Source organism: Cynocephalus volans, chromosome 3, assembly GCF_027409185.1.
Source record: "Cynocephalus volans isolate mCynVol1 chromosome 3, mCynVol1.pri, whole genome shotgun sequence".
In the NCBI taxonomy this organism is placed as follows: Eukaryota; Metazoa; Chordata; class Mammalia; order Dermoptera; family Cynocephalidae; genus Cynocephalus; species Cynocephalus volans.
In genome coordinates, this window is record NC_084462.1 from 139,758,502 (window position 1) to 140,046,859 (window position 288,358).

At 36.9% G+C, this 288,358-nt stretch overlaps 3 protein-coding genes and 1 non-coding gene across 4 annotated transcripts in view; 2 read left to right on the forward strand and 2 right to left on the reverse strand.

Moving 5' to 3' along the window:
• Positions 1–102,528: 102,528 nt before the first annotated feature.
• On the reverse strand, positions 102,529–102,662 carry LOC134374473 (small nucleolar RNA U109). The gene has a single exon (XR_010023315.1). It is a non-coding gene; the product is annotated as a small nucleolar RNA U109 (small nucleolar RNA).
• A 6,691-nt stretch (positions 102,663–109,353) lies between these two features.
• Positions 109,354–181,001, reverse strand: EXOC5 (exocyst complex component 5). Its single transcript, XM_063089351.1, has 18 exons — positions 180,723–181,001; positions 156,288–156,382; positions 149,205–149,352; positions 147,201–147,395; positions 141,363–141,427; positions 139,138–139,166; positions 137,612–137,721; positions 135,867–135,911; positions 135,622–135,762; positions 134,391–134,473; positions 133,020–133,229; positions 131,543–131,690; positions 124,687–124,795; positions 120,511–120,631; positions 118,990–119,076; positions 112,499–112,607; positions 112,099–112,314; positions 109,354–111,503 (listed from the first exon to the last, which is right to left on the reverse strand). The coding sequence occupies exons 1-18, from the start codon at positions 180,747–180,749 to the stop codon at positions 111,315–111,317; spliced, it is 2,127 nt and encodes a 708-aa protein (XP_062945421.1). The 5' UTR covers positions 180,750–181,001; the 3' UTR covers positions 109,354–111,314.
• A 45-nt stretch (positions 181,002–181,046) lies between these two features.
• AP5M1 (adaptor related protein complex 5 subunit mu 1) lies at positions 181,047–202,327 on the forward strand. The gene is made up of 9 exons (XM_063089352.1): positions 181,047–181,184; positions 181,283–181,535; positions 188,393–189,038; positions 192,868–193,095; positions 194,487–194,626; positions 195,346–195,431; positions 195,531–195,649; positions 198,713–198,809; positions 201,419–202,327. Exons 2-9 carry the CDS (start codon positions 181,462–181,464, stop codon positions 201,499–201,501), a joined length of 1,473 nt encoding a protein of 490 aa, XP_062945422.1. The 5' UTR covers positions 181,047–181,184; positions 181,283–181,461; the 3' UTR covers positions 201,502–202,327.
• Positions 202,328–281,295: 78,968 nt separating this feature from the next.
• Positions 281,296–288,358, forward strand: part of NAA30 (N-alpha-acetyltransferase 30, NatC catalytic subunit) — a 19,800-nt gene continuing 12,737 nt past the window's right edge. Inside the window, exons 1-3 of the mRNA XM_063091795.1 lie at positions 281,296–281,416; positions 281,690–282,449; positions 287,218–287,341. Of these exons, the coding sequence (XP_062947865.1) occupies positions 281,691–282,449; positions 287,218–287,341 (883 nt within the window). The 5' untranslated portion in view covers positions 281,296–281,416; position 281,690. The remainder of the gene's footprint in view (positions 281,417–281,689; positions 282,450–287,217; positions 287,342–288,358) is intronic.

Here is a 288,358-nt window from a genome sequence, read left to right on the forward strand (position 1 = left end):
GGACCCCAGCTTCTTTTCTTTGACAACCAGTGGTATTGTACACCTTCTGTGCGTTTTCTCCCACTCAAAACATTCTCGGGGCAGAAATTGTGTTAAGGGAAAAAGAAGCGGTTTTATGTGAGGGGGGCAAGAACCCAGCTTCTCAAAGCTGAGCCCGGGAGTTTGTCTGTTATCAGCTTGGTGCACATTTGGTTAATTCAGGCAGTGGTGGGGTATTTTAAGAAGTTCATTAAACATTTCCTCATCAGTGAATTGGCTTTTCTCTTCTCCCCATCTTGGGAGGGCTGCTGCAGAAAAGCAGAAGCAAAGCCTTCTCCCTTACAACCCTCCTGGACCCATTTCCAGCTCCTTTCTTTCCTAGTATTCCCTCAGCTCTCAGATATGAACCAAAAGAAGTAAACTGAACAATTCTCTGGGGGAATAACTATTTAGCCCTGGTCTTATCAATGCAATGACTTTATATTCCTATTGATGGGGAGTCGTTATAGAAAGAATACCAAAAAAATCAAGTTCTGCCAAAACCTACAAGAAAGATACCCTTGGCCTGCAGGGTCAGATCCCATAGGCCTATGTTTGTCACTGTGTGCCCAAAGAATTTTGATTTTCCATTCATAAATAAATGCCTCCAAATTCCATTTTAGTCCTATCATTAATTTTCTAAAAATCTTAAACTGTTACCACAACTATTCATGATCCACTTCCTTTCTATAAAGAACAAAATCATAGAAATCCACTGCTGTCCTCGTTTTCTTGGTAGCTTTTGCTAAAGAGCAGCCAGATGGTCCTTTTGCAATGATGGGACATAGTTAATAACTGTTTTTACTATTAAAAATTATTAGAAACAGATAAAACATCCCATTTTTGTTCTATAAGTGAAAAGTCTAAATATTAACTCTTGCTTTACTCCAAATAACCAAAGTAATGTAATTTGAAGCAGAATTGCTAAGTTGATTAAAAAAATTAATCTGATGTTTAAAAGTACTTTACCTCAATCCTTTAAATGAATTCTAGCCAATGAAAGCAATGGTTTACTAATCATTAGATGGTGAATAATGATCTATGATTTTGAAGTATATGACAAAAGCAAAAGGAGAGAGAATTATTTAACATTTACTTGGCAGCACGCACTAGGCTAAGCAGTTCATATACAATCCCATGTGCAATAGACATTAGTTTTCCAGTTGCACAGATGCAGAATCTGAGAAGTCTGATACTGTGCCCAGGGCCATACAACAAGCATGGGAATTTGAACCCAGGCTGACTGGACTCCAATACTCATATCATTCTAGGGCCAAGTGTCTATGTTTCACATAATATCATATCAAGAGCTATATGTTAATAACTTAAGAACACTGAGCAGTAAACGGATTAACATGAATACACTCTTGCCACCCAGCAGATGACATTGACTGAAGGACTGAGGGGGGTGAGAGGCAAGACTGAGAGATGCGCTCTGAGCATGATCTCACCTAGAAGGGCAGGCCTAGGTAGGACTGGGAAACATTCTTAGCAGCCAGGGTTGCCTACAGGAACAAATACCTAGAAATGCTGTGAAGAAATCTCCAAATATGGAGGGAGGGTTCAAGAAAGATCATCACCTGTCTCATTGGAACTGTGCTTGCTCCTCTTTCTCTTCCCCCAGCCTTCCAAACACTGCTCAGTGGTGGCCTAGAAAACAGACAAGTAATCCTCCTGGCCCTTGCAGGAAAATCACAAAGTAGCCAGAGTCCAGGTCTCTGCCTCTCACTAGTGCCTTAATCTCATTTTCACTGGCTCCAAAGTGTGGTCCCATTCTGCCATGTCTATGCTTCTCTCTCTCCAGGCCTCTGTGGTCCTCCACCAGCACTGGGTTGGCTCAGCCGTTCAATTCTGGGGTCTCTACCAGCCTAGACAGCAAGTTCATTTGGCCTCCTGTTTGGCCTTCTAGAGCACACTCTCTAGTCCAGTCAGTCATGCTCTCTCTTCCTCTGATGGGGGAGCCCTGCCCCACCCCATTCCAGCTTAGGGGTGGTGAGAGCCCTGACAAGAATAATATGCCAGCAGCCTTCAGCGTGAACATGGACTCTTCCCTGTTGCCCCCAGCACAGCCATCCCTTAGACAAGGTTGGGTCAGGGTGTGACCTTCACAAAACTTCATCCACCACGTTTTCTGCTCCTGCTCATTCTACTTTACCATTTCATCTCCATAGGGAAGGAAAGTAAAGAGAGGAGGAGAAAAAAGAACAGAACATAAAACTTAGTTATGTTAGAGTAGTTATTAGTTAATCTTGCTACTGCTAGCAAGTTAGTCTTGCTAGAGTAGAAAGTAACACAGAGGCCTATGGACTAAGGTGAGACACTTTGAAGGAAAGAAGAAAGGAGAAGGAAGGGGATACTGTCCAGACTAAATTTCACAATGTCAGCTTTATTGCATAAACTTTGTCATTTTTCTTGATCCTTCTTTTTTCCATTTTCCCAATATTCTTTGGTCCTTGTTCATGAAGACTATTATTGAACATTGAAGCCAGACAATTCTTTTCTTCTTACTGTCCTGTAAATGGTTATATCTGTAGAATATTCCTTGAATATGAAATAGATTGCCCCACATATTAGTCAAAATTGGTTGGGGTGCTAGTGAAAGAGAGCCAGGTCAAGCTAGTGTAAGCCTTAAAAGGTATTTGATTGGCTTATTTAAATGAGAAGTCCAATGGTAACTTCAGGCATGGCTGAATCCAGGTGCAAATGTCATCCAAATTCTCTCTCAGATTTACCTTCCACTATGTGTGGGTCTCATTTATTCTCTTGTTTTGCAAATGTCCTTTCTCAAAGGGCTTGAGGAAGATGGCTCCCAGCGGTTCCTAAACACACAGACACATACGTATTCACACACCAAGTAGGGAAGGAATGCTGAAATGCCATATTTCATCCATTCTAAGACTTCTTTCTTCCTTCTTTCCTTCTTTCTCCTTTTCTTTCTTCCTTCCTTTAATTTTTTTTTTTTAGAATTTAACTCTATAAAATAGAATGTATCTTAATCTTGCTGTCACCACGTGGCAGTTGAGACATAGCTGTCTTTACTTGAACATGTGCATCAAAACTTGCAGAATGTGTGTCAGTGGCTCAGGAAAAAATTCCAGAGACTATAAATCTCTTTTCAAGAAATACTGCATCACTGATATTCTTGATGGCACAGACAGCATTGGGTGCAAAAACTTGTATTAGCAACAACTCCAAGTTCAAAAATGATTCAGAAGAATTGAAGTCTGCGTGTAAAGAAATTTTACAAGTACCATGAGTTTTGTTTACATTTTTTAATTTATACATTAGAGTAAGATATTATAGAAATTGGTGTCTATATAAGTATAAAAGAACACTTTCAGTAAATATAAAATACAATTTTATAATGGCTTATCTCAGCACAAATGAAATAGGTGATGTCTACAAATCCACATCCATTTTCTGTTCACTAAAACAGGATTATAGACAAGTTCCAGCTCTGAGCTGGTAGATTTATTGTTTTATGTCATTACAATACTATTTATGATCTTCATTTTATATGTTCACATGAGATCGTGGGCAGGGAGACAGTAGAGCTTCCTCAGGATGGCATAGTGGAGAGTGTGCTCGCCTAATAGAAAGGAGATCTGGATTCTAATTCCAAGTCTTAACTCTAGCTAGCAACCTTAGGAGATTCACTTAACCTCTCTGGGCCTCACCTAACCTTATCTGTAACAGAAATTGAATAATCACTGATCTCTTCTGGTTATAAAAATGTTAAAGCTGACAATGTAATATACTACAAAAACCTAGTGTTCTTATCATAGAGTCACACTGATTATTTTAGAATTTGTCAAGCATGACAACTATACCACAAAGAAAACTGAACAATTCCTATTACCTAAAAGACATTAAACGAAAACGGTGTGTTAGAGCCAGCAACATCACGTTTTTCCTAAATCCATCAAAATAGCAAAAGATGTCAGCTTAATTATTATTAAAATTTTCCATTTAAGCTGTTCATGCTACACACACACTGAAATATCCAGTGTAAGTGCTACTGAGCTCAGCATTATTGGCCTACATCAGGAAATGCTGATTCTTAACTTGAGGTTATCTATTCTGCAGGTTGACTCCGTGTGGAAAAGGTGTCAGTCAATCTCCTAGTTTCTTCCCAAAGAAGCAAGAGAAGAAAATGGTCACCAGGTAAGCAGACCAGACCAAAGGTATTCCATAGTTAAGAATCAGGGTACAAAGAAAACCAGCTTGGTGTTCAAAATTATGTGAAAACAGAATGTGAAGCACAATGCAGACTAAACATTCAAGTTTTGAAAAGTCTACCAACCCAGGAAAAGAAGAAGAAAACATGTGATAGACCTGTGGTAACCTAACACCACCACCAGTTCTAATGAGGCTGCGTGTCAACTCTGGTATGGAGTATCAAGGCATTCATTCTTCGTGTTGTCCTAGCTGTTTTCTTATTCATTTCTTTTCATCACATCTCTATAGAAACCCCATGGTGTTAGTGCTTCTGATTTCTGCATAACATGTAAATAGTAAGAAGCAGGAAAAGGAAAAACACAAAACCCTCCACTAAGCTCTGGAAGTCCACTATTTGCTAAATGTAGGACAGAGCCTCCTCGGCAGTTTCTTTATTTTGATGAGGAAATGGAAGCAATTAAAGAGTGAGTTTTCCAGGGTCACAAAAGGAATCAGTGCCTAGAATTAGAATAAGTATCTGATTCCTGAGCCATTGATTAAATGCAAAACTGAGCTCTCATTTTAACAATGACTACATCGGGACTTTCACTAGAGCAAGATAATTTTGGCATTGACATAAGGAAAAATTTCCTAATATGAATATGTAATATAATAGTGTGTGCCAAGGAAGGAGAATATGCAGACTACTTTATTTATATTACTTCTAAATGCTGTGCCCCAAACTGAACGTAGCACTCCAAGAGTGGTCTGACCAAGAAAGAGAATAGTTACAGTTAATTCACTTTATCTCTGCACTAAAGTATTAAGGCAACTAGTGCTCCCTTTGGCTTTTTAATATTTTTGTAAGCTTTTGCCTCATTTTGATGTCAGTTTAAATACGTGAAACACTCATGTGCTATTATGTCACAATATCCCAATCCCATACTTGTTATTTTTTCGACCCAAGTGTAAGACTTTATTTTTTTTTTTTATTAAATTACCTCTTGTTAGATTTGGTCTATTGAGTTATTTTTAAGTTCTGATTCTGCCATCCAGCAAATAGCTTTTCCAAAGAGCTCCAGGCCATTTGCAAATGTGATTAGCATACTCACTTCATCATCATCCAAATTATTGATAAAAGTGGGGCAAGCAGACAAGAGAGCCTGGCGGGACTGGAGTCTAAACCTCCCTCTAGAGTGACATTCATGAGTTAGCCCCTGCATCAGTCAAGGCCTAACCACTCTGAGCATTTAAAAGAGAGATAATTTAATCCAGAGGTGCTGTTTCACTAACAATGGAAGGTCTGAGAAGCCATCCAGGGACCGATAAGGCAACCCACAGAGAAGAAACAGCAGGAAGTCACTGTCACTAATAGCTGGAGTAACCAAGTAGGCAGTGTTAGTAGAACCTGCCAGCAAAAGGTGGAGCCAAAGAGGAGATGCTGCCACCCAAGCACATTAGCCTTCCCTCCATTATTAGCCTAACCCAGCTGGAAGCCGGCTGATTTCCCCAGAGCTTGGGAAACACAGAGGGCTTCCGTCAACCCCGTGATACAGAGAAGAGGAGCCGGAGGACAAGGTGTGGATTTGAGTTTACACAAACCCAGGACCACTGTAGCCCCCTTTTAGTCAGGGTTGTTTAATCACTTAATAATGGCTTGTTCTTGAATCCAAAATGATTTCTTCATCTTGCTCACTCAATAAGGAAAGAATTCAAGTGTCCTGGCAAACTCCAGATCCATAATATTGACTCCATTTGACTTATCCTAGTAGACTGATAGTCTCATTAAATGAAGGAATGAGATGACTCTGCCATAACTAATTCTTAGAGAGCCTTTGCTTTCTCATCTAAGTCTTCACAATCATTAGGGTACATGCACAGGTTAGCAGACTACAGCCCATGGGACAAATCCAGCCTGTTCTCTGTAGAGTCTATTGAACACTCCTATTAGGAGTTGAGGCCTTTGTCAGGTGATTAGATCATGAATGGTATTAGCGCCTTTACAAGAAGAGACATGAGAGAGCTTGCTTGCTTTCTCCCTGCTCTCTACCATGTGAGGATACAACAAGAAGAGGATCATCTACAAACCAGAAAGACGGCTTTTGCCAAGAACCCAACCATGCTGGCACCCTCATCTCAGACGTCCAGCCCTCACAACTGGGAGAAATAAATATTTTTTGTTTAAGGCTCCCAGTCTTTGATAATTTCTTGCAGCAGCCCCAATGGACCAAGACAGTGGTTTGTCAATATCACTTGCTCTTTCTCTCTGGGGAACCTTAAAATGTCCCCATAATGGCCTATAAGGGCCTACGTAAACAGGATCCTTACTACTTCTCTAACCTCATCTATCATCTCTTCACTCCTGTTAAATTCCATCTTGCTTGAGTTGGCCCATTGAATTACTTGTAGGTTCTGATTCTTTTTCCTGCTAACTCCTAGGACATACCAGGCTGACTCTACTGAAGGGTCTTTGCACTTGTGTTCCTTTTGCCTGGATGGTTCCTGCCTCAGATACCTACATGGGTGGCACCCATACTTCTTTGCCAAAGTAGCACTTCTCAGTGAGCCTTTTCCTGACTTTCCTACTCAAAGTTGCAATCACCATCCTTTCCCCTGCATTCCCTCATTCTCATCTCTGCTTTACTCTTCTCCAAAGCACTCACCCTCTGACATAATTATTTACCTTTTGTCTGTTCTTTCCCCAACCACCACTTGAAGATAAGCTCTGGGAGGGCAGGCAATTGTCTTGTTTGTTCACTGATGTATCCCCAGCACCTAGAACAATGCCAGGCAAATAACAGGCATACGATAAATATTTTTTGAATGAATGAAGGTGAAGACACTCACTTATAGCGACTGGCGACTCTCTTGTCATCTCTTTACCCATCTCAGGTTCTCTTTAGTGCCATCTTCTGCAAGCAGGGAGAGTAGGTAAAGAATCATCTCTACAGTTGGACCAGCAAAGAGAGAACTTCAAGAAAAATAAATAAATAACCATTAGGTTCTCTTAGCGTTTGCATACAAGTTAATCACCAAGGAGACTATAGTCAACATTCTAAAAACCAACTAAAGAAACGTGAAAGAGCCATGTCTGGGGATTCTGGTTGCAATTCTATTTTTTAATTGCTATTCCAAGGACTTGTCACTCCTCTTCTTCCACCCATGATTCTCCTTTAATAAAGTTGCTAATACTTACCCCTACACAGGTGTAACAACCATATCTGAAGAGCTCTGAGAATTTTATTATAATTCATTGAGCCACAGGAAGCCCTTCCAGCACTTAAGTCAGAAATAATACTTATTCAGCACCGCACTCTACCGAGTGAGCCACGGGCCGGCCCAGAAATAATACTTATTCATACCTCTACTTTTTCCTTTTCTCTTTCCATAAAAAGGTCTTTGGAGTGATAAAAACTCTAAAAAACCAAACTCTTTACTCTCAGAGAATCTTGTCATGGATCTGAGGAAATGTGACTATTCTAAATAAATTTGATTGGGAAAACTTTTTATTTCACTGTCAACCAAGATCATCAGCTTTAAGACTGTTTTATCGGTCAAGCTGACTTTTTAATATGAATATTTTGAAATATGCATAACCACACTATATTGCTTTGTTTTTTAGTGTAAAGTTTTTTTCTAAACATTTTGAATCTAAGCTTTCGGCACAATCAAAAATTTTGCAAATCCTTAAGGTTAGCATTTTGTTTGTTTGTTTGCTTGTTTGTTTTAAATTAACCTTCACTTTCAGATGATCACTTCCTTATTCTAACACTTGCCTGTCCTCACTGTTGTTAGGTCTGTGGATCTTTCTCATTTTCCAATTTTAAAATTATCTTTTTATTTTACCTTATAGAAACATTTTACAAGTGTTCAGATAGTTAATACATTGTTTGAGATCTATAAGATAATGTCATTGTTATTCTAAAATTAAATATAAAGGTATTCTGCTGAAGAGTCTTTGTTCTGAGTTTCTGGAAAGATGAGACGCTCACAAGAGTGAACTATTAAATGATCTAAGCTATTATCAAGCATTCTTTAGTTTCTAACTACAATGCTTATGATTTATTTTTAAATATTTGTATAGTTAATAAAAATATAATTAAAAGAAAGCCTTCATTGTACCTTTGGTACTAACCTAAAACTGTTTCAAATGACCTCCATTTTATTATTTCACAACAGCCTTTTGTTCTGGGTTTTTCCATCTGTTTGCTAAGCATTTTTCAATGGAAGTCTCAATTAGAAGAAAAAAGGGGAGGGGGGGACAATAATTTAATTCAAAAATTAATTTGGAGATCAGGCAACTGACTTAGGCTCATGCCAGCAACTTAAGGCTTTTCAGCTTTGGCCACATGATCCAAAGGAACTGAGCAGCAACTGTCTAGCTGCTTTAATCCTCCTTAATTTGAGTGCAAAGAAACTCACATGTGTTTCTAAGAACATTTTTGGAGTACAAGAAGTCCATTTCTGGGGACACCACCTAATGCACTTGTTTTGCTGAACTCGCTGTATTTTAAATTAATTTTTAAACCACACATAAGCAGAGAGTAGGGAGGGGTGGAGAGGGGGAAATAGCTAAAAGCAAGGCTGTGTCCCGTGTTGTTAAAATGACATGACTACTGAAGGAATCTTTAAAGACTTTCTTTGTACAATGACATGAGTTTTCCTTATGCTGCGATAAAGCTGGGCACAGTCATGGAAAGACAAAAGTATGGAATGCTCACCCTAACTTATCTGTGAGAAGCTGGAGAAAGGCATGCTGGAGAGCACAGCCTGGCAGGCTGCTTCTCTTCCTTTGTTTGGAGCCCTCTAGGTTCACTGGTCTTTAGAGGAACTTAATTAAAATCCATGGACAATTTTCCAGGAAGTAGATTAAACCCTTATGGTAAATGCATTCTGTTAGGAGGCTTTGATTCTTCCCTGATTTGTTTAACTTGAGGTGGGGGGGGGAGGCCTAAAAACTAAAACACTGTGGGTTTCCTGTGCATTCTGATGAGCTAATAGGCAACTGACTTCTCTAAACTTTTTTATCCGGGGTTTCCTCATCAAAATTAAAAGTCAGGAATCCAGGTGGGGCTGGACTTTACTGGGCAAAATTGCAGAGTAGAAGATGTCTGTCTCCTGAGTTCTGTTTCTGGTCTCTTTAGCCTTCTCCCTCTTTGATTCCCACCTCCAGCCCTTCAAAGAAACTCCCTCCCTAACACAAAATCCTTCCTTGCCTTTCACCTGTACACAGCCAAACCTACTCTCAACAAAGAGTTGGATCAAACCAAGGAGTAAACAATAACTAATGTTTACTGATCTCTTGCTTTCTGCCAGGTGCTGGTCTAAGCACGTTACATGTATGGACATTTAATTCTCACAGCAACCTTATCAGGTAGGTGTACTCTTATCCCCATTTTACAGATTAGGCTAGGGATTTGCTGAAATTCACACAGGGATTCTAACCCAGGAAGTCTCATCATGAAACTTGTTCTTTTACTCACACAACTCAACAATAATTATGCCTCAGTGCCAGATGACTAGTAGCACTTAGTGGGTTGCTTCTCTCAGAGTGGTTGCATTTGACCTGGAGACCTAGCCTTAAGCAAAAGAGTGAGGCTGTAATTGTGATGTTTCTAATCTGTGGAGCCTTCCTGTGGCCCCTAAAACTCAATCCAAGAAGCAGTTGACTATTTTGGCCTTGCCATTGGCCTTCAAGAATGCTAATGAGCCAATTTGGAGATGGAATTAATAGTATTCATAAACCTGTAACACTGGGGTGGTAAGACATGTAAAGATATTCAGGGAATCACAGTCTGTTTGGTTACATGAATCTTTGAAGTTATCTAAACCAACTTCTCACCCAAAACAGGAAGTCTCTTTCCAAATCTTTGAAGGATAAGTCTTTAAGCCTCCTACTTCCAATGCTAAGAGAGCTCATTGTACACTTCAGCTGACTGAGCTCCCCTAATTGTTAAAATGTTCTTGCTCTTAAGGGCAACTTGTCTCCCCTGTAAGCCCAGTTTGCATGTAGGGTAAGACAAGTGTGTGGGAACTTTCCCCTCTCTCCTCAACCATCCCAAATAAAATGATATCTTCCAAGACATTGTCATGAGGAGAGAAGACATAAATGGGCCCAGGAGTTGAAAGCCCAAGAGGCCAGTCCCACCAGCAGCAGCTCTCAGGATGAATCAGTCAAATTCTACCATTTACCCCAGCAATTGCATAGCTAGGGTGCGTACCTCTGGGGACTAGTCCTTCAGTCTCCTCACACCACCTGACATCCAATCTGCCCTCCATTGCTGAATCCACACTCTAAATTCTCTAACCTTGACAGCATCTTTCCCCCTTGACCATCCTCCCCAATCCTAGCTTCTAACAATGACTCACAAAAACACAGCAATGCAGGGCACACACCTCAAGTGCTGGGTTACGTGCATTTTGAAAATGGCGACCTGATTTCACAGACTCAAAAGTATTTGAGGGTTTCAATACATGATTATTTTCAGAACTCATGGCTGTATTTTTGAAAAAAATTAGCCACTCTGATAAAAATAAGCAGCAAATTGATAAGAAACTGTCTTTAAGATTTAAGTAAAGAAAATAAAAGGAACATTCTGTGAATGAGATATCTGATGCTGATGACAGCCCAGTTCTGGGCTGTTGCCTGGAATGGCTATTCCAAGGAAAAATCATCAAAAACTTCCAACATTTTGTGAATGTATTTTGGGTATGCTGAAGAGAGGCTGATCAGAAGGCTTCCTGCATGCTTTATTATTATATTATTATTAAAAATTTCAAATGTTCTTGATATTTCACCCATTTCTTAATGGTTAAATTGTGGAGGGAATCAGCACACAAATCCTGAGTTATTTGGGTAAGGATCATAGTTTTCTGGAAAGAGCCGTGAGTAGGAGTCAGTAGCCAGTTTTCTAGTCTCAACTCCTATGCAATCACCTATGCCCTAGAGCAAGTCACTTTAGCCTGTGAACTTCTGTAAGAGAAGGACTACAGGACCTCCTACATTCTTTCAATTCAATTTTTCTGTGTCACATAACAGCCCACACCAAAAGATCTAGCTATCCATCTACATGTCTGTCCATCTGTCCATCTATCCGTATACATACCTATTGGTCTCTCTGTAAAGTAGTATAGTGCAGTCTCAGTTTCACTGTGTTTTCAGGTTCAGCCAGTAGAGTACTTTAAGACTAAAATAACAGTGTTGAAGAGAAGGCAGTGATGTCTGAATGACCAACTAAATAGCAGTTTTTAAAACAACTGAAGAGGCTGGAAGAGTGAATTAAGCTGTGGTGTTGAGAAAAGCTAAGTAGGATAAAGGCGACATTTAATTAGGGCAGCACAATACTTGGTGTACAGTAGCTGCACAATAAACATTGCTGAATGAATGAAAACACTTACAAATGAAGGCTTTCAGTCTTTCATGCTCCAGTGTAGGGTTAAATTGCAGAAGGGGATGGGAGGCACTCCCCTAGTTAAAATTCTAACTGATGACTCTAGAAATACAGGGTCAGATAACCACAAAGGACATTTTTATATTCATACTGTGGGGTCTATGACTGTTCTGACTTGATTTATCTGACTCAGAAAAGGTGAGAAACGCAAGGGCGTGAACAGATGATTCTAAAAACAGTTCAGGATCTGCTTTATGGAGAACTCCTGCACAGGGTGGTGTGGCTAGAACGAAAGATGGGCCCGCAGCAGGGGTGAGTTCTGGAAGAGTGAGCGATCACCCTTGCTCTTTTCCCAGCACACATACCCTGGCTAGGGAGGGCAAGCACTCTGCAAGATGTCATCAGCAGGATTCAAGCTGGGTACAACGATAAAGCAGTCAAAGTTTGCCTTCTGCAGCCCAGGCTCCTTTCTGCCATTTCCCCCTGAGTTAGACTTGTTGCTGGCAACCCTTTGATTCAGAGGTCTGGCAGTGGGAATTCCAGGAGGTAATCCTTTAGAGTTATTTTAAAAGATGATCATTAAGATAACGATACATTCAACTAGTCATACTTAACTGTGTATCATGTTGTTGGATGCATCGTTATCCCTCCACACACCTACAATTGTCAAAACACATTAGAAACCAATGGTTTGGCTTCCAATTCTATGTGCCTCTGAGTCCATAAAGTGCTAGGATTTCCATAGCCATGTTGGCATGAAATGTGGTTAATTCCATTTGTGAATAGAGACACCAAACCTGCTCCAAATTTTGGTTCAATTATCACCTGGGTTACGAATTTCCTACCTCTATCCTTTTCCATTTGAGCAGTATTTTTCTATGCTGTAACCAAGCTTCTTAAGCTATTACTGGCCATTGTGCAAGGTCACGGCAAAATAGCAAAGAGTTAAGGTGCTGTTATCCAAATGCATTCCAGCAACCCAAGAACATCATGTCCTCCTGATTGCTAAGAAGCAAAAGCAAGACTCCCCCAAATATTTGAATCTTTCAAATAAAAGAGCAGGATCGAGGAGGAGGACCAGACTGGAAAACAAAAGAGAGGAGGAACCTCCAGGGGGAGGTGGCAGATGGTCCACCAGGTGGACTTTGACAGTCCACAGAACTGGCCAAACTGACTGGTGGACCAGGCAATTTTTAGCAATGATTGCAGTGTGAGCCAGAGTGCACTAGCCATATGGCACATGGCCAGCCATCACTCCTAGTGACATTCCAACCAGAGAAGCAATACATTCATTGCTGGAAGGGGATTGAGGGGCACCGGGGAGGAAGTTAAGGAGAACAGGCATGCAAAAAGGATGGAATAAAAGCACACACACAACCCAAATCTAACAGGTTTCAACATGTCTGAACAGGTAACTAGTAAGGTGGCTTAACCTTTGGTCTCTGCACACTCGGGAACATCGCCCTCTGAGAAAGATTTGATTTACTCAAAGAAGTAATTAAATCTGATGGCATAATGCTAATCAGAATAGCATTCAGCATTTAGAGATGGAAAATTCTTTCTCCCCCCTCTGTAAATGCCCGAACCCTGGGCACCTTATTATTCAACTTTCTAATTAAAAAGGAACAGGAATAGTTCAATAACCTGGAGCAATCCATCATGCTCACAACCTAATAAAAGAGTGCAGGGTTGCAAAGACACCCTCCCCTCAACTGGATGCTGTAAGTCTCCTCAGCAAGAAAGCAAAGAGTTGCCTGGTTCTTTACCTTTCTGCTGCCTTAACTGTCATTTTGTATCGTTGCTGCTAAACTGCACGAAAGGTATTTCTAATCTCGTGACTGTGACTGGAATGGGGTTGAAGGACACAAATTAAGTCTCAGAGCAGTACAGCTGAGTAAGAATGGAAGGTCAGTCAGTTGACTCTTCCCACAATTCCCCAAACAAGGCAATTATTCATGAAGGAAATTTCAAATTATTTTCATTAGACTTGTGTTTTACCAATCTAACCAAAGTGATTAATTAGGGATTAAAATATTTACTCTGCACATGCTGCCTTGGCTCAGCACTGGCATATTTAAGCATTGTGCTAAAAGGGTCAGCTGTTTCCAGTATTGTTTGGAATTCATTTCCTACTTTTTATGTAAGAGGGCACTGACATGCATGTCTATACCATACTTAGGGTCTCTCCAGGCACCCAACTGGAGAAGCAGAAAGAGGCTCCAGAGTTCCCACCCTTTGATCCCAAATTTCTTCCTTGTTAGAACCACTTTGTGTCAATGGTCACAGTTTTCCTGTATCCATGTCTTTGTAACAAGGTATCAAGAATGCCTGGGGGCTAAGAACAACACCCCTAATCAGTGATACACTAGCAAGCAGAGACAGACGTACAGTGATACCCACCATGGCACATGGGTGGGGAGGAGACTACAAGCATGGCGGAATTTTCCGCAATTCTAGAGGGATTGTCACAACTTGTTAGAACAACCATGTGATAGTGGCAGTGGTGCTGATACTTAAATGGGATGCCCATGCCTCGCTTGTTCCAGGGGTACCTGCAGGGCCGGAGCATTTAGATGAGTGTGAATTTACTGCCGCTTCAATGAGACTTCAAGTGAGACCCCAGCACTGGAGACAGGCCTCAATTATTCATGCGTCTTCAACCTTTTAAGAAATTGCAAAGATGCGGCATGGAAAGGAGATGGGAGAACTTCATATTGCTACTGGACGCCCTCACCAAAGGGATGAGACCCATGGGGGTTCCATGACTACACCCCTAAAGGTTTGTAAAGGGTAGTTACAGAGATGAAAATGATGCCTAGGCATTTTTCACTTTGCTTCCTGCTGACGATGCTAAACACATTCCTTTAACTGTTCTCACCAAGTCTTCAGAAACAGAAAAAAAAATTATATATAGAAAGATAAATGTGCTATAGAAATAAACCAGTTAATTGCTCTAGAAGCAGAGATGGTGAACACAAGGTGATAAACATGGACAGATAAAACGATCATCCTCGCAGGGTACAGCAGAAGAGGAAAGTAACAAGTCCAAGAATTTGTCTGCAGAGACAGGCAGAGCTCAGGAGGGTGGGATGGGGGAAGCGCTGTCATTACAACAGGAGGGAGCCATGTCTGAGGAAAACCACCAGCGTAGGGTACACTGACGCCAGGACTGAGTAGTCCAGTGCAGAGGAACAGACCCAAAGTATCCCAAGCAGGAGAGAAGTCCTGGATTGGTCAGAAGGAGGCATTCACTGACAGGGCGTGCAGTGGTTCAGTGGAGTGTTGAGGCCATGAGCCAGGTTGGCTGGAGCCCAAGGAGACAGCTGGTGTGGATGCGTGGATATGGCAGCAGGTACAGCAGCACAGCTCTGGAGCGTATCTAGGAACAATAATAATAACCATAAAAATAATTTATGGAGTGCTTTCCATGTGCCAGGTACTCCGTAAGCAATATCTCACTTTCTTTAATCTTTACAACAATCTGACGTCCATTCTATACACAGCTATTGAGAGCCAGAAACCAGAGTGCAAACCCAGATCTGTCAGGGGGCAAAGGACTGTATTTTGTGCTCACAAATTTTGTGAGCACAAAATACAGTCTTTATAGAAGAGAAATGGGATAAGGACCAACAGGTTTTGTGGGAATACAGCTGGGGAGCATTAATGATAGTTGTGATGCCTTAAGAGTAAGACACTGAGAAGACGAGGGGCTGCTAAGGGGGTTCATCTCTCACTCCAGAGCAGCAGTGGGATCTGGAAGACTAGAGAACACACTGAGGTTGGAAACCAGCAGTTTTGGATTCTAATTTTGACTCAGCTCCTCAAAAGCCTTGTGATCTTAGGAAAGCCGTCCAACCTTTGTACCTTAGATTCCTCACCCATTAAACATACAGTAAATTAGCTAATGAAAATGGCTTACAATTATTTGGCCAATGATATGGGTAGCACTTTGCTAAACGCTTCACATGCATTCTTTTATCTAGCTCTAGTGATGACCCTGTACCTAGGTACTGTTATTATCATGAGATAAGAGAGAAAAAAGAAACATAAAGTTCAAAGAACGACAAGCATGTGAAGTGTTATGGTGACGGTTTTGTAGGAACCAGTAGCATCCAGCTTAAAGAGGAGATGCTAAAAAAATTTCCCTGAACCTTCTGAAAAAAGAAAAAAATAGAGGCTGAGGTAAAGCGTGCATAGGTATGTAATTAGGGATCATGTAAAATAACTGAAGGCTCAGCTATCGGGGAAATTTTGCAGAGAAGCAATGTTGGTTACCCAAAATTATGAATTACTGAATTTGGGATCATCTTAGCTCTATTTCTGAGAGAGAATGTATCAGATTTAAAACAAATTGATCTTGGCTAACAGCCTTGAAACATTATCTGTCCCTAGAAGTTGGATATGTTTCAGGGTATTTTAAGTCACCAGGGAAGTTATACTTTCCTTTACCTTATATCTAACTTTTATAGCCATTGCAACCTCACTGAGATGAAAAAGATGCGTAACAGGATTTGCATTCCTTACCGCAATATGACTGCTGCAAGCAAACAGTTCAAAACTCACTTGCTAGCAATATTATTAGAAGTCTCAATCGTTTTCCTCACAGGGCAAAATGCCCCGAGGGGAAAGAAGTCACCTGCCACTTTCTAATGTTATTTAATCTTTTTAGTCTGTCTGAGCTGTAAACTGTCAATCACAGTTAACGTTTTGTCACCTTGAATGTTGTTTAATCAGGAGAATGCTTAGTATGTCTATAAATACCTGATGACACAGGAATGAAGTCTTCATCATAATTACCCCACTACATCTTTTGACATCATTACTCACAGGCAAGGCCCTAACCACTTTTAATCTCTCGTGGTTTTTCAGTAAAAAACATTTCATTACTGCTGCATAACTGAAATGGCTATTTCATATGGAGAAAACCGGTAACTGAAATCTGCACATTGGGCTGTTTATAATGTCTGAACGGCCCCGTCTGTCTTTAAACGCTGCTGATGACAGGATAATTATGATGATGTGAACTGGTTGCCAAGTGTGTGCAGCAAGAAAGGAGAGCAGCTTTGGTTCGGTATTTGAGAACTGATTAATGCTATGTGCACGGAAGTTCATGTTGTAGGTCAGGAGCCAATATGTCAATTGTGTATGTTTCCATGACTGTGGGAACTCCTTTCCTCTATCCCTCCTTCCTAACTTTTTTCCTTCCTTGTTCACTCTCTTTTTCTTTTTTCTACATTGTCGAAATTCTGAATACTGAATACATGCTATTTTTACAAAAAAAATTTTTTTAACACATTAAAATTATAACCTTTTGGTAATATTACATAAAGACTCACTTTATCATAACTCATATTGTCGTGTTAGATTTCTAGCAACACCACTGTAAGTGCCTTTTTGCCATGGTTCTTGCAATACTGATTGGGGACCCCAATCTTCTACAAATGGCTCTGTCAGCATGATTATTGGGATGGGCATGATTTTGAGGGCTGTGAAAATGCTGGTTGGTAACATATTTTCTGTGAGAGTGTGAAGCCATCACTGTCAGTTTCTCTCTCTCCCTCTCTCTCAAAAGCACAGGACTTCACTGTTCCCATCACAAAGGTCAGGTGTTTGCAGGACGGGGAGTGAGCTCTGACTGTGGGGAGGAGGCCCCTGCATGCCAGTGACGAGCAGGACCACGACGACTGAGTCCCCACCCAGGAACATTTGGTAGAACATTTTACGGACTGGATTGGACCTCTTGCCCTGGCCGCTCTTGGGACTTTGGTCCTCACCTCTTTCCCATTCTCCTGCCCTACATTGCAGCCAGCACCTGTCAAGGGCCTTCCAGGGGCCCAGGAGCCTGTCGCCATGCCCCAGGTGGCGAGCATGTGGGCGTCATCCTCAGTCCCCTGTGTGAACACCAGGCATGGCCCACTTTCAACTCCACTGCCACCACAGCTCCTCTCTCTCAGACTGGCTGAACAGGCTCGTGGTGGTGGTGGTTGTGGAGGTGACACGCTCTCGGGTCACTCCCAGCTCCTCTGCGCTGCTCCTCCTATGGTCTGCTTTTTAAGAAGGACTTTGGAAATTGGATTTTCCTGTCTTGTTTAAAAGGAGTGCAGAAAATCCATCTATTCCTTCATTCATTTATTCATTCCATAAATATTTCTTGAGTGCTACTATGTGTGCCAAGCCCTACCACAGGTCCTGAAATACATCAGGGAACAAAACAACAAAAATCCCTGCATGCATTGAGTTAAACCCTAGGGAGAGAAGGTAAAAGAAACCAGACAATCAAATCAAATAAACAGTATGTATGATGGTGATCACTGCTGTGGAGAAAAAAATGAAGAGGAAGGGAGAGGGTGAATGTGTGCAGAGGGGCTGCAGATTAAATGGATGGTCAGGGAAACCTCACTGAGGAGGTGATATCTGAGTGGAGGAGATGAGGAAGGGACTGCAGTCCTGGGACCACGTAGGGTGGGGGTGGTGAGGAGTGCAGAGGAGGAGCAGCCAGGAGGCAGCGGTGGCAGCCGTGCTGAGATGGAGAGTTGTGGGCAGTGAGGCCAAAGCGGTAACAAGGGCTGCTGGAGTCGGCCTTAGAAAAGTCATTGTGAGGGCTCCTGTGTTTCTTCAGAGTGGCAGACAAAGCTATAAAGGTTTCAAGCAGAAGCATGACATGATCAGATTTCATTCCAAGTCATTTTGGTGACTAGTTAAGGGCAGACTGGAAAGCCAAGGGCAGAAGCAGGCAGACAGTACAAGGCTATGGCAGTGTCCGGGTGCAGATATCAGAGCAGCATGAGCACTGTGGAGATGGTAAAAAGGGGAAAGATACCAGCTCTGTTGTGAAGGGAGAGCCAGCAGGACTTATCAACAGAGCAGATGTGGGGTTCAAGAACAGTTTTTAGCTTGAGCAACTGGAAGGATGAGGGTGACAAAAATATAGATGATATTTAAAGCCATGAGACTGGGTGAGGTCACGAGGGAAAGAGCAAGGGAAGGGAAGAGACCCAACGATTGAGTCCCAGGCACTCGGTGCTAAGGGGACAAGGAGCTGAGGAATGGATTGTTCAGGTAATACTACCTGCTGTAAACAAAACCAAAAATGAATAATGGCTCAAACTTAATACTAGTTTATTTCTCATGCCCCCAAAAGTCCAAGATGGCTGTTCCTGATGGGTGAATGACTCTCCTTCCCTTTTGTAGCTCCTCCATTTTCAACCCATGGTTTCCAAGGTCCTCAAGAGCATCTGCTTCAGGTGAGGAGAAAGGGAAAGAACATGGGGAAGGTGCATGGAAGGATTTTAGGGAGATGAGCACGCTGCATTCATCAGGGTTCTCCAGAGAGACAGAACCACTAGGATGTATAGATAGATGAATGGATGAAAGGGGATTTATTAAGGAAGTTGGTTCACGCAATTATGGAGGCTGAGAAGTATCATGATAGGCTGCCTGCAATCTGGAAACCAGGAGGCTGGAAGCATGGCTCAGTCCAAGTCTGAAGGCCTCAGAACCAGGGAAATCAATGGGCATAACTAAATCTGAGGCCAAAGGCCTGAGAGCCTGGGGGCCACTGGGACAAGCATCAGAATCCAAAGGTCAGAAAATTTACAGTTTTGATGTCCAAGGGCAGGAGAAGAAGGGTGTCCCAGCTCCAGGACAGAGAGTGAATCACCTTCTCTCTGCCTTTTTGTTCTATCTAGGTTCCCAACTATTGGACGGTGCCACCCACATTGAGGGCAGATCCCCCTCACTCAGTGCACGGAGTCATATGCCAGTCTCCTCCAGAGACACCCTCAGACACACCCCAAACTAATGATCTACCAGCTACCTAGGTATTCCTTAATACAGTCGACACCTAATTAATCATCATACATACTATATTTACTTAAAATGGGAAAAAATATTTGACTAACCCTCTCAAAACTGATTAGTGATAGCAACCATCCCACAAGAAGGGGTATATAAGTCCCATTATGTTCTGAGGCAGCAAATTGTGTGCATAACTAAAATCAATAGGGTTTATTTAATATCCAAGTCTATTTGTATTTTACCGAGAAGAAAATAAATTTGAACTGGTAATCCACATGCAAAGTGTGGTTTGTGGTTATAAAACCAGGTGATGATGCTATACCATTAGGTCACATGTGTGTGCAAGCACACATGCACCATTCACAAAGAATAAAGAGGGATTCCACAGTATACCAACATCATAACCACTATGCCCTCCACCCCTACTGCCAGCTCCTCCTCTCCTGATTCTGTATAATATAAGCACATCCAGGAATCATCTCTCTTTTGTGGAAGGGATTTACACAATATTCATGTTTTCAATAATATCCCATGCAGAGCACACTTGAGGTTTCTTTTATAACTTTCCTAATCATCTTTCACCCAATACAATTAGCATTATCTAAATTAGTTATCAGTTTACCAAATTGTCTCCTCCTTTAAAAAAAGTCGTATTGCGAAATTATAGGTATAGCCATAGACAGAACCGGTATTGTATGCTCGCAGACATTTGGAGAGAGATAATGTTCTTAATCCTAATTAGAATTCTTTCCCTTTCCTATATGAACTTCTTAGAATCAGGGGTGACCTTATTTTCATTTGGATAGAGGCATGGTAAATCAACTGACTTTCATTTGTCTTGCAACACATCCCCTTCTGTTCAAATGTGTTTATTTAAGCTCTGGGCCTTTTACTGTCTTTCTGCATTACTGCATTTCCCAAAAACATCCATTTAGAGCAGATTGCACTCTATTGCCTTTATTCTGCAGTATGATCTGTAGTACAGTTAAACTGTTATTTAAGCCACAAGTCCAAGCTCAGCGTTCGAGTGTTTCTAACAAAGTATCCCACAAAGACCAGAAATTCCTGGTTGTCCCCCGAGTTCTGTTCACCCCATCTTCCATAGTGCTAGAGTTTAAACCAGGCAGGTGCATGCCCAGCTAGAGACTGTCTCATCAGCTTCCCTTGCTTCTGGATGTGGCTATGTGACTAAGTTCAGGCCAACAAGATGTGTCCCAGTGCACCTCTCTTGCCCATTCCTGTAAGCTGGAACATGAATGTGACCACGCCAGCTGTGATTGTGCAGACAACGACAATGCCCTAAAGGATGACAGAACAACAAAGTGAGTCCCTGAATGACCATGTGGAGTAAAAGTTATCCTGCCACCTGAACACTCTCCCCAGAACTATCTTCTTTAAGCTGTGGTACTTAAGACTTTTTTCTTTCTTTTTTTAAAAATTCAATTGTATTTATAAAGACTTCTTTCTTAAAGCAACTTCACTTTTACCCTAATTAATATGGTTGTCAAATGAGCTGAATTTTTCAAATACATGAGAAAATATAAGATTAGATTAAAGTATAACTACTTTCAAACTGGAATCTCCCTTTTTCCTTCGTTCTGTTTGAGTAAGCAAACATAGACTTACCCAGAATATTTTCCTTCCTAACCTTGATGAGGAAGTCTAATTTACAACTCTCACTTAACTTTCCAACATCTAGTCTTTTTTCAAAGATTGTTATTCAAGCTAGAATCTAAATAACATAATTATTTCTAAATAACATTGTAGCTATTGACTAAATTGAAATAGGATCAATTTTCCAGGAACAATATTTTTTAAATGCAATTTTAATTGAAGATTTCAAATTCAGGTTCAAATGACATTAGGGTAATAAACAACAGCATATAATAATAATAATAAATAAAATAATAAATAAACAAACCAGAAAAACACAGAGAAATTTAGATCTTGGTCCTTTTTGATTTTCCAGTGAGTGTATTTGGGTATCCATCTGTTTGGTTGTTACAGTGAACAGCAGTGTTTATTGGTTTAATTAAGAATTGTCATTCAAAACAAGAAAATACCTTCTCCAAAGAAAGTTGATTTCTTAAAACATATTTAAATATAGAAATGCATAAGATTTCTTTGTATTTCTTCTAGAAAGTGTTCATTGAAATATCTATTTCATTTAGATTAATTTTTATCTTTCTAAATATTCAAGAAACTTGAAATAAATATCCTTTAAATTGTTTTCTCTCCTTTCAGATTTTGGGGTCAGGGCAGTGCATAGGTGCAAAACCACACACAACACAAATGGATCCCTATAATAGAAATACACAAAACGCTCAGAGAGGACTGGTGTATGCTGCCGACCTTGTGTGTCCCATGATGAGATCCAGCCTCAGGGTCTTGCAACTGGACATTTTAGAAAGCAGAAATTCCATCACTGTGGCAACCAACCAAGAAGCTAAACCGCAGACATGTGACCTCTGCCTTGAAGCTTAATATTGAAGTTTTTTACAGCTCCGAGGTTCAAGGACACAGATTTGGCTGCGTGGCCCCCTTGGCTCTGGGGCACTGCTCTTTCATATTCGGCCTCTCCAGAATCAGACCACTCCTCCTCAGTGTCTTTTGCTAGTTCCTATACCTCCCCACAGCTACCCCAGTCTTAAATGTTGGTGTTTCTAAGGACTCAGACCTTTAATCTTTTATTAATGTAAACACTCACCCTGGAGGATTTTATCATGCTTATAACCTACGTACTTGGTTATCTCTAACCGGGTGTTCCCCAGAAATCTTAAAGTAACCAAAACTCAGCTTTACAAGTGTTCCTTTCCTCTATTTCCCATTTTAGCAAATAGTGCCATTATCTCCCAGGGCCAGAAACCCAGGGGCAGCCTTCACTCCTCTTCATCAGCATCTCCTTCTAAATCCCTTCCTTAGCTAAGTCGTGCTGATTCCACCTTTTAGTTGTCACAGGACTCTGTCCCTTCCTTCTTATTACTCTGTGTCCACCCTATCTCCACATATCTTCATTGTAACAGTTTCCTAATAGGATGCCCTGGATCCTGGCTTGTCAGCCTCTCACCTTCAATTCATCTCGTATTGCCACCAGGATAATCTTGCTAATATGAAAATTTCTTTCTCTGATGGCCCTCCTCTTAAGGAAAGCTAAGAACTTCAAACAGAGCAAAGCCCAAAGCTGTCAGCAGGCACCTTCCAAGAGCTCATCTCCAGTGAGCTGGGATGCAGTTCTCTTCCAGAGCTGCATGTCTTGATGTCTCAAGTGTAGGTGACTTTGCCCACTTATTGACATCCCTGCGAACGTCCACTGGCTTTGTTCATGAACTGGCTCATGCTTTCCTCCTCTTGGCTGTCCTGCCTGGGTCTTCCCAGACAGAACTGGTCATACCCTCCCTCGCACCCCTGCTGTCCTTTGCACATCTATCTTTACAGTGCTTATCTTACCTAGAGCAATTATTTGTTTACAGGTTTCTCTGTTTCTCCTAACTGTAAATTCCTTGAGGGTTGGGATTATTTTTTAATCATCCGCATACCTAGATCTACTCCAGAATTTGGCACCTGGCAGGTTCGATGTACGTTTATTGAATGAATGAATGAATGAATGAATGAATGAATGAAGGAATGAACACACTTCCTCACAGTGGCATTGGGACTAAGACATGTACGCTGCTTCAGATTCGTGATCTAAGAAGTCCCTCAGAAGATAGCTTCATGACTCTGAAATTTTTTCTAATTTCTACTTAGAAGACAAACTTTTACAGTACAACTTTGAGAAGAATCAAAATGAGTTTGTTGGATTGAACCAAGACCACATTTTACAAATGGGCTGTTTTGTCTCTCAGAGGAGGACTAAAGTTAGACTGAGGAAGAACCAACGTTAATGTCAATGTCCTTGCACACACTTTCCCTGCATATGTTTTCATTCCTTTGCTAGATGCAATTGTATCATTAGTTATAGTATCTGAATGTTTTGGATGACAGAAACATAACTGAAAGTTTGCTCACAGATTCAAATTGTTGTTTAGGCTTCTAGGTTTGGAGTGACTCTACAAAAGTTTGCCCAAGGAACAAGAGGGGAACTATGGCATTATAGATAAAGTATTGATAGAAATAGTTATGAAAGTCCTGACTCTAATAGAATGAAGGGGGAATTTGCTAATCTTGATATAAAAAAATCTCTTTGAGAGTAATTTAAAATGTACATTGAGTGGAGTGCCATTTTACAAATACAGTGTAGTGTTGTTTTCCTCATCAAATGAAAGAGAAATCATAAAACGTTTGTGAGTGTAAAAGTTTGTGTGTGGACTTGCCTTCTATCTATACTTGCTAGCTCTAAAACCAACAATACAAAAAGCTTCTTATTTTATTTTATTTTTTTAATGCAGTATAGCTACATGATTTAATTTTAAAAGAGGTTCTTTTGGCTTTTGGAGAGTGAGCTAGTGAGCAGGCCTACGTACAATAATACACTGACTAAAACACACTTTTATACCAAGCAACAATCTTTTTTTTGGCACTTAGCAAATGATAAATACTAAAGAACAATTTTGGAACTACAGTAAAGGAATAAAATTTTCTTGCTTAGAATCCTCAGAATTAATTTTTTCCCCTACAAATTGCTTCAGACTCCTTTATCCACCAACTCCCCCTCCCCTTAAAAAAACTATATTGCTAGACCAATTACCATAAACTACTGGAGAATAAAAAATCGATGTGTGTAAAAATCTAGTTTGTTACAATAAATTATGAGAGAATAATCGATCAGCTATTGTATAAAGCATCTAGAGGGCCAAGCCCGTGGCGCACTAGGGAGAGTGCGGCGCTGGGAGTGCGGCGACGCTCCCGCTGCGGGTTCGGATCCTATATAGGAATGGCCGGTGTGAGCGCCGGTCACGAAAAAGACAAAAAAAAAAAAAAAAGAGATGCAGATCAGAGAGAGATAACAACGAGCCTTCAGTGTCAGCCTGATAATGGTAAAAGCATCTAGAATAAAAAAAGTTTTCAAAACTTGTTACAAGGGAAACCCATACTCTTATGTAATATATTCTTTCTGAATGAATAATTTATATGAAATTAATTATTGGTGTAAAACATTGAAATTAAAAAAAAACAATTTTTAACACCTTAGTTACATTGCATTATCATCCCTTTAAGGAGCTTTTTTAGATTTTTTTTCTAATTACCCAACCCTAAGAAATTTCAGTACTGCAGATACCAATATACTATATATCTGCTTACATATTGTATGTGTATCAGTGCTTTATACACATAAAGAATATAAAGCTTACTCTTTTTATTCAATGAGAGGTTAAGAATGACTAAATTAAAAATTGTCAAAATTTAAAGCTATTAACATTTAACTTTATAATTGTATTTTCTGTGTAACTTTTAATATCATGTTTACTCATATAACTTGTAAATCAATGTACATATGAATGAATATTAGCAATTTATTAATATATGATAATAATAGCAATGTAATGTTAACAGCTATTTAACTTATTTTTCAAGCAAAAATAAAACAATTGAAAAACTTAATTTAAAAAGTTGTTTCTAGCAAACTTAACCTTTATCTTTTGCTTGATATGAGAAAATAACTTTTAACTTAACTAGTTTACAAAAGAAATAATGTACCCAAGAATGATTCAATAGGATCCCTGAGCCTGACATTTTTTAACTAAAAATTCAGAGTTCAGTATGATGTTAGTAAGTTGTATATTAATGTCTCCTCTTGAACATATCAATTCTGTTTCTTTCCTTTGCTAATATATTACTTAATGAACCCAAACCACTTTAAACTATATATGATGTTAGAAAACAAAATACTTTTTGTCATTTCAGATCACGTTGTTGGAAAAAGAAATTTAATTATTTTGATTCCCACACTCAGCCATTTCACCTTTTTCAAATTTATATTTGCATTCCTTGTTACATTTTGATTCAAAAAGTCTTGTTTTAATTTCCCCCAAAGCTGACTGAGCATTGCTTCCAACTGGATCTAACGTGGATGACCTCACTTCCAAAGGAAATAAATTTGAAAAACCTATTTTTATTTCACCTTTAAAAAACACAAATTATCTGATTAATTCTTAAGATCATTCTTGATGAGTGATTCATTGACTTCAGCTAACTTTTGCATACCATAAGATTGGTTTCTCATTAAATGCTTTCAGATAGTTCCAGTTTTTCAGGAACAGCTAATATGCATTGCAGTCTATTATTGTAATTATTTCCCTTGAAGTGATACTTCTTTAAATTTCAGAAAAGTTAAAGCCATATAGCATATATTGTTTTTTGTGTTTGCTGAGAGCCTTTGCTAAATCTGTCTTTTTTGCTTTTTGTAAAATGAGTTTTATATCAAAAAGGTTTATAAATCTTGTTAGGCTTCTTTAGAAAGCCATTTGACTTCTGTAGGCAGAAGAAGCTTCACATTCTGTTCTTTAACAAAACAAAGTTTCTGAAAAGGTGATCATGTTTGCTATATGACTTTATTTCATTGATGGTTTTAATTACTATACTGAAAAAGTGATTAAAAACTGAACATGTATACATGTACACACACACATATATATTTGAAACCACTTGATGTCAATGTCATGCACAATGCAGTTTACTGCAAGAATTTCAGTACATACTTCTTTTAGGTTGGGTATACACTTTTATGTCTTCCAAGCATGGAATTTACTCCATCAGAAGCACAAGACTCCTAATTCTCTAATGGTATTTGTGTTTCATCAAACCAAGTTTTTAGATCAGCAAAAATTGACATTCTAGTACAGTTAGTTTCTAAATATTTTAGAAACAACGTCTCAATCTTGCAACTTACAATCACCATTGAAACAAACAAATGTCATTAGAAGGGCCTTATTGTGGTTAACTGTGGTCTTGCCAATCTGAAAAAGAAATTCTTGTTTTTAATTGGCCAATTAGCTGCTCTCCAGTGTTAACATTTTCAAATTGAATCATTGCTCAATGGCAGTGTGTTTCAAATGCTGGAAGGATTTTGCTACATCACTATTGGAATTACAGTTTCTATGTTCATAGGACAGTCTCAGCAACTGTATGAACACTACGAAGTTTTGAAATGATTTCTGTGATTTTATAAGACTCAACCATTCCATCATCATTTGTTTGCTTGTTCTTCTTTAATAAGGAAATAACATTTTTATGTTACTCAAAATTGTTCTAAATTTTCAAAATACATGCATTTATCTACTTCATCAGAGTGTTTTATTTTTAGTGATTCAAAAGTCTTAATGGCTTCATAGCCTTAGTGGAAAAAGAACTACTATACATAAGACACATGGGTTGTCTTGAGTTGAATGAACTTGCAATAAAACCATAAGCTAGATATTCACTCAGAAATTGCTGACAAAAAGATTGAAACATCAGCTCTTCCTGGTCTCCAGCTTGTAGACTCATTCTGAACATCTTGGGACTTGTTAGCCTCCATAATCCCATAAATCAATTCCCTATAATAAATCCATTGATTCTGTTTCAGTTTGAGTCCAAGGGCAGGAAAAATTCAATGTTCCAGTTCAAAGGCAGTCAGGCAGAACGAATTCCCTCTTACTCAGGAGATGGTCAGTCTTTTTGTTCTATTCAGGCCTTCATCTAATTGGGTAAGGCCCATCCACATTATGGAGAACAATTTGCATTCCTCAATCTACTGATTTAAATGTTAATGTCACAATGAACTATCTGAAAAAGAAATAAAGAAAACAATCCAGCTTACAATAGAATCAAAAACAATAAAGTACTTCAGAATAAATGCTACCAAGAGGTGAGAGACCTGTACACTGAAAACTATAAGACATTGATGAAAGAAATTGAAGAAGACACAAATAAACAGACCATGAGACTTCTCCTTTGTGAAGGAAATTAAGGCCCATATAAAAGAGGATTTATACTGCATTCAGCCCATTTTGCTCCCTTCCACCTTGTGAAGATGCAGCAAGAAGGTGTCATTGTGGAAGCAGAGAGCAGCCTTCACCAGACACCAAATCTGTCAGCACCTTGATCTTGGGCTTCCCAGACTCCATAGCTGTGAGAAAATAAATTTCTGTTCTTTATAAATCATACAAACTCAGGTATTTTGGTATTGCAGCATGAGCTAACTAAGACAGCAGCCTTGAGAAAGAACAAACCTGGTGGCATCACACTTCCTGATGTCTAACTATCTTACAAAGCTGTAGTGATCAAAACAGTATGGTGCTGGTATAAAAACAGACACAGACCAATGGAACAGAATCAAGACAGAAATAAACCCACACTTATAAAGTCAACTAATATTTGACATGTAGAGGATTCTTAAAGCGTATGTACTTCACAGGGCCTGGTTTTCCAAAGCCTTGCAGTTTCAAATATTGACCCTGCAGAGGACTGGAAATTTTCCTCAGGCTATAAAGTCTCTGGTGTAAGATAAATATTTGTGGCACAGCAAGGTTGCTAGCTCAAGGACAGACGGGTTACTGATTGATATGTGTAGATGCTGGAAAATCGCTAGAGGGAGAAGGAATGTTTGCTAAGATCAAGCTTTGGTTGATAGGACCACTTAATCACCTTACTGGAATGTCATCTGGCTTGTTTCACTGAAACTTACCAGCCTATATTGTTAAACTATAACTCCACCTATGTTCTCTTCCTGTAACTTCTTGGTCTGGAAAATAAATGCAGGAAGAGGACCTCAATTTGGGGTTAATTTCCCAAGGAAGTGATTCCTCTTGCTTGAGGGTTCTGGGGGAGATTAACCACTTCAGGGCTTCTCACTGCTCAGAAGAGATGGACTTTGAGTAAGTCCCCCCCAGGGGAAGTGGGGTGACAAATCCATGGGTGGCAAAGCAACAAAACAACAGGGGTAGCAAGAATACACAATGGGGAAAAGATAGTCTGTTCAATAGATGCTGCTGGGAAAACTGGATATCCACATGCAAAAGAATGAAATTGGACTCCTATCTTACACTCACAAAAATTAACTCAAAATGAAACAAAGACTTATATTTAAGATCTGAAACTGTAAAACTCCTAGAAGAAAACATAAGAAAAAAACTCCTTGATCTTATTGGTCTTGGCAATAATTTTTTGAATAGAATAAGTGGTGCCACATCAAACTAAAAAGCTTCTGCACAGCAAAGGATATAATCAACAAAATGAAAAGGCAGAATATGGAAAGGTAGAAAGTATTTGAAAACCATATATCTAATATGGGATTAATATTTTAAAAATTTAAGGAACTTGTCCAACTCAATAGCAAAGCAAAAAACAAAAAATAAAACCAAATAACCCAATTTAAAAATGGGCAATGTACCTGAATAGACATTTCTCCAAAGAAGGCACACAAATGGCCAACAGGTGCATGAAAAGGTGCTCAACTTCACTAATCATCAGGGAAATGCAAGTTAGAACTACAATGAGGTATCAACTCACCTGTTAGGATGGCTAACATCAAAAAGACAAGTGATAACAAGTGTTGGTGAGGGTATGGAACACTTGCACACTGTTTCTGGGAATGTGAATTAGTACAGCCACTATAAAAAATAATGTAGAGATTCTTTGAAATACTAGAAATAAAACTACCATATAATCCAGGAATCCTGCTTCTAGGTATAATTCCAGAGAAAACGAAATTAGTATTTTGAAGAGATAGCACTTCCAAGTTCAATGCAGTATTATTCACAATAGCCAAGAAATAGAAACAGCCTAACTGTCCACTGATGGATGGATGAGTGGATAAAGAAATTGTAAGATATATATATTCTGTACATACATAAAATGGAATATTATTCAGCCATTAAAAAGAGGAAATCCTTCCATTTGCAACCACATGGATGAATTTGAGGGCATTATGCTAAATGAAATAAGTCAGACAGAGAAAGGCAAATACTATATGATTTCACTTATTATGTGGAATCCAAAAAGTCACAATCATAGATATAGGGAATAGAATGAAAACGATGGTTTCCGGGGGCTTAGGGAAGGGGGAAATGGGAAGATGTTGGTCCAAGTGTACAAACTTTCAGTTATAAGATGAATAAGTTCTGGGGATCCAAATGTACAGCATGATGACTACAGTTAACAGTGCTGTATTGTATGAGGGGTCTTTAAAAAATTCATGTAAACAGTAGTATTATCTTCTAATTCAATTTTTCCACAAAATGTGTACTTTTTGAAGTACCCTCGTATACTTGAAATTTGTTGAAATAATAGATTTTAAATGTTCTCACCACACACACCCACACCCACACCCACACCCACACACACACATACACACACACACACACACACACACACACACACACACAGATAGCTATGTGAGGATGATGGACAAGCTAATCAGCTGGTTTGTGGTTATCACTTTACAATGTATACATATACCAAAACATCATATTGTACATGGAAAATATATTCAATTTTTTATTTGCCAATTACACCCCAATAAAGCTGGGAAAAGAGTTTTTTTAAGTAAACAATAAGTGTTAATCTCATCCAAAAACACCTTTACAGAAACACTCAGAATAATATTTGACCAAATAAATATTTGGGCACCCTGTGGCTTGTTCAAGTTGATACATAAAATTAACCATCACATGCTTCAAGGAGGAAGGTGTATCAACTGAGTATAATGCTGCTAATTGGTTGAGTGTGATGAAGCTGATAACTTGCCACTGAATTAGCGGTGCAGAGGTGAATGGTGACCTTGACAGTATAGGTTTTAGTGGACAGATGGGGGCAAAATGCCTAATGAGAACAGGTTCAAAAGAGAATGGGAAGAGAGAAATTGAAGACAGTGTGTATAGACAACTTTCAAGACATTTTGATGTAAACAAAAGAAGAAAGTGGGAACAAGAGGGGAATATTTTTAAAAATAGAGGAAATGTTTGTATGCTGAAGGAAATGATCCATGAAAGATAAAAGAAATCTGTTGACCAAAGAGAGAAAGGAAGGAATTAAGACCTAACTAGGGTTGCAGGGGTATAATCTAGTATACTATAATCATCTGAATTATTTCATAACTGGACCATGTACAACAATGGTAGATTGGTCATTTCCTTAAAAATTTAGGATGTAATGGAATAACTTGAACACAGAATTTACATTCGATGCATTCAAAAACATAAAAACTTAAAAAATTTCTTTTCTAAGGACATAAAGCATGAAATAAAAAAGGCTTTAGTAATTTAACATTATTGAGAATGTAAAGATAAAGTGGGGGTAGAGAGAACACTGTCTGGAAAAAGAAGACTTGTGTTCTAGGCCTGGCTCCTCCACTAACCGGCTGGGTGTCTTAGGGCAAGCCACAGGACGCTCAGCCCTCAGTTCTTCACTGCTGAGTAAAGGAAGATCTCAAACGTGTTTCCTCTTCAAATGTCTTGTGATGCTGGACCCCAGCTTGATTTTCTCCAGCTTGACCTAGAGATTGCAGGCAAAATGCACTGTGAAACCATTTATACTGTTTGAGCCACTGTCCACCACAGTGGCTCCCAAACACCTGAGCTGTAGAAGAATCACGCAGGTGCTATTAGAATTACAGACTTCTGCCCTCACTCTCAGATATTTAATAATCTGAGTGCAGCCATGGAATCTATATTTTTAATAAGTTGCCTCACGTGATCCAAATAGTCAGTCAAGTTTGAAACCATTAGTATACAAGGCTGAACATTTCCTGTATGTTTAAAGCTACTGGATTATATATTTACTATGGACAGACTTACCTGTCATTGCACCTCAAATGTTCTATTCATCAGGTAAGTGAGCTAAATGAGAGAATAGCTCAGTCTGCATCCTTTTTCTCCTAAATACTAAATGAATAAAAAATAAAGTGCAGTCTACTGTAATGAAAGCTACTCACATTTTTTTTCCAACATTTTATCATGAAAAATTAAAAACATACAGAAAAGTTGAGAGGATTATACAGTTATATATATGTATGTATAGTTAGAGTTATATATTGCTGCATACAATTATATAGTTATATACAGTTACATAGTTATATAGAGCTACATATACAGGAGCATATAGTTATATACCCACCATCTAGATTCCATTATTAACATGTTCCTACACTTGCTTTATCACCTGTCTATTCATCCATCACTTCATCTAATTTTTGGTGCTTTTTAAAGTAAACTGCAGACATCATTATATTTCACTCCTAAACAATTCAGCATGCATACTACTAAATAGACTTAAATATTTGTTTATAAAGTCTTACTTTTGAGGTAAAATTTTCATACAACTAAATGATCTTAAGTGATATTAACTGTGTCATTCAATTAGTTTTGACAAATGCATATAACTGTGTAACCTAAACCCCATCTAAATATGCAACATTGCCACACACCCCCAACATGAGCATCCAGCCTAGTGACAATCACCAAGCCTCCACAGGAAGCACCCCGGGCTCTACCAAGCTGGGGCAAGGGCCTCGGCCATGCCCCTCCCTACTCCTGTAGCCAGCCCAGCAACAACCACCAAGCCACCACAGGAAGCGCCCCAGGCTCTCCTGAGCTGGGGTGGTAGGGGTCTGAGGGCCTTGGCCATGCCCCCCCAACACATAGAACCCTAGCCCAGTGATAACCACCAAGACACAGCAAGAAGGGCCCCGGGTTCCTGAGCTGGGCTGGTGGGATGCAAGAGCTTTTGCCACACCCCCTTGACATCTGCACCCAGCCTGGCAATGACCAAGCCACCTCTGGGACCCTCCCGGTCTCCCCTGTGGGAATGTGGGGGGTGCAAAGGCCTCAACCCCACCCTTCCTCCTTCCTCCTCCTTCCATCCCACTACCTTCCCGTTTCCCCTCTCCACCTCCCTCCTAACTGCTCAGCAACATCATAGAATGTAAAAAGATAATATCAATAAAATAAATAAATAAGCAACATTATTAACCAAATGACCCCCCTGCAACACCCCAGAAACACCACAGATTAATTTTTCCTATTCGAAAACTTCCTGCATATGGAATTATGGAATCATATAATATGTACTCTTTTGTCTCCAGCTTCTTTCACTTACCATGATGAGTCTGAAATGCATACATGTTGCAGGTTTCAGTAGTTTATCCATTCTCTTGTTCATGGCCACCAGAGGTGTTTCCACTTTGGGGCTGTTATAAATAAAGTTGCTATGACTATTCTTATGAAGTTTTGCTTTTTTAAATATGTTTTATTTCTCTTGGGTAAATACCTGGGAGTAGAATTGTTGGGTCATAAAGTATGTGTATATTTAGCATTATAAGAAATTGCCAGGTGGCTTTCCAAAGTGGTTGCACAATTGTACGTTCCCACCAATGACATGTGAGAGTCCCAGTAGCTCCACATCCTCATCAATATTTGATGTCAGCTTTTAAGTATTAGCTAATGTGGTACACGTGTAATGGTATTTCACTGTGGCTTAAATTTGCATTTCCTTTACGAATAATGAATTGAGCACCACTCTGTGCATTTTTGCCATTTGTATATCTTCCTTTGTGAAGTTCCTGTTCAAATTATTTTCCAATTTTTAATTTGGATTGTTTATCTTTATACTTTGGGTTGAATAATTTCTTCACATATTCTGGATGCAAATTCATTGTCAGACATATATTTTGTAAATATTTTCACCCCATCTGTGACTTGTCTATTCCTTTTCTTAATGGTGTCTTTTGATGAACAGAGTTTTAAATTTTGATGAAATCTAATTTATCACATTTTTCTCTTTTGTTGTTTATTCTTTCTGTAACCTATCTAAGAAACTTTTGTTTACCCTCAGGTTGCAAAATATTATCCTATACTTCTTAAAATTCTAGCTTATTATACATTTAAGTCTATGATTTATCTTGAATTGATTTTTGTGTGAGGTGTGATGTACAATAAAGGTCCGTTTTTCTCCCCATGTGAATATCCAGTTATTACAGCATCACTTGTTGAAAAGACTTTCTTTTTCCCATTGGCTGCTTTGGTGTCTTTATCAAAAATCAAATGGCCATAATGGGGCTCTCTATTCTGTTCCCTTGTCTATTTATCTCTCCAAATGCCAATACCATACTATCTTGTGTATCTTTATAATAAGTCATAACACCAGACAGCCAGGTCCACCAAACTTGTACTTCTTTTTCAAGATCCTATTATATATTTTAGGTTCTTTGCATTTTCATACAAATCTTATGATCAAAATCTACTCATACTCTTAAAAGCTAAAGTTTAAAAGATTCAATATAGCCATACATCCAAGTACAGTTCTATGCATCTAAGCATTTATGTCCCTATGTAGACTGAAACACTAACATCTTGGGATCACATATCCCACCATGAGAATCAATTTTTCTTTCCGTTTGTACAAGTACTCCCAAATCATGTGTTACATAGCATCTACCAGTGAGTTATTTGTCCCTAGCTAACCACTCTGCCTTCTTAGGACTGGATATACTAGCCAGGTCCTATCATATCATAAACACAACCAACCACAACAAAATAGCTCATTATTATTATAAAAACCAAGTGAACTCAAATATCTAAATTTTAACTGATGTATAAAAAAAGATTGTGGCATATGTATTTGTTCATTTCAAATAAATGCTATCGAACAAGTTCAAACAAATTTGTAATTTCTAAAACATTCAGGAAAGTCAATTAAACTATTCTCCAAAATAAATCTGATGAAAAAACTTCATTCAAATTGCTAAAATAAGTTTTAAATAAAAATTTCTGTAAAGAACATCTTACCATGATTGAAATATTCTTTCTGCAGGGCATCATAGAGTGACACTTTGCAAAGCCAATTTATTTTACCTATCATATGGTGATTAACAACAACAGGGCAGCAGGGCTTCTCTTTTTAAATTCTAGTCAATTCCACCCTTTCCCAAAGATTTTTTTCTATCTTGAGAAAATCGTTTTTGAAAAAAGAATAACTAGTGGAAGGGGAAAGGGAAAAAGAAGTATTTCTTATAAAACTAAATCTTCTTCAGCAGAGACTGGCATGTTCTTAACATATTCACAGAAGTATCCCCTCTGGTTATGTTGCAAAAGCCATGCAAATAATAATTGTGGCTAAGTGCATGACACTGACAGTCAATATTGTATTTTCCAAGCTTGTACTCATTATTCTTTATAGTATTCATGCGTTTTGTGAAAGATCAAAAGATTTACATATCATATGGAGTGCTTTAGGGAATAACTTGCTGAGTGCTTTAAATGCACAATGTTCCACCACCTTTTAAATATGGATTTCACTTCTCTCTTCTTTGTGATAAAGAAATAACAAGATAGAGCTAGATGTTTTTTCTTAATACAATAAAATGTCTATTTTTAAATATAAGATAAAAGTTTGATATTTTTATCTGTAGTTCTAAACACAACTTTGTAATCCAAAATAATAAACTGTAGCTTTCTTTCAATATGTATGTTGGAAAAAAATCCACAAGGCAAAATTCCAACAGATTCTCAAGCAATCCACTGCACAAACATGGCACAACTTTCACTGAAGTTACTAAATAATAGAAGTGATTCATCTGCCTGAAGACACTGAGAGTGTAGCCTTTCTGGAAACTGAGAACAGGACTCCATGGCCTATATTCCACAAAGCTTTAATATAAAATGTGGTGGAAGGAGTTAGCAATGATCTTTTTTTCAGTTGGCATGGATATAAAAACATAACGGGAAAAGTTCATAACAGAAAAGGAATTTGGTTTATTGGCTCAGAATTTCCCTTAGCTGAGATGGACTGAATAGGAGGTTGAAAGATTCTCCATTCCAGGACTGTCTATAAGCTGATGGGCATTTTTCCCACTCATAGTTATTATTAACAATGACATTAACAGGTAGCTATTGACATGAACAAAACCAGCTGAAACACACTGCTCCTCAAACAACTGCTTTTAAGAAAAAATATGAAAATTTCCTAAAATAATTTATGTCAATGTGAAACACATTGGAAAGTCAAGTTACCTTAACACCCTTAAAAAAATTAGTAACCAAATATTTTAGGAACACCTCTTTCCAGGGTTTTTTTTCAATGTGTGTATGATAATACATAGTAGTTCACACAAGTTCATTGAACCAACACAACTTATATCAATAATTTCAACATCCAACTTTTTTTAACAGTTACTTTACACATGGTATTTTGTATAACATGGACATTAAGCCAGAGAGTAAGTAGGGGACAACAGAAGCAGAAGAGAGAATGAAAGACTTTATGATATACTAGTGTAGGAGTCCTGGCACCGTATTACCATAGGATATTGTACAGATGGATTGTACTTTTATGCTTTCCAATCCAGTCAAATACCCAAATACTTTTGCAGTACACCTTGCATACAAGGTGGAAGTTGAACGCTAAGTAAGCCAACCCAAATTATATGCTTTGGCAATTGGTAGGATAATGACATTCATATTTTACCACTTTGCGCAAGTGTGTACATACTATTCTGTTATAGTGCTTTTCAGTCACACAGTTTTTCTGCCACAGACCAAATTCTGGAAGAGGGGCATGGATAAGAAGAGATGAAGACTCATCATCACAAAGCCGTTCTTCCTGAGAAGCCCTTGTCTTCCTACTGTGGAAAGAAAATGCGGTGGAAAGCCGGAGAGTGTATTTATTTGGAGCATTTCACTTTACTCCAGAACAAACTGAATGAAAACTCTGCTTTAATGAAGCATAACAGCATAGAGAATTCTGCTTAAATATTTGCTCAGATAATATTTTCTTACTCTGAAGCTATGAATCTGGCAACAGAGACAGATTAATAATAGCAATGAGCCCTGTGGTTGTTTGAAGAGAGACGCCGTGTATCCAGATGTAACACTCAAATAAGCTCTGATAACGTATAACACAGAACCACATACAGATTGCCAGGGGGCTGTCCTCCAGCAGCCACAATGTTTAAGGCTGTGACACAGGCCCTCCTAATTCCTAGAATGTCACCGTAGCAAATGCTACAGAAATCACGTCAAAAAGCATGGGATGTGCCATCTGATGCAGCTTTAGCTTCAGAAGTATTTCCAAACACTTCAAGAATAATTGCAGCTTTTAAACCCCTATCTACATGTAACATCGTGATAAGAAACATGCCTGCATAAATCCTGAACTAGAGAATCTAAGAGAATAAAATAGTGATCTGTAGGGATATTTTATACACACACACACACCACACACACACACACACACACACACACACACACACACACACACGAGATTTTATACTTATATACAATTAAAGGAATAGTTTCCTTTGGAGGGGGGGGCTTTGGGTTTTTTATTTATTTATTTTTTGTTTCTGTCTTCATCCTTTTTTGCTGATATAACAGAATACCTGAAAGTGGGTAATGTGTAATAAACAGAAATGCATTGGCTCACAGTTCTGGAGGCTGGGAAGTCCAAGACTGAGAAGCCGGCATCTGGTGAGGGCTTTCTTGCTGTGTCATCCCATGGCAGATGACAGAAGAGCAAGATAGAGAGAACCAAATTAGTCCTTTTATAATGATAGCAATCCCACCTGTGAGGAGTCCCCTTATGGCCTAATAGCTTCTTACAGGTTCCACTTCTTAATACTGTTAAAATGACAATAAAGATTCAATATGAGTTTTGGAGGGGCAAACATTCAAACCATTGTAGTTTAGTTTTTTTTAATGAGAAGGAGAAGGAGAGGGAAAAAAACATCAAAACAAAGTGAGACACTGTTTTTTCCCTATCAGATTATCAGAACCATTTGCACCTAGAGCTGGTGACATGCACTATACTCATATAATGGGCACCAGCATAGCTCCTGGTGACCTTGTAAATGGATAAAATTTTTATAGAGGGCAATCTGGAAATACATACCAAAAATCTTTATGGGCCAGCCTGTGGCTCACTTGGGAGAGTGTGATGCTGATAACACCAAGGCCACGGGTTCAGATCCTTATATAGGGATGGCTGGTTAGCTCACTTGGGAGAGTGTGGTGCTGACAACTGCAAGACAAGGGTTAAGATCCCTGTACCAGTTATCTTTAAAAAAAAAAATCTTTAAAGCAGATTTTGAAATTCCTCCTCTACAAATTTACAATAAGGAAATAAATAGGAGAAAACCTGAATGTGTATAAAAATGTCCGTTTTGGCTTTGAATATAACAGTTGAAAATTATAAACAACCTGCATATTCAAAAAAGGGGATGGGCTATAAATAAGATGATATGTTCACAATATCAGTTAAAAAGCACATATTACAGTACAATATTTTTGTTATCTTCTTGAGTTTATAAAATACGTGTGTTATTGATGCCCAGGCAAAGAAAATGAACAAATATGAAGGTAAAAGGTTATTAAACAAACTTCTGCATCTTTCATATTCCTTTTAGTATTGTCTGACATTTTTATTATGAGCCCAAGTTCATTTTATGATAATAAGAAAAGCTATAAAACTATTTCCATTTTGAATGGGGAAAAAAAAGCAATATATTTTATTTTAAAATAAAAACATTTTGGGTGGCTCAGTACTAAATTTTATTTTTACTATATAAATTCATATTTAAGTAATAATATTATGTTTAAAAATAAAATTAAATTCAGGAACTTTGTCCAAAGGTATGCTATGTTACAGAGAACAGAATCTACTCTGGTTCCTTGAGGCAGAAGTGGATTTATGTTATCATGCTGTATAGAATGGCCTATAGAATGGGTGGACGGCTAAAGGAACAGATCCTAGGCTGACTTTCTACGAATAGCCCCAAAGCAGCCAAGTTCTTAGTTCTTCTTGACTCAGTTTTGTACTAATGTCTTTGGCAAACACATCCAATTGATGATACCAAATTGCATTTGAGTCCCTAGCTTCAAGGGAGTTTAGGAAATGTAGTTTTCAAATTTCTAGTTTCTGCAGTACAGAAAAACACATAAGAAGGAGGTTGAAGATTGAGTGGCTCAAGACAAAGTATATGCTTCAGCGATTGAGTAGAAGAATGTTACTCAATGTGTTGAGTGTTTCCTATTATGACATTATTTTGCTAATTGACCATTGTAAACCCTCTCTGCAGAGTTTCTAATCATATACCAAAGATGATGGAGGGAAAAACGTGTGGGGGACCAAATATATCTAAAAACCAAACAGGTTAGAAAGAAGAGTTGGTAAATTCATTAATTATCCATCCATTAGACTTCAGCTTCCTTTTTTTAAATTTTAACTTCTCAATGTACAGTGTAGTTGATTTTCATGACCCTTTTTACCTGTTCCTCTTCCCCCCTCCCTATCCCTCCTCCTCTCCTACATCATATCTGCTCATTTGTCTTAAAAAGTTCAAGGAATTGTTGTGATTGTTGTGTCTTCTTCCCCCTGCCTTATCTATTTGCTTATTTATTTATTTATTTATTTATTTATTTATTTTTAGCTCCTACAAATAAGTGGGAACATGTGGTATTTCTCTTTCTGTGCCTGACTTGTTTCACTTAACGTAATTTTCTCTAAGTCCATTCATGCTGTTGAGAATGGTAGTATTTTATTCTTTTTTATAGCAGAGCAGTATTCCATTGTGTAGATATACCACAGTTTCCTTCTCCACCCACTTTCCTACCCATCTGATGATGGACATTTGGGCTGGTTCCAACTCTTGGCTATTGTGAATAGTGCTGCAATAAACACTGGAGTACAAGTATCCCTTCAGCATGATGATTTCCACTCCTCTGGGCATAATTCCCAGCAGTGGAACAGCTGGGTCATATGGTAGATCTATCTGTAATTGTTTGAGGAACCTCCAAACCATTTTCCATAAAGGCTGCACCATTTTGCAGTCCCAACAACAGTGTATGAGAGTTCCTTTTTCTCTGCAACCTCTCCATCACTTATCATTCTTAGTCTTTTGGTTATTAGCCATCCTAACTGGAGTGAGATGGTATCTCAAACTGGTCTTGATTTGCGTTTCCCGGATGCTGAGTGATGTTGAGCATTTTTTCATGTGTCTGTTGGCCATTCGTATATCTTCCTTTGAGAAATGCCTATTCAGCTCCTATGCCCATTTTTTAATTCGGTTACTTGTTTTTTTGCTGTAAAGTTGTTTGAGTTCCTTGTATGTTATGGATATTGATCCTTTGTCAGATGTATATTTTGCAAATATTTTCTCCCACTCTGTTGGTTGTTTCTTTTGCTGTGAAGAAGCTTTTTAGTTTGATATAATCCCTTTTGTTTATTTTTCCTCTGGTTGCCTGTGCTTTTGGAGTCATGTTCATGAAGTCTGTACCCAATCCTACTTCCTGGAGTGTTTCCCCTATGTTTTCTTTAAGGAGTTTTATTGTCTCAGGATGTATATTTAATTCTTTAATCCACTTTGAGTTGATTTGGGTATATGGTGAGAGGTATGGGTCTAGTTTCATTCTCCTACATATGAATATCAAGTTTTCCCAGCACCATTTGTTGAAGAGGCAGTCTCTTCCCCAGTGTTTAGACTTGCTGCCTTTGTCAAAGATCAGATTACTGCAGGTGCATGGGTTGATTTCTGGGTTCTCTATTCTATTCCATTGATCCATGTGTCTGTTTTTATGCCAGTACCATGCTGTTTTGGTTATTATAGTTTTGCAGTATAGTTTAAAGTCAGGTAGTGTTATGCCTCCCGCTTTATTTTTTTTTCCTCAGGATTGCTTTGGTTATGCATGGACTTTTGTTATTCCATATAAGTATTTCAGAGAAAAATGTCATTGAAATTTTGATGGGGATTGCATTGAATCTGTCGATCACTTCGGGTAATATGGACATTTCACAATGTTAATTCTTCTAATCCAAGAGCATGGGATATCTTTCCATCTTCTTGTGTCCTCTTTAATTTCTCTCAAAAGTAGTTTGTAGTTCTCTTTGTAGAGATTTTTCACATCCTTGTTCAACTTTATTCCTAAGTATTTTATTTTTTTGGTGGCTATTGAAAATGGGCTAGCTTTCTTGATTTCTTTTTCTGTATGTTCACTGTTGGAGTATAGAAATGCTACTGATATTTGTTCGTTGATATTGTGCCCTGCAACTTTGCTGAAATCATTCACCAACTGTAAAAGTTTTTGTAGAGGCTTTAGGCTGTTCTATATATAGGACATATCATCCACAGACAAGGACATTTTGACTTCATCTTTTCCAATCTGGATGCTCTTTATTTCCTTCTCTTCTCTGATTGCTCTGGCTAGTACTTCCAACACTATGTTGAATAGGAGTGGTGAGAGTGGGCATCCTTGTCTATCATCCTGTTCAGGATGATATTGGCAGTGGGCTTATCACATATGGCTTTAATTGTGTTGAGATACTTTTCATCTATACCTAACTTGTAGAGAGTCTTTGTCATGGAAGAATGTTGAATTTTGTCAAATGCTTTTTCAGTGTCTATAGAGATGATCATATGGTCTTTGATTTTATTGATGTGGTTTATCACATTTACTGATTTGAATATGTTGAACCAACCTCTCATCCCTGGGATGAATCCCACTTGATCATGGTGTATAATTTTGTGTACATGTTGCTGTATTCTGTTAGCTAGTATTTTATTGAGGATTTTTGCATCTATATTCATCAATGATATTGGCCTGTAGTTTTCTATTTTTGACATATCTTTGTCTAGTTTTGGTATCAGGGTGATGTTTGCCTCATGGAATGGGTTTGGGAGAATGGCCTCTGTTTCAATCTTTTGAAATAGTTTGTAGAGAATTGGTGTCAATTCCTCTTTGAAGGTTTGGTAGAATTCTGCAGTGAACTTGTCTGGTCCTGGGCTTTCCTTTGTTGGGAGCCTTCTGATAACAGCTTCAATCTCTTTGATTGTTATTGGTCTGTTCAGATTATCTATATCTTCTTGCCTCAGTTTTGGTAATTTGTATAAGCCCAGGAATTTATCCATTTCCTTCAGATTTTCAAATTTGTTGGCATATAGTTGTTTATAGTAGTCTCAAATGATTTCTTGTATTTCTGAGGTATCAGTTGTAATATCACCTTTTTCATTTCTAATTTTTGTTATTTGGGTCTTCTCTCTTCTTTTCTTATTTAGCCTTGCTAAAGGTTTGTCACTTTTATTTTCTTTTCAAAAAACCAACTTTTTGTTTCATTGGTCTCTTGGATTGTTTTTCGGGTTTCGATTTAACTTAGTTCTGCTCTGATCTTAATTATTTCTTTCCATTTACTAACTTTGGGTTTGGATTATTCTTGTTTTTCTAGTTCTTTAAGATGAAGTGTTAGGTTGTTTATTTGCCATCTTTCCATTCTTCTTAAGTCAGCATTTAATGTGATAAATTTCCCCCTTAGTACTGCTTTTGCAGTATCCCACAGGTTTTGGTAATGATGTGTCATTATTTTCATCAGTTTCAAGAAATTTTTTGATTTCCTGTTTAATTTCTTCTTGGACCCATATGTTGTTTAGTAGAATGTTGTTTAATTTCCACATGTTTGTATAGTTTTCAGAGTTTCGTTTGTCATTGATTTTTAATTTTAATCCATTGTGATCTGAAAAAATACATGGAATAATTCCAATTTTTTTGAATTTGTTGAGACTTGCTTTGTGACCTAACATGCGGTCTATCCTGGAGAATATTCCATGTGCTGCGGAGAAGAATGAATATTCTGAGGTTGTTGAATGGAATGTTCTGTAGATATCTGCCAAATCCAATTGCTCTAAAGTACATAGCCATTGAAAGTTCTCTTATATATTTTTTTATAAATGTCAGATCCCAAACCCTGCAATCCTGGTATGATTCATAGTGACCAGATAGCTATAAAAGAAATCCAACAAGAAACATTTGTGTCCTGAATTTCTACTTAGTTTTTTATGTATGTGTGTGTGTATGTATGTGTATATATATATATATATATATACACACATACATGCATACATACACATATATATATATATATACACATATATATATGCAAGCTACAGAGGTGGATCTAATTCGTTATTATAGGTCAACCTCAGCATAAAGATCTTCTATCATGAGGATACTCATTTGTCATCTCATGAAATGTATTTGCTCTTTCCAGGATTCTGCCCTCGTACACACATAAACCTACCACAACGAGCTCAGTCCAGTTGTCTAAGAGTTGTCTGCTTTAAACATATGCATCGTGTTTCATTTTCAGGCTCCCATGCATTAGATGTGACCACAGAACTTGTCCTCTTAGAGGAAGACCCTTACCAATTGAAGACACACAAGTTAACTTGAAAATACTAAAATCTTTCATTCTAAACATTGTACAGAAGTCAGATACAGTAGAAAAACTTTGAAACAAAATCTACTTTATTTTTTGCCCAAAATATGTGTAGCAATATCCTTCTATGTGTGTGTTTATGTTTGCATGTAAGTGTGTTTGTAAGATAAATTCCCCAAATAAATTTTTGACTCAAAACATGTTGTTTAGCTGGAAATTTCTGACATTACTTAATTATTTCTACTGAAATGTACTAGAAAAAGATTTACAATCGTTCAGAGAGAAAGGAATCAGTTAGTAAGTGTTATCTTCCTTCACTAAGAGAACACCGAAATGAAATGAAAACCTTCTCAAAATAGGTAGTTTTTGTTTTTTGGGTTTTTTGTGGGCAATGTTTGAAGGTCAGAAAGAGGAATGGGATAATTTCTGTCATTTGAGGCCCACCCACTCATTACAACCTCTGGGAGAAAGGCTATCAAAAGCAGTAATCCACAAAGCTTCTCTCTTCCTTGAGGCTTTATCTCTCTCACCACTACCACTGAATGCTGGCATGAAGTGTCTGAAATGATATAATATATAGAGAGATAGATTTCTTTTCTACATCACAAACAGTGGTCTGTATAGAGAAAAACTCCCTTATTCAGATCTGAGACTTCATATTCCTCAAGGGTCTCCATGCAGTCTTGAAAAAAGATAAGAAGAAATTAGACATAGCTGACATTTCTCCATCTCAGGAAGCAATTTTGCAGGTGGAACCAAACTTTCCCTCTAACATCCCACTGCCATTGTCAAACTGTCCCAGCTTAGCTGAGAATCCCCCAAATTTCAAGGTGCTCAAATAAAGGAAGGGTCTGGGTGAGAATAATGTTTGCACGAGATAAAATGTAAAACCCCATCTATTCTCTCTTTCCACACACACACACAAAATTAAAATTACCTAACATATTTTTCTAGCCAACTGCCAAAAACCTGAGATGGAGTTTTTTTGTCTGGCTCTCAACTGCTGATGCTGGCTTCCTTCGAGGCAATTCAGGACAGCATCTGGCTTACCTCATATTTCACTGAAATACAGGTTCTGAAAAGCAGCCTGAAGATGACATTCTGGGATGAGGAACGATGTTATGTGCAGTGGGGGAGGGACGGGAGGCAGGAGCAGGGGGAGGTGGCCGAGCGGTGTTAATGCAAATGTATTCCCTGGGCTGCTTCGCTGGCAGAGCAAGTGGACACCCAGCCATTTGAATCCAGGCCAGTGAGTCTGGCACACACATCTTCTGCTGGCAGAGCACGAGCCCAGCACAGCATCCTGCTGCTGTTGGCATGTGTACAGCTGTCTTTCTTCATCTGACTCTCTCCACCGCCGCGGCAGACTCAACAGGTGTTGCCAGGGACACAGTGTGTTTGGCAGCTGTCAACTTTCAATAATCATCTCTGTAGCATATCCCTTTCTGTTCTCCCACCCTAGTTCTTCCCCCCTGCACCCCCTTTCCAGAACCGCAGCACTATTGGGCCCTTGCAAAGGACAGAGTTAGGCAAAGATGCTGATCTTGGCACACGGTCATCTGGAGGAAGAAGACCTGGGCCTCAGCCTAAGTGTGACTAGGATTTCTACAAGATACAGGCCTTCGGGGTTGGTCCAAAGACACTGTTTTATTCCCCATTTTGAGGTAAACTGGGTTGGGTGTTATTGTCGTTTGACTTAAGCCAGTGTTCCTTGAGGTTTATTATCTGTGCAGCCAAACACAACCCATGGTGACATAGGTTTTCACCATGTGGAGATTGTATTAACAAGCATCGTCATCATTGCTATTATCTATGACATGGCCCCAGGATCTCCATATCTGTGTACTATTCTCGAGTGCGCATGGAGGTGGGGCTAAATTATTATTTTTTTAATTAACAAATAAAAATCGTATGATGTACCACATAATGTTTTGAAATATGCATACATTGTGGAATGGCTAAATCAAGCTAATTAACATATATGCATTACCCCTCAAGTAAATTGTTAACCCATTTTTTTCCTGGCCTTTATTTCTTCAATTCTTCATTAGTCATTTTGAATTGCAGCTTCTCCCCTTATAGCCTGTGTGATCTTAACCATATTCTGTAATGTTTCAGTTTCCTCATCTGAAAAATAAAGACAATAATTTGTGTTATCTATATCAATGAGGCAAAGTAGAAAAAATATGTAGTGTGCCTGTAAATATTAATGATTCCCTTCCTTCCCCTTCTCCTCTTGATCTTTATCCTTAAAAGCCCTAGGCTTTAACTACCACCTTTGAGCTCCCATGCAAGGCCTTGTTCACCTTCCATGTGTGGTAGGCACTTGGAATGGCTCTTTTTTGGGGCTTCCTTCCCACTCTTATCAAAGTCAGAGCCAGGAAATCATGCTGGCCCTTGCTGGTCGAGGGGAGACACAAAAAAAATGTTTTCAAAAGGCAGGAATATACAGTTATTTATTACAGCCTTGCTTATAATTATAAATATTGAAAACCCCTAAATGTCCATCAGGGGAGAAATGGATGAAGAAATATTAGATGGCACTCTATGCAGCAGGCAAAATTAGTGAACTATATTATTTACATAAGCACATAGAGCCCTTACCATGTGTCAGAAGCCTTATAAATATTAACTCATTTCAATCTCCTAAGAGCTCAGTGTGCTAGATACCATTACTATCATCATATGTGCAGACGAGGGAACTGAGGCACGGAGAAGCAGAGCTCTGTTATATGTACAGCATAGGCAGAGCACACGAACAAGTTGGCAGAGCAACGACACCCTATCACAGAATTTAGGTAAAGTTCAAAAATGCACAAGGTACTGTGTTGTTCATGGATACACATGTATAGTAAAATTCCAAGAACAAGGACAGAAAGAATACACACCAAGTTCATGCTGCAGTTGCTTCAAATGAAGAGAAAGAAAGATGGGATTGGAGAGTGCACAGAGAATTCATTTTATCTGAATAATATCCCATTTATTTTATTTCTACAAGGACAACATGTTAAAATGAAATGCATATACTGGTTTTAAGCATTTTTTCTCCATACATCTCTGTATTTTTAAATTGTGAAACAATGTACATATGCAAAAGCGCATAAAATGTATTTGTAATATCTCACCAACAATTATTAAACAGATACCACATAACCACCATCCAGGTCAAGAGAGTGTGTGAGCTGTTTAGCAGCAGGAGTGCCCTCTCCCAGAGGTAAGCTCCATCCTCAGTTCTGAGATGCCCATTGCCTTATTTGTTCCTAAAATTCCACCCTCACATCTGCATCCTAAACAATATAGTCCACCTGTCCCAGTTTTTGAACTGTAATAAGTAGCGTCACAGAGTGTGTCTTCCTTTGGGTCTTTCTTTTGCTCACCATTATATTTGTGAGGTTTATCTGTGTTGTTCCTTGCTTGTTTTCATTGCTGAATAGATTTCCACATTTAGTTATCCTTTTCACAATTGATTGACATTTGAGTTGTCTGCTCTATAATTTTCAAGTGTAAAAGAAAAGGCAGGTGTTTTGGCCAGCAGATATCCAAGAACCATCTTCAAAAAGCATGAGAACAGTCTTAATTGTTTAACCACAGAAGACATTTTCCTTTGGACTTATTATTTATTAACTTTCCTTAATTTCTTATTTGCTTCCTTCAGTCACCAGGTTGCTTTTCTTTGCTACTTCATCTGCCTTTACATTGTGAAGCTTTGTCGTCAGAAAGGGATCACCAAGCCCTCGTCTAGTCCACATCGTGTGTTGTACACGTGAGGAAATGCATTGTGTCTGGCAGCTCATTTTAAAAGACATTTTAGTAGCTCTGAGACCTACAGATGGTAACCTGGTCATTGGAATAGGAGTTTCAAATGTTCTGTTGTTTCTGGCAGCAGGTTAATTGTGTATTTAAGATGAAGCATCATCAGTGTTTCTCTGCAGGGCAAATCTACTCTACTCGAGACCCATACTGAGTGTCACAGAGACGTTGCCAAACAGTTAGATAAAATTTTCTCCTCCTCATTATTAATCTCTATGTAGCATTGCTTTTTAAAAACCATCCCAGATCCTGGCAGTGGGGAGGGAAGAACCCACAAGACAGTATTATTTCCCCCTGCACATTCGGTAATCAGGCCAAGCAGCAGAGGCATTTTTGTATTGTAAGGACCTGGGTGCCACTGTGCAAGACATCTTCCCGCTTTCCAATATTGCCATTAATATGTAAAAGCTTAAGCTTGCTAAAGGGATTATTTGCACATCCTATCTGATGGTAAACTGGCATTGCAATGATTACATGTATCTTTTTGTCATTTTCTTGTAAAACATCTTACACTTGGAGAGTATAATTGGCCTCTTCCTAATGTTAACAATTAAATGGGCATAAATGTAACACTTTGCTTTAAATGGAAGGCACATTTGCAATCTCCAGGGTCTTGAGTACATGCTTTACATCATGGCCGTCATATCCATCATACACACACACACACACACACACTTATGCATATATATTATACGAAACATATACATGTGTTATATGTTATGATAATACGAACCACAAATCCCTCAAGTAGGTCATTTAGTGTGATAATGGACATGCCCTAACCTCCACCCTTACTCCCCATATATTCTAGCTATTGGAGATAAAGTGCCATACATCAGCCAAGGGTTCAATGCATACACTATACCTCTTCCCAGAAGACAGTGCCACAACCTTGCAAGATGTTGCCTGCAGCCAACCAAAACACCCTTCAACAGGCTATTCTACCATTTAATTCAACAGGCTACCTCTGTATTTCTGGGTATTGAAGCACATGGAAATCTTTTGGTTATGAGTCGATTTTCACATCTCTTTTGCCATAAAATGGGTCCCTTGGCTTGAGACAATTTGTGGGAGAAATAATGTTGGTAAATCAGATGGTGGTGCTAGCGGGGCCATTGCAGGCAGGCAAGGTAAACCTGTATCCAAAGGACTCATTGATTCCAATAAGGATGAGTTCCACCCCTCCTAAGTGAAAGAGGTCAGATGTAGTTGACCTCCTGCCAAATGGCTGCTGGTCACTCTGAAGAATGGTGGCAGGTTGAAGGCTCAGTGTTTGTCTCTGTTGCTGGCAGGTTGGACTCAGTAGTGGCAGGAGCTAGATCAGACTTAATGAGAGGGACTCATGGTCTTGGGCCCAGGAAAAGCCTTGATTCGTTCTACTGTGTACCAATGGGCCCATTAGTAAGCACCACGATGGCTAAGGAGGAAGCCTGGTGACATTGATAGGATGGGTCATGATGGTCACCTGTTTGTTAAGAGCCTCCTCCATGGTAGGTGTCCTCTAGATGTCATTCACATGGACTAAGAGGTATCCATGCAAATGCCACTCCTGCAGGATTTTTCCATACTGGAATTCCTTATCACCAGTCTTCCAGTCCTGTCCTTCCTAGACCTTTCTCTAACCAGCCAAGCTATTTACCATTGCCCAGGAGCCCATGTCCATCCCATGTGAGGGGGCCACTTCTCCCTGTACACAGACTGGGCAATTCAAGTGTAATTAGGAGGCCATAAGTAATACGCATCATCCCCCTCCTCTACCACCCATTTTCAACTCTCCTCACCTTCAGTTAGCAACTCTGCTGGTCTAGGCAGCTGTATTCTCCTTCTGAACCTCACCTTATACAATTCAGCCACCACCAAGTTTATCAAAGATGTGTGTACCCCCTTATCAGTACATTTATTATTACTAAAATGAAGAGTGTCCTTTGTACTCTACTAGGGAATATAGTCAGATGATGGGTTGTAAGTTTATACATTATAAATCCATTCAAACATTCTTATATCCTTGAGCCTCTGACCTCTTCTTCTATGACCAGGAAGTTCTGACACTCCACCTTATTTCAGAAGCCATCTTCAAGTCCAGGTGTTAAGGAACTATCTCTGCAAACTCTTAGACTAGCTCCACAATAGCTCCACAAGTACCTGACATATTGTTGGGAGTCATGGGTCAACATCCCCATGTCAATGAATGTAGCCTTATCTTCCACCCCCTGTTCTAAACCTTCAAGATCTTTTCTACTTGTGTTCCCCCTTTTCCTCCCATTATATAATAGACATATCTCACTATTCCTTTGCAGATCTTCTAGGAACTGAGCTGTTAGGAAGTTATCAAGACTAGGAATTAATCATGGGAAACAGGAAAAAGCACAGTCACTGGAATTGAGAACAAGGTGGAGATTGGGTCACAAGAAAAAGGTGGAAGCAGAATCTGAAGTGTAGCCAAATTTTACCATTCAGAGAGGAAACACCTAAAATATGTTTCCACCCTGCAATAACCTTCTTTCATTGCTTGCAAAGCCTCATTTTTAGCAAATGTTATCATCGGCCCTGATGTCTTCTCAGCTACATCACAGGGTAGAAGTCCATTTAGTGTGAACCGCACACAAGATCAGAGCTGATCTAGCAACAAGAGTGACTTCAGATGCTGGTCTAGAGTTTCTTAATTTTCCCCAACTGAGAAGTGGATTGGTTCCAGAGCCAAAAGATTGAGGGAGCCTAGAGGTGGGCAGCTGAGGGACTTAGAGGCATAATATAGAATGGTTAAAAGCCTGGGATGGGAAATAAGATAGAGCCTCAATTCAATTCCCAGCTCCTCTACTTAGTAGTTGAATACCCTTGGGGAAGTTACTGAGCTCCTCTAAGTTTCAACTAACCACACTCATTTGTGAATTGGGGATAGCACCTATTTCAGTGGGCTGCAGTTAGGACTAAATGAAATGTTGCACGTTTGAAGACCCCTCATATTCCATTGAAAGCAGTTGGGTAATCTATCAAGAGTCTTAAAATGCTCATGACACAATAAATCCACTTCTGAGAATCTAACTTAAGGAAATAATCCCAAATATGAAAAAATTTCTATATGTAAAAATTAATTTTATAATAGTCATAACATATTGTTTATAATAGCAAAGAAGCAGAAGGAAACTAAGTGTCCAACATAAGGAAATAGTTAAGTAAACAATGCCAATTATACAAATACTATGCATGCATTTAACATTATGTGCATTGAGTGCTTAAAATAATATTGGAATATACTTTTTTCATGTTAAATTAAAATTGGTGCATATATTCTGAATATACTTTTCATGTTAAATTAAAATTGGTGCATATATTCTGAGCATGACTATGTGGAAAAGAAACAAAAACTTTAGTCCGAAAATGTACTGTGAGGAAAATCCACATGTTCTGTGAAGCTTCTCTCTAGGCTACTAGATGCATGGCTAATTAAACTGATATGGGTGAAGGACTAGATGCCTTAAAATCAGAGTTGGAAATAGGTCCCTTCTCTTGCCCCAGCACTAATGGGTGGGTAATAGCTGCATAAAGCATTGTAGTAGAAAGGATCCTAAGGCTCTGGGACTGGGCTCAGCTGGAAAGAGCATCAAGATTCATTGACAATGTCTGCCATGGGCAAATTAGGGGACAGTAGCAGCAATTGCTCAGAATATTTAACATTCTTGGTTATAATTCCTCTTTCAGAGAATAATTACAGCATACAAATTTGGGTAAGTGAGTGAAGGTGTCGTAGAGGAGATCCCTTCACTGAGAAGAAAGCAGAAGTTCATGACCTTGGAGGCTCCTTGCATCCCTGAGAGTTAAGTCAAAGTGCTTCAGCCATCACAGGGTTGGCAAGGGAGACATTTTGGGGGAATTGGGAGCAGAAAGGAAGTTTCAGAGCCCCTCAAAACACAACACAGCTGCTTACTTTGTAGACTTGGTTCACAGGCCATCCAAACAGAAGAACACCGTGATTATTGATTTATCACTCAGTCCATCAACCCAAAAATAGAGAAAAACAATTTCACACAACAGGCCTGAAGAATCAATTTGCTTGTAGAGATTATGCCTGGAATCTCCCTATCAAATTGCAGGTGTATCTATATATCAAATTTCATGGCCTCCTGACTAGGTAGTAATCCTCTTGTACACATGACCCAACCTGAGAGTTTCCAAAAGTAAAACACAGAGCCCTCCAGCATCCAGCCCTCCAGCATCAAATTACTGACATGACAACAATATTCTCACCACGCTAATCAGCACCCAGTTATTCCACTGAGTATACAGTTTTCCCTCCAAGTTCAGTCAAAGGTTACCTTCTTCAAAGGAAACTGTCAAAACCTGACACCATGTTTGGTCTGCAATGCAGTAGTAACACTAATCATACAAATGTGCTCCTCTCACCAAGTCTTCACGTCATGGTGGAATCAATGTGCGTTTGGGTTCTGAGCAAAAGCTGGCCTGTGGCAGCTTACGTGGAAGAGAGGCTCCCCCCAGCAGGAAAAAATAACAAACAAATGTGGCTTAAAATAATTAGTACCCATGCAGAGCAATTCACGCAGAGTGTTTTCCTAGACTAGTTGCTGGAAGCTTTCTTTTAGATAAAGACATGAGCTGATAGACAGGGAGGCATGTGATACAGGTTAAGAAACGAGGCTGGAATTTTTATACATATTATAAAGCGGGGCTGAGGAAAACAAAAGTCAGCTTCAAGGTCCCAGGCACACTGAAAGGCCCATGAAGTCACATGTCTTTTGAATAATTAAATTTTTTTTCTCAATCTGAATGTCCTTTTGTGATCTAACCATCTTTTGTTTCCATTGAAAATTTTGTTTTATTTTCTGGTATTCTCTAATTGGGAAATCTTTCTGTGATCTTTCTTGCTAAAGCCAGTGTTTATTTTGGTACTTAGGATGAATAAAATTTTGGCAAAACTTTCCCCAAGCCAGGAACTCTTGGGGGATCTTAGCTTTCCCCTGTTGAGCTTATTTTCCAGAAGCATTTGGGTGAGTGGGATGACCAAAGCAGCCAGAAGTATTTTTGCCTCACAAGAGATGTTAACCAAGAGCTGTTGGGCCTAAACACATTCGAAATTTGAACATGAAGTGCAAGCTCATCTGGATAATCGTAATAATCCACATACATCTCAAATTGGAAGAAGATATTTAGCGTAAGAGCAATGATGTAAGTTTAATTTCAGGTTCCCCAAGAAAACAAGATCTCAGGCCCTTTTTTTGCTTCTATTACTTACAAAATAGACATCTTTGGAAGAAGGAATGCTGTTTTTGTATGCATCCCAACCTGGATCTATTTATGACTATGTTGAAAATTGTTTTCTTTGCTTTCAAGCGTACTTATTGTATAGAGACAGAATTAATCTAGGTCTCTCTATTCATTTAATAGAGCTTGGGAGCCCTAATACCCATTCAATTAATTAATAGTGGAAGAAGAGTCCAAATATCAGACATTTCTAAAAGCTCTTCAGCATGATGAGCAGAGGAAGATAAGCGTTTCATTAATGCAATGACCACTTGCATCTAATTCTTTGATGTGCCCTAGATAAGCAACTCTAAATGTAATTACAAGGGCATACTTGGGAGATAGTTTCCAGCTGTCATAAATAGAAGCTGCTCTCATGGTTGGTTTTTTTTTTTTTTAATTCCAATAACTTAATTCAAATAGGTCCCTACTGAATTGACTGCCTTTTCACATATGAAAATATTTAGAGGCCAATTAGCAACAATTATGTGTCAGATAAATTTCATGAGCTACTCTGCTGCCCAAAGGTTAAGTATTTACAATTTTATGCACCAAAACTGGTTCTTGTGATATTCCTTCTGTGATAACAGAAAATTTCACAAAACTTAGAATAACAGCATTTAAGACCATTTTCCATTCTAACCCATTTTATGATTGGTTGTACTTCTACATTCTCGCCCAACAAGCTTCTTGCTTTAGAACACCACCAATAAGGAGCAGCATAATACACCTCCTAAAATAACATATTCTGTTTTGAAGAGTTGCAACTTTTAGAAAATTCCTATGTATACATATACATATATCAATTTCAAATCTTCTTCCCTGTGATTTCTACCAATTCATCTACGCACTGTCTTCTGGAATCACAGTGAATGAGCCTATTGAAATTTCCCTTTCCCAGGATAATCATCCGTATATATCTTCAAATTTCCTTATAGTTTCTCTTTTCAAGAGCCCCTATTTCCATCACTCTCTTTTCAGTTCAAACATCAGTTTTACTATTCACTTAGCTGGCCGACCTTGGTAAGATACCCAGAGCCATTTTAAGTAACAGATTGCTCATGAGTTTTTTCAAGTGGGGCCTAAAATACCAACAGGGTTGTCATGAGAATTAAATAAGGTATCATATGTAGTGTATGCTCAGTAAATGTTTATTTTTCTTTCCCATGTTAAAGTTAGGCACCTGTAACTAAATGGTACAAAGTATAGTGTCTGGGGTTCCATCTTTCTATTAATGTAACATACCAATGCATTAAATGTGGGTTGGTGTTTTCTGCAGCTATGTCACACTGATAATTAACGTTGAGTGTTATGAAATGAATTGTGTCCCCCTCCTAATTAATATGTTGAAGCCCTAACACTCAGTGTGACTGATTTGGAGATTGGGACTACAAGGAAGTAATTAAGATTAAATGAAGTCATAAGGGTAGGGCCCTAATCCAGTAGGATTGGTGTCCTTATAAGGAGAGGAGGAGCAATCAGAGCTGTTTCTCTCTTTACATACACAGAGAGGACTAAGCAAGAAGGTGGCCATATGCAAATCAGAAAGAGTGACATCACCAGAAATCAAGTTTTCTGGAATCTTGATTATGGACTTTTAGCCTCCAAAACTGTGAGAAGATAAATGTTCGCTGTTGAAATCACCCAGTCTGTGATATTTTGCTATGGCAGACTGAGCAGGCTAATACAGATTGTGGTACTCTGAAGTATGTGTGTGTGTTGGGGTGGGGGAGAAGGAGTCCTGTTACAAATACCTAAAAATGTGGAACTGGGTCATAGATATAGGCCAGAAGAGTTTTGAGGTGCATGTTGTAAAAAAGCTAGATTTTCCTTGAATGGACTGTCGGTAGAAATATGGCAATTATGGTGATGTCTCAGAAAGAAAAGAGGAGAGGTATAGAACAAGACTCTATTGTCTTAGAGAATACAAATATCATCATGAACAGAATTTTGGTAGAAGTATGGATGTTAAAGGCCATTCTGGTGACATCTCAGACACAAATAAAAAATATGTTGTTGGAAACTGGAAAAAAGGTGATCATTGTTATAAAGTGGCATCAGACTTGGCTGAATTGTGTTCTAGTGATCTGTAGAACTTGTGAGTGAGGAAATTGATGTTTAACTGAGGAGATGTCTAAGCAGATTGTTAAAGGAGCAGCTCAGTTTCTCCTTATCACTTATTGTAAAATGGAAGAGGACAGAGATAAATTAAAGAAATTGCTAAGCAAAAAGGAACCAGAACGTGAAGATTTGGAAAATTCTCATGTGTACTCTACAGAGAATACCAAGGGTGTGGCTGAACAACCTTTTGATGAGGAGATTAGTGTGGGTGTGAACCACAGATTTCATCAGTCATCTCAGTAGGAGCCAGGAATAGAGATGGGGTTCTGCCCCAAATGGGGTACCAGTTAGGACTAAAGGCAACAGAGAAAAATGGAATTGAATGAGAAAAGGCTGTTGGACTTCTGGTATTCTACAGGACACAGCAATAGAGCTATTTGGCTGCAAACATGCTTTATCCTTCAAGAAAAGAGAAGCATAACTCTGAAGTTGATCCAGAGATCATCAAGGCTGCTACTCCCATCACAAGCCCAGGGGGCAAGGCTGATCCCTCCATGGTTTCATAGGGTAAGGCTCTCTCCTTGGTTTTAGCAGGCCAGGGGACCCTCACAGACAGCTGCAGGGGTGAGGACAGGGCCACTGCTGCAGTTAAGCCTGAATATCTAATGAAATTTCCCTTGCTGGGTGTTGGATTTGCTTAGGACTTGTCATGTCTTCCTTCGTTCCTACTTCTCCCTTTTAGAATGGGAGTGTCTGTCGTCTAACTATCCTACCATTGTACTTGGGAGCACATAATGTATCTGGTTTCACAGGTTTACAGTTGGAAAGGAATTTTGCCTCAGGATTGATAGTACCTCAAGTCTCACTGTGATGTTGTGAAATACATATTTGGTCTTCATCCCCATTTCCTGGCATAAAACTTCTAAAATTCTTAGAATCTCCAAAGTGATGTCTTTTGAGTTGACTAATGGCCTGCAGCCCATAGGTAGCTTCAAGATGGGGGCTGGTCACCAGAAAGAGCAAGGCAGGATTAAAGGGTTGGGACTTTCAGCCCCACCTCCAACCTCTGGGAGGAAAGAGGGACTGAAGTTGATCACCAATGGCCAATGATTTAGTCAACCATGCCTTCATAATAAAGCCTCCGTAAAAACCTGAAAGGACTGGGTTCAGAGAGCTTCCAGATGGTTGAACACATGGAAGTTCCTGGAGGGGGGCAAGCACGGGGGTTGGGGAATGGAAACTCTGCACCCCTTCCCCCATAGCTTGCCCTACATATCTCTTCATTTGTATCCTATAAAATATCCTTTGTAATGAACTGGTAAACATGACTAAGTGTTTCCCTGAGTTCTATGAGCCACTGTAGCAAATTAACCAAACCCAAAGAGGGGGTCGTTGGAACCCCACTCGAAACCAGTCAATCAGAAGTTCCAGAGGCCCGGACTTGCAACTGGCATCTGAAGTGGGGACAGTCTTGGGGACTGAGCCCTCGACCTATGGGATCTGATGCTATTTCCAGGTAGATGGTGACAGAATTGAATTGAATTACAGGACACCCAGCTGGTGTCCACTGCAGAACTGATTGCTTGTTTGGTGTGTGGGGAGAAACACACATACATTTCTTCACAGATTCTTCTTTGTTGATTGTGGTATGAGAGCAGAGGAAAGAGAGTTTGTGTTTTTTCCACTCACTCACCTATACCCGATTTAGACGATATTTAGATGAGACTTTGAGCTTGGAATTGATGTTGTAATGGGTTAAGGCTTTGAGGTCTCTTGTGGGGGGCAAATGCATTTTCATGTTTGCAGGACATGAATTTTGTGGGGGTAGAGGCGGAATGATATGGCCTGAATTATGTTCACACCAAATTTATAAGTTGAAGCCCTAAGCCCCAGTGTGAGTGTATTTGGAGATAGGTGCTATAAGAAGGTAATTAAGATTAAATAAATAACTAGGGTGGGGCCCTAATCCAATAGGATTGGTGTCCTTATAAAAAGAAGAGAGACCAGAGCTCTCTCTCTTCATGTACACACAGAAGAAAGGCCATGAGAGGATGCAGTAAGAGGGTGGCCATCTGTAAGCCAAGAAGATAGCCCTTACCAGAAACTGAATTTTTCAATATCTTGATCATGGATCAAAGTTCTAGAAAGACTTTGAAAAAAAAACATGTTGGTTGCTTAAGCCACCCAATCTGTAATATTTTTTTATGGTAGCCCAAGCAGACTGATACATTGTGCCTATTGTCAATCAAAATCCCTCCCTTTTTTCTCTTCATGTGTTGCTAAGATGTGTCTACCTAACATACCTAATGCTACATGAGAAAGAGAGAGGAGAAACTTGCTCTTTGTGAATGCCAGTGCTCGATGCTATCTTTTTAGTAACCCACAAATAATTCTTGCTACCGACTGTAATAGAATCTTACCCAGTAGCTGTGTCCGCTCATCAGAATAGAGTTGGTAGAATCATACAATTACGGGCTTCTGGTCAAGATGGCAGAATAGATGGTCCTCAGTGTCACTCTCTCCCACAATCAACCAATTTACAACTATAAAAAAGCAATGACAGCCAAGCTGGAGCCACTAGAGCTCAGCGGAAGAGGAGAGACCTATGGAGCACATAAAGGTAGGAGAAGCCAGGATGAGAGAAAGAAAAAAAAAACACTCTGACCATTTCAAATCCCAGCTGCTTCCAGGCTGGAGCTGTTGAGCACATGGAGCAGGAGCTGGCAAAAGCTGCAGCTGTGCCCTTCAGATGAAGTTGTTTGGAGGCAGCAGGGGAGAAGAGGGCCTTGGTGGCCCCCAGGCCCATTTCCTGTGAACCCATATAGGAGCAAGGGGCCAGAACAACTGAAAAAAAGGAGCCACTCAGAGGCCAATGAGTCATCGCTAGGGACCAGAGCATGGCCTATCCCATGGGAAGTGTTTAGAGCACTGGCGGTGGCCAGGAGAATACTAGGGCACAGCAAGAACAGCTGATCTGCCCCCCAATCAGCATAGGACCACTCAGAGGAGACTGGTCAGGAATATTGAGTTGCATGGGGTCGAGACCAGAGTTTCTACACAACCCAGTTGCACTGGATTTCACTTGACTTGGAAGTACCTATAAAGTCAACCATTAAAACCTGAGCTGCACAAAAAGCCTTCTCTAGGGAATCAGCAGCAAAGCAGCAATTTAGCTCAACCGCAGAGCTCAAGTACTGGTCCTCACAGGAAGGTCCCCCATTTTAGAAGTAAGCAAAGGACAACAAATTAGTTCCAGTGCAGAGTCTAAGTGATGGGAACAGCAAATAATCCAACCCAGAAGTGAAAGAAAAAACAAAGTACCCACAACCAGAGACAAAGTTTGACATTAACTAGTAAAGGCCTCATTTCACCAAAGACCACCTATAACACCTAGAAGGACTGGAAGTCCCCTGGGCTACCAAGCCAGAAAGGGGGTAGGGCTGGAGACCTCAGCTATGCCCCCCAACACCCGCAGCCAGTCCCAAGGGTGGGGGCCAAGGGCCTCAGCCACACCCCGCTGACACATGCAACTACTGCAGCAACACCACTGAGCCACTGAAGAAAGCACCCCATGCTCTCCTGAGCCAGCATGGTGGGGGGCCGAGAGCCCCAGCCATACCTCCCTGACAGCCTTAACCAGCCAGTGATGACTACTGAGCCACTGAAGGAAGCATCCCAGTCTCTCCCAAGCCAGGCCAGTGGGGGGCCTCGGGCCTCGGCCACACCTCCCCAACACACTCAACCAGCCCAGCGACAACCACTGAGCCACAGCAAGAAGGGCCCTGGGTTCCCAAGCTGGGGTGGTGGGAGCGAGGGTTTTTGCCACACCGCCCTGACATCTACACCCATCCCAGCAATGACCAAGCCACTGCTGGAAGCCCTCTGGTCCCCCCTGTGGGAATGTGGGGGGTGCCACAGGCCTCAATCCTGCCCCTCCTCCTTCCTCCTCCTTCCGTCACATTTCCTTCCCCTTTCTCCTCCTCACCCCAACTGCTCTGCAACAACATCATAGAATGTAAAAAGAAAAAAAAAAAAAAAAGAATTAAAAAAAAGAAGCAGACAATTATGAAAATTTGGAACAAAATCTGCTCATCTTCAGGCTTCTGGAACCTGAAGATTCCCATGTCCCCTGCCTTTTTTCAATAATAATAATAATAATAACAGCAGCCATCACTAGGCATCATGCTAAGTGCTCTAGATGGATTGGCTAGTCTAATCTCTTTGTGCCTCAGTTTTCTTACCTATAAAATATGAGCAATAATAATAGTCCCTACCTTATAAGGTTGTTGTAAAGATTAACTTTGGCAAGGTCACACAGCTAATAAGTGGCAGAGTCCAGATTCAAGCTAGCTATTGGACTTGAGTAAGTTACTTGACTTCTTTGTGCCTCGGTGTTCTTATCTATAAAATGGGGACAATCATAGTATTTACCACATAGGAATATTTTAAGGATCAATGACTTAATACATGTGAAATGCTTAGAACTCACATATTGTCCCATACATCACCAAATTTGACTTGATCCCCAGGCCTAGGGTAGAGCTGCCAGCCACATGAGAGCAGGGAACTGTTTCTGTCTTATTCACTGTGTGACCCTGCTCTTGGTGTAGTGCCAGACACACAACGGTCATTCAGTGGATATTTGATGAATGAGCCAAAAGCAAGTACCAAGTAGTTCAAGACTGAAAGAAAGGTCAAGAAAGGGAAATAGAAACTGGGGAAAAGTTTGGAGAAGCCTTTTATCTCTACCTTCTATGTCTATAGTTTTTCTCCTTTCTTATTTTTATTATACAGTCTGCTGTGGATCGAACATCCCCCCAAACTCAATGAAGCTTAATTCCCATGTAACTGTTGAGAGTGGGAAATTCTATTATGATAATTGAAAGGTGGGGCCTTGAAGAGATTAGATTAGATTGTGAGGACCATGCCATAGTGAATGGATTAATCCATTTGGTGGTTTAATGGTGGTCGTGGGTATGATTCCGATGGCCTTTAAAAGACAGCACGTGAGAAGCTCGCTCTTTCTCTGCTTCTGCCATTACCCCATGTGGTACCATGCATCACTGTGTAGTCACCCCAAGAACAAGGCCCTCACCAGATATGCTGGCCCTCACCAGTCACCCTGGACTTTGAACTTCCCAGCCTCTGAAACTGTAAGCAATAAATATTGTTTCATTACAAATTACCCAGTTTGGGGTACATCTGTTATAAGCAACGGAAATGGACTAATACACAGGCCAGAGATTGTTCCTGAGAAATTCTCCCTCACCTGGAAGGAGCAGTAAGTGTCACAGCTATGTACTGTCTCAGCTTCCCAAACTTCCTTATTTGCACATTTCCTTAATGCACACATCATACCACATTGGGATGGCCTATTTTTGTCTTCCCTGTTGAACTGTAAATGCCATGAGGACTTTACTCATCCTGCTCATTGGTGAATCTCCAGTAATCTGCACATGGAAGATGCTCAATAAACATTTACAAAGGAAAGAAATGTAGGAGGGATGAAGGGAGCCGGAGGGGAAAGGAACCTAAAGAGGAAAGGGAGGAAGGAAATGACAAAGGGTTTCTGGGAAATTTTGCTCAGGCGGTAGGACACTACGATGGAAAAAGCAAGGAGGGGAATGACACAGAGAACAGAGCAGCTGACACATAATTCATCCAGGCCGGGAGTCTTGAATTTATTGCAACATCTGCCTGTTCTTTTATATTCACCTCAGTATTGTGGGTTTCAGCTCATCATTGACAATGTAAGATCTCACTTTTCAGTCTGATGATAATCATGTTCCTTGATCTTGGGTAGACCAAAAACACATGTAGCATGATGACTAATGATGCAACACAGGAGATAAGCTCTGGCATCCAGGAGAAAAGTGCATAGGAGTGCAGAGGTGGGGAAGACGGATGGATGTTCATGAGGTCAGGGGAGTCTCCACAAAGGAGGGTGGAAGAAGTAGCCTAAAAGAGGTAATGACAAAGAGCAAGCAAAGGAGGAAAAACGGGGACCTCAGCTGTCAGCCTCATAGAGGCTGACACTCAAGGCTGCCTCAATGATTACGAAAATGAAATAATGATATTAATAATAGCTAACATCAGGCATTTGCTTTGAGCCAGGAATTGTGCTATGTTTAACAATATATTAACTTCCATTAGTATATATTATAACTCTCTATAAAAATATATAATGTGTATATATAATAACAGTTGTGTTATAAAACACAGCTATTATTATACTTATGACCGTTTTACAAGAAGGAACCATGTCACAGAGGGGTGAAGTAATTTGTGATCACTTTCTTTAAATGGCAGAGCCAGGACATGGAGCCAAGTAGTCTGGAAGACAAAGGGGTATATAGATTATCCTGGAAAAGTGCAGACTCTGAAGCCAGATATATTACAGAACATAAAATTAGAAACTTCAAGGCCTTGGGCTTATATTGGGAAACTGGGAGAAGCAAGAAAAGTTGCTCCCACAAATTAGGATAAGAGGTAGGAGATAAAATGGATAAACACTTATTGAGTGTCCTCCTGACCTCAAACCCCCTGTTCCCCCCCACTAAACTCTGACACAGGGACAAAACTACTCACTCAAATTTACCTCCTCTCCAAGTCGAGGGGATTTCCGAATTGTATGCCCATTAGTCCAGAGAGAGAAAGTTACATAAAGGAAGTGATGTCCATTGTGGAGGAGCCTGGAGGTGATGTCTCGCCTGCGCACCCAGCAGGACCAGCCCTGCCTTGAGGTGCGCAGTGAGATGTTTAAGAACCAAGTTTCTTCTTCCCTTGAATCCCCTTGGCTGGTTATAGCCCTGTTCCACAAGTCAAGGTCCTGCTCTCTTCTCATTGAATGAATCCGTGAATGTAACCAGACAGAGAACCTATGTGGATAGCATCATCCTTTTGGGTGGGATTCATCTTCCCATATTGTAAAGTGTGCGCAATAACAAGAGAGGATGTGAATTGGAAACTGTGTTGTGTTAGCTCAGATGCTCCTCCAGGACTGAGGAACCTCCTCTGCCACCACTGGGGGTGTGGTTGGCATACTGCCCATGGCTGTCAGCCTTTCTAGGAATATCCTGGCTAAAGAGAGCTTCTTCACCTGGGGCAGCTTCATATCCAAATACTGATTGATGTACAGTTCAAAGGCCCTGCCCCATCTAGGGAACTCTGAAAGACTGTCCTTGCTCCAGAGCTCCTTAAAGGCATCTGAGACCTTGACTGAGACTATACAGCAGCTCAACTTCTCCCTCTGCCCAATCCTAGCTCTTCTGCTTCCACAATTGTTGATTCCAAGAGTGCTCCTAATGAACATCCTGCATGCTCATCTCCATTTCAGAGTCTGCACCCCAGGGAACCCCACATATGACGGGATCTGATCAGATCATCTCTAGAGAAGAGAAGATATGCCCTAGTTGCCTCTCAACTCCTAACCCCTAGAAAAAGTAGCACATTTCTAAAGTGCATTTCAAAAGAAATACTTGAGATCTGGGAAAAACCTAACTGCTGGCTTCCCCCGTTTGAAATATATCTTGCTTTCTTTTTTTTCTTTGTCTCTGGTTCTCATGCAATTTCCTTCTATGCATTGTGAGGGGCTGAACGGTAGGGCCATCTCTTGCACATCTTTGTAGCACCCCTGGTGCCCAGCAGAGATCATAAGTGCTCAATTTCCGACTTAGTACTGTCGTGTCCTCTCACCTTCACTAAATCCCAAATGCATTCATGTTTTTTTCCTGCCGACTCCCAACAATTCTTCATAAGTAAATTACAAGTTAAGGTGATTTGGGGGTAAATCATATAATAATAATTTTTATATGCCTTTTGGTAACTAGACCAAGACTTCCTATGCTACCGACTTAGAAATCTTGGGACAGAGATTAGGTGCACTGAGTTGAATAGTGGCCCTAAACAGATATGTCCACGTTCAAATCCCTGGAACCTATAAATCTTACATTATCTGGAAAACGGATCTTTTTTTTTTTTTTTTTTTTTGGAAGGGAAAAGGGATCTTTGAAGATGTAATTACGTTAGAGATCTTGAGATGAGATCATTCTGTATTACTACATTTAATGACAGAAGAGGAGAAGACAGACAGAAGAGGAGGCAGTGTTGTGACCATAGCAACGAAGACTGTAGTGATACAGCTGTAAACCAAAGAACACCTGATACCACCAGAAGCTGGAAGAGGCAAGATGCAGAATCTCCTCAGAGCCTTTGATGAAAGCATTGCCCTGCTGCCACCTTGACTTCAGATTTCTGGCCTCCAGTACTGACTGAGACAGTAAGTTTCCATTGTCATATGCACCCCAGTTTGTGGTCATCTATACTGCAGCACTCGGAAACTAATACATTATGTCTGGTGAAGTGGAAAATCCACAGACTGGGTTCTACCTAACAGGAGATCCATATGTTGGGACTTGGGTTCTTACTCCAGCAACTCCCAGATGGCACCCTGTGTCTCTCCCATTGGAAATGATCACGGCAGCCTGTTCATAGGTGGGGCATTGAGGTCACCCAGTAACTCTGCAGCAGTGACTGTGGAGCCTGTAACATAGCACTGGCCATGCCAGGGCCTGAGGAAAGGTCAAATACCCAGACCCAGCAGAGGAAGGAGATGGAGCCTTGTTTGAGCAACTGTCCCAATATTTTATAAAGATTTCCTTGAATTAACAATATGACTGCTTAAAAAACCCTCAGGAGAAGGCAGTACTATTAGATAATGAATCATAGGTTTGTTAGAGTAGAAAGGAACTTTTAGCAACCGTAGAGCAAGCTTCATTTTAGAAGAGAAACCTGAGCCAGCAACATTTTGATGGGCTAAAACCATATATCTAGCAGGAGGCAGAGCCTGCAGCAGAACCCAGGACATTCCTCCACCACGCCATACTGCTGTACATTCTTGGAGCATCACTCTTTTCAGTTGTCTTAGCATTTTTAAATTGCCAAGAGAATTGCTTATCTCTGTATATCAAATGAGTTTTATAAAAGTCAAGTATTAGTCCTAATTTTTAAAATAGCTGTGTTTTGGACAGATACTTAGAATTCCAAACCGGTTTTCATGCTGGTGACATTCAGCTAGATGGAAACTGAAGCAAACAAACAAAAGGAAGGCTTAGAGAACTGACCTCCCAGTTGCGCAGAGAAACGGCTTTGAGGCAGTTAACCCCAGCCAGGAAGAGCCGCGGCGAAACAGCGTGTCTACACCGTACACACATACATATTCAGATGCTTTGTCAAAAAAGCCCAGTGCCGGAGCATTTCAATTAACAAAGTGGGATGGTTTACCTGATAAAATGCTCCCTGTGTGAGTGTAATTACATATTTATACCCCACAGAGATTTTTTAATTTCTGTTTGGTTTGTTTGCCTTGAAAGTGTTTGTCACTGGGAGTGTTCTTGATGTGCAATTTTAAAGCAGTGTTGGCCAACTGTGTGGCTTGTTTTCATTTTAGATTCATTACAATTTGAAGATGATGCTTTTCCCCCTATATACACACAATATTGATACTGCCACAAGAAGACAATACATCAAGGAACAGGACAAGCATTAAAGGAACTCTGTCAAGTACATGCCTTTTGGTTCTCCCTTAGTAGTTTCTCTTTTTTAACCCACAGAGGCAACTCATTGAATAGGAAATGCTTGACAATATGTTTTCTTTCTTTGCAAGTTTACTTGTTTCCCATCTTCTGCACATAAAGCTTTTCCTTCACCCACACAACCTCCATCAATACAGCAAATAAAGCTGAAGGAACGAAGGTCCTTCCTGTGGTTTTCCATCCTTCCCTTCCCTGGTGAATACACAAACATGGGGGTATGGATTGCTGATTAATTAAGGCTGCTTTCATTCCATCAATAAGCATCAGAGCCCCTGCTATGTCCCGGGAACCACTGCTTGGCTTTGGGAATAAAAAGATAAATTGTGGCCCCTGATCTCATGGAGCCTATGTGCTAGCAGAGAAGTCAGGCATGGAAGGAAACAATTACAGCCTAGCATAGCAAGTGCTATAACCTGAGGTACAGTGGTGCCACCATGGAGGCAGGAATCAGTTCTGTCCAAGGCAGGCTTCATGGAGGAGGAGGTGGCTCCGGAGGTGGGTCTTCAAGGGATCATCCGCAGATATGAGGGCTCACCAGTTACTCAGACCAGAGATAAAGCCCTGAATAAGACCAATATGGTCCCTGCATTCATTCTTCCGGGAGGACACAGACATTAAGGAATAAAGGAGATAATTGCAGATTGCAATACGAGCTGTGAAGGGAATAATGATGGATGAGACAGAGTGGCAAGCCCCTTTATGCGCGCTGGTCAGGGAAGTCCTGTCTGAAGAGGTGACATTGGGTCGAGGCCAGAAGGATGACAAGGAGCTAGTCATGTGCAAAGCTCAGGGAAGAGCAAGTGTCAGGCCTGGGAAGGGCTGGAGTGGGAAGGAGCAGGGAGGAGCAGGTGTCGCTGGGTTCAGCAGGGTGGAGAGAGTGAGTCCAGCTGGAGCAGGGTCCTCGAGAGCCTCGAAGGCAATAGAAAATGCTAAGATGGGCTACATTAAAACTGTAGATTTGCAGGTTCTGCTACCTAATGTGCAGCAAAGTTTGACGACCACCCTTCTCCTTCCATCCTGGGTTACACAATTTGTTTTCATATCAGGTAATCAGATCTTAGCTAACCTTTCCCTTTGTTCTGCTTCTGACTGTACCACACGCCAGTCTGTTCTCCACACTGGCACCAAAGTTACCTGTCACAAATGCCAATCAGATCACGTTACACCATGATCATAATCCTTTACCAGGATTGCCTGGAGAATAAACTCTCCCGACAGGATTCCCCACCTTCCTCTCTGCCCCATACTCTGAGCCAAATGACCTAGAGATTCCTATTTCAACCTTCTGTGCTTTGTACAGCCATTTCTACCCAAATGATCTTCCTGCCACTTCCCTCAGTTAAATATTTTTCAACTGTTTGCACTTCAGTGTGCATGCAAACCCCATTTTTCCAAAGCAAGCTTGCTGGGTCCTTCCTTCTGCTATCATGTGTACAATCATGCTTGTCTTAGCTTGCGTTGCTATAACAAATATACCATGGACTGTGTGGCTTAAACAACAAACATTTATTTCTCACAATTTTAGAGGCTGGGAAGTCCAAGATCAAGGTGCCAGCTGATCCTGTGTCTGGTGAGGGTTTGCTTCTTGGTTTGCAGGTGGCTGTCTTCTCATTGTATCCTCACATGGTGAAGAGCAGAGAGAGAGAGGAAACAAGCTCTCTTCTGTCGCTTCTTATAAGAATACTATTTCCATGCATGAGGGCTACACCTTCATGACCTAATTACCTCCCAAAGTCTCCAGCTTCTAATGCCATCACAGTGAGAATTAGGCTTCCACATTTGAGTTGAGGGGAACACAAACATTCAGTCCTTAGCAATACTCCAGCACTTAGTCCACTGTGTTTGGGGCAATCACTGGTTCACATTGATCTTTCCTTTGCTTAACTGCAAACTCTTTAAAAACAGTGATTACTTGCTATTTATTTTTATATTCTTGGCACCTAATATGATTTTTAAAACATAAAATTATGCCAATTCAGTTTGTAAAAGATCTCTGAATTTCCAACATTTCATATTTACAGGATAGTGTCTTTTTTTGTGTCCAGAAGAGCCACTTCCAACAGGGACTCAACACTAGCCTTTTCCTGGCTACTCAATATCTGGGCCCTGAGTGAATTGTTTCTTAGGGAATCACCTTTAAGAACAAGAGCATTGGTTGCTTTCTAATTGCTGTGCCTGCCCATGGTACAGGTCCTCTCTCTGGGATCCAGTATCTAGATTCTGCCACTGGCTGTCATTGTGATCTTAAACAAATTATCCTCTGTTGTGTGGCCCCTGGTGTCCTAATTTTCCTAAACTGATACTTAAACTTTTCATTTCTTTTCACAATACAGTGAACTTGCTATTGGACACTTCAAAAAGCTCATGCTGGATCCTATGGAATTGAATCAAAGATTTCATCACTATTCATTGTCCACTGACATAAAAACTATCAGCAAAGTAAACATGAATGCCATAACACCAAGGTCCAGTGTTCGGATCCCTGTGCCAGCCAGCTGCCAAAAAAAAAAAAAAAAAAAAAAAAGTATGCCAAAGAGTAAACAAATGTTTGTTTCTTTGAGTTGGAGTGTTAAGCAGGGGCCCCTCTTGATGAGATAGTATTCTGGTGCTGTGGGCACCTGCGGCCTAAAGCACACATCTATAAAGTATATCAGGAACATAATTGGATACTAACTCGTAACAATTTTGGAGCTGTCCCTCTTTCTTCTAGGCAGTCCTCATTGTTCTCAAAATTTCACCCCATGCTGCTTTGCCTTAATTTTTTTTAAATCATATTCAATCAGTCAACCAGTCAGTAGGAAGGACTGAGACACTCTTATGTACCCAGTGTCATGTCCTGGTAGATCTCCAGTTAAGGGAATAAGAAAAGATCTAAGTAAAAGAGGCCTGGGCAGGAAGGGTGGTGTCTGTGGGAGTACAGATATTCCCGTAGGGCAGCAGTCTGCATGGCACCCCAGAAGGGTGACTTACTGAGGAAATCAAAGAATCCCATGGCATAAACCTTGAGAACCACCATAGAGCAAGCTCAAGGCTGTGCATCTTCTCACGCTAGGGACTTGGAGAGCCACATGGAGAATGCTTCTGGGGAGAGAGAATGGTGGGGATGTGGACAGAAGAGAGTACAGAAAAGGGTAGGTCAGAACAATGCAACTCTGCAGGCCAATCAGAATTGTTACTTTTTAATGGTCTCTTGAAAGTTTGTCATAAAGCTAGATTATATGGTAGCAATTAATAGCTAAGATTTATTGAGCATTTACAATATATTCTGCACCACTCTAAACATTGTACACACATTAACTTATTTTCTCCTCACAGCAGCTCTGTGAGGTGAGTACTATATTGTCCCCATTTTTAAATGGGAAAATTGAGGTACAGAGATGCTAAGTGACTGTGCAAGGACACACAGCCAGTCAATAATAGAACTGAGACTTGAAACACCTACTGAACCATACTTGCCCTCACTGACATGTTAGGATGATGTAATTATCCACATTGTCACTCATAATCCTGTCCTCTCCTTTACATTTTACTCACATTGGGCCACCATTTCAGGAATGTAATTGATGTTTCCTAAGGAGAAGTTAAATATCAAACATTCATTCTCTTTAGGTATCCTGTTTCCCCAATTCAAGTATAAAATTTAGAAACCCATAGCCCTCCACAGAAATAAAAGTCCACATTCCATGCATGTCCATTTCTTTTGAATTTCTACTGGCTCTAGGTATAGGATTTTCCCCACTGGTTCCAATTCAAGATGTTCAGTGATCTACCCGCTACTGTGAAGAGTCAACTTAAGGTCTCTCCTGTTGGTATGCAGGCTATGAAGTAATTTTACCTGGTAGTGTGTGAAGTTCAAATGCTTGGGTAGTTTGCTGCATAAATCAATAAATAATAATAGTAATTGCATATTTATCCACTAGGCCACCTGCAATAGTCGTGTGATTTTACTGTGCCTTCAGGGAAATGCAAGGTTTTCATTTTCTCTCTTTTTTGGAAGGAAGCATACTGCTGAGACTATTAGAGAAAATGCAAATCTCCTGGCTGTTTGGGAAGGCTCCAAAAGAGTGAAAGTGAGCAGTTGTTACCAGCAGTGTTTGGATGAAAATGCAAAATCTTTGTCTTTAAAAGTGTTTATTTAACTGCGGAGAGTTTACACAGCTTGTGGAGAATTATAGGGGAAGAAATTACGTTTCGCTTCCACCATCATGGGTTTTCTCCACCTGCCAATTGTCCCCACTTCAGTCTGCTGGGGCATTAGTGATACTCAAAATGATCAGAAAGAAATACCAACATTTTCTATTAAGATGCAGAAGAATGCAATTGGCTCAAAATGAGGAATTTGCATCCCTTCTGGCCCCCATACATTCAGAATAATTTCTTCTAAAATAAGTTTGCCGATCAGATTTATGTTCTGCCTTTTCCTCTGCCATTGCTAATGAATAGGGCAGAGAAAGTTTTTAAACCACTGACAGAACTCTGCTCCCTATAAATGCTCTGTAAATATTTTCTGAGTAAATTTTTCAAAGTAAATGATTATATAATTTTTAAAAGTGATTATATAAATTCAATTAATGATTAATGATCAATTAATAGGTTTACTTACATTCTTTCGAGGGGGGAACCTTCACTTGAGGCAGAGATATCCTCCTCCCTAAACTTTTCCCTGCTTTCAGCCAACTCTAAATGTGGGTGCCACAAGTAGACGCTCATTGATAATGAGTGAGCCACAGAGCACCTGATTGGCCGCTTTGTTCCAAGTTTCCAGAATCTAAGTGATAATACTCCCATTAACACTTTGTTCTCATAATACAGAAACTGTAAATCTTAGAAAGGCATGTCTACTCCTTATCCTATCAAGATGATAATGTGACCAAAAAGAAAGATAAAAACTGTCGAGCGCTTTTACCTGCCCATAATCCTGCTGATTGGGCCAATTGTCAAGCTAGGGCTGGGTCTAGAGCTCACAGACCCCTCAAGCCCGTTGTCCAGACTGGGTCACAAACCCTTCACACGCCAGGCTGGGTCACCAGACTCCTCACACGCAGGTCTTTGAGCTAGGTAACCTGCCAAAAGGTCCTTGGAGCCATAGGTTCGAGAGCATGGCTATGCTTAGCAGACGCCTGAGGCAGTCAATGCCAGCCAAGTCGCGGCTGCACGCATGTGCGCTAACTCCAGCCATACACAACTTATTTACAAAGGATGCGCCACACCATCCCCAACCAGACCTAAGGCAAGGAGGCCCCATTATTCTATTTTCCCAACACAAACACGCCACATTAGGCTGTCAAATTGCAGTTTATGAGGCCTCTGCTGGTTCCTAAGCCAGATCACGAGACTCATGGGGGGAAGATTTCTTAAGCTCATGATTCTTGGGTCCACCCGCAAAAAAATCTTGATGAGACTTGGTGACCTATATTTTTTAAAACTTTCCCAGGTAATTCTTAGGATCATCCATGCCTGGGAACTATTTCTTCACATTCCAACAGTGTGCACATTCAAGCACATGTAATATATAGATGACAAATACCAATAAGGGAAATACAGGTGTGTTATAAAGAATATATTCAGTTTCCTGTGGAGCAGATGCTTTAGCTGACTAGGATGCTGCTGATGAGATTCTTGATTTCACTCATCTTATGTTGATTGTTCTGCAATGGCCTGGAAAATAACTGAGTTGTTTTGAAATAAGCACCTTTATATTCTATCAAGGTCAAACCTTTTACTTGATGTACTTAACTAACCATGTAAAATATTACATCAGCAAGCCTACAAGGCACTTAGAGATATATTCACATTTGCATAATGTCCTCTGTAAGTTAGTCTTTGGTCCTTAAGGGTGTTTAGAATAACTGCATGCAAGAATATACTTAATCCAATCTCATTTTAGCTTTTGCTCTTTTAAGATTTCAAAATTAATAAATCCTCCTGATACTCCAAATTACCATGAGCTTTTATAAGCATAACTTTGTAACTTTAACCCATTTATGAACATACCCCACAGGCAAATGTACTAATGAATAAGAAATAACATTAGAAGTTTAAAAGATGGTCTCTTTATGAAGTAATGTAAGAAAATCCTGTTAGCTGGATCAAGTACAAAAGTGCGATTTCTTAAAAAATAGAAAATCCGTCACAAAATTACATGTAATTACAATAACCAAAGGATAGAAAGTAAGAATAGTTGAAGTACCATGCATTATTTAACTTAGTACATGTTATCACTTGCTTGCATATGGATGAAAGCAGAAAAAAAAGGAATCGACACAAACTCTCCGCCTGTAGCTAAAGAAATTTTGGTATTTTGTACCTGACTTCCTTGTATGTGAATTCTTGACCAAAGCTGTCAACACATCTGATAGGTAGACAATGCTTCAAGTTCCTTCAGCCATTACCTACTGGCCCCCTCTCCTCTTCAACCCCCTTCTCGCTGCCTATTCTGAGGTTACACTATAGAATAAAATCAGTGTTAGCTGTCTCCTTCAGAGCTGAAGGAAATGCTAAAATTAGTTTCAACAAATTAGACCTCTCCTTTAGTCAGGTTTACAAGATTAAGAGCCATATATTATCATTATAAGTACACTTCCAAATTATTTTGTAGTGATTTTATTCAATTTGTTGGTACTAAATACCATATTGCAAAATGGCCTATTGCACATACCTCTAGTTTACTGATTAGGATCGTGGGACACAGAGGGGATAAACCACTTGCCTAGTGTCACACAGTGCCTGCCTGAGCAGAAAATAGAATTTAGATGTGAGATTCCAATCTTATTTGGTTCACTGAGGTGATATCTAAAAAGAGAATGATGTATTGCCTTTAAGAATTTGAAAGGAAGATGGTAAAGAGCAAGAAATGACATTATTTGACAAGCTGTGAATAGCATAAGAACCATCGGAGTTTTGAGGGCAGAATGTCTAGTGTGTTACCTGCAGCTGAGAGCTCTGGGATCGGCCTGGCACTGGAGAAGCAGTGATCCGCTGGATGTTTCCAGATGTGAAAGTGGAGGCTTACTGCTGCAGGTCATTCCTGGAGCAGGCGCTCTCTAACGTGGCTGACAACCTTCCTGGCAGAAATCAAGTCTCTATACTTCCTGTTTTAAGTAAAGACAAAATGTGAGCAAAAACTTATGTTCAAAAGCTGACTGCAGATTTACGTATTTGGTGAAGAATTAGGAATGACTCAAATATCCAGCAATTGGAAAACAGTGAAATAAATAGTGCTACTCTTATATTCATGTAATAAACTAATGTCATGGCAAGTATTTTCTGTATAATACTGAATTTTTAAAAGGATAACATAAATTTATCCAGCAAAATGATCCCCACTGAAATACATTAAATCGTTACCAATGACTTCATCTCAGAGTGGCAGCATTATGACAGGGTTTAGTTTTCTGTCATTTCTTATACTTTCCAAATCATCCCAAATAAGCATGTACTACTTTTATAATCAGAAATACAACACACTTTTTAAAATTACCATACCAGATTCTTTTACACTGCTGACGGAAAGATGAATTAGTATTGTCATCTAATGTGCAAAGATATATGCAAGGATGTTCATTGTAGCATTATTTGTAAAAGCGAAAAATTAGAGAAAACATAAATATCTATCTACCAGTAGTGTCAAAGCAACCATTTTTTTGCTTCTCTTTGTGTTTCCATTCATGGTCTCAGAGTTCTCATGTGTTAGTGGTAACTGAAGAATATTTTATAAGTTTAAGCAACCTATATTACTCTTGAATTTGAAGATTTAGATAATAATATGTAATAAAGATTCTTTGCATAGTTTTATTTTTACAAAATGACTTAATAAAATTGAATTAATTTTTAGAAAATTAAATAAAAATTGGTATAAAATGTCAGCTGTATCTAAGTACTTTTGCTTTAAAATGTTGGTATTCATTCTTATTAGTACTCTAACTTGTAACTCTTCTAGATAAGCTTAAATATTTTAGAGAAAAAGAACTTTTTTGAAAACATTAAAAATAATTTTTTATTATTCATAAAAAATTATAATTTTTCAAGGTTTACTTTTACTTTTATATTTTTGCTGAAAATAACTTCAAATTTTGTGTATTTAAATTCAATTACATTTTATTTTTTAATCCTTTAGATAGTTACTATTAACCGACTACAAATAGTGTGAAAATCTTGATTATAACAACATAATTGGCAATTTTGTTGAAAAGAAGGCAAGAAAAATAAATTTTATTAAATACATATATAATAATTTATGAAATATATATATTTTTATTTAGTCACTCATCTAAACATTGCCAGCACACCGTACACCCAGACAGGCAATTATAATTAAATTCAGTTGTCTGAAATTTTGCCAACTTTCAATCATACATAAATCATAGCTTTAGCCATATTTTTCTATGGTGTTATTATGAAGATATTATTTTTCAAGGAAAAAAGAGACATAATTTAGTAGTTTATATGATTGATTTTTAAAAGCTTTCAAATATTTAGATGTAGAGTATATGGGCCACTATTTTACTTTTGCCCTGGGCCTCTCAAATGATATGGGCAGTGCTGGATTCAAGAGACATTAGAAAGAACATTTTTTTTTTTCTTTTCATGTGGAGCAGAAGAAATGAAAGTGTTAAGGATATAAGATTGTAAATCTGGTGGTCCAGCTGACAAGAAGGAAGTTGGAGAGGGCAGCTGAATCCGTCTGTCCTTTCATAACTCCTTGTGAGTTTGAGTGGTCGTGATCGGTCACAAACCTGAAGGCATGATCTGAGGAACTACAAATTCAAAATCAGCACCATCAGCCAGGAGTAATAAATAGAAGGATGAACCTGGCATCTCTGAACACCACCTCTGAGCCATCCCTGTGAGGACAGCACTTGTACTGCAGTCCCTGAGGGGCAATGGCCTGAGTGAGCAGACACTGTGTGGGGTGGAATCAGATGAAACTGAGATTTCAGAAACACAGGCATTATTTCAGAACCTCATTCACATTTGCCAGAAGCAAACTTTATTAAATGAAATCTCTAGATCTTTTCTGTTATGTTTCTCTAAAAATCACTTCCTTTTCTCATTGCTGGCCTACACACCTGGGCATTGTCTTACACTGTGTGGGACTTGGTTGACCTCATTTTCATGTTCCTTTCATTTTGTATCGATGCTACATTTTTCTCTTAGGTCACCTAAGACTTCAGCAAAAGGGACCAACCACTCTGTCTGCTTGGCTTCAGTTTTGTGATTTCTATGACTCAACTGGTCGCTGTTTCTCCTCATTACATTCACCCCCAGGTAGTCATGGCCAATGGCCATAGTGGCAGCACACTGACCCTTCTCATGTCCTCAGTCTTACTGGTCTGACCCATCTTAATCTCCTCTGGCTCTGCCCTATGTGAGGCAGGTCTGGATATGGTCCCTGCTGATTTGAGTCGAGAAAAGAAGAGGATCTCAGCAAAGAACCAGGAGGAAGACTACCCCCACCCACACAGACAACCTAGACTTTTCCTTCCTGTCAGATCCCTTCCTCTGCTCTCCCCAACCACTCCCACCACCTACGTCTTTAGGAATCTTCTGGGCCCGGAGCAATGCTTTCTGTAACTCTGACCCACACGTGGCAGTCTTTTAATGCTTTTAACCCTTTAATAGACTGTCCTACTCACTGTCTGAGGTTAAGATGTTATATTCCTAACCCCTACCCACATTCAATTTATGTTATTTTTTAAACTCAGTTCAAGTCATCTGATCATGTCTGGGATAAGACTTCTTAACGTGAGCACTCCTGGTCTCCACCCACCCACCCACACATATCACCCCTCACCAGCTAAAAGAATGTTACCCATTTCTCTCCACATTCTCCTCTAAGCACAGTTTTGCTTTTGTCAAACCAGTTCGGGCTCTTTGTGAGACAGAATTTGAGGAATGAGTGGACAGAAAAAAAACCAAAAGAAAGAGGAAAATGGGAAAGAATCCTGCTATCAGGGCAGCTTCTACTATTCTCCTTTGTTAAAAATCTAGGTGATGGGTAAAGCTGAAAGGAAGTTTTAAAAAAGAAGCCTGAGTGATTTGATTGGTCTACACAATGAAGAACAGAGAAAACAGGGAGGAGGGGACACGGAAAGAACCACAGCTGAGCTGTCTAGAAGATTGTTTCTGAGGGAGGCTTGGGAAGCAATAGTCTCTAGAACTGCTACAGGCTGTGGAAGAGGCAGAAGGGGAGAGGGGCTTTTAGTCACTGTGGGATATAAAATATACCCTTCAGATGTTCTTTAAGTGTTGCAGTTCAGAATTAGGGTTCCTTTAACTTCTTGTGGTTGCTGGACTTCTCAGAATGGAAATCCACACAGCGACTAGGGCCTTAGATTATATTTAAATTACATAATGACATGGCCTCTAGTTGGAAAGGCATTATCAAGTCCCATTTTACATTCCACAGGGTGAAGTCCCTCCAAACAGAAGAAGGAGCTGGGGCAAAGGCACAGAGATAGTTCAGGCAACAATAAAACTGAGTTGGCCTAGAGATGGGTCTCCAACACCTCAGATGAACTCAACATTTCCCATTGACAGGCTTTCCTTCTTTTTTCCTCTTGGGAATCTTTCAGAGCCATCTTCAAATGTTTATTTTCTTACTTTCCAAGAGGAAAGAATGAATTTCCAAATGATGGCCTTTTCCTATCTAAAAATTTTACTATAGGAGGGCTTGCAACATTTTATTTCTTGGCCTGGTGGTAGATCCACAATTGTTCCTTATGATAGTTCATTGATCTGAATGTTTTTTATTTTTGTTTTCAGATATATATGTGTATTTCACAACAAAAAATTAAAAATGATTAAAAGCTTTTATTTCTGCTGTGAACATGCTAACAATAGAAACTCAGAAGATGGTGGAATAGACGGTCCCCAGCGTCACTCTCCCCCACAAATCAACCAATTTACAACTTAAAAAAGCAACAGCAGCCAAGCTTGGGCCGCTAAAGCTCAGGGGAAGAGGAAGAGAGACCTACAGAGCATATGAAGGTGGGAGAAGCCAGGATGAGAGAAAGAAAAAAACAATCCGATCATTTCAAATCCCAGCTGCTTCCAGTCTGGAGCTGCTGAGCACATGGAGCAGGAGCCGGCAGCAGCTGTGCCCTTCAGATGGAGTTACTTGGAGGTGGCAGAGGAGAAGAGGGCCTTGGTGACCCTTAGGCCAGCAAGACCACTAATAGGGTTCCTGTGGACCCACATAGGAGCAAGGAGCCATAACACCTGAAAAAAAGGAGCCACTCAGAAGCCTATGAGTAATCACAAGTGACCGGCGCCTGGCCCGTCCCATGGGACGTGTTTGAAGCACAGGCGGTGGGGGAGACAGGCCCACCTAGAGAACACTGGGACACAGCAAAGACAGCTGACTTGCCCCCCAGTCAGCGTAGGACCACTCAGAGGAGACTGGTCAGGAATAGAGAATTGCATGGGGTGTAGTTTGATGAAAGACTCAGGCCCAGACCAGAGTTTCCACACAACCCAGGTGCACCAGATTTCTCTAGACCCAGAAGTACCTATAAAGTCAACCATTACAACCTGAGGTGCTCAAAAGCCTTCCCCAGGGAATCAGCAGCAAAACAACAATTGAGCTTAAACACACAGGTCAAGTACTGGTCCTCACAGGAAATTCCCTCATTTTAGAAGTGAGCAAAGGACAAAAAATTAGTTCCAGCACAGAGTTTAAGTGGTGGGAATTGCAAATAATCCAACACAGAACTGAAAGAAAAAACAAAGTACCCACAAACAGAGACAAAGTTTGACATTAACTAGTAAAGGCCTCATTTCACCAAAAACCACCTATAACACCTAGAAGGACCGGAAGTCCCCTCTGCTACAAAGCCAGAAAGGGGAGAGGGCCGGGGGCCTCAGCCATGCCCCCTGACACCTGCAACCAGCCCCAGGGGTGGGGACTGAGGGTCTCGGCTACACCCTCTGACACACGCAGCCAGCACAGTGATGACCACCAAGCCACAGCAAGTAGGGCCCCCGGTTCCTGAGCTGAGGTGGTAGGGAGCAAGGGCTTTTGCCACACCCCCCTGACATCTGCACCCAGCCTGGCAATGACCAAGCCACCACTGGAAGCCCCCTGGTCTCCCCTGTGGGAATGAGGGGGGTGCCACAGGCCTCAATCCTGCCCCTCCTCCTTCCTCCTCCTTCCGTCACATTTCCTTCCCCTTTCCCCTCTCCCCTCCCTCCCAACTGCTCTGCAAGAACATCATAGAATTAAAAAAATAATATTAGTAAAATTTTTTTTAAAAAGAAAGAAAAAGAAACTCAACTTAAAATGTTGGGAAAAGTAAAAAAGTACCTATATTTTCTTTAATAATTTCAGAGTTGGAAAACAGCTTCTAAATTTGGAAACACCTAGGTTTTCACATTTAATATTCCTTTCTCACCTAGTCAAGAACATCCAGGTCTGGCCGGTTAGCTCATTTGGTTAGAGTGTGGTGTTGGTAACACCAAAGTCAGGGGTTTGGATCCCCATATTGGCCAGCAGCCACACACACAAAAAAAAATCCAGAAAAAGACTGACTCGTTTCAAAACTACTCTTTATTGCACATTTATAATATAAAAATCCTAGAAATAATTTACCAAATGCTACCCTGCTCCATTTTTCTTACTTTACTATTAAAATGCATTTATATTTTAAACATAATGTGATCTAGATATTTGCTTATAATTCTGCCATGTTTATTGTTTCAAGTGTGAATTTCCATCTGTCAGAGAGTTTGAAATCAGATTCCAAAACAGGAAGCCTAACTCTGAACAAGAACCCATCATTTTTCATGAGGATATAATCCAGTTCTAGAAGTAGCCACAGTTTAAGTATGCCAGATTTAGGGATAAAACTCCTTTTGGTCTGTAGAGAGGGTTGAAATTTTAATCAACTGTTTTCTAGCTCATAGAATCCCATATGGTGTTGGGTCATTTTGAACATGGGAATGCTTTGACATTGCACGTCACTTTTGTTTCTCCCCCTAAAGTAAAGCCACAACCTCCTCTGTATGAGGAGCTGCATTGGGAGGAAGCCGCTCCCAAGAGCCCGTTGATATCTGCTGGCAAAGCTACCCAAGCAAGTCATGCGTGAGTAGTCTCCTTGCTAATGTTTTGGCATGTCATGATTATGCACTGCTAAGTCTTTGTCAGGAATAAACCTGTTGCCAATGTTTGTTGTTCAAGCCTGTTGTTATTAATTTTCTTTCTTCCCCACCCCTATAGCAGTTGCACTCTATTGTATGTGGTAAGGAGAAAGAGTAAGGAAGCTGAAGATTGCTGTCCTTCCCATTTGCTTGCAAGGGTAAAGGAGATGAGGTACAGGAGAGGGAGAGAAGGCTGTATCAAATCATCTCCAAAAAGTAAGTTCACTGGGGTGAATTCCCAAGTCTAAAGCAGTTGTACTCCACTCTGGCTGCACATTGGAATCACCAGAGGAGATTTAAAAAGACTGATGTCTGGCCCCTCCCTCCCATGTTTAAATGTGTCTGGGAATAGACTGAATTGTCAGGAATTTTTAAAGTTTTCAAGGTGGTGCTGATGTGGAATCAAGATTGAGAACCACTACTCTTGACTCAGTGAACCATCCCTACAAGGATCTGCTCTTAAATCATTCCTTATCTTCCACTCCGACTCATGGGATTGCCCCCTCACACACATCATGGGATCTTGTGACATTAGAGCCATCCAGGAGCTGCAGGATCAGCTAGTCTCACCCTCTTTTGAGGCAGCTGTGATGTGGCACAAAGCACACTGGATTTAGGTCCCAGGACTACACTCTTTTGCTTCTAGTTAAATAAACTATGGCAAGTCATGATGTCTCTCCCAATCCTTTTTCTAAGATACTGGACCTTTGGGAAATTCAGTGACCATTATAAAGGCACCTAACTCAATTTCAGTCACACGGCAATGCATAGCTGCTCAATAAATATCTTTGTCTTTGTTCCTGTTCTTATAGATGGGAGCACTGCACCCCAAAGGGGTAAAGTTATTGCCCAGAGCTCTTTCTGTTATAACTGATGCTGTCAGCCGATTTCTCGCTTGGGTGTTGGTGTTTTTTTGTTTTTTGGGTTTTTTTAATTGGACCAAGTGAAAACACATCATTTTTAACTCTATCCATCGGTCGATCATTCCTCATTCCCTTCCCCCATCACCATACCAATATACATACTCACAAACTTGGTTCAAGAGGATCTAGAATATAGGAGCAAACAGAAATGTTAATGCTGCCTCAGGATTTCTAGGGCTGGGACTGCTCACCAAATCCCAGCTCTGAAAATCCGCTACTTTGGAGTCCCAGACAATCTATCTACATCTCTTCTGCTATCTCCTCCATCGACAAAATGGAAAAATTCCACCAGAGATTAATTCTGCCTGCATGGCACTTTAAAGATTAAAATGCACTACATAAAAAAGCAAAGCATTATCCATAGGGAGGACTAGGAAAATCACCAAGGGAAGAGGTAATAACAAGTGAATCACCATAAGGTAAGCATTTACTAAAAACAAGCTACACGATTGCTATAAACTTTGATTTCCTGTCTTGATCCCTGGAGTATCTGTAGTTTGCCTGATTGAGATTTAACTAATATCAAAATTTCAGGCAAAGCTGCTGTGTTTATATAAAAGGGCAAGTCCATTTTTTAAATTAGAAAAATCCGAGATAAGTTAGTTCTTAGATGAACATTGGGGTGTATTTCTCTCTCCCTCTCTCTTTTCTCTTTTCTCTCTTCTCTCTCTCTCTCTCTCTATCTATCTTCACATTCAAACATGTCACAGTTGATGGTGTCTTCAGCCATATATGGATACAGCTAAATGTCTACCTGTGAAAAGAAGCTTTTTCTCTGCTGACAAAAATGCTCAGGAGGCATGAAATTGTTCAAAAACAGAAAACACTATGAGGTACCAGTATAGACTCTTGTCCTTTACTGATGCCCAAAAAGATTCCAAAATTCCCCAAATTATCCAATTTTGGTTAAATACATGCTAAATCAGGTACATGTTTTCTAGACAACTGCAAAATCCACTAGGAGAATATTCTTTCCTTGGTATTATACAGTTTGTCTTTCCTAAAATGCCTTCACTATCCCTTGGGATAACTAAACTTTTTAATTTCTGTTAAGGCCTATGCCTAACTTCTACCAAGAAACCTTTCCTGTCATAATCTACACTGGAATAAATCCTTCTCCAAATTCATAAAGTTAAAGAAAAAAATAACAGTAAAAGGCAAATTTCGATAAGACAAAATTAATGTTTGGCTGCCATTGCCTGCAAGCATGATTCTCAAAGATATTGGTGGGTGAGAAGAAGGGGTGCTTGGAAGGAAAGGGAGAACCTATGTAGGTAATCCCATCAAGAAGCAGGGAAGCCACGGGTGGTCCCCACATCCCCAGTTTCGGTGGATCCAGCTAATGAAATGGGTGCCAACTATCTGGGAGATTACTGGAATCACCGCATCGGTCCTGGAGGTCCCACCCACCACAAGGGCCAGAATCCTTCCAAATACAGTATATTTAAGCTGGAGTAGACAACTGCCACCAGGTGGCACCAAATTGTGGCCAGGACCAGAATGGATTTAGCTGGCACAGACCCCTGGAACTCCCAGATGGCTGGCTAGTTGGGCAACCTCGTTCTGGTCATTTCATTAATCTTTGCAATATGACGGCAGGCTTTAAGCAAGTGAATTTTTTGGACCATGTTATTCTCATCATTGAGAGAGTTTTACTCTACTTCTTATTGTTCTCAATTTTCTACAGTATTATTTTTGAATTTATATATTTCAACCTCCAACCAAATTGTAAGTTCACTGAGCAGAGGAGTCATGTCCTACGGCTCTTGAATACTCCGCAGTGTCTAGTGTGCTATGAATGAGAGGCAAATACTCAACAACTGCTGGTTTCATTGCATTGTTGAAGCTCTAGCCAGTGTGGAATGTCTCAATGTAGATTTCTTTGAGTGCCTGGAAATCAATCTGTCTGCCATTGATACTCCTGCCTCAACTACATCTCACATGCAGAGGAGGCTCTTGCACTTGGCTCTATCATTGGCCAAACTTTAAGGATATAATCAGTACATTTCTTTATCAAAAAGTAACCAAGGAACAAAACATCTTTGTGATTCCATTGCTCGCTTATGAACACAACTTTCTACTTTTTCTGATTTTTTGATTTTCCACATGGCTACTTACCAAACTTATATTTATTTTTCCAATCTAGCTAAGAGGAAATAGAAACCACACACACACACACACACACACACACACACACACACACACACTGTAGTAGTGTGTCCTTCTCAGGAGGAGCCACCAATATAAAAGTCTGGAATGTGCTTGGCTCTGCACCCATCACAGCAAGGCATTAGAAATATTGGATTTAGTGTTGTGCATCCACAGATATAAAATTAGGCCGACAGAAGTCTGGATCTGGGCCTTGCTCCATACTGCTAACTTGTAGAGCAGTGGTAGCCAAAAGGGTTTGGAACGGTTGTCTCTCTACAGATGCTGCCATTCATTTCTGTGGGAACAGAACCACTTACATCTAATTACAGTTTCTGCTTAAATTAACAGGACAGATATGACAGCGAAAACTTCTTCAGACTAACTGGTGGGGAGACCTTTAGCTGACACAGCTTATGATGTAGTTGGCTTGCAGTAAAGTAATGTCAATTTCGAAAAGTAATTTAGAATTCATATGATTCTGTCCAGCAATTTGTGGCAGCCAGAGAAAAATGTTGGGGATGGAGGGATGGGGCAGTAGGGTGGGCAGGCAGGCATATAAAGCATTTTAGAAAAAAGAATAGATTATCTTAAAGAGTAGAGGATGATAGAAAGATCAGGTTAGATCTTTCTAACACAGAACCATCATGCAGCTAATAAAGCAGTGCAGCTGGCATTTGAACCCTGAAAGCCAAACTTCAGAGCCCTTGCTTTTAACCTTGACTGCCTCTGAGGATACCTCAACCCCCAGCTCATGCTGAAAATGCCCCTAGCAAACATTTAAAGGAAATTCTATGCTTAATATCGGTTTGATGACTGTTTTACTGGCATTCATTCTGGCCCGTCAACTTTATTCCACAGGGTGCAAGGTGAATTGACCCGTCAGGACCCTGACAATCCCTAGAATGGATCACAACATAAACTACAGGGTTCAGTCATTGTAAAAGCCTGCCTCCAGGTAGGAAATGTGCCAGGCTGCCTTTGAGAAGGGATGTCGTGCAGATGCGAAATTCAGGGATAAAAGAATTTGCCTCCAAATTTCCCTTATTCCGTCTCTCTTTCAGCTTGCTAAATAAACCTCTCCTGTCCATCTACTGAAGCTGTTGACTGAATGGCCCTTACCAGATTCCAGCCTTTGCCTTTGTGACTGGGCTCCGATTACGATCTCTTTACCTTGATCAAACAACCTAGCAAAAACCACTTTGGCAGGGGCAATCTAAGTGCCCTACATACCCACACACAGCCCCCGTGGATGGCCCTCACCTGGAGCAGACCAACCTCAGAATCACAGACAGGTGGATCTGGGAAGCTTGTTTCACTTGGAGCCTAGAGAAGGTCAAGGAGGGACCCAGTCTTGTAATTTGTGAAAGTAGCTATAAAAAATAAAGTATGAAAATAGTCTTTATGAGGTTTCATAGCGTATTAGATATAGGTATAGACATTTCAGATTTATAGATATAATATGTAATATATATGTACATATGTACATATGTAATATAATTTTTCATGAGAAAGATATCTCATTTAAAAATTGCATTTTAAAATGAAGCACTTAAAGTTTTTTTAATCACTCATCCTAATTCCTGATCTGAGGACAGGAAGTTCCTCTTTAAAGGTATGGTTCAGGAGACTGAATCGTAGAAGTCAGAATCATGAAGTGATAGCTGCTTGTCTACAGCTGACTGACCTTTTTATTTTTTCTCTGATATAACTTTTTACAGCCCAGAATAACAAATTTATTCCAAGAAGATCTTGACAAGAGGTCAGCAAACCACAGCTCATGGGCCAAAACTTATCCCACTGCCTGTCTCTGTAAATAAAGTTTTCTTGTAACACAGCCACGCTCAATTGTTTGTATATTGTCTACTTTTGCACTACAGTGCAAAAGGGGCTGAGTTGAGTAGTTGTGACAGAGATCCTATGTCCTACAAAACCTAATACATTTACTATCTGGCCCTTTACAGAAAAAGTTTACCAACACCTGTCCTAGGTGAATAATATAGGGTAAAGCTTGCAACATGGATTTTTACGACCAAAAAGAAGCTTCTTGGTAGGTCTACTCTAAGGCTAATGAAAACACCACACTTAATGTATAAAATTTAGGACAGACTATTCCAAATAGCTGATTTTTTTCATACACTTCACAGCCAAATCATTGAAAACTCAACCTTGAACTTAAATACCAAGACATTTTTACCAGTTAACTTTCTCCAGGGGGTTCTCAAGTTATAAAATAAAATCTCCATTCTTTATTCCCATAATCTCAGACTAGCAAGAGTACATATTTGCCTGGTTGATTTAAATAATGAAAAATAACTGAAAAAAAGCAACTCACAGGGTTAATATAAAATCTCCATTTCTTTGAAGGTTAAGAGAAAAGAGTTAAGCAAAAAGTAGTGATAAAAGGTTATCTTTCCTTAGGGGGAAAAATATACTGCTTTCAACTAATTTAATTGCTTATTTAAGTAGCATTTGGCCATGTGATAATGAGACAGGTCTGTAAGTTAGAAGTTTCTACCCCTTTAAAATCTCTTCCAGACACAAATTAATTTCAAAACATGCACAATGAACAAAATGAAACACACTCTTACCTGTGAACTTAAGGAGGATAGAAAAGGGGGACTTTCTGAGCATATGTTGTACTGGGTTGAAGAAAAGACTTTGGGGAATTAATAAAGCACGTGCTGGGCTCATGGCTATAAATAAAACCACCTCGGAAACCTCGCGCACATACATAAAAATCTGTTATCTTTCGAGTCCAATTCTCATTGTTTGTTTGCTCTCTTTTGTAAAGGCGTTCCCGTTTTTATTGATGCTAGACCATTGTTTGTATTGCTCTTTTACTGATATGCTGTCTGACATTCATTGCTCCAAGGTACAGGTGGAAAAGGATTGGGGCTGGAAATCACAAGCAACAATTAAGGTCTCATCTCTGCTACTGCCTCGCTGTGTGATCCTCGACGAGCTTTTGCCTACTCTGTGCCTCAAGTTCCTCATCTGAAAAAATGTAAATCATAAAAGAGGCTCAAACCTACCATAATGTAAAGCTGCAGTAATAAAATGAGGTAGAGAATAAAGTTAAAGCTTTCATTAAAATCAGAATTGTTGGCTGGTCAGTTAGCTCAGTTGGTTACAGCTCAGCCTTATACACCAAGGTCATGGGTTCAATTCCCTGTACTGGCTAACACCAGAAAAAAGAAACAGTAAAATTAGGATTTTCTCCCAAGAATATATTACCCGTGTTTTAAATTCAATTTACCAAACATAAATTGAGCATTTTCTTACCTCGAGTGTGTTAACAGTCTTACAGAAAACCTTGATTAGTCTGGATATGCCAAGATTGGCCGCCATTGGCTCTTGTCCCCCCGGCTCAGTCTCAGATGGGACTGCGTAAGGGTCTTATCTTCTGCAGGAACAGGGCGGGGCCACAGGGGAAAACACTGGGAAGCAGGGGAGCCAGAGGGTGGGACCCCACATCCCAGTATCCTCCCAGCCCAATCTCCCATCTCTGGCCACAGAAAGGAGAAACAATTTTCTGGGAGAATTTAGGAATTACTGTCATTGTCCTGTCAGCCTAGGCAGTCACCAGACCCAAAATTATCCCTATTGATATGTAAGCCAGAGTGAAAAAATTGCCATAGGTGGTGCCAACCAAAGTTGGCAAATGAATGGATTTGAATGGTTTATTTTTACCCAGTACCCAGTGGCTAGTTAAACCAGCTCGCTCTGGCCATTTTTTTTTTGCAACTGTGATCAACATTTTAGCCAATTTATCATTCCAGTCCCCACCTGTCACATTATGTCAGATAAAGATGACAAAGAAATGCTTAAAATGGGATGAAAACCAAAGATCACTGTCTCTCCCCTGAAGTATTTGGTGGTGAGAAAATTAAAGAATCTAGCATACTGGCTTTACCGTTAAAACTTTGGTAAAAGGCCTAACGTACACAATAGAATCTTGAATTCATGATTTGATGAAGGGGAGTCTTACTTAGTCTCAGATTTACAGACTCTTAGAGTTAAATAACATTCAGAAACCACCTTTGAATGTACAGGTCCTGAGTGTCTCTTTGCCTTATCAATTAGAACCTGAGAAACAATCTTTTAGGGCTCAAGACCAATAATGTAAGGAAACTAACTTTCACATGCCTCCCTACCGTGACCATGCAGATATTAATATCAGAGTGGTGATCGCATACAAAACAAGAAAATATACATTACTAGCTATGAGTAAAAAGTATCATTTTACACTGATCTCCAGCACATTTTGAAAGCAGAAACTGCCGCAGAACACTACTTAGAGAGGGAATATGACCAATCATCCTTCAGATAGCCACTCCAGTGGGTAAAGAAAAAGTTATAGAAATGGAAATTTTAGCCTTCAGCACATTGGTACTATCCTCCTTCAGGCCACCAATATGCGTTATGATCAAAGGAAAGGCAATTTAAATTTGTTGGGCAGAATTTTTTTCCCCAGCCTATGGGCAAGGCTGTTTTATTTGCTTGACCCTCTCTAGTCCTAAAACTATTTATGGTCAGATATTACCAAACGTGTGAAGAGCCACAGAACAAAATTACATTTCTTTTAACCAAGGGTAGGGGAAATAAGTTAATTTCATGCTACTTCTTGAGGTCAGATAACAAAATGCACATTTACCCAGGAAGAGAAATCATAGGCTTTTCTTCCCAAAATTGTGCATCCTGAAAGTAAAAGCAGCTGAATCCAGGAAGTTGATGAAGCAGAGCTCTAAGAGAACTTGGCTGGAGGATCCTAGGGCAGCTGATAAGGCTGCTTTCAGAGCCGAAGGCCATTGATAATGGCTCCTTCAGTGGCCAGTAGGGCTCCAGCAGCCAAGCTGTGGGTGGCTTAAGACGGTTGCCCGCTGCTGGACCTCTGGAGGCTGCTGTGACGAGGCCAGCCCTCAGGACCAACACACAGCACTGGGGAGTCTTCCCTTTCCCCTTCCCACATTTCAAACATGATTCTTTGTAAGAAAAAGGATGGATTGAAAAGGTGGGATCAGATGGCTTGTGACATTCAGAGGGAAGCAGACAACTGAGATTGGTATGTGGAGAAATTAAGCCATGAATTTTAGGGCTGAAAGAGAGACCTGAGGGATCATGTAGTCAACCTCCTTTTTACAGTGGATGAAACAAAGGTCCGGGGAGCTGACTTGCTCAAGATACACAGCAAGTTGGTGGAAAGGCAGGGCTGGAACACATGGCTCTGTACATAGGTCAGATCCTGCTTCTACTAAATTATGTTGTCTCAGTCCAGGGAGGTTAAAGTCCCTTTAAAGAGAAAGGAAATGCTTTCCACATATGTAACATTCTGCTCAGAAATAAAGTTTAATTAGGCGGACTGTCTCTGGTCTCTGCCCTTTACATGGCTCCTTATGTCTAAACCTCTGAATTGAATCCAAATTATGACTCTACTGGAGGGAATGTAAATTAGTAAAATTAGTACAGTCATTAGGGAAAGCTGTATGGAGAGTCCTCAAAAAATTAAAAATAGAATTACCATATGATCCAGCAATCCCACTTCTGGGTATTTACCCAAAAGATTTGAAATCAGTATGTATGTCAAAGAGATGCCTGCACTCCGATGCTTGTTGCAGCACTATTCACAGTAGCAAGTTATGGAGTCAACATAAGTGTCCATTAACAGATGAATTAATGAAGAAGATGTGGTGCATGTACACAATAGAATACTATTCAGCCTTAAAAAAGAGAAATTTTGTTATTTGCCACAAAATGGATTGAATTAGAGAACATTATGCTAAGTGAAACAAGCCAGGCAGAGAAAGACAAATACTGAATTTTCTCACTTATATGTGGAATCTAAAACAAGCATACTCACAAAAACAGAGATTAGAATGGTGGTTACCAGAGGCTGGGGGAAATGAGAAGATGATGGTCAAAGGACAGAAAGCCTCAGTTAGACAGGAGGAATAATTTCTTTTAGATCTATTGCACAGTGTGGTGACTATAGTTAATAGTGTATTGCACATTTCACAATTGCTAAGAGAGTAAATGTCAAATGATCTCGCCACAAAAATGATCAGTATTTGACATGATGGATATGTTTATTGGATTTATTTAATTATTCCATATTATATTCATAAATCATAACATTACTTTGTATCCCATAAATATATACAACCATAACTTGCCAATTTGCAATAAAAATAAATTAATCAATTAAAAAAACAATTTATGACTAATCAAATTCATCCTAAGTCACAGCCACTCATCCAGGTAAACAGGACCCACCACATTTTACTGCTTCTCTGGCATCCCAGTCATCCTCCCACTCTTCAGTGGATTCCATTCCTGAAGCACAGAATTCCAGAGAACACCTTACCTTTTTCTCCCAGTCCTGTCCTCCAATCTCACTGCTATCAACCAGGCTGAGAGTTCTGCCCCTGAATTCACTGTATTGAAAGGAAGAAGCTACACTCTAAGAAGAGACATGGTTTGTGTACTCGAGTAGTTCATAACTTTTCATCAATATAACAGACAGCAGTGACTAATACGTAACAAAAAAGCTCAATTTCCCAAGAAAGTCACCACAGTGAAGGTACCTACGAGAAGAACCTGAAGATCATCATCTCAAACAAACAAAAAACCAAACAAACAAAAGGGCTGGCCAGTTAGCTCAGTTGGTTAGAACATGGTGTTGATGATAACATCAAGGTCCAGGGTTCGAGACCTATACCGGCCAGCTGCCAAAAATAAAATAAAATAAAAGTGAAGACCATCACCTCTGCTTCTAATGGACCCAGGAGAGAAACAGCTTGTCACAGCTTCCAAGGTAGTTGACTTCTAGATCAGTAGTTCTCAGACTTTAGTGAGCATCAAAATCACTGGAAGGCCTGTTAAACATAGACTGCTAGGATCACCCCCAGAAATTCTAATTCAGAAGGTCTAGAGTGGTGCCAATGATTTATTTGGAGTTTTTAATAAGTTCACTTGGTGATGTTGATGCTGATGCTGCTGGTCTGGGGATCATACTTTGAGAATCCCTCTCCTAGATCAAGACTAGGGCAGTCTCGGAGCAGGAAAGAATAAATGGACCTCTCTCTAATTGTGAGTATGGAATGAGAATACATGTGAAATTTTGGTGGCTGGCTGGTACAGGGATCAAATCCTGGATCTTGGTGTTACCGGCACCACACTCTAACCAACTGAGCTAACCGGCCAGCATATTTCCTCTTGCATTGTATTTACATATCAGATTCCATCACACAATATTGATGAATAACTACAAGTCCTACCAAAAAAACTCTTGTTTGGAGATTGCCTTGGATTGATGCTTTGGGAGATTCTCACATCCCCAGGGAACTAGGAATCAAGAAAGGAGTCACTTAAAGAATGAGATTGGTGAATCTACAGCTAAGATGATGAACTTGAGAGGAAACTCTGATCCTATATCCTCAAAAGCCATGCAGCACCCTTCTCCAGTTATTACAAGCTGAAGTGACTTAATTTAGAGTCCCACCAGGGACAGATCCACAAACCCAGTAGCCCATACAAATCTATCTGATGCCAGATTCTGGAGCAGAGCATCCAATGAACGATGTTCCCAGAGGCAAATGACGATGACCCTTGAGCTGTGACCTCAGGCAGGCCAGAGGATGATCTCAGCACATGTGCTCTAAAGTGATGCATACACCAAGAGCAGATACCTTAAAAATATCCCCAAATAGTCCAGCCCTCTTTCATGCTATGCTGATGAGCTTTAACAGGACTTCCCTGTGGGATGAGCCAATGAAGGGGGAAAATATCCCTTGCACAGCACGTTATAGTTGACAAAGCAATTTTTACATGTATTCTCATTCCATTCTCACAATTCTGAGTGTTAGTGTTAGTATCGTTCCCATTTTACAGATGAGGAAATGGAAATCCAGTAAGACTGACCCAAGATCAAAATTCTGAGATTCAAACCCAGGCCACACAAGCTCGATGCATGATGCCACACTGCCTCTCAGAGGCCATGGGACAGATGGGCGGCAGTAGCCCTGGGAAATGGTTCTGAACAAAATCGGGAGGATGACCAACAAAACTAATTAAAATTCTTCAGGCCAAGCAAAGTAACAAGAGAACGGGGCAAGGGGCAAGCCGTTTGGCCAGCAAACGATGGAGAAGCAAACAGAAACAAGATAAAATTGGACTTTTTTTTAAAGACATTTACACAGCAATTTCACAACAGCAGATTAAGACATTTCTCTGAGGGTATACTTGAAGGTCCTTACATAAACTATTCTGAGAGATCCTTAAGCAGACACCTCGCTCACCACTCCCCTATGGACGTATTTTAATACTCAATTTTGCTAAAGTTTTTACTTTAGGGTTGTCCAAGAAGAACGAGTACTACAGGAACTAAAACTGCTTTGTTAAAGGTGGTCAATTTCTGAAACCCAGTGATGTCGAGAATGCTTATTGAGAGCTTTAAGTATGTATTCATGAAGATGCACTTTTCCCATCAGCTCATTCTCCTCCTTGCTTATCTCTCTCATGTCCTGGGTCAGAGCCAGCCCTGGGCAAAACTGACAAATCCAAGTTTATTTTCAGCACTACCTCCCCGTTCCTAATCTCCACTCCCTCCATCTTCCTATAAAAACCCTAGGTACTTCTTCCTGTGTGCCTTCAGCCAAGGACTCAGTTTTCTTTCCTTCCTAATCAAAATCTTCCCTCTAGAAAGGGTATGATCAAATTTTTTACACTCTAGACCAATGGTTCCCAACTTTGGCTGCACATTAAAATCACCTCTGATTTTTTAAAAAATCCTGGGCCCCTTCTTCCCCCAGACTAATTGAATCAAAATCTGATAGCGGGGCTCTGGCATCAGCATTAAAAAAGAGAAACCCACTCTCTAAGTGATTCTAACATGCAGCCAGGGTTGAAAACCACTGTATATACATTAATGGAAGGCTTATTATATTACCCTTTCTGGAACTATTTGTATTTTGTATCATAACAAAGCCTTAGTAGTGGAATTTTCAGGGAGGCCGTAAGACTGATGCAGAGTGGAAAAAGAGTTAGGAGAAGAGGAGAAAACCCCTGTGCTGAGCTCACTCCCGCCAGAGGTGGGTATTCTATGGTTTTCATCTTTATTCGTGAGCTTCATGGGTCCAGCAGTAAGAGGGTCCTTCTGACAGCTGCATTTGGCTTAGAATCCATTCTATGTCATGGTTTGCCTCTCAGAGACACCCTCCTTTGGTTGGTGTTTACATTAGCAACACTTAGATCCTTCAGTTATTTCTATTTCTCTCCAGGGTGGCAGATTATTTTCCTTCGTAGGCTTGATTCAAATACCTGTTCAGGACTTCCAGAATTCAGCTAAGGGAGTAAGGTTCCCTGAGTTATTCAACATGGTAAATGCTTTGGAGGTGGCTTCCAGGTCATCCCGTAAAACAGATGGATTAAAGCTGGCTGCCTCTCTCTGGACCAGCCTCATAGGGGGGTAATTTGGTAGGTTGGCCAAGAAAGCAGAGTCTGGTTGTCAGCTTTGTGGGCTCTGAATTGCAGTTTTATCATTATGCCTGAGGGCGATCAGGCCCTTGGGAGGTGGCTCATACTAATCTACCGCAGAAGAGTCATAATCCCAACATACTCACTTTTATTGAGATCTTTGCCTGCCAAAGTGACTCCTCCCCTTAGCCAGCCTACACCCTAGCTTAGGAAATTAAATTAAGGTCAGGAGCTTTCTTAGTGAAAATAAAGGTAGAGCAAAGTTACATATCAAAGAAGTACTTCCACAAAATGCTTCTAGAGATCCCATCTAGACTTTCTAGAAAACCAGAGAGTCCTACATTTTAGCCATACTCACTGCTTCTCCTTCTGCCTTTGAAACAGAGACTTGCTTTCTGAGACTTAGACTTTTATAGTGGCAGAAGGATCTGTCCAAGAAGATACCTTTGTTGAAGAGATATTGCCAAAAGGGAGTCAGTTACCCGATGTCTGATGCGGTCTCCTCAACCAGAGCAGTGGTCCTTAAACTCTTCTGCACACTAGAATCATCTGGGAGCTTTCAAAAATCAGCCATCCTCCAGATCTATTAGATAAGAATCTCTAGGGGTAGGAACCCGTGGCATCAATATATCAGGGGTGCCAAAAATACCACAAAACTGTGTTGCCTGTGAATTGTTTTTTTTTATACTCCCCCAGGTGATTGCAATGAAAAGAAGTTTGTGGACCACTGAACTAAGTCTGTGAAAATGATTAACATATCCCCAGTAAAATTCCCCTCTGCTCCAGACAGGGCTGAAAATAAATTCCTACTCTCTTTTTCTGTCTGCCATCCTGTTTAGCAGGAGAGGCAAGCAGATTGTATATTTATATACTGGACACCAAAGAGGCCTTTACATCCTTTGTCTCCTTAGTTCTGGACATGGGCTGTTCATCCAAATCCATGGGGCTGAGCCTCTTAAAAATATATATGTCAGCCACAACCCCCCATTATGTCTCCTTAATCAGAAACACAGAGAGTAGGTGCTGGTAATCTGAAGATTTTCAAGACTCCCCAAATGATTACTGATTCAAAACTAGGGTTGAGAACCACTTAGTCATGTAGATCACCTGGCACTTACGACATCTCTTGGCACTTATAATAATAGTACTCTTTAAACAAAACCAGCTTATGGGATGGACCAGCCAGGCAAATGCCTGTGGTACCAATAGGAGTATATTAGAAGTGCTAAAAATACCATGGAACTATGCTGGGAGTGAACTCGGGTCTCTATACACATCCCTATAAAGAGCAAAATGTAACATGGTCTCATTTCTACTGAAGTAGATGACTTTTCAGAAAAAAATTGAAAAGGAGAAGAAAAGAAGAGGAAAGGAAAGAAAGCATCCTTACTGGTGTTGACCCTTTCCCACTAAACCACTATTTTCAACATCCTCACTACTCACATATCTCAATCCAGCCCAGTTTCATAGTCAGATTTTCACTGGTGCTATTTGCATTGGTTGTTTCCAGGTAGACCATATAATGAAATAACAAAGCCAATAGCACTGCCATTTACTGAGCACTTACAATGCATCTGATGCTAAGTGCTAACTGTAACTGTAACTTCTCACTGTAACTTCTCTCATATAGGGAGAGTGCTCATTCATTCATTCATTCATTCATTACTACCTGCTGCAGTAAAAGGCCGCAGAGTATTTGCTGTTGGTCAGTACACAGGCTTTGGCATGAGACAGCAGAAGTTTGAGGCCAGTCCTATGAGCTACTGGCTGTACGCCTTTGGAAAATTGATTTACTCTCTCTAAGCCTCAGAGTTCTTTCCTCTGTAAAATATGGGTAATAATAAAATCGCCATTAATGAGTGATTCATGGAAGCTCTGAGCACCATATCTCATAACTATTCACTGAGAGTAATAAACTCAGATTATCATTGCTCCAACGCGCACTCTGTGCTAGATACCTGCTGGGCGCTGGGTACCTTTATCTTATGAGCAGATGCTTCCACCCATTTGTTGATTCATCTATTTAGTAAGTCAGTCAGTCAACAAACCATTTTTTAACGCTGTGCAAGGCTGTGGGAACTTACAGGAGATAGACAGTAAACAAATCTTGGAAACCGGAGGTGATAAGAGGTGCGGTGGTCAGGTGCGTGTGTGGCACCCTCGCAGCGTGGAGGGCGGGGCCGGGACCTCGGGGTGGTGGCATGGACAGGAGGCAAAGGCTCCAACGACAGCCGTAGTCAGTCAGGCGAGGGTAGGAGGTAGGGAGGGGAAGAGCATCCCAGCTGTGACAGTTTAGGTTTCCAGGACGCTGACCATTGCTGATGGGAAAGGAAGGGCCTTGACCTCCCCCTGGAATTGGCAATCTAAGGGGTTGCAATTTAATGCTTGAGTCTGCAGACTTAGATCCACCTACTTACTATACTTCTCAGAAAATCCTCATTAAGATTTGATGAGTTACCTATGCAGTGCTTATGACTCAATTGAGCAAAGCTGTAGGCAAGTAGTGTTTTCATGGCAGCAACCACTCAGTCATTTACTGCAAGTGCAAAGGCAAAAAGCAAATTTGGATTTAATAACTGGTTTGCAAAGGACAGTCCAATTGGATTTTCTTACTATTTTTCTATTGCTTGGATTTGTTTCATTAGCCTTTAAATATCAAATGTATGATTCTGCAGCAAAAATGGGCTTTTGAAATGTTGACAGAAAGACATTATCAACATTTACTTAATAGGTTAGAATATATTCTAAACACAAAGGATCCCATCACTGGGGTTTTTATAGGAAGAAAGCTCTGTGGATGGAGTTACAAAACACAGACCAAACCTGTTTCACTTTGTGTCACTCACCCCTCACTCCAGAGGCTACATGGAACCCTTTCTGAATGCTTCTGCACACTCCCTGCAGCCAGGATACCTCCTGGGAAGTGTATTTTAGCCCTTCAATCTGGATCTTTGTAACACAATAAGATAAAGAAAAAAACAAATAAATAAAATAGAAGGAGGTAAATGATAGTGATTGTCTCTGAAAGTTAGATTGAGGATAATGTTTCTTTTTATATTTTTCTGTATTTTCCAAACTTTCTGTAATAAATGTGTTTTACTTAAAAAGTTTCCAAAAACCATATAATTTAAAATGTCATGAGAACACAGTGCAAACATTTCACTTGGGCTTCATGTATAGCCCTCTCTCATTTCTCATAAGTCCATTTCACTTTATTTAATGCAACTGTGACAGAGACATTAACTCCAGAGCTAGTTTAAGTGACTTAAAGAAAATCACTCTTGTTACATTGTAAAATTCATCTAACTTTCATTCCTGTGCATTTTCTTTTCTTAGTTATATCTTGTTTTGGAGTTTATGATTTAACTAATTATATTTTAGTAATATATGCTTTTAAATCAAATTATTGTCATAATTAATAAAATAATAGGCATATTATAGCTGAACATTGATCTATTCCTTACAAAAGCTTCATTAGAAACCTTGTAATAGGAACAAGAGGCTTGGAGGTAATTCACTAACATTTCTCCAAAGTACTTGTAACAAACTACAAGAAGCCACTAATGACAACATTTTAATCACTTGTAAATACTAATAGCTAATATTATATTTTGATAATCAAATCAGGATTAATAGAATCTTATAGACTGCTTCTTTTCTCCAGAAATTAAACTACTGGGGAAAAATGTCCTCTCCTAGTCATACTCTTATACAGCAAGAAACGTTTTAATTGTAAATGTGCCTTTTAGAACCTTTAAATTTCAAAAAGATGAGGAGGAGGACAGATCCTGTGTACTTACTAATCTGTAAATAGAGTACCAGGCCAAGAATCAATTCTGAAATGTGGCATCAATTGCACAGGCTTCCACTTAGTTTTAGTTGAATAAAAGCCCTACTAGATACGCAAATGACATCAAACTTGCCGGATTAAAGAGAGGCCCCTCATACTCCAAATCATGATTGTCAATCATCACCCAGGATTAAGGGATATATTTTAAAAACCTAAAAGCAAGCGCTTCCTTTTAACTTCTGCCTACTGCGCATTTTGGATTATCGCCCAGAAATAGTATTACTTGAAACAAGACTGCCTCCCTCCTACCATCTATGAGAAGTGCATTGTTACCATCTGCTGTTGCCTATTTGGAATAAAACTCAGCAAGGCATGCAGCTTAATGTTCAGAGCCCTTCAGCAGACTATGCTTGTGTTTAGAACGCAGCTTCACATTTAAATGGAGCTGATTTTCGGTTTAGTCAGTGTTTTCTCAACACTGCTATCCTCCCCACCAGAAAGAAGCAAATTAGTCTAAGAACTCAGACGACCACAACGTATTCACATTGTAAAGTGGAAACTTCCTTTAAACCCTGCAGTGACCAGTGAAGCTTTACTTGTAAACTCTCCAGGTTTATTCAGGTGAATAATTTCCCCATTTTGTATTTTCTCATTAGCATTACCCTCTCCAGGCATCCATATTACTTTCACTATTAGAGAATATTCTTTTAAAAGGCATGTGTTCTTAGAAAATAATACCCAAAAGATGTAATCTTCAAAGGGCCTTGAAATATTTTACATTTAATATGTAACAGGGAACTTTTTTTAGGAGTTATAACAGACCTAACAGATTGTGCAAATTTGCATGAAAGAGATGTTAGTAGGTACAAATAATATCTCTAAAGTATACACAAGAAACTGATAACAGGTTTCTTCAGTTAGGAGTGGGGAGAAACTGAGAGCCAGGAGACATTTACTTGTCTATATTATTTTACGGTTTTTATTTTTAACATGTAAAGTATTAATATTTTTAATCGTATTAAACAATTTTTAGTTATAACCAATAACACAGTTACTTAAATTGTGAAAAAGAAAATATATCCTGGCTCTTTAAATTAAAAAAAAAATTACATTCCACAGCTAAATTAAATTACATTTAGCACGTAAATATATTAAGATTTTAAAATGTATTAAATTTTTGTATTTAAAAAACATTTTAACATTTACTTGTACATATTTGCGGTATACGTGTCTTTTCAATATATGCATATACTGTACATTGATTCACTTAGGGTAGATAGCATAGCTTTGTACACGTTAATCTATGACTTCCCTTCCCCTCCCAATATTGCAGTTATTTAAAATTGTAAAAGGAATTAAAATATATAATGGTTCCTTAAATATTAAAACAAATCACATTCCAGGACTAATCTTATCAAGAAATAACCTTTTAATAAGATTATTAAAACAAAGTGTTAATTTATGAAAAGTTCAGCATTCTATTAAAATGCTAACAGAACATGAATTACAACCCAACAGGTTGCTTCATTGAATCCATTCATCCACTCCTGGCAAAGACATTCCAAATTTGAACTTAATTAATATTCCTTCTCCTGGTTTCCATAGTTTCTTTTTAAACATGAGGACCAGCAGAAACTGGCAGTAACTTTACCCATATTCTCAATAATAACCCCCTTCTGACTGTCAATATGTATGAAAAGGAAATTTTTTCCATACCCAGAAGAGCCACCATTTTCCTATCTTTTGTTTAAAAATATGCTGGTAACATTTCTTTCTCCCTCTTTCTCATTTTGCATATGCAATTTGACACACTTGACACTTTCTCTGCCTGTGGTTCACTCAATGCTCAGCTGAAAAATGAAAACTCAAAGTAGTGGTGCCATTTCTGGATCTAAACAACAGCCTCCCGATCTACCTTCCCGTAACCTCAAAACTGCAGTGGTCTATGAAACCGGGGCCAGACAATTAAATGTCCTGGTAGGAACCAATATCATGGCTTAAAAGTTAGCTGGGTACAGATGATTTTTTGTTTGTTTGTTTCTATTCTTTTTTAATTTCTTTTTTTGGCAGCTGGCCAGTACAGGGATCTAAACCCCTGATCTTGGCGTTACCAACACCACGCTCTAACCAACTGAACTAACCGGCCTGCCCTGTTTCTATGTTTCTATTGTTTTAACACCTGAATAAAGATCACCGTGGCTACTGTAAACAAAGTAATGAATTGGTAGAAAACAACATCGATAAGAGTAAATGACATGTAGGTCACTAAAGTGGTTCATCTGGGCACAACTAGTTCACTGTAATCCACACATTTTCTCTAATCTTAAGTATCTTCTGCTAGCCCAGAGAGGATAGAATCTGAGTCTCAGACCTAGTCTTGTACCTCCTCTTTCTGCCTCATCTCCTCTTCTATGCGTGCTTGTTCTTGCCAGGCTGGTTGCCTTCCATGAGTCACAATATCTCTAACAGTATGCTGGTCGGCTGTAGCAGCATACCAAACACTTTTGTATTTACTTCATTTTAGTCTAGAATGTTCATGTTTTTCTGCCATGATGCAGTTGCTCTTATTTTTTCTCTAGCCTCTCCATCTCGGTGCATTTGCACATTCCACACTCCTAGTGGAAAACATTTCTGCCGCCTATGTGTCTGTTGAGGTTTATCATAAGTTTTAGAGCCTTATTGATCTGGCAGAAGCTCCATTTCCTTTGGTTTGCACAAATCGGGCATGGACCTCACATCACATCAGTCCCTATGTTTTCCATTTGTGCTGCTGTTTGCATTCACTTGTGCCTCCTTGGCCATCAGTGTGAAAGGTACACATGTAAACCCCACCCAAGAGGTCACGAGGTTAATGATCTCTCTGATTACTTCTCTTTGGTCTTGCTGACAACCATGGCTATAACAAGTGATCACACAGAGCAGTCTGTTCTCATGGCCAGTACTGGCCTTTTCTTGCCCACTGCTACTCTAAGAGACTTACTGATTCTTGTTTTATGTGAATGGTTTTCAGTGAGAATAAACTTGCAAGTAAACTTTAATTTTGGTTTTGAGTAAGAAGAATAAACTTGCAAGGAAAGGTCAGCTAGGAAGATAATATGCCAGGAAATAGGCATTTTGTTTCTAGTTGTATATTTCTCCAAAACTTTCTTCCTTCTCTTATGATTGTTAAGTCAGAGGACAAAACGCCAGTTTTTAATATGAAGAAGATGTGGCTTGCATTGAAACAACTGTTTTCTCAGAAAAGTTCTAAGAATAAATCCAAATAGAATTTAGATTCAAATAAAAAAGAAATGTGCTGAGCTTAAAAATATCTATGTAATATCACTGAATGACATAAAACCAGACAGAAAGGTACACCATCTTCTTGGATCAAAAGAACTTAATATTGCAAAAATGCCAATTCTCCCCAAATATGCCAATGAAATACAGTTTCAATTAGAATGCACAGGTTGCATGCACATGAAGCTTACCCTGCCATCCTGTACACCAACTCTTCTTTTTTCTCTATACCTTGATCTCCCTCCTCCCCCCACTAAAGCTCTTATCACTCTCTAATGTATTATAGAGTTTATTTACTAATTACGTTGATTGTCTGGTTTCCATTACCATAAAGTAAGCTCAATAATGTCTGGGACTTTGTGCATTGATGCCCCACATGCCTAGAACAGTGGCTTGCACATAGTAGATGCTCAATGAATATTTATTGAATTGAATGAATGATAGATAAACCATCGAGTACTGATTGGGCTTCTGTCCTAGGCTAATAAAACTCTGAGGTAGAGTTTTGTGGGGATTCTTCACTTGCAATGTGCTGCATTGGCTTTTGAACTTTGGGCACGCTTCCATGAAAGTAAAAGAGACCTGGGGGCTCTCTATTCACGTATTTGTATTGCTGCTCAGTTGTTGGATTATTAGTTAATTGGGTAAAAGTAACCTTAAAATAGGCCCAAGTTGTCTTTATTGCTTATCTTTGAACCAAGACCAGATTTTGGAGTCTGACAAGCCAATAAAGTAAACTCCGGATCAGGCTCTCACACTGACCTAGCCCAACATTCAGACAACAGTACCAACTGGCCTATGAAGTCTTACCTGATGGCTCAAATAACAAAGAAAAGACTAACTCCCTAAACTCTACATGTTGGTTCAGGTATTTCCAACCTCTGCTCTTGCTATGAAGGGCCACATCAGTATTGAATTTGCTGCATATTTGTGAAAAATACGGATTTTTCAAGAGTAAGAAAAAGTTTCAGAAACTATGCCAGTCAGAATCTGTGGCATGAATATTAACAGGGTTCAGCTCTGAGGGGCAAGATTGTTGGGATTTCTCACTTTCTAAATTTTCTGTTTTTGTTTTAAGTGATCTGCCTTTTTGGGCTGTTGATGAATAGTTTGGGTTTCTGATAGTAAATGAATCCATTATAATCTGAGAAGTTCCCTTTGTTTGGAGAAAATTATCCAGGATAGGCTCTTTTGTTACATGATATGAACTTAAGAGTTCATCAGTTGATCATGGAGGAACATGTGAAATCAAAAATCCAAATCCACGTATTATAATCTAAGCAACTGATTTTGCAAAAAATGTAGCATGGTGTTTAAGAGTACAGGTGCCAATGTCTGACCGCCATGCTCAATACTGGGTCTAACTTCCCCTGGGTGGATTTGCATTGGGTTTCTTCACACCTCAATTTTCAACCATAAAATGTTGATGATGTTATTATCTACCTTAAAGAATTTTTGTGTAGACTGAATATAAAATCATTAAAACAGCATCTGGCACAGAGTAAATGTTCCATGACTGTTAGGTGTCATTATTAGGAGTTCTGTTTAGTATCTAGATGTGGGGTTGGCTGTGTTGGGCTCTTGAAGCACTGGAGAAGTGCTTTCCTGTGTGTAGAATTAGATAGGACTCATAGTGTTCCTATGTGGTGATATTAAAATGGACTAACTTGGGATTTGAAAAATCTACTCTACTGTGACTGACCTTCTGGTCGCACTCTCAATCATTTTAAGGCAGAAAAATAAATGTGCCTTGGACTCAGAAGTGAGGGAATGGGGCAGAGAGAGCCTCTTTGTCTGGATTTGGAGCATGAAAGTTCTTAAAGAGTTTTGTTGATTGCATTAAATTGCCCTCAACATCTGGAACCTGATAGAAACTCCAGACTGTTCCTGATGTTGAATTTGGAGCTTGTGAACCTGAGAAAAATCACTGCTAATGGCAGAGTAAATCACTTTGGGAGCCATTATTTGGTTATCCCCTAACCATGCAGTAAAGCTTTATTAACCACTATGACCCTAAGTTTGGGGGTAATTCAAGGTGCTGGATTGGAGTTGTTAGAATTTTAATATATTTTTTATTTTTTTAAATATTTATTTATTTATTTATTTATTTGTCATTTTTTCGTGACCGGCACTCAGCCAGTGAGTGCACCAGTCAGTCCTATATAGGATCCGAACCCGCGGCAGGAGCGTCGCCGCGCTGCCAGCGCAGCACTCTACCAAGTGCGCCACGGGCTCGGCCCTTAATATATTTTTTAAATTGACCTTGTCTATCACAGTACAGCATGAGTATACTACACTATATATTTCTGGTTATACTACATTGGATAATGTAGTATAATGTACTATAATGTTTGAAGTGTTTATAGCATGTATACATTACTTTAGAAATTGGAAAAGGGAAAAATATATATACCCGTGTGTTTTAATCCATCTACACAGGAATGTAGTTCTTATCCTTTGAGATCAAATGATGTTAATTATTTCAAAAATCAGCACAAGCCAGGGGTTGTAGTATATGCAGAAAGTTCTGGAAAATGTGTCTCTGATTCCACAGTATTTTTATGAGCACTACTAATAGTTACAAATAAAAAACCAAAGTAGTTATGTTTCATTCAATTACTTTCTTTTAAATAATCTTTTTATGAGCATATAACTTAAATTCAGAAGTGTACAAACTGCAAATGTACTCTCAATGAATTATTACAAAGTGAACACACTCAAGTAACTGTGCTAAGATCAAGAAATAAAACAACATCCCAGAAACTACACTCTTGCCCTCCTGAGACACTACCTCTCCTTCTCTTCAAGGGAAAAAGTGGAATAGCTGAGTATGCAAATGAAGGTAAAAAAAAAATAATAATAACTATCCAAATAGTAATACATCAGTTTTTACCAGAAATGCATATGAGTTCCACTTGCTTCACATTTGCCAACACATGAAATTGTCAGGGCTTCTTACTTTGCCATTCTGGTGGTTCCTACTCTGGTTTGTCTTGAAAATCTTCCTTTTTAAAAAAGTTTTATTATTTATTTATTATTATTTTACATTCTAAGATGTTGTTGCAGAGCAGTGGGAGGATGGGGCTAGAGGAACAGAGGTGGAGGTGGGGAGCGGGGCTGGCCCACAGCTGTCTCCTTTGCTATCCTGGCTGTTGAGGGCGGGGGCTTGGCTGAGGCCCTCAGCTCCCCAACCCCAGCTTGGGCCTGGGGGTTCTTCTGGCAGCACTGCGGTTATCACAGGTCTAGCTCAAGAATCTTCCTACCTCTAAATCCAGTTCCCCAACCTCTTGGTCCTTGAGATTCAGAGGCTCTTTCTGTCCTCACTCTTGGTTCCAAAGTCCATGTTTCTGTGTAAGCATGACTGAGAATGGGACCGTTTTTTTCCTTCCAGATGAAACCTTCTGTCCAACTCACAGGGTGATTCCCAGAATTCGAATTCCAGAATAATTCCACCACAGTATAATGGATTTCTCAGAGCTCAGGCAAGCCCACAAATTGCCTGTTATCTTTTAAAAGCTCTATCTTTCACATTTGGGTGCATAATTCACCTAGAATTTATTCTTGGTGACTCGGGAGAATTTCAATGTTTATTTTCTATATATAATGATATACAGTAGACCATTTATTGAAAACACTGCTTTTCTCCCACTACTCTGCAGCACCAATTTTGTCTTCAATCAGTATCCATGTATGTGTGGGTCTATTTCTGGACCTTCTGTTCTGCTCTATTGTTCTACTTCTCCGTGCTTGTGTCAATATCACGGTATTAAAGTAACTTGGTAATAAATGTTGGCATCTTCTTTTTCTTCAAAAAGATCTTAGCTATTATTCTGGACCTTTGCATTTTCATATAAATTTTAAAACCAACTTGTCAACTTCTACAACAAACCTGCTGATTTTGATTAGGAATTTATTAAATGTATAGATCACTTTGTGGAGAACTGATTTATAATATTGAGTCTTCTGATTCATGAATATGGTCTTTTGCTCGCTTTAATTTCCCTCAATGTTTTATAGTCTTGTGCATAGATGTCTTGCATGTCTTTCACTACCTTTATTCTTAGGTATTTTGTTCTTGATGCTTTTATAATTGGTATTTCTAAAATCTTATTTTCAAATTGTTTATTGCTCATGTAAAGATAGTTAATTTCTTGTATACTGATTTTATATCTGGCAACCTTATTCACCTGTTATGACAGTTTATCTTATACGAACTTTCAATGTACATAATCATGTCATCTGCAAATAATGAATTTTATTTCTTGCTTTCAGCCATTTTTGCATTGGCTAGAATCACCAGTACAACGCTAAACAGAAGGGACAGCAAGTATCCTCGCCTCATTACTGACCTCAGAAGAAAACTTTCAATATTTCACCATTATTATGTTTGCTATATATATATTTTTTATAGATACTATCAGATTAAGGAAATTCCTTTTGACTCCTAATTTGCTGAGTTTTTTTTTTTTAATCATTAGTGGGTATAGAATTTTATTAACTTTTTCCTTTCTACTATTATGGTGATTTTTCTCCTTAATTCTGTAAATATGATAAATTTCATTGATTTTCAAATATTTAACCAATTTTCTATTCTTGAAATAAGTCTGATATGGTGGTGATGTCTTTTCCTTTTACATATCACTAGGTTTGGGTTGCTAATATTTTATTTAGGATTTTTGCATCCACGTTCAAGAGATTGTACTGTAATTTTCCTTTCTTGTAATGTCTTTGTTAGTTTTTGGCATCAAGGTTATGTTGACTTCATAAAATGTGTTGAGATGTTCTCCCTCCTTTTCTGTTCTCTGGAAGAGTTTGTACAAAATTGGTATTATTTCTCCCTTTAATGTTTGGAGGAATTTATCAAGGAAGTCATTTGAGCCTAAGTTTTCTTCACAGGGAAGTCTTTAATTATGGATTCACTATTTTTAATGGATATAAGACTTACTATTTTCTATTTTAATGGCTATAAGCTTTAATATTTTCTATTTTATGTCAGCGTTGTAAGTTTTGAAAAAATTTTTGAAATAATATAACCACTTAATATAAATTTTAAAGTTCATTGGCAAAAGGGTTGGTTATAATAGATTTTTTCTTTCTAATATCTATAGAACACCTATGGAAGTCTCTCTTTTCATTCCTGACATTGGTGGATTGTGCTTTCTCCTTTTTTCGTGATCAGTCTTGCCAGAAGTTTATCAGTTTTATTTATTACTCTTTACAAATACCAACTTTTGGTTTTGTAGATCCTTTCTCTTATATGCTTATTACTTCTGCTCTCATTTTTAATAATTCTTTCCTTCTTTATTTTCTTGGTGTTTACTTGAAGCTTTATCCTAACTTTTTGAAATGGATATTTAAATAATTGTTTTTGGCTTTTCTTCTTTTCTCTATGTATTGCTTTAGCTGCATCCCACAAGTTTTGATAAGTTGTATTTTCACCATTAAGTTCAAATATTTTCTACCTTCTACTGTAAATATTTTAAGTCCTGCATCGTTTAGAATTACATTGCTAAATTTCCATATGTATGGAGAATTCTTAGTAAACTTTCTGTTATTTGTAGCTTAATTTCACTGTAGTCACAGGACATACTCTGAATCATTTCAAGATTTTAAAAACTGTTAGGACGTTATAGTCTAGCACAGTCAATTCTGTAAATTTCCATGTGCACTTGAAATAAATGTGTTTTCTGTGGTTATGTGTGTTTCACTTAGTTTCATATAATCTCCTTCATAGAAAAATCACAAATTAAAATTTAATTTTAAGACATATTTCTTTACTAGTGAAAATTAAATAGGCATTAAAATTAAAATATGTACTAAATGCAAGTTCAGAGTTTAAATTTGTATATATAATTTTCTTAGCTATTAAAATATTCAATATTCTGTAAATGCTATCTTTTGGTCAACACCATTCGTAATCACAATGAAAATTATTTCATTGTGTTAATAAAATTGCTACAGGAGAATAGAAAGCATCTGCAACATAATGATGACAACATGTGGGGCTTTTTTTCCTATCAGACTCAGAAATAAAATTACCTCCAGAGAAATTTGCTAATCCTTTTGGTTAACTAGTAGCCCACTTTAAATAAACTGGTTATGTCAAACCTTCAAATGATTTAAGAAAAAAAAAAAAAAGTGCTTTCAAAACAAGAAATTCATCAAATCAAAGAAAATTAGTTTGTGGTGTATCCATAAGTTGTAATTACACTTTCCACATAGTATTGCCAAGGAGTCATTCTGTCGACCTTACTGATATAAACATGCAATCTTTGGGATTACAGTTACAATATAATGGCTGAGAATTTTGTTATAAGTCTGCAATGTCTTCCCAGAAGAGACTACTTGACACCCTAAATGTTAAAGTGAAGGAATTTGGCTTAGAATTAGAAATCAGGGTATAAAAAAAGCATTCTTAGCATGTAAACTGTCCAACTAGAGGAAATTGTTTTTAAACTTTCCAATTTACACTTTCTAACAGACTTATTTCAAGGGCAACCAGTGTCATTCCATTTGAGTCTACCCATTTAAATCCAATGCATTAAAAAGCTAGAAAGCTTTTTTCCTTTTTTTTCTTTTTATGTAGGAGAAATATATTATCACTCATCCTCTAGTGTAAGGTTGGCAGCCCTGTGAACTTCTTTTTGATGTAGCATGTTATGGATGTATTCCTGCTCCCAAAGGAAGGAGAAGCAGACATTTCCACATGCAGTTTTTGTTTTAAGAAAAAAATAATTCAATTATACATTTATCAAATAATGTATTACTAAAATTAAAATCATTCCCTTGTTTCGAAGGCATAGAATGACTTTTTTTATTCCACCACAATTTCTAGTATTTCTGAAAAAATGCACAAGATTAAAAATAGTTTAAATTTATGCAATCTAATCCAAGATCTCCTGGTCAAAGAACAGATGTTCATTTCAGCACATATGCATGTTCCTCCTAAACGTACTTTTCCTAACGTATATATTGTAAGTCAAAGTGTCAATATTAACCAAGATATGCAAGCTATGAATTTGGAATCATCTTTGATTCCTTATCTTGCTCACCTTCCATGTCCAATAAAGCAAAAATAGACAAGTCCGATTGGTTTAATCTTCCAAATGTTTCCTGAATCCATCACCTCCCTCATTCCTGTGCTACTCCCTAGTTTCCTACCAGTTATCTTTTTCTAAAGCACAGAGTTGTTCATGTCACATCACCTACTTAACCTACAACTGTTTTCTGTTGTCTTTATAAAGACTAAATCAATTGGCTTAACATTTGAGACTCTTAATAAGCTAACCCCAACCTAAATATTCCAGTTTTACTTGCCTACACACACCTTGAGCTCTACTCACACACATCTTCCCATTCAGTGAATATACCTGTGACTCATGCCTCCATACCATTGCAAGTGTGAGTTGAGTCACTTCTGCCTAGAATGTCCCTTCCCCACTTTGTGGAATGCTACTTGCTTTTTAAAGCCCAGCTGAAGGGTAACCTCCTTTGTGAAATCTTCCTAGAGGTAATAGAACAAAGTAGTTAAACGATGGCTCTGGAAGCCTATGGGTATGTGTTTAAATTCTGGCTCTATTACTTTTCATTTTTATTTTAATTGTTTGTTTGGTTTTGGGAGCTGGCAAGTATAGGGATCTAAACCCTTGATCTTGATGTTATCAGCATCATGCTCTAACCTAGTGAGCTAACGAGCCAGCCTATTATTTTTTAGGTAATTTTGATCAAGTTATTTAACTTCTCTATACCTCAGTTTGAATCCTATTTCACATGAAGTTTATCTTAACATGTATTAGATCCAGCCCAGATATAGACTCCTTTCTCACTTTAAGCCTATCTTACTTAACATGTATTTTTTTGAAAGGCCTACAAAAAACAATTGTGTGATCATTTTCCTTTGAACTTTATTTGTAAAAGTATCCTAGTTATTTAGTGTTTAATGGTCAGATTTCCACTCACAGAGTTTCTCTGAGTACTCTATCATTAAATAGCGATTACAGTGGCAAGGAGATATATTATAGAAAAACATAATATGAATTTCAAATTATTTCCTTCAAATTTAAGTTTCCACATCTTTGGCATAATGCTTTACCCTCATCAATTCAGCTTTACTAATTTGCTATTACAGTTAAAAAAAACAAATAAATGAACAAAAATCCCACCAATGTAGTTGTTTCAGAGTAATGAAATTGAATTTTTATTTTAGAATTTTTAACTCTTCACATGATTTCTGTAATGACCATTCTCATTCCCTCAATTTGGTCCTAAAGCTGAAACTTCAGTAGCTGAGTGAGGTGAGGATGCCCTCCTCCTGAGTAGGGAGGTGAGGGGAGCCAATTTGGGGCATTAATGGATGAGAAGGGCATCATACAGGGGAGGGAGTGTATAAGTGTGTATGTATGTACACACAAAAAGCCCCCTAGCACTACCCATTTGGAAAGAGTATAGGCACTGACAACCCAATCATAATAAGCACATCTCATGCACAAATCTTGGCTTCTAATTACCAATTTCCACTAAAAGACGGAGGAATGACTGATTTCAGAGATGGGGCAAGGCAAGTACAAAATGCATTTGGAAATCCTGTTGTGCCCAGAAATAAGAAAGTGCTTTAAAAATGATGAGAACAAGTCAAAAGGACACAGGAACCAACTTGAAGGTACTCCCACTAACCAAATTTGGGACAATTTGAGATTCAATAAAATAACATATTATAGTCCATTGAATAGAAAACCATGAATCCAAACTGATATCAATAAATTGAAATTGATTAGAAGCAGGATATATACATAGCTTCAAAGTACCTCCCCATAAAACACTTACAAAGGGGACCTTCCTTTACAGTGGTGAAGCCTGATATGTAGTACCTTAAGCAAGTGATCAAAATGAACACCCTCAGAAATGGGGCAAACTGAAATTGTGCACTACCTGATAGGATGCAATAGAACAAAGAACTGCTGCTATAATACTCCTGCCTAAGAAGCACAACTGGAATCTAATCATGAGGAAACAGAAATCCAAATTTTAGGACACTTTACAAAATAACTTCCCCATAATCTACAAAAGTGCCCAGGGTCTCAAAAGTCAAGACAAGACTCAGGAACTGTTCCAGAGTGAAAGAGACTAGAGATATTACAACCTAAAGCAATACATGGTTTTGAGCTGGATCTTTATAAGACACTAATGGGACAATCAGTAATGGGGTCTTAGGATTAGATAGTAGTGATACACCAATGTTAACTTCCTAATTTTGATGGTTGTATTGTGGTTATACAGAATTCCCTCTTTTTGGAAATATAAAAGTACTGGAGGGTGATGCAGGATCATGATTGTCAAAGGGGAAAATGTTTATTTGTATAATATTTACAACCTTTCTGTAAGTCTGAGGTCGTTTTAAAATTTTTTTTTTAAAAAGCAAAATGCAGAAAATGAAATAGATTATTCTCAAAGCATTGACAAAGGAATTCAATGTGATACATAACTCTAAAAACATAATTACAGTGAACTTTGTCCAATTCCTGTGTCCACTGTGCACATGTTCTTCAAAACTGTTTTCATTTTGTGTAATTTCCGCCCCCCTGAATTTTTCTCATGTATGACTTCAGAATCTTTAAAGACACACACACCTCCTGTTAGCATAGTGACATGTTCACAGGTGCTGCTCAGTAAAGTTATGTGCATTCTATTTTTGAAAGTGAACAAAAATGTAGATATTACCAGAAAAATAACTTCTCCCCCTTGTGGCAAAAATTGAAAATACATTCTGCTGGAGAGTATTACTCCTTATAAAGAATTTTCACATAATTTCATGTGAATCCCCATGTTATCCTCTAAATAGTACACAGTATTTGAAAACAATATACTTGGAGGTAGTTTCACAGTTTTCTTCAGGTCAACAATGTCCAGCTTCTATTTGCATAATATTCTCTATAGCAAAAAGCTGTAGGTTTGATAGAACTGACACAACAAAAGGCGGAACCAAAGTTACCATATAAGTTTACAATATACAGATTAACATGATAGGCAAGCAAAAAGGGATGGCTTCACTCAAAGATACCTGCCTATTTAAGATTACAGGGACATCAGGAAGGCTTCCCACCTCTCAAAGTTTAATCTCAAAAATCTGAAAGTCCACCATTGGAGATTAATTCTTTTTAGTTGATTCTATACAATTTTCACTTAGATTATTAATGTAAAAATACAATAGAAGGGATAAGACATTTTCTTCATTTAAGATTGCCAATGGTGAAAACAAAGAAAGTCACTCATCTGAGCTATAAATGAAACTTAACTTTCTCATTCCCGATTCCTACCCCCATTCTTAACCCTCCATATTTCTTCCTAGTAAATCACCAGGCACTGATAATTGTTTTACTGACCTTTCACTGATTATAAAGTAATTTAAGTGGTTTTTGAAAGTAAACTTGATTCCTGTTTCAGACTTTTAAATTAAAAGTGGCTCGGTTGGATACTGTCTCTTAAACACAGTAATATAAATATTAGTATCTCGGCTAAAATGAATTATTGACAATTTTAATACATGTTGCACAGTACATATTAATATAGAAAAATACATGTTATCAGCAGCATAATGTTGACCATGTTCTAATCCATTCCACCTGCTCAAATATTAGTGCAAATAATTATATATTTGTAATGCATCACTGCTGTCTAAGCGCAAATCTATGCCTTCTGAATAAATGACTTTCCTCTGAAGTTGTTTGCTATTTGGAGTATGATGTGATATATTCCTATTTAAATTGGCTTTGTATGGTGAGGCAGACTGCAACCTTCTAAACCACTTAGAAAAAGAGCAAGTGTGTTTAGTACTTCTCTCTTCCCTGCAAAGTAGATATTTAATCACAAGAACTGAAGTTTTGTTCCGGTACTTACCAAATAAGCAGATAAAATATACAAGGCCTAGTTTAAAAATGTGAATTTTGTTAAATCTACGGTTATTAGCCTACCTGCTCCAATTCACCTAAAATGTGTCAGATTTCTCTCCCATATACACATGAATGCTTGTTTCCCCCTTAAATTTGGAAAGAGAAATAAATGATTGATCAGTGGTAGGAATAAAAGGTAAGAGTTAAGACAATTTTTAAAAGACTTAACATGTGATTTTGGTCACATGAAAATGACTACCTATTGCTAATATAACAAATAGCTTTTTTGCCCTACATTTTTGATCCAGCATTAGACATTAGAAAAACTACCAATGCACTAAACAGTTGACAGAATTGGCAAGCTCATGACATTTAAAATAGTCTGTTTTTGAAGGGAGAAATACTGATTTCCTCATATATTGAAAGGTAGAGTCATCATTTACTCCCATGTTACAAAATATGATACAAAATACCTGGATTATTTCTATTGTGAAAATTATTAAGCAGAAACAACAGTATTAGGATTATATAAAATAATACTAAAGAGAACTTCATGATGGACAGATTTCTATTAGGCACAAACAATATTCAACTAAAATTTCATGACCACTTATATAATTTAAAAAACCAAGTGTAAAAAGTATGACCACACATTAAACATATAAAAAATTTCAATAGTAACTTAGATACAAACCCTATATACCAACTTCATAATCTAAACACAGTGAGAACCAAACATTGGATGAAAAGAAAATTAGCTTAAGCAAAACTAATGAGCCTATCAAACTAAAGGACCTAGCTAATGTTACATAAGGAGAATAATATATAGAACGTAAGACTGAGTAAGATTTAGGTTTCAATCTCAACTTTTTACTGGCTGTAGACCTTGACAGGTCTACTTAACCTTTCTGTGCCTTAGGGTTTTCATCTGGCAGGTGGAGATAATAGTACCAAAATCCTATGGTTGCTTTGGAATCAAATAATATATGTGAAAGATGTAGCAAAGTGCCTAGGACTTAAATGTGTCTATAATTATCTTTATGAGGAAATAGCAATTTTAAATTATTTAAATACTTTAAAAACTGCTAGATTTCATGTAGAATTATTTAGTCGAAAAATATGGCCTGGTCTTTCCTTCCACAGTACATAATGTATTACAGGACAGACCTTCTCAAGCAGAAAGAAGTAATATAGGTACGGAATACAATTAAACTAATTGGATAAAAGCACAGAATTCTTTGTATGTCAAATTCTCTATTAGAAATTAGGAGAATTCAGTATGCTTCTGGAAAACATCTCACACTTCCAAGAAATCAGTGGGCAATATATATGGGGAATGTGCAGAATATTTTTGCATTAAAAATGTCAATCTGCTAATGTGAGCTATTTTAGTCACCCACAAATTATGAACACACAGTTAAGCATGCCTTAGCCACTACATTATAAAGATGGTCACGTCTAGCAGTTTTGTGGAGTTTCAGGAACCCAAATCTCTTTATCTGGACACTTGTAAATATTCACCATCATAGGCAAGAAAAAGACATTTTAAGGAAGAAGTAAGCTCTCCACTTGGAATCAATCTACTGGGTGATAATTAAATTATTTCATTGTGAGCCAGAAGGCAGGTATTCAAAAAGTAAAATATTTAAAAGTGAAGAGCAAAGAAAATAGTCAAAAATATAACATAAATTTAACCTACTTTAAATTAATTTTTTAATTTAACCTACTTTAAATGAACCTACTTTATTAGCAGCTTTTTTTAAAATCAGGAGATGCTTAGGACCTTTAACCAAGGTGATCCTCAGAATGAGGTCAATAATTGTATAGGAATAGTCATAAGGTCACCAGTCTAAAGATCCATCCAGCTGTTATTCTATAATTTACGTAAGGACTATTCATCTACTCTGGTCAACTATCATTTCCAATATCACAATTTATAGTAACTAGACTTCCTCCTCAAATCTGTGTTCTCTATTTCATATAATATACTCAAGTTTTAGAAAAACAATTTGCAGTGTTTTAGAGCATATTTTCTGCTCCGATATACTACCTAAACATTGCATGTTAGCTTATGTGTAATTAAGGAATACTGCAAAGATTCCCTTTATTTAAATGTTGGTTAAAGTTACTAACATAAAAATCTCCATTTTTTCTACCTAAAATTTTACCATATGCATATGAAAAACATTTTACTTACAATCATCTCTTTTGAGCCATAAACTTTGGGAAAAATTTTGCAGTGGCTATAAATATGAAAAATACTTTAAAAGTCAGAATACAAAAAATGTGTACTGCCTCACACATTTTTTTTTCTTTCTTAGAGAAAAACCATATTTTTAGGCTAAATTTCTAATCTTGTTTACATAGGCAAATATGAAAAATAAGGAACATTTATAAATTTTAAATAAAAAATCATTTATAGAATTCAGAATGGATATCTTTAAGATGTAAAAATAGAGTAAAATTAAAAAAAAAAAAAGCAATTGCAGAGAATTTGTTTATTGAGCATTAATGTTAACACATTTAAATTAAGTATTCATTTATGAGTTTTCTTTGTCACTGCCCTGTCAATGGACATAATGGAAAATATTGCACAAAACTCAAGCATAGAAATAATAATTAACAAAATATCTAAGCGATGCTTTACCTTTTAAAAATTAATCCAAACAAAATAATTTGAAGCTCCTCTGATTTGGAAGTCTTAAAATGTTATCTCATGTTTTATTTGAGATTTTTTTCTTTTTTTTACAAATTGACACTGTACAAAGAGTTCAAATGGCCAGTAAAACTACTGCCTTAAAATTGTTGGCTTTAAGTAACAGAGGTATAATTTGAATTCACATAAGAGCTTTCTAAAATGGCAATAGTACAAGCATATGACTTTCTCTAGTATCGAAAACCTGTTCTGGCTCTCCCTTGGCTAAGGAATAGAAAACTAGACAGCCTTCTAAAACTGCCACAATGTTCTAAAATGCTTTGACAAAAGTTGGCATACTTCAAAACCCTTGCTTACCTTGATAACACTGGGCTAAACAGAAAATGAAGAAAATTCAGTCAATAGTAACTTAAACAGTAGCTAGCTCTGGACCTGAAAGGTTTAGTAAAGTTGACGACCATTCAAAATCATTGTCAGAAGAAAAGCAGTTTTCCAAAATTAGGCCAAAAGCCTATATTAAAAAATGTCAAGAATGAATTGAACATTAAAGTTTTTCTATTCTTAGAAGACTATAAACAACATATAGAAGCTGAAACACTACATATAATTTAGAACGCATTCTCACAGAACAAGTTTATAGGGTTTACAAAATAATGGCCTTTCTAAATTTTCACTTAATGTTTAAAATTTTGTATGTGATTTATTATGTCATCATATTAAGCCAATTCAATTAACTATATCCAAGTTAACTTCAGAAATACCTTGAAAAACGACCATGACAGAAGCCATAGATATGAAAAGCAACCAGTCTTTGCAAAAAAGCTTGTCTCTAAACTTAGAATACATAATGTTATCCATCAATTCCCAATTCCTCTTAAGATAGAACTCTACCTGCATGTTTAGCCATCCTATCGTATTCAAGTTTAACATTAAGATAGAAATCTTAAAGGACTGCTTTGTTGCTAAATATTGTCAATATTTCTCATATGCACCATTTGGACTATACCTCACTTTTTTACTTCCCTTATAATATTAAAATAGTGAATAAATACGGTCCTTTATTAGGGTCCTCTACCTTATCTTAAGTGAAATATCAAATAAGGTAGTTTTATTAATTTCTTGCTAGAATTGGCTGAAAACCTATTTATCAAATAAGAAATAGTAAACTTTAAGTTTTACCCAGAAAGCAGATGTATTCTGATCCACTCCTAATATCTACATAAGACATTTCATTATTTTAGTTTAGTTTATAACATTTTTCTTGGAACAGTATTATTGTTGTACCTCAGGAAAAAATCCAATCAACCAACCACAGAAATAATGCTTAAATGTCAACCTTCTGAAAGAGGCAAGAAATTCTTTAGCAAAACCTAAAATAAAATAACTTGATTAATAATTACCAGTGCTAAAAGGGTCATTAAAAATTAATGAATAATAAATGCAGTTTTGCTGTATTTCACCCATTATTAATGCAAAACGGGATAGTAAAATTTCTAAATGGAATACGTTAAAGAACAAGAACCAGAATGCTGGTAACATTTCATTTGCCTTCTGACATCCAAAATGAAAAGTGACATGTAGTTTTACAGAATTAGAAATTTATAAGGACAAGAATGGAATTAAAATTCACCTTGGGGGTGGAAGCAAAATACTACTAGTTGTATACAAATTCCAAATAAAATCTCAAGGGTAAGTATGGCTGCTGTTTTCTTCCAAAAAGTCATTTTTCTGTAAAATGTTGGCTGTGTCATAAGGAATCTCCTGTGCTTTCTATCAACCAAGGCCTGCTGAAGTACAACACATTTCCTTTGTAAATTCAACTTCAGCTGAAGTGTCGAGCAAGGCGGGAAGATCTATAGTCAGCACGAAGTTGTACGAAGGAGTGAAGTATGTTCTTGTCCAGATTAGCAAGTTGTTCTCCTGAGCAGACTTGCTTTAAGTTATCTGGGGCAACTACCAGAAGATTGCAAAGTGCATGCAAAGTATCAAAAAGATGTAATACCATTGGAATCTGAATTGAGAGAAGGAAAAAAATTACATTGAAACAATTTCCAGTTTTATAATTAGTTTGTAAATTATCACCTACATACTATCAGTCAGGACTTACTAGTGGGGAAGGAGTTCAATATAAGAATTTTTTAAAGCTCCTAAAGCATTAAAACCCAAAGATTTCAGTAGTTACATGAATCATCTATAATCTTTTGAAAAGATTCATATTATGTAGTTTTCTTCAATAGTAACAACCATTTATACTTTAGTGGACTAGAAATAGTTATCATTACTATAGCACTTTTCTTAAACTATAGCGAAAAATGACTTCTGAATATGTATGACATATTCAGCATTAGTCATGGATGTCAATAAGGCCATTTGAACTGCGGAACTGAAATATAACCAAATAAAATAAAACATGAAGCAAAGATGTGTTAATATTGAAAATATGATTGGAACAACACTTTTCAGGTAGGATGCGTTAGATCCATCTCACTACAATATCAACAAAAGCTGTAAACTTTTTACGAATCACTGTAAGTCAATACAGATTTTTAATGGCTTGACTTACATTCCTAAGCCTATTTACAAGTTTGATATATGTGTATACACACCTTGAAGTCTTTGGCACACTTCCTGTATTCAGCTACATCACAGATTGCTAACATGCCGCCCATACAACTGTAGGAATACTGTTGAAGATGCTCATAAATAAGTCGATGGAAACGTACTCCAAGTTCCATCAAAACTGTATCCACATTCTTCCCATCCATGGAATTTTTAATCTTCTCTACTTGTTTTCGTACATAAGCACAGACTTTTACACAGGCCTGTAAAAATTTTTCTATACTTATTATATAGAAATGTACATCAGCTTAGCTAAGGAAAAAATATAGTTTCTCATTAATCTCCAAAAAACTTAGGGCATAGTAAGATACACCAATGAGAATGTTAACGAAGTACTGTATTAACAAAGCAGATATTCTTACTAGCAAATTGAATGATTTTACTCACATTAGTATATTGAATCAAAACATTGTTTTCATCTTCTGGCTTAAAATCTGTTTTCTTTTGTTCTGCAGTCAAGATATGCTTCATCTGTCCAATCATACAATTTAATGTCCTAGAGAATTGAGAACATAACATATTCGAATGATTTAATTTAGTCTATGTTTACTTTTATTTATATTATTTATACTAAATTAAATTAAAATTATATAGTTTCATATCACCATAAAACTATCTTGCTATTGGTAAACTTTAGATTTTAGAAAAAGTAAATTCTAGGTCTTGATATCAAAGAGTTCTTGCTTTTATTATCTTCCTGCTCAAAACAGAGGGCAAAGATTCTTTGCCCAATACTTCATTTAAGGAAATCTTAAAGATCTTAGAAGTCTGTCACTAACTTATTTCCTTAACAACTAAGGATCTTCAAAGGCAAAACTATATAGACAGAATGCTTAGAAAGGTGGGAGGATAGATGGCTTAAGAAGAATGGCCAACAACAGACATATGAAAAAATGCTCAACATCACTCAGCATCCGGGAAATGCAAATCAAAACCACATTGAGATACCATCTAACCCCAGTTAGGATGGCTAAAATCCAAAAGACTCTGAACGATAAATGCTGGCGAGGTTGCGGAGAAAAAGGAACTCTCATACATTGTTGGTGGGACTGCAAAATGGTGCAGCCTCTATGGAAAATGGTATGGAGGTTCCTCAAACAATTGCAGATAGATCTACCATACGACCCAGCTATCCCACTGTTGGGAATATACCCAGAGGAATGGAAATCATCAAGTCGAAGGTATACCTGTTCCCCAATGTTCATTGCAGCACTCTTTACAATAGCCAAGAGTTGGAACCAGCCCAAATGTCCATCATCAGATGAGTGGATACGGAAAATGTGGTACATCTACACAATGGAATACTACTCAGCTATAAAAACGAATGAAATACTGCCATTTGCAACAACATGGATGGACCTTGAGAGAATTATATTAAGTGAAACAAGTCAGGCACAGAAAGAGAAATACCACATGTTCTCACTTATTGGAGGGAGCTAAAAATTAATATATAAATTCACACACACACACACACACACACACACACACAAACCGGGGGGGGGGGGGAAGAAGAAGATATAACAACCACAACTACTTGAAGTTGATACGACAAGCAAACAGAAAGGACATTATTGGGGGGTAGCGGGGTAGGGAGGAGGGAGGGAGGTTTTGGTGATGGGGAGCAATAATCAGCCACAATGTATATCGATAAAATAAAAATTAAAAAAAATAAATAAAAATAAACAAACAAATAAATAAATAAATATGGAAACAAAACAAAAAAAAAAAGAAGAATGGCCAAGGTTTGGAAGAGTGGGTAGGAGAAACACGAGTCTCACAATCTAAGGACAAACAGGAGGATGAACAAGTGGTACTAAAGATCCAGCTGAGAAATGGGGGTACGGATTTGTAATGGTACCAATAATATATGAATCATGTGTCATTCTCCAACAGCAATCAACCACCCAGTTACAGGAATAAAAGAGACTACACTGATCCAGAGTTTAGGGTCTATAAGACAGTTGTAATTGAAGGAAATGAATTTTAAGGTAATTACAAGGGAGTAATTCAAGAGATGGAATGAGCAATTTAAGCACAATAATGAACAAAGCCAAGCTAGGAAAAGGATAATAGATTGGCGTAAGATGAGGAGATTAAGAGACAGAGGTTCTGCTGAGGGCAGAAAACAGGTTTATGGAGAATTAAGGAGTTGAAAAAATAGGAGATTGTAGGCAGAGAGTAGGACACTTAGGTTCCAGATTTTTGTTATCAATGATAGGGCATAGGAGTAGATAGCTAAAGTGGAGATAATTAAGAAAATGAATGGGTCACACACACGGACATGGAAATAACCTAAGACTAAAGGTTAAAAAAAAATTGTCAGACAGATGCCCAAATCCTCAATAAACGTAGGGGACTGACATAAAAGACTGAGTAATGACAGCAATAAGAAAAGAAAGATGTGAGTTTCAAAGGCAAAGGAGTTTTAGCCTAACAGATGAATATATCTCAATATATCTGGTCTGAAAATATCAGCAAGGATGTAAGTGAATGGTGAGCCCACCTCTTGACCCCAGGTTACATAGGTATAGGAGAATTAGAAGGTCACACTCAAGAGACCTCCACAGACCACTGTGCCTTCTAGGTACTGACTAATGCAAAGATTTAGAGACTAAGGTTTACATGGGAAGATGAAAAGAAATTATCTAATTTATAAAGAGACACTAGGAAATATATATTTCATATACTTTTGAATGTTTAACTCCCCAGCTCCCCCAAATGATTTTCAGATATTCTGAGGCAAAGCAAGAAGAAACAAGTTAATGTGAAGGATTTAGGTTAGGGAAACACACATTTCTTAAAAGTGGTACTTATAACACATATAATATGCATTATAATGATATTAAAGGAAGTTCTGTGTATGTATAATCTCATACGGTCTGACTAAAAACAAAGGGAGACTACACATCAACAAATCAAATAATCAGAAGAAATGGGTAAACTCCTAGAAACACTCAATCTACCGAAACTCAATGATGAAGAAATAGAAAATCTAAACAGATTAGTAACAAGTAAAGAAAATTAATCAGCCATCAGAAACCTCCCAGCAAAGAAAGTCCAGGACCAGATGCCTTCACTAGTGGACTCTTCTTAGAAAAGAGTTAACACCAATCCTTCTTGAACTCTTCCAAAAAAATGAAAGAAGTGGGAACACTTCCAATATAATACCAAAGCCCAACAAAGGCACTACAGGACAAGCAAACTACAGGATAATAACCATGATAAACATAGATGTAAAAATCATTAAAAAAAAAAAAGAAAAATACTAGCAAGTTGAATTAAATAGTACATTAAAAGGATTATACACCATGATCAAGCAGGATTTACCCCGGGGAGGAAGGATGGTTCAACAGACAGAAATCAATAAATGTGATACTCCACATTAACAGAATGAAGAATGAAAATCATATGATCAGAGAAGAGATGCAGAAAAAGCATTTGGCAAAATTCAATATCCTTTCATGATAAAAACTCTCAATAAATTAATTATATAAGGAATGTACCTCAATATAATAAAGGCCATATATGACAAGCCTACAGCTAACAGCACACTCAACAGTAAAAAGCTGAAAGCTTTTCCTCTAAGATCAGGAATTAGAACAGGATCTTCACTCTCATCATTTCTATTCAAATAGTACTAGAAGTCCTAGCCAGAGAATTTAGGCAAGGAAAAAAACAAAAAAAAGACATCGAAATTGGAAAGAAAGAAGTAAAACTGTCTTTGTTTGAAGATGACATGATTTTACATATAGAAAACCCTACAGACTCCCATCAAAAAATTGTTGGAACTGTTAGGTGAATTCAGTACAGGATACAAAATCAATATACAAAATCAGTTGTGTCTCTATACACTAACAACAAACTCCCTGAAAAAGAAATTAAGAAAACAATCCCATTTACAATAGCATCAAAAAGAATAAAATAGTTACGATTTAACATACCCAAGGAAGTAAAAGACTTGTACACTAAAACTAAAAAATATTACTGAAAGAAATTAAAGAAGGCATAAATAGATGGAAACACATCCTACTTTCATGGATGGGAAGAACTAATAATGTCCATAATATCTAAAGCAATCTATAGATCTGATGCATTCCCTATCTAAGTTCCAATGGCATTTTTCACAGAAATAGAAAAGGCCATCCTAAAATTCATATGAAATAAAGCGATCTTGAGCATGAAGAATAAAACTAGAGACATCATACCTCCTGATTTCAAAATAAATTACAAACTACAGTAATTAAAATAGAAGTGCGTTGGCATTAAAACAGACATACAGACCAATGGAATAAAATAGGGAGCCCAGAACAGACCAATAAATAAATCCATGCATTTGTGGTCAATGAATTTTCCACAAGAGTGCCAAGAACACACATGGGGAAAAGATAGTCTCTTCAATAAATGGTGCTGGGAAAACTGAATATCCACATGCAGAAAAATGAAACTGGACCCTTATCTGTCACCATATATAAAAACTCAACTCAAAATGCATTAAAGATTTTAACATAAGACCTAAAACTGTAAAACTACTAGAAGAAAATACAGAAAAAAGCTTCTTGACATTGATTTGGCAATGATTGTTTGGTCATGGCCCCAAAAGCACAGGCAACAAACACAAAATAGAAAAATGAGACTGCATAAAACTAAAGAGTTGCTGCACAGCAAAGGAAACCACCAACAGAATGATGAGATAACCTAAGGGATGGGAGAAAATATTTGCAAACCATACATCTGATAGGAGGTTAATATCCAAAATATATAAGGAACTCAATAGCAAAAACAACCACAAAAAAGGAGAAGAACCTGAATAGACATTTCTCAAAAGACTATATACTAATGGCCAATAGGTATATGAAAAGGTGCTCAACATCACTAGTCATAAGGGAAATGCAAATCAAAAACATAATGAGATATCATCTCACACCTGTTAGGATGGTTATTATCAAAAAGAAAAGAGACAAGTGTTGGTGAGGGTATGGAGAAAAGGGAATACTTGTACACTGTTGATGCGAATGTAAATTGGTATAGCCATTATAGAAAACAGTATGGAGATTCCTCAAAAAATTAAAAATAGAGCTACTATATGACCCAGCAATCCCATTTCTGGGTATATATCCAAAGGAAATGAAATCATTAGCCCCCAAAAATATCTACACTCCCGTGTTCAATGCAATATTACTCAAAATAGCCAACATACAGAATCAACCTAAGTACCTGTTTAAGAATAAATGGGTAACAAAAATGTATGGTATATATATATATATACAATGGAATATTGAGCCTTAAAAAAGACGGAAATCTTGCCATTTGTGACAACCTAGATCAATTTGGAGGACATTATGTTGAGTGAAATAAGCCAGGCACAGAAAGACAAATACTGCATGATCTCACTTATATGTGGAATAAATAGGCAGATGTTGGCCAAAGGGTACAAAGTGTCAGTTATTCAGGCTGAGTAAGTTCTGGAGATCTAACATGCAGTATGGTTACTATAGTTAATAATGTACAGTTGAAACCATATAGTATGGTTACTATAGTTAATAATACTATAGTTAATAATGTATACTTGAAATTTGCTGAGAGTAGATCTTAAGTGTTCTTACTACAAGGGAAAAAAATGGTAACTACATGAGGTGATGGAAATGTTAATTAGCTCTTTTTGTGGTAATCATTTCACAATGTAGACATATATCAAAACATCATAATGTATACCTTAAATATATTCAATTTTTATTTGTCAGTTACACCTCAATAAAACTGGAAAAAACAAAAGGAGAGACCAGTTTTTAGGATTCTTTTAAACCTATTCTTCAATAAACTAGTTTGAGTAATTAATTCTATAATATCCTTATTTTTTCCAGTTTTATTTTTCTATTTTATTTTTCTTCCCCTTATTATCACATACTGTATGGTAGTTCTCAGTATGAGTACAAAGATCAATTCGGAGGTGAGTTGTGAGTAATTTGTTATTACTAATAAGGTAAAAATTATTTACTCTTTCATAAATTAGAGTAGATTCTAGATTACCTTTTTAATAGCACTGTCACTAACTTGGATTCGAATATGCTTTCTTGAGTAGATGAGAAAGTAGAATTACAGCAAATAAAAAGATATACCTAAACCTTAGTAGCATGGGCTTTAGAATTAAAGTCCCAGCTCTACCACCACTAACTATATGATCTTGAACAGATTATTTAATTTTTTTAAGCCTCCATTTCCTCCTGTAAAATGAAAATAGTAGTTCCTACCTAATACATGAAATAATACATGAATGATAGTAGTTTCTACCTAATACATGAGGTAAAGGTCCTTGAATTGTTCCTGGCACACAGCAAATGCCTGATAAATGGAAGCTATTATCATCATCAATAAACATAAGCCCACTGATATCTCAAAAACGGATGATGGAGACCCACGTCTCTATAACATGAACAGGTAATTAACTAGTAAATATTACAAAAGTTTTTTGCACTCACTTAACAGAATTTACTTTTAGAGAATTAATACATTTATTTAAAATATTTCATACATGAGCCTTAACAATCTAAATGAAAATATAATCCTTTATGTTACACACCAGTTTTTATGAAGTCTCTAGTTTGGGAGTGTGTGGAAGATGGGGGCTTACAAAAAAAGGTTTTTAAATGAATCTGGTTTAAAAGTAAATCTAAACATACTGACTTCTAGAAAAAAAAGCTTGGGGATCTAATAAAAATAACATTCTAATAAGGATAAAAGTAATATGTAAATATAAAATCATATGTTATAGCAAGATGGTGGTATTAAGACAGAGGTTTTTCTTCTCTAAAAACTTTTTTCATACTGCTACAACAGTCAATTAAAACAATGCAAAAGAAAAAATAAAACCAGTAACTTGCCTGTCAATGCCAGTATCCAATTTCATCTCCATCTGTTCAATTATTTCTTTTTTCTTCTGAAGGCATTCAGATAACTTAGGAGAAGAGCTATTTTATATTTAAAAGGGGAAAAAAAATCACATTAATAGCCTTATAATTTCTAAAAGTTTTTCATATGCATGTGTATATTACGTGCATTATAAATACATACATACACACACATACATTAGTTTAATTTGCTCATGAATCCAAGAAGCACATAAGTAGTAAACTATTTAGCATTTGCTGTGCCCAATTTACACTAAAAACAATTAACCTGTTAAAAGGGAAAAAAGAGGAAGATTTAAATATCTTATTCTGATTTCTAACGAGACAACTCTTCAGAATATTTAAAACTTTGAAATTCTGGAATTATTTGGTTTCCTTTGTAACTAAATATCTGGTATGATAGTAAGAAAAGTCACCAGAGTCTTAAGAATATAGTAAATCATACTAACTAAAATTTGGAGGCTAACAGCCTACCAGTTGTATTTCGTTTTCCTATATTTAAAAAAACCTGACAGTAATATCTGCCTTCTGAATGTTACCAAAATGTCAAAAATACCCAAAATATTAAGGGATACGCCTCCCTAATAACTGTATGAATTCTCTGCTATGTGGCATAACAGCATTTTGCAAAGTAAATATCCTTTCAAAGTGTGATTCAGGGATCACAAGTGATCTTTATCTTTGAGATTAATCTTGGCATATCAATGTTTATAACAAAATGTCTAAAATTTTATCTTTTATATGAATATTTTTTCTTGCCAATAATAGTGCTAAGCAGTTAATTTTTTACAGCATGTTCACATACAAGGGGACTTCAAAAGTTCACAGAAAGATCTGTATTGTCTTTCTTTTTTTTTTTTTTGGTCTTTTTCGTGACCAGCACTCAGCCAGTGAGTGCACTGGCCAGTCCTATATAGGATCCGAACCCGCGGCGGGAGTGTCGCCACGCTCCCAGCGCCGCACTCTCCCGAGTGTGCCATGGGCTCGGCCCCTGTATTGTCTTTTAGTTCTATTTTTCCACAAACGTTTTTAAGGAGTCTTGTATATACTACCTTATTTAATTCTCATATGCTTTAAAGTTCACATATATTGATATAAAGATATAAACCAAACCTTAATGACTCAACAAAATGTCCTATTAATATCCTAAAAGTTTTTCAATGTGTTTATATTATAACAAATAGATACAAGTGGACAGTGTCTGTTGGATCTTTTAAAGGATGTCAAATTTGCTAAGCTGGAGGTCCTCTTTCACATCAGTTTATGTTTATGACAGATCAACTCTTTTCAAATACACCAAAATTAGTAACACAGTAGGAAGAGAAAATAGGAAGGCAAGGAAGAAGGAAAAGAACTTTTACTTTTTATTTTACACCTTCTGTCCTGTTTGACTTTTTCACGAACACGCATTACTTTTATAACTTAATAAAAATACATGTAGAATATTATAAAATTCTTTGAAATACAATGAAACTCAGACACAATTTGACTAACCTTATTAGTGGCATAAGGTGATCATTAAACTGCTTGTCAAAAAGATGAAAAATAGTATTGGCCTGCTGTACAACATCCAAAAAATAGAGATTTGCATTCCTAGAATCTGAAGAAGGAATTCCTAAAATTGGAAGGCATATATATGTTAGAATCATCGTTGAAGAAATTCATCTTGGGAACAGAAAAAATAATGTGGTTTTATATACACAACATGAATAAAAGAAAATGCTATATTAATAAATCAGCAATGATTTTTGTGGACAGAAGAGTGAAATTAAGCTTGTTAATATCTTAACAGAATTCATCCGAAGTTATTTTTATGCCCAAATTCTCACCATCTACTTAGTCTTCATGATTGCTTAGATAAACTGAAAAACCAATAAACAAACCATCTTGGGCTCTACCTTCACTTTCCCTTTCCCAACTCTCTGATGCCCAATGATTCACGTGTGCCACAAATACACTTCCATCATTTTCCTTATAACCAGGCCTCTTTATCTACAATAACAGTTAAAATAATTTTCTTATTGGTCTTCCTAGTTCAAGTCTCTTTGTCTTTTATCCTATACTGCTGCCATAGTAATAATGTGCCTTAACTTACGTATTTCACTCACCATGCTCTCCATAATTTCCTCAAAAATATTCAGAATCTCCTCATTATCTACAGAGTAAATTTCTGATTTTCAGCATGGTAATCAAGCCACTCAACATTCTGACACCCAAAAAGTCAGCTGACCTCTGGGGATTTCAGTCTCCTGCTTTTTGTAAATTCTAAAGTCCCCCTTTAGCTCTAGATGTTAGCTTCTAACCAAAACTAAAAGACATGAGAAACTAAGAAATGTGGTATATATGCACAACGAAATACTATTCAGCCATAAAACAAAATGAAATCCTGTCATTTGAGCAATATGAATGAACCTGGAGGACATTACGTTAAGTGAAATAAGCCAGGCACAGAAAGACAAATGCGGAATCTAAAAAAGTTGATCTCACAGAAGTAGAGAATAGAACAGTGGTTATCAGAGGCTGGGGAGGGTAGGTGATAGAGGTTGGTTAATGGGTACAAAGTTACAGTTAGACAGGAAGAATAAGTTCTGGTGGTGCATTACACAGTAGGGTGACAATAGTTAATAATAATGTAATGTATATTTCAAGGTAGCTAGAAGAGAGGATTTTGAAAATTATCACCAAAGAAATGATAAATGTTTAAAGTGATAGATATGCTAATTACTCTGATTTGATCATTACACAATATACACACACATTGAAATATCATCTTGTACCCCACCATAAATATGTACAATTATTAAATGTCAATAATAAATCAAATAAAGCTTAAAAAAGAATCTAAGAAAAATATTCCTAGCTCAGAAAATACAAGCTTAATATCTAGAATTCTTTATAGGATAATCATTTTTTCAAAGTTTTAAAATGGAAAACAAAGATGCTTTTCCCCCACAAAAGACAATAATACCAATAGATAAGAAAACTAAAGGCTCCAACACAAGAGAAAAAATAAAATCAATACACATGTAGAAAATATTAATATTTGCTATTAATGAAAGACATGAAAATTAAGGTAACGTTGTATGTTTTAAAATTTTTAGGAAATAGTAATATTTGTACAGAAGAACTGGTACATGCACACAGGCCAGTAGCAATATAAATCGGTGAGGGAAAACTCCTTAGGAAAACAGTTTGGATCAAAATGAAAAAATAAAACAATTGTGTATTAAATTAAAAGTATATATATGAAGGTCTTCAAAAAGTTCATAGAAATATTTATATTATGTTTTAGTTCTATTTTTCCACCAATTTTTAAAGTTCCCTCAAATGTGTGCGTGTATTTTATATATATTTGTGTGTGTGTACATACATATATGTTTTATATATATTTAAAAAAGCACACTTTGATCTGGTAATTTTACTTCTGGGATTTTATCCAAAGAAAATAATTCAAAATAAGGAAAATAAGGTCTACAATGTTCATTGCAGCATTATTTATATTACTAGAAACCTGAAAAGATACAAGATGTCTAATCATAGGGTATAGTAACCTTAGGTGTATGACAAAATTTTATGCAATCATTAGAAATAATAGCAGTGAGTCTAACTAAATAGCTGCATGGAAAATACCTATGAATATAAGGAATTTTTCCATCCTACAAGGAAATTTCCTAAGCCTTTCTAAATTGAGAATACTGCTATTAAAATAAAGATGCTAGTTTTCCATACTAGCTAAATAACAAACACTTCATATCATAGATTCAAATTCCTGTTATTTTTTTATTCATTATCTTCTTTAATCTTCAAATCATTAGGTATTATTATCCCAATACAAATTACCACATTAATTCACTTGTAAATGGCAAGCAAATACTGGATGTTAAGGGTCTGCTGTCATGAAGTTTAAAAGTGCTTACTGCATCATGAGAGCAATGATGTAAAAAAATGATTAATAATCACAGTTAAGCCAAGGTGACTGAATTTTAGCTAATTTTGGTTCAATGTTAGAAACTTTATGGAACGATGCTATAAAAAATTTCCTGAGCACCTACTATGATATGTACTTTCTAGATGCTAGAGAGTAACTATGAATAAAACAGGTAAGATTCCTATCCAGAAGTACTTACATGCTATTCTCTCTACCTGGAACACTCTTTCGCCAAATAGTTACTCTTTCCTTTCATTAAACTCTCTGGTTCATGTTTCCTGAGAGAGGCCTTCCCTGACCACTCAAAAAAAGCCTTCTGTCCCAAATCCTATCCCCTACCTCCCCATTACTACTCTCTATCCCTTACCCAGTTTTATTTTTCTTTATTGCACTTCCTAATCAGTTGTCTATCTTTTCCACAAGAAGGTAAACTCCATGGTTGCAGGAGTAGGCACTTAATAAGTATGTGTTAAATGAATGAATTCTGGTGGGTGGAAGCAGACATTAATAGATAAAAATTTCATTGTGACAACTGCTATTTAAAAAAAGTTAATTCAATGATAATGAGAAACTAGGCTGGGACAGGAGGGCTACTTTAGCTAGGGTGATCAGCAAAGGCCTCTCTGAGAAAGTGATACCTTATTTGAGATCAGAAGGTTGAAAAGTCAGCCATGAAAAGAGCTGAAGGAAAGGGATTTGGGGGATGGGGAAACACCAAATGCAAAGAGCTTACGTAAAGAAAAAGAATGAAGGCCAGAGTGACTGGGGCAGTGAGGGGAAATGCAATACGAGATGTGAATGAATACAGAAGAAGCAAGATCAAAAGTCATGCTTTTGTAAAGAATTTGTTTTTTCCCCTCTCAGAGTAACAGGAAGCCACTAAAGGGTCTTAAAGAAGGAAATAATAATTAAACTGACTGTTACATGAAGTCAGTAATTTGGAGAGGCAAGGATAGACAATAGAGAGACCAGTTTACCATCTGACAAGAGATGATGGTGTTTAAAATAGGGTGGCATTAGTGGAGATGTACAAAAGTAGATGAATTTGAGTGATGTTTGAAAGTATATTGACAGGATTTGCTAATGAAGTAGCTATGAGAGTTGATACAAAGGAAGAATAAAGGCAACTCCTGGGCTTAGGTCTTGAGCAAGTGATAAATAGTAATGTCTTAAGTACGTGGAGGAGAATGGGAAAGGAACAGATTTAGGGGAAGGATAAAGAGTTTCATTTAATTAAGTTTGAGATGCCCACTGAACAGGTGAAGTCAGATGGACAACAGGATTAGTGAAAATGGAATTCAGGAAAGAGGTCATTATTATACTATCAATACTAACTAGTAAGCCCAAAATAACAAAAGCAAAAGCAAATTTTAATAGGAATATATTCCTTTGCAGGCTTACTTTTAAATATTTTACTTTCTAAACCTTAATTCCCCAACCAAGATTGTTCTCACCATTTCTGCTCCTTGACATTTTATAACTTTTACAGCATTGTAATATATTCTGCCATATATTGTACTAACTTAATGTAACTTATTACCCTATTCTATTGGATGTGAACAATGACAGAACTCTGTCTTTCAACAGCTTTTAGCACCTGGCAAATCGATGCATTACAGAAGCTCAAAATTCACTGCAATTAACTGAATTCAACATATAGAGATGATAATATATAAAACAACATTATGCATATAGTTTAACCAAGCAGAATTTAACACAAAGTGTAACACAAATATACTTACCAGCAAGTCCTGTTTCTAAAGCATAATCAATATGTTCAATACATAAAAATTCCACAAGAATGGTAAAAATTCTAAAGGCATTCCTTGGTAAATCAGAAGGATCAGAGAGCTATAAAGAAAAAAACAAATATCATGACTCCTCAAGTCTACCTATTAAAAAAACCAACATTTTTTTTTTTAAACAATCAATCTTATATAAGGTATCAAAATGATAATTCACATCCCTCCCCCAAACAACAACAGTGTTCCATATTTATCTGTAACTCCCCTGGCTTACAGCAAAGTTTTTCAAACTTGAACTGCAATTCATTAGCAGAATCCAAGTATACTTTCATGAAATATATGCACATACAACCCGTACAAACACACATGTATACATATATATATAATACATGTGGATACTAGGCTACCACGTAAAATCCATTTCTAATTGTGAGTCATGGTCAAAGAGGTTTGAGAGCCACTGACTGAACAAGGGCTATTTCAGTAAAATTCAAAACAAAAAAGGATTCTTTATTTTATCAGGGAGTCAAGATGGAGAAATCAATAAATGCACTATAAAATATGTCAGGCTCAAATCCCAGCTTTATCATTTCCTCACTGACTGAAACTTTGAGATGTTACTTAAACCCATCAAGTCTCAATTTCTTCATTTGTAAGATGGGAATAATATTAATAGTACATTTTAGCCTTGAGGTGAGAATAAAATAGAAAAATAAATGTAAAGATTTTTAGCACAGTATTTGGCACACTGTAAGCTCACAATGTTCATTTTGATGCTACTGCTACCCACAAACTACTTAGTAAAGAATTATTAGTTGTTGAGGCCAAGAAAATGAAATCCCTCCCAAAAAGTTAGAAAATTACTCTCAAATTCTTATAAGTTTCTATATTATTCTACGTATTATGTATTACATTATATATTATATATCATATATTATATTACATTTTATATTATATATTATTCTCTATATTCTAAGTTGATTTTTGCCTTTGTCAAACCTATTTATAGTCTCCATTCATGTACCCTCTCAGGGTAATACTTACTATCATATGTATAAAACTGGGAGATGATGAAGAATTCCATAACCCACTTTAAACCCCACTGGTTATAAATACTGATTTGGTATTATTCAACTCCATTCCTAGTCCTTTTAATGACTGCCCCAAGCTTTACCCCTCATCAGTCTCTCCCTCTCTACATCCTCACCCTCCTCCTTTGCTCACTGATGCTCAACAGATGCCCTTACCTTCTTCACAGGCCATAAAGAATAAATCTAATTTCTCACCCTCTTCCTGTTTACATCCAAATGTCCATGCATAATACATAGAAGAGGTACACAGAAAAGTGGTTAAGGATATAGAGGACTTGAACAACACAACTGACTGGACCTAACTGACATTTACAGAATACTCCACCCAACAACATAAGGATATACATTCTTATTACGTGCACACAAAACATTTACCAAGATGGACCGTATTTTGGGCTAAAATATGTCTTCGTAAATTTAAAAAGGATTCACACCACACAAGGTATGTCTTCTAACCACAATGGAATCAAATTAGAAATCAATAACAGAAAGATAGCTAACAAATCCCCAAGTATTTGGAAACTAAACACATTTTTAAATCACTCTTTGGTCAAAATAAATCAAAAGATAAATTTAAAAGTATTTTGAACTGAATAAAAACAAAACACGACATACCAAAATTTTTGGTATGCAGCTAAAGCAGTGCTTAGATGAAAACTTCTATGACTAAATGCTTATATTAGAAAAGAAGAAAGTCTCAAATCCATGACCTCAGTTTCCACTTCCAACTAGAGAAAGAATGGCAAATGAAACCCAAGTAAGTAGAAGAAAAGAAGTAATAAAGAGTAGAAGTTGATGAAATACAAAACAGAAAAACAATAAAAAAAAAAAATTTATGAAACCAAAAACTGGTTCTTTGAGAAAAATCAATAAAACTAATAAACTTTTAGCCATGTTGATCAAAGAAAAATGCTGCAAATTACCAATATCAGGAATGAAGGAAGTGACATCACTACAGATTCTACACATATTAAAAGGATAATAAGAAAATATCATGAATGACTTTATTCCAATAAATTCAACAACTCACATGAAACATACAAATCCTTAAAAGACTCAAACTATCAAGCTCACTTAAAAAGAAGGAGACATAACCTGAATAACTCTGTATCTATGAAAGAAGTTGAATTTGCAGTTTAAAATCCTCATAAAGAAAACTGCAGGCTCAAATGACTTCAATGGAGAATTCTTCCAAACATTTAAGAAAGAAAGAACACCAATTTTACACCAATTCTTCCAGAAAATTGAAGAGGGGGGAGTGGAAATACTTCTCAACTCATCGTATGAGGCCAACATTATACAAAAGCCAGAAAATGACATTAAAAGAAAAGAAAAATATAGGCTAATATCTCTCATGAGCACAGATGTAAAAATTCTTAACAAAAGTTCATCCAACCCCAATTCAACAATACATAAACAGGACAATATAAAATGACTAAATGGGGTTTATCAAAGGAGCGAAAGGCTAACATTTAAAAATCAATCAATATAATCACCATATTAACAGAATAAAAAGAAAGTATTTAATAAATTCTAGCATGTAATCCTTATAAAAACACTTAGCAAACTAGAATAAAAGATTTTTCTCAATCTAAATACTTAATGGTTAAAGACTGAATGCTTTATTCTTAAAATAGATATCATGAATAATGCAAAATGTTTGCTCTCACCACTTCTATTAGACATTGTCTGTCCAGTGAAATAAGGCAGAAGAGTGAAATAAAAGGCATCTACATTGGAAAGGAATAAATAAAACTGTCCTATGGGCAGACAACATGATAATCTATACAGAAAATCTGGTGTAATCTACAGAAAAAGCTATTAGAACTAATAAGTGAGTTTAGTTAGTTTGCAGGGTACAATATCGACATATAAAAGTCAATCATACTTCTATATAAGCCTATAGATTAAAAATAAACTTACAAATACGATTTACATTACAACAGCAACAAAAATGCCAACTTTCCCCAACAGAATTATAGATTCAATGCAATATCAATCAAAATCTTAGACTTGTTTCAGAAATTGACAAGCTGTTATAAGACATATGAAAATTCAAAATGATTTATATGGAAATGTTAGAGGACTTACACTATCTGACTCAAGATTCATTATAACGTTACAGCAATCAAGACAGTGTAGTATTGAGATAAAGATGAACAGATCAATAAAACAGAAGTGTCCAGAAACAGATCCACATATATTGACCAACTGATTTTTAACAAAGGTTCAAAAGCAATTCAAAAGAGAAAGTCTTTTCAATAAATGATGGTGAAACAATTAGATACCTAATTGCAAAAACATAAACTTTGATCCAGATATTGTATGATATATATAAGTTAACTCAAAACCGATTACAGACCTAAATGTAAAACATCAAACTATAAAACTACTAGAAGAAAACAAGAGGAAATCTTTGTGACCTTTGCTTAGGCAAAGATTTGTTATATACAACACCAAAAACTCTATTCACAACAGAAAAGTCTTAAATTGGATTTCATCAAAATTAAGAACTTCTATCATTTGAAATACTGTTAAGAAAATAAAAAGACAAGCCACAGACTGAAAAAAAAAAATTTGCAAATCACACAACTGATAAACAAATTGTAACTAGAATACAGAATTCTTAAAAAATAAGAAAGTTGGACGACCTGATTAAAAAATGCACAAAGGTCTGAACAAACACTTCTCTAAGGAGTACATATGGATGACAAACACATGAAAAGATACTCAACATCAATCATTTCATTAGAAAAATAAAAACTAAAACCATAACGAGATGTCACCACACACCCTACTGGAGTGTCTAAAATTAAAAAGACTGATCATACCAAATGCTGAAGATCATGTGGAGAAACTGAACTCTCAAACACTGCTGGTGGGAATGTAAGTTAAAAAACAACTTTGGAAAACAGTTTGACAGTTTCTTAAAAAGAAATATTATATGATCCAGTCATATCACTACTAAGTATTTACCCAATAGAAACAAAAGCACATGTCCATATAAAGACATGTGAATGAATGTTCACAGCAACTTTATTTGCCAAACACTGGAACCAAGCCAAACATCCATCGATAAGTAAATAGATAAACGAATTGTGGTATACCATGCAACAAAATACTACTCAGTAACAAAAAAGAACAAACTAATTAATACACATAACATTGATGAATCTCAAAATAATTATGCTAAGTGACATATTAAGCCAGACAAAACAAACATACATTCTATATGATCCCATTTATTAAAAATTCTAGAAAACTGTCTTCTTGAAGACACCCTATTTAACTTTCAAGATTTAGGCCCCAAATGTCCCTTTCTTTTTTGAAATTAATCTATAAATGACATAAGCAGATCAGTGGTTGCCTGAGGACAGAGTTAGGGAGGGGGCAAAAAGGGACTACAAAGGGCAAAAGGCAACTTTTGGAGGTGACAGATCTGTTCATTATTTTGGTCACAGTGATAGCTTCACAAATGGAAACATAATTTATAAGTTACAAATTGTGCGGTTTAAATATATGATTAATTGAATGTCACTTATATCTCAATAAAGTTTTTTTTTTTTTAAACCTACCAACCTGCTCATTACACTGCTCCTTTTAATACTCTTCAAAGTTTCCATCATCAGCTCTACATGGTCAAGTCTAAATTTCTAAGCATGATATACAAAGAGTTTTTGTCTACCTTTTCAACTTCCTCTTCCACTATTCTCCCCATGTACATTTTTATTTCAAGCATTTCATAATGATTGAACTTTGTATATGTTTTTGTGCATACTGTTCTCTTTGCCTGAAACAGCCTGCCAGAAACATCAACTTGAAGACATCTTATTTAACTGTCAAAACCAGGCAGGCCTCTTTCCTCCCCTTCTTTTTGAAAATTTTCCTGATAAATTGTCTTATCCGGTTCCTTAAGCAGGCACAGCTGGTTGCTTCCTCTGGGTTCCCACCAGTATGTACATACCTTGAACTAATTCTTCTATGTCTACCTCCTTTCTTCACACCATTCAAAAGTAATGTACATGTCTTATCCATATTTATATTCTCAATGCCTAATGTGGCAGGTGGTACAAAGTAAACACACAGTAATGTCTGTTGGATCTGACTGCGCCGAACTGACCTGAATCTCAAATCTGTGACTTCCTAGATCATGATTTAGAGCGAGCTGCCACAATTCAAACAATAAATAAAAATTTGAACAGCTTCATGGTCAAGGATCTGAGGCTTTAAAAATATTGGAACACATTCCCAGCATTCAGAAAGTAGAGATATTACTGTGGTAATACCTCTGGTACAGATATTACTGTACCAAAGAAACCCATCACTCATGCAGATGTGTCAAATCTTAACACCTTTGCACATGTTCTTCAGATTTTTTTTTTTGAGGGGAGGGAGAATACAATATTATAAATATGGCTAAAAGTCCTTTGGATACTCCTCCTTCAAGGCAACCACACTCTGAACTTTTTATTATTCCCATATTTGTGCAAATCCCTAAACAAAATAAAATATGTTTTACTTTTTGAAACTTTATAGTGGTATTAAACTAAACACATCTTTTCTCCATCTCTCTCTTTTCACTCAACACTGTATTTTTGAGATATATTCATGTTCATACATGTAACTCTAGTCTACTAATTTAAATTGTTGTATAATTTTCTAATGTATGAACCATACCAGTTTATCAATTCTCTTTTTGACAGACATTCAGTTTGCTTATAGTTTTTCACCATGACAAACAATGGTGCTATGATGTTAGACATATCACATGCACATGTCAACTTCTCTAAGGGATCACCAAATTACTCTTCAAAGTAACTGTACAAATTTTCACTTCCACTGGCAGTGTGTGAGAATTCCTTTGGCTCCAATTCCTTACCAACACTTGGTATCATCAGACTTCTTAATTTATTACAAACTAATGAAAATGAGATAGTATTTCTACTATTTTAAGTTTCATTTCACTATTAGTAAGACTGAATATCGTATTTGTAATTTACATTTTCTTTTTTTGTAAATTGCTTATGTGTATTCTTTGATTTCTTTTTTATTGATATGTATAACATATGGATTTACTGTCCCTCAACATAAATATATAGATTATATACATCAATATATAAAAAATTAAGACTGCCAACTCTCAACTGCACTGCTTAAGAGATAATCTATTTCAGTTTCTTCATCTGTATAACAGGAATAATAACCTCACAGAGTTGCTATTATGATTAAATAAGTTAATACATACACTTAAAGTGCTTAGAATAATTCCTGAAACATATTACGTGCTATAAAATTATTAGCTACTATTGTTTCATAAAATCTTCTGCTGATACTGGTTATAAATACCTTCTCTCAGGCTATCACTTACCTGTTCACTTTGTTTAAAGTGTTTGTTGGAGAGAAATTCTGAATTTTAATGGAGACAAATTTTCATTCTTTCCCTTTGATATCTGTGTTCTTAAAATATCCTTTTCTCCTTGATACTCCATTTTTTATGAAAAAGGTATAACCCTCTCTTTTGCATTTTCATTTTATATCTTATAGAACAAATATTCGATACATCTAATTTTAATTTAAAATTACATTAAAATTTATTCTTAATTTTAAAATAATTCTATTCTCCAAAACAGAAATCCTATCTTTTTTTATTATAAAAAATTGTTGTTCCTAAACAGAGAGTAGATTTATATCTTAACATAAATAAAATAAAATTTAAAATACACAACTATATATAAATAAAATAACTTTACATTCACTCTTACCCTATGGCATCTTTCAAAGGCTTGTTTGGTTTCTTGTAAAATATTAACCACCACTTCTTGGGATAGGAAAGTTTCCCCATGAGTATCAATACTTGGCCCCAGTGGTAAGTTGGTACGTTGTCTAATTCTCTCCTTCAAATCTTGAATACTAGTACATCATATAGACAAAGAAAGATCATTTTACAAAGATTTCAATTTCAAATACTCTCAAACATAGAATACATCGACAAAAACAAAAAAACGGACCAACAGTCAAGAGACCTAAGTTCTAATCTCAACAACTAGTTCTGTGAAGTGAAGCAAGCCTTGATCTCTAACAGAAGACTTTTGTCTAAAAAATGACTAAATGTGGAGTTACAATCTCTACAGTCCATTCAGCTTTATAATTCTGACTCAATAGCCAAAAACTCATTTAGTTCCCTCAGGAAGTGATCTATTCCAAATAAGTTAACATTCCAGATAACTAAAAATTCCTGCTTAAAAATAAAACTAAAATTTTAACAATTTTGAAATATGTTTAACAATTTAAATATATTGCACATTTCTTCACTATATTAACCAAGACATGTTAAACATAATTTAGCTTTTCTTAATGACTGAGAGTCACCTGGAACTTTTATTATACAGTTTAAAATAAATGTTAGAAACTTACACTTTTTTACTCCTAGAATATATTGTAGCTCCAGACTACTGTGAACTAATATTCTTAAAATTCTATGATCGCTCTTTAGTTTTTCTCTTCCCCTTCTTGCTATTGCCTTTCACGCATTACCTCTTATTCCTAATTATAACCTCTCTCTGATCATTATTTTAACACACAACAAACTGGGAAACAAGAAATTGGTTTGGGTGTGTATGCGTGTGGACAATGGACTCTTAATTGTATGGCTCCACAGAAGTCATTCTATATCCTTATAGAATCAACTGGTGTCCCAGGCAGTTAAGGTATGGATAACTGAGATGCTTCTAATTATTACAGCAAGATATTTTCTTCTAGTTTGGGAATAATAACAGGCTTTAATGTATTATTTAATAGTTTTATGCCCAGGACATTGAAAGAACTTATAATTCAGGGCATATAAATTGTGAATTATTTGCTGTTTTGGGGGGTTTTTTTCACACCTGCAACAGTAACAGAAACAACAAAAAAGGTGTGCTTCCTAGTCAATACTCTAGACTCATTTAGTTTGTCAGAAAGAAACTATAGAACTCTTTATATCATTGGTATTCTACTTTAATTTAAAAAAAATTTTTTTGACAAATATCTGCTTAACATTTTAATCATGTTATGCTGGCTCATTTCAACATACGGTTCACAACCAGGATTTGATCAATAGTATAAACAACTGGGTTAGAAGAATTCTTCATAGAAAATTTAACCAATTTAATGACAATCAATATTCAATAAGTTTGTCTAAATATAATAAAGTTCTTAATGTATGTAGTTTTAGCTATAATATTTAACAAAAACACTCACCCTCCTGTGCCAATGGATCTCTTTTGATGATTTTTTGAATCATAATAGCGCTGTAGGATCATAGCACTTCTGCTTTTCAAATATCCAGTCTCCACCTCAATATAGTTCTCCAAATAGGAAATGAAAATGGATTTGATAAGCTTAGACAAGAAAGTCTGTTTATCAGTACCTAAGTTAAACTCCATCAACTTGCTGGAAAGATTGGTGGTTCTTTTCATGGAAAAGGGGGGAAAAAAAGATTAATGTATATTTTAGGTATACTAACAATACTAAGGAATATATATTTTTACAATGTGACTTTAATGACTTATGTTAAACCACCATTTCATAAACCCTGGGAGAATACTTAGGATGTAGACAGCAGGTCTATAGGATTAAATATAAAGTAGAATGAAATATTACAAACAACATTGTGGTTTTGAGAATTGTCACAAACTCCTTATGGATGACCTAGGAGAAGAAACTATGAGGCAACGAACCAGTCTAGAAATGGCAACTGTGGCAGAATGGCCTCAAGTATTCTCTAATGTCATTCATAACATGGTACCCAAAACAGAGTACTGAGAGGTTTACTCTCTGTTCCCACTGTTCCGTCTTTGTCCATGTGGACTTTCCTTTAATTTTCTATCTCCCATTGCTGAAAATAGAGTCACCCTAGTGTTGTTATTGAGATGGACTTCCTCTTTAAGGCAACTTTTTAAAAAATCTCCTAAAATAAAGACACTAAAAAACAGCAATAGGGTTGGAAAAAGTCAAGTGAAAAAACTCCATATGAAGCTTCCAAGATAACATCTCTAAGAGTAACACTACCATTTATAAAAGCACAAGACAAATTCTCATGTCAGACTTAAGGCTAAAATTGTCATTTGTTAAGAATATGCCACTTCCTCCTGCAATTTTTAAAGTTTAACTGTAGGGAGGGAGGTTTCAGTAATGGGCCACAATAATCAACCACATTGCATATTGACAAAATAAAATTTAAAATTAAAAATAAAAATAAATAAAATTTTAACTGTAGATAAATATAATTATACTAATTCCTAGAGAAAAAAAAAGAATAGTGAAATAGCTCAAATTAAAATCAGAAACAAAATCCTCACATCTGAGTTTAAATATGGAAAACAAGATTTTCTGTTTCATTAAAGTACATTAACATAAAGCATCACATCCAATTCCTCAAGTTAAAGTACTGAGAATGCTGCTCTTGTATAATACTCAAACTAGTCTATAAAGCCAAGAATGTAATGCTAAAAAGTATAGTGCTATCTGATAAGCTGTTACTCAAAACTACCAGAATACTTCCTCACTTTCTATTAAAAAAGAAAGAAAAATCTGAGCTCTTTTATTATTTTCTAATAATTAAAAATATACCTTGTATATAGATCATAGAGATTTTTGAGATACTGCTCTGCATCAGACTTCCTGCATTCTTCTAACTGGTCTTTCACAAAACTCTAAAAAAAGAAAAAGTCAATATTCTGTTAAGTAAATATTAAATTCTATAACTTCTCAAGGTATTTTTTCCTCTAAAATTACTATAGTTTTGAACTACTTTGACTTGAAATTCAACCAAAAAGGCAATGCATAGAAAACAGACCAATTATAAGAAATAAAAAACAGGTTTTTAAATTTTACTGCTTCTCATATTCACCTGTAGAAGATCTATATAGTCTTGGGTATAAGTATTAAGAATTTAGAAATACCTTTTCTTTTGAAACTGACCTATTCTGCCTCATGGGGTACGTTAAAAAACAAAAAAACAAAAAATTGAGGCTACACTGATGGAGTCAATTCCTTAAAGAAGCATTTCCTAAACTGTTGTCTAGGTAACATTTGTGTCTCTTGAGACATTAACAGGCATAAGTCTACAATAGGGTTCCTTGGTCAGCAAATGTGGGAAATGCTATACATTATAGCCCCACTTCTAGAGAATCACAACATTTACTAGTATTTTTAAAGGCATTAAAAGTCCTGAATTGTGTTTAGAAACAAACATTTATTGAACACTGCTTAATCTAGTGGTAAACATAGTTTAGGAAATGTTGCCTGAAAGAACAGTGCTATGAAAGTTAAGGTTATACATTAAATGCCTGTGTTTTCCTTTCCGTGTTAGTATCATATTATAAAAATTCTATAGACTACACATGTTACTCTTGTTCAATTTCACAAATGTCATCTATTGGTCAAGGTGAGGACACTCCCCCCCAAATCATGCTACCTTACTACAATCTATTACTACTACTACTGCTACCCAAATTTCAAGCATGTGTTCTGATGACACTTAGTAATTAGCATCTTTGTCTTGGTGAAAAACAAAACTTTTAAAAAATACACGATATTGGGCTGGCTGGGTAGCTCTGTTAGTTAGAGCACAGCCTTATAATACCAAGGTCACAGGTTCAGAACCCTGTACCAGCCAGCTGCCCAACTCCCTCTCCTCCCCACAAAAACCCATGATACTGGCATTCCTTTACCCTCAATGAAATAGATTAGCACTCCTAAGGTCAATATATAGGTAATTTTTTTAAAAAAATTTAAATATAGGGGAAAAAAATCACATATTGCCTTAAGAATTATTTAATTTGTTACTGTTCAAAGTTACCTGTAGTTTAATTTCAAATACATTTTGAATAAGTTTAGCCAGTACTGTTTCCGGATTACTAAAGACATCTCCAACTTGTTTGTTCACTCGTTGACAGAGTATTGCTGCATCTTCAAATATGTCATTTCTTAAGTAAGCACCCTAAAAAGCAGAAGCATTTTACATAGTGAATATATACTTTTTAAATCATTTTAAAACACAAATTAGCACAAAATGAAATCCAATAAAGTGTACTGTTATGTTACCTCTTGGCACTGCTTTATATAAACATCAACACAGTGGGAATAACCCTGCAAAGAAGAAACACATTGTTATCACCATTCTGGTTTAATTATAATAACAATAAACTCAATAAAAGAATTGCTGTATGTAATAACGCTTTGGATATGTCACAGTAAATGGCCACAGTAACAGTTGTTGGACTTAAATAAAATTAATTATAGAGAACAAGTAACTTAATATAGGTGTTTTCTCCCAGTGACTTTCTGTGATGAAACTGGTCAGTTGATACATATCTTTGTTGAACTTCAGAATGAAAGAAGATAACTGAGATATAATTGAGTTCTTCATAGTAATTTTTGCCCTATGACCTAGCCAACTCCTTCAATTCCAAAACACATACACACACACAAATTTAAGGTCTTGAAAAAAGGTTTTTTATATGTATATATTTCCTTTCCTCTCTTGCATTCCAAGTATTTGCTTTCCCAAGCAAGAATCTGGACAGAGCTGTGTTTAACTGGCAATCTGTAAATTTACTTTTTAAACTGAATCCATTTTAATAAAACATGTTTAAGACAAACTAATTTGTCATAGCAAGCTCACTATAATGAGATCTCTGCCCATTATCAAATCATAGATAAAAACAAGTAAGGTAAGCAATATAATATACACCATTGTCTCCAGAGCCATTCTCAATACTCAAGATGTTATCAAATTGAACAGTCCAACAAGTATCTTCCATTTCCCTAATCTGACACTAATGTGAAGAAACAAACCAAAGGAAGAATTATTTCCTTAAGAAACCTCTTGGCAGAAAAACACTCTCACACAGATTCTTTCCCCAATTCAAATTCCAGGAAAATGGTTCCACAATACAACATTCCTTTGTATTACCACCTGAGATCCCCTGGATTTAATTTAAGTCTTTTACACCCACAACCAGCCCAGCTGCGACCACCAAACCACGGCAGAAAGCGCCCCAGGCTCTCTGGAGCCGGGTCAGTGCGGGGCTGAGGGCCATGCCCCTCCAACACGTGCAACCAGCCGAGCAATGACCACCAAGCTGCAGCAAGAAAGGCCCCAGGTTCCTGAGCTGGGGTGATGGCAGGCGAGGGCTTTTGCCACACACCCCCGACATCTGCACCCAGCCTGGCAATGACCAAGCCACCACTGGAAGCCTCACGGTCCCCGCTGTAGGAATGAGGGAGGTGCCACAGGTCTCAATCCCACCCCTCCTCCTTCCTCCATTCTACTTCCTTCCCCTTTCCCCTTTCCCACACCTTCCCAACTGGTCCACCCTAGAATGTAAAAAAAATTAATAAAATTACATTTTCTTTAAAAAAATAATTATTATTTAAATGTTTTAATAGTTACATTCCATTTACTCTGGTTCCTACATTTCACCAGATATTTATGGTCACTTTTGACTTTTCTCACCTTTGATCTATTTCATGACATGTCTGACTGAAAAAAAAAAGTTAGAAAGCAATATGGCAGACAATATGATTTTCTTTATCAAACTATATAAAAATGCACTGATAAAATATTAATATTATTGAATATAAAATCTTTAACTAAATATTAAATACCTAATATTTCACATCATTTACAGAGATATAAAACATTCAAATTATTCAAAACAATGAAAATTATCACTGTGATATAGTCATACATCTAATAACGAAAAAATCAGAGACTGCAATAAATAGAACTTATAAATCTCTAAAACCTTCAAAACTATTCTTCATTTTTAATTTTTACTATTTACCTTAAAATGAAGTAAAACTGCTGCTACTTCTCTCATCCTGGAGATTTCACCTCTTCTTTGAGCACTGGTAAACTCCTGAATTAGCTGGCATTCTAAATCATGGTATTTACCTAAAAATAAAAAGAAAGTCATTCAGCTACACTGAGGCATATAAGGCATCCAGGCTATTTACCAGTATCTAAATTATTTACAAATATAATGACTATGGATCTAACCTTCTTTTAAAAGAATTACAAAACATGAGATTACAAGCAGTGGATCTAGCCCCTATAATATACTGTGGTACATAAATCTCTATTTTCATGACACAAAAAACTTCCAAACTGGTAAAACAGCTGAGTTCCCCAGAGTCTGAACCATTTACCACTGTTACTCAAACCAGCAGCTAAATGGAAAAAAACTCTCCAGATGCCATTTCTGACAAAAACACGTAGGAAAAATCTTAAGCTATAGAAAGAATGAGGAGGATTACAGAACTCTTTACTAGAGTCCAGATGCCTCTACCATTAAAAATGTTGACTGGGGCCGAGCCCGTGGCGCACTCGGTAGAGTGCTGCGCTGGGAGCGCGGCGACGCTCCCGCCGCGGGTTCGGATCCTATATAGGAATGACCGGTGCACTCACTGGCTGAGTGCCGGTCACGAAAAAAAAACGACAAAAAAAAAAAAAAAAAAAAAAAATGTTGACTGAACAACAAATTTCACATTAAATGCGGCATTTAATTCACTATATTCTTGAGGCTAGTATGGTTCTTTATTTTTTTAATTGACATATATTGATTGTACATATTTATGGAGTACAGAGTTATATTTCAATACACGTATACAGCTAGTATAGTTCTTAATGAACACCTGAACTTGGACTAATCTATAGTGATTCAAAAACATTTCCAAGAAGTTCACCTATCTATATTATCTTTATTCTAAGACTTTTGGGAATATAGGTGGTTCCTTGAACCTTCTATGTAATGGCCTACCAAACAGTGACCCAGGTTACCCTGAAGCCTACAAATATAGTGGTCTTTCCAGAAACCTAAAATAATCCAGCCTAAAATATAATCCAAAGACTGGCAAGAACCAAACTAATTATGTAAGGAGATAAATAGGTATCAGAATGCTGACACGATATGAGCTTTAAAAAAAAAAAAAAAAAAAAGAACTTTATTCAGAGATATATGCATGGATACAGAACAATCTCTGTAATATATACTGCTTAATTAAAAACACAAGGTGTAAGCTATTTGTACAGTATACTACCAATTATTTTAAAATAAATGAGGATAGTAAAACTACATACATATATATATGATTCATGTCTTATGCTTGCATATCTATAGAATACTCTGGAAGAATATCCAAGAAATTGGTAATGGTTGTTTCAGGGAAAGGGAATCAAAACGAGGGATGGGGTGAGAAGATAATTTTGTTCCCACTTTCTTTCTTTTTGCTGTTTGCTTTTTGCTTTTACACAAGTAATTTTCTTTTTTTCTTATTCAAAAAAAATTAAAATAAACAGAACTCCACTTACTTGCAATTTTAGATTTTACTTCCGAAAATCTGAAAGATAAAAACCAATGATGAGGTTCATTAGTTGTGACAAACATACCATGGTCAGTAAGATGCTAACAAAGGGAAAACTAGGTGCAGGGGTATACGGGAAGACCCTGTATTATCTTTGTAACTTTTCTGTAAATTTAGAACTATTATAAAATTTAAAAGTTATTATTTTTTTTTAAAAAAGAAGAAAAGAAAAAGACAATGCCAGAAGGGAAAATATTGACAGAAAGCATGCCAGGTGACAAACCTGAATTTAAGCAATTCAGATGGGGTAGTTGGTTCTCATTTAGGAAATTTACATTGAAAATCAATTCCCTTGTTAAAGAGGGAAAGCTCTGCATGAGGCACTAACAACCTAGCCAGTCCCCAAACTGAGTTACTACCCTTACTCATAATCACTGGCCTATCAAATTCACTTGATTTATTTCTCTGTTTACCCAGCTGGAATTTTTAAAAATAAAATTCCATTATTATTATTATTTAGAAGAAAAACAGTGACAAAATAACATATATGATAATACATTAATGATAAATTATAAAATGATTAATAAAAATGAAATCTGCAATAAGATAAAATCATAACGATTAATAATAAAATAATAATATATAAATGAATTATTTCAAAACCAGAAAAATGAAAGAGGCCATAAAAACAACCCAGCAATGTGCCTGGCAGAATAACCATTCAATTTTTAGAAATTCAAAAACTAAAATACCAGACAGTAGAATTTTTTCAAATCGCAAATATCAAGGGGGAGTGCATTGCATGGAAAATTGATATTGAGAGATCTCATGTAATCAGTTTGAAGAAAAAGGAGAGTGGCTAGAAAAAGAGATAACAAAGACAGATGAACAAAGAAAATTTTAGAGAGTTACAAAAAAATGACTTATCAAAGTCATGGTAGATCACAGAATGCACGTAAGGTTATATTGATCAGTGTGAAAAAATTAAATCTGATTAGGATATATATTTGACTCTAAGGCTTGGTAGAGAGAATAAAACAAAACTGTAAGAGAAATCTGTACTTGAGGGGTATAAAAGATGAGTAAATGCATGCATGTTCAGCAGAGAAAGAAGAGAATGGAGAAAGAGATCGGGGATGTAGCCAACTATTTTCATACATCTATTTTGAACTAGAAATTTTACCCAATTAAGTAAGTGGTCCAACTCTGAAATGAGATAAAGGTGAAGAGAGGTTTTGGTGGGTGGCTTTAAAAATTATTGCAGGAAGTTAAATCATAATAACTGGACAAGTTTGAGATTAATAATAATTGCTAAATAATGACAGATGATAATGACTGCTAATCCTTTATGATGATAGAGAGCTGAGAGTAAAATAAATCCATTTGGCAGGGGAGGTGAATTCCCTGTATGTTTGGGAGATAATGGTCAAGCTTTAAGTATAACAATACATCCATATTCTATCTGTACCAGAAGATCTTCAAGTATCACCAAAAGAATTACAGATATATTATCTGCTTTAGGAAGTCATGTCTATTTCAAATACACACATGGATTTTACTATTACTACCAAGATTTTTTTAAAGAGTCTGACATTCTATGGACTAGAGAGAATCATGAAAAAATTCCTTCTCGGTGGAGAGTTTATTTTAGGATGAAATCTAACTTAGTGATGGCCCTTGGACCTTGCATTTAAAACAGGGGTTCTTAACCAGAAGTTTCCAGGAAAGGTTCTGTGGATAGGCTAAACAATCTAAACTCCATGAGATTGTATACAACAATCTGTGTGTATCTTAATTTTTTGAAGAAACTTTATAGCTCTCATCAGCTTTTCAAAAGTGCCCAAGATCCCAAAAAGGTTAAGAACCCTCATTTAGAAACAGAAAAAGGCAGCTGACTGGACCCATGCTTAAACTCTCACTGTCCTACCATCCTGGTTCTTAAAGTCCAAAATATAAAAATTCAAAATTTTACTTCAGCTAATTTCAAAATTCTCCTTTTTTCCCAAAAGACAAGCAAGGGATTAAAATTATTTCAAGGTAGATCATTACGTTTAGATATTAACGGTAGACCATATTTTTTCAATCCACTACTTTATCCTATATATTATACAAAGGAGATGCTCAATAAATTTTTGGTGAATTAATGGGCAAAAATAATCATATGGGAAAAAATATAATTTTATTCTGTAAATTACAACATGTATCAAATTAGCTCTTGAGAAATAAACTTGCCTATCAAAAGGTAACTCCTGGGCGATTAGGTGCAACTTCTGAATGATGTCTGCTGCTTCCTTTATCTATTAAAAATAAATAAATAAAAGGAATATTTTTTAAAAAAATTCTTACATTTATCAAAAAATAATTGTATATTTGAAAATAGTAAAATCTCCCTATATATGCCCACCACCCCCTCCCGAACAATTTTCTTTTAAAAATCCACAACAAATAAAACAGCAAGACTACATTTGGAGTATCACCAATGAGTAAATAAAACACAAACATTTGACTTTCTAGCACTGAAATTTAGTGATTTTTTTGATGCCACAATTCCTTCCCAGTGAATCCTGCAGTTCAAGTTTACTCTGAAGAAATTCAAGTCATTCCTTGCTGAAAGCAAAGTATAAGTATCTTCTAAGTTTATGAACCCATAAAGGAAAACAATTTAGGACCTATTGCTGCATATATCCCACTTTAAGCTAAGTGAATAAAACAACAAAAATGCCTATCAATGGGATTACTTTCTTGATTTCTTCTCCGGCTATTTCGTTGTTGGCATATAGGAAGACTATTGATTCCTATATGTTGATTTTGCATCCTGCCACTTTACTGAATTCATGTATTAGTTCTAGTAATTTTTTGGTGGAGTCTTTAGGGTTTTCTTTATACAAGATCATGTCATCTGCCAATAGGGATAGTTTGACTTCCTCCTTTCCTATCTGATGCACTCTATTGCTTTCTCTTGCCTTACTGCACAGGCTAGAACTTCTAGTACTACGCTGAATAAGACTGGGGAAAGTAGGCACCCTCATCTTGTTCCAGATCATAGAGGAAAAGCCTCCAATTTTTGTACATTCAGTATGATGCTAGCTATGGGTTTGTTGTACATATGGACTTTATTGTGCTGAGGTACATTCTTTCTATACCTAATCTGTTGAGTGTTTTTTATCATGAAGCGGTGTTCGATTTTATCAAATGCTTTTTCTGCATCTACTGAAATGATCATATGGTTTTCTTCCTTCATTCCGTTGATGTGATGTATCACGTTTATAGATCTCCATATGTCGAAACATCCTTGCATCTCTGGGATGAATCCCACTTGATAATAGTGTATGATCTTTTTAATGTGTTGCCAGATTCTGATTGCTAGTATTTGTTGAAGATCTTCATATCTGTGTTCATTAGGGATTACTGGTCTGTAGTTTTCTTTTTAGTTGTGTCTTTTTCCGGTTTTGATAGGAGAGTAATGCTGGCCTCATAGAATGAGTTTGGAAGTATTCCTTCCTCTTTAGTTTTTTGGAAGAGTTTGAGAAGAATTGGTGTTAGTTCTTTAAATGTTTGGTAGAATTTGGCAGTTAAGCCATCTGGTCTGGGGGTTTTCTTTGTTGCAAGACTTTCTATTACTTTCATTACACATATTGGTCTTTTTAGGTTTTCTAGTTCTTCATGATTCAACTTTGGTAAGTTATATGAATTTATGCATTTCTTCTAGGTTTTCCAATTTATTTGCATATAATTGTTCATAGTAGTCTTTTATGACCCTTTGTATTTCTGTGGTACCAGTTACAATGTCTCCTTTTTCACTTCTGATTTTATTTGAGTCTTCTGTTTTTCATTTATTTGTCTAGCTAAAGGTTTATGATTTTTTAAAATCTTTTTGAGAAACCAACTCTTTGTTTCATTGATCTTTTGTATTTATTTTAAATCTCTAATTCATTTATTTCTGCTCTGATCTTTGTTATTTCTCTCCTACTGATTTTGAATTTGATTTGTTCTTTTTCTAGCTCCTTGAGCTCTAATGTTAGGGTGTTTATTTAGAGTCTTTTTTTTCTTTTCTAATGTAGGCATTTATTGTTATAAAATTCCCTCTTAGAACTGCTTTTACTGTATCCCCTAGGTTCTGTGTTTTTTTTTTTTTTTTTTTGGCAGCTGGCTGGTATGGGGAGGTTCTGCTTTATTGTGTTTTCATTTTCATTTGCATTTAGGAATGTTTTAATTTCCTACTCGATTTTTCTTTGACCCATTAATTGTTTAGGAGCATACTGTTTAATTTCCATGTATTTGTACAGTTTCTAGTGTCCCTTTTATTGCTGATTTCTAGTTTTATTCCATTGTGGTCAGATAAGATAAAAAATGAAATACCTAGGGGTAATTTTAATGAAGGTGGTGAAAGACCTCTATAATGAAAACTATAAAACACTGCTGAAAAAAATTGAAGAGGACACAAAAAAATAGAAAGATATCCCACGTTCATGGGTCAGAAGAATTAACATCATCAAAATGTCCATATTACCCAAAGCAATCTACATATTCAATGCAATCCCTATCAAAATACCAGTGACATTCTTCAGAGAAATAGAAAAGACAATCTTAAAATTTGTATGGAATCACAAAAGACCCTATATAGAAAAGGTGATCTTTAACAAAAAGAACAAAGTTAGAGGCATCACATTTCCTCACTTCAAAATATACAGTGACGCTACGGTAACCAAAACAGCATAGTACTGGCATAAAAACAAACTGACCAATAAAATAGAATAGAAAGCTCGAAAGTAAACCTACACACTTACAGCCAATTGATTTTCAACAAGGTGCCGAAAATATGCAATGGGGAAAAGACAGCCTCTTCAACAAATGGTGCTGAGAAAACTGGATATCCACAAGCACAAAACTGAAAATAGACCTCTCTCTCTCATCATACAAAATCAACACAAATGGATCAAAGGCCTAAATTTAAGACCCAAAACTATGAAACTACCAGAAGGAAATGGGAAACACTACACAAAATGTGAGTGGGCAGTACTTTTTTGAGCAAGACTATAAAGGCATAGGCAACTAAAGCAAAAATCCATAAATGGGACTACATCAAGCTAAAAAGCTTCTGCACAGCAAGAAATACTGTCAACAAAGTGCAGAGACAATAAAGAATGGGAGAAAAGTTTGCCAACCACAAATCAGACAAGGGACTAATATCCAAAATGTATAAGGATCTGAAATGACTCACCAGCAAAAAGAACCACAGATAACCCAATTATAAAATGGGCAAAGGGCCTAAACAGACACTTCTCAAAAACAGACATACAAATGGCCAAGTGCTGCATGAAAACTCAACATCATTCATCATCAAGGAAATGTAAATTAAAACCACAATGAGATATCACCTCATTCCAGTGAGAATGGCTATTATCAACAAGACAAAAAATAACAAATGCTGATGAGGATACAGAGAAAAAGGAACTCTCTTACATTGCTGGTGGGAGTGTAAATTGGAACCACCACTGTGGAAAACAGTATGGAGGTTTCTCAGAGAACTAAAAGTAGATCTACCCTACAACCCAGCTATCTCACTACTGGGTATATACCCAAAGGAAATGATATCAATACATCAAAAAGACACCTGCACTCCCAAGCTCATCACAGCACTATTCACAACAGCCAAGAGATGGAATGTCCATCAATGGATGAATGGATTAAAAAAAAACATGGTATATAAACACAATGGAATACTATTAAAAAAAATGATATCCTATCATTTGCAGCAACATACATGGAACTAGAAGCCATCATGTTAAGTGAAGTAAGTCAAGCACAAAAGACAAATACCATATGATATCACACATATGTGGAATTTTAAAAATATAAAAGTGGTTCTCATAGAAGTAGAGAATAGAATAAAGGTTACAGAGGGCGGGGTGGGGGGAATGGGGAGGAGGAAAAATGGCGGACTACTGGGTACAATGCTATGCTATCTACACTAAATGAATCATTGTGCAATATATGCATGTACTGAAAAAAGCACTGTATCCCACCACAGATATGGACAAATAAATGTTAAAATATTTTTTAAACGCCTGTCAATTAATGATCATATAAACTTATAAATGCAAAGAAAAAAATTTTATAGTCTCTTGAATGAAATATCGTATAAAAATGTGTGTACTTAATTCAAGTTGTAGAACTAAGGGATTTAGGCAAGAAGACTAAAATTTTTTAAGTGCAGGTATTTGTGCTTATTTACACAATAGTGTAGGAGAGCTATGTAACATTCACTTTTTCTTTAAATTTCACATTAGTACTGAGTTTTATTTTGACACAAGTTTAATAACGATTTTATGATGATTCATTTTCTTTTACATTAAAAAAGAGACTCATAAATACGAAGAAAAAGCTAATAACATTAACATAGATTTTTAAAAGTATTCTTGTGAAATCTGGCAAGCAATTGTGGATAACAACAGCAAGGCCTGTTCCTACTTTTTGCTCCAAATGATAGTGAATATAATATTTCTGCTTCAATTTTCTCATAGTCACCAGGTCATTGTCATTTTCAGCTATCAAACAATCACTCTATCCTGCTGCACATGGCCACAGTTATCTCCTCAGTATCACTCTGCACCGTGCCATCTAGTCATACTAGCAAAATCCACTATTTTCTCCTTGCAAATACTCCCTTCAGAAAGAATATGTCTAGCACACAGCCAGCTCTATGTTTCTATCAGGAGTCTGTTCCTGTTTTGTAAGATATAGAAAGTCCTCATTATAAGCTATTTGTAAACTTTGCTTAACGTAGTAAGTAGTATAGCAGTAAATGTTTGTATTTATTGAATTCTCACAGTTATTTTATAAAAATGGTTTAAAGCACAAGTAGCCCTTAAGGTTACAATATAGTACAGTATATTGTATAGTTTAACTATATATAAAATATTCTACAACAATAACTACAAAAGCTGTCAAAACCATAATCTAATAATTTGCTTAGATCTATACTCATTACAGGGTGAGAGATCCTATCCTGAAAAATAGTTCAGTGTTCAAGCCTTGTACATACTCTTATATATAAAAATCACATAAATGTACAGAAACTAGATACTGCCAGTATTTCACAAGTTTTTAAATATTATATTTTTCTTGATATTAATCTTGTCAGTTTTACTTGATACTACAAATACAATTTCTGAAACTAATTCTTTAAAATACTGTCTTTTCTTTAGAGGAATTATCTATACATATGTAACCATTTTTCAAAGATCTCTAAAAATTATAAATTCTATAATCTTATAGAGTCTTCCTCTCCAAAAATGTGTTGCTTAATTCAAAGCGAACTTCAATACTACTAGCTTTTAACATTCCACTATCAGTTATTCTATGGAGTAAATTTGGAATAATTCAGGAATACCGTATTCAATATATGAGCGAACAATGTTATGATGGGCATACAAGATGCATAAGAATGTCCATTTTTTCCATGCATTTTGATTTTTTTCCTCCCCTGAGGGGAAAACACCAAGTTAAATTACCTTTTTTCAAAATTTTAGAGCAGCCAATACTATGTACCCTTAGACCAGGATTAGGTGACTAGTGCTATGAAAAGGATTACCATAAATAATTAATTCAGATTTCTTTAATTCTCTATAAGAGATCTTTATTCAAGTAATAAAAACTAGAAGCTCTGAATTCCTTTACAGAAAGACATTTTAGCTTATTCATGATTTAGGTCATACCATCCTACCACCACCCAACAAAATGTAACTATTCCAAGACTATAGAAATTCTGTTAATATTAAAAGTCAAACATGGTAAGGAAATACTTATGAACATAGTTACCTCAGCATTTCTAAACCACACATTATTTCATAAACAAAAATGGCAGGCAACCCAATTAAAATTTGAATATCAACACTTCATCAGCAATCTATAGACAACTGTATTAATTTACATTTCAGAATAAAAACTTTTTAATAAGTCAGCTATTCAATGATTTGAAGTCTGACTGTAAAAAGTAATAATTGTAGCTCATAATTAGGGCATTGCTATTAATGCTGTGATTTGTTTTTATCCTCTGACAGCACTTACCTTTTCAGAATTTGTAAAAACATCAGATTTCAATTCTCCATCTAGAAACTCATTAAAGTATTTCATCAATTTCTGAGCCTCCACTGCCCGTTGTCTGGGTGTATTTACCCCCTCCAACTGGTCTCCAAGGTGACAGACTTTGGTTGCTACATAGCTAATGTGCTCATCTAGTTCTTGAAAATGTTGGAAGGCAACCTAGGAAAAATGTGCATAAGCATAAAATATAATCAGGGAACTCAGTTGATAAGTTAATACGCATCACAACTAAACCAATATCATCACTACCCTCTAACTTAGAGTAACTAAAGATAACATAGGAGTCACATATAAGATGATCTACAAGAACAATTCATGCTCATTAGCATAATATAATCTGAAAACCTTTTACACTTTTATACCTTTAGCTATTAAAATAATCACATTTATCATGAATACATTTGTTAGTCAGCAAAAAAGCAAGGCTACTAACTACTCATCCTGTTTAACAAAGTACCCAACACCATTTAATGCTAAATAATGTTCTGAAAACGATGAACTAAGTATCAAATGGACCAGACATCTGAAGAACTCTCTTGCTACTAAACTGAAAAGAATCAAAAATATGTCAGAAGTAAAATATATTGATTACAGTATTTAACATTTATTTTAAATATGTAAAAAGCGATGCTAACATTGTATATAAAGTAAAATTGTTCTTTCCCAGTTTTGAAACAGAAAAGATTGCAGCAAGTATTCTACTAAAGCAGAGGTACATTACTTCCTAAAATATTCTTTCCCTTCTCCTAGGGTACACTGATTGTTCTGTGGTAGATGAAAATTGCATACAATGAATACCTTAGAATTGCCAATAGCAGAATTGCTGAAAATTCAATATGGTACTAAATTGAGGTGGGGGAAAGCTGCAAACATTTATGGAGAACTTCCCCTGTGCTAGACACTGGACTAAACATGTTACATGTATTTACTCATTTAATCCTCACAACAACCCATTTTACAGATGAAAAAAACTAAGGCACAGAGAAGTTAAACTGCTTGAAATTGCACAGCTATTAAGTGACAGAACTGTAGTTAAAACTCAAGCAGACTGACTCCAGAGCTTGACTACTAATACTGTTATTATTACCAAGGGAAAACTGCATTAAAAGCATTTGAAACTGCACCTTAACTACTTAAAGACACATTCCCTATCTTATTTAAATTACTGACTTCCTTAATTAATTATAAATGCTTAAGTGAAGGAATCTAAATAAATGAAATTTTAGCAGAAACCAGCTTGCTAAACTCTAACACAAAGAACAAATAGCCCCTGGGAGGCAGCAAAGCTAAACAATACTACTCAAATTACACTTGGAAAGGGTGATAAAATTCCAATAAGGTCCAGACTGTGAAAGGGATTCAGAGCTTTCTGATTAAGTCTAGGGCCTAAGAGACTACAAAGCTTGTCCTACTTAGCCCCAGGGCCAGCCTAGTGGTTTGGTTTTACATCAGAATGGACCAAGGAAGAGTTCTGTGTCCACTTTTCCCATAGTTACACTAGAATTCTCACTGGGACATATACCTCATGACTTCTGTGAAACTTTCCAGACCAGGTTTTCTCTAGAAAAAATGTGATCCAGGAAATAGTTGGTCTAGTATTACTTTGTTTTATGTTTTATGATTAAAAGAATATAAATGACTACCACGCTAATAGAGTCCCTAAAAGTACAGGTCTACTGAAGTGTCATTCTTGTAAGTTTGCATTGTTAGAGGGGAAGCAAGGACCACACTGAACTAGATACCACCCACTCCTGAGAAGGGAATACTATGATCCCAAACCAACACTCAGTAGCAAGCCTAGGACAAGAGTACTGATAACAATTCATTAACATTTTATGGACATGAGCAGTAGAGGGAAACCTCAACAGTTACTATCATTTGACTAGACTTTTTCAATAGCTTAAAACTGGAAAGAAATAAAGATAGTATGACCTATATAAACTATTCATCCCTGAGCTAAATGTTTACCTGATTGCTTTTCTGGAGCTCTTGTACCTTCTTGGCAAATTCCTTGGCTTCTTTCTGACACTGCTGCTCTAATTTCTCTACTTTCCTTTGAATCCTTTCATCCATTATCTGGAGTTCTTGAATATGATTTACAAATTCTTCTAATAATCTAATAGAGGAAAGTTAGAATATGTATCAATCTATATCTATTGTTAATAATTAGAAACTGACCAGTTCACTTATTTTATTATTATTTTTTTTCTTATCTTTTTTAAAATTTTTTTTATATTTATTTTTTTTTTTATTTTGTCGATATACATTGTAGCTGATTATTGCTCCCCATCACCAAAACCTCCCTCCCTTCTCCCTCCCCCCCCCAACAATGTCCTTTCTGTTTGCTTGTCGTATGAACTTCAAATAATTGTGGTTGTTATATCTTCTCCCCCCCCCCCCGGTTTGTGTGTGTGTGTGTGTGTGTGAGAATTTATATATTAATTTTTAGCTCCCACCAATAAGTGAGAACATGTGGTATTTCTCTTTCTGTGCCTGACTTGTTTCACTTAATATAATTCTCTCAAGGTCCATCCATGTTGTTGCAAATGGCAGTATTTCATTCGTTTTTATAGCTGAGTAGTATTCCATTGTGTAGATGTACCACATTTTCCGTATCCACTCATCTGATGACGGACATTTGGGCTGGTTCCAACTCTTGGCTATTGTAAAGAGTGCTGCGATGAACATTGGGGAACAGGTATACCTTTGACTTGATGATTTCCATTCCTCTGGGTATATTCCCAACAGTGGGATAGCTGGGTCGTATGGTAGATCTATCTGCAATTGTTTGAGGAACCTCCATACCATTTTCCATAGAGGCTGCACCATTTTGCAGTCCCACCAACAATATATGAGAGTTCCTTTTTCTCCGCAACCTCGCCAGCATTTATCGTTCATAGTCTTTTGGATTTTAGCCATCCTAACTGGGGTTAGATGGTATCTCAATGTGGTTTTGATTTGCATTTCCCGGATGCAGAGTGATGTTGAGCATTTTTTCATATGTCTGTTGGCCATTTGTATATCTTCCTTAGAGAAATGCCTACTTAGCTCTTTTGCCCATTTTTTAATTGGGTTGCTTGTTTTCTTCTTGTAAAGTTGTTTGAGTTCCTTATATATTCTGGATATTAATCCTTTGTCAGATGTATATTTTGCAAATATTTTCTCCCACTCTGTTGGTTGTCTTTTAACTCTTTTAATTGTTTCTTTTGCTGTGCAGCTTTTTAGTTTGATATAATCCCATTTGTTTATTTTTCCTTTGGTTGCCCGTGCTTTTGGGGTCGTATTCATGAAGTCTGTGCCCAGTCCTATTTCCTGAAGTGTTTCTCCTATGTTTTCTTTAAGAAGTTTTATTGTTTCAGGGTGTATATTTAAATCCTTAATCCATTTTGAGTTGATTTTAGTATACGGTGAGAGGTATGGATCTAGTTTCATTCTCCTGCATATGGATATCCAGTTATCCCAGCACCATTTGCTGAAGAGGCAGTCCCTTCCCCAGTGAATAGGCTTGGTGCCTTTGTCAAAGATCAGATGGCAGTAAGTGTGTAGGTTGATTTCTGGATTCTCTATTCTATTCCATTGGTCAGTGTGTCTGTTTTTATGCCAGTACCATACTGTTTTGGTTATTATAGATTTGTAGTATAGCTTAAAGTCAGGTAGTGTTATGCCTCCAGCTTTATTTTTTTTGCTCAGCATTGCTTTGGCTATGCGTGGTCTTTTATTGTTCCATATAAATGTCTGAATAGTTTTTTCCATTTCTGAGAAAAATGTCTTTGGAATTTTGATGGGGATTGCATTGAATTTGTATATCACTTTGGGTAGTATGGACATTTTCACTATGTTGATTCTTCCAATCCAAGAGCATGGGATATCTTTCCATCTTCTTGTATCCTCTCTAATTTCTCTCAGCAGTGGTTTGTAGTTCTCATTATAGAGATTTTTCACCTCCTTGGTTAACTCAATTCCTAAGTATTTTATTTTTTTGGTGGCTATTGTGAATGGGCAGGCTTTCTTGATTTCTCGTTCTGCATGTTCACTATTGGAGAAAAGAAATGCTACTGATTTTTGTGTGTTGATTTTGTATCCTGCTACTGTGCTGAAATCATTTATCAATTCCAACAGTTTTTTTGTAGAGGTTTTAGGCTGTTAGATCTATAGGATCATGTCATCTGCAAATAGGGACAGTTTGACTTCATCTTTTCCAATCTGGATGCCCTTTATTTCCTTCTCTTCTCTGATTGCTCTGGCTAGTACTTCCAACACTATGTTGAATAGGAGTGGTGAGAGTGGGCATCCTTGTCTAGTTCCTGTTCTTAGAGGAAAAGCTTTCAGCTTTTCCCCATTCAGGATGATATTAGCAGTGGGTTTGGCATATATGGCTTTAATTATGTTGAGATACTTTCCCTCTATACCTAACTTATAGAGGGTCTTTGTCATGAATGAGTGCTCAACTTTATCAAATGCTTTTTCAGCATCTATAGATATGATCATATGAACCTTGTGTTTGAGTTTATTAATATGGTGTATCACATTTATTGATTTGCGTATGTTGAACCAACCTTGCATCCCTGGGATGAATCCCACTTGATCGTGATGAATAATTTTACGTATGTGTTGCTTTATTATGTTTGCTAGTATTTTAGTGAGGATTTTTGCATCTATATTCATCAAGGATATTGGCCTGTAGTTTTCTTTTTTGGTTACATCTTTACCTGGTTTTGGTATCAGGATGATATTTGCTTCATAGAATGAGTTTGGGAGATTTGCGTCCGTTTCAATCTTTTGGAATAGTTTGTAAAGAATTGGTGTCAATTCCTCTTTGAATGTTTGGTAAAATTCTGCTGTGAATCCATCTGGTCCTGGGCTTTTCTTTGTTGGGAGCCTTCCGATAACAGCTTCAATCTCCTTTATTGTTATTGGTCTGTTCAAATTTTTACGTCTTCACGGTTCAGTTTTGGGAGCTTGTGTGTGTCCAGAAATTTATCCATTTCCTCCAGATTTTCAAATTTGTTGGCGTATAGTTGTTTGTAGTAGCCTCGAATGATTCCTTGTATTTCAGATGAATCAGTTGTAATATCACCTTTTTCATTTCTAATTTTGGTTATTTGAGTCTTCTCTCTTCTTTTTTTTGTTAGCCATGCTAATGGTTTGTCAATTTTATTTATCTTTTCAAAAAACCAACTTTTTGATTCACTGATCTTTTGAATTGTTTTTTGGTTTTCAATTTCATTCAGTTCTGCTCTGAGCTTAATGATTTCTTTCCGTCTGCTAACTTTAGGTTTGGATTGTTCTTGTTTTTCTAGTTCTTTAAGGTGAAGTGTTAGGTTGTTCACTTGCCATCTTTCCATTCTTTTGAAGTGAGCGTTTAATGCAATAAATTTTCCCCTCAATACTGCTTTTGCAGTATCCCACAGGTTTTGGTATGATGTATCATTATTTTCATTAGTTTCAATAAATTTTTTGATTTCCTGCTTGATTTCTTCTTGGACCCATATGTCATTAAGTAGAATGCTGTTTAATTTCCATGTGTTTGTATAGTTTCCAGAGTTTCGTTTGTTATTAATTTCTAGTTTTAATCCATTGTGGTCTGAGAAGATACATGGGATAATTCCAATTTTTTTGAATTTATTGAGACTTGATTTGTGACCTAATATGTGATCTATCCTGGAGAATGATCCATGTGCTGCTGAGAAGAATGAATATTCTGAGGTTGTTGGGTGGAATGTTCTGTAGATATCTGCCAATTCCAATTGGTCTAGAGTCTTGTTTAGATCTTGTGTTTCTCTACTGATTCTTTGCCTAGATGATCTGTCTAATATTGACAGTGGGGTGTTCAGGTCCCCTGCTACTATGGTATTAGTGTCTATTTCCTTCTTTAGGTCTAGTAGAGTTTGTTTTATAAATCTGGCTGCTCCAACATTGGGTGCGTACATATTTATGATTGTTATGTCTTCTTGATGGAGCAGTCCTTTTATCATTAAGTAGTGTCCCTCATTGTCTCTTTTTATGTTTTTTAGTTTAAAGTCTATTTTGTCAGATATAAGAATAGCTACTCCAGCTCGTTTTTCTTTTCTGTTTGCATGGTAAATCTTTTTCCATCCTTTCACTCTTAGTCTGTGTGAATCTTTATGGGTGAGGTGGGTCTCTTGTAGGCAGCATATAGTTGGGTCCTGCTTTTTGATCCAGTCAGCCAGTCTGTGTCTTTTAATTGGGGAATTTAAGCCTTTTACATTAAGAGTTGTTATTGAAAGGTGTTGATTTATTCCTAGCATTTTATTGGTTGTTTGGTTGTCTTAGGTGTCTTTTGTTCCTTGCTTTCTGATTTACTGTTTGGTTTCTGTGTTTGTTGGTTCCTTAGGTTGTAGATAGTGTTTTTGTTAGCTTGTTTTCTCTTCATGAATGCCATTTTTATTATACTAACGGGTTTAGATTTTTCTTGGGTTTTTATGGCAGTGGTAGTTATTTTTCAGGAACCCAACCCAGTACTCCCTTGAGGATTTCTTGTCAGGGTGGTCGTGTGGTAGTGAACTCCCGCAGTTTTTGTTTGTCTGAGAAATATACTATTTGCCCCTCATTTCGGAAGGATAGCCTTGCAGGGTAGAGTATTCTTGGCTGGCAATCTTTGTCCTTTAGTATTTTGAAAATATCATCCCATTCCTTTCTAGCTTTTAGGGTTTGTGATGAGAAGTCTGATGTTAACCTGATTGGGGCTCCCTTATAGGTGATTTGACGCTTCTCTCTTGCAGCTTTTAAGATTCTCTCTTTGTCTCTGAGTTTTGCCAATTTGACTATGACATGTCTTGGAGAAGGTCTTTTTGGGTTGAAAACATTTGGAGATCGTTGAGCTTCCTGGATCTGAAGATCTGTGACTTTTCCTATACCTGGGAAGTTTTCTGCCACTATTTTGTTGAATATGTTTTCAATGGAATCTCCATTTTCCTCCCCTTCTGGAATACCCATGACTCGGATATTTGATTGCTTAAGGTTGTCTGATATCTCTCTCAGATTTTCTTCAATGTCCTTGATTCTTTTTTCTTTCTTTTTGTCTGCTTGTGTTATTTCAAACAGCCCATCTTCAAGTTCAGAGGTTCTCTCTTCAACTTCGACAAGCCTGCTGGTTAAACTCTCCATTGTGTTTTTTATTTTGCTGAATAACTTCTTCAGTTCAGCAAGTTCTGCTACATTTTTTTTCAGGACATTGATTTCCTTGTACATTTCCTCTTTCAGATCCTGTATACTTTTCCTCATTTCATCATGATGTCTAGCTGAGTTTTCTTGTATCTCATTCAGTTTCCTTAGAATTATCACTCCAAATTCCTTGTCAGTCATTTCAAGGGCTTCTTGTTCTATAGGATGTAGAGTTTGAGATTTATTAACTTTTGGTGGTGTACTTTCTTGATTTTTTGTATTTCTGGTATCTTTTTTTTGGTGTTTATTCATTGTGGCAGGGGGTTTCACAGTCCACCGGTTTGAGACTAATGACTAACTAGGATGTTGCTGTGGTTGCCAATTTCGTATGGCTCAGTCCGTGACTGCTCAGTTGGCCTCTAGTGCCTTGTGTGTCTGGTTGCCTCGGGTCTTGGGCTTCTCTGGGGAGCCACCTTTCTGGTCAGCTTGGACTCTGCTGGGCTGGTGGATCATGTACCACAGGGTGTGTGATCTCTGTTGAGCTTTCACTTCCTGTGCAGGACTTCTCCCCGTTCCGTGTGCTCTGTTAGATCATGCAGTGGTGACCCCACCGGGTGTGTGGTTTCTGTCGAGTCTCCGCCTCCCTGGCCGCACGTCTCCCCACTCTGTGAGCACTGTGCTGGGCTGGGGCGTGTCTTCTGCAACCCTCGTCTATCAGCTGGGCCTTCAAGACCCTGCTCAGCACCGCCTCGCCCAGGAAGTCTACCAGGTTTCTGCTAGGCACAGACGACCGGTCTCTCTGGGTGCCTTTGTAGCACTATGTAGATCTTTCTCGGGTCTTGTTCACCTTTGTATCCCCCCGGCATAAACCGAGTCTAGCGCCCGCCTACAGCCTGCTCTCCGGCAGGTTCAAGCGGACCTGGGAACTCTCCTACCACACTATTCCCAACCAGAAATTCGTTAGGCTTTTTTCCAAACTGGTGGCCGCAGAGATGGTATCTGCCTCCCAGTAACAGGAAGTTTACCGGGGGCCGGAGTCCAGGGTGTGGTGGAGTGACAGTTGGCCCGCCCGTACTTCCTTGCCCTCCCGACACTGGCCGGGGACGCCCCCCGCCACCAGCCCCGCCAGAGAACCGCGGAGGGAGTGGGATGGGAGGCCAGCCCGCAGGCTCCGGAAAGCCCCACGCCAGGCCAAGCAAGTGGGAGTGACCAGTTCACTTATAAAGAAAGTATTAATAAGTGTTCTTTGAACTAGGGATGATATTAATTTTCTTGATAGTATCTTGTTAGGAATTTCTTCAATCAAAAGATCAAGTCTTTCTATAATTTCATGACTTCTTCATAGCTTTATCCAGGCTATATCACTTTAAAACAAATATGACATTCGAAAATATGACCAGTCTAACTGTTGACTTCTCAGTAGATTACCTCTGAGGTAAATGAAAACCTCACTCACAATCCCCTCTAGTCCCCCAGAATAGAAACAAATTTTATGGCCTATCTAAAAGAGGCAAGCAGATAAATGTACCATATAGAAATATTATGCATCCCACAGTTCGGTGACTTTCTGTTCCCCCAATTTACAACTATTCTTAAAACAACATATTTAACATGTTTTTATTTTAGAAATATAATCAACACTTTCTAATTTATTACTAATTGAAGAAAATATTATATTCTTATACTCAATAAAATACCTTCCTTGATACCACTTAAAGTGCTTCTCTAAAATAAAAGGCATGTAAAAGGAAAAACACGGTCCCAAACTTCTAATGCTCTGTTTGGACTGTATGTGTCTTGTCTTGGTCAATTTAAAACCCCTTTACATGAATGCTGAAAGGAATGCCAATAGTAACCTCTATTCTAAACATAAATTTGCACTGAATTGGGTCTATGAAAAAAAAAAAAATCCCATATTTACTTCACCTTTTAGGATCAAAAGCTTCAGGTCCACCTCTAGAGCCTCCTCCTGGGGTTCTCCATACAAGACGTTCAATATACTCATCTGCCACAAAAGGCTCCTAGTTTACAAAACAAATATGTTTTAACAAAGTTTCATAGAAGACAACTGAACATTACTTACAAAAATAAAACAGGTTCTACTATGTGAGAACTTAAAACAGAATTAAATTACTAATTATTTAAATAAATCTATGTTATTAAAATGTCGTTTTTTTCAATTAAAAAATCTTCAATAAACAAAACAAATTGCTTAATGAAAATTAGAATATTAAAATATTAGAACAATACTAATTACCAGAATCCAACAGAAAAATGAGCAAAAGACACAAACAGGCAATTTACATGTGAAAAATTTGCAGACTTACTAATCAAATAAGGTCAGATTATCACTGTTTTTTAACCTCAAAAACTGAGGAAGATTTTTTTAACGTATAGTATGCAATGCAGGAAAGGGTAGGCTGAAATTTGCACTGTCAATATTGTTAGAAGTGTTAACAGGTGCAAACTTTTTGGAGGACAACTGATAACTATTTGGTAACATCAACAGTATTACAAATGTTCATACCCTTTAACCTAGTTAATTTTACTTTTAAAATTCTAAGAGAAATGCATATATGCACACAACAATTTTTGCATAATGTTCACTGAGCATTGTTTATAATACCGAAAAATTGTTCACATTCAACAAAACCATAATCATGGTAAATTTATAGGATGAAAAACTATGTTACTATTAAAATCATGTAAAAGGGCTGGCCCGTGGCTCACTTGGAAGAGCGTAGTGCTGACAACACCAAGTCAAGGGTTAACATCCCCTTACTGGTCATCTTTTAAAAAAAAAATAGGAAAATAAAATAAAATCATGTAAAAACATTAAATGAAACGAGAAAAAAATCTCTGCTGAAAAAAAGAAGGATACAAAATATTCTAAATTTTCTCAGAAAAAAGCATTATTTTTAAGAAAAATATTAGAGAAAAAGGCCAATCAAGAAAATAAACATTCAAATGTTTACCATTAGCAGATAATACACTTTTTAGACATATACACTAATTTACATACTTTCCATATTACCCTTTTTCATGCAAATGAATACTATATACTTCCTCCCACTTAGCATATAATTTAAACTGGTAGGATCTGCTGGTGATTCCAGTTTGAATTTTTATATATGTAAAATTTTCCATTTTGTTAATTATACTTTAAAAACATATTTTCGTTGATAAACATTCATTGAGCAAAAATATTTCCAGTGCCAAGCATTCTGTTAGGCTTTGAAATAAAAAGATGTGCCCCAAGAAACTCATAGCCAGATAGAAGGAAATATAAAGAATGCAATTGTGTGTGATAAATATAATTAAAAATATGACCACAAACTTCAATGTTAACACTGCTGAGGAAGCTATTAACTCAATGGGGGGGGGGGGGTGGAAATGAGTTATTCATTAATTCAGCAAATATTTACTAAACACGTACGTTATGCAGGGCACTGTAGTAGGCACTGAGAATACAGATGTAAATTCAATAATAGGGTTCCCTGCAAGGCCTCATGGAAGTGATCTTCCAGGTAGAGAGATGCCAATATCAAACAATTAGAGAAACAACTGATTACAATTGTCATAAATGTGATGGTAAGAAAAGTCCTAGATGCTCTAAGAGAATATAACAAAGGAACAGAGTGGAAGATGGGGAAGAATGGAAGAAGATGAGAGGAACAGTGCTGCGACAGGCCAACTTTCTGAGGAAATGACGTTTAAGACCTGAAGGAAGAAGAAAAATCGCTAGATAAAAACGGAATAAATTGTTTTCCAGACAATTAGGAAAAAGGAAGACAGGGCTTAACCCATTAGAGGAACTGAGAAGTAAGCACAGACTGGATCATAGGGACCACATATGGACAGATCCAGAGAGGGATGCCAATTAAGACCAATATATGATAATCTTGTCCTCCTTATAATCATTATTGTCACACTGGAACTTAAGAGAGTGGCTCATCAGCCTGATGTGGTAGAAAGAGGAATGAGGGGATAAATTTCAGTTAGTATAGGAATAACCATCAGAATAAGATGGGAATACCAACGAGAACAACAGTCCATGATCACAACACTTCACATGTATTATCTCTTTTACTACTTTGAGTAAGACCTGTTAGGGAGGTCCTATTTTATTCCTTTATGATGAAGAAACTGAGACTGAGGGTTAATTACTTGCCCAGGATAACACAACTACTGCTATGTAAACAGAATGGCAAATTTGGTAAACTACAAGTACTCACCGAGAGAGTTAGGTAAGTGAGGGTAGTGGTGAAGCTAAAAAGGTGGAAACTGCCATATGAAGGCACATGAAGTCACTGATTCTGCCTTTTAAAATTTCTACCTATATTAATAAATATTAAAGATATGACACATCAGTAAGGCAAACAAGTAATTTTACCAGACAACTGATAAGCTATCTCATACCTACCTCATTATCAACTTTCAAACTGGTACATATTTTATTAAAAAACCATACAGCCTTTATGACTGTTATTATCACTAATCACTAGAAAAGCAAACACCAACCAGAAAAAAATACAAAACAATACAGTAGGTGTTAAAAATTTTTTAAAGATTTTTTTCACATTTTACTATAAAAGACTCTTTCATAGTGGTCAAATAATTGAAAAATAGCAGTCATATTGATCCAGTTTCTCTCATAAGATTTCCATTACAGGGAAGCTATCTGATGATTGATATGATCAAGGCATAAAATGTAAACAAGATTGCTAGCTCCTTTTAAAATAAATTCAGGTTATCCATAAGAGCAGATATGTTTGAGAATTAAGTCCTAAGGATGAATTAAATATCCTTGCAAAGTAAAAATGTTGGTGCCCTGAAATAAATGAACTCATTTAGCAAACATATCATCATTTAGACAATCATACCTCTAGTCTACCTCACTTTTGTTGAGACAAAAGAATTGATGTATATCTAACAATTCTTAATTTATATATGTAAATTGAGAAATACCAACTCAGGATTTAAAAAGTTATGTTTAGAGCTATTAGAACTTTAGAAACTAAACTACTTAAAAATTTTAGAAAACCTGAGCAGCATATGAAATAGCTCTAAGTGATAAGATGGTAATAAATAGCTAAATTTTTTTAAGTGCTTTACTATGTGCCAGACATGTACCTAGCACTTTATATACTTTTTCACATTCAATACTATGATAAGTAGTCTACAAGGTAAATTCTATTAATATTGATTCATTTTACACCTGTGAAAGCATGTAATACAAATAGATTACTTAATCTAAGATCACATAAACTTACCTGATTCCAAAGGCCCAAGTCTTAACTACTGGTAAAATAAAGAGCTTTTTCATTAAAAGAGGCTAAAGTGCTTTAAGAAGTAGTTAGGTCTTCCAAAAGTCCATAATACTTCTACTAAATAACTTCATAAAGTAATCATGCTCCTTTTTTCCCTATCATTTTTTTGGTATACATATTTGTGTATCTTTTTTTTTTTTTGGTATACGTATTTGTGCAAAACTTTAACAGTCTTAGCTCTATGTGTTATTAATTTCATTTATTAGTTATTAAGTAGTTATAGTTTTAAATTAGTTATACTGTTCATCAATTTCAATGTATCAGTTCCATTAAATGATATACATCCCAAAACTTAGAAATCAACAGATAAATATTACTGACAGTGAGAAACTAAGCATTTTTTTCATGAGATACCTTCAATTTTCTCAAAATAAAGTATTCCTTCATTCAACAAATATTGAGAGTCTACTGCATGCTACAAACTGTTCCAAATAACCAGGTAACAGTAAACATGAGGGGAAAAAAATCTCTACTCCTCTGAATCTAGTGGAGGAGAGTGACAAATGAGCAGAAGATGATAAGGCAATAAGAACCATGAAGAAAACTAAAAAGGAAACAGTGATGGATAAGAGTGGGATTATTTTTGATAGAAATGATCAGGCAAGGCCCTTCTAGAAAAACAAATTTTCAGCAAAGACCTGTATGCAGACAAGGAATAAGTCATCTGGAGGAGGAATGCTACAAGCACTGGGAACACTCTTAGTATGTAAACAGTGACAAGAGGCCAGTGTAACTAAAGCAGAGTGAGTCAAGGGGAGAATAGTCGTGGATGAGGTCAAGAGAGGCAGTGAGAGTTGAGTTTGCAACAAGGTCTCATAGGATGTTTTATGATATATTCCTTGTTGATTGAAGAAAAGTCCAGGTTTCCAAGAAGGAGGCTTCAGTAAGCTGGCAAATATAAGCAGTAATGATTCTTCTATTCCTTCTCCCAAAGGGAGTTACAATCATTTACTTTAGTACACTAGGGAATGAGGAATACACAAATGTTTTTGAGGTCTATTAGATACAAAGTCCCAGCTGACATTGATATTTGATTGACCCAAAGCATCACAGACCCTCCAGAACGAGGCCATATGGGGGCCAAGTAAAAAATAGATTCCTGGTCAAGGTTTAGCATACCACTGGTGCAATGGGTCCATGAGCCCAACTACAGGCAATTTCTCTAGTCTGCAAACAAGCAAAAGGGATAGACACACTGGGTGGCTGATTTAGCTCCAACACTGGATCCTTCGTCTACAGGGTAAGAGCTGTAATAGTGGGAAAGCCCAGGTAAAAGTCTCTAAAACTGTCCTTATCTAGTCAAGGTAGTTAATCAAGTAAGATGGTAAAAATTAATGCCACCCTTAAGGATCTAAAGCAGAGATCAGCATTTTTTTTTTCTTTTCTTTTTTTTTTTTTTGGTCTTTTTTAGTGACCGGTAAGGGGATCGCAACCCTTGGCTTGGTGTCACACGCACCGCGCTCAGCCAGTGAGTGCACCGGCCATCCCTATATAGGATCCGAACCCATGGCGGGAGCACCTCCACGCTCCTAAGCGCCGCACTCTCCCGAGTGCGCCACAGGGCCGGCCCAGCATTTTTTTTTCTTAAAGGACCACACAGCAAATATTTTAGGCTTGCTAATAATACAGTCATGGTTACAACCGTTCAATCAAGTCATTGTGGTACAAATCTAACCAAAGACAGCACATAAACAAATGGCCATAGCTATGTACCAATATAACTTTTAAAAGAGAGGATTCTGGGAAGATGGTAAAGTAGGAAACTACAGAAATCTGTCTCCCCACCTAGACAACAATAGCACTGGCAGAGTCTGTCTAATATAACTATTTTGGAACTCTTGAGCCTACTGAAGGCTTGCAACTCCCCAAAGGAAGGCTCGGACAGTAAAATGTGATTAATTTTGGTCCATTTCAGTTCTTAACACAATAGCAGCTGCCCAGGCCCCAACCCCAGCCCTGTGGCAGAGAGCTGTACCTGTATTCCTGGAACAACCTGCACACAGCTTGGGGGAGTCAGGGTGGGCAAAAAAGACCCTGTCTTCCAAATTCAGAAATCTGTGCTCTGATCACTGATTGCTGCTTCAGGTACAAAGAGGCTGGTGGCCACTGGTTGTTGCACCAACCCCCCATTTTTGCAACCCCCTCTCCCTCCAAATGAAGTGACTTCCAGATTACTCAAAAGGTTGGAACCCCCCTTTTTATTATTCCCCCTTCATTTTTCTCTTCCTCCTCTTTTGGGAGCCAGATATTAAAGACTAGGACATTCAAAAGCAACTGCACGTACAGGGAAAATTATAAAGTGACACACATGCCCAGGGAAAGGTGCAGACTCCGAGAAGACCTAACAAGACCTAAAGCTTACACTTCAGCTAATCCTTGGCACAGAATAGCCTACAACATTCAAAAAACTAAAACAATAAAAAAATTCAGCAAACCATGGGGAAGGAGAAGAATATTATTTCTGGAGTTACCAAATTATTAGATTCAAATGTCCAATTTTCAACAAGGCATACAAAGAAATAGGAATGTATGGACTACTTAAAGAAAAAAATCAATCAACCAAACAACAGAAACTGTCCCTGACAGAGACTGATGGCAGATCTACTAGTCAAAGACTTTAAAACAACTGTCTTAAAGGTGCTCAAAGAAATAAAGATGTGGAGAAAGTCAATAAAATGAGATATAAACAAAATGGAACTATCAATTAAAAGACAGAAAACCTAAAAAGAAATAACAACAGGGCCGGCCCATGGCTCACTCAGGAGAGTATGGTGCTGATAACACCAAGGCCATGGGTTCAGATCCCATACAGGGATGGCTGGTTCACTCACTTTGGAGAGTGTGGTGCTGACAACACCAAGTCAAGGGTTAAGATCCCCTTACTGATCATCTTTTTAAAAAAGGAAGGAAGGAAGGAAAGAAAGAAAGAACAACAAAAAAATGGAACTAGATAGTACAATAACTGAAATAAAAAATCATTATGGAAATTCAAACAGAGATTTGAGCAAGCAGAAGAAAGAATCAGTGAACTTGAAGACAGAATAAAAGAAATTACTGAGTCTGAGTAACAGAAAGAATAAAGATCAAAGAAAAGTGAACCAAGCCTAAGGAACCTGTGGGATACCATCACGTGGACCAACACACATATTTTGGAAGAAGAGAAGAGAGAAAAAAGGAGAAGAGAGAAAAAAGGGGGCCAAGAAAACATTTGAAGGAATAATGGCCGAAAACATCCCAAATTTGAAAAAGAGACAAGAATATAAACATCCAGGAAGCTCAATAAATTCCAATTAAGATGAACTCAAAGAGATTCACACCAAGACACATTATAATTAAACTTTGGAAAGACAGAGAGAAAGAATCATGAAAGAAGCAACTTGTCATATACAAGAGATCCTCTATAAGATTATCAGCAGGTTTCTCATCAGAAATTTTGGAGGCCAGAAGGCAGAGGGCAGATAAATTCAAAGTGCAAAAAGAAAAAAACCTATGAATCAAGAATCCTATATCTGGCAAAACTGTCCTTCAAAACTGAGGGAGAAATTAAGATATTCCTAAATAAACAAAAGCTGCCATGCAAAAAATGCTCAAGGGAGTCCTGCAGGGTGAAATGAAAGGACACGACAGTAACTCAAAGCCATATGAAAAAATAAAGATCTTAATAAAGGTAAATACACAGGCAATTATAAAAGCTAGTATTATTGTAACAATGGTTTGTAACTGCCCTTTTTCCTACATGATTTAAGAAACTAATAAAAAAAGAAAACACAATTGTTAATATAAAAGCTAGTATTATTATAACTCTGATTTGTAACTCCACACTTTGTTTTGTACATAATTTAAGAGACTATGCAATTCAAAGAATTATTAGTTTATGTTTTGGGGCATACACTATATAAAGATGTAATTTTGTGACATCAACAAGCAAAAGGGGTAGTGATAGAGTGGTTAAAGAAGCAGAGTTTTTGTATGTTAATGAAATTAAGCTGGTATAAATTCAAGTTAAGAGTGCTATAACTTAAAATGCTAAATGTAATACCCATGGTAACCACAAAGAAAATAACTACAGAGTATATACAAAAGGAAATGAAAAAGGAATTTAAATGTTTCACTACAAAAAAATAAACTAAACACCAAAAAACACAGTAATATAGGAAATAAAAGACAAAAGGACTAGAAGGCATATAGAAAACAAATAACAAAATGACAGAAGTACTTCTTTTCAGTAATTACTTTAAATGTAAATAGATTAAACTTTCCAATCAGAAGGCAGAGACTGTAAGACTGGATCAAAAAACACGATCCAACTATATGCTGTCTACAAGAAACTCACCTTAGATCGAAAGACACAAATAGAATGAAAGTGAAAAGATGGAAAAAGATATTGAAGGGTTTGCGGAGATTTTGGTATAAGGATATCAAATCTCAGTTAGGAGGAATAAGTTCAAGAGATCTATCATACAACATGGTGACTATAGTTAACAATATTGTATTCTTGAAAAATGCTGAGAGTGTATGTAAAGTGTTGTCACCACAAAAATAACTATGCGAGGTGATGTGTATGTTAAGTTATAGCAGATTACATATAGAGAGCTTGTCATTCCACAATGTATATATTATTCCAAACATCATGTTGTATATAATAAATACATACTATTTTATCTGTCAATTGAAAATAAATTAATAAATAAAATAAATAAAAGGATTAAACACCATAACCAAGTGAGATTTATTGCTGGGATGCAAGGATGGTTCAACATATGGAAATCAATGTAATACACCACATTAACAAAATAAAGGGACAAAAAAACACATGATCATCTCAATTGATGCAAAAAAGGCAGTTGAAAAAATTCAATACCTTTTCATGATTGAAAACTCTCAACAGACTAAGAATACAAGAAAATTACCTCAACATAATAAAAGCAATATATGCAAAACCCAGAGCAAAATCATAGTCAATAGTGAAAGACTAAAAGCTTTTCCTCTAAGATTAGGAACAAGGCAAGGATGCCTGGAACACAGTACTGGAAGTCCTAGCCAGAGCAATTAGGCAAGAAGAAGAAATAAAAGGCATCCAAATTGAAAAGGAAGAAGAGAAATTGTCTCTGTTTGCAGATGATATGATCTTATATGTAGAAAACTCTAAAGATTACACAAAAAGAACTGTTAGAATAAATGAATTCATTAAAGTAGCAAGATACAAAGTCAACACATAAAAATCAGTTGCACTTCTATGTACTAACAATGAACAATCTGAAAAGGAAATTACAAAAACAATTCCATTTACAATAGCATCAAAAAGCATAAAATACTTAGGAATTAACTTAACCAAGGAGATGACAGACTTGCACAATGAAAACTACAAAACATTGCTGAAATAAATTAAAGGAAACACCAATAAACAGAAACACATCCTATGTTCATGGGTTGGAAGATGTAATATTGTTAAGATATCAGTACCAACCAAAGTGATCAGCATATTCAGTACAATCTCTGTCAATATCCTAATGACTTTTTTCTACAGGAATAGAAAAACCCATCCTAAAATTCATATGGAATCTCAAGAGATACCAAATAGCTAAAACAGTCTTGAAAAAGAAGAACAGAGCTGGAAGACTCACACTTCCTGATTCAGAAACTTACTATAAAGCTATTGTAATCAAAAAAGTGTGGTACTGGCATAAAGACAGACATATGGACTAATGGAATGCAATGGAGAGTCCAGAAATAAATCCTCTCATACAAGGTCAAATGATTTTTGATAAGGGTGCCAAGACCATTCAATGGAGAAAGACAGTCTTTTCAACAAATAGGGCTAGGAAAACTGGATACCCACACTAAAGAGAATGAAATTGGATCCTTACCTAACACCACACATAAAAATTAACTCAAAATGGATCAAAGACCTAATTATAACACCTAAAACTATAAAACTCTTAGAATACAACATAGGCTAAAAATTTTATGATACTGGATTTGACAATGATTTCTTGGATATGACACCAAAGGCAAAGGCAACAAAAGAAAAAAATTGACAAATTAGACATGAAAACTTAAAAATTTTGTGCATCATAAGACACTATCAACAGTTAAAAGGCAATCCACAGAATGGAAGAAAATTGTGGAATATACTAAAAAGCATATGTACTTCACAGGGCCTGGTTTTCCAGTCTTGCAGTTTCAAATATTGACCTTGCAGAGCACTGGAAATTTTCCTCAGGCTATGAGTCTCTGGTGTAAGATAAAGAGCTGTGGCACAGCAAGGTTGCTGGCTCAAGGACAGACTAGTTACTGGTTGTTATGTAAAGATACTGAGAAATTGCTGTAAGAAGGAATGTTTGCTAAAATCAAGCTTTTGTTAATTGCCTTACTGGAATGTCATCTGGCTTGTTTCACTGGAAGTTACCAGCCTATATTGTTAAACTATAACCCCACCTATGTCTCTTCCTGTAACTTCCTGGTCTGGAAAATAAATGCAGGAAGAGAACCCCAATTCGGGGTTAATTTCCTGAGGAAGGGATCCCTCTTGCTGGAGACCGCTTTGCAGTCTCTCACTGCTCAGAAGAGATGGGCTTTGAGTAATCCTTTGCATCTCCATCACCCAGGGGAAGTGGAGTGACAAATCCGTGGAGGGCAAAGCAACACAAAGCAACAGAAAATATTTGCAATTCAAGGGATTAATATACAGAACAGAGAACTCCTAAAACTCAACTTAAAAAAAAAATTCAAAAATGGGCAAAGGACCAAAATGGATATTTCTCCAAAGAAGATACATAAATGGCCAATAAGCATATGAAAAGATGCCCAACATCACTAATCATTAGGCAAATGCAAATAAAAACTACAATGAGGTATCACTGGCTACTATCAAGAAAACACAAAATAACAAGTGTTGGCCAGGATGTGGGGAAATTGGACACTTTGTTCACTGTTAGTGGGAATGTAAAGCAGTACAGCCACTATGGAAAATAGCATGGCAGTTCTTCAAAAAGTAAAAAATAGAATTACCATATGATCCAGCAATTCCAGTTCTGGATGTACATCCAAGAGAACTGAATATAGAGTCTCAAAGAGACATTTATTTACACATGTTCACAGCAGCATTATGCACAATAGCTAAAACATGGAAGCAACCCAAGTGTATATCAACAAATGAATGGATAAGCAAAATGCAGTATATATGTACAGTGGAATAGTAGTCAGCCTTTAAAAGGAAGGAAAATTCTGACATAGGCTACAATATGGATGAATCCTGAGGATATTATGCTAAGTGAAATAATCCCACAAAAAGACAAATATTGTATGATTCCACTTATATGAAGTACTTGAAGTAGTCAAAATCACACAGAGAGAAAGTAGAATGGTGGTTGCCAGGGTCTAGGCTGAGGGGATAACGGAGAGTTTTTGTTTAATGGGTATGGAGTTTCAGTTTTACACGATGAAAGAGTTATAGAGATGGATGGAGGTGTTGATTGCACAATATTACAAATCTATTTAATACCACCAAACAGTACAAATTAAAATGGTTAATATGGTAAATTTTGTTTATGTGTATTTTACCACAATAAAAAAAAAAATTGAAAAAAAAAATCAGGCAGCAATCTTATAGGCTGTATCTAAAGGATGCAGGGGCAATGTTACCCATTACATTCCCATTTAATTCACCAGTCTGGATTTCACAGAAACCAGATGAATCCTGAAGGATGACTACCTCAAAATTAACCAAAAAGTAGCCCCAATTACATCTGTCATGCCAGATGTAATTTCCCAGCATCATGGTACATGGCCAATGATTTGACAAATACATTTTCTCTATCCCTATCAACAAAGAGGATCAGACACAGTTGACAGTCACACAGAATTGACAACAGCATACATTTACAGTTTTGTTTCAAGGCTGTATAAACTCTCCTGTCCTCTGTTAAAACATGACCTGTACCAACAGGACATCCTACAAAACATCTTATTGATATTGATCGATCATATTTTTTTCTTCTCTTTCTTTATTATTATTTATTTCTACATTCTAAAATGTTGTTGCAGAGTGGTGGGAGAAGGAGGAAAAGCAGGGGAAGGTAGGCAGGGCTGGCCAACGGCTGGCTCCTTTGCTGGCCTGGCTGCCCAGGGCGGGGGGGGGCAGTGTTGGTGTGGATGAGGCCCTCACGCCCCCCAACCCTGATCCATCACTTTAATTGACATCATGCTAATTGGGGCAAACGAGCAAGAAGTGGTTAGCACACTGGAGTCCTTGGTAAGACACATATGCTCCAAAGAACATGGGACGTTCTCCATATATGTATGCTCCGGAGAGTGGGATTCATGGACACATTAAATCAGTAAAGTTTTTAAGGTGGTCATGGGCAGGCTGTGACATCTCATCCAAAGCAAAATACAAATAATTGTACCTCCCACCACAAAGTTGGGCATACAACACCTGGTAGACCTCTTAAGATTCTGATATACCTGCCCTGACACATGTATCAAGTGACACAAAAGCAGGAATGGGCTCTGCAGAAGTAGGAGCCATACAATCAGCCCCACCGCCTGGGTGGACCATACAACCTGGCAAACATGAAAGTATTACAGGAATCAGAGTTTCCTAAGTTTTAAAGGTATCAGTGTTGGAAAACATTGTCATGTGGAGTTATAGCAAGCCCCTGTGTAACAATCGCAACACAGGTTGTGAAGTAAGACCATGCTATTTGCAACAAAGAATTATATACCTTTTGAGAAACATGCTCCCAATAGACAAAACTTCAGGAAATATACCCAATCATCCTCTCAGATGAACAGAGAACTGGCCTGAGGTTAGACTACATATGACAAAGACATATGACAGACAATGACAAAGAGCCTAGCTAACAGAGGAGAAAGACTGGAAGACTGAAGACAAGGAAGTCTGGGGTAGAGGCATGTGGATGGTTCTATGGACTGAACTGTGTCCTCCCAAAACTGAGGACCTAACCCCAATGTAATGGTATTTGGAGAAGGGGCATTTAGGAGGTAATTAGGGTATGGCCCTCATGATGGGATTGGTGTCCTTATAAATTATTAAATAGAGACCTGTCTCTCTCTTTCTCTCTCCATGCACACAAAAGAACAGACCACGTAAGCACACAGTGAGGTAGTGATGCCTTCAAGCCAAGAGTAGAGGCCTCAGAATGAAACCTACCCTGCTGGCATCTTCATCTTAGACATCTCAGAGCCCAGAACAGTGAGAAATAAATTTATATTGTTAAAGCCACCCAGTCCACGGTATTTTGTTATGGGAGCCTGAGCTGACTAAGACAGACGGAGAAATACCTGAGACTGGACACAAAGTGTGAAGCTCTTTGTATCCCATGTTAACACAGAGAGCATGCACCATGGAAGAACTAAACAAATGAGTGGACAAAATAACTCTGCCTGGTATTAGCACATTGGGCACATGAACAAAGTGGAATAGTACAGAAACAATACGGCCCCAACTGCACAAGGTCCTACTTGCCAAGGCCAATGCAACTACTGTCAAAACCAATATCGAGCCTAACAGTTGCAGAAACTAACTCTGAGCCCCTGTAGTAGCCCCATTCTTAAAGTAGACTAACCAGCCACATGGTAGCAAGTTGGGCCCTTTCCACCTTGAATGAAAGAATAATTCATTCTCACAGAAATAAAATCATTCCAATTGGATTTGCCTTTCCTCAGAGGAAGTGTTTGTTCCCCCAGCACAGGATCCCATATATCACACCAGACCAAAAGACCCACTTTATAGCAAAGGAGGTGACCATCAGATTATAAACCATACTACCCAGAGGTTGCCAGTCTGACAGAGCACTAGAACAGCTTATGGAAGGCTTAGCTGAAGCACCAGTTCAGAGGGGGTACTCTGTAAAGACAAAGCACTATCCTCCAAGATGCAGTACACATTCTGAATTAAAAACATCTATACGATGCTCACAGGAAAATAGGAAAAACACAGGAGTCCGAGAACAAGGGGTAAAAGCAGAATTAGCCCCACTTATCATGACTCCCAATCTGTGCTTGCTATCCCTATGACTCTGGGGTCTGCAGGGCTAGAGGTCTTAGTCCCTAAAAGGGAAACACTTCTGCTTAGAAACATAACAGTCTCATTAAACTAACTACAAGTGCTGCCTGGTCACACTGGCTGCTTATATTCAGGGAATAAAGGTAAGAAAAGGAATGACCATCCTTGGCAGGGGCAATTGACCCTGATCATCAGGAAGAGGCAGGGCTGCTAGTACACAATGGGGGCAGGGAATATTATGTCTGGCACATAGATGATCCTCTTGAGAGTCTCTTAACACTCCCCTGACCAAATCTGAAAGTACATAGACAAGCACTGCAGTACTGGCCTGAGAAGAGTATGGTGAGCAGTTAAGATATGAAGAATGGCAGAGGTGCTAGTTGTAGGTAAGGCAGAGTTAGAATGGACAGCAGAAGAGGGAGACAGTGAGTATCAATTGCAACCCTGAGACCAGCTACATTAGTGGGGGGCATAGTTCATCTCATTAACCTTCTTCTAATTTTCCTCCAAGATGATACCAAACTGGAATGCTGGAGGAGCTGCTCCCCAAATGTATATGTAGAAGCGGAATCTAGTGGCACAAGGGTGGTCTGCAGTGGACACAATGATGTGCCATCCAGATCTCCCTTCAAGAAGAGACTTGTCCTAGCTGTTAGTAGTGCTGTCAGCAGAAACCCTTAAACTGGTAGTACTTTCAGGGATACCCTCAGCCACAGAGAGCCACTTCACCCAATGTCATAGCTTTCTCAATGTGGTCCATATTCAATGACTAATTAAATGGGAGTATAAAGGCCTGACCACTCTGATCCAAAGCAGGACAATTCTGACAGGTCATTTTAGTTCCAGAACTCCCCATTGCAGCTAGTCATCAACACTGTCACTGGGCTAGCACTGTAGTTCTACTTCTCCATATGCCCAATCTTGCTTCCTTACCCTGCCCCTTCATAGATGCTCATCCCAAGGGTACTTCATAATAAATATTTTACACATTAAACACTGTCTCAAAGTTTGCTTTCAAGAGGACCCAACCTGCAACACTGTAGTAGTCCAGTCAAGAAGTAATAGTGGCTCAGATGAAAGTGGCAATGAATGGGGTGCTGAGAAATGGTCAGGTTCGTCACATTTTAAGAAATACGCTCATATAAATTACTGATAGATCAGATCTGGGGAGAAAGAAAAAAAAGGAATCACGGTTACTCATAGAGGTGTGGGGCCTGAACAACTGTGTGAATGGTGGTGCCATTTACTGAGATGGGGGAAGACCAGGAAAGGAGATGGATGAGGGAGTGGAGAAACAAGAGTTTTGTTCTGCATTTATATTGTAGATGCCTATTAGACATACAAGTGAAAATGTAGAGCACTTTGCTGGAAAAACAAGCTTGTACTACAGGGAAAAAGTGGAGCTAGATATAATTCTAGAGTCATCAACATACAGATGGTTATTTAAAACCTCAGGACTGGATGAGATCACCTAGAAGAGAGAAGGGCATGCCAACATTTGGAGATATGAGGAGGAAAAACAAGAGACAAAGTAGGAGGCACCAGAAAAGGAGGAGGAAAATTAGAAGGGGACAGAGTCCTGGAAGCAAAATGCAGGTTTCACCTCAGAGGCAATCAAATTATCACAAGAGTTTAAGATAAATTAGCTACTGATCCCATGAGATAAAAGTTCAAAGAGTAAAAAAAAAAAAAAAAAAAAAAAAAATCTTTCTGCTTTTAAAACCAAATAAATCCTAATACTTTGCTAATACCTTGCCTTGCTGCAAAGGTATTTACTATGAGAAAAAGCCAAATTAACAAATCCTAGAACCTCCAAATGACCAACTCCTCTCAAGAGGCTTCAAAAGCATTTCCCTGTAATATAATTCCCTGTAATACAAATACCTGTAAATAATTTAAAAAAATTTTTTTTAACATTTCATAAACCTGACAAAGGTATATCTTTACCTCTGTATTACTACAGTAATTAAAAGCAAAATTTACCAACACCAAACAAAAATCTAAGAAATATGCACAAAGATACTATTATATTAAATTCAACTTTAGATAATTGGTCTCTATGTTGTTCATCTTCTTTAAAAATGTTACCAATTGTAAGATAAAATATGGTGTTTTTGATAATTTCCATTAAAAATCCCTTGAAAATCAATCCCTGGGACAGGAACATAAATCTCTAATTTAAAATTGTTTCGTTGAGAAAAATCCAACTGAACTTTTGTATTTTCCTATATCACTCTTCCCCAAAATAGATCCAATACGTTAGAACTACCTACAAACTCGAAGAAACTAGAATATTTCCCCATAGCCTAGGTAAATAAATAACAAAACAAACAAACAAATAAATAATAAATAAATAAGGCTCAGAGAATTTCAGAGAGAGGTATTTCTGTATCCTGTTACACCAACTAACCCATGGGATCAAGTACTGCCTATGTTTTTTTCTTTTTTTTCTCCCTCCCCCGCTCCCCCCCAACAATGTCCTTTCTGTTTGCTTGTCGTATCAACTTCAAGTAGTTGTGGTTGTTATATCTTCTTCCCCACCCCCACCCCCCCCCCCCCCCCGGTGTGTAAGTGAGAACATGTGGTATTTCTCTTTCTGTGCCTGACTTGTTTCACTTAATATAATTCTCTCGAGGTCCATCCATGTTGTTGCAAATGGCAGTATTTCATTCGTTTTTATAGCTGAGTAGTATTCCATTGTGTAGATGTACCACATTTTCCGTATCCACTCATCTGATGATGGACATTTGGGGTGGTTCCAACTCTTGGCTATTGTAAAGAGTGCTGCGATGAACATTGGGGAACAGGTATACCTTCGACTTGATTATAATGTTTTTTTCTTAAATTTACTATGCATACCACTGCCAAACAAATCACTAAAACACTGCTTCCTTTTAGTCAGAAAATTCCCTATGTCATTCCTGCACTATCAAGTTCACACTCTTATGTCTATCCTTTAAAGTTCTTATTCTGTACCACCTTCCCAAATTTCTCTGTAGCCTAAAATGAACAGCCACATTTCATCAGCCTAGTCTTCTCTTCAAACCCATGCTACTCCTGCTACCCAACTTGTGGCCAGGTAATTTACCCCGCAAGGATGCCCTTTCCCCTCCAATAATTCAAACACCACTATACCATTACTCATAGGCTGGCTCAATTCCCATTTCTTCCTTGAAGGGTACCTTCCCTATAAGATCTCCACTGACTTCTCCATTCTTAAGCACCTCTGAGGCTTAAAAATTCAAATCCCAACATAGAACAATGTATTACTAATTGTCATTTTATCATTTACTGTTTTATCATCATTTTTGTAAGTTTCACTCTTTTGTCTACACTTAAATCGAAAGTAAGAGCAGGCTCTGTCATAAGCTTCTCTTACTTTCTACCTGTACTCAACAGAACAAAGCTGAGCATACCAAAACACTAGCTACTTAGGGCCATAGCCAAATCCCCTGCAGAAGATATTGAAAATCATGCCCTGATACATATATCCAAAACCAACAAGGCAGAATCACAACTTCACAACCTAGAAATAAAGAACAGGCATTAGATGGTGCTATCAATCCAAGATTCTAACAGAAACCAATACTCGCATGAGCCTAATGCAATTCTGGCACTGAAACTAAATGAATTTTACGACATTTGACCTCTCCTTTTTAACCCCATTTAATTTGATTTTCATAAGATTATTTGTTTCCTGTAAATTAATAAACGAATTACATTTATTGACAATTTTTTTAAAGGCACTGCAAAATCCTTTGTTTTGTCTCAGGCTAGTAAAATCGGTTTCAAACATAATATGGATAAGGAAAACTTTGAAAAAGTACCTTTAATGCTACGAGATGAATAATTTTACTTTTTAAAATTAAAGTCAATTTTAACATTCAGTCTTGAAGGGGATTTTCGTCATGAGACAACTAGCCAATTAATCATATTAACAGAATCATTTTAAAGACTATCTAAATGGAGTACCTTAGGATGTTATAAAATACTTTAGATTCTCTTAAGCAAAATCTCCCTCCAGAATAGACTATACCTTACTTCTGAAACTAAAGTACTATCTGATTTCTATGTCCAAAAGAGAAAGGTAACAGAATGTTACAGTACCTTTTATACCAGTCTCAGCAGGATCATACAATTAGATTTAAAATTTTTACAGCAAAAATGGTCTTTAAAAATCATCTCAGCCCACCTCTTCTCATTTTTACACATAAGGAAACAGAGACAATGAAATTTAAGTTGTGTCAAAGTACTAAACCAGTATTTTAACCCAGAGATTTTCCCACTGTATGATGGTGCCTTTTGTAATGATATAAAGACCATGAAAAAATATCACTTAAAATGTCTAATAAAACCTGTCATTACCATTTCAAATCAAATTCAGAATATTTACAAATTTACAGATTAAATATCTTTACAAGGTTAATAAACACCTCTGGAATGAAATTTAACAAGCGAATGCAAAGAATCATTCATGTCTTTGGCTTATTTTATCCTGAACAGGCAAAGACGCATATATAATTACATTCTCATTATTATTTTCATATTTCAAATCCAAGGAAAGAAAATAGCATCAGAGAAGTTGGCTCAAGTTTTTTAAATATCTCATATACATAAACTTTTAACAATCAAAACTTTTAAATTATATACCATTCAACCAACTAAAATTTTCTTTTAACCTGTGGAGTTTTTGTTTATTTGCAGGGTGAGTGTTATATGAATCTGCAATCTTCTATTAAAAGAACAGGATAAATCAATCTTTCAAATCTCTCTCTCTCTCCAAGACAGACAGATATACACACACTCCCACCCCCCCACCCCCCCACAAACCCCAACTATCCAATTTCTTGAGCACACCAGGGATTAGTATTTTACACTAATCGCACACACACAGTCTATAAAACTGTCCTCAATTTAAGGACTTGCTCATTCCAAAAGTTCACTTTCAAGTTGGTTTGACCAGAGGACTGAGAACATAAAATATTTAAATGTAAAACCATTACTCTTAAGCATCTGGCTTTCTCTACTAATTGTGATAGAAGTGTGTTTTTTTTTTTTTTTTTTTTTTTTTTTTTTTTTTTGGCAGCTGGCCGATAAGGGGATCTGAACACTTGACACTGGTGTTACAACACCACACTCTAACCAACTGAACAACCGGCCAGCCCAGAAGTCTATTAACATTGATGTAGATAAGAAGTTAATCACCCTGTGTTCCAGTTATCTGCTGCTGCATAAAAACCACCCCAATACTTAATGGCTTCAAATAACAATAATCATTATTTTGTTCACAAATCTGCAATTTGGACAGGGCTCAGCAAGGATATCTAGTCTCTGCTCCATGTGATATCTGCTAGGGCTGCTCAACCAGGGCCTAGAAAATCCACTTCCAAGACGGTGTTTAGTGTTAGCTGGGAGTTCAGCCAGAGCTGAGGGCCAAGGGCCGTGGTTCTTTCAAAGGGCTGCTTGGGATTTCTCTTAGCATAGTTGCTAGATCCCAGTTTCAAAAAAAGGGCCAGGCAGATCACATTTATGACCTAACCTTAGAAATCACTATACAGTATCACTTCTACTGTAGTCATAGGCCTGTCCAGATTCAAGAAGTGAGCACAGACCCTACCTCTCTATGGGAAGAGTGTGAACATCACATTGTAAGATGGCTAATATTACGGCCATCCTGAAAAATATCAACATCCACTGCCCATTTCTGTAATTCTCTTCTACTGTAATCTCCTCTCTCTCGTATTATTTCTTCTCAGTCTGCTTTGAAGGATTTTCCCATCTGATAGATCCTCAATCTAGTCCCCTTCTCAATCCACTTAAATTGAAAGTGGTTAACACTTAATTTTTTTAAAATGGCTACCACTCTTTTAGTAGCATTCTTCTAAGCAATTTATATTTGTCAACACATTTAATCTTCAAAATAATCCTCTGAGGTAGGTACTATTATTTTCTCCATTTTACAGAGAAAATTGAGGCCCAAAGAGGTTAGATAACTTGCCCAGGATCACACAACTAGTAAGGGCAGCGCTGAGAGATGTCATCCATTCCCTGGTCTAAATTACCACCCATAAAAAATACTTCCTGAACTGCTGTCTCTAGCTGCTCTATCTTTCTGAGTTACTAGTTCATATTTCCAATTGCTTTCTGGACTTCTTCATCAGGATGTCTTGCTAAAAACTCAAAATATATTTTTTTAAAAATAGATACATTATTCCTTTCCCCTAAAAGGGTCCTTCCAATTTTCTGTCGCAGTAAATGAATCACCAACCACCTACCTTCCGAAGTTCACAAATTTGGAATTAACTCCTCAGTAACCAAATTCTTTTGATTCTTCCTCCAAAATGTCTTCCCAAATTTCCTGTCTTCTCTGTCCCCACTGAATTAGGTTAAGGATTTCATCTGCCTAAATTAATCAAGACAATTCTGAAACACTTGCCAAATAAGAACTATGCCAGGTTGCCCATGACCTCTATTTTCCCAGCTAACAATTTCTTCTCAATTGAAAGCCATTCTTCACAATAACATTAAAATGTCTGCCTCCCCTGCACCCCATCTTCCACCCCCGCCCAAAGTCAGGTTAGCCCCTTAAGCATGGTTTATAAAAGCCCTCTGAAAACTTCCCCCAAACCTCTATGGTTTCAATGACTTGCTATGAGGTAACACTCCCTATACCTAAAACATGCATATACACATTCTACCTCTTCTCAATATTCCCAAAACACACCTCACCTTACAAATTGGAGTCATATTCTATCTCTGCCTTGGAATGCCCTTCACCTGCTTAAAAAGTTTCTATTTATCCATCAACATCCAATTTATATGCCATTACTATATAAAACTTTTCCTAATTATCCCAGGAAGAGATTCTGTACTACCACTGCAGTGCATTATCAGTTAACACATCTGTCTCCCCCAACCTAGATTTTTAACTCATCATATTTTAACTCCAGTACCTGGAATGATGTTTGGCCTAGGGTAGGTAAAGTATTCAATAAATCCTTGCTGAATGAATACATATTCTCATATACAAGATACTATCATTGGTAACCAGGTTCCACAAACATTCACTTAACAACTAAATGGTTAAAATAAATAGCATTTCGGCACCTTGAAGGTAAAGGGGTGCTCCTTACTTATATATGTCAAGTTCATTAATAAACATTTAGCTAATTAACTGAACAAGAGACACTTTTTTCAACTAAACTGTTTAAACAGCTTTTGTAACTCAATCTGAAAAATCTAAGAGACTTATAAATGTGTTCGTGTAGGAAAATGTGTTCTTGGATATCCACATTCTAATTCGGAAGTCAAACAGCCACTGCTACCATAGGCAAATTACCTGACCTCAATAACTATTATCAAGACATGTACATTTATAGGAAACAAAAAAAAAATCAAATTCCTAATCCTGCCATTTAGGATCTCCATGATTAAATCCCAATTTACCTTACATGGTACTCCTCCTCTTCATGTGTGCTATACTTCAGCCAAAATTAACTTTTCCCTTGTCTCCAGGGCCTACACTCCTTGACATTTGGCTTTTATTGTCTGCTCTACTGGAAAATCTCTCCACCCAGTTCCACAAACTCAAATCTAATTTATCTTTTGTAGATAATTCAAACGCCACCTCCTAATCCTTTCCCTCTTCTAGAGGTGATCTTCCCATCCTAGCATACTTATGGCACTTTAGCTAGACCTTTTTGACACCACTTCTAACTTTGTCTAGAGTACATTATTATATACCTAACTTCTTTCTCCCTATTTGACAATAACGACAGGTTGTATATCTAATTCAATATTTTTCAAAGTATGTACCTTGTAATTCACAAAATTGAGTTAACCAGCAGTAGAAAATAAAACAATCTCATGGTCAAAAAAGCTTGGGAAATGTATTTCTTAAAATCTTTAACATACTGAGATATGTTGTAAATCTCCAGTGAAACAGACTATTCGCATTTCCATAACTTATCTGGCCTCTGAACCATTCTGGGTTTTTTGCAGCACATCTCAAAGGGTTACTATTTCTATGGCATGCAGACAGGCAGCCTCATTAATCTTGACACCTTATCTTGAACTTAACAGGGACTCAACAAATATGTGCTGAATCAATGAATAATTAACCCTCGGTATAACACAGAACTCTCCCATAAAGGTAGCCTGCCCAGAGAAAAAGGGAAGACTCTTGAAGAATGACAGGAGAGAAAATTGACAAACAAGAAGGGAGTAAGTGTCCTCAGTAGTGCAGAAAGAGGAGAGAGGAATATATACAACAAGAGAAAAAGAATTCACCACCCCAGCCACTTTTTGTGTGTAGAAGATATAATTAACCTGAACCACATAAGAATCCCTGTTCAGAATGTCCATCCTGAAGTGATCATTTAAAAATACTTCAGATGAATCTTTTCAGAAAGATCTGTCAACAAGGGTTGAATCTAAGGTATTCTGGGCAATTTCCAGGATATACACTACTACAATATCTGAATCATCTATTACTAAATCATTTCTATCAACTGAGGAAATATTCTGCAGTTTGATTTTGTATGAAGTTGTTTATGATAAAAAAGGAAGATTAGGAACAATAATAACCTAAATTTTGTTTTCATTTAACTTCTCTTCTTCAATTTGGAAAATGAAAGCACAATTCTATTTAACAGGGTATGAAAACCAGGATGCATAAAAACAAAATATCCTTGACTACATCGTGCTCTCTCTTTCCCACAGTTCTCTAGCTGTGACTAAAAAAAAGGGAAGCAGGAGAAAAAGACACTCCTTGACTTGTCCTACAGTCTAGATCCTATGGCAGTAGCTACAGGAAATGGCAGCAGTGGCAGCAGTGACTGAGGGGTTTGTTTTTTTCCTGCTCCTCCCTTTAAAGCAAAGAGGTCAACTTTTCACTTGAGCATGAAAACTTAATCAAGAGCAGAATCCAAAGTAGGGCTAGACTCATCGCCAAAAGATAAATACACTTCCTAATCATTATAACTATTAACATTAATTGTAACTATTAATATCCTTTTAATTTCAATGAAGCAATAAGCTACATATGGTCAGGGAAAAAAGTCACTTGATTGAAGGTTTATAAATATGTTTAAATTTGTTCTAAAAACCTCTGGCCACAGGACTACTCTATCTCAATATTACCAGCTACCACGTAACTGGAGTCACTAAGTAAAGTCAAAGCTTAATTTGGTTTAACTACTTTACTAAATAACAAGACACTAGAAAGCAAAATATATATTTCTCCACCTCCTCCTCTTCCTTCTTGGGGGGTGGAGGAGGAGGGGGATCAAATGCATTTTCAAGTAAGTTACTGGACTCATGTGGTCAAACATTTAAAAATATATATATACATAATATGGTCCAAAGCATAATTGGGAATGTCAAGCAGGAGTTGTTAATTCAAAAAATAATGTATTATGAACTGTATGATCCTACGAGGGCTCTTCAAAAAGATCATGGAAAAATTGGTAGTACCTTTTAATTTATTTTTCCATGTACTTTTTGAAGTACCCTCTTACACCAGTATTCTGTTAATAGCTGGCTTATTATGAAATCCATTAATTAAAGATCTCAAACAACTTCATAAATAGTTTTCTACCTTTAGAATATGTGAAAAGTAAAACAAGGAACTACAGAACTACTTAGTATCTTGCCCAGGGACACACAGTAAAAGTTCTTGGCAAGAAAAATGTCTCTCTGATCTGGTGTCAATAACAGACCGTACAACTTTGGGACTATAGAAGTTAATGTAATAATATATTTCCCAACATTTAAATCTGAGAAAATGCAACTAATATTTCTGAAGTCTTTCTTGTAATTATAATCCTCCACTCACAAATTACTATTTAATTAGTTTATAACAATGACATATGGTATTTCTCTCAACAAAAGCATTATCTGTTCAAACTGATTGAACCCAAAATGTAGTAACAATAACAAATGCAAAATTCCATTTGTCATAAATTTTAAGTCATAAAAACTGCAGCATCTTAGGTAGAGAAAGGATCAAATTTTCATTTATGGAGAAATTCTCTATTGTCAACTGCAGTGTATTCCATTATTACTCACACTTCTGTTACTCAATATGAAACACAAGCACACAAAAAAAGGGTCTTTCCTTCCTTTTTCTTCATCTTTCTGCTTTCCTTTCTTTCACACAAGGAGATGCTCCATACGCTTCATTGTTTTGTGGACGAGTTAGAGTTTTCTTATTCTAATACCTCAAACTTCACAGCTTTTTACAGCGAACTTCACGAAATTAAACTGTAAGGTTTAGATATTGAAAACGCTCAAGGAAATACATTGGAATGCTCGCTCTCTATCAAGCGTTAAGGATTCTTTAGCTAGCAGTCAGGTAGTTTTATACTCCACTTAAATTCCTTAAGATCCGAACACATAGGTTCCTTATAGTTTGTCTTTCTTCAGTCGGAAGGGCTAAATAGGCCTTTATTGTCCTAAAAAAATACTCCCAGCCTTCTCAAATGTAAGGGTAAAGTGGCAGGCGCACGACTGACACTTCTAACATTTACTAATGGAATAATTACTCAACAACGAGAAGCCCCCAAGAGTTCCAATCTCAGATGGCCCGCTTTGAATACTGTGGCGAGGATCCAAGCGACAAGTCAGGGCTCGCCCACCCTGGGGCTCCTAGCTCCTATTTTTTCGTCCAGAGTCAGCCCTTCCCACTACTCATCCGGAGTAGACATCTTCCAAAGCCCGAACCTCCGAGACTCCCCGCTTGCCCCCGCGGACAAAATCAATCCTCCTCCGGCGGGACACCCGCTTCCCCTCCCTGCCGACTTCCATCCCAAAGCCGCCCCTCCCCCATTTCACGCTCCGCCCGCGCTGACACCGGAGCCACCACCCCACCCCTTCGCTTTCTCACCTTTCTTCCGAGGGCTTTTTTCCGGGCAGCGGGAGAACGCTCGCTCTTCTGCCCGCCCACCTCGCACCCTGCCAGCCCTCGGGCCTGCCACTCCCTGAAGAACCGCCCGGACCCACCTCGAAGAGCTCGGCCGTCGTGGCCATCCCGGCCGGCTGAGAGGCTCGCCCCAAACTGGATGTCGTCTCTTCTTCACATGCTGCGCCTCAGCGGCGCCGCGCACAGGTCCCTGCTTGGCTCGCCGGCTCCGGCTCCGGGCCGCCGCGGGCTACCCCCACTCTCCACAGAGCCCAGGCGGGGCGGGAGAGCGGCCATGAAGAGAAGCCGCAGACGCCTGTCAGCTGCCTCCCGGCGCCGCCCGCGCCGCTCCCATTGTCACCGCCTCGTACGCCGGAAGTGGAGCTGCGCGCGCCCGAGAGGCTGTCGGGAGGGGTCGAAGAACGAAGCGAGCAGCGGGCGAACCGAAGAGAGGCCCGTAGCTCGCACAAGTGAGGAATCTTGAGCCTTGCGGGCCACCATCCCGGAAGTGGGGTTTAGAGAAAGAAAGTAAGGTTACTGGAGATAAGTTTTGAAGATTCTAGGTACGGACTCTTAGAACCTTTTGTGGTATGTGTGGACTCTTAGAACCTTTTGTGGTATGTGTTGACTCTTAGAACCTTTTGTGGTATGTGTTGGCCAGGAGAGACTCAGATTTTGGTCACCTCACCTGAAGGAGCTAGTTTCGCTGCTAAGCCCCACACGTATGTGGCGCAGGATGAGGCTCGGGGCATCTGTTGAGTCCAGCTGAGAAAGCCGATCTGCGTTGTTCCTCGGTGCCGACGTTGGTTATGAGATGAGCTGATGGTTTAGTGGCTTATCATGGCCCAGCGGGCATTGTGGCTCATGAGCCACGAACCGGGAACTCCACGTTGTGGGACCGTTAGATTCTCCAGGTAAATGCAAGTCTGAATCCCCAGGGACGATGGATCGGAGGATTGGATGATGTAGCATAGTTTTGTGTTGCATTGTGTACCAGGTCCGCCACGAATAGCTGCGTGACCTTGGGCAAGTTACTTAACCTCTGTGCCATCTGTTAAATGGAGATTTTAATAATTCGACCTCGTAGTGTTGTGAGAATTAAATGAGTTGATGCCTAGCACAACCTGAGTATTATGTGTTTTCTAATGTAGTATATATTACAGTATATACTTATATATTTATAATATAGTATAATTATAGTGTAATTGTAACTTCAAATAAACTCTACCTGCTTAGGATTGATATGGAGATGACGAAGGGAAAGGAAGAAAACTTAGCACTAAACGCGTTTCAAGTTTTTCGATTTGCATTGATAAAATCGCTCAGGGACATTTTAATTCATTTTTCTGAAAAATCGTTGCTGAGCTGTCTCAGACTGTTATTTTTATCTTATCAATATGTGTCATTCCTAGAAATCATATAGTTTACAGTTCCTAACTGTTAAAGAAAGTAGAAGGAAGTACAGAAAATTAAATTGTATCCACTTTTTCTTAGATGATGTAAGTTGATCCCACTTTTAGAATTTGCCGTACTTTATCAAAATAGCTCCATGATGAGAACTATACATTAACTCATTGTAAAATGTGGTGGCAATCGAGTAATGTTTCACGTTTTATTCTCAGTGACCACTGACAGATCTTTTTTTGCCAACAATTCATTCTTCCCTGACGAAAGCTCTGTAGTATAGTAGAATTGAGGTTGAGGCAGATAAGGATCAGTGAAAAGTAGTTGGCATATGAAAAATTCCCTCTTTGCAACCTAAATAATTTTTGTTACTGAGGGCATCAATATCCATTACCATTTTCCTTCAAGATGCCTGGCTTCCGTTTGTTGTTGTTGGACCTCAACTACAGGAAGTTAATATTCTCTAGTACATGGTTCATCAGCCTCATTTGTCTGTCCAAGGTACTCCCCATTTTACTTATATGTTCCCTTTGGTTACCTGTTCTGTCATTCCTTTCCCTCTCCCAATAACTCTTATATGTTCAATGTTATCCTTTTATTGTACGCATTTGTGTATGCATTTTTCAAATTACATCATTAAGTGTGCTTTAGACTTTATTCGCTTTTCTTGCATTTGTCAGATTTCTCAGCACTATTTTTAAGAAACATCCATGTTGCTTTCTGTTCATCTAGAGCAGCACTGTCCAATAGAGTTTTCTACAGTGGAGACAAGAGGAAATGTTTTTACATCTGTGCTGACTAATATTATAACCACTAGCCACATGTGGCTAGTGAGCTGTTGGCTTTTGTAACTGGGAACTCAATTGTTAATTTTATTTAACTTTAATTAAGTTTAATTTAGGTTTAAATAGCCACATGTGGCTAGTGTTTATCCTATTGGACAGTGCACATCTAGGCCATTACTTTTATGTGCTCTGTAGTTCCTCCTCTATATTTTACCTATCTCTTTTCCCTAGTGATGATCTCCCAAGTTGCCTCCAACTCTCAGACATCAGAACGATGCTGAAAGTAGATCTGCTCAAAAAGGTCTATGGGGCACATCTATGCTGATTTCAACTAAATTCTGCCAAATAATTCGCTCCTCAGAATTCTTTTACCCATCTTCACAACCCCCCAGCAGTGAGCATGGATTCCTGTATCTCCATTCTTTCCTAACACTTATTCTAATTTTTGCCAAAAAAGGATGTCTTATTTTTATTCACATTTCTCTGTGTAGCAATGATTGTTAGTCCTTTGGGCTTCCTCTTCTGTGAATTGCCTGTATATAGTCTCTGTCTTTTTTTTCTTTGAAAGTTGCTGGTTTTTTCCTGTTGACTTGTAGGAGTTCATTGTGTATTCTTGATATTAGTGTTATGTCATTTTGAGATATTACAAATATTTAATTTATCATTGTCAACTAACTCTATATTGCCCTTGGTTAAATAGAAATCACTGATTTTGATGCATAGTAGTTAGTGCTTTGGGGAATCTTTGAAGTGTTTCCCTACCCTTATTTCCCAAAGATATCTTCCCACATTATCTTCTCTTAATTTATCTGTTATATTATGTGTTATGTTTAGGTCTTTAATCCATCTGTAGTCCATCTTTGGATATGGTGTTAAGTAAGAATCCTACTTTGTTTTTCTCTATACTGTGGGCCAGTTTTCCTAATATCATCTCCCAAGCAATATATCTTTTCTTCATTGATCTGTGGAGATACTGGTAATGTTTAATATGTCCCCAATATAGACATTGGTCTGTCTCAGTTCTATTACTTTGTTGTTCTTGTGCCAATACCATACTGTTTTTATATCTGTGGCTTTGTAGCTCATCTTAATAGAGATGAAATTTTTGCTGCTTGAAAAAAATAAGTTCTTTGAAGAAATCATGCTAGTTTTCAGAGTGTTTTCCCACTGTGCTCAGAATAAACGTTCAGAAGAAAAATTCACATACATTTGGGTGGACTTTTCATCATCTCTACAGAGGCAGCAATTTAGGTTCAAATAATTCCCTTTATTTCTGTATCATTGAATGAATTAGTTAAGTTTTATTAATTTCAGTTTTCATACCTCTTGGGACTAGTGTTAGGGCTAAACAGGTAAGTACTGGCATATTTTTACATATGTGCAAATTCAAGAAGGTAAATGATCTTTCCTCTATCTAACTACGCACTTTCCACAACAAAACTTAGTTTAGATTCTGGTTTAAAGGTTTGCTGTCCAGATAGTAATAGCGTTAGCTTAAGTCTGGCTTATTGTACCCCATAGTTGTAGGGTCATTTAAGATTTGAGTCTTGATTTAGAAAAGCCTGGATTAAGTTTGAAATGACAGATTAAGTCATCCAACAAAACATTTATTGAGCACATATTGAGGCATTTTATAAAGTCCCAAATTAACTTACTTTACATTCAATCATGAAATTTTTACACTTAAGAACTTTAATTATCCTCTAAATAACTAGAGAATAAGACATTGGACTAGAGTTTTAGTCCAAAGTTCTCTACTATTCTTATCCAAAAATGTACAGAAAGAAATGACATTTACCTGCTAGGCTATTACTGGAGTGCTAGCCAATTCTTCTCCTTTCTTAATCAAGAAAATGCAACAGAATGTAAATGAGTAAGGTTCACGTATACATAAATAACTTTGACTACATTCTTATTTTTATTTTTATTTTTATTTTCTTTCTTTTTTTTTGTTTTTGTTATGTCTTGTTAAGTGAGAACATGTGGTATTTCTCTTTCTGTGCCTGACTTGTTTCACTTAATATAATTCTCTCAAGGTCCATCCATGTTGTTGCAAATGGCAGTATTTCATTCATTTTTATAGCTGAGTAGTAATCCATTGTGTAGATATACCACATTTTCCTTATCCACTCATCCAATGATGGACATCTGGGCTGGTTCCAACTCTTGGCTATTGTAAAGAGTGCTGTGATGAACATTGGGGAACAGGTATACCTTCGACTTGATGATTTCCATTCCTCTGGGTATATTCCCAGCAGTGGGATAGCTGGGTCATATGGTAGATCTATTTGCAATTGTTTGAGGAACCTCCATACCATTTTCCATAGAGGCTGCACCATTTTGCAGTCCCACCAACAATGTATGAGAGTTCCTTTTTCTCCGCAACCTCGCCAGCATTTATCGTTCAGAGTCTTTTGGATTTTAGCCATCCTAACTGGGGTGAGATGGTATCTCAGTGTAGTTTTGATTTGCATTTCCCAGATGCTGAGTGATGTTGAGCATTTTTTCATATGTCTGTTGGCCATTTGTATGTCTTCCTTAGAGAAATGCCTACTTAGCTCTTTTGCCCATTTTTTAATTGGGTTCCTTGTTTTTTTCTTGTAAAGTTGTTTGAGTTCCTTGTATATTCTGGATATTAATCCTTTGTCAGATGTATATTTTGCAGATATTTTCTCCCACTCTGTTGGTTGTCTTTTAACTCTGTTAATTGTTTCTTTTGCTGTGCAGAATCTCTTTAGTTTGATATAATCCCATTTGTTTATTTTTCCTTTGGTTGCCTGTGCTTTTGGGGTCATATTAATGAAGTCTGTGTCCAGTCGTATTTCCTGAAGTGTTTCTCCTATGTTTTCTTTAAGAAGTTTTATTGTTTCAGGGTGTATATTTAATTCTTTAATCCATTTTGAGTTGACTTTAGTGTATGGTGAAAGGTATGGGTCTAGTTTCATTTTCCTGCATATTGATATCCAGTTCTCCCAGCACCATTTGCTAAAGAGGCAGTCTCTTCCCCAGTGTATAGGCTTGGTGCCTTTGTCAAAGATCAGATGGCTGTAGGTGTGTGGGTTGATTTCTGAATTCTCTATTCTATTCCATTGATCAGCGTGTTTCTTTTTATGCCAGTACCATACTGTTTTGGTTATTATAGCTTTGTAGTATAGTTTACAGTCAGGTAGTGTTATGCCTCCAGCTTTATTTTTTTTTTGCTCAGCATTGCTTTGGCTATGCATGGTCTTTTGTTATTCCATATAAATGTCTGGATAGTTCTTTCCATTTCAGAGAAAACTGTCATTGGAATTTTGATGGGGATTGCATTGAATTTGTATATCACTTTGGGTAGTATGGACATTTTCACTATATTGATTCTTCCAATCCAAGAGCATGGGATATCTTTCCATCTTCTTGTATCCTCTCTAATTTCTCTCAGCAGTGGTTTGTAGTTCTCATTATAGAGATTTTTCACCTCCTTGGTTAACTCAATTCCTAAGTATTTTATTTTTTTGGTGGCTATTGTGAATGGGCAGGCTTTCTTGATTTCTCGTTCTGCATGTTCACTATTGGAGAATAGAAATGCTACTGATTTTTGTGTGTTGCTTTTGTATCCTGCTACTGTGCAGAAATCATTTATCAACTCCAAGAGTTGTTTTGTAGAGGCTTTAGGCTGTTCGATATATAGGATCATGTCATCTGCAAATAGGGACAGTTTGACTTCATCTTTTCCAATCTGGATGCCCTTTATTTCCTTCTCGTCTCTGATTGTTCTGGCTAGTACTTCCAACACTATGTTGAATAGGAGTGGTGAGAGTGGGCATCCTTGTCTAGTTCCTGTTCTTAAAGGAAAAGCTTTTAGCTTTTCCCCATTCAGGATGATATTGGCAGTGGGTTTATCATATATGGCTTTAATTATGTTGAGATACTTTCCATCTATACCTAACTTATAGAGGGTCTTTGTCATGAATGAGTGTTGAATTTTATCAAATTCTTTTACAGCATCTGTAGAGATGATCATATGGTCCTTATGTTTGATTTTATTAATATGGTGTATCACATTTATTGATTTGCGTATGTTGAACCAACCTTGCATCCCTGGGATGAATCCCACTTAATCGTGGTGAATAATTTTACGTATGTGTTGCTGTATTCTGTTTGCTAGTATTTTAGTGAGGATTTTTGCATCTATATTCATCAAGTATATCGGCCTGTAGTTTTCTTTTTTGGTTGTATCTTTACCTGGTTTTGGTATCAGGATGATGTTTGCTTCATAGAATGAGTTTGGGAGATTTGCGTCTGTTTCAATCTTTTGGAATAGTTTGTAAAGAATTGGTGTCAATTCCTCTTTGAATGTTTGGTAAAATTCTGCTGTGAATCCATCTGGTCCTGGGCTTTTCTTTGCTGGGAGCCTTCTGATAACAGCTTCAATCTCCTTTATTGTTATTGGTCTGTTCAGATTTTCTCCGTCTTCATGGCTCAGTTTTGGGAGCTTGTGTGTGTCCAGAAATTCATCCATTTCCTCCAGATTTTCTAATTTGTTGGCGTATAGTTGTTTATAGTAGTCTTGAATGATTCCTTGTATTTCAGATGAATCAGTTATAATATCACCTTTTTCATTTCAAATTTTTGTTATCTTATTTTTATTTTAAAAAATTATTAGCAAACATCAGTATTTTAGTAGTGGGAAAAACTGCTTTAGCCAAGTATGTTTTTGACTCTTGTTAAGAATTGCTGATTTTTTGCCACCCCTTCATTTTACAAATAAGAAAATAGGCCAGGGGAGATTAGGTGATTTACTCAAAAGTTAATAGCTAATAGATGGCTTTTTTCTGGACTTTGGGGAAAAGGAATAGAGAAAAGTAAGTTTTTTGAAACTAAGAACATGTGACCTAACAGATATCCATAAATAAGCAAAAGCATCTTCTATTCTGTTTCCAGAAAAAAAGGTTGAATTAGTAACTTACCATTTAAACCAGAGAATGCAAACCATAAAGGATTATTCAGATAATATTATTTCTTATTACCTCATGGTATCTTCAAGGGCCATAGAGATAAACCGTCATTACTAAAATGATCTTCCATATTTATGTAGAGGTTGGCAAGAAGACTCAGGGTACCTGTTATCTACCTTAGATTGACTAGAATAGAACATTCCTTTTAAAATTGTATCATCTCAACTAGTGGGTCCAAAATTGTGGAGGGTTAAATTGAACCACTTTTTTGGTCCTTCTCTAAGATAGAATCAGAAGGAAAAAAAATTCTTACAGATGCCTAGAATGTTCTAGGTGTACATTCCTGGATTAGAATAGAATCATGTACTCTACCTAATTAAAAAAATTAAATAAATTGAATTAATAAATAATGATACTTTATTTTTTGAGATAACACACCAAGTATGAAACAGTTATTCTACTAGGAACTTAACATGTAATATAGTATTGTTTGGTTGCTGGCTTTTGTGGATGTGTGTATATATTTGTTGTTGTGTGTTTTATTGTTATTACCGTTTGCTTTGTGTTTTAGAGGGTTTTTTTTAATTCTTTCATTTTGATTTTACTTGGAAGAATATTTATAATGTTTGTGTTTCCATAATGCAGACGGTATCCAACTGTTGAAAAACGAGCCAGAATCTTCAATGGATCAAGTTATGTGCCTATTCCTGAAGATGGTCCCTTTCTTAAAGCACTGCTCTTTGAACTTAGATTATTAGATGATGATAAGGACTTTGTGGAGAGTCGTGATAGCTGTTCACACATCAATAAAACATCCATCTATGGACTGCCAGTAGGAGATGAAGAACTCTGGCCAGTTGTTGCTTTTCTGAAGAATGGCATGATATATGCTTGTGTTCCACTAGTTGAACAAACTCTGTCCCCTCGTCCACCATTAATTAGTATTAGTGGAATTTCACAAGGCTTTGAACTTCTTTTTGGGATACAGGATTTTCTTTACTCAAGTCAAAAAAATGACACTGAGCTAAATACAAAATTGAGTCAATTGCCTGACTTGCTTCTACAGGCTTGTCCATTTGGTACTTTATTAGATGCCAACTTACAGAATTTATTAGATAATGTTAATTTTGCTTCTGTGACTCAGCCACAAAAACAGCCAGCCTGGAAAACTGGAACATACAAAGGAAAACCACAAGTTTCTATTTCTATCACTGAAAAGGTAAAATCCATGCAATATGATAAACAGGATGTAGCAGACATGTGGCAAGTTGTTGGAGCAGTCACTTGCAAGGTGAGATTTTCTCTGGTATTTGTTTTGTCATACCACTCAACATATATAGAGAAAAATAAAATTTGCTGACTGTATTTTATGTTGTTAAATGACATTCTTGATTTCTATCTTAAGCAGCAGTTGTTAAATGTTAGAGTCAGGTGAAATTATACATTATCTTTTTGCATTAGTTTTCTGTTGCTGTGTAATGAATTGTCCTATTACCCCAGAATAAGCATTTATTATCCTCATAGTTTCTGTGGGCCAGAACTTTAGAAGCAGCTTATCTGGGAACTTCTAGTGTAGAGTCAGGAGGTCACAGTCAAGATTTCATTTGGGGCTATAGTCATCTGAAGATTTGACTGGGTCTAGAAAATCTACTTGCAAGATGACTCACTCAACATGACTGGCAAGTTGGTGCTGGTTATTGAAGGGAGGCCTCAGTTCCTTTCCATGTAGACTTCTCAACAGGCTGATTAAGTGTCCTCTCAACTTGGTTACTGGCTTCCCACAGATCAAATGATCCAAGAGAGAGAGAAAGAGAGAGGCAGAAGCTATTCTTTTTATTACTTAGACTGAGGGGTCACATAGCATTGCTTCCACTACTTTCTGTTTATTAGAAGCAAGTCACTAAGTCTCATTCACATTCAAGGGGTGTGGAATTAGGTTCCACCTTTTGAAAAGAGTAGTGTCAAAAAATAAGTGAACTTATTTTAAAATCACCACACCTATTTTTCATTTTCTCTAGAGGGATGAAATTGGCAAATCTATGACATGATATCTAAAAGGGCTCTTATTTTATATATCAAACTTAATGTTGAGTGGCTATGTATAAGTCCTATATATAGATAAAAGTAAATTTCAAGAAAAAAGAATTAGAACAGTCCTGACAGGCAAATTGGATCTTTTCTTTTTAACCTTAAAGTGACCTAAAAGTTTTTATGTCTATTTTAAACTCACTTCTATGATGGTCAAAAATACATTCCAGTTATTTATTTTATTAGAAAAACTATTGTAAATGGCTCCAGAATTGAGGTATTCATGGATTATGTCATTCATAAATCTTAAAAATAGTTGAATCTTTTTTCTCATAAGCTCAATAAAACCAAAATAGGAAAATTCACCATTTCTGTTTATTCGTACTGTGGCAATAAACGGGGAGTATGTTATATATAATGTAATACTAATTCATATCATGGTGTTTAAATGTCTCAGTCCATTGATAGGTTGACCTAGTTTATTGCTTACGGAAATTTTGGATTGGTTTCTACTCTTATTCCTGATACAAATTATCCTGATGGAGAACTTTCTTCTTTAAAAGAAACTTACTTCTTAAAAAAAAAAAAAAAAAGGATGGGGTATACCTTAATCTACACACTAAATGCTTCTTTAAGCTTGTATGTAAATAGTGTAACTGTTAGCCAAATATTTTTTAAGTACTTCAGAAGCTTAGTATTTAAAGGAGTTTTATTAGGAAGTGCATTGTAAATGGAAATTATTATCTTCAGTTTATCTTACTCTAGTAGAAAACCTGATGAACCAAAGCCAATGGAAGGAAGTTCTAGTCCTCACTCTACTACTGATTTTCTGTGTATCTTTGGAAATCACACAAATTTGTGAATCTTTTCTCATTTTTAAAATGAGGGCTGGCTGGTTAGCTCAGCTGGTTAGGGTTATTAGAACCCTTGTTAAGGGTTCAGTTCCCTGTACTGGCCAGCCACCAAAATAAATAAATAAATAAAATAAAATGAGATAAGCCCTTAGGTGCCTTCTATTTTTATTATTCCTAGTTCTAAGGTACAGATTGGTTTAAAGGGTGGTACACAGATTCCTTCTAGAATGGATGTTCTCATCCTGTAGTAAATGGCTGATAATCTGGTATTTTAAGTGCCTAGATAGTGGATAATTCCTTGGCAGTTTCCATAGTGGTTGCTGTTTATCTGACCCCTTTAAGAATTTTAGACTGTTACAGGATAATTTAATAAGCATAAACTGATTAGTTTTAAATTTTAATAGTCTTTATTATTAATGTTTTCTTATTTTATTATTTCCATAAATATCTGTCAAAAAACAAAACTACTTTTTGTTTATTCTTACTAGTTCACATATAGAGAGTTAAAGTAGCAGATAGTTTAAAACTTGAAACACTAAAATATTTTTAAGTTTTTGAGTAAGTTTATTTGGTATTTTTATTTTCAAATGTGATTGCCATTATTGTAATTGTCACCAAAAGACCTTTATAAGGCAATAATTGTACGTGGTACTGTTCATAATACCCGCCTGAAAACAAAAGTACGATCCATAATTAGAAAAAGATATCCACTCAGCAAACGTTTTTTGATGGTATCCTATACACAGCAATGTGCTAGGCACTAGAGATACAAAGAAGAGTATAACAAAGTCTTGCTTTCAAAGAACTTAAAGCTTCAAGAGGGAAAGAAATGGGCACAAATACCTATAGGTGGTAGACAGCTAATGCATGGTACAGACTGTGTATATGATAGTGCATTTGGAGGTGAGCATTATGCCTACTGAGTTCCACTAAAAATATTGTACAGGTCTAGCTAAAAAAGATATGAATAAGCCCCCATTTGGCTCAACTGGCCAATTTGATCCAGTGCTTTCATAGAAATGTCAAGTTAGAATTGAAGTACAAAGGAAGACCCTGACTACCAATACACACATACACAGATAAGGTCTATCAGTCTGGTTAGGCCAGAAAAAAACACTAGAAGATTTATGGTAATAAAGGTATTTAATATAGGAATTAGGGCTTATTCAAGTATAAGAGGAGATGAGGGAATAAAAGTCTCTGATCCTCTGGCTGCAGCCCTCCAGAAATAGTCACTAAGGACTTCAGTCTGGAGACTGGAGTAGGTAGAAAAACCAGAGTTCAGAGAAGTCTGAGAAGCCGTTATGTCTGTTACTACCTCAAAGCAGGAATTCAAAGAAAGGTCTGCAAAAGTTCTGCATCTGGCTACCACAGCCTTAATGTAGGAGCTCAGGAATGGATCTGTAAAGCTGTCATATCTGGCTTTCATTACCTCCCAAGAATAATGGTTTCCCTTTCCCTTCTCCATTTCAAATCTCTCATGAGTATGCCTCATTGGCAAACTAGCTCATACCACATAGGAAAGAAGATCCTGGGCTTCTCTACATGCAAAGGTAGACTATAGAGTTGACCATACAGAATGTAAGGCTTCATGTAAAGCATCAAATGAGCTAAGACATGAAGAATGAAAGTGTTTCTAGGGACAGAAGAACATTGTAGTGAGAGGGAATAGCACGTACAGAGGTGCATATGGAAGTATAAGACAGTATGATTTATTCAGAGAAAGTAAAAATCCAGTATGTCTACAGTATAAGTTACAGGGCAGAAAATTAAAGAGGTAGATGGGAGCCAAACAAGAAAAGGCTTTAAAAGTAATACAAAACCAAAAGGGAACCACTGAAAGTTTTTGATCATGGGTATAATGTGATAAAAATTAGTTTCATGCATTGATGGAGGGTGGACTGATTAGAGGAAAGCAAGTCTAGATACATTCAGAGGGCTGTGACAGAAATTGTAAGGGCCTGTACCAGTGTAGTTGCAACGTGAATGGAGAGAAGTCAGCAGATTTAAAATATTTTTTTTTAGGGTTTTAGAGGTAAAAAGAGGGGTTTATGAAGTTTCCCCTGGTCTCTGGCTTGGGTGTCTGAGAACATGATAAAACCATTAATCAGAACACAGAAAACAGGGAGAACAACTAGAGAGAAAAGTGTTTTAAGTTGAGGGAAATGATTTTGATAAATTCAGAAAAGCCTCAAACAAGATATATGCTTCCAAGACCTGTTTCTGTTTGTATTGCAGTGTGATTTGGAAGGAATCATGCCAAATGTTACCATCAGCTTGAGTCTCCCTACCAATGGATCGCCACTTCAAGATATTCTAGTTCATCCCTGTGTGACATCTCTTGACTCTGCCATTCTGACATCTAGTAGCATTGATTCAGTGGATGATTCTGCATTTAGTGGGCCTTACAAATTTCCATTAACTCCTCCTTTAGATTCATTCAACTTATGCTACTACACTTCCCAGGTAAACAACCTTGGAAACGTTGAGACTGCTGATCTTTATATTATAAATACTGCTGATAAGCAAATCCTTTATGCTCTTGGTCCAAATGAGAACTTCTCATGAGTTATTTACCAGACAATAATTGGCAAATGGCAATGAATATTCAGTTCTTTGAACAGTGTATATCTCTTATCTGTGATGTCGGTAACAGTGTTAAATGGCTTTCAAAGGCATGGATTTTTTTTTTTTTTTAATGTTCCCTAATAAAAAGTCCGTTGTCATAGAATAGATCCTGATATGACTTAGTCATGGTTTTAACCATGAACATAAAATATCTATAATCCCAGGCAACCTTAGTTACAAATACATAATATTATTTATAGGCATTTATTGCTTATTGAATAAATGCTGTGTGTAAGACATTGTCCTAGGCACTTTACATGTATTTTCTCAAGTACTTTTAACAACTGTTAATGTAGGTGTTATTAGCTCCATTTTATGGATGAGGATTGTCTCAGAGAGCTTAAAATGACTTGCACAAGGGCATATAACTGATAAATAGCAGAGCCTGGAAGTGAACACAAGTTTTCCACAGTCCCAGAGCTCTTTTCTGCTATACAATTTGTGTCTGGTCCTTGTAGTAAATCAGTAGGTTATAAAAACCTACTCAAGCTAGTTTAAGAAGAGGGAATTTATTTTGAGAATGCAACAGGCAATCTTGCTGTTATTCAAGGATAAGAAAAGAAGTAGACCCAGACCAGAGTGGGACTAGAACTAGAAAATTAACATTAAAATTACTATATACTCAGGGTCCACATTGTCTCATTTCTGCTCCTCCTTTTCTTTCAACTGGCTTTCTCTGCTTACACATGACCTTACAGCTCTAGGACCTACACTATATAAGCAGAGTCTCTCTGTGTTCTACTTCAAATGTACTAGAAAGAATCATTGCCTCACCCCAGCCTACAGATTGTTTCCCCTTCAGTTAGTTGTTGATGACCAGCTACTGCTGAGCTAGGGGGTTCACGTGGCACAAGATACAAATAGAGCAGTAGGAACTGTGGTCAGGGGGACAATGATCAGTATGTCTAGTGCAGGTCCTGTGCTGCAGGTCAGAGAACCCAGAGGAGGGGAGCATGGATGGGTAAGAGTAGGAATGAGAATTTATTGTACACCTTTCTAAGGCACCTTTCTTATCTCTGGGAATAGAAAAAGATAGAATACCTGCTCTTAGAACAAATGTAGTTCCATCATTGCTATTATCAAAACAACTTGGAGTCTCCCAATAGTCATTAAAAGTATGTCTGTGTATAATAATTATATCACTGCAAGGCTTTTTTCTCAATCATCATTGGTATTTTAGATTCATTAACCTGACAATTATATAAAAATTTGTTTATGTTTGTTTTCAGGTCCCTGTCCCACCAATTTTGGGTTTTTATCAAATGAAAGAGGAAGAAGTACAACTAAAAATAACAGTTAATTTGAAACTTCATGAAAGTGTGAAAAATAATTTTGAATTCTGTGAAGCTCATATACCTTTTTACAATAGGTAGGAACGAAGTAACGCAATGTCATGATTTCTCCGTTTCTTGGTACCTTCCCACTGCCCCACAATAAATTATTTGTCATTTTATACCTTATTTTTATGATCTAAATAATTTTATGTCACTCAAATGAATGCTGGTTCTAGATCAAAACATAGTCATAAAAATAATCTATCTTTAAATGTGTCTTCATTTTTTGATTAAACTTGCTGGTAAATTATAAACTTAAGCCAGTGTACTTTCTCAGGGATTATTTTAGTACTGGCTTTATTTCCAGCAATTTCTCTGTATTGTACATCCAAGAGAAGCTGAGCTATCAATAACATGGTAAGTTAGCCAATTATATCATAAGGTTACTTTCCTCATCAGCTCTAGTTTTTAATTTATTCTGCTGCATAGTTCTTTTCAAAGTATACCTAAATATGTAGTAAAATCATAGTTTTAGTGTCAACCCATGTGCCTGTAGTAATACATTAATTCTATAGGATTTTATAGTTGTCTTTTGTGTTAATAATTAAATGTATATCATTATCAAAAATGTTTAACTGATTTCTGGTGTTTTTCGAGATATAATATTTATTATTTGTTCTATTCTATTCTGCAAACTTGAAAACAGACCTGCTTTTATGCTGTCTTTGCATTAAGTAGCAGTAGCAAGATTTGACTCAGATCTATGTTATATCCATGATCATTTTTTTTCTATTTTGTCCTTTTTTTTTAAAAGAGGTCCAATTACACATTTGGAATACAAAGTTAGTTTTGGCCAGCTCGAAGTATTTCGAGAGAAAAGCTTATTGATCTGGAATATTGGTAAGCAAGGTTTCATATGTTGATTTTTTTTTTTTTTTTTTCATTTGCTATAGAATCTACTTAATTTAGAATAGTTGATTGGTGTATTTGTGTTTTTAGGCCAGAAGTTCCCCAAATCAATGGAAATTAGTCTTTCTGGAACTGTAACCTTTGGAGCCAAGAGCCATGAGAGGCAGCCATTTGACCCAATTTGTATTGGAGGTACAGCATATTTAAAGGTAAACATATTTCTGTGGCTCACTACATTAGAACCCCTTCCTTTGTTTCTAAATTGCATATATCTAATTGACTTTTTATGTTTTCCAGCAGTTTTTTGGAATTCTATTCTTTTTGTCTGGGCTAAGCCCTTTTGTGGATTTTTGTTTGATTCTTTTTGTTTAGTATTAGTCACTTTTTTATTTCACTTAATACTTAAAAAATGTTAAGGGAAACAAGTATAACCTAAACACCCTAACTTAATCTAGTTCTACCCAGCCCTTACTTATCAAATTCAAGATATGTATACAACAAATATAGATGTAGTCCTTGCCTTATAGGAATTTTTCAGTGATTCACATCAGCAATTGATCAGTGCTAACTGCCTTTGGTGTTTCAAGGATAGAGTGAGCATCTCTGACTAAAGTGATCAAAAAAGTTTTGCAATGAAGATGGAGCTTAAGCAAAACTCAGAGACCTAGATAATCATGAATATGAAGCCTTGAAGATTGACTAACATTTGTTTAGATAAAGAAATGACTCAAGAGAGTGAAGAAGGATAAACAAGGCATGCTTAGGAACCATTTGTTAGAAACAGTAGTACTACATAAGGCTGGATAAGTTATTTAGCTTTGGATTTTAGAGGGTTTGAATCTGACTTTTATTCCTTTGGTTGATGATGTATTTTTGGAGTAGGGGAGTGTGTTATTTCACAAAGTGATACTTTTTGAATGTCCATCTGGAATGGATGTGAGGAAGGTGAGTGAAAAAGCAAGAGACAAAGAAACCATTATATAGCTATAGTGTTAATATGCCATATTAAAGGTAATAATGATGCTGAACTAGTGCGTTAGCAGCAAAAAGAGAAAGGAAGGGAGAAAAAGGAAGGACTTCTATGAGAGCCATGATAAAAGAAAAGCTTTGACCACTAGTTAAATATAGAGACAAGAAATAGTTATGTCACAGATGGTGTTGTTTAAAAAATTATGTAACTTAAACCAGACTTGACGCTCCAAGAAGATAGAGACTATGTGAATCTTTCATTCATTGTTTTATCCCCAACATTCAATCCAGTACCTAGCATATAAATATTTGCTAAATGGATGAATATACTTAGAAGAAAATACTGATGTGGAGAAAGTTGGGAAGGAATGGACTTCATATAATATATGTTGCTGCTAAAGCAACATATCCTGATGTAAGTGTCCAGTGGGTAGCTAAAAATCTAAAGCTTGATTCTCAAGAGAGAGCTCAGCTGTATATAAGGATTTAGTAGTTATCCACAGGGAAAAAATAGTTGAGGCAGTGGAAATGCATAAGATCAGAAAAAGATAAAAGAAAATAGGGGGAAGATTCAGAAGAAACAGTGAAGGCAATTGAAGAAGTGATCAGAAAAGTAGCAGGAAAATCTAAATAGAATGGTATCAAGAAATTAAAGAGATTGAAATCTACACATAAAGTCAATGAAGGGAAGTGTGGTAGTGAAGTCAGTAGTACACTGAAGATAATTCATTTCTTCTGTCTTGGCTTCAACTATGTCCACGAACTTTGTTTCAAGGATTATTATAAAAATTTCTGCTTCTGATATTTCTCAGAAAAAATGTTAAACTTTACCACATTATATGTCCTTCAAAGGTAGGGATTATGATTTTTCTATTCATTTCCATTACATCCATTACATCCTAACCAGTTACAGTTCATTGAAAGCATGTGATACATATTTGTGTTCCTTGAATCTCAGTTATGTGGAAATCAGCCTTGCCATAACTTCCAGAATTCAGAATTATACCAAACAAGCAAGCAAAAGCCCTTTATTTTTTTCAGAGATAATTTGTGTTGCAACAGGAACATAATTGCTGAGATCTGAAAATTACATCACATCCTAAATCACATTCTGTGCATGTGATCAATTAGTTTGGCAATAAAAGGAGAAAGTTAGGAACTGGAGAAATTTGCAGTGAAGGGAGATAAGGGAAAAGTATAGAAAAAGTATCAAGATATTGCAAAATCAGGAACATTTAGCAGCAGAGATGAGGAGAACCACAGCAAAAGGAGACTGGAGCTCTGTAAAACATATACCTTCTTATAGTTCATGTGAATTTCATGGTGACTTATAGGCACCCTAGCACTGTGCCTTCAGAGAAAGTACTACTGGCTCACTATTACAGAATAATATTGTAATTGGCATTTATCATGGCAACCCCACATAATCAATGCAGTCCAGGAACTATGGATTACATTTTAGAAAAGCTTAGGTGAGGTAAGGGGTAACTTCTAAGCTTATTTCTGTAAAATTTAAGTTTCAGTTTTCTGGAAAATTAAGTAGAGCAGCTCATTCCCCCCAAACACAAGATAAACTGATGTTTCTTTTTTTTTTTTTATAAAAGATGACCGGTAAGGGGATCTTAACCCTTTACTTGGTGTTGTCAGCACCACACTCAGCTAGTGAGCTAACCGGCCATCCCTATACAGGATCCAAACCCTTGGCCTTGGTGTTATCAGCACCGCACTCTCCCGAGTGAGCCACGGGCCGGCCCTAAACTGATGTTTCTGTTTTAGTAATTGTATTCTTGTGTTTTACTGGAGAGTGTATATGTTCCTGCCTGTAAAAGAATTATGATCTGAAACATATCGCAACCATGTAGCCCTTGGGATAAAAAAAAATATACCAGATACCAGACAGCATAGGGGAAGGAACAACAGCTTTTGTAGTCAGTCAGTTCCACTACTTGCATTCTGGGATGCTAATTGCTTTCATCTCTGAACCTCAGTTCCCTCTTTTATAAAATAAGGATACCTTGCAGTGTCAACTAAAGTGCATGTTAGTGAAGTGCCTGGTATGTGTTAAGCACTTTGTAATGACAATCTTACAAAGAAATTGCCCTGATGCAAAGGGAAAAAAAAGTGTATAGTACATATATGTGCATGTATACACACACACACATAATTCAAGTTTAATATTTGTGGTATTTATTTTGTGAACTATGTGAGATAAATTCCCTAAAATTGTATCGAGGGAAAAAATGTGACCATCATTTTTAACCAAAAAATCACCTCAATTTGGTACATTTCTTTCCTTTTTCTAGCTTCGTTTTAGGATCTTAGATTACACTCTCACTGGGTGTTATGCGGATCAGCATTCAGTCCAAGTTTTTGCTTCAGGAAAACCAAAAATAAGTGCGCGTAAGTTGTTCAGATTCAAACTAACTTAAGGGAATTTAAATGGTATTGTGTAGTTATTACTTAAGGTAAAATTAAAATGTAACAGAATTTAGATATTGGAGAATAATCCCAATTTATAAAGTTCTGGCATGATCTCACCCTGCATAAACACTTTGTGTACTTTACTTTGCCCTCTGCCTTCTCCTCTTTGTAAAATGGCCTGGATGAGCAAGGATTGTGATAGAAGTGGGCTTTAGTATAAAACTGGATTTGTTTTGCTCTGATGATAATAAACTTTAATTCAGAGGTATTTCACAGGGGCTTTGGTGTTGGACAGGTAAGAGTTTGAGTGTGGTTCAGACATTTTATTGGCTATGTAACTTTAGGCAGGTTAGTGAACTATTGAAGTTTTAGTTTCTGCATCTATAAACTGCCAATAATAGTGTTATTTACCTCAGGATTGTTATGAGGTTTAAATAAGATTATATTGGCCAAGCACTTAGCATAATGCTTGGCATATGGTATGGATTCAGTGGATGTTAGTTATAATTATTACTAAAAATTTTAAAATATTTTTAGCAAATGTTGTAATCAATGAGCATTATTTAGCACCTTCTCCATTCTCCCAATAGGAAGACTAGTACCCTGCCTTCAGTGAGTTTAGTAGCAGAAAAAACAAAACAAAACATATTTTATATGAAAATTTGGGGAGACAAAATAAATTTATAATTGAATTTTAAATTATTTAATTCAGATCAAATACATGTATGTGACATCAAATATAAAAGTAACTAGAATGAGGTATTGTTAGCTAAACTTAAGCAGAAACCTTTCGCTTCATACATTGAGAATAAAGCTATAAAATATATAGATAGGAATAATCCCAATTAAAAAAAATTCTTGTTATTAATATATTTAGATAACTATCTCTTAAACTAAGGATTAGGGTCCCTAAAAGAAGAATAGGACAGGATTCTGTACATGAAAGTTTCAAAAGAATGACAGAACTCAGAACTACAGAATTCTGAGCAATTATTTGTAAATGGCAATAATAAATTCTATGAATGTAACCAGAATAAGCCAGTATTCTTTACCTCTATAAACCTTCCGTGTGTTTCCCCTAACATCATTTTTTAAAAAAGTAAATGCATAAATATAAAAGAGTATTCATAATGCATTTTTTTTAATGAAGCCATGATGTTGGACAAACCACTGGTTCTATCTAAATGCAAATAAACTAATATTTCAGAATGTATCTATGGGATACAGAACGCAAACAGACCGGTATTTTAGATTGTCTATAGGGAATATGTTGTCTCCTTAGGTAGTACCCAAAACATTTAAAGTATTTTATTAATATTAACTAAAAGTATTGCAGTCATTTTCAGATATCATAATACAGGATAAGAAGTTTCGGTAATACACCTGCTTCTTAATACGAAATATATGGAGTGAAAGAGCTCATTTTAAATGGATTATTATGACCAATCTTTTATCTCTTTTCTCTGTTAGTTTCAGAACATGAGTGCCAGCTTGTTCAACTTTGTAAAACCTTTATTTTTGCCATTGTATTGACAATAAAATCTGTATTCACAATATACAACTAAGTTCTGAAAATAGTATAGTAATAATAATGCTAATTTAAATAGTAATCTAACATTTATTGCTTACTGTGTGCCAGGCACATTTCTAAGTGTTTTATGTATACTAACTTGTTAATCCTCATAGTAGCCTATATAAGTGTTGTTATCTCCATTTTACAGATGAGGATGCTGATGGAACAGAGAGATTAGGGTCACATAACCAGTAAATGGTAGAACTGGGACTCAAACTCAAGTAGTCTGGCCCTGGAGCCATTAAAATGCTGTTGCTTCCTAATGTTACTAGGCTCTCAACTTTAAAAAAAAAAAGGCAAGATAATATAGATCCTGTATTCTTTTCTTTATGATGAAGAACATGAAGAAGAAAGGCAGAAAAGGCTGAAATGGATATTTAGTGATATATATAATGATAGAAATTTACATGTATCTAACTCCAGATGAACATTATCATCTCAGTTTTACATATCAGAAAACTTTAGTTCAAAGAGGTTGCTGTTTTTGTAGAGATACAAAGCTGTTAAAACAAAAGACTTAAATTTGATCAGAACTGTAATACGAAACTAGTAAAGCAACGTATTTAGAATGTTGCTAGAAAGTTGGATATTGATTTATATTTCTGACACTTTGAATGGATAAAGAATAGCAAGACCAGAATCAGGACCATGGTGAAGAGGTTGCAGAAGGGAAACCAAAAAAATTCTTTAAATGTTTTTGCAGTTGAAGTAAAGATCCACAAGAAACAGAATTTAGAGTAAATGTGAGGATAAAACTGGCAGATTTGGCATAAGTGAGGAATATTTCATATAAGCTCAAAGATAGCTTTTTCAAATATTTAATAAGCCCATATTTTTAAAGTAATAAAAGTAATAATAATGTCTTGATAAAGTAAAATTAAAGTGAGTATTTCAAAGTATTGCCTTGAAATGATTACATTGCACAGTTTTAAAAAATTATGACTTTGCTCTCTCATTGAATTTTAGTGGAGATAAAATACTCTTATCGTCAATTTCTTTTTTTTCTTTTTCTTAGACCGGAAATTAATTTCTTCTGATTATTACATCTGGAATTCTAAAGCCCCTGCTCCAGTAACATATGGATCATTATTACTGTAATTTTCTCATGTTTAAATGGGATTTATATAATGGTAATATGGCTTAGATAAAATCATAGTCTTATTTTTAATGTGGATGCATATAACCTGTAAGTGAAAACTCATTGAATGATTTAATTATAGAAATACTCTTATGTAATGTTTTTAGTCTGATATAGTTTGAAAGAACATTTTAAAGGCTAATGTCTGTAATGTTGTTACCCTTTGATTTTATGCCAGTACGATTCAGAACATAGAAAAGTAATGATTTCGCTTTGATTTATTTTAGACTAGTCCTGGGTCACCCTGCCACACTTGTTCCTTCTTGCCCCTGTGGCAGACATTGCTAATCAATCATAGCCCTCTTCCTATACTGAGCCTTCCTGGCAGCCACTCCCAATGGATTATAGATAATGTGCAAGATAAAAATTATTTGCTCTTTCAAACCTAAGTACTAAGGTCTTAACACAACATGTTATAGAATACCAGAAACCACATTAAAAATAACTATAAATCTCTTGAAAAAACAGCCAAAGGAGACACAGGAAAATTGTTTAAATAGTAACCTGTTCTTCTTAATCAGAACTATCCTGCTGACTAATAAAGAATCTGCATAATTGTGTTTAAAGGGTGTATCTCTGTTCTAGAGTTGCTTTTTAAGTAAGCTTGTTAATCTGCCACAGTAACATTTTGCTTAGGATATCAATAGGCATATTAAGATGGACAAGATACCTTCAGAAGATGAGCATAGTGTTATGTGATCATTTAATGTCTGCAGCCAAATTTTTAAAGATAAATTTAGGTGTCATATTGCTTTTTTGTGTTTTATTAAATTAAAATTCATTAATAAATTCAGGTAAAATTTAAAAGCCATTGTGTGGATAGAGAGTATTATTTAATCTTATTTCAGTCTCATTTAGCATATTTTCTTTAAATTTGTCACTGTCACTTTTTTTATATATAATTTTTTTTGTGGTTGGCCTATATGGGGATCCGAACTCTTGACTTGTAACACCACACTCTAACCAACTGAGCTAACTGGCCAGTACTGTCACTTTTTTATTACCATTCTTTTGGTTTCTTCAGAGACCATTTAGTCATACTCTTTATTCTCTACCTGTCTCTACAATTATATGTCACATTCTGTTTTCAGAGCAGTTTATTGTCAAGTTGGACTTTTAAGTGACCATTCAAGAAAAAAATAAAATCTCAAGATCCTCAAAACTTAATTCATGTCAAGTTTCTTTTTACAGAACAGAATTAGAAGCATTATGAAAAATATGCATTACAGATTAATATTCAATTTAATTATATCTTGGATTCTGTTTTTTAATGAGTCTCCTAAGGAAAGGCTTAGAAAAAGCTGCTAACTCCTAGAAAGAGAACTATGATAGTTTGAAAGGATAGTGCATATAAATTTGGGATTTGATATGTGATTTTTTAATTAAGGTCAGTCCTACTCACTATAAACTCATTTTCTGCAAAGCATTATCATGGCATAAGGTTCTATGTTCAGAATTATTCCAAGTAACAAAGAAAGGAGAATAACTGCCTGACCAGGGCTTTGACTTGTTATTCCAGCTTAATCATAGATAATCAGTAGTAAAAACTTTTCTTTCGAAAGAAGAAAATACCATTCCCTATGAGTTATTTGATCTCTCTTAAACTCAAAGAAAGCTTAACATTTCACTTATGTTAATATTAATGGAGCCATTTGGAAATCTTGATTGTATAAATGTTTAGCAAAGCACACTAATGTAGGCAAGAGGCAGTTATCTAATAAATAGGCAAAAATTCAGTATAATAATCCCCTAGGCAAACCTTTCTTTATAAACAATTAGAAAAACCAGTGAATCTTTGACTTGACATTTCTACAAACCTGAGGAAAATCTAGGGAGTATTGGAAAAGTGTAGGGGTGATAGGGAACCTGATGCCATCTGTTGCCATTCTAACATAATGGTACAGAACTAAACCAACTCATGTTTTCACCCCAATGAGATCAACTGGGCACACTGTGATGCTTTTGATTTTGTCTAGAAACCTGTCACTTCAGGATAATTTCTGAAGACAAAGTCTGTTTCCCGTTTGGTAGGTGACCTGTTTAATGTTTTCCCTGTGTCTGGGAACTCCTTAGTGTAATTAGCGACCTTTGAACTCCACAACTAATCCTGAGCTGTTTTGTATTCCTTACTCATCTTTAAGGCTGGACCTTTCTTTTCTTCAGAATCTGCTGCCACAATTAAAGAAGAAACAGCTGCATTTCAAAGGGATTCCGATTCCAGAAGCTTAATCGTGATTGACATGTTCTTATTCTAAGCTATAAGACACTCTAAGAGTCCTTTCTTGGGTTAAAACTTCAATCATTTTCTAAAAAATTATCTCACTATGGATTTTATTCATTTTCTTTGATAACTATTCTTTGCATTTTTAAACTTGAAAGATGCTTTGCGTTTTCAGTGAATATGTGCAACTACTTCCAGTGAAAGATTTGGATGGTGGGAGACCCATTCTAGATGCAAAATCACTAAATTCACTTTTAGTGCCAAAATATGATTATGAAATCTGATGTCTATCATATGGGTAATTATTCTTTAGTAATCCGAAAAGGTAAAAAAAAAAGGAAAGTGTTAAATTTCTGAGAATGAACTCCAGAAAAGATGACTCATAGTTTTGATAAAACCTTTCTTTTCTCCATTTTTTACTAAAAATATTTTTTTAAACGTTATAAAACCATCAATATAGTTAGGCAACATTCTTCAGTGGTGGCATTTTTTTACTTCTTAAATAATTGGTTCAAATGTCAAGTTGGAAGTAAAAAGCCTCATAAGTTATTTTTATGAGAATTATTTGTTTAAAAAAATTTTTTATTAAACATTAGTCTGTCTCATAAAATAATTTAATTTTTTCAACTCACTGTTTCTACCAGGTTTAAATTATTATGGTTTTGTACATTGTATAATTTAAAATCTTTCAGATTAACATTTTATACATAGTAACAGCTGTGAATATTTTTTATTCTATTTTTTGTTATAGTATTTCAGAATACTTCACAGATGTTGATAGACTCCTACACTACCCCTGGGAAGTAGATAGGTGGAATTATCACCCAGAACCTCTGTGGGGACTGCTGTCACAGCAAAATGGTTGTTCCTAAGACAAAGGTCAAAAAAGGGATGTTAATAAACAGTCCTCAGGTTTAAGGGACTTTTTTAGGATTACATCTTAAATTCCAACAAATCAGATTTAGCAGTTACTGAAAGTGAAATTGATCCATCCCTCATCCAAACTTTGCAATACTTTCCTGTTCTGACATCATTTAGATAGTTAGCTGTATTATCAGATTAGAAACCATTGTACCAGGCTGCTGAAAGGAAAAGGAGGCAAAAAGCTAAACATGGGATGAATTCTGAACCTTTTAACCTGGCTGAAGTACGTTAGTCCCTGTTATGCAAATACCTTCAATCCTTTGCTAAGTTCAGTGGAAATAATTTTCTTGAATGACAGGTTTATTCAGCAAGGATTCAGTTGGTGATTAATCCCCCTTTGATCTAGGGTATTTCACTTAACTACCAGTTACCTCGTTCTGACAAAGTGCAACTGAGATTAGGGAGATCACTAGAACACTACCAGGGTGTGCATTTATTCTCTATAACCTTTTAAAGCAAGGGCCAAGAATGTAATTTATTTTCAGTATTTGAAGATGTAAAGTCCTGTCTGCTAAGTTAGAAAGTCAATTGAATACCAAATGAAGTTTATTTCTTACGTAATAGAACAAACATTTCCTTTTGCTTTGCCTAACAATGATATTAGGAAGCATAGACTTTGTAGAAAGAAGAAACAAAGACTACATTCTAAGTATAGCTTCTAGTTTTGTTTCATGTACTAAGGTGTATACTTACCGGCCCTGAGATACCTCAAAAATCAAAGCAGTGGCTACAACTTATGTCGAGAAAATACTTCTGTTTTATTAAATTGTACTGTTTCTTCTCACCTCTCCCCACCACCACCACCACCACCATTAGAAAATGTCACACTATATGGTAAAGAAATCCAGTTGGGGAAACATGTTGTTACACATTTATCCGTCTTAAGACTTCTGATTTCTAAGCTTTGTTAATTTTTCCTTTTCTTGAGGAACAGGAGCATCTTTTGTTCCTATTATGAGAATAGTTGCATTCATTTTCAGAATGAACCTTTTTTTCATAAAGAAAATAAATGATACCATTACAAATACTTAAAGGTAATTATTTTGAATTTTTTTTTTTGCCTTTTTTTCTTTTATATCCTCTCCCATAATTTGAAACTTTCAAATATTCTGTGGAATTTTGCACAATATTTCGAGGAAAAAATTTTAAGATGTGTTCCATGCTAGGTTTCTTAAAGAATTCACTTTTTAAAACTATGAGTATTACTAATATGGATGTTCATATTTATCTTGCAAGATGTCATATTAGAGGATTTATTTCTCAAGTATATTTTAAAACCTTTTTTAAAAGTAAAATATGATTTGTAACAAAATATTTTTTAAAGATTAAATTTTTATTAATGATTATAGATAAAGCATTTTTTAGTGCTTAATAATTGTTCATTATTCTAGTATAGTATCAATTTGCAATACAAAGTTAGTATTTAGATCATTTTCTTTCTTTTTTTTTTTTTTTTGGTTCAAACTTTTGTGATTTAATTTATCATTTGAAACAATGACTCAGGGAAGTACATATCTAACTTGTGTCAAACCAGCCTACTCCAGTTTCAATTTAATAATCAGTTTCTAAATGTCTTTTGATAGGAAGTTTCTTAACCACAGCACAATTGAGGATCAGAAAAAGTATGAGATAGTGTTAGAGGGCAGCAAATATATAGTTAATAAAATGTTGCAATATATTTTGAAATATGCCATCATAGAATATATCTGTACAACATATACGAGGGTACTTCCAAAAGTTCATGGAAAAATAGAATTAAGATAAAAAGAATTAATATAATTAATAATAATACTAATCTTTTCATGAAGTTTTTGAAGAACCTTCATATGGAGGAGTGTGTGGATTTAAGTAATGTATACAATGTTAGTGTGACTGACTTGCTGGATTTCTCTACAAACATGTCAGTATCATGTCAGAGGAAGAATATTTTAAAGTCAAGTATTCAAATATTTTCACTCCTAACAAAATATTAGTTAATAGTAACAAAGCATTCATTACAATAAAAATTGCCAAGGAACTCGTGAGATTACTCTTTCAAAAAGTAAAAATTCTTATGAGCCAAAAACTTTTCAACTACCTTAACTTTCTTTACCAACTGTTTTATGGCTATAACATTGTCCATACATAGCCTGGAGCAGTACAATGCTGTATCTGTATCACTAGTTTCCTGTCTTGTAAGCAGGTTACTCTGAGGTCCAGTTGATTTCTCTAAGGCCCTGGCTTATCTGCATAATTGACATCAGTGTGGTGTTAATGTTGGATGCACAACATTTACAGATGGGTGGATGCCACCTGCTGAATTGTTTTTCCAGCAGGACTTGAACATTTGCATATCTAATAATCTAAAATAATGTATTAAATATTTAAAGTCAAACTGTATATTTTCTTTTTTTTTTTTTAAGATGACCGGTAAAGGGGATCTTAACCCTTGACTTGGTGTTGTCAGCACCATGCTCCCCCAAGTGAGCTAACCAGCCATCCCTATATAGGGATCCAAACCTGCGGCCTTGGTGTTATCAGCACCACACTCTCCCAAGTCAGCCACGGGCTGGCCCTTGTATATTTTCTTTAAATGCCCTCTTATAAATGGTATTTTCTGCCAAAAAAAATACTTTAGTAAACACTAATAATAATAATAATAAATAAATAATTATCTTAAAGTTTTTACTTTTTTCTTCAAGGGACTTGAGTGCCCTCTAGAGGTTATAAAGAGATAACTAATGATTGAACCTATTTTAAAACTCTTGATTTTTCCCTTTTAAAAGCATAGCCTGCTTACACACAATCTCAAAGTGTGATCCAATTTATTTACATTAACTCTATTAATTTATCAGTGATTGAAATAGGAGTTTCTGTTTTCTGCTGGTTTTATAGTTGTTTAGTGTGCATGTGATACCATTGAACTTTCCAGATCACTTAGCTGGGGCTTTTTAACTGTTGAAATTATAGTAACACACATTCCCTCACAGAAAGGAGATTGAAGAAACAGCTATTTTGAAATTTATCAAAGACAAAAAATAAGCTGTTCTCTACATTACATTTTTAGAATATTATATACATTTGAAGTAAGCCTTGCTCTTTCAATATGCATTATGTAAAATAAAATGAGAGAAAAATTTTTTTAATTACATAAGACTTCTGTTTCTTGATCTTGTTGAAGAGTGTTGATTGTGTTCAAGCTCAAAAAACAAGTCTTAGAATTTATTTTTTTAAAAAATATGATCTAACATAATGCTTTCATGTTGTTGCATAGGTCTACTAACTAGAAAGGATATTTGAAGAGCAAAAGGAAAAGGTTTACGCACCGTAGTGTGGAAATATAAGTCATTTATTTCAGCGTACCTATATGTTCTCAATGGGTGCAGCGGATTTGTTTCTAAAGGATGTAGGAGTTTATTTTGTATATGAAATTAGAATGGAGTACTAGTAGAACTTCTGATTCAATTAACTTACTTGGTAAAGCTGCCAGGGAAACTAAATATGATGAGAACAAGAGGAATGACTGGATCAAATTAATAGAAATAGATCTTTTTGAAGCAACATAATGATTCTGATCATCAACCTTGAAAAGTAAATTAGAACAAGCAAATTGCTGTTGAAAATTCTTTTAGCACTCTGCTGTTGCTACTCAGCTGGTCATGGTTCAGGCAGAAGCAAGGGAAAAATGCACTCAGTTTTGCATTAACAAAAGAAACATTATTAAAGTGAATGTTTACATTGTGTTTATTGAAGTGTTCAAAGAATATTTGTTGCATCTTCAAGCAACCTGCTGTTCTCCAGGCTATTTTACAGTGCATGAGTGATAATAAAAATGAGTCACTTGTACATTTAGGAAAAAAATCCTTTAACTTAGTGTTTCTTAACTCTCTTACTTTAAAATACTTAAGTATCAGACTTAAAAATACTTTCTCTTTAAAAGATTTTTGTCTCTAGGAAATGTATGCCGTAAAAAATAAAAACAAAAAAACCTCATTTATTCGAATACACCTTCCAGTTACTTCCAAATGCTTTATGTAACTTTTCTCCTGGAAACTACAATGCATAAGAAATAATAATCTGAGAATATTCAAAAAATGAAAACAATTGTGAAATTATTGAAGTGAGTGTGCAATTGAGAGTATAATATGTGCATTAGAGAAATATCTGTTGATTATTATGATAACTTTTGAGAACTACAGTTATGAACTACCCCATAAAGACTAAAGTGAGAATGGAAGAGACAGCTATTGAATAACAGGCATGCCAATCTGACATTTAAAATAAATAAATACAATAAATCTTTATTATATGTACTGGTAAAATGGAAAAGTTAATTTAAAAATTCAGAATTTTAACTTTTACCTTTCTAAAATGAACAATTTAAATCACTTCAATATTTTATAAATATTAGAAGTATAATATTTAACAGGGATTAATGTACCATATTTTATTTGATCTCTTAGCAGGTGTTATTGAATACAAGTTTAGTATTCTGTAATCCCTTATGGATTGACTAATTTTTGAAGAACTATTTTCTTAGATTCACCAACAGGACAAGTTGTCAGTCTTCACCAGCATTTCAGCCTAAAAACCTTATCTGTCATAGTTATCAAAAATTAGCCCATGCTGTAGGCTCTTAAGAACCTCTTAGCCAGATATTTTATTATTTCCAAAATACATACATTTACAGAGCCTCATATATTTATTATTTTAAAGTCCAGAATTTAAAAAAATTAGTTTTTGAATCTAAAATAAAGTAGATGTCAAGCTTCTAACTCTGCTTTTGCTAAGGCAGAAAACAGTAGAAATGGTTAGTAATATTTGCTGCTTACTAACTAATAGCAACAAGAGGCCTTTAATGTAGACATTGGTGGCTTTGTGCCCATAATACATACAAAAGTACTTCAAAAAGTTTGTGGAACTTTTAAAAAAGAATTAAAAGAGAATGCAAATCTTTTCATGAACTTTTTGATGTCCCTCGTATTTCCCTCATACATATTAAAGTAGCACATCAGTTTATTTAATATTGAAGGCCTGAAAACAAACATAAAGTATGGCTTGGAATTAAAAACTGCTGAGCAATCTAGTTGAAATGGAGACCTTACTTAATTTGGTCAATAAAAACTGATAATAAATGTTAAGCTTTTATTGTGCTCTTATTATATCCCACTTTAGAACTAGACACAAAGACAAAAAAATAGTCCCAGATATTGAACGGTGCATTGTAACTCTTGCAATGTATTAGCATTGTAATATAGAAGGCTACTTATATACATTGTTAATACAGAAACTATCAAAAGAGGTGATGGTTGAAATTCAGACAGCCAAAGGAAGGAAGGCCATCCCAGGAGTAACATCATATCTCTGTAGTTCTACCTCTGGCAAACAGAATCCCAGAAACCTCAACGTCTGATGTATCAGAGGGGGAAAAAGGAGATTATAGTAAGTATACTCATGCAAGAGAATATTATTTTGCATCCAAATGTTTGCGGTTTGTCTACATAGGATAAACAAATGTCTAAGAAAATCAATTATTACTATATTTAATATTTATTATACTTAATAAATAGATTTATTAAATAATATAATTAAATATTAAATAATATATTAAAATTTAGTAAAACAATTTATTAAAATAAATAAATTTATTATACTTAATCTAATAAATTCAAATGCAAAAACACTCCTACCTACTAAATATACATTTCTCCCACTGATTCACCCCTCTCTTCCCTCACTAATTTTGAATGTGTGCTCACATGTGCTAGTATGAGGTTTACCTCTGTATTATCAGTGAAGAAAATATAATGATGTATAAATAGGATTATAAGGACAATAAACAAGTGAAGAAATGTTATATAATTCATTGATATGCTAATGTATATTATATTTAGCAAGTTGGTAAGCTAAATTTTTCCTTGGGATAGTTCACAACCAGTAGAACTTCTACCTTGGAGCACATTCTTAGCCTTGTGTCCTTTGAATACACACACACACATACGTGTTTAAGAAAAGAAAAATGCAAGCTCTAGATCACTAGCCTCACACTGAGTAATATTAGTATGCAAATGTTTCCCCTTCCTTCCACCCCAATATTTTGAGTTTTTTGTGGAAAATGACATTCATCATTGCATTTTTGTATTGCCAGTGCCACCAGAAACACAAAAGAAGCTTAGTGTTGATTTAATGAAGTAGCAAAATGTTAAATATGTAATAAAGCAGATTGTCCTCCCACCTAAAACAAATCAATGTGATTGAGAGATTATGGTTTCGCATGTGTATATAAAAAGACCACTGTGCAAACAGTGGTTCAATCCACATTTGGCACAGGTGACTTCTGCCTTGTGATTGCCATCTTTAGCAGAGAACCTGTTGCCATTCACAACAGTGCTCTTCAGACACACTGTGCAGAGCATTGCCTCAAATTGTTAGGTGGGCAACAGCTGAGGCTGCCCATCGTAGGACACACATTCCTTGTGGTTATGCTTTGGTGAACCTTAAAGCATTTGACACTCCCATCTTAGAAATCCTGTTCTGGAACTCACTCTACAACAGCTTTGTGGGCTCCCCATTATTTACCAGAGTCAATCCTCATTTTGTTTGATACAATATTACCTGATATGCTATGACTCCCCGATCCAGTAAAGTCACAGCTTTCAGTGATCCTAGTATACTGATGAAATGGAGTTGCCAGGATTCAAGAATTCCAAGTGATTATTTTGAACATTTCCATTAACCATAAAGGCAGAGTGGTACAGAAAATAAAACAGTTTTTAAAGTTACACAGACATGATTTCAAATCCCAGCTCTGGCATGTACAAGCTGGGTGGTCCTGGGTATGTTACTTAACCTCTGTGGTCTTCAGTTTCCTCCCAACTTTATAGGGTTATTGTGAGCATTGAATGATATCAAGTTCTAAATGCATAGGTATTCAATCAATGTTCATTCTCTTCTATATCAAAGACTTATGATGACCCTTTCACAGAACTATCCCTACCTATAATTAGATTACTGTGCCTTCAGATTATCAAAGTTATATGAGTTGTCCAGGTGCCCTTGGTTTTGAATGTTCAGCTACATATTGCGGGAATGCCTACTCATTGCTTGAATGGGTCCTTGGAGTAAAAAAAAATGTTTGTAGAATTGTGTGGGTGTAAGTGTTTTATAAAGTTTGCTAAAGTTTAACAATTCAACATTATTTATGGAAAGACATTTACTCAAAATTCACATAAGAAAATTATATTCTGCCAAAAGTGGGATTGAGTGAAAATAAAATTCATCCACAGGAACATTGGACAAACGTGGTAATAACCCACAAACTATTAATAGAAGCTCAATTAACTTCTCTTTACATTTTCCAGGATATGGTCTGTGCCATTCATGACAAATTGCCATGTGTAGGAGTCATTTCTTTATGAGACGAATCACTGATAAAACCTGAGTTGGATGTCTAGTAAAGAAATGAATACATTCAGAATATTCTGACATATATTATGTAATATACTGTACTAGGCCCTAGGAAAAAATGTAATGATTAGGTGAAGTGCCTGCTTTCCTAGAATTTACAATCTAAAAGGTGTAGAATTGCTTTAAGTACCAGCTGTTATCTCTTGGGTTGTCTTGAAATGTTTTTCTCACGAAAAATATTGATTTAATTGACAACATAAAATTTTTTTAAATGTCAGATTGCTTGATTTATTGATTTAATAAAACATCTGAGTTGTCTAATTTAGCTTCCCCATCTGAAGTTTTAGAATCAGGGTACCTACATCTTAGTAATGTTCGAAAGAATTGAAAGTAATCTGTGTCTTCTTATATGAAAGCGACATTCTGTTTTGTTTTATTCTGCCAGCACTTTTGTCTAAATTAGCTCTATTGAATAAGGTACCCTATGCTGCAGCTATGGATTTTTGATACAGTGGTCATATTCCTTCATCTTCTGTGGGCTGCCATCTCTGTCACAATGCCAAGTTTCTCTGCTGTCTCAGAGTGAAAAGTGAATGAAATAGCATGGAGGCCTGGATGGGACCTTAAGGAATTCTTACTGAAGACCACTCCCCTACACCCAAGGAGCTTCCTGACTTCCCAACACTGCATAGAAGACCCCCACTCCCACTCTGGGATGCACAGTTAGTGGTGCCTGAGAGCTTCCTAGGAGATTCGCCTTGCAAAAGCCTTCAAAGTGAATTTAAAAGCTACAAAAGAAAAATGAAACTTATAATTTCCTTCTTTTAAAATAAAAACCATTTTAACCTAGGTTAGTCAACCACCTTTCATTCATGAGGCTCAAGAAATTAAATATTTGGAAGAATATGCCATATGGTTTGAAAGCCATTCACAAAGAAAAAGGAATTCCCAGAAAGATAGGGTACGATGGCAGAATCAATTGGATAAGAATGTAGTTAACCAAAGAGACTACTTTGAAGCTCAATTACAAATTCTGGTGTGTTTATTTTTAAATGAATCTCAATAATAGGCACACCCTCATACAGTATAATCCTACATGTTTCTAGGAAACCAAAACATTTTCAATATCAGGATTTATTTAGGTTCTGTTTGTATAAAGCATAAAGATAAATTATAAAAATAATAATTTGGGGGTCCTTTATAGCAAATACCTATTTTGGCAGGAAAATTACAGCAATTGTACCTGGAGTCTATAGTTTAGGGCTGTGACTGCTTAAAATGAAGGGAAAATAAAAGAGTATTTGTACATGTGTTTTCATATTCAAATGTGAATACTCTATCAAGAGAAACTAAAAATTATGTTTTGCAGGTCATTCTCATTCTCTTGACAATCTTGTGATTATTTGTATTAATGTTAAATATTTCCTGGCACTTTTATACTTCAATTATTTTTAGCTATTCACCCACAAATGCAGAAAGACTGACATAATTACCCCCTTTCAATTCACAAAAGACATATATTTACCTATTTCTTCTAATGCTTTTCATGCTAGCATGCTGTTACTATGAGAAGACGACTTTGAACACACACTAGGTAAAATAACATTGTATATTGCACAGCAACCTCAATAACTGAATGTTAATTTAACCAGTAAAGACAAAGTAATTACAATAAGAAAATGTTTATCTTTTAATGGAGTTTAAAATGGAACTCACATTGATCTTATATAGCTCATTGGTTTAGAAATCGCTAAAAAAAATCAGTCTAGGTGCAAAGCATATTCACAAAGCTGCAACTAGTTAATATAAATCCTAGTAGATCTCAGTGTAGTATCAGTGTAGATATTAGTGGCATACCTAGAATATTTGACTCCTAGAATGGATTATTTTCTTTTAACATTTGTCACCTCCACATGACAAAATTATTTTCTTAAAAATATAATTTCAAAAAAGTAATAATCACGAAAGGAACAGGAATGATGGCCAGAAAAGGAGTATAGATAGTGAAAATTGTCTTTTATTGAATGTATATATGTATGTGTTTATTTATAATAATCATGCCAGTACAAAAATGAAAAGGAAATATTTATTACAGAAGAAAAATAGATAACAATACTCTTAAATTACATTAACGTATCTTAAAAGGGGGTGAGGGATTTATACCTACATATTGGTGTGTCTCAGTGATGCATAATAACATTACAGTAACTGATAAGTGAATTTCAATAAAACCAAAACATCTGCCAAATGTACCATTTACACAACTAAATCGTACCACTTATACGACATCCTGTTTTCTTGTTCTTTAGTTTAAAACAAATGGTTAACAATAAAAAGTATTACTCAATGAAGTAAAAGAATTGATGTTTGAAATAAAATTTGCAATTCTCAAACAAAAAACATTGTACCTCAAGGGGCGGCATGCTATTTTACTGTTGTAATAAAAACTGCGCAGAATGACCTAATCGAAGTAACTCAGGTTCTGTTTCATCGTTTTAAAATCATTGGCTGAATTGTTAATTTCAAATATATTGTGTAAACACAGGATTATGTAATATTACAAAGTTTGGATATAGAAATTGTCTTTAAAGCAAGCTTCAACACTTCTCAATTGTTACTTCTCTTGAAAGGAACAGACACAGCAGAGTCTGGGTGTGGGGGATTAACTGTGTAACTGGGAATTCTCCAAATTAACTTACTTGTAAGATGTAATGTTTACTAAAGGATGAGTTATCAAAATATGCTAATTTGAAATTTCATATTTTTATTTCAACTTGACAGTAACCACAACAATTGTTTAGAATTTAGACCAATAAGACATAGTTTGGGGGTGGATTATTTTATCTCTAGAATTGTTTAGAATTGTTGGCACATGATAGTAATAAAGAGCAGAACAACTTGTGGTCAGTTTTGTTATTGTGTTTAACTTCTCTACAGACAATGCATTCCCTTATTGCCTATTTCAGGAGGGAACCACCCTGCCCTGCACACTGTGCTGTGTACCCTCATTTCGTCTCTGCCCACAAAACATGCTTTGTTTTGTGTCGTTTTGTGCTACGTACATCCAACTGCAGAAAACTTTGCATGTGCATCAATACTCAGTGAGAAGGAGATCAAGGTGCTATTACTAAATTAACAATTGTCAAATAACTGTGTCTCAACCATGTGCTTCCCAGTGCTTCTATACAACATGATTAGTTCTGCATCATATCCCACCATTAACACTATAAAGGCTTTTTTGTCCATTTATCTGGGGAGGAAACTCAGAGAGGGCCTTAAGCAGGCAGTAGACCTTCAAAATTTTTGCTCCCTTTTTGAGTACATTTCTAGCATCTACTCTGCCCCTTCCCCAATCCTGGAATCTCAGTGTGCCTGTGTTTCTAGATTTCTGGGATTGAAGTCTCTGTTACCGCTAATGTTTAGGAACCTTGTGCATTCCAACATTCGGAGGATTTGCTTTTCAAATAGGATTGCAGAGTGAGCACAAAGGCCATTTTTGACACTGGAGGTACCCTATATTTTGGGCTATAGGGCCTCCATACAACCTCTCAAATCATATTACATCAATAACTCTCTATTCATCCTACTCATGTGGTCCACCCTGATAAAGAGACTTAGCCAAAATCATTATTCCTGATTGCCAACAGGGAGAATTAAGGCTCATGAGCTTATACAGGAGCTTCTATCCTGATGAGAACAAGTTATCATGTCTTTTTATAAAGTCACAGAGTTTTTCTACCTTAAAGTTGAAACAAAACCCCCAGACTCAGTGCAGATAACTGTACTATCACAACTACATAATCTATTATCAGTTTCCAAATCTGAATAATGTGGGAGCAGGGAAAGCTGACGAGATGATCTCTTCATTTATGTCTCTCTTTAAAAAAAAAAAAAAATTAGGTCTTTTTTTAAATAAGTATGGATATCAAACTTATTTGTAGCCATGTAATTTTGGGAGAGGAGACAAATTATTAATAATAGAGAAAAAAGTGATGGTGGTGACAATGATCATAGGGCTTATGGTTAGGAAAAGAAGTTATTGAGTTATGAAAATCCTTCCCATCTATAATTTTCTGGGTTGGGTCACCATAAAAAAATTTGATAAGTTTCACCTACAGATAAGAACAATTTATTGAGTATCTACCATGTGTCAGGCATTATTCTGGGCACTGAGGATTCAGCAATAAATAAAACAAAATCCACTGTTCTCATGGAGTTTAACTATAGTATGAGATAGGAAATAAAGACAAAAATAAGTAAAATATGTAGTATGTCAGGTGATAAGTTCTTTGGAGTTAAAAAAAAAAGGAAAGGAAGAGGAATGAAGAGTTCTGAGCATGGAAGTGGGATACAATTTTTACAACATAATGCAAAATGGTTACAGAAATGGAGGGGGTGGCAGGGGGCAAAAATGAACCATCTAGTTATTGGGAAAAAAGCAGCAAGTGCTGTGAAAGGTAACATACACGTACACCATTCAGGAAAGAGAAGTGACCCAGCACTTGACTGTCAAGGACAGCAGGTGTCACAGGACAGGTGAAGGTATAATCAAGAGGTACAGTCATGCATCTCTTAACGATGGAGATTTGTTCTGAGAAATGCATCATTAGGTGATTTTGTCATTGTGTGAATATCATAGAGTGTCCTTACACAAACCTAGATGGCATAGCCTACCACACACCTAGGCTATGTGGTATAGCCATTATAATCTTGTATATGTGGTCTGTCGACAACTGAAAAGGCGCATTGCAGCACATGATAGTACATCTCAAATTCAATATCTTGGTACAAACCAAAAGATTTTAAAACAACTGCTGTAATTTCACAAAACACCTACAGCCTAAATGCAGTTGCAAATTACCTCTGAAATATCAGTAAAATCCACAGACATGAAGGATAACAGTGCTTGAAATATTGTATCCTGGGCAATACTGTTTCTCAATAAGACAAAATCTGCTGTTTGACTTGCCTTTTTTTTTTTTTTAGCTAACTATAATTGGAAGTCAGGAGTTGTAAATTTGCAATCCAGGAAACCCCCTTGAGGGTGTTTTGAGGGAAGGGTGGGTAAAGAGGGTTCTGGATTTATGAGGTGGCTGACATTTGAGCCGGTCCTGATTCAGAGTTACTGAGGCCTCACTGGTGCCATGAAGAGAAGTGAAGAGTGGAGCACCGACTTTTCAGCAGACTCTGTGCAGCAACAAGAAGCAACAGCAGTAGTGCACTGCCGTGACTGACGTCAGCATTTCATGCAACTCGGTGGAGCTGGACCAAACAAAAGCTCCTCGTGTTTTGGATAATGGGGGGAGGGGGTCCACTATTCACCCATAGTTATCCATGTATTTATGGATAATTTGTAGAGTAGTTCAGACATACTCATAATACGTCTCCAATAGCACAAATATCCTTTACTTCTCTTTAAACCAAGTAAACTGTTTATTCACTATCACCTAGGTACAGGCTGAATCATGATCTTCAGAAGGAAATTTTGAGATCATTCGTTATCACACAAATATTTACTTTTACCACACAAATGCATAGTGTTCTAGGCTGATTCTGAACATAGATAATGATAACTAACATTTGCTAAGCACTTACTATTGATTAATCCCTATGCATTTTCTCTTTTAATCCTCGCAGTAACTCATGGAAGTTTGTTTTATTGTTACCTCCATTTTGCATAAGGGAAAGTTTGGGGCTTGGCGAGATTAAATGGTGGAGCCGGAATCTGAGCACAGGACAGCCTGTCTCAGGAGCCTGCTTTCTCCTTCCTCTAATACAGCACCTTCCAGGAGGCAAACCTGATTTTTGGTCACTTGCCATGTGAAGTCTCACGTCTATTTTTTCCCTCCGTGGTCTTCTTCCTAACACAGATAGCACTGAAGCTAAATTATTCACATTGATCCAGTATATCTCTTCCCTAACCAGGTTGACATGAACATTTCTCTGCAGATCTTTCATCTCTATTAACCCTCCCTTTTACAAATGGTGGCATTTAGTTTATGTGTGCTCTCTGGCAAGCCTGCCAACAATGCTTTGTAGTCATCTGTAAAACAAAATTTTCACCCTGACTCCATTTTCACAAGCAAAGGACTCACTCAAATTTCATAGGCAAGGGATGAGAAAAATGTAAATGTGATCCTTTGAAATGTCTCCTTCAGGTTCAGGGACCAGCATTGTAGGGACTAATTGTCAGAAAGTTTAATTTTTACACTGCAACTTGAGCTTCCCTCGTGCTGGGGCACACCATAGGTGCTAATAGTGAGAAAATTTGACTGTGATTCTACCGTGCTCTCTTCATTAAGCTAATGGAACATTTTCCTCTCATTTTCTCCCTAGGGTGGCTGTAGGAGTACAACCTTATAATTGTTGCTCTTACTATAATTGGAGGTAGTAGGAGTATATGTAATCTTATTGTCTTTTCTTTGTAGTGGTAGTTTATTTATGACCTATTGATAATTCCCAGCCAGCAGCAGAAAACTCAGTGAGTAATACATTAGCATTCCCTCCTACGAGAGTGACGACTAAACGAAGACTATTATTAACCAGAAAGAACACATGCTAGGGATGGCCCATCATACCAAATATAAACTTCATTGCTGCCAAGTTTGACCCCTCTGGGTACCATGGTGTTTATTTTTTTCACTAGGATTCATAAAGCCTTAATCCTTACCTTTCTTTAGATGTATGAACTAAGCTTCATGAATCATATGGGAGGCTCTCAAAGGCCACTGCACACCTTCTTTAAAATGATGGCTATTGAAGCCCTTGGAGTATAAAAGGCTAGGGAAAAAAACATCAGGGCCACTGGGCTGTGTGAATACAGTTTTAGGGCAGCAGTATCCTCCCCAAAAGAGGGACACTGGGATACCCTTGGAACCTGTTAACCCAAACACAACTGGGGAGATCTGCTGAGGTATAAAAACCTGTATTGCCAAATCTTGACCTCCTGCAATCTGTCTTGATGAAATAACCCTTTTACTACCATCTACAAGATGTAACACTCTTTAAGATGTTGAATATTCTCTGAAAATTCTACACAATACATGTGTTGCATTTAGTCTTCATTAAAGAGAAACTGAAGAGAATTTGCATGTTAACTATTTTGTTGCTGTAAGTAGTTCCATTCGAGGACTGCTTATTATTTGGGGGTAGAAAATCTCTTCTAAGGTAAGTAATACAGAGCTCATATATGTACAACATTTAGGTTCACATTCACGAGAATGTACCATTATGTATTCTGCCCCCACCAGGATATTGAACATCGAAAAATTTAATGCTGGATGGGATGCATGGTCAAACATCTGAACTGTTAAAACTTACAGACTGCAAATTGGCATTGACCAAGTATCCATTATGTGCAAGCATGGTGCTAAAACCCTTCACATTATTCCTGTGGTGGGCAGAATAATGGCCCTTCAAAAATGTCCATGTCCTAATCACTGAAATCTGTGAATGTGTTACCTTATGTGGCAAAAGGAATCTTGAAAATGTTATTAAATTAAGGATCTTGATATGGAAAGATTATTCTGGATTATCTGGGTGGGCCAATGTAATCATAAGGGTCAGCATAAAAGGGAGGGAGAAGGGTCAGAGTCAGAAAAGAGGATCATGGAAGCAGAAGTCAGAGTCATACAGCTCTGAGCCAAGGAATGAGGCAGCCTCTAGAAGCTGAAAAGAGGAAGGAAATGGATTCTTCCCGTAGGGACTCCAAAAAAAAATTGCGGCTCTGCCAACCTATTTTGGACTTCTGACCCCCAGAACTGTAGATAATGAATTTGTGTTGTTTAAGCCGCTAAGTATGTAGCAATTTGTTATAGCAGCAATAGGATACTCTCTTAGTACATTTGGGCTGCTATAACAAAATATCATAGACTGGGTGGCCTATGAACAACACAAATTTATTTCTCACAGTTTTGGAAGCTACAAAGTCTAAGACCGAGGTGCCAGCAGATTTGGTGTCTGGTGAGGGACCACTTCCTGGTTCATCAACGGCAGTCTTTTTGCTGTAAACTCACATGGCAGAAGGGGAAGGGAGCTCTCTGGAGTCCATATTATAAGGGCACTCGCCAATCAGAGTACTCTACCTCCTGACCACAGTGATTGTTCCAGCGATCAGATATGGGTACATGACCCAAGACAGTCCCAGAGTCCTTGGGACTTCACTGCCAGAGAAGGAAAGATGTTTTCTATTCCTCTTTGGCAAGCTGTAATAATGTAAGCCTGTGACTCATACGTCATGTGGTCCTTTTTCCCAGAACTTTGGGGGTCAGCTACTTGCTGCAAGAGAGAATGCAGCCAGCACCCAAGTGCTGAGAGTTGAGAGTTAGAGAGGAACAGAGAACAAAAGCAAGACAGCCCTCATTTATTCAGCCATGTCTTATTCAGCTAATCCTGCCCCTGGACTCTTCAAGTACATAAGAAGCCAATAAAACGCTTTTCAAACTCAAATTAGTTTGATATGGATTTGTGATTAAAAAAGAATATTTTTTTAATTGTTCAGAAAAGTGATATCATAATTCAAGAAAAAGGTATATAGCGAAGGCCTTGTCTACAGATTGTCTCCATCTGCCCAGTTCCCACCCCATAAATAAGTTGTTGTTCATTTCCTTATGGAACCTTGTGGATTTTCTTCATGCAGATACAAGCAAATATAAAAATAGATCACTATTTTCCTCTATTTTAACACAAAAGGTAGTATTTTAGACATGTTGTTCTTTGCCTTGCTTTTTTTTAACCTAACAATGTATGTTGGCGATCCTTTGCCAACATCAATGGATAGGAAACTTCTTCATTCCTTTATATCAGTATATAGTATTACAGGATTTATTTTGATCAGAAGGACCTTGGAAAGGCAGGTTGATTTTGAGAAACTGAGTCAACTCTATATGAGAAAATAGTGTAGCTCCGCAGCAAGGAGTGCATAGGATTTCTAGCCCCATTTTTTAGTAGATCTAAATTTCTTTTTTCTGCATCTTAACAGTCTTAATATTCCCCAGAGAGGAATATCAACCTTTTGGGCTACATTTGCCGTGACAATTATGAATGACCCTATGTAATCTTAAAAATGAACCCAAATAGGATACCGTGGCATAGGTTGTAAACTGGTAACCTGCAACTCAATCTGGTTCACAAGTATGTACAATACTTAAAAAATTTAACTACTCGTCAGTGTTTAAAGTTTTTGGATTTGGTAATTACATTTATTTATTTATTTATCTATTTATTTATTTCTGTTGTTGTTATTTGTTTGTTTTTGGCAGGTGGTCCATATGGGGATCTGAACCCTTGACTTAATATTTTATTTTAATATCTAACTTTATAGTTTCATATTAAAAATACAGATTTCTGGTTTCCCTTGACACTTGGATTACTCATTCCACAAGGTGACAACAAGCTGGAGTTCAGAAAAGAACCCACTTTAAATACATGATTCATTTTTCAGTTCTCCACAGTCCCCACTGCTTTCTACGGTCCTTCTAACTCTAAAGTCAGGGCCTTTTGTCATGTATTATGTCTCATACTCTTTGTTGCTCCTTCTTTATACTCATGTGGTTCTTATGGACATTTGATTGTGGGACCCTCGGTTTATTATATTTGAATCCTGGGGATCTTTAAGACACTTTCAAAGAGTTATTTTCCCTAGACTATCTTGGACATGCTCAAAGAAGAAAGTTTTTCTTTTTTCTGTCTTCTTTATTAATTTACTTTGGTCTAATAGTGAAAGAAAAGAAGAAAAAATTATTACACCGTATAGAAATCAGTACATAAAGTACTTGCAAGAAGGTCTCCTTACTTATTTTAACTGGCACAATTACTATGTCAGTCAGCTTTCTTGCCACCTCTGATTCAACTCTCAATCATGGGAAAATCAGCATCTTGAATTGCTCAGTCCTTCCCAGGGCCAATTTTAGATTTCAGGTTAAAACCCAGACCTGACAATGATTCAACTGCACGACCAAGAAGACATCTTTTTACGCCCAGTTGCTGCCAGCACAATCCAGTCCATTGTAGATCCCCAATAAAGCCATATTGGACTTCCATCTCAAGATGATAGATTAAACACACACATTTCTTCTGACATCCTTACCAAAACACACAGAAACAACAGAATGGGGTTTTTTAAAAAAGAGGCATAAAGGCTCAAGAGCAAAGAACGGGAAAGGAGATGATAATAAAATATTGGAAGTTGAAAGCAGGACGGCTGGTATCTCACCTAGCAAAACAGCACAAGCTGAGTCCTAAGGTGATGGTGGGGAAAACAACAAGAAGCATGATTTTCAGGACTGAATCCCTAACGCCTTAGAGATGGAGGGCCCCAGCCATTTATGAAAGTGTATGTAAAGTTGAAGTTGAAAACAGCAGGAATGGTAGAAAACCGTTGAGAGTATAACTGGACCTCCATCCCTTCTACCTGACAAAGAACTGGTGCCTGACTGTCTTAGAGAGGTAAAGAGATGGCCTTGGTGCAGGAGCAGGTGGGGAGGGGGCTCTAGAAACAGTTAATGGTGTGGACACTATATCAAGAAGAGAAGGATTAACTGAAAAAGCATCCTTACTAAATGTTGAAACCACCACCTCTTCCTCCACTTGGCTCACATAAAACAGACAGGTTTATACCACCATGGAGAAATAACATTTCTTCTTTGGAAATCTGACCCAACCAAGAGAAAAATGTAAAAATACTGATGTGGGGTGGAAGTTCCCATAAACAGACCAGCCTAATCACGCCATAGTGAAACCCATAGTCATCAAGCCTCTCATGCTAAACATAAAATTTTCACTGAGCTTTTAAGTGATCCACTCTTAATTAATATCAACCAGATAAGAATTCCTAGATATCTGAGAAAAAGATCCAACATAAAAAGCAAAGGCAAAACAAAAGAAAGAACAAATAAGTTGCAACTTGGAGGAAGCAAAGACTATAGAGGGAGATAAAACATATAAAAAAAAAAGAGCGATCATTTAAATCTTCAGAGAAATGAGAGACGATATTGTATCCATGAAACAGGAAATTCCTTTAAAAATAGACATCCAGAAAAATGTAAAAAAAGGAACTCGTGGAAATTAAAACTATGATAACAGAAATAGAGAAATGTAATAAATGGATTAGAAGAGATATTGAGGAAACTCTCCCAAAATTAGATGAAAGACAAATAGAAGATATAAAAGTAGTTATTAAAAAAAGAAAAAAAACTAGAGGAGAAACACAGGAGATCCAACATCTGAACGATGACAGGGAAAATAGAGGGGTAGAGATCAACAAGAAAAACATTCACGAGAATTTTCCAAAATTGAATGAAGAACATGATTTTCCAAATTGAAAAGGCCCAGAATGTGTCTGGTACAATAAATAAAAATAGACTTATACAAGGTTCCTAAATACGACATTCCAGAACTCAGAGAACGAGAAAATTCACAATGTTTCCAAAGGAGAAAACAGATTAGACATAAACAATCAAGATTCAGAATTGGATCAGACTTCCTAAGAGAACACAGAAACCTAGAAGAAAGTGGAGCAATGCCTACAAAATCCTGAGGGAAAATAATGTCCATTCCCGAATTCTAAGCCCAATCAATATATCACTTAAGTGAGACATTTAGAGATTCAAGCTCCCTAAAATTTGCTTCCTATGTATTCTTTTTCATTAAACTGCTAGAAGAGGTCCTCCACAAAAAAAAAAAAAAGGAGAGAGAGAGAGAGAGAAATCCAATCAGGAAAAACATCAGAATCCAACAGACTGGGCATCCTCCACAGTCAACAGGCAAAGGAGTCCCCAGGACAAGTCATTGAAGATGCTGGTCCAGATTGTGTCAGAATCACAGTCGCAGCCTGTGCTTTATATAATCAGGCAGACCCATCACATTAACCATTAACTTATATGGACTTCTTCAAACCCCATTTACATCATGATTACTAATACCCAGAAGGGTCAAAAGCTTGTGTGGGGGTGGGGGTGGGAGGGGAGCATTTTTCACAAATCATTTATGCTTTTCAGAGGGAGGATGAGTCCTTGTGTCATATTTTCCTATTTGCCCACCCCCAACTTTTCTCCAGACCTAACAAGACCCATGTAACAGAAATGAAATCTTAAACACTATTTCTCTTTTTAAAAAAATAACCTTTTTATTTTAGAAGAGTTTTAGACTTAAAGAAAAGTTGCATAAATAGTACAGAGTTCCTTTCTACCTCTCACCCAGTTTCTCGTGGTTCATTTGTCACAACTAGGGAACCAGCATAAGAACTATTAACTAAACGCTGCAGTTCATTCCATGTCAATCATTTTTTCCCTGTTCCAGGATCATATTCCAGGATATCATATTACATTTAGTCATCATGTCATCTTAACCTCCTCTGGTCTATGACAATTTCTTAGATTCTCCTTGTTTTGATGACTTTGGTTATTCTGAGGACTCTTGGTCAGGCATTTTGAAGAATGTCCCTTAATTTGGGTTTATCTGATGTTTTCATCATGTTTAGGCTAAGGTTTTGGGTATTTGGGAGGAAGACAACAAAAGTGAAGTGCCTTTTCATCACATCATATCAAGGGTGCATGCTTTCAGCATGACTTCTCACTGATGAGAGCCCCGACCACCTGGCTCGATGGTGCTGGCTACATCTCTCCACTGTAGAGTTGCTTACTTCCTCTTTCCACACTTAAGGCACTAAGCAAAGGTCACACTCAAGTGGTGGTGAGTATCTACACAAATTATTTGGAATTTTTCCATATGAAAGATTTATCTCTTCTCTCCTATTTGTTTGTTTGTTCGGTCTTGGACTCATGAATATTTGTTTTATATTTTGGGTTATTACTCTAATAATACCTTATTTATTTTGTTGCCCAAATTGTTCCAGATTTGTCCACTGGCAACTTTTAGGTTGACTCCTATGTCTCTTTGACATGCCTCATTTTGTTTTGTTTGTTTTTGTGTTGTGAGCACTTCCTTACTCTCTGGCACTCCAAGATGCTCTAGGTTCATCTTGTGTGTTTCCTGCCTCAGCTCTGTAATTGGCCATTTTTCTAAGGAGACCAGTTTCTCTTATTGGAGAATATCTTATAATCCTTATAACCCTTCTTATTGTCATGATTCTTTTTTTTTTTTTTTAGGACCTGGTCAAGTTAAGAGCTATTTGGAATATCAAGGAAACTGAAAGATAAGCTTTCCTCATGATTAATATATCATTTATTTTAACTCCTTAATCTAGCTTCCAGTAAGACAGATTATATTAGCTGTCCCTTATCCTAGAAAAACATTACTAGAAGTTGGAATTTTTAGTCTTAACCTTATACCCTTAGAAATACTATTTATCTTATATTTTTCAGTCTATCTGAGGAATGCTAAACAGGTAATGTAAGAATAAGATTCAGTGATACTAAGTATCTCAAGAGCAGAAGCCCCATAAATATATAGAATAATTAATTTTCTTAGTTTTTGCATTTTTATTAGGAATATCTAATAGATTTTACAAATCTCATACTCTGAGTGATCCGGTGTTTACATAACTTATCATTTTTTTTTTTACCTTATCTTAAGAAAAAAGGGATATTTTCACCCTGCCTGTAAAACAAATACCAAAACACTAGAACTAAAAAATTATTTCAGAAAGGGCAGTCAAGTTATATTAATTTGAAATCTTTCCTATATAAATGTGAATTCAAAGTTAATTGTATTTTTTTCCAAAAGGCTACATTTGCAGTTACAGATACAGGGCTCAACTCAACTGTGTCAAATGATGTATTCTGGTTATTGCTCTTATGATGGGATTTAAACATTTTAGTAAGGGGGAAATGTATATATATTCTTTTGTTTAAAGTAAGTTTGCAATTCAAAGGATTTATTTATCTGGGTCTCTAAGTTCTACCTTTCAACAAGAGAGAGTCCGGAAGGTAGTATATTTGCTTCAAAGGATTTGCTTTCAAATCTAACTTTTACTTTGAAACTAACTAAAAGGAAACTATGTGTATCAGAACCATACCTAATCCCCTAGGAGTCAGCATTGCATCAAGTTTATTAAAATTAAACACCTCTTTTTTCCTCTCCTTCCGAAATACGCATCTGGTAATAAAAGGCAAATCAGCTCGATTAGGATAAAACAGACAATGTTTTTTCTTCACTAGTTCATTTAGAAAAGTCGTTTTGCTAATTGAGAAAAATTTAATGAATTTTACTTGTATTAAAATAAAGGTGATTGCTTCATGGCAACAATGTACTCATTTGAGAAAGTCATTACATTTATGTATTGTGTTTTCAAGTAAATACTTTTGCCAAAATGTATTAACAAGAAATATAATATTATGGTTCATGGTTCATGTAGTATCTGAAAAGAATAATTGTATAACTAATCAGTGAAAACAAAGCAAATGTTCCTCTTGGGTTTGTACAATAAAAATGGAATTAAAATTATTCAGGCTCAAAAATGCAAATATAAAGCATCCTACCAGCAGAAAAGTAAAATTTTAAAGGCAAAACTTGTATATTCAACTTCTCTGAAAGTCTTAGTTTGATTCCAGAACCGATCTCATCAAAATTCACTTCATGCATTTTTACAGAGTAATCAAACATTTCATTGTTTTTAGAACAATAAAATTGTCATTTATTTTTCTGAACAAGCTTACTGATATTCAGAACACATTCTGGGGAAAATTAATGCTAATCAGTGCAGTGGCAGCAATCAAAATAGCACTGTAATGTATTAAACAGTAACATAAGATTAAACTCACAGTAAACTAAAGGGCAAATAACCAAGATCAATTTAAACAGATTAAATCTTGAGAAAGGGCAAAGGTTAGAAACAATCTGAAGCGATAACCAAATTCTGAGAACAATAGGCCTTGTGTTAGACAACAGCACCCCCTACTGGAAGCTTGAGGCTGCCTAGACAGGCATCTTGGAGGCTGCAGATCAGGATGGGCAGGGGGAGGGGATCCGTGAGGATGATCAGACTTCCACCTGGTAAGTGGAGACACCAGGAACAGGGTGCATCAACAGTTTCAGAATCATTTGTTTTCTATTGTGCTATCACAGGTGTTCGATGGTTGGCTGTTAGTCAGAGTGCCACCTTGTAACACCAATGCCAAGGGTTCAGATCCCCACACTGTCCGGCTTCCAAGAAAAAAAAAAAATCTCTATTGTGTTATCACTGGCTGACTCCTGTTCATGTTCTAATGTCTAATGTGAGCGTCCATCACCTAGGATTTTTATTATTCCTTAATTATAAGTGAGCAAGAAATTGATTCAGAAGATTTCATTAGTAAATATTTGTAGAGTGTTGACACGAAAAAGAGATATATGGTTGTGCAATGATCTTAATGAATTAGTCATTCTTGGAATTTCCTCACAGTGCTCAAAATTGTTTCTGTCCTTTGTAGAGAATATGTTTCTGAATGCTTTGGTCTGATTCGCCAACAAGCATGAGTGATGGCTTTAATGTGATGATGGCTTTATATACACATAGAGTGCAACCTATAATTGAAAGTAGAACTTGGTAGCATAAAAGCCTCAGGGAAATGAAAAGTCTTCACCATCAATTTGCCCTCTAGTTTTCAGGTTTATGCCTTTTTTCTGTTATTCTTTGGGTGAGTAAACATCCTTAACAATCACTTACAAGATGAAATATGAAAATTTCTGAGAGATGGTAAAAGGCAGTTATTTGACTAACAGTCTAGCCATCTATAAAATACCATCTTTTAAAAAGTAATGTAAAATTCCTAACAGTATTTTGAATCCAGCACTTTGAATAAATCAAATATCTAAACTGGGTTATGTCATATAACTAAAGGAAACCTCAGTCAAACTAACTTGCTAAATGTGTGTACATGCCACAGGCAATAAGTATGGAGATCAGAGAAATAAACTGAAGAAAAAATCAGGAGGGATCATTTTAACAGATGGGGCAGTTACACAGAGAGAATGGAAGAAAGAGGGAAATAGAAGCAAGCATTGAAACCAGGTTGGGCTTGAAAAGAAGTCCATATTACTATGAAAAAAGATAGCAACAGCCCTGGCTTTGCATTTTACTTTATGAACACCCACCCCACCACCTCCAGCACCAAATGCTTTAGTTTCATGACTTCCATGTGAACGGTTTTTATAAACACCAACCAGGGAGGAACATTACCCAACCATGTCAATCTCAACCAGGGTGAGGTAAGGGTGAAAGCTGTCACCAACGGATGCGTGGAGGAGGCAACATTCACATCAGACATTAGAACACGAACAGGAGTCAGCCAGTAAGAACAAAGAAAGAAGGGTATTTTTTGGCAAAGAGAGTAGTCTTCGAGCAAAAGCCTGGAGCAGGGAGACAACTTGGAAGATTCTGGCAAGGGCAAGTTGATCAGTGTGGCTGGAGGGCAGGGAGGGTCCAGAGAAATGGCTGCAGAGAGAGCAGGAGTGGAGCCTGAAGTGCAGAAGGAAAAAAGCTTCTTCTATCCAGGGTGGGGGTGGAGACAGGCTGGAACAGACTGGAGGTTTTTAAGACTGGTGGCAAGAAAACCAATTAAGAGCTTGTGATAGAGATCTGTACCAAGGCCAGAGCAGTGGAAATAGAGAGGAGGGAAGAAATTTGCAAATGTTTATAAAGTTGAATTAACAAGGTTCAGTGACTGCATTTGGGAGTGAGGGAGAGGGAGATGTTGATGACTTACTTCCAGATTTCTGGCTTGGATGGTTGGTGCTGCTGACAGCAATACAGGATGAAGATCAAGGTGGGTGGGGAAAGATGAAGAATTCCACCTGGGCCAGGAATTCATGAGGCATTCATACGGAGGTGTCTGTAGGGCTTCTGGAGGATAAAAGAGAGTTTAGAGGCAGCTAAACAGATTTGGGAATCATCTGGAGCATGGCTCCAGGATCATATCCTCACATTTCAGTGCTCAGAGAGCAACTCCCTTCTTCCCTCTACCACCCACGTGCCCAAACAAGTATTGAAAAATCCTGTGGAGGAATTCTGATTGGCTTGGATGATGTGCACAACCCTATGGCCAAGAGGGTGAGCAGCCTCTTCTAGGACCATCTACTTCGAAGGATAATTTCCCAAAGGTTGTAAGAGTGCTGTGCAATGCAAAAAATATCCCCAACACCTCTCTGCCCACCATCTATTATCTTCTGAATAAGAACTCGTTCTCATGACCACACACTGAAAATTTATAATTCTGGGACTCCACCACTCTTACAGAAAGTCCACTCTCTCACTACAGCCTTCTCTCATCTCATATGTGTCTCCACCCCTCCCAATCTCATGCTCACACTTGATCTTCAGCTTCATCGAGGACCTCAGTTTGCAGACTCCTGCACATTTTTCCCAATGCACCAGCCTCCTCTTAGCTTTACTTCCTTCCCTATCTTGTCTAGACTACATGGGCAATCATATTTGTCTGATCGTGGAACCATGTAGGACCATAAGAAACTCACTGAAGGCACTGACCAGCCTGAGGATGGGCCATGACCGTCCTGAATGACTATTCACATACTTCCTAACATGTCCTACCCCAAAACTCTAGTTCTAATGCTCAGCTGACTTCCACACAGCACTTTGCATAGTCCAAACAAAGGGTTTTTTTTTTTTTTTTTTGAAGATGACCGGTAAAGGGATCTTAACCCTTGACTTGGTGTTGTCAGCACCACGCTCACCCAAGTGAGCAAACCAGCCATCCCTATATGGGATCCGAACCTGTGGCTTTGGTGTTATCAGCACCACACTCTCCCGAGTGAGCCACAGGCCGGCCCCAAACAAAATATTTTAAAGTGGCCCAGATTGAGTTCCTGTGCCAAATTCTCTCCCCTTAGGAGATTCAGAAAATGCCAGTGAAGGTCACCACAATTTAAAAATGGCAGCTTCTTGAAGCCATTAGAGAAATCTCACAGTTTCTGGACTTGATGAGTTACTCCACTTATTTTTTCAGTAAGTACTCAATAAATGTTCATTAAGCAAATGATATTTCCAAGTTACATCTGTAGGCTTTAAAATTTTATTCTATAAACACTTTAATATAATAGGCTGAAGCCTTATAATTCTCTCTGCCAAAACGCCCAACCCAACAGTGACCACTGATGAATACGGTGATAAAGAGAAATAAGGATACCTAGTTATCCCTAGAGTTACACTAGAGATATCCACATATAATGAACATGAACAGTCATCTGAGGAAGTAAACCAAAACTTTGTTTGTAAATATGTGACTTAAATTCCCACAGTTAGGAAACCCCACAATTCCTACCCAGGCATATGGAAAGTATTTAGAAAGGGAAAACTTATACAGTTAATTATATGGTACCATATAATCAACTGTATGAACTGTCCAGGAAAAAGAATGACGTAATTGAATGACAAGGCTACATACACATTTAAATTCTATCGGATTCCGTCTGTTAGTAATCTTCTGATTTTCTTTTTGGTAGCTGTTGTTTGACTACAGAAAAGGATATATTGGTTGTACAGATGGAAATGCACCATCTTCCTGGCAGTTGTATTTCATACTGCCAATTAATAAAATTTGTATTAATTCAGACATCTCTACTGGGTTTAGTTAAGTGAATTGGTATCTCCAAATCCTGACTATGTAGGTGGATGCACATTCTGCAAACCCTAAGGTTTGAAAGCCATAGAAAAGTCAATACCACCTTGTGGGACCCTCTAGTAGAAAGTTTGCTAACCACTCCAGCCATACACCTGACTGTGACCCCTGCAGGACACCTTCTGTCATATTTGAATAACAACCCCACTTGAGAAATCAACAAATAATTATTGACCATGCCACATGTAGGTGATCATGATGTTTTGAAGTTAGTGATCATGATAATTCCTATTTATTGAATGGCTAAAATGTGTTAAGAATAGCTCGAGATACCTTATTGAATTACAACAAAAAGTATATAAAACCTTTTCCCTGAAATCTTATTTATAACAGTGGAAATTGGAATCAATCTAAACATAAAACGTACAATAATAAGGTGCAATCTCAATTAGTAAAAACATATAAATGAAAAGGCTGAAGAGCTACACAACAAAATGTTAACAGACCAGATCAGGTTTCTTTTTTATTACATGCTTTGTTCTTTTATGTATTTACATTTTTTTCTACAGTGAACATGTACTTTATAATTGAGAAATTTTCTTTCGCTGCTAATTCACAAAAAGAAACTTCAAAATTATTGTATGTCTTTGGAATCTTCTTTATATCTTATTATTCCAATGGAATGTGGGAGTTCTTATAAAGATTATATTGAATTTTTAAATGATGTTCAGTTAGACTGTTGCTTTGGTTTACTAGAGACTTACTTTGTCATTCTGCTTGCACATATTTGGTCCCACATTCAAAGCAAACCCATAGAGAAGTATCAGCCCGATTTGGCTTCATTACCATAGCAATATAACAGTGATAAAAGCACATGGCTCCTTCCCTCCCTCTCACACACATGCTCTGTTACTCTTTCTCTTTCACCTACTTCCATTCATTGCCACTTTCCTCCATCTACTTTTTAAAAATTCTTTTTCGTATTTTGGCTCCCTTCCTCCCCAAAAAGTTTATGTATGGCAAAAAAAAGAGTGTGTATGACCAATCAAAACACCCTAAGTTCTAAATGCCAATTTGTTTCTTTTGTTTTATACTCTTCAAGACTCTTCCTAGTCAACTATAGATAAGGAACAGTCATATTTTTCGAGGGAAACCTATCTAATCAATAATTCTGAATACAGATATTTTCATATTCAGAACTTAATGCAAACAAGCTCTTGGGTGGAAGGAGAGAATGGCTTTTGGGGGAGCCACTAGCAGTAACTGGGTCTTATTGGGCTTTGTTTTACTCCTCCCCCCCTCGTCCTCCCACGCATATACACAATAAATCCACTATTGATTTTGGCAGTTGTGGAGAGATGGGACTGTAACAGGAGCCATCACATATAAACATTTTAATTGCACTTAACGAAATCAGAAACCTGGACACTGTTGTACTCCACACAGAGGGTGTGCAGGTGACCTTGCCTACCAACTCCACTCTAGGCCCCTCTTTTCCTACACACCTTTTTCCATCCCCCTTTCCCACATCCCTTCCTCCTTCCTAAGAATTCTGACTTCACTCAGGTATCTGCTCCTCCTGGAAGCCAAGTCCTTCACGAGAGGCTAGTTCCAACTCCAAGCCCAGCTTGTAAGTCTTGATTGATGTAAGTAATTATGACGGTACCATTCCTTTGCTAGGACTGGCCGAGGCTTGGGCATGTAATGCTCTTCTGGCCAGTGAGGCATAAGAGGAAATCTGTTGGTGGCTTCTGGGACAGGTTATTGAGATGTACAAGAACATGGCAGTGACTGCTTGTTGTTCCCAATTATGCACACACCACTTATTCCACAGGAGTAGGAAGCTTAGTTGGGCACATGGACATCCAGAATGAAGAACACATTTCTCAGCCTCTTTTGCAGCCCATTGTGGCCCGATAAGTTCTGGCCAATGGGATGAAAGCAGATGTGCAGTGTGGCAGCTCATGGGAATCTTCCTTATTGGACAGCTGACAACTGCTCTTTTTCTGCTCTTTCCCCTTTCCTTTATTCTGCTATGTGGAATTTGAATGTGATAGCTGGAGGTGAAACAACCACCTTGGACCATGGATGACCTTGTGAATGGAGACCATGTCTGGAAGAACAAAAAAGAAGCCGCACGTAAGCCACTGTTATTTTAGGTTTTCTGTCATTTACAATCAAACCTAACAATAATACAATGAAAGAGATGCCTTATTTTCAGTCTCCAAATGTTGTAAGTTATGTCTGGGACTGCTGCAGCCATTGTGTGACCATGAGGAGAACCAGCCTGAGGCCACAGCCAAACATAAGGATGACAAGTGATGATATAGAGGTAGAGTCAACCAATACTACCACTACCTTCTTGCGGATTTTTTATTATGTGAGAAAATATACTTCATTATTGTTTAAGCCACTATGATGGTGGTGGTGGTGGGGGGGTGTTCTGTTTCTTGCAGCCGAAAGCATTCTAGATGCTACAGGGCATAATGGTTTCTAATGGCTGTAACCCATATCCTCCTTCAGAAGAGACTCAGCTAACCAAAGATTTGGAGGAAGCAGGGTAAAATATAAAGGATTGAGGAAAATGTGTTCCAGAACACTTAGAAAATAGAAAACAGAGAGAAAAAACATACCAAATAACCATGATGATAATTTTGACCTTCTAGTCTTTTTAAAAAAAAATGTTCTTGGAAGCTAAGCAGGGTTGGGCCTGGTTAGTACTTGGATGGGAGACCTCCTAGGAATATCTGGTGCTGTAGGCTTAGAATATACATATCATATATAACTACATATATTTTTACATATAGGTAATCACACTATATATTTAACTTTATCTCTCCCTTTGAAAAAAAATTTTTTTTCAAACAAAATACAAGAAGCCTGAGAACTCTGGAAAGTAAAATATAACATGGCAGTTTGAGGTGGAAATACAAAATTTGAAGAAAAACCATGATGGCGATGGTTTCAGGTATTTTTGTCAATTTTTGATGTTTGGCTTTTTTTCTTCCTTATCTTCCAGCTTTTACTGGGGGTGGGGTAGATCAGGGAAATGCCCAGCAGATGTAGACCACAAAAGCTTTCTGGCCAGAGGACTGCAAAGAGAAGCCACTGCAAGCTAAAGAGTGTGGGAGGAGTCCCTGTTTTTCTCTTTTCTCTTTTTTCTCTCCTGTCCCTGACCTGAAGCATCACGAATCTGCACTGTCATGGCAGGAAAAGGGGCTCCTGTTGTGGGAAGAATGTATAGGGATTCCCATTATTTTTTTCTTTCCTGTTTCTCTCACTCTTTCACCATGAAGGTGGGCCCAGTTGTATGTAACTGTGAGCTCCTGAAGCACAGAAGGCTAAAACTCTTAAATAAACCCATCTTTCTGCCAGAGGAACCAGGAAATGGGACCCTTGGGGGCTGAAGAGTATGGAGGAAATCTCAGAGAGGAGAGATTTTGAGAATGAGCCTAATTCTGTGAGTGAACTGACACAAGTCCCAGGCTCACCCTGTCCATGAAGAAACACACACACACACGCACACAAGCATAGCCAAGGCTTTGAGAACCAAACTGATATTGAACCACTGTCAAAAGATAGAACTTATAACTCAAACCTATGCAGGATTTTTCCAGCTGAACAAAAAAAATTAACATTCTCCAGAGGATTTTAGTGGGATTCAGAGATTCACAACATAGTTTTACAATGCCCAGGATACAAACTAAAATTACTTGACATATAAACAACCTAAAAAAATCTGACCTACTCTCAAAAGAAAAGACAATCAATTATGCCAACCTCAAGATTACCCAGACATTGGAATTATAATACAAAGATTTTAAAGCAGCTTTTATAGCCAATCTTGGTGAGGTAAAGGTAAAGCCTTTTGAAATGAGTGGGGGGATAGAAATTCTCAGCAGAAAAATAGAGAGTATGAAAAAGAACCAAATGGAAATTTTAGAACTGAAATATATACTATTTGAAATTTAAAAAATTCACCAGATAATCTCAGTGACAGTATGGAGATGACAGAGTAAAGACTCAATAAACTAGAAGATAGATCAACATAAATTATCCAATTGGAAGAAAGAGAAAAAACAAAACAGAACAGAGCTTCAGTGACCTGAGAAGCAATATAAATGGTCTAATATGTTGTTGGAGTCCCTAAAGGAGAGGAGAAAACGATTGGTGCAGAAAAAATATTTGAAAATGTAATGGCTGAAAAGTTCCCAAATTTGGAGATAGATGTACACTTACAGATTTAATAAGCTCAGTTAATGCTAATCAGGATAAATTCAAATAAAATCATGTCCAGACATAATCAAACGGCTGAAAACTGAAAGGAGAAGAAGGCTGGAGAGGCCATGTGGGGAAGAGGCTTGAACACCTGACAACTGATAGCTAAATGGAGAGATGGGAAAGACGTTCATGGAGGGATTTTGAAGAAAATCTGTGATCTGTGCCTTGTAATCCCCATTAGTCACTGTGCATGAATTTCAGTGCAAACTATAAACTCACTAATGCTTTGTAGCATGTGTCCACTTCCAGGACATAGGGCAAAACCCAGAGTCCTACTTCAGCTATGGGGAGGGTGAGACAGAGGCTGTCCTTGTGTGCTGTCACTTCTGGTCACCCCTTCCTTCTGTGGACTTTACTGCTGCCACTGTTCACTCTCTCGCCTTTCTCTAGCTCAGGAGTGACAACACTTTCTGTAGGATGGCCTTTTCAGAAAAAATAAAAATTCGAAAGCCATATTAAAACACTATGTTTTAGATTTAAAAATACAATAAAATTTTTTTTTCAGTAAAGAGTTTATCTTTCTTTAATTTTCCTTCCTTCCTTCTTTCCTTTTGTTTGGGGGGGGGGGGACCAAACAAACAACTACATAACACACTGAAATCCCTGATTATAATGTTTCTTTTTTGAACAAATTTTGCTATTACATTGATTTGGCATCTTTTTGTTTTTCAACTTCCTTGATTTACCTTATAATCTATTTAATTGTAAATATTAAATGTCTAACTGGGCCTCTTAAATGTGCGTTTCTTAAAACAAGAGATTTTCTTCTCCATTTTAAACAAGACAAATAGCAATGTGCTTAACACCCAAGAAGTATTCCTCAATTCAGTTATTAAAAACCATTAACATTATCAGTCATTTTTCTATTTTGATAGCATCCAAAGCAAGGATTTTCATTTTGGTTATACCCCACATTCTGCCGATTTGGCCTCACAACCAGCAAAAAAAATCAGATTCATTGTTTTCTTTCATCTACCAGGAGAGCACAGAAACACTCAGTCGTTCAATGTAAGAGCTGAGACTGGATGAGTCTGGCCATCCCTGGGCTGTTTTCTCCCATCTGTGAACCTAAGGGTCCCAGAGACTAGATGCCAGGCCATGACTCAAAGCTAACAGTGATGGCCTCACTCTTGCTGCAAATGGGCAAAGAATGTGAAGAAGAATAAAAACACTTGGTGCTGATAACACCAAGGACGAGGGTCGAGATCCACATACCAGCCAGCCACCAAAAAATAGAAATAAAATAAAAGAAGTAAAAAGTAAAAACAGAAAACAACACTGGATCAGGAGGAACAAGGATGGTGCCATCTTTGCAACAAAATGCTCATCGATCTCAGGGAGGTGCTCTAAGTGAGAAGTCCAGGCTACTCCTTGGCTAGCTTACCTCCTTCCTAGTAGATTTCCTGATAATCACAGCTCAGAAGTTGTCCCTTCTCAAGTGACAGCCTTTGGGTGCTTCTTTATAACCAATACTATGTGATGCTGACTTTCATCACATAGGATTTAGGACTGAAAATAAAATTTAAAATATTTTCTATGTTTTAAAATATATATATTATTGGCTTTTGTACGTATGATGTTTATGTTGCTTTAAAAATAATCATTTAATCTATTCTATAGCAATTCAGAAAATTCTGACATTTAAATAATTCATGGCCCTTTGCATTTTGTTAGTTGTAAAGCATTTATTCTGTTTAAAGTGAAAATATTTTTGTAGATACCAAGTACAATGTTTAAAAATGTGGTTGTCTCAAAAGATATCTGTCCAAACAATTCTTAAACTGGATATCCATAATGAAGGAATATATATGCAGATATATTTGAACTGTTAATAAACTTCAAACATAGAAAAATGAAGATTATCAAAGTATTTAAAAAAAATTTACCTACGGCCTGACACAATTTGCCAGATTACAGCTTTGTGTCTTGCATAAATGTTTCTCCTACTTTTCTGGAATAGACAGGCTAGAAAACATTCACAAATGAATAAAAATAAAGAATTTCAGGTGAGAATAAAAACTGAAGAATGCATGTTGTTAACGACCTTTACGAATGCATTCACATAGACAAACCATAACAAAGTGGTTGAAATGTTTGTTGTGATCAAGAAGTTGTGAATAACAGAAAAGCCAGGTTGGTGCATAGAGAGGGCTCAGCTGTGCTACAGCAGAAAGAGGACACTTAACAATCCTGTGCAAAGAGGCAGCGCAGGGCAGAAGGGCAGGAAACCCAAGGGAGTGTGCACTCAGGAATGCTAAGTTGTCACCTCAGAGAAATATCCATCTCCCTTGTTAGCCCACAATACTTTTCTGCTACACATCAAACACCAGATGACAGCCAGCTGGCAGAAAACATTGTCTGCTTGCCTCATAAGTGGGAGTATAGTGTGTGGAAGGTACCGTTTTAGAGTATTGTACTTTTACGTGAGAAGTGCCTGTAAAGCAGCAGGAGCTCGGGGTAGGGGTTACGCGTTGCAAAAACATCCAGAAACATCAAACACTGTGCCCTCTGCAGAAAGGTATGCTCCGGCTTTAGCTGCTGATCCTTTTGGCTCAAGCTGAGTCAAACAGTACACAAAGAGTAGACAAAAGCCTGCAACGACTGGCAGTCACCATGGGGTATGCCAACACAATGTCAGCTCACTCTGGGCATTGTTTTTTCCCTATGGAAGAGCTGCTGCACCTGCATTCAGATGAAGCTTGGCCACATCTCCTCCTCTGGACTTTTGGAAAACTCCAAAGCAAGAAGATGGAGCTCTGTTCCTTGAAGGCCCCAGTTTCTGTACCTGTTTGAATGCTTATTCATATGGAGATTTTTATTCCTTGGTCTTTACCTATTTTAATGAGCTTTTAAATGAACTTTTTTTAATGAACTATAAAATGAGGCATGACACAACTGTTGAAAATAATTTCTTCTTCAATGATCAAACCCCTTTTTCTGGAAGAATTTGGAATTAGCCACATGCCTCTAATATTAGCACTTATGTTATCCATCCAGCCCTCGGACAACCCAAACTAATCACTCTTCTTAGCAATCCTTTTTTGTTTAATACTAATTCTCATGGACCACTTTTCTGAGTGTCTTCTGCCAGTTGTTATGGTATATTGACTTTTCCAAACAACCACTTTTTTCTTTAGGAAGAAGTAAAAAGAAAAGGCATTTTCTTTCATTTAATATTATGGGTGTCAAGGATAATAAGATATTTATGGATCTTAAGAACTGTCTGCCCACAGAATTCATTTCTTAAATGTGTATAAAACATCTTATTACATAAGAATGAGCTACCCCTTACTCTTTCTGTTTTATAGAAAAGGAAATTAAGGCCAGTTGCGTGATTTCTGCAGAGTCCTGCTATGTAGTGGGGACATGAGAAATTTCAGTAATACCATCCAATAAAATAATTTAACCACTATTATGTTGTTATTTATCGGTGCAGAAACAGTGTCAAGAAATCTGCACATTGTTATCCTTTATGAGATGCAAAGTTGTGGAAAGAAAAAACACTTCTTTCAACACTTCCCCTTTTTGATTTGCTCCTGTGTCAATTGTAGGATGGCATTGCTGACCAGTGTTCCAGCTCCTGTGGGATCCTAAGCATCTCTAAGACAGGGTGGGAGATGAGAGAGACAGGACTTGAGTGGGAGATGTCTAGAGGTGGGTGAAGCCCTGGCACACTGAAAAAGCAGATACAAAGAGAACTAGGCCTTCTTTCTTCTTTGTAGTTACTTGGCTGAAAGATCCTTCTTTTGGTCAAGTATCTGTCTACTTTCACACAAGTACATGGCTATTTTTACGTTCACAAAACACTCCTTTCGAAAGTCAACCTTCAAATAACCTTGAAGGTAGAAAGACAAACAAATGTGCCATTGTTCACTTAGATGACACATGGCACCACACAATATCTGCTCTAATATGTAATTTACCCTGTGGCAAGTGGAAACAGTCAAAAGAATTCCCACAAGAGCCATTTTCTCAGTTGAACAAGATGGAAATGGCACTAGTTTAAGTTCATATATTGTTTGTGACTGTAATATATAAAGACATTAAAGAAGTTTATAATACTGTGATGACTACCCTTACAACTATTACTATCGCTTAAAATTCATTCCTATAGCTTGTTCTCACATCTTGTTAAGAAAATACAGTGTGAAAGGGTCAACAACATAGCTATTTCACAGTAGATCAAGCAACCCACATATGTTTTAGTAATTCATTTAGAGTCCAATTTAAAAAATAAAGCAGGTAAAAATGATTTTGTGATTGTTTCATTCATGGTCAATCACACAACCCTTTCGTATAGACCATGACAGGCATCATGAGATACGCAAGGGGCACAATGATAGTGGTGGAAGCAAAAGTCTCTGGAAGATGCAAGTCAATCACTTGCCACAAATAATTTCTATGGACATTCACAAGTAGGTAATTCCTGCACAAGATGACTTCAAGAATAAAGCAGAAAATCTGATTTCTGAGTATGACTAAACAACTGAACATATAGAGAATGCACAAATCTTGAACAACATGAGTCATGAGATTATAAATTCTTATAACGTGAATAGCCAGACCAACAGTTTCAACACAAATGTTCTAAGGTTTTATAAAGCCAATAATTTTGAAGAAGTAACTGATAGCACTGCTTCAGAAAAAACTTCTCAAAAATAAACCAGACTTTAGCTTTGGCAGAGGGACAAAGAAAAAAGTTAAATGAAGAAGCACAAAAATAAGACATGTTATCACCTTAGTAAGTCTTTGGTTTCATGTAGACTGGTGACTCATTTTAATGACAATTCAGCAGATGGTATCTTCAGGATATTTCTATGCTAGCAACAAATAGTTATTGGCAAATCCATACTGTAATGCATTTATACCTGTTTCAACCAAGGAGCAATTGTAGTAAAACAGAAAAGTATGGAATTCAATATTTATGGTATTTTAAACGAAATTAGAATAAATATCTATAGCCTTTACTATATGCCAGACACAATTGGTTTTAAACCTGCTTCCCTATTAAATCTGTATTATCTTTGCTCTATGTTATGTTCTAATCACTATTATAATACATGTGCAGAGCTAAAGCCATTAATTGGAGTTTATAATTCTAGTTTTTAAAATACAATGAAGTAAATTATACTTCTTTGAAAATATAAAAGTGCCTTAACCTTTTTAAGTATTTGGCAAAATTCAATAACAAAATGTGGCCAGTTACAAAATTCATGAGGTGCCATACATTTTTTTAAAAAAATCTATTCTTTTAATAAATTCCAGTTCTTGAATGTGTTCCAAATAAAGAAGTTAATATTATGAGAGTCACAACAAATTAAAGTGTGTTTAAAAACTCAAAGATAAAAAATAAAACATAGAAATAAAGAGAACAGGAAAGAAAGAAAACAAATATTTTGGAACTTGACATCAGGGAAAAAAGTGACAATTCTTGTATTAGTGTTCTATTGTTGTAACAAATTACCATAAACTTAGTGGGTTAAAACAACACTCGTTTATTATCTCACAGTTTTTATCGGGCAGGAGTCTGGGCACAGGTTTTCTGTGTCCTCAGATCAGGGTTTCACAAGGCTGCAATTAAGGTATCAGCTGGGCTTCATTCTCATCTGGAGAGTAAACCAGGGAAGAATCCACTTCTAAGCTCATTCAGGTTGTTGTAAGAATTCATTTTCTTTGAGCTGTATGACTGAAGGCCTCAGCTTCTTACTGTTTGTTAGCTGGAGGCCACCTGAGATCCTAGAGGCTACCCACAGGTCCTTGCCACAGGCCCTCTCACAGCCCTCTCACGACATAGCACCTTCTCTTTTCCAGGTCAGTAGTTGAATCTCTCTCACCAGCCTGCTAAGACAGAGTCTTATATAATGAAATATAATTGAAGCAGTGACATCTCATCACTTCTGCTATGTAATATATCCTAATCAAAGGAGTGACATCCACATTCTAGTGGTTAGAAGCAAGTCACAGATTCCTGCACACACTCAAGAAGAGGAGGAGATTACACAAGTGTGTGAGTCACTGGAGGTCACTGCAGGGTGTGTCTGTCACAAGTCCCTAGCATCATCTTGAATGCCTTCTTCCTGCAGGGTGCATTGCCACTAGATGGTGCTCTCTCTACCACCTTCTGGAACAAATGCACACTTTAGAACATGGTTCCCATGTCTACTGCTGAAAGAAGGAAGTGTAGACTTATTAATCAGGAACTGTTTTGCAGTTTAATGTTGCTGAGTGTGACTGTGTTTTAACAATTAGTAGTTAGAACTCAGAACAAGTGAGAGACATCTTGTATCTCACCCTTGTTAAAAGGTGGAAGTGATAAAAGTATGTGTTTCAATGAAGGAGAATCTACAAAGAGAATGTTATGAAAAAGATGTAAGAATGGAAAATAAAACTCCAATAAATAAAAATGGAATCTCTGAAAGAAATGTTCAGAGGAAGTTTGATCTTGTAAAATTGAATATGAAGGATTTCACAGAGCATTTTAAAAGATCCTTACAAGTTTAAGAAAACCTGAGACAAAACAGAAATGCTAGTATTCACAAACGTTTAAAGACACAAGGTAGAGATATGAAATACTGTACCTAAAAAAAAAAAAATAATTGATTAAAGCCAATAAATTTTGAGGTTTGTAGAAAAGCCACCATACCAAGAAAGAAGAGTATAAAAAACTTCAGAAAAAACTTTTAGACCCTGGTAATTCAAGAATTTGTCCCCCAAAGAAGAATATGCCATAGTTACCTGGGAAGACTTTAAGTGGTCCTATTCAATGGGAGAAGAAAAACAAAAAACAAAAGAATCTGGATCACAAGGACGAAGACTTCTCTAAGGTAGCAGAAGTATTATAGAGAATAAAACGTGAAGATGGTGACAGTGTAAGAGGTGAGGAAAACAAGCAACAAAATTTGAAAATCAACTTAGGTTAAAAAAAACTGATAGAAAGCACCTGTGGATATTTGGTTGGTTTTTCTTTTGTTGAAAGAGAGTTTTAATTATGTGAATATGTGTAAGGAATAAAATAATTCATTATTTTAAAATTGAGAATAAAATAATATAATAAATGTAAAAAACTTTGAGAAAAAGAACTATACAACTGCAAAGGTCATTTTCATGATTTGTTGCATTCATTAAGACACTTATCTTGCTATTATTATTGTCAATAATAATGTGATGTGGTTATTGACAATAATAAGGTATGATATTTAAATATACGTTTTCCAGAGAGGTCTGAGAGCTGCTGGGCCCATGTGCCCTGAGGCACTTGGGCCAGAGCAGGTAGGTGCCACTGTGGGGATCCCAGCCCAGGCCAGTCCCTGTGGCCCAGAGAGGCCAGAGCCTCCCACCCACAGCCACCAAGGTAGTCTTGCCAAATTGGCAGTCCCTGCAGGATCCTAGCCAGACATTAGGGTCAAATGAGTGGATCATGAAATTCCCTGCCATAATGACTAAACACCAAGGGAAAGATACCAGAAATATGAAAAATCAAGAAAGTACAACACCACTAAAGGGGAATAATAACTCTCAAGTTCTAGATCCTATAGAACGGGAAGTTCTTGAAATGACTGACAAGGAATTTAGAGCAACAATTCTAAGGAAACTAAATGAGATACAAGAGAACTCAGTTAGACAACACATGAAATAAGAAAAAGTATACAGGACCTGAAAGAAGAAATGTACAAAGAAATCAATGCCTTGAAAAAGAATGTAGCAGAGCTTGCAGAGCTGAAGAATTCATTCAATGAAATAAGAAAACACAACAGAGAGTTTAACCAGCAGGCTAGAACAAGCAGAAGGGAGAATTTCTGATCTTGAAGATGGGCTGTTTGAAATAATACAGGAGGACAAAAAAAAAAAGAATTTAAAACATTGAAGAAAATCTAAGAGAGATAACAGACAACCATAAGCGCTCAAATATCTGAGTCATGGGTATTCCAGAAGGGGAGGAAAAAGGAAATGGCATTGAAAACATATTCAATGAAATAATGGCAGAAAACTTCCCAGGTATAGGAAAAGACACAGATCTTCAGATTCAGGAGACTCAAAGATCCCCAAACATATTCAACCCAAAAACATCCTCTCCAAGACATGTTATAGTTAAATTGGCAAAACTCAAAGACAAAGAGAGAATCTTAAAAGCTGCAAGAAAGAAGCATCAAGTCACCCATTAGGGAGCCCCAGTCAGACTAACATCAGACTTTTCATCACAAACCCTGAAAGCCAGAAAAAAATGGGATGATATATTCAAAATACAAAAAGACAAAGATTGCCAGCCAAGAATACTTTACCCAGCAAGGCTATCATTCCAAACTGAAGGACAAATAGTATATTTCTCAAACAAAAACTGCAGGAGTTCACTACCACAGGACCAGCCCTACAAGAAATTCTCAAGGGAGTACAGGGTTTGGTACCTGATAAACAACCACCACTGCCATAATTATTCAAGAAAAAACAAAACCCACTAGTAAAATAAAAATGCTAGCAATAAAGAGAAAAAAATACTTATCTACCATGCAAGAAACCAACAAATACAGAAGACAAACAGTAAATCAGAAAGAAAGGAACAAAAGATACTTGAGACATCCAAACAAAAATCAATAAAACACTAGGAGTAAATCAACACCTTTCAATAAGAGCTCTTAAAGTAAAAGGATTAAATTCCCTACTAAAAAGAAAGACTTTTGAAAGGATGAAAAAAGATATACCATGCAAATAGAAATGAAAAACGAGCCAGAGTAGCTATTCCTATATCTGATAAAATAGACTTTAAACCAAAAACCATAAAAAGAGATAATGAGGGCCACTACATAATGATAAAAGGATTGATCCATCAAGGAGACATAACAATCATAAATATATACACACCCAAAGTCAGAGCAGCCAGATTTATAAAGCAAACACTATTAGACCCAAAGAATGAGATAGACACTAATACCATAACAGCAGGGGACTGGAACACCCCACTCTCAATATTGGATAGATCATCTAGGCAAAGAATCAGCAGAGAAACACAAGATCTAAACAACACTTTAGACCAATTGGACTTGGCAGATATCTACAGAACATTCCATCCAACAACCTCAGAATATTCATTCTTCTCATCAGCACATGGAACATTCTCCAGGATAGATCACATGTTAGGTCACAAATCAAGTCTCAACAAATTCAAAAAACTGGGATTATTCCATGTATTTTTCAGATTACAATGGATTAAAATTAGAAATCAATAACAAATGAAACTCTGGAAACTATACAAACACATGGAAATTAAACAGCATTCTACTTAATGACATATGGGTCCAAGAAAAAATTAAACAGGAAATCAAAATATTTACTGAAACTAATGAAAATAATGATACATCATACCAAAACCTGTGGGATACTGCAAAAGCAGTACTAAGGGGGAAATTTATCGCAATAAATGCTTACTTCAGTAGAATGGAAAGATGGCAAGTGAACAGCCTAACACTTCACCTTAAAGAACTAGAAAAACAAGAACAATGCAAACCCAAAGTTAGCATACAGAAAGAAATAGTTAAGATCAGAGCAGAACTTAATGAAATAGAAACCCAAAAAATGATACAAAAGATCAATGAATCAAAAAGTTGGTGTTTGAAAACATAAATAAAATTGACAAACGATTAGCAAGGCTAACAAAAAAAAGGAGAGAGAAGACCCAAATAACAAAAATTAGAAATGAAAAAGGTGATATTACAACTGATACCTCAGAAATACAAGAAATCATTTGAGACTACTATAAACAACTATATGCCAACAAATTTGAAATCTAGAGGAAATGGATAAAGTTCTGGACACACACAAACTACCTAAACTGAGACAAGAAGATGTAGAAAATCTGAACAGACCAATAACAATAAAAGAGATTGAAGCTGTTATCAGAAGGCTCCCAACAAAGAAAAGCCCAGGACCAGATGAGTTCACTACAGGATTCTACCAAACCTACCAATTCTCTACAAATTATTCCAAAAGACTGAAACAGAGGTCATTCTCCCAAACTCATTCTATGAAGCAAACATCGCCCTGATACCAAAACCAGACAAGGATACAACGAAAAAGGAAAACTACATGCCAATATCCTTGATGAATATAGATGCAAAAATCTTCAGTAAAATGCTATCTAACAGAATACAGCAACATGTACACAAAATTATACAGCATGATCAAGTGGGATTCATCCCAGGGATGCAAGGTTGTTTCAATATATGCAAATCAATAAATGTGATAAACCACATCAATAAAAACAAAGACAAAAACCATTTGATCATCTCTGTAGATGCTGAAAAATATTTGACAAAATTCAATATTCAATCATGATAAAGACTCGCTACAAGTTAGGTATAGACAGAAAGTATCTCAACACACTTAAAGCTATATATGATAAGCCCCCTGACAAAAACTTTTCCCTTAAGAACAAGAACTAGACAAGGATGTCCACTCTCACCACTCCTATTCAACATAGTGTTGGAAGTACTAGCCAGAGCAATCAGAGAAGAGAAGGAAATAAAAGGCATTCAGATTGGAAAAGATGAAATCAAACTGTCCCTGTTTGCAGATGATATGATCCTATACATTGAACAGCCTAAAGCCTCTACAGAACACTCTTAGAGTTGATAAATGATTTCAGCAAAGTTGCAGGACACAAAATCAACAAACAAAAATTAGTAGCATTTCTATACTCCAACAATAAACATGCAGAAAAAGAAATCAAGAAAGCTAGCCCATTTACAATAGCCACAAAAAAAAAAAAAATACTTAGGAATAAAGCTGGCCAAGGGTGTGAAAAATCTCTGTGAAGACAACTACAAACCACTGTTGAGAGAAATTAAAGAGGACACAAGAAGATGGAAAGATATCCCCTGCTCTTGGATTGGAAGGATTGACATTGTGAAAATGTCCATATTACCCCAAGTGATTGACAGATTCAATGAAATCCCCATCAAAATTTCAATGACATTTTTCTCTTAAATGGTAAAAACTATCCTAACACTTATATGGAAGAACAAAAAAACACAAAAAGTGAAAACAATCCTGAACAAAAAAATAAATAAATAAATAAAGCTGGAGGCATAACACTACCTGACTTTGAACTATACTACAAAGCTATAATAACCAAAACAGCATGGTACTGGCATAAAAATAGACACATGGATCAATGGAATAGAATAGAGAATCCAGAAATGAACCCATACACCTACAGCTTTCTGATCTTTGACAAAGGCACCAAGTCTACACACTGGGGAAGAGACTGCCTCTTCAGCAAATGGTGCTGGGAAAACTGGATATCCATAGGCAGGAGAATGATACTAGACCCATATCTCTCACCATATACCCAAATCAACTCAAAATGGATTAAAGAATTAAATATACACCCTGAAACAATAAAACTTCTTAAAGAAAACATAGGGGAAACACTCCAGGAAGTAGGATTGGGTACAGACTTCATGACTACAACACAAAAAACAAAGGCAACCAAAGGAAAAATAAACAAATGGGATTATATTAAACTAAAAAGCTTCTGCACAGCAAAAGAAACAATCAACAGAGTGAAAAGACAACCAACAGAGTGGGAGAAAATATTTGCAAAATATACATCTGACAAAGGATTAATATCCATAACATACAAGGAACTCAAACAACTTTACAGCAACAAAACAAGTAACCCAATTAAAAAGTGGGCAAAAGAGCTGAATAGGCATTTCTCAAAGGAAGATATACGAATGGCCAAGAGACACATGAAAAAATGCTTAACATCACTCAGCATTCGGGAAATGCATATCAAAACCACACTGAGATACCAGCTCATCCCAGTTAAGATGGCTAATATCCAAAAGACTGAGAATGATAAGTGCTGGAGAGGTTGTGGGGAAAAAAGGAACCCTCTTACACTGTTGGTGGGACTGCAAAATGGTGCAGCCTTTATGGAAAATGGTTTGGAGGTTCCTCAAACAATTACAGATAGATCCACCATATGACCCAGCTATTCCACTGCTGGGAATATACCCAGAGGAATGGAAATCATCATGCCAAGGATGCCTGTACTCCAATATTTATTGGAACACTATTTACAATAGCGAAGAGTTGGAATCAGCCCAAATGTCCATCATCACATAAGTGGATGTGGAAAATGTGGTATATCTACACAATGGAATTCTACTCTGCTATTAAAAAAGAATACTACCATTCACAGCAACATGGAGGGACTTAGAAAAAATTGAATTAAGTGAAACAAGTCAGGCACAGAAAGAGAAATACCACATGTTCTCACTTATTTCTGGGAGCTAAAAATAAATAAATAAATACACAAACAAATGGGGGTGCAGGAAAGAAGACACAACAATCACAATTCCTTGAAATTGTTAAGACAAGTGAACAGATATGATGTTGATGGGTGGGAGAAGGGAGGGCGAGGGGGGAGGGAGGAATCAGTAAAGGGACCAGAAAATCAACTACAATGTATATTGATAAAATTTTTTAAAAAAGAATATTCTCTTACATCAAGCAAAAATAAATAAATAAATATATGTTTTCCTTTGATGTCAAATTGATATAAATTTAATTGTTCTATTAGAATATTTGAATTAGATTTTCTTTTTATATGTTTAATTATGTGCTTATTTTCAGTTTTCTCTCAGAAGGTACATTAATTTCAATTAATCATTTAAAAAAATTTTTTTGTCTCCTCCATAAAAATGAAAATCTATGTTCATAATCTTGGTAATTTTTACATAATCTCAGGAAGTTTATCTAGCATAATTATTATATCCCCTCTTTATTTTAGGAAAATGAATAAAGGGTAATTATTCACTATAAATAATCTATGCCTATAAACAGTACCTCTGGCTGAAGCAAAGGAACTAAATGACCGAGACAGTCATTTGGAAATTCAGTATTTCCTTAGTATTCAGCTAACCAATTAAATAAACACCATACATACTTTATCTCTTTGAGACTCTTTCATTTCTTCACGTTGCTATTTTTCCAAGAAATAAAAATATAAGGATCTTATAAATGTGTCTTAAATTTATTATTTTCAGTCCATCTCATAATTTTTAAAATTTATGCAAATATAGAAACCATACCACCAAATACACAATTTCAACACATTTACTACATGCATTTACTTCCAGGTGAGAAATGAAACAGCATTGCTGAGAAAATTATTAGAAATATGAACTACATCTCAGTTGTGATTTCTTTAAAATCAATATCCTTTTATTTGAACAAGCTGCAGCAAAAGTCATTAAGATAGGACCCTAGCAATTCAGGTTAAATTACAGCTCAATCATGAATTTGTTAGATCATTTGGACAAATTGTTTCAACAATTTCCATTTTTACCTCTTGTAAGTATAATAAGCATAATCACCCTTGCTGGATGCTATGATTTTGAAGAACATGTTTTTGGAAAAACTTTGAATATTCTTAGGTATCTAACATAAGAGCAGAAAGATACTATTTACAAAAGTAATACCTGTCAAGAGTTGTGTTCTTTTATTACATATTTGAAACCATGACCTTATTTATCCCTATGTACATAGCTCGTAACTTCACATACAACCTCAGAGCAACACAATACTTCATGAAATAAAATCCAGAACAGGCTTTAAAAAATAATAAAGAGCCTGAGGGATAAAGGTGAATCGGTTTAAATGCCTGAATCCTGAGGGCTCTTTTATTCATTCCATATAGCATCCCAAACATGTCAATGCCATTGGTTCTTTTGTTGATTTTTTAAAAAAATTTCCCCAGTGAAAAACATACCAAAGAAGCACAATTCAATCGAGAACTTGCTGCAGAGAGAGCCGTGGACGTGACTGGTCATATCAAAACTCCAGCCTGCTTCTACCTGCGTGCACGAGCCACCTGGCTGTCCCTCCTAGCACCCAGTTGTCCCAGTGACGATGTTTCCATGGCTATCAACTACCACTTCTCTGCGCCTGCAGCCTATTAGACAAAAAACCTCTGCTGTTTCTCAGTAATGGAGTGCTTACAGAGGCACATAATTATCTTTCGTAGCTCCAATTTCCCAGGATTTGACCACTAGCTAAAACAGCCATTTACCTACCTGTTTTCATAAATCTTTTTTTCAATTTTATTATTTCTAATGGTTTTTTGTATTATTACAGCTGCAACGCCTTCCTCCACAATGCACATCCTATTTCCATTAGCTTTTATCTAAGTCTCCTTAAATCTCAGCTAACAAGACCGCCTGTATATAACCAGCCATTCCTTTTCTTTGAATGTTCTTTAAGACAGACAAATCCCTGTGAAAACACACAGCTGGCTAAAAGTACACCATCAGGTGATCATACCACAGGCAGCAACTGCTAAGAAATACCAGAGGTTAAAAGGAAATTCTGCTTTTCAAATCCAATAAGGTAAGAACTATCTTAAGGTAACACAGATTTAGCAGATGTTAAGGCTCTGGTCATTGCCAGAGGCTGTATCTCAAATCAACAGCCTCAGTGAGCTCATCAAATTTGCCAGAGTATCTTGGTATTTCCATTCTGCCTGATATCCCAAGAAAAGAAATTAACTAGACTTTTGGTTTGGAACTAAAAAGGATTTGTATATTCACAGTGCTTTTCTTGTGTCTAATAGCTACAAGAGTTTAAGTTTTCTTCGGTTTCAAACATTATTATTGTTAGTGTTTAGCAAGGCTAAATGTCTTTTTAAAAACCGGATCTTCTTCTAAGAAAGTGCAACATGAAGTTTGTTGATTATCAAAATACTTTTTAAAGTTAAAATATTTCTTCTTTCTCTATATTTTAGGTATAAAAGGAGCTAATGATTTTTAATTTGTGCCTTCAGCTATTACCGTTGCATTAATTAAAACTGCATTAGTAAGTCATTTCTACTTTCCAGATATTATAAACTGTCATGCCCCTAACAGGCAATTTTACATTGCAAAAATGAAATTTTCAATTTGCGATAAGTAGCTTCTTTTCTCAGGCCCAGAGTCAAATACTGTTTATAAAGATGCAAAAGTAGGACTTTTTTAGTCATGTTGGATTATGTATTGACAAAATAACATTAGTGGGTGAGCAATGGAATTTTCTGATTTATGCAATATTCTCCTAATAGTTCTGGAGGATAAAACTAGTTATATGAGTATGGGGGGCTGGGTAGTGAGACAGAGTTTACCTAAAATTTGCATTATTAATTGAAATTTTGTTTATGAGATATCAATTGAAACATCAATTATGACAATGCTAGCCCTGCAACCCCTTCCAAAAAAACAAAAAACAAAAAACATCCCCATCCCTGTCTTTAACATACCTTGATGTCCTGAGTTGCTAGGCGTGCCAGCTCTTCCATAACTCTGTTGAGGCCACGCAGACAATGCGTACCTACCCCCTGGGTCTGAATCACTGACACTTGGAATATCAGTCCAGAAAATGCATCAGCAAGACACTCAGCTTCACAAAGTTAGCAATACTGTAGCTTATAGGGGCCTTTTTTTCTTTCCAAACGAAAACACTCTGCCACATATTCAAATCCTCCTTTCTCAGTAAAAACAGGTGGAGTTCCAGAATTCATATTCTTTAAATCCTCGGCTTCATAAATCTTATAGTATTTAGGAGGCAAATGACTGAACTCATAATGTACTACAATTCAAGTATTTCACAGGGATTTGCTAGTGTGGTTATTCTTTCTTCCCTCAAGTTTCCTGAAGAGAAGGGGAAGGGAATGCAGACTTACTGATGTGCTTGTAGGACTCCTCAGTTCCTTTACAGGTTCATTCAGCATACATTGATTGAGTGCCTACTATATACCAGGCACTGTATTAAGCTCCAGGAGTATAGTAGCAAACTGAATATTCATTTAATTCTTACAACAAATTTGTAATATTATTAATTCACATGTTACAAATAAAATAGTGCTATTCAAATCTTTTTTAACTTGTATAAAAACTTAGTACTTTTACTGTGTTTTAAAAAGGAAGTCTAGTAAGTATATCTTTTCCTACAATGGAAGAAAAGAAAATATGGATTTTTTTTCCCTATTAAAAATCTGATAGTAGTTTTCCTATTTTCTTAAATATTGATGGTATGTGGGTCTGGATCTTGACAAACTCACAAAAAGAAATCAGAACAATAAAAAGACATTAACCCCAGTAAAAGAAAAAAAATGGGGAAATGATTTGGATAGACATTTCTCCAAAGAAGATATACACTTGGCCAATACACATGTGAAAAAATGCTCAACATAATTAGTGCACCCCTGGGGAAAACAGTTTAGCAATTTCTCAAAAAATTATATATAGAATTACCGGATGACCCAGCAACTCCTTTTGTAGATGTACACCCAAAAGAATTGAAAACAGGTACTCAAGTAAATAGTGTACGTAATATTCATAGCAGCACTATTCACAATGGTCAAGAGGTGGAAACAACCACAGATGTCCATCAATGGATGCATGGATAAAGAAAATGTGGTATATACACACAACTTAATTCTATATTTCATTTTTTTGAGAAACGACTGAACTGTTTTTCACAGGGGCTGCACTTTTAACTTTCGTACCAGCGACGTATGAGGGTCCCAAGTTCTCTAAATTCTCACCAGCACTTGCTATTACCTGTGTTTTTTTATTACGGCTATACTAGTGTGTGCCAGGTAGTATCTTATTGTGGTTTTGATTTGCATTTCCCTAATAACTAATTACGTGAGCATTTTTTTCATGTGCAAATTCACCATTTGTACAGAGACAGAAAGCAGATTAGTGGTCACAAGGGGCTGGGGAGAGGGGGAGAGTGACTGCTAATGGATATGTGATTTATTTTGGGGGTTATGAAAATGTTTTAGAATTAGCGGTGATGGTTGCACAACTCTGAATATACTGAAATACATTGAATTGTACACACGAAAAGGGTGAATAGTATGGTATGTGAACTATATGTCAATTAAAAAAAGAAAAAAAGGATCTGGATAGTTATCTGATGAAAGTCTTAAAGAGAGACAGTATGGTTTCTGTTTCTCTTCACCCTGAAACACATCAAACCCCCCTAATCTCAGTGTAATAAGGGAGGGTAACAGCACATGTAGCTTCACACTGACTCAGCTCATTTTAGAAATTATTCCACAGTCAAGTCTGGACTTTGGAGTTTTGAATAAAGGCAGTGAATTGCAGGGATTTGAGTGTGCACCAACCTCATGGTTTGAGCTTATGAATTTCTTGGAAGCAGCAACTAGTGTGATTTATAACATCACCAGTCTAAGTACTTTATATTTTGTACTCTAGTTCCTATAGACATAAATGAGATTAGATTTTTGAAAAAGGATTTCATTTTGGAAACATACAAAAATGTTGGCAAGGACAATTTTACTCAAAGTCAAATGAGAAATATCTTGGAATTTCAATTTTAATCAAAAAATGGTTATGTGTGTGTGTAATAGAGAGAATTAGAATTTCTTAAGGCTCCACTGGGCTTAGAGTGAGCAGTAAGCAAAATATTACATAAATGTCCCCAAGCCAATTCTTAGTATATTTGGCATTTTGCAGAATCTAGTCTTGCATAAAGTGAATTTCAAAGGGTGCTGTTTTTTGACATTTTGTCATTACAGGTATCAAATGATCTTCAACTTTTAAAAAGCTTTCTAGTCTCCAAAAGTGAGGAATTGCGTTAGGAATTAATACAGAATTGGCCAGTTTTTCAAACTTACAGCACCTCTTACTACCCACAAACATCCTTGCCTCTGTGTTGTAGAATTCTTTATATCATTTCCAGTGTTCTGCTTCTGACTTGGACTATGATAGAGTTTGGATGTGTTGTCCCTGCCAAAACTCATGTGGAAATCTGATCCCCAATGTTGCAGTGCTGGAAGCTTTTTGAGTCATGGGGGCAGATCCCTCATGAATGGATTAATGCTCTCCCTATGTGGGGGGATTAATGAGTGAGTTCTTCCTCTGTTAGTTCCCACGAGGGCTGGTTGTTTAAAAGACCCTGGCACCTCCTCTCTCAATCTCTTGCTTCCTCTCACCATGTGATTTCCTTGTACGTGCTGGCTGCCTGCCACTTTCCGCCATGAGCAGAAGCAGCCTGGGGCCCACTCCAAATGCAGCTGTCCCAGAATTCTAAGCCAAATAAACCTCTGTTCTAAATTACCCAGTTTCAGGTATTTCTGTTACAGCAACACAAAATGGACTAATACAGAAAATTGGTACTGAGAGTGAGATGTTGCTATACAGATACCTGAAAATGTGGATGCAGCTTTGGAACTGGGTATTAGGCAAAGTTAGAGGAGTTTGGAGGACTTAGAAGAAGACAAAAAGATGAGAGAATGTTTGGAACATTTTAGAGATTGGTTAAATGGTTGTAACCAGAATGTTGATAGAAACATGGACAGTAAAGACCATGCAGATGATGAGGTTTCAGACAGAAATGAGGAACTTATCAGGAATTGGACAAAAGATAACTTTTGCTACACCATAGCAAGGAACTTGGCTGCATTGTGTCCATGCCCTTGGACTTTGTGGAAGGTGGGACTTAAGAGTTGTGAACCAGAATGTTTGGCAGAAGAAATTTTGAAGCAGCAAAGCATTAAGGAAGCTGCATGGTTACTTTTAACCATCTACTCCGAGTTATGGCGGCAAAGGCATGATATAAAGCTGGAATTTAAAAGGGAAGCTGAGTGTAAAGATTTGGAAAATTTGCAGCCTTGCCATGCAGTAGAGAAGTAGAGAGCAGGAGACAAATGTGAGGGTGAAGCAGATAAACTGGTTACTAAAGACATTAGACTGGTGATGAGGCAGCCATATGCTAATAGCCAGGACAATGGAGAAAAAGCCCTAAAGACATTTGAGAAGTCTGGAAGGGTGCCCCACCCATCACAGGCCCTGAGGCCTAGAAAGACTGAGTTGTCCCAAAGGACAGACCTGGAGTGCAGCTGCCCTCGGGAACCTGCTCCCTACATCCCAGCTGCTCTTGCTGGATCAGCCCTGCCTCAAGCGGCCCCAAGTGTGATTCATGCAACAGTTCTGGAGAGTAGAAGCCTGAAACCTCAGTGGCATCCACCTGGTATTAAGTCTGCAGGCTGGCAGGACATGAGAGCAGTGGAGGCATGGCAGCCTCCACCCAGATTTCAGAGGATGTATGTAAAAGCCTGGTAGCCCAGGCAGAGACCTGCTGCAGGGGTGGAGCCATTGCAGAGGCCATCTACTAGACCAATGCCAAGCAGGAAAGTAGGGTTGGAGCCCCCAGAGAGCCCCCACCAGGGAAATGTCTCGTAGAGCCAAGGCAGTGTGGCTGCCACCAGGACCCTAGAACTGCAGGGCCACTGGTAACGTGCAATGTAGGCCTGGAAAAGGTGCAGGCACCAGCACAGCCGACTGGGCTGCACCTGGCAGAGCTGTGGGAGTGAGGCTGCCTGATGCTTTGGGGGCCCAGATGCCCAATTGTGCCCAAGATGCAGGAGTTGGAGTCAAAGAAAATTATTTTGGAGCTTTAAGATGTAATGTCTGCCCTGCTGGGTTTTGGATTTGTTTGGGGCCTATTTCTCCTTTCTTCTGGCCTATTGCTCCCTTTTGGAATGGGAATGTGTACCCAATGTCTGTTCCACCATTGTATCTTGGCAGTAGATAAATTTGGTTTTGATTTTTATAGGTTCACAGCTGGAAGGAATTTTGCCTTTCATCTCAAATGAGACTTCAGACTTTGGACTTTTAAGGTGGTGCTGGAACAAGCTAAGACTTTTGGGACTGTTGGGATGGAATGATTGTATTTTGTATGTGAGAGTGACATGAGTTTTGGGGGACCAGGGGTGGAATGTTAGAGTTTGGATGTGTTGTCCCCACCAAAACTCACGTGGAAATCTGATCCCCAGTGTCTCAGTGCTGGAAGCTGTTTGAGTCATGGGGTGGATCCCTCATGAATGGATTAATGCTGTCTCTGGGTTGGGGGAGTGAGTTCTTGCTTTATTAGTTCCCATGAGGGCTGGTTGTTTAAAAGACCTTGGCACCTTCTCTTTCACTCTCTTGCTTCCTCTTGTCATGTGATTCTGCTTGTACCTGCTGGCTGCCTGACACTTTCTGCCATAAGCAGAAGCAGCCTGAGGCCTGCACCAGACGCAGCTGTCCCAGAATTGTAAGCCGAATAGACCTCTTTTCTTTATAAATTACCCAGTTTCAGGTATTTCTGTTACAGCAACACAAAATGGACTAATATAGAACAATTCAAGTGGAAGTTCAGAAATATTATGGGCAAGTCTTGTCTTTTATTGATCCAGCTCAACTTAAAATAGTCCTAAATAGAGTAATAAGGTCATTACTATTCCTCAGAACACAATGATGTAATGTGTTGAGGTTTTGCTTTTTGTTTTGCCAGGTTTCAAAAACTTTTTACTGTTCTGAGACCTCAACCCTGGAGAAAAGCTATGGAACCATAGGTACCTCTGGGGATGACATTCATCATGATACTAATGGCCTAATTGATCATGACAATATGTCCCAGATTTGTTCTCAGAATTCTTTTTATCATAACACTAAAGGCAGCTACTAATGTTCAGATGGATTTGCCTCAAGAGAAGAAGCCCATTCAGCATGGTGTGCTCGAATGGGGGAGGCGGTGGTGGGTTGGGTGGGTAGGGGGGGGAGAGGAGAGAGCAACTCATTAAGAAGCAGAGTCTAGGGGCAGAGGAGGGAAGAGTTGTAGAATCATAAAAAATGCTAAATTTAAAAGGAACAAAGAGGTTACTAAATCTAATGGTCTCCCCCCTTTTATAGATACATATATTAATACCATATGTGGCTTGCTCAAGAATATGTGTTGTTATAAAAACAATGACAACAACACAGTGAACTTGAACTCAGGACACTGAATGCTATTCCTGTTTTACCTCAACCAACAACTCTGGTTTGCCTGACACTTTCCTTTTAGTTTTTTTGTTTTTTGTTTTTTACATATTTATTATACATTTAAATGTGTGTGTGTATACGTGTGTGTATGTGTGTTTATGCTAAAAAAAGCACTTTATTCTTATTTTGAAAATTCAATTATTAAAAATAAAAAATTTAATGGAGAAAATAAGTAAAGATCCCCCATAATACTTCTGCTAGAGAAATAACCACTCAGTGATTTGGTGTCTATTCTTTCAATTTTTTTGATGCATATTTAGTTTAGTCTTTTTAACAACTGTATGGACCATTATCTGAATGCATCATGTTTTATTTAAGTATTTCCCTACTGATGGACTTTTGAGTTGGGGATAGTACTATTCCATTATAAACAGTGCTGCAGTGAAAATCCTAATATATATGTTTTTGTGCACTTGAACAAGTATTTCTGTAGAGAAAATCTCTAGAAGTGAAATTGTAGGATTGGAGGTTATGTACATTTAGAGTTTTAATAAAAATTGTTAAACTGACCTCCAAATAAGTCATGTCAATGTATACTTTCACCAGAAGTATATTAGACTGCATATTTATAGTTTGTTTTTGAAGGAGTACAAAAGCAATGAGAGAACACTTTTTTAAAGATTAGGCTCATATTGTCTTAGGCCACAGTACTTAATAGACAGAAAATAATTATGTGCCAAGGGGAGCAATAATACATCTGCCGGTTGTCAAGACATCACTACTGGCAACAAATATCACAAATGTACCTTCCTGTACATTTAATTGATTTCTGGAAAAATAGGACAGTGTTTATCTGGTTTCATATTAAGGAAATGAGATAAATGAAATGAAGTTAGAACTTATTATTATTGTTGTTATTTGCTTCATCTTCAGTTCCAACACTTTGCTTCAGGATCAGGATAGCATTTTATTGAGAATAAGGTAATATGAAAAATTAGGTTCCTAAAAGTGACAAACTACTTTCTTCACCAAATACCAATGTTTGCTAAACCAATTAAATAAATTTGGATGGAAAAACATATGCCTTTTAAAAATCCCTTTTTTTTAAGCTTAAACGCAACACTGCCTAGCTTTGTCATTTTTATATTAAATAGCGAGCAAGTATAGTTTAGTAGATAATACACTAATTAACAACCAATACTAATAATTACTAGCATTTTTCTGTACTAACATAGGCACTATATTAAATGCTTTACAAGCATTATCTCATTTAATCTTCATTATAACCCTATGAGGTAAGTACTATTTATTATCACCATTTACAAATCCAACATACTTTTTCCTGACAAAACACTTTAAGCATAGTTACAAATATAAGTGCTTTAAACAGTGACTTATAATACTGGAAAGTGCCTTGAAGTTCCTCTTTTTTCTATGACTCATTTCTTCCTTGGAAGAGGATACTGATTGATTACTGATTTTCCTATCTCGGGTATTGTGAGGATTAAACATTAGCACAGAGCTAGGACATGTTATCCATTCTGGATTTACTTGACAACAAAAGGGAGAATTTCAAACATGGTGGTAGGTCCTCTCAGCTGGGCTTGAGCAGAGCTCTGACCCAGACTCAGAAGCTGGAATCCTGTCCATAGGGTGGCCCTGCTTTTCTTCCTTGCAAATGCCCAGGTGGGAAGAACGTGGCTCTGCTATTCAAAAGTTTTCTCAACACAGGAGAGGGTCTAAAACCAGCCTTAAATAAGTAGTAAGAATAGATCCTCGGTGCGCATTGATGAACCATCATGAGGACAATTTACCTCATTGATGAATTACCATTGGACAATTGATGAGTTGCATTATAATGAGAACAAGGGAGAAGAAAGCCCACATGTAGAGTAAAATCAAAATTACGTTTGGCAGGGGAGGGATCCATGTAGAAAAAGAAGCTTGCAAATCTTAGTAGCTACAAGCTGGGAACAGCATGGGCAATAACTTTTGAGGTTTGTAGAAGTAAAAATGACATCACTGAGACAAAGGAAGAAAAGAGAGAAATTGTTGTGAATGCACAAAGGGGGATTAACATTCATTCCACTTCAATACAAAAGTATATTGTGTTTGTATTGAAATAGGAATTCCAAACAATACTTTATCTGCACCCCAATCTATTTGTAATAAAGATGTCCTCCTTGGAACATATTGAAGAAGTCTCAGAAAGTTAGCAGTTAGAGGGAAGATGGTAATGAATCAGTCTTGATGCAATTTGATCAAAAGTAATGAAAGAGATGGAGATTTGGTGAGTCTTCAGTGCAGCAAAGCCTTAAGGAAAGAGTATAAGTTATTACTGGTGTAACCTTTGGTATTTAATGCATTTACAAATTAGAATCCCATCTATGTCCACCATTCTTTCTCTATTTGAATATTCAAAATTTATTAAACTCAGTTCCTGAACAAAATGTTAAAAGCGTCCAGTCATACTTTTATCTGAGAAAAGATTCCCCGAGAAAGGAATATTTTAGAAATGAATTTCTGGGTTTTAGGTTTCAAGCTATCATCCTTTTCAGGGCCTTTAATTGCTTTCTGTCAAACTGGGAAGTTAATCTGGAATGTTTTCAGGACGCTCAAGTTCTTGCAAGCTTTATACCTAAAGCAGATTCACAGCTGTGCCGAGAACAACCTTTGAAGTTACCATGCTTTGCTAGTATCTCAAATGTTTGCTTTGATCTACAGGTACCATTTTTCCTAGGAAACTTTCTCGTGATTGCTATATTTCCTGTCACCAGGCATTTTTATTCTATCGTGTCCATATTTCTTATGAACCAAGGTTAACATGTATGGGCAAATATTTTGCCAGTTGTGTTGTCTTTGGTCACATAGAGGTAAGAAAAATAACATCACTGAAGCTTGGTGATTTCTCTTTAATTTTCATTATAATTTATTTAATTAAATAGTAATTTTATATTTTCCTTTTATGTTTACATTCTGGTATTTGAATAAGAAAGATGGCGTCGTTTGTAAACTTGCGAAATAAGAAAGAGATAGAAAAAACAATTTCTTGATGAGTTTTATTTTTTCAGTTGCTACAAACATGAATTTTAGGAAGTTGTGTTTAAAACTATTTATTATATACTTAATATTTAATGAAGTATTTACTAATAGTATTGCATATGCTGCTACATTTCTAAAATGTAATGGTGAAAGAGGAAAAGTCAAGAAGAAAAAGGAAAGGAAGGGAGAAAAGGAAGATAATTTAACAAGGGAAGATGAAAGCATAAAAGGAAAAACAAGCAAAATCAAGGCAGAACAGGAAAGGAAAAGAAAAGTGAGAAGTAGATGAAAGAAAAGGAGGGAGGCAAAAAGTAAAAAGAAGTAAAACACAAAGTGATTATTTTCTATAGATCTTACTATAGTTGTTGCAATTAAAATACATATACATTTCTTTAAATGAATGTCTTTATTTTCTGAGTACACATAATACTAAGAAAAAGTAATACCAAATTCTTTTCTTTCCTGTTATTATATTTTAAGGGAAGGAAGCTTTTAAAACTGATCTTTATTTCTCAAAGTTTGTGAATGCAGGGATAATGCATCATAGTTATTATTCATAGTTTAGAAAAAGCATTGCTTTTCTGGATATTTGCTGTTAAGGTGTTCATGTATTTGTTTTTTCTAAGAGAATTGAATGGCTTAGAGGATACTTCAGCTCCTACCAATGAAAAGTGATAAAAATGTTGAATAAATGAATAAACTATAGATTTGTGTCTGTAGAAGCCATTTCGATCTTAAAGTCAAATTGTTCTCTGAGAAACTGATATCTAACTCTTCCAGAAGGCAATGTATACATGTGGGGTTAGAATTTATAACACTGCATTAAGAAAATGTAGGATAATCTAGAGTCCCTAATCTTGATACAAACATTATTGGCTTAGTTTTTATGTTTTGAACCCAGCTTTACTATCAGGACCACCTTGTGCTTATAAGTGCTATTTTATCACTTAGAACTCAGCCTGCTACATTCATTTTAGCTTATCTGGTCAACAGCTTTTTGGCCTATTGTCTCGAGCACACACATTGGCTACAAAGTGTACAGGTAGATGTATGGTATTTGACACTACATGGAGTGCCTTTTAAACGATTATTAGCACTGGGATTTGGATTTGAATTTCAGTTGCCTTTTCAAGGTTTCCTCCTTGTAAAACAGTGGCCTTTGAATATCAGCTACCTGCAACAGTGGGCTTTCAGGCTAACCCATCAGTCTTGTGACGTTTTGCTCTTCCTGTCCCCTACTTGGGTGTTGGCACATTGTGTTATGTTCATGCAACAAAAGTAGCTAGGGATCAAGCCAATTGGCTACATGATATTGAAAATCAATTAGTGAGAAAGATGAAGCCAAGTACAGCCTTCTCTGAAAAGAAGAGCCAAGAAAATTCTAAATGTATTCACAGATCTCAAGAGAAACAGTCCCAGATAGGAACACAATTCATACTTAAGGTATGGTTGACAACATACTATACACATATCCAGCTCCTCTTCTCAGAGCAGGAAGCAGACATTTTGAAATGTGCACCGCCTCTGCTCCTGAATACAATGGTACCTTTCATCTATTTCTGGTGACTTTTATTTTCTTTTGTTGCTGGATCCCCTACATAATTGTAAGCATATCGCAGGCAAGCACAATGGTAAACAGTAGGTGGACGCTTCCTCTGCAGACGCGGACAATATCTGCCTGGCTGGCACTGCTTAATTTGGCCATTAACCCATTTTATATGCTCTTTTGAGCCAAAGGTGCAGAAAAGCTCTTAAGAACTTAAAGGAGAAGATGCTTTTCAAATTTCGTTTTCTAGTTCAAGATGTTTTGGTAAGTCAGTCTGAAAATGCTAAAGTAAAAAGCAGAAAGAAAGGCCTTCCAAAGAGTCATAAACAACTCCCGGGCCTGTTTTAGAATAAGCAACATGCATAACGTAACCTTTAACAATGTGCAACACTGCAGCTCATAATACAACTCAGTCAGATGAAGAAACACAGGAATATATTTCAAGCAGTTTTTCTAAAGGGAGGAATGATCGTCTGGATTGTGGGGATTTGCAAATCACAAGCAAGCAGTCCTTTTGTACCCCAGTGGTGGAGGGTCTGAGGATGACTGCAGATGCCCTAACCCACAGTCTTTAGAAGGTCAACGTTTGCTGCTTGACCTCTTTGAAGCAGCTGCAAGTTTCCTCTCTGGTCGTCCCGACTCCACTAGTTTCCCCATCCAATCCATCCTCTGTGCGGCTAGAGTGATCTCCCTAAGGCACCAATGATTGAACCATGTACTCTCTGATTGAAAGCTTCAGTGGTTGCCCATTCCTTGAGGAACAAATGGACACAAGACCCTCTTCCAAAGCCCCCAAACTTGCCACATGCTCTCACAGAATTGGACAAAGTATCTGATGTTTTCTGGACATGCCCTGTACTTCCTACTGACAAGTCTTTACTCATCTTATTCTCCTCTCCTAGGATGCCTACCCTCCACCAACTGCCCCCACCATTCTCTTTTATTAAAATCTTACCCATTGTTATGGGTTGAATTATGTCCCCCCACAAAAATATGTTGAAGTCTTAACCCCCACTACCTGTGAATGTATTTATTTAGAAATAGGGTCTTTGCAGATGAGCAAGTTAAGATGAGGTCATTGGGGTGGGTTCTAATTCACTATGGCTGGTGTCCTTATAAAAAGGGGAAAATTTGGACACAGGCACTGACACACACAGAGGGAAGACAATGTGAAGACAGTCATGCAAAAAGGGAGGCAGAGATCCGACTGATCCAGCTGCAAGTGAAGGAATGACAAGGATTGACCGCCACCACCAGAAGCTAGAACATGGCAAAGAAAGATTCTACCCAGAGTCTCACAGCATGGCCATGCCAACACTTTGATTTTAGACTTCTAGCCTCCAGAACTGTGAGACAATACATTTTTGCTATTTTAAGCCATCCAGTTTGTAGTACTTTGTTACAGCAGCCCTAGGAAACTAATACATCAGTCCTTCAAGGGTATGTTGCAACTACTCTGTTAAGCCTTTCCTGACTTTGATCTGTTTAAGGTAATCCCTTGCACCTCTTATTCTCTCCTATAGCCCTATCATATTTTAAGGGCATGTCTTTTTGTTTACATTTTTCCTATTAAATTGTGAGTTCTTTGAGATAGACACTATCCAGTTAATCTTTTTGTCCCCCCAGAGTGTACAGCTCTGCATTTGAAAAGCTTCCCATAGATGTTTTTTGAATTAAGTGGAATGAATCTATGTTTTTAAAGATACCAATGATGGGAGCTGGCTGGTTAGCCCAGGTGCTTAGAGCACAGCCTAGTAACACCAAAGTCAAAGGTTCAGATCCCCACACCGGCCAGCCACCAAAAAAAAAAAAAAAAAAACGATACCAATGATGAATAACTTATTTAAAAACTAACTTTAGATAATTTTTAAAATTATATATTAACATTATCCATTTCTGGAAGAGTGCTTAGAAAAAAAAACACACACACACAAAATGGAAAAATGGGAAATGGAAAAAGGCAATTTCCAAAATAAGATATTTAAAAATTTGGCCAGATATCAAATTATTCAGAATTAAAGCAGTACCAATTAAAACAAGTTACCATTTTTCACCTATTAGATAAATTAAAAATCCAAGTTTGATAATATACCACATTGGCATGGATTTAATAAAACTAGCATTCTCATACATGATTAGTGAGGATATAAATTGGTATAACTTCTCTGAGGGGTGATTTGAAAAATATCTACTAAAATTTTAAATGCATGTGCCTTTGATCTAATAATTCTGCTTCTAGGAATTTATTCTCTACGAATACTCACACAAATGTTCAAAAATATATGTACAACTCTATTTAAGACAGCATTGTTTGAAATAGCTAAATCATTTTGGAAAAGCTAATTGTCAATGAATAGGGACTAACTGAGCAAATTATGGTTCATTCATGAAAAAATTCACTCCATAGAATGGAGTAAAACTACATGGGCTGATAGGAAAAGATCTCCAATATATATTATCAAGTGAAAGTAATTCAAAGTATACAGTGCTATATATAATGTACTTATATTTGGGGTGAAGAATGTGTAACATAATATATAACATTCTTATGCTTATATAGCATATGATTATTTTGTAATGATATGCAAGAAACCAGTAATTATAGTTATCTTTGGGAGGAAGACTTGCAATCTCAGATCGAAGGACGATTGCTTTTCTTTTTATAATATTTTGTACTATTGGAAATTTTACCAGATGCATATATAATTATTTTCAATTTTAAAAGTTAAAAGGTTGTGGAGAAGGCCAGCCAGTTAGCTTAGTTGGTTACAGCGCAGTGTTGCTGACACCAAAGACAACAGTTTGGATCCTGGAACCAGCCAGGCACCAAAAAAAAAAAATTTTTTTTTGGAGATAAGCTAGCATTAAATATGTACATAAAATACTATTTGGTAATATATATTTTGCTAGTTATAATAAATGATTCATGTAACATGATTTAATTAACTCTAATTTTATATGTGTTAAAATTTGTAATCTGCAAGTGCATTTAAGTACCTGTTTTAGAATGGCATTTTTAAAAAGTTTTTAAAATTTTATTACAAAAGTAATATATGAGTACTGAAGAAAAATTAGAAAATAAGGACAAAAGTAAATAAACATCCTTATATCTAACACCCAGAGATTATCAAGTAACAATTCAATGAATATCTTTCCAGAACCTTTTCTGTGCTAAAATATGTACACAGAAAAATGACTTAAATATAATTGTAATTTTTTCTGATAATATATCATTAATATATTGCTATGATTATAAACAGAATTAGACTTTTAGAGCTAAGAGAAACTTTAAAGTTAATTTAAAACAGGATAAATAAAATAATGGCACCTACACACCTCCAACCCTTTCCCCTTGAATGCCCTCAACATGCAGAGCTCAGACATAGCCTCAAAATCCTCAACACAGTGCTACAGAAAATCACCACCAGAAGATTAATGTTGTCACGCTAATTGAAACATTACTTTTGACTATGCTAAACCAACAATGAGGAGTCAAATATTTCTTGACCAAAGTCAGACAATTGGCAATGGATTCAAGGTAGAAACTTTTGGCTTATAATGTCCTCAGGTGTTCTGGGAATAACCCTGACATAGATCTCTGAAGTGGCTCCAGTACAGCCAGTTGGACAATTGATAAATTTTTATAGCTTCTGTGGTAATGAGGATAATAAACAGCACCCTGAAGGTGTGACTTGAAAAAATTTCTAAAAAGCTAAAATGCCCTATTTTTATAACTTTTAAAATATTATTTTATGGAATGTACTTCAAAATAACAATTTTTAAACAGAAATTAGAGTGATAAATGAATTTTTATTTATTTTTTTTATTTTTATTTTTATTTATTTTTATTTTTTTTAAAGATGACCGGTAAGGGGTTCTCAACCCTTAGCTTGGTGTTGTCAGCACCACACTCAGCCAGTGAGCCAACCAGCCATCCCTATATAGGATCCGAACCCGTGGCCTTGGTGTTATCAGCACCACACTCTCCCGAGTGAGCCACGGGCCGGCCCGATAAATGAATTTTTAGGCAAAAAGTATGGAATAGTTAGATATAGCTAAATTTGTATTTATTCTTTGTGCTTATCCACATTTATACAACATGGCAAGCCTGCCTGTGTCATAGTAACACAAGTACTTTAACACTCAATATTTTTCTTGGTGGCTGGCTGGTATGGGAATCTGAACTGATGACCTAGGTGTTACCACCACCACACTCCCCCAAGTGAGCTAACCAGCCAGCCAATACTCAATATTTTGAAAGACTGCTATAGCCATATCTAAAAGGCCCTTTCCAAACTCTTGTTTATGAAAACCATCCAGGATTCTGAGATCACAGGACACCCATGGTGTGTAGTTTAGAAATGTTACATAGAGGAATGTCATCTCTATCTCTGGGTTTGGGGACTTTGGCTAGGAAAAGTATCTGTGTATGATTCATATCTTTGGATCCCTGAATTCTTACAGCAGGTAGGTAGGTACCCGTGGCCTTCACCACGTGGTATCTAGTAGTGTCTTTTAAACAGGCCAGCTTGACATATTATATTAGCAATGAATTGTAGCCTGGAATGTACTTATGGGACCAAATTTTGTATATGCTACCAATTCAAGATGATAAATACTGCCCGCCCAGTAGATCAATGATGCATAACAAGGATTTATTGAGGACTTATTTTGTGCCAAGCACTGTGTTAGGTTCTGAGGCTACAAAAACTAGGCAGACAAAGCTCCAAGCCTGAAGGGCCTTGCAGTAAAGTGGAGGAGACAGACATAAAGAAAATCATATTTTCCACTTTGGACTTTTTCTATGTTTTATACTTATCCCACAGCTAAAGAAACAAGAGGTAATATTTACAAATAAAATCTCATAATCTAAATAATAATTTATTTTTCCTTAATATTTTAACAAATAGTAAAACAGCAAGTTGTAGAACAATCTTTTTGTTTTTATTATACTTATAACATATTTTATTTATTATGCCATTTACTTACTATTATTTATTTTATTCATATGATTTAGATAAAATGTGGATCTGTTAACAATGGCTATTTCAAAGGAGAGGTATTGATTGCAATGGGGCAGAGTGGAAAACTGTCATATTTGCTATTTGCTTTTCTTGTTTGATTCTTAAATGGAGATATGTTATTATATTATCTTAAATAATGAAAGTATCTGTAAATAATTTTCATTACTTCAAGAATAATGGTGTATTTTCTTAAGATCCTTGTACATCATAAAACAAGCTCTTTAAAAGGTTTAGCTAATGCTGAAACTTATGAATTGGGTTTTTTTTCTTATAAATCAAAGTTCTCCCCTACTCCCAATGTGTAGCACAGTAAGCATGTATTGTTGTGATTAAAATATTTCTACAAGGCCAAGTAGGTGTTAGAAGAAGGAGAAGGTTTGACATATGTTTCTGATAATTTTGTAAAAAAATGTTTTCTTATACTGGAAAGACGATCTTTAATTCTGCATTTTCTTTGTGAAGTTCATCCTATTCCAGGCATCTTCTTGAGGTCCATCTGAGCCCATGTCCTCTCTAAGGGCACAGAACTGGATGAAAAGCTGCGATTGCATCTCATAATGTTCTGACACATTAAGAACAAAAGCTCAACAGAATCACATAAAGTTATTATACCACAAGCAGCACAATACTATCATATTCTTCTTTTACTTTTTAAAAAAATATTCTCCTTTTAATCCATGTTTTTATAGGCTAATACTGGGTACATCAAACCCTCAATATACGTGGAACACCAGAATGACAAAAGCAACCTAAGAATTAATAATACTGATGATAATGATAGTAATACTATATTACTTACATGCAGAAATATTGTGGATGACAGAATAAAACAGGTAAAGGAGGTGAAAAAACTTGAATGTGAAAGCAAAAATTTTTAAAAATTAATGTTTTAGCTTTATAACATAAACAATACTGAGAAATTTATAACCTACAAGGCATTAGGCATCCCATAGTGAAAGCATCTAGACAGCTGACTATATTTTTCCCCAACTTTTCACAGTCTTTTCATGTGCGTGTATGTATTTTTTCATAATAGTAAGATAGGCATAACATAAAATCTACCATTTTAACCATTTTTAGATGTAAAAGTCAGTGGCATTAAGCACATTCACAATGTTGTGCAACTATCACCATTATCCATTAGCAGAACTTTTTCATCACCCCAAACAAAAACTCTGTACCCATAAATAATATCTCTCCATTCCCTTCTCCCCTCAGCCTCTGGTAACCACTCCTTTATATTCTGTCTATGAATTTAACGACTCTAGGTACCTCATGTAAGTGAAATCCTACAATATTTGTCCTTTTGTGTCTGGCTTATTTCACTTAGCATATGTCTTCAAGGTTCATTCATTTTGTAGCATGTATCAGAACTTCATTCATTTTGAAGACTGAATAATATTCCACTGCATGTACATACCACATTTTGTTTATCCATTCATCTGTTGATGAACAATTGGGTTGTTTCTACCTTTGGCTATTGTAAATAACGCTGCTATAAATTTTTATATCCACTGCTGTGTACTGTTTCCTGCTACTTCATTCTAAAGGCACAGGATTTTGATGAGAGCATGTATTAACTTCCTAGTGCTTTATTTTGTTTTTGCCATGAGTATTTGTAAGGGGTCACTACGGAACCCAAAATTTCAGAGACTTTGACTAATGACATTAACGCATAGTGAAAGACAGGTCTCTTAGGCTGAAAGAACTCCTTACTTGTATATAACTGGATATGAGATATTAGCATATTTAAAGAAAGAATGTGTCAACAGTTGGAAGTGGCTTGTATAAAACTGTAGATGTAATTTGAAGTTGGAGAACCCCAACAAGCAGACTGTAAATTATAGTCTGTGAAACAGATCTGTTGTGGAGACAGACACAGCGAATTATTACAGTATGGTAACACATACAACTAACTAAAGAAAGAGGTCGAATTATAAACTTTAAAAAAATGTCTTTCCTTATAATCTGCTTGACAGTCATGCCCCATCACATGCTCTATAGCTCCCAGGACTTTTTTACTCAGAGTTTAATTTAACAATTAGTTCTATAATTATTTGTTTAATGTTTCTCTCCCTTAAACTAAATGAGGATAGAGACAGTTTGTCTTTTGCAATGACCACTATATCTATACATGAGTCTACTGTAAATTTGGTTGGTCTGATCTACTCAGATCAGACCTTGGAAATTAAATGCCAGAACCTGGAAAGTTAAAGCTGTAGACTTTAGGTAATTCACCAAGATAAAATTACATTTTAATAAAGTCCATCAGGCACCTTCCCTGGCAAAATCCTTCCAGCTCACTGGGCTGCTCTCAAACCCCAATAGAACCCAGGATTGCTCAAGCACCACGAAGATATGATAGAAATTTTCATTGATATTCCAAAATGATCTTCATAGAAATGTGTAAAAGCACTTAAATTACTATAATTATTTCTTTCTAGCAAGGTATGTCAAGATTTTAACCACTCTATCTTAAGGGGAAACTAAAATGTAAATAGAATAATGTAAAGCAAAAGTACAACACTGTATAGTTAATAGTTTTCTTAATGTTCATTTACCTTTCTACTCAGACTTTTCAAACAACTTAGGAATCATGATAATGAGGATGAGAAATTCACCCAGAAAACAAACAGAATCACAAAGAATATTTTACCTGTTCTCAGAAAGTAGCCATGGCAGTGGTAGAAATAGAACTCTACAAATGCCTTGTGTTTACAATTTCAGGAGGTTTTTTTCTCTCAAAGAGAGACTATTCTTTGAATATGAAGGTGACCTTATTGAACTACCTTCCACTGCAAGTCATATCGCATATGGCAGAAATAAGCCTTGTTAATGCAACTCCTTCTATTAAGGTGTTGCTTATCTCATTTGCTTTCTCAGAAAACCCATATCCTAACTCCACTGTTCAAATAATACCCATCAGTTCAGATCCTGCCAATAACAGTACTGGATCTTGAGGGCTCTTTAATAAAGAATTTTATGTGGATTAAACAAAAGTACTTTAGAACGATTAACAATTCCTCATAACGGAAGAAGAAGCAGGTGTGGTTTTCTACATGGTTAACATGAGCAAAACTCTTGCAGCATTCAATAGGTTGCTGTTGCTAATTTCCAATTCCTTCTCCCTAGGAACTGGGAAAAACCTTAGCCACGTGTAACTTGAAAATGGTTATAATCTGAATTTTTCTTCTTGTAAATCCTGCTGATCCTCTTCTGTATGTCCAACAGGGTTCCACCTGTATTTCATATTCTGATATCAGGGTTCTTATTTCCTTTAAAGATTTTCTTAGCCTTCCTTGCATATCAGTAAATACTTATATTAAGCTTAACTTGTACCAAACACTGCTCTACGGATTTATACTCACTTAAGTCTCACAACAAACCTTATGAAATGGGTACTTTTATAACATTATATAGATGAGGTAAATAAGGCACAGAGAGGGTAAGAAAGGTGCCTGAAGTCATACAGTATGTGGCAGAAACTAAATTCAAACTCCGTGCAATTAACTACTATGCTATAATGCTTTTCTAAGTACCAGGTACCTGATCACGGAATTCTTAAGCCTTGCTCCCACCAGTATGCTCTGAAAAATACCTATGTCTATTTCCTCCTCTATTTTTCCTATGCTGCTTGGCACAGAAACTCCAAATTATTTTGAGTTGGTGAGAGCAATGAGGGATGGTAAGTAAGACTACACAGATGCTATTTCTGTGTTTGCTTTGTGGATAAAATCAAGATGTGTGAGAATTTGTACATGCAAAGTTGCATACAATTGCCTTAAACATACTATTTTTTGTGCCCTTAATTTTTAGGATCTAGTAAGCTAACCGAAATTGCAGTTCTATTTGAATGTCAGGAAATTAATGTGTGTAAAATATCATACATTTCCTGGTTTAATTATTAGACCATGCTCTTCCTTTAACAACTTATTAATTTTTTATTTTAAAAAAGCTTCTTTCATTGAGATTTGATGGATCACACATTCATAATCAGAAAAATTGGAGCTACTTCATTTTGAAAAATATATATAATAATCCTGCAGAAAAAAATATTTTTGGTATCTCTTCTATGTCAGATCTATGAGATCCAAAAAATTCATGGAAAATAGAGTTATCTATACAAGTCTTTTCATGAACTTTTTGAAGACCCTTCATATTTCCTTGCTTTTCTACAGATTGAAATTAGGTAATATATACATATAGTGGTCAATGGAAAATAGATTCATTCTTTCCAGGATTAAAAAAATGAATAAATAAAACAAAACACAACTGAAATGCATGAAAAATTCATTGTATGAATGCTGACACTAATTTTTCTTGCAAAGTTACCCTTCTATAATGGTTAATAAAAAGACAATACATACTGACAAGACCTTAAATGTCTTCTATAGAAAAAAATCGCAGTTGATTAAAAAGGAATTATTTCTTATTCGATGCAAACATATTTTATCCCTGTGCAAGATTGCCCTCTTGTGTTTTCTCTAGTTAAGTCACAATAATTTTTATCGATTTAATATTCAGCTTTTAACTCTTCCATATAAAATTAACTCACTATTCAATGAACTTTAAAACCATATATTTAAACTATACAGAGCAGAATTTAATTTTAATGTTATGGTTTGTGGTACACTGTATCCCTTTAAATATCTGAACTAATTTATAACATACTATGGCCTGAAATTAAGAAAAAGCAGAGTCAACAATAAATAAATACATAAAGGAGGACTTCTAAAACCCTGATAATAATTTCCCACATTACCAAGCTATGAGAGATGCAGCCAATCAATATATTAGGATAGGTCTGGCTTGATATCCTTGCAGTCAATTTCTCCCTTTTACTTAGTTGCGAAGGGTGTATAAAAACACTATTAACATTCTTTATTATTTTGAAATTTTTTCCTTGTGTATTAAATTAGTAAAGTTTTCTTTTTTAAAAATTAGTTTATTTCTTCATTGACATGTATTTATTATACAAATTTATGTGGTACAGATATATATTTCAGTACATGTATACAATGTGTGATGATCAAATCAGGGTAATTAACATTCATCATCACAAAAATTTATTATTTCTTTGTGATGAGAACATTTGAGCTCCTCTCTTCCGGCCATATGAGAACATACAATAAATTATTGTTAACTATAGATGCCTTGCACTACTGTACACCCCTAAAACTTATTTTTTCTATCTAGCTATAATTTTGGTTTGTTTTTACTATTTTTTTTTTTTTTTAAATTTCTGGCTGTAATTTTGTATTCTTTAACCTCCCCCTCCCCTTTCCAGCCTCTATCTAGTAACAATTCTACTCTCTACCTTTAGAAGCTAAATTGTTTTTTTTAGCTCCCACATGTGAGTCAGAACATTCAATATTTGTCTTTCTGTACCTGACTTATTTCACTTAATATAATGTCTTCCAAGCTTATCCATGTTGCTGCAAGTTTCAGGATTTCATTCTTTTTCATGGTTGAGTAGTACTCCATTGTACATGAATGTTCACTGTGGCCATTTGGCAAACCCCTTTTTGTAAGCCAAATCAGCAGTATGTATTAAGAGCCTTAAAAGGGATCATTAGGTTTGCTTCTGAAAATTATCTTAAGAGTACTATCCTAAGCACCCTAAAAGTTTTATACCCAGACTGCTCATTACAGCATTATTTACAGTACAAACATTGGTGACAATCTAAGCATGGCCCTGTGTTGAATTAGTTTGGAATACAGTTAGTCCTCCATATCCATGGGTTCCACATCAATGGATTCAACCAACAATGGATTGAAAATATTTGGGAGAAAAAATGGATGATTTTGTTTGTTCTGAAAATGTACAGACTTTTTCTTTTCAACATTCCCTAAATAATATAGTATAAGAACTATTTATATAGCATTTACATTATATTATGTATTATAAGTAATCTAGAAATGATCTAAAGTACACTGGAGTATGTGCAGTAGGTTATATGCAAATGCTATGCCAATTTATATCAGGGACTTGAGTATTCGGATTTTCATATCTACATGGTTTCCTGGAACAAATTCCCTATGGATACAGAGGGACAACAGTAAAATTATACAGTGGAATCTTTTGCAATTTTAAAGTAATATTTAAAATAACATGAACTTTTTATACATCATGATGTTAAGTTTAAAATCAGAATATAAATATGCATGTGTGTGAGTGTATCACAGTGATCTAAAAGCAATCCTCCTGAAACTATACACAAAGGCTAAAATGGAATACTTCAAAATATTAACAGTGGCGTCTTTTTTGGTAGCATTATGGTGGTTTTTTCATCTATTTTTCACTTGTCTTTACTTTCCATATATTTATGTCCATCATGTATTATTGCTATAAATGGAAAAAATTCCCATGGTCCTAATATCTGCAGAATTGAGGTACAGCCCCTCTTTATATAGGTCAGGAAATCTGTGGGCTGTGCGAGCTCAGAAAGCTTTTCTAAAGTAAACCAACATTTCAGCGACTATTGCAGGACACAGCATCCAGTTAAGTGAGTGTAGGAAAGAGTGGGGGGGCCTTCAGGCCACTAAGAGTGGGGAAGGTCCTTAGGATGGATGCTTTTGCTGCATGAAGATGGATACCTGCAGTTTTGCAACAACCCTTATCTACTATCCTCACTGCCAATCCATTTTCCAGACTGCAGCAAGAGGATCTTTTCAAAGAGTGAAACTTCAACAGATTCCAGTGCCCTTGGGATAAATTCTAAACTCCTCATGGTGGTTGACAAGGCCCTTTGTGATCCAGCTTCTGCTTACCTACCTCTCACGTGCCTTCCAGGTATTCCGATCTTCACCCAGGCTTTGTCTCTGGTGTTCTCTCAGATTGGAACAGACTCACCCTGTCTCTTTTGTCTAGCTTAACTCTTGCTTACCCTTTAAGTCCCTAGTTAAACGATGCCTTTGCTGGGAAACCTTAGCTGCTCAGGCTATGTGCACCTACAGTGGTCACTACTTTCCCTATCATAGCCCTTTTTGGACATTATCAAAGTCTCTGGTTTAATTGTCCTTCTCCTTGTCTAGACTGTAGGCTCTGTGAGGGCAAGGGCAGAGTCTGCCCTGTTCTCTGTGGCTATAATGCCTAGTGAGGGAGCAACAGATGTTCATTGAACGAATGAATAAGTGGGTGAATAAGTGAGATAACCTGATCATATTTAACTTCCCCAAAATTTTCTTTAAGAAGGTATTCTAAGTGATGCATTCTAAGTAATGCAAGTGCATATCAAAATAAGGATGATACACATGTTGTGATGGTGGTTGTCCTGGGGATGCTGTGAGTACTTCATTCAGCACTCAAGTCCTGAATCCTATCCTTAGTATACAGATATGTCTATGTGTGTATATACTTTAAGGGATTTTTCAAATTAGTTTTTCAAGTCCCTTGTGGGAAAAAATAAATGTTCTAATACATTGACCAACTATTTCTAAACCTTAAAAACATACATCTTCAACAACAGGGTACTAAGTAAATTATGATTCATAACATGTTTATAAATAATCTTTAAAGGCATGAGAAAATGTTCGTATAATATTGGTTTTTTTTAAGTACATAAACTACATATACAGAATAAGCTGGTCTTCATAAAAAGAAATGTATATATAATTTACATAATAAAAAGATTAGAAGGAGATGCATCAATATGTATAATTTAGTGATTATCTCTGAGAGTCATCATGTGTAAAATCACTCACAGATGCATTACTTTTCTTCCTTACACTTTCCAGTAAGTGTATGAGCATATGAATGAGCATATATTACTTTTGTTAAAGCACCAAGAAAAAAGTCTTTATAAGATGAATTCCTCTATATGTAGGCAGTTGTTTCAAAAAATCTTTTTGAAACAGACAACGAACCAACTGTACGGTTACTTGAAGTGGATTAGGGGAGAGGCTAACTTGGGCTGCCACAGAATTACCTCGTATATCAACTGGCCATAAGTAGCAATTCAAACAGCTAGTCTGGGAAAGTCCCTCACCTGCACCATCTATCTCAATAGATCTAGGAAGCTGCTTTTTCTTTTGCTTAACAATAGGGTCAGTGATAAGCAAAACTGCCCTCCTCCAAAGCTCCCTGAAGTGCAAAAAGACTAAGGAAGATCAAAGGAACCATTAGCCACTCCCAGAACTTCAAAGGTTTCTCCTATGGGAACTCTGAGAAGCAGCTGCCTGTTTATACATTACTTAGAGACTTCCATTACTGTGTATAAATATAACATTACAAATATCTTGGTTACCATATCCTTTTTATTTCCTTACTATGGTTGCATTTTAGAATTGACAGTTTCGTATACATATGAAAATAAGTAACATATCAAAATACATTTAGGAACAGAGACCTGCACATCCCTAGTAAGCACTGCAGCAGTATTCTAATGTTATGTTATTTTTGTCCTTACTAAATCTAGTTTTTAAATGCCTTGTTTCTATATTTTCTCATTCAGAAAAAGCAATAAAACAAGCATTTGATTTCACGTAGTTTGTGTTTTAATGCAATATTCAAAGTCTACAAAATCATTTACCTTTCCTTGACTGGTTTCACAGACTCAGTCCCCATAGTGATTAAAAGGTTCCTTTGCTAAACATCTCATGCAGGATGTGGTGAGCTAAAGCCAAAATAATTTAGTCAACCATGTATATGTATACTGTTGTGTTGTTATTGCACATATTGCCTCAAAGTGTTAATTTTTGTTGTTGTTGTTGTTGTTGTTGTTGTTGTTGTTTGCCAATATGGGGATTGAACCCTGGACCTTGGATAAAGTGTTTAATAATAAAAAAAATGTATATGTAAGTGATTATTTTAAGTAAAATAACTTAAGGCCCAAGTATATCATATATGTGATAAGAGAAGCCCTATATAAACAAATTTAGTTAAAGGCATTGAACCAAGAGGGAGATCTACATTCTGAAAAGGTGTAGAGCAAAGTCAATCTTTCATTCATGCACTGAAAATAATACATTATGCATATACCAGTAAAAAGAGGACTGAGACATACTCTTAAAAGACTTCTATTGTAGATTTGCATTTCCTGGATGAAAAAGGAACTCTCATACATTGTTGGTGGGACTGCAAAATGGTGCAGCCTCTATGGAAAATGGTATGGAGGTTCCTCAAACAATTGCAGATAGATCTACCATACGACCCAGCTATCCCACTGTTGGGAATATACCCAGAGGAATGCAAATCATCAAGTCGAAGGTATACCTGTTCCCCAATGTTTATCGCAGCACTCTTTACAATAGCCAAGAGTTGGAACCAGCCCAAATGCCCATCATCAGATGAGTGGATACGGAAAATGTGGTACATCTACACAATGGAATACTACTCAGCTATAAAAACGAATGAAATACTGCCATTTGCAACAACATGGATGGACCTTGAGAGAATTATATTAAGTGAAACAAGTCAGGCACAGAAAGAGAAATACCACATGTTCTCACTGATTGGTGGGAGCTAAAAATTAATATATAAATTCACACACACACACACACACACACACACACACACAAAAACAAACCGGGGGGGGGGGGAAGAAGATATAACAACCGCAACTACTTGAAGTTGATATGACAAGCAAACAGAAAGGACATTGTTGGGGGAGGGGGGGAGGGAGAAGGGAGGGAGGGAGGTTTTGGTGATCGGGAGCAATAATCAGCCACAATGTATATCGACAAAATAAAATAAAATAAAATAAAATAAATAAATAAATAAATGGTTACTTTCCCAGCATCCACTCTACATTCTTCTTCCTAACAGAAACCCAATTTTGTTCAGTGTACACCCCTTCCCCATGCACCTATATGCCTCTAAGGAAGCTCACCCCACCCTTAGCCCCAGGAAGGTAAAGGTTTCAGTGACTGACTCAGGAATAGCATGTGACCAATTCTGATCAAGGAGATACTAAGAGAGGTTTGTTACAGGCTTCTGGAAAAGTGACTTTTCACGAGAGTTACTGAAAGTCTCTCCATTCCTTCCACTGGGCATGAATCAAGAAGCACACAGCCCCAAACACTTGTGGCAGCCATATGGTAACTATGAGGGAAACCAGCACTAGGGTGGAGCTGACTCTATGAATGGAAGGAGAGAGAGAAAGAAAAAACCTGGGCTTTCAGTGACAGCATTGAAACAACTAACCCTGAACCTCAGTCTGCCTCTCTGATTGTCTTTTATATGAACTACTTCATTTCCTCATTTTTTAAAAATCCCAGAATGAGTTTGTAGCCAAAGCACCCTAACCAAAGTTTAGATTTGATTATTAGAAAAGGAGAGTCACTGAAGAGTTTTAAGCAGGAGACTGACATAATAAACTTGTATTTTACAAGGGTGGCAGTGATAGAAATGTTGAGGACGGATAGGTGAGATTGGAGACTGACTAACATTTACTGAGGCTTCCTATGTGCTCTGTACTAGTCTAAACACTTTACATGTATTAATTCATTTAACCCTTCAAAACCTCATGAGGCATGCAATATTATCCATATTCAATATGAGGAAACTAAATTAATGTCTAGAGACATTGATTAAGTTGTCAAGACTGCACAGTAAGTGGCAGAGCCAGGATTTATTGATACTCTCTTTCACAAACACACACACTTCCCACATCAGCCACACATATCATGAGAAGCCCACCTCACAGCCTCAAAAAGGCCTAATTGATATAAGAGAGTAAATTGATATAAAGAGTAAATCCAGCCCCTTTCCAGTGATTGGCTCAGGAACAGGCTGTGACCCAATTCTGGTCTGGCTCCTAAGCACCAATTCATACTGCATACTTCATAAGGTTATTGTGAGAACTAAATGAGCTATTGCTGATAACACACTTAACACATGGGAGACCCACAATAAAAGCTAGCTACTGTTATTATCATAAATACTATTCTCAAGAACTGAGAAGGAATGTCCAAAGAAGGAGGGCAAAAGAAGATGATATGACACAAGTCAAGGGAAGAAGAGTTCCTAGAAGAGCACAGCAGAATGAAATGCCACAGAAGAATAAAGTGACATGAAAACTGAAGACTCTAAAGGGTCTAGCCTATAGGACATAATAGGTGACTTTTGTCAGAGCAGTGTTAGAGAAAGGGCTATGGTAGAAGCCAACCTATTAGTTGAAGAGTGAACCTGCACCTGAGTGGAGACAGTGGATATCTGTTACAGATTAGCAGCTTGTGATGGAAAGGAAAGGGAGAGAGGATGGTTGCAGGAAAAGTCTCCAAATGGAGCATGTTTATAAACTTTGAGGCAGTATTTAGCAAAGGCAACATGGAAAATTCAGGAGAGAAACAATGATGGGACAGGTCTCAGAGGTGACTGAAAGAGATGGCATCAAACTCACAGGTAGAGGGAGGCATTAGTTGTGAAGAATTGGGCCATCTCTCAAGCTCTAAGACGGGGGAAAGAAGATCAGAGTGAGTTCAGATACAGATGAAGTTCCAAGCATGGGGGCATAAGGTCAGGGAGTGCACCTATGGAATAGTTTGCTTTTCTTAGTGAAATGGAGGCAGAGTCACCTACTGAGGAGAGTGTACAGCAAGTAGTGGTTGAAGATAGCGGCCGTTAGATGAAACTGGCCTGAGGGACAAGTAAAACTACTCTAGAATACTCACAGCTAAGGGCCTAGCTGGATAGGATACCAAGAGTTTTCAATGGCTTTCATACATAGGAATATGATTCTCTCTCACCTCTCACCAGCCCAGATATATCTATGAGAATCAGTCTGTCCATGTCTTTGGACAGGTTATCAAAAGTTAATATGAGGCTAAAAGTAATGGAAATGGGGACCAGTTGACCATAACCCTCTCTGGTTCCTCATACTCTCTGATGCCTCAGTTCTACAAACAAAATCTATGCCTACAATTAGGACTGCCCACTACTGTTCTCAAAGGGAAAAAGGGCTAACGAACAGACTGTCACTCTTCAAATTCAAAGGGAAGAATCAAATTGTTAATTAAAGCACTTTACCTGGACATCTCAAAGTATTCCAGATTACAGGTGGTAAAACGATATACTAATATTTATCCTTTGATTAAATCTATAGCCCTCACATTTATGTATGCCCTTTCTTTCGTCTAGGATGAAATAAAGTTAAGGACACTCATATCAGGGCTTTAAGTATAATAGATAGGATTAGAAGGATTAAGAACCATATAAAATGAAATAAAACTACACAAATATTTAAATTATTCAGTATGTGTGCCTATGGTACATAACAATGTCATCTTGCTGAGTCAAGGGAACTTAAAGCATCTATCCATTATTGTCTTCATTCCCACAGTTACCTTTCAGGTAGATACATAGATAGCTAGGTTTCCTCTCTAAACCTAGCCAATAAGGGAAAAATGTCTAACTGTTAGAAAAAATTAAGAAGGAAATTTTCTCCTTCCAAGTTAACTTCAGTAATTGCTTTAGGATGTTGTTTTGATATTGATGTTGGTTATTTCAATTGACTTAATGAGTTTTTTCTTCTAAAAAAAATTAAGATGTATCTTTTTGTTGTTCAAAAGAGCTCAATGACAAGAATAAAAAAGTGACTATTACATTGTAGGATATTAGAAAGCAATGAAGATACCAATTTCCCGGATAGAAGAGTATCACTGGTTACACGTCCCCTGCTCTGAGACCATTCTTTCTTATAGAGCCATTGCTCATGAGGTATTGTCTTTTCAGAGTCTCATAATAGGCAAATAGGCCTAAAGCATTAATCTAATTGTAGTTCTATGCCTAAGATAATGCTATCATCTTATCAAGTAAACATGAGTAAAAAAGAAAAGATTTAAGTATAAGGACAGACTTCTTAGGGAAGTCATCTGAGTTAGAAGGCCATCATTGGGATTTTAATACTGAGCTACAAAGAGAAGTCACTGGAACTTAGATATCACGAATCTTATTAGCTTTTTAATTATCAAGGAGACCAGAATTTACTTTGTTACTATAAGCATTCTACACTGCTAAATGACAGAATGGCATAATTCAGGCAAAAAGCTGAACAAGAAGTCCCTTTTTATGTGTTAGATATGGGAGGGACTACAAAGTGAATAACACTCAGTCCTTGACCTCCATGTCTTTACAATTTACAAAACTTTCTGAAAATAACTTTGAGACAACATCGAGTCAGTCCCTCAGTGTGAGAAAGCTCAATGCTAAGTTACAATATAGAAAAGAACATGAAGATTTGCTGCCACTCATTCATTACAGTGGAGTCACATGTTTTTTAGGAAGGAGTTATATTCGAAAGCAAATGACTGAGAGACATTTTTCTAAGTAAAAATTATACTTAAACATTTCTTAGGGAATTGTGCGGGATCATTTGGGCCAGTTTTTCTTCCGACCGTGATTTGAACAGATTATTGTTTCTTTGGCCAAACACTCTGGTTACAAACTATGTCATTTGAGAACTCTATCTTTAAACAATGTATGTACATTTGGAAATTCGGTTTTGTTTTGTGTTTTTTTTTTTTTTTTTTAAGAATGTAACTGGTATCACACTGAACTTATTATTCATCTGGTTTATCCTCCTCCCCCAACTCCTCCATCCCAAGGTGTTTAGGAGGTCTTTCAATGTAAGTACCTGTGGCAAGATGTGTTTTCCAAAAATGGCCACAGCAATATTTGATCCCACATGCTATTTGAGAACCTTGCCTCTCCCCATAATGAGGTAGGGTCTATTTCCCCTCCCCTTGAACCTGGATGCAATTTTGTGACTGTCCAGTAAATATAATGCAGCAGAACTGACATGCACGACTGCTAAGGCTGGGTCATAAAGGGTGATATGCTTCTGCCTGGCTCCCTCTGGGGATACTGGACCTTAAAACCTAACTACTATGGTGTGAGGAAGTCCAAACCAATCTATGCTAAAAGACTACTTAGAGAGGTCAACCTGGAATAGAACTGAGGCCTCCAGTCTCTAGCCAGCATCAATGGCCAGCGTGAGAGATAAAAGTTTTCAGATAATTCCAGTCCTCAGCCTTTGAATCTTCCAATTGCATCATGGAACAGAGAAAAGCCATACCTGCTGTGTTCTGTCTGAATTCCCGACCCACAGAATCTGTGAGAATAATAAATGGTTGTTTTATACCACTGAAGTTTGAGAGTAATTTGCAATACAGCCATAGTAATGAGCAGTTATTTTAATCTTTTAAACAGCATAATTAACAGTATTATGTATTATAAGCTTATTTAGTCATTCCTGTATTTATAGACACTTAGGTGGCTTGAAATTATTTTTGCTTTTACAGACAAGGTTGAAATAAACAAGATTCTACATGCCTTTTTCTGCACAGATGTCACTATTTCTCAGGATAAAAGCCTGTAAATGAGTTAATAAATACATAAGACAATCAGAACAGTGCCTGGCACATAGTAACAAATTTTGTTATTATCCCTATAGGTTGAACCTCTCCATGGAAGGTGATACTTTTCCTTTAACATCCTTAGTAACAAGGACTCTATCAATTGTATCTAATAGCCATGCTACAGTGCTGTATTAGTACATTTCTGTGTTGCTATAACAATACCTGAAACTGGATAATTTATAAAGAAAAGAGGTTTATTTGGCTCATGATTCTGGGACAGCCCCGAATCGGCAGGCAGGGGAACAAGCAGATCACATGGTGGGAGTAAGAGAGAGGGAGAGAGAGAGAGGGAGAGAGGGAGAGAGAGGGAGGGAGGGAGAGAGAGGGAGAGAGGGAGAGAGAGGGAGAGAGTGAGAGAGAGAGGAGGTGCTATGGTCTTTTAAATAACCAGTGGAACTAATAGAGCAAGAACTCACTCACTATCCCCACTACCCAGGGACAGCATTAATCTATTCATGAGAGATCTGTCCCCGTGACTCAAAACAGCTCCCAACACTGCCACATTGGGGATCAGATTTCCACATGAGTTTTGGGGGGACAATAACATCCAAACTTTATCAAGTGTATTCTACTTTTTAGAGGCAAAAAGTTGCAAACATGTTCAGCCACAGAATTATATCCCTGAAAATGTCCTTGTGCAGCACACCTGACCAGCTCTACAAATCAGTTTAAAAACCTAATTTGCTCAGTGTGCAGGTGAGTTACGCTACCTGCTTCTCAGCTCAGATCTGCTGAAAATCATCAGTTGCGGACTTGAGCAGAAAAAGTCGAGCCACACACTCAAGTGTGTGCTGCAGTTTTATCCCTTCTGCACTTGCAAGGCAGACCACTTGGGAGGAAGGATTAGGACATCTCGTTATCTATGCTTCCTAATCTATCACAATTCATGTCACAAGTTTAGGAATGTGCTTCTTAGCCTCTTTCACTCTCTTCTATCATCTCTCTCTAACCCTGCCCCAGGCGTGCTTGCAGCTGCAACACCTGTTCGTCACATTTACCTCGTTCTTCTGGGCGGGGGACGGGGAATAAGGAGAGAGAAAGAGGAAGCGGTCTACCTGTTGTCTTACCTCAAAGGGGCAAATGCTGGTTAAACTTAATTCATATTACAAACGACCAGGTTTCGATAGCCATCCCCATATTTTCACAGCTCAAACCTTTTAATTTCCTCTCCTTCTAGCTTTGCTTTTCTGATCTGCCCATTTTTAACCACTCCCGCCCCTGGCCAGGGCAAACTTTAAACGACGTGCGGCTGAGGAAAGGCATTTTAGGTGACTTGTAAACGGCCTGGTCCACAGGCCCGGAGCTGTAGGGAACCGCTGCAACTCCGTGGGTTCAGTGAAACTGGAGCAGGGAACGCCAGCCCGGCCCATACCTCCACCGCCCCGCGTGGCCAGCTCCACGGGTTGAAGAGCCCCCAAACCGAGGAGAGGGTTGGGAGCCGGTGACTTCAAGGCCCTCTGCAACTTCCCCACCCCACAGCTCCACCCGTTGGTCCTCGGCCTCCCCGGAAGCCGGCAGGAGACACCTTCGTCCCCGCCCCATCCACAGGTCATCTCCCTCTACGCCCCTTTCCCTAGGCCCTGGCAGCCGGCAGGCAAGGAAGTGTCGTAAAGGCAGGCCCAGGAAACTTTACCCGGGGTAACAACCGAGGCGCTTTACGGCGGCGGCTGAGTGTGAGCCTTGGCGGCTGTGGAGGCGGCTGCTGCAGCAAAGGAGGCGGCGGCGGTGGCTGACGAAGAGGAGTGGCGGCAGCGGCGGCGGGGACCGGTGCGGGGTGAGCCGCGAGGAGGAGACAGGGAGGGGCCGCGGGTGACAGGGCTGGCGGATGGGCCTGGGCGGATGGGGACGGTGGCCGGCTGAGCAGCTGGGCGGCGCTGAAGAGCGGCGAGTTGGGGGGGGAGCAGCGCGCAATTGGGGGGGCACTCCGTGAGGGACGGTTTCTGCCTTTGTTCCCCCCACCTCTTCTGCTCCCCACCCGCCGCCCCCTCTGCTCAGCGCTCGTGGGCCGGGTCTCATGGCCTCCCCTCCCCGTCTGTGTCGCTTCTAGGATGGCGGAGGTACCGCCTGGGCCTAGCAGCCTCCTCCCACCACCAGCACCTCCGGCCCCGGCGGCGGCCGAACCCCGTTGTCCCTTCCCGGCGGGGGCCGCCCTCGCCTGCTGCAGCGAGGACGAGGAGGACGACGAGGAGCACGAAGGCGGCGCCGGCAGGAGCCCAGCGGGCGGCGAGGCGACTGCGGCGGCCAAGGGGCATCCGTGCTTTCGCTGCCCTCAGCCGCCGCAGGAGCAGCAGCAGCTCAACGGATTGATCAGTCCCGAACTGCGGCACCTCCGGGCGGCCGCCTCCCTCAAGAGCAAGGTCCTGAGTGCAGTCGATGCGGCCGCAACCACGGCCACCTCCGACGGGGACCCCAGAGTGACTGCAACAAAAGGAGCTGGGGTACGCTCGGGCGAGAGACCTCCTCATTCCCTCCCAAATAATGCAAGAACTGCGCTCCCCAGCCCGGCAGAGGCAGCGAGCAATCCCGCGGCGGCCCGCAATGGACTGGCCGAGGGCACCGAGCAGGAGGAGGAGGAAGACAAGCAGGTGCGGTTGCTGTCTTCGTCCCTGACCGCCGGCTGCAGTTTAAGAAGCCCCTCGGGCAGGGAGGTTGAGCCTGGGGAGGATCGGACTATACGATATGTCCGATATGAATCCGAGCTACAAATGCCCGATATCATGAGACTGATCACCAAAGATCTGTCTGAACCCTACTCCATATATACCTATAGATATTTTATCCACAACTGGCCACAGCTGTGCTTCTTGGTAAGTGGATGGAATGAAAAGAGGGTACGCCCAGCAGAGATCCAGGCCGTGCTGGGCAGGGAGTGTGAGGGCCGAGAGTGTGGAAGTGGATGTATCCTGCGTTTCATAGTACTTACATGATGTAAAGTGCATGTATACATTCGTAGTTATTTAATGAAACTCTTCTGAAGGTAGGACTTAATGATCCGGGTTAAGTTAGTACTGATGTAAATGCAGCAAGCTGTATGATGCATGTTTCACTGGGGGTGGGGGGTGGGGGCCGCGGCCGGGGGGTCCTGTGTCCTGTTTACATTAGGTTATAATCATGTTTAACCGTCTTTAATTAACCTCCCTCATCCGCAAAGCACTTTGCAGTCATTTAATTTGAACGTGGTTCTGTTCGGATGCAGGCCTTATTAATCTGTCAATTATAGCCATAATCAGGGAAGAGCGTATGCATAAACATGTTTTGGTGAACATGATTGTCAGCAAACTTACTGTGGCCACATTGGAGAATTAAATCTTATAAGCATGTTCAGTAATTATGGAGATTGTTTCCTTTTACTTCAACAGGACAATTAACAGTTGTAGTCAGCCTGCTTTCTGGTGCTCCATTGCAGAAGGTGCTACTAACACTTCTGGTGGCTGAAAGACTCCTGAAACATGAACAAAATACCCTTTTATGGAATGTAGGAAACTTAAGTGTGAAATTGTTACTAATCTGATTTTTTTTAAGAAGCTGGTCATAGATATGCCTAATCACTAGTAATACTGGCTTGCATGGCGTATAATTGAAAAAGACTTGACTGTCAGTCAAGCTGAATGCTTTTTTTTTTTTTTTTTTACTTACGTATTATTTCTTCACGATAATATTGACCAATTTCAGCCTGTATGAAACCTTTAGGGCCAGCCGGTTAGCTCAGTTGGTTAGAGCATGGTTCTGATAACAGGGTCCAGGGTTCAATCCCTGTACCAGCCAGCCGCCAAAAAAAAGAAACCTTTTAACTTAAATATCGACTGCAGGTGTATGCTTTGTATCATGGTACTCACAAGTATATGGTTTCCATTGAATTTTACTAAAGAAAGATGACGTGCTTTTAAGGAGTATTTTATATGTGAAGGGAAAAGCCACAGCCATTATTTATTGTTTTAGCATTGACTTATTTGCACTTAGTAATTCCCTGCAAGACGTTTTGACAATACTTTTAAAATTTGTGTTTTTGATTCCATCTATAGCTTGGTGGTAATCTGAAAATATAACCCGGATATTGTGGATAATGGCAATTCTGCTATTTTCTGTGTTAACTGTGCTTAAACTTCATTGTAGTATGTTTTTTTAAACTGTGGATGCTATTCTGTATTCTAGAAAACTGCTGTTTTAGGATTCTGAGCATTGTATATATAAAAATAGAAGTTCTAAGACATGTCTATGTCAATGAGTGTGGGAAAATGATTTATAGCACCATTATAAATGTCATATCAAATGCCACTGTAATTGCTAAAAATTATAGCTTGATTTAATTATAAGTTAACCCACAAAAGTATATATTTGAGTCACATTTTAAATTGAAATAGATGTTATTCTGTCAATTCCAGAAAATAATTGTGTATATATGATATTCAGTCAGCTTTTGAGTCTGATATTATTAGGTCTCTCTCACCTTGTCTGCCATCTTAGACTCTGGTAAACTTAATATTAGTAAACTTTAGTCTTGATTTTATGTAGACGCTTACCAATTCACCAGCTAATTTGTACTTTAGCGTTTAATAGTCAGTTTGATTAACATTAAATTTTGAATATCTACAAATTGAGATGTTCACAGGTGGTTGACCTTTAAGATTTATTGTTGCAAGTATCAGTCTGGAGGTATTGAACAATAAAACAATAGTTAAAAAACAATCAGAGGCCATTTAGAATGGGGCCTTTATGTTGTCATACTTTTGAATTTCTCATAAGAACTTTTTAAAAATACGTGTGTATGTTTATTTTAAATTGTATCATTTTAGAAATAAAAGGGATCTTAGAGATTTTCTAGCCTAACTTCTTCTTCATCCCTTATTTTTTTTGATGAAAAATAAAGGGTCAGAGTGACTTAAAATGTTATTTAGTGGCAGAAAGGTAAAGCTAGAACCCAGATCTCCTGGTCTCATTGTGGTAACAAGTAAGAACCTGAAAAATGACACACCCTTGACCCAGTCAGTGAAGATCATTGTGTTACCAAGTTATCTTCACCAAAAGGCAGTTGTCCTTAAAAGTGTCAATCTCAAGAGATTATAAACCTCCAAAATGTTCCTGGTTTCTATAGATAACCATGGGTTAACCATGGGTCAAATGGAATATATGGGCTTGAACCTTATTAAATTGCAATACTTGATTAACAAAAACAACAGTTTCTTATGATTTTTCCTAATAATTATAACATGTATAAATAGAGTATGATACAAATATGAGGAAGAGGCACTGTCAATTACTCTCTACTTAGCTGTTTCATCTTTATCTGAGAGTTCATAGTATTTTCAGTTGTTGGTGCCTTTTTGAAGTTCTTAAAGTTAATACCAGCAATGTAATATAATATAGTATTTCCATTTATTAGTTCTGGAATTTGGGTATCTCTCACACAGTTTGTATTTTTCCAGTTTTATAGGTTGATAAGCCTTTGGCCTTGTAAAGTCTTAATCTTGCCAGGGATTTTTCAGTTTTCATATCTGAAAAAACAAATAGCATGAGTTCAAATGTATGTGCAGAAGCTTTTATTTGGAAGATGTGACAAGCAATTTAGTGATTCTTGTTAAGTGTATATTTATTATCAATTTATCTGGGAATAAAATGCAACATTGGTCTTCTTACCAACATTTTATTAGTAATGGTGTATCATATATTGGGCTTTTATTTTAGGTGATGTGTACAGCTTGATTTTTGCTCCTACAGATTCTTAATTAGGAAGAAATCAACGTAGTTTAAGAATGAACTAATAATGGTATTTTGTTCGCTTATTACTTCTATGGTCAAAGGAAAAAGATTTGTTTGAAATTACTATTCAATTTGAAAGTACTATCCAGTTGTATTTTGTTTAGTGGTTTTAATTTTTTCCTCTGTTTTGGATTGCCTTATTAACTGAAAAATGTAGGTGTCCTATCATTTTGTATCATGGTTTATATAGATTTCCATTTCACATAAGCCTAGCTTATGAGGTCAAGTCAAAATTTTATCTGCTTTTTTTTTTGGTCATCTGGCTGGTATAGGGATTGAACCCTGGACCTTGGTGTTTTTTGGCTCTTTTAAATGTACCCTTTGGTCTGTGATAATTTTATACATATATGGGTGTACGTATGTATGTATGTGTATACGCACATAGATGTATTTGAAGTTAATTATTTTCAAATCAGAAAATGTCAGAGTTGTTCAGTCAGGAGGCAACTTTTTTGTATATTTCAGGTCTTAATACAGAAAGAAATTCAATTTTCAAAAGAATTTTTTTAAAAAGATTGATTTATTGTGAATGACAAAAAATGGAAATAATTTCAGAGATTTATTGACCCAAAATATTTTTGTAATGCGTGATAAAACAGAAAATGAATTAGTGTGAGTTGTTGGATTTAATATCCCTTCAACAGGATTTTTCTGACCTAGTTTAGGTTTGTGTGAAATGGATTAGAATTATCTTGCTTAAAAGATTTCTCCACAGTTTAAAAAAAAAAAACAACTTCTAAGTCTCCTGACAGAGTGACAGACTAAAGTCATAATGAATTCAAGTTAAAATATATATTACATATAAAATCAACTTTGCTTATTAATTTTTTAACCCATACCTGGTTTTTGTTGTTGAAATAGTTTCTTCCAGAAAGTCATTTTACAGAAAACAAGTATTTTGCTGACACATTATTAAATAGTTGTAGATATTTCTATTTACCACAATGTAATATTAGTAGAACTTTTTATCAGTGATGGAATTTTTGAAAAAATTTTCAATGGTGGCACTAGAAATTTTAATGAAAATGGAGGATAATTAGCATTTATTTAACATATAACCTTTAACATTGGAAAGCTGTACATTTTTAAAATAAAAAGCTCTGTAAAATTATATTAAAGCTTTTAATATAAAACTCTGATTTTGAATTATAGATATTCTAAGAGCTTTATGACAATGACACACTGTCAGGAGTATCTTAAAAAGAGACTGTCATATATTTATGTATATTAACAAAAGCCTCTTTGGCATGATCTAAACAATACTTTATAAACATTTCTTTCTCTGAAAATTTTTTATGTATTTTTTTCCTGATCAACTCTAACTGCCATTCAGGTGTTAAATATCATATATTATATATCTTTCATTAAAGCTTTATTATAATTACGTTTAAATTTATACATTTAAATTTATATTCTTATGATGTTCAAGTTTTACAATATTTTATCATATCCTAATGAATAGGCTTTTTCTTTAAAATAATTTTGTTCACATATTCTCCCTTACGAAAACTTATGTAAGTCTTTATTGCAAATAATTGTGATTATAAGCACCTCATGTATAATCCTATGAAGGTCTTGAATGTTTACCTTCTGGAAATCTTGTCTTTTTCCCTAGGCTTTAATGATAAGCATAAGAAATTCATTTTCTAAAGAATATTGAGAGATTTTATAACTAGAACATTTGAAGGAATTCTGGGATTTAGATTTCTGAAGCTTCTGTGATTCCTCTCGTTAGAGTTCTCATTATCTTTTCCCCTCTCAAAAATGCTGACCAATGGTTGGTTGCTTATTCTTCATAACTGTTTGTTTATTTTTAAGGCCATGGTAGGGGAGGAGTGTGTAGGTGCCATCGTTTGCAAGCTGGATATGCACAAAAAGATGTTCCGCAGAGGTTATATAGCCATGTTAGCCGTGGATTCCAAATACAGGAGAAATGGCATTGGTAAGAAAAATTTATTTCACTGAAAGAATGCATAAGTTATTTTCATTTTTGTGTTTTGAAACAAAAGACTTAAATATGAATATGTAGAAATGAACATAAAGCTAAGAGGAGAAAATTAAGGTAGTTTTTAATTTCAGAATAATGTTTTCAAAAGTTCTTAAAATAGTTTTCTTTATGTTTTGTTTGAGAGATTATTTTTTTCATAAGTAGCAAGTGATCAGTTTTCACCTTTTTTTTTTATCACATTCAAAATGATTTTCGTTATATTAAGTATTATAAGAAGTACTGCAGTTTTTAATAGGTTTATGAGGGTTTATGAGGGCACTTGATCCCAGCCCTCAAGGAGCTGCCTATACTTGGGTAAGTGGACCTCAATCAAGCTATAATTATGTTATCATTACTTAGTACTAATTAATTGCAAACATTATATTGCAATTCAGGAGGACAGAGAGAATTGTTTCTTACTCTTCCCAAATTCATCTCTCTCGGGTCTACCTTTCCTGCCATGTTCAGTGAATCTTATGCTCCTGGTTTTATAATAGTCATCATCTACGTGGTTTAAAAACAAATGTTGGGCCCCTCCCTCTGAGAATCTTGTTTGTCCTGTCAGAGGTAGGACTGAATCTTCCCCAGGTGACTGTGATGTAAATAAGCCTGGTTAAGAACCACTTTTAGTGTCTAGGAACTACTGGCTCTTTGTTCACAATGATCAGGAAGACAAGCATTTGTGTGAGAATGTCAAATTCTGGGATGTATTTAAGCTAAGTAAATATTCATGAAAGACTATTTGATGCTTGTACCCGTATTTAATTATTAGCAGTTTTGTCACTCGTAGCTTTTTTTTAAAAAAAGTGTGTGTTATTGTCCAACTTGAAACTTTCAGTCTTAGTTGTCGTGAGAAATCATAGGTTTATGTAATACATTAGGTTTTCCTTGTAGTGTTAGATTTCCAGTAAGATTTTTAGTGAATTGGGCTTGCTTTATAGACCGAGTTTGAGTCTTTGATATGTTAAAAAG

Excerpts from the sequence above, each read along its gene's own strand:
- AP5M1 (XM_063089352.1), top strand. The coding sequence starts at position 181,462 with ATGGCCCAGCGGGCATTGTGGCTCATGAGCCACGAACCGGGAACTCCA. Across the intron at positions 181,536-188,392 it reads GGGACCGTTAGATTCTCCAG|ACGGTATCCAACTGTTGAAA; the intron begins GTAAATGCAAGT and ends TCCATAATGCAG. Across the intron at positions 195,432-195,530 it reads CTTATTGATCTGGAATATTG|GCCAGAAGTTCCCCAAATCA; the intron begins GTAAGCAAGGTT and ends TTGTGTTTTTAG.
- EXOC5 (XM_063089351.1), bottom strand. The coding sequence starts at position 180,749 with ATGGCCACGACGGCCGAGCTCTTCGAG. Across the intron at positions 137,722-139,137 it reads AGTAAAATCTAAAATTGCAA|GTAAATACCATGATTTAGAA; the intron begins GTAAGTGGAGTT and ends TTTTATTTTTAG. Across the intron at positions 124,796-131,542 it reads CCTTTGAAAGATGCCATAGG|CTCTCTGATCCTTCTGATTT; the intron begins GTAAGAGTGAAT and ends TTTTCTTTATAG.